At 35.3% G+C, this 288,358-nt stretch overlaps 9 protein-coding genes and 4 non-coding genes across 14 annotated transcripts; 6 read left to right on the top strand and 7 right to left on the bottom strand.

Annotated features, from left to right (window-relative positions):
* Nucleotides 1–5,098: 5,098 nt before the first annotated feature.
* LOC126966348 (gamma-interferon-inducible lysosomal thiol reductase-like) lies at nucleotides 5,099–17,089 on the bottom strand. The gene is made up of 5 exons (XM_050810347.1): nucleotides 16,972–17,089; nucleotides 15,857–15,936; nucleotides 12,029–12,184; nucleotides 9,426–9,611; nucleotides 5,099–5,402 (listed from the first exon to the last, which is right to left on the bottom strand). The coding sequence occupies exons 1-5, from the start codon at nucleotides 17,027–17,029 to the stop codon at nucleotides 5,172–5,174; spliced, it is 711 nt and encodes a 236-aa protein (XP_050666304.1). The 5' UTR covers nucleotides 17,030–17,089; the 3' UTR covers nucleotides 5,099–5,171.
* A 40,203-nt stretch (nucleotides 17,090–57,292) lies between these two features.
* Nucleotides 57,293–125,493, bottom strand: LOC126966322 (facilitated trehalose transporter Tret1-2 homolog). 2 transcript variants are annotated; one of them, XR_007729711.1, is made up of 4 exons: nucleotides 125,288–125,493; nucleotides 114,381–114,500; nucleotides 110,749–113,927; nucleotides 57,293–57,324 (listed from the first exon to the last, which is right to left on the bottom strand). XR_007729711.1 is itself a non-coding variant. In XM_050810312.1 (3 exons), exons 1-3 carry the CDS (start codon nucleotides 125,372–125,374, stop codon nucleotides 112,665–112,667), a joined length of 1,470 nt encoding a protein of 489 aa, XP_050666269.1. In that variant the 5' UTR covers nucleotides 125,375–125,493; the 3' UTR covers nucleotides 110,241–112,664. The 2 variants fall into 2 exon arrangements, 1 of the variants encoding a protein (XP_050666269.1); XM_050810312.1 differs by lacking the exon at nucleotides 57,293–57,324 and having other exon boundaries at nucleotides 110,241–113,927.
* Trnas-gcu (transfer RNA serine (anticodon GCU)) lies at nucleotides 82,116–82,197 on the top strand. The gene has a single exon. It is a non-coding gene; the product is annotated as a tRNA-Ser (tRNA).
* On the top strand, nucleotides 83,982–102,558 carry LOC126966309 (uncharacterized). Its single transcript, XM_050810282.1, has 13 exons — nucleotides 83,982–84,225; nucleotides 90,472–90,719; nucleotides 90,791–90,968; nucleotides 91,491–91,654; nucleotides 91,945–92,249; nucleotides 93,054–93,313; nucleotides 94,193–94,391; nucleotides 94,954–95,223; nucleotides 95,720–95,914; nucleotides 98,242–98,397; nucleotides 99,012–99,240; nucleotides 100,361–100,548; nucleotides 102,294–102,558. The coding sequence occupies exons 2-13, from the start codon at nucleotides 90,484–90,486 to the stop codon at nucleotides 102,431–102,433; spliced, it is 2,520 nt and encodes an 839-aa protein (XP_050666239.1). The 5' UTR covers nucleotides 83,982–84,225; nucleotides 90,472–90,483; the 3' UTR covers nucleotides 102,434–102,558.
* On the top strand, nucleotides 108,757–205,729 carry LOC126966361 (RING-box protein 2). Its single transcript, XM_050810361.1, has 2 exons — nucleotides 108,757–109,040; nucleotides 205,444–205,729. Exons 1-2 carry the CDS (start codon nucleotides 108,887–108,889, stop codon nucleotides 205,623–205,625), a joined length of 336 nt encoding a protein of 111 aa, XP_050666318.1. The 5' UTR covers nucleotides 108,757–108,886; the 3' UTR covers nucleotides 205,626–205,729.
* Nucleotides 148,210–159,391, bottom strand: LOC126966318 (facilitated trehalose transporter Tret1-like). The gene is made up of 4 exons (XM_050810305.1): nucleotides 158,895–159,391; nucleotides 151,047–151,505; nucleotides 150,221–150,334; nucleotides 148,210–150,061 (listed from the first exon to the last, which is right to left on the bottom strand). Exons 1-4 carry the CDS (start codon nucleotides 158,967–158,969, stop codon nucleotides 148,805–148,807), a joined length of 1,905 nt encoding a protein of 634 aa, XP_050666262.1. The 5' UTR covers nucleotides 158,970–159,391; the 3' UTR covers nucleotides 148,210–148,804.
* A 48,842-nt stretch (nucleotides 205,730–254,571) lies between the features above and the next one.
* Trnaw-cca (transfer RNA tryptophan (anticodon CCA)) lies at nucleotides 254,572–254,643 on the bottom strand. Its single transcript has one exon. It is a non-coding gene; the product is annotated as a tRNA-Trp (tRNA).
* Nucleotides 254,644–255,832: 1,189 nt separating this feature from the next.
* Trnar-ccu (transfer RNA arginine (anticodon CCU)) lies at nucleotides 255,833–255,905 on the top strand. Its single transcript has one exon. It is a non-coding gene; the product is annotated as a tRNA-Arg (tRNA).
* Nucleotides 255,906–256,029: 124 nt separating this feature from the next.
* Nucleotides 256,030–272,361, bottom strand: LOC126966310 (uncharacterized). Its single transcript, XM_050810283.1, has 12 exons — nucleotides 272,261–272,361; nucleotides 271,535–271,709; nucleotides 270,928–271,215; nucleotides 269,865–270,148; nucleotides 268,255–268,437; nucleotides 266,963–267,253; nucleotides 265,105–265,222; nucleotides 264,898–265,037; nucleotides 264,013–264,302; nucleotides 262,557–262,769; nucleotides 257,129–257,318; nucleotides 256,030–256,201 (listed from the first exon to the last, which is right to left on the bottom strand). Exons 1-12 carry the CDS (start codon nucleotides 272,295–272,297, stop codon nucleotides 256,050–256,052), a joined length of 2,361 nt encoding a protein of 786 aa, XP_050666240.1. The 5' UTR covers nucleotides 272,298–272,361; the 3' UTR covers nucleotides 256,030–256,049.
* Trnat-agu (transfer RNA threonine (anticodon AGU)) lies at nucleotides 256,559–256,632 on the top strand. Its single transcript has one exon. It is a non-coding gene; the product is annotated as a tRNA-Thr (tRNA).
* On the top strand, nucleotides 258,061–260,767 carry LOC126966342 (uncharacterized). Its single transcript, XM_050810339.1, has 2 exons — nucleotides 258,061–258,522; nucleotides 259,990–260,767. The coding sequence occupies exons 1-2, from the start codon at nucleotides 258,336–258,338 to the stop codon at nucleotides 260,601–260,603; spliced, it is 801 nt and encodes a 266-aa protein (XP_050666296.1). The 5' UTR covers nucleotides 258,061–258,335; the 3' UTR covers nucleotides 260,604–260,767.
* LOC126966339 (uncharacterized) lies at nucleotides 258,459–261,283 on the bottom strand. The gene is made up of 2 exons (XM_050810336.1): nucleotides 260,804–261,283; nucleotides 258,459–259,669 (listed from the first exon to the last, which is right to left on the bottom strand). The coding sequence occupies exons 1-2, from the start codon at nucleotides 260,917–260,919 to the stop codon at nucleotides 258,790–258,792; spliced, it is 996 nt and encodes a 331-aa protein (XP_050666293.1). The 5' UTR covers nucleotides 260,920–261,283; the 3' UTR covers nucleotides 258,459–258,789.
* A 105-nt stretch (nucleotides 272,362–272,466) lies between the features above and the next one.
* LOC126966326 (phosphatidylinositol glycan anchor biosynthesis class U protein) lies at nucleotides 272,467–277,313 on the bottom strand. Its single transcript, XM_050810315.1, has 3 exons — nucleotides 276,044–277,313; nucleotides 275,685–275,956; nucleotides 272,467–275,008 (listed from the first exon to the last, which is right to left on the bottom strand). Exons 1-3 carry the CDS (start codon nucleotides 276,793–276,795, stop codon nucleotides 274,755–274,757), a joined length of 1,278 nt encoding a protein of 425 aa, XP_050666272.1. The 5' UTR covers nucleotides 276,796–277,313; the 3' UTR covers nucleotides 272,467–274,754.
* Between the last annotated feature and the right edge of the window lie 11,045 nt (nucleotides 277,314–288,358).

Here is a 288,358-nt window from a genome sequence, read left to right as displayed (position 1 = left end):
ATTACCATCAGCTGAACGTCCAGCTCGTCTCGTCCCTTGTCCATGGATACCACACCCATAATCTAACCGGCATCCTGTGTGCATAGAAGCCTCCCACTGGTAAATACCATAAGTCGTCTGTTAAACACTTGGGGCTGGGACTTCCCTATTCTTAAATAAATATTAATAACCATATCTAGTTACCTCTGCATGACCGTATGGTACCAGAAGCACATTTATGTGTGGCTCCAGCAGCTCAACTGCAGGTCCAAGGTCATTGATGAAGAAATCTACGCTCGCTGGGCAAAGAGTTTCATAGTAGATCTTGATACGAACTTTTTTCGTTACTAAATCATGTTGTGCTACCTGTAAATGTAAGAATCTGAATGATCGCCGCCGCCCACATTCTCTTGCAACACCAGAGGAGCCACAGGACCGGTGCCGGCCTTTAAAGAAGGTATACGCGCTTTTTTGCAGGTACCCATGTCGTATCGTCCCGGAAATAGCGCACTATGCCGTGTCGTACGAAGGTGGAAGTCGGAAGCAGGAATCAGGTGAAACAGATCTTCGGAACACTTTCCGTGATAAATGCGGTAGAAGACACACAATGAAGCGATGTCTCTTCGCAATGCCAGGTGATCGAGCCGTTCACAGAACACTTTGTCCCCGACAATTCGAGCAGCTCTGCGTTGGACAAATGTCAAATATTTCGAGCTGATACTGGGGTGCGCCAGAGCAGAGATAACAGCAATACTACATATGTTGCTGGACCTGCGGTTTTTATATTAAAATAAAATTTTGTAAAATACGTTTAATAAGTGAATAATTTCATAATTATATGATGGTAACATTTAAAATTTAACACAATAAATTTACTCTTTATGTAGTGTTTTACCGAACAGTACTGACACAGCGATGTTATTGTACTGTTGTGGTTCGTTTTGAAGGGTGTGGGGTTACTATGTATACCTATATATATATATACAGGTATACCAGTAGGTGCAAGCATTTATATGATGAATATTGATGTTCGTTTCCGAGTCATGGATGTTTATATGTATTTATGTATGTTTAAGTAAGTATATTGTATTAAATATATCATTGTCTTGCAACCCATAACACAGGCTATATGCTTAACTTGGGGCAAGATCATTCATGTAATTGTCATACCTAGTCCCAAAATTCTTGTCTTACCTACTACTCGGTTTGAAGAATTTTTTTAAGCTAAACTATCGAGCATACTAAGACTTCGCTCAGATAAGACTTACTTTAACTAAGTAAAGACTTACGTAAAACTTAGATGATTGTAAGCTTAGCATAATCTTTGATTTAGTATGAATCGTCATTTTACAGCTTAAATTTTGCTGAACTTATGCTAAGACTGCCCAATGCATAAGTCAAGTTCGCGTTTTTATCACGCTCAGCTAAGTTTTACTTAAGTTAAGTCTGAGCAAAGTATAATAAGGTCTATGGACTTCTAACTAACTGACTAAGCCATGTTTACACTGATCTCTACTATATACCACTGGACTGGCGGCTGTCAAATTGTTTTTGTGCCTGTTTGATATGTATATGATGTAGCGAGAGTCTGCGGTACTAAAACTAGTGTTGACAACCTCAGTAAACATCGATAGATGGTGGGAAACTATTTACAAAAAATAATTGAGTACTTTATTACGTTGATTATTGAAGTATAAATTACAAGGAAAACGAAATTAATTCAAAATGCAAAATTACTTCAGAGTATTGTACGTTCCTTTGCAGCCATTTATATTATGCGTCAAAACTAGCTCTCCGGACGCTCGCGAGTGGCGCTTCAAATAGGCACAAAAAATTGCTGTCAAACATATTGAACAACCTGTCCAGTGGTATATATACAGGTCAGTGCGTGATTAACACGGCTACGTCACTTCTAAGGACGTTTTTCGTTATGACTTAGACCATATAGAAAATATTATAAGCGGATTTCTCCTCTTAACATCAAGTCTTCTGGCCATGCCTTCACTTATTATTTAATATTTAAATAAAGTCTGTACTACTAACCTTTGATTGCAATGTCTCTGGTTTTGCTGTTCTATCTGAAAACAAACAAATTAATGTAATTTCTTTCAACAGTCACATTAAGAAGAATATTTTTTTATGATAATAAATCCTATTTTGATTTTAAATATTTTTTATTTGAATTCGAATGCAGACTAAGCGAGAAAGTGATCGGATACATAAACGAAGTATATACATAAGGCAATACATTGCAGCCATACTTCTAACAATCTAGATCAATCATGGAAGCGACTGGTTTAAGTAGTGCAATTTTAAGCGATATCGTTTTTTAAATTGGTCAGATGAGGCAGACGTTGTAAAATTGACAAATTTCTGAGTGCCATAAGAATTGCTTTATATATTTATGCTTTATTGCAATTGCGTTATATAAGATTCCAGTAATTTCATCATAATTTTAGCTACTGCACCCCACAAACCGTAACGTGATGTGCCCGTCTGTCCAATACAATCTATATACAGTAACGCAATATTGGAAATAGTGGAAGACTCCCGTCGAAGGACAAACAGGAAACCTGTATAAAAGTAACTACTTATAGTTAGCTATGTTATGTTAGCGTAGACTTGTGTTATGTTATCTGTAATAGAGGCTTTATCACTATTGTTATAAAGTAACTATGCACTATCATTTTCAGATTCCCTTTCTACAACTACATCATCACTATTTCCATCTGGATGTCCAACAAAACTATTAAAAGGCTTCCAAACTAACAATTAATAAAACTCAAATATTATCTAGTTACAGTCATTTGACAGACTTAAAAAAAACATTTTTTAGGCCTGGTTGGTACAGGGTAAGTGTCCACTATGTGAATATATTCAAACGCAAAACTGACGAAGAACTCTTTAGAAATGGATTTTCATGCAACACAAACACACTTTCAGCCAAGTTGATATTTAAACACGAAGGCACCTTCCCAGAAGATGTAGCATAAAATATATCACTTTTAGTGAAGTGCAAACAGAATACAGAATATTAGAAAGCTTACGGTTATTTAGGTCTGGTAGAGCTTGAAGAATCTGTATTAAATAAAACAATATTCCAAGCAATACTATTAAGGCTTTCGTCATATTGTCAATAGATAAATGGATTGCACTTTAAACAGAGAAACTGAACGAAACAGGCACTCAAACACTCATTCCTGAGTACAATTACACATAACTATAATATAATGTAACAAGAAGTTAACCTTGTGAACTTTATTTATCGCTGTCGCGGTGCTAATAACCTAAAATTTAAACAATGACAGTAATAAGTAGTGTTATAATGATAAGATATACAGTATACTTCTTGTTTAAGATAAAATCTAAACTAATGTCACAGTAATTAATGCTAGTTTCTCTGTATCGAAAAAATGGCAAAGCGTCGTTTTGGAAATATATTGGCACATCCTTATAACCTTATTAGTTTGTGTGATTAAAATATTTTGTCCTATTACTTTTTCAGTACTCATTTTTTATTCATAATCTGTATGTGTAGTCTCATCTCATTTCTTCCTTGCGTCGTTTTTCTCATTGCGGAGGGTCTTGACCTCCACGAACTATTTTCCGGACGATCGCTTTCCATGTGTGATGGTCTTCGGCAATGGGTATAGCTTCGTGGACGTTTTTATTGGTGGCGTCGCTGATCTGGTCGCTCCAACACATCAGACTCCAGCCTCTTGGTCACTTGCCTTGTATTTTCCCTGTTTTTGCTAGCTTTTGTAGGTTGTCGTTTCTGGGGATGTGACCGAAAAAGTCTAAGATCCTACGGAGGCAGAGGGTCAATAGTGTAGCGGTGAATGTGAACTTTATGAAGGACAGAAACATTTGAGCTCTTCGAAGTCCAGGGTATGTGAAGCATTTTCCTTCATCACCAAATTACAAATGCATCATTGCGTGCACGGTCAGTTTATTTGAGCATCCACATTTCAGCTCCATATAAGCATATTGAGAAATCTATTGTTCTTACTAGGTTGATTTAAATTTTCAGGGAGATTGATCTATCCGCCCACACCTTAACCAGGCGGAGATCGTGTTTTTTGCCATGCGAATTCTATGCCTATGTCCACGAACGTCTCGTTTGCATGAGCCATCTTTGCATACAGGTATGAGAAGTTGTTTACATACTGCAGATCTACATCTACATCTAGATTATTTACAGCTTTATTCTAAAGTCATAAAATTATTTCTTCTAAATCTTTTTTGACGTCTTAGATTTCTTCCAGAAGCGGTGGACGTCAAAAATGTCTGGTCAAGAATGTGGCCAGATTTTTTTTTCTGCTTCATAAAAATACCCTTAAATATATAAAATATTATTAATACATATTTAATGGCTTGGAAAAAACTGGGGGTCATAAACAGAGCATACAATACTTCCAGCCGAAGCGTAGGTCTGCAATAATATGGCTTGCTGCACCAGAGCTGATCGAATTATCTGAGATTTAGTGCTCTGTGAATGGCGAGATCACTTGGCGGTGCTTCTGTTTGACCTCTGATCTGCCACTGCACTTCCACTTCGCACAATACGCCACAAACTAGGATATAATCCCTACCATCTACAGTGTTATCTTCAAGGAACATTCATCCGCGATGTTTCCAGAACGATACGACTTGGGACAATGACAAAAAGTGTGTAAATTTATTAAAATACTGGCAATGCTCCTGTGATTATCTCGGTGTTGCATGAGAATATGTGTGGCGGTAATCACTGGGTATCAGATGACCTGTTTGCCCGATTGACCTACTCTTCCTAAAAAAAATACGCTGCCCATGAACAACGGGTTTTAGTTATATTGGAGGTGGTCCAGATTCGTATATGCAATTTGCTAATTTGTGATTTTCCTTAAGATTTACTACTCAAGAAAAAGGAGGATTAGAAGAGAAAGTCATGCGAGGCTATTTATAACATGGCTGCGATGTTGCCGAAGATATAGGAAGGTAACCAAAAAAAATTGTATCACAGGGTGATACAATTTGTTTATATTCTTTTAGCTGGTTACCAAGAATGCAATCTATTGGAATCTTTTTCGCGCGAGCTTTTCTAACTGCGAATTATGCTGATTAATTTAAATAATGCACATTTTGTTTGTAACTATTTATTTAATTGCAACTAGATCTTCGTCTAACAACAGATTCTACATTTGTGACTAGCATTATTGCTTCTTTGATACCGTACATGGCGGTGGTGGATTAGCAAATGCTTCACAGATTTCTTTCATTAGATTGTCGCCATTTTTTTCAACTCCATTCACAAGTACATATGGAACATAATTGAAATTTGCTTTCTTGCTTTCGACTCCATACATCTTGAGAAGCTCTGTGCCTCTGTCACTATTAGCACATTTTTTGATGGGTCTTGAGTCGATGCTCAGTACTAGGCCACACTGTAAACAATAATTATAATAAGTTAAAATTCAAATTTGAGTCACATAAAGCCTTCCAGTTGGGTACGAATTTATTAAAAGGCATAAAAGGGCAAAAAGGCATAAAAGCCATTTATTTTCTCAAAATTGATTCCTTTAGAATTCTTTTTGATGTCATTTCTAATAACTACTAGATACTACTACCGCTTCGGAAACAAATGGCGCTCTGAGATCTCTCTCGTTTAGTATGCGATACTAGCGACGCGGTGTAAATACTTTGCATTATGTTCATTAGTACACCTAAAAAAAATGGCATAAAAAGTCATGTATTTTCTCAAAATTGGCTTTAGAATCCTTTTTGATGTCATTTCTAATAACTACTAGATACTACTACCGCTTCGGAAACAAATGGCGCTCTGAGAGAGAAGAAGCAGCTCAAGAAACTCTCCCAGCATTCTTTTTTTGCGCTCTTTTCAATAAAAATATACAATATTGTACTGTCATTTCTATTGCTATAAAATAATCACAATCTAGTCCCAGGCTGTCCGATCATTTAGATATTCAGCAGTGGAGTAATAGGATTTACGACAAAGCCATTTTTTTTATATAACATTTAAATTTATTTATAATATAAATAAGATAATGCCTGAACAGTGGCTGGGACTTTATTATAGAAGTGTATACATTTACCCTTAAAGCTATTATTATGAAGCCTACTAGAATTAGTTACAAGCAATCCCTTATTTCTAGTGTTATAATAATGAAAATCACTATTAAGAGCAAAAAGGCGACGATTTTTGTAAACGTATATTAAATTTTCATAAATGAACTGAGAATGAACAGTCATGATATTTATTTCCTTAAATTTTTCTTTGAGAGACTATCTATAACCAAGCTGATATATAGCACGAACAGCTCTCTTTTGCAGAGCAAACACTATATCAATGTCAGCAGCATGACCCCATAGTAAAATACCGTACGTCATGATGCTGTGAAAATAACTGAAGTACACTAATCTAGCGGTCGCAACATTCGTGTACTCTCTAATCTTTCTAACTGCATATGCCGCAGAGCTGAGTCTATCTGCTAGATGGGCAATATGTGGATTTAATCAAAGAACAGGTAATTAATGGACTTTACTTAACTGCTAGATAGCACGAAGTTCTCAAAATGATTCTCCCTTTTACCCTTTTCTCTCGATATTTATTTTTATAATCTAAAGGGAAGCTCCTTTTTCTCAATTTCACAAGAGCCCCTTAACTCTCTACCAATTTTCCATTTAAGTCTAGAACACATTTATTCAAACAAAACAAATTTTATAACCATATTCACAATACTATGATTACATTAAATTAAAACTATCATTAAGGGGAAGTATACCAAGAATACTGGCAGCATTTACGAGTTGGATAGCTAGGCTGATCTGTTGACCGAAGTACCTGCCAGCGGTGAGGCGCGAAGATAGTACTTTGTACATTCTCCGCGCCTGTGGGCCCCACAGGCCAAGTGTCTCAACACCAAACGGCACAGAGATGTATGACTGACACCATCGAAGCAGTAGCCCCAGCACCAAGTTCCCATTTATTAATGAAATTCCATTAAATTGTAAATTGAAAAAATGTTGTAATTAATTAATGATAATATTTTAGTTGATTAAACATCGTAATCGTTGTCCACATTCGGCAAACGAAATTTTACATTGTCTTTCAACTGTCACAGTATTTCTCTTTTGTTTCCTAGCTTCCTTTCAACGTCGTGACACTGCATAAATAAGTAATCTGTCCACTGACTAATCAAAGTTGATCGATAGTCACGTTGGGAAAGGCCAGAACCTACATGATTGGTTGGGAAAAAGTTTCATTCCATTGTATATGAAAACTCAAGACATTTATTTAAGGTTACTACTTTTTGCCTTCTTGTAAGTACACAAATTAAATTTACAAACAAAATTTATGAACGATGCGGGACTCGAACCCGCGACCTCTCCCGTTTCGTGCGAGTGCACTTCCACTGAGCCAACTTATCGTTGATAAATCTTGTATATGTCTTGTAACACTGTGGCTGTGGCTCTTACAGTTGATAACCTGCTAGTAACTGCGTGTAACTGTACAGTAGATCCTGTAGATGAAGCCAGGTCGCGGGTTCGAGTCCCGCATCGTTCATAAATTTTGTTCATAAATTTAATTTGTGTAATTAATCCCAGAAGTGAGGGTTATCACTTTAAATAATAACAAATTCTTGTAAGTAGTGATAAGATCCAATGGGATGTATTCTTTAAAATTTGGAACTTCTGATAAAAAAAAAACTCTCGAGAAAGTAAATCAAATCAAATCAAAATCAGTTTATCCACGTAGGTCACGGAAATGAAACTTACGAATGTCAAAAAAAAATTAAATATTTTTCTTATTGAATCTACCGCTACTTCGTAAAGGGTAGATGCTAATGAGAAGAAGTAGCAAGAAACTCATTGCCACTCTTTTATATCAAGATTTACATTTAAGTACATCGATTTACAAATCATTTCAAATTACAATATAATATGTAAAATGTAAAATGATGCAACAGACACACTCAAACGTCAAATAGTCAATGTCTTACACGAGTAAGTCAAAAAAGTAAATGTAAATTAATACAAAAGTTATTGAGTACAGTAGCTGCATAATCCACATACACCACAAATAAATAAAGGTATTCTGTGAGCATTTTATAAGCGATTATAAATAAATAAATATGTATATATCCATACATATATATACTTGGTAGATACTTTACTTAGTAGTTTTGGCAGTCCTTTCTTTATGTAAACCTGACACTGACAAAGAAATCTAAAGAGGGCGAAATGGTGGTAATGTAATGGGCCATATGGCGGATACATTAGCATTTCCCAGCCAAATTCTCATTATTTTTCCTGAGTGTCTAAAGCAGGCTGTGGTCAAGAGTTAGTGTGATGAAAGACTTTTCCATTGATCAATATCGGCCACTTTCTCTCAACTTCTTGTTTGACAGCATCTGTTGTAGGCAATAGAGATCCAAGTCGGTAGTTCTGCCATCGAACATTTTAACTAATCTGATTCTTTTTTGCCACGTAACTTCTTAAATGTCATCTTATATCATTTATATGTCTAGATAGACTGTGACAGCTGTGAAAACGTCGAAAAAATATCGAGGTTGACAGTTAACCTGTATTGTGAAGTGACATACAGATCGCGTGTGAAAGACGTAGCTTGTCACGCTGTCTAAAGTATTAACCTGGCCTGTTTTCATCGGTTGTCTAGCAGCATAAGCCTCTATCTAGACGTAAAAACCATCTAAGAGTATCATAAAAGCAGCCAGCAACAAATAGTAAGCAAAACGATTTAAGACATTAGATGTTATATCTCAACAACCCAGTAGTTATCACTTGCTACAGCGCCCTTAAAAACAAAACACAATTGGTTTTTGCACTCTCTAGCCTGCATACATCGCAAAACAACCTCCTACAACAATAATAGTATTTATAATCAAAAATTTATCTACCAGACATATCAAGAAGAACTTTATAATAGTACGCCCAACGTCTAAACATATATAAATACATATCATTCGCAGCATTAAACCGTTTCAAAAGTGTGCTTAAAGACAAAGATAATTTGTGGCATATTTTTACACGACGTGATATGTCTATATGTATTGAACGTCATTGAGTACGCCCATTAAAAAAGTGTGTGTAATTGCACGCAAGAAATTATACTTCTTTGGCCTAACAAAGCAAAAATCCTTAAAATTATTTATTCCTCGTGCTATTCTACTTTAATAGAAAGAACAATATTGTAAAAGTCTTGCAACGATGGCTTTGACAATTAATTACTAAATAACGAATACGGCTGTACGGGCTTGAACCCTTTGCCAATCCTATTAATGGACGAAGAAACCAAAAAAAAAAATAACAAATGTCGAAAATGTCAGAAAATTTTAGGAACCAACTTCACCCTCTTACTTTTGTGTATGCGCGCGCTTAAAATTTTAGTATAACTTCTAAAAGGTGCCCAGGAAACAGTTGCATACCCTGTCTGCTGCTTTATCATCAGATCCGGACCCTGTTTGTGAGTGGTCCATCATGCAAGCGTTGAACACCAGGGCTGTCGTCTGGTTCTTTATAATATCCAAAGTACACGCATGGAGTTTGTTCCCATAACATTCTTCAGGGCCGTGCTGGCATTGGAATTCTGTTTTACCATCGCGTTCAGTTGTCTGAAATGGAGTTGCTAAGTATAATAGGGTACACAGATAAAACTCAGTGCGAGTGCTCTTCCAATTGAGCTAACCGTTCGAGTGTCGTATCGTTATAAGATCTTGTATGCTTTGTTCAACTCTCAGGTTGTGGCTTCATCTACAGAATTTTCTTTACAGTTGATAACCTGCTCAATTCTAATATTTACATATTAGGAAATTAACTTGAGATGTCGCTGTTGCAAATCTAAACAATGTTATGTTTTGTATTGTTATGCCTGTAGATGATCCAAAACCTGAGAGTTGAACAAGACAAATACAAGATTTTATGACGATACGTTACTGGAACAGTTGGCTCAGTTGGAAAGACCGCTCGCACGGTACGCGAGAGTATAATTTTTTAACTATAATTTTATTCAAGTTTTGTTTTGATTTAATACTATAAAACTTGTTATTCGATATGATATGGTTACCATGCCGATATCTTATCTTGCATATTATGCACTAAATGGTCTGTTATCATGTGTTATTTGCCACCTTCGTTACTTCAAGTGATCAATTTTGTCAAGAACTAGCTGACACGACGGTTTTATTAAATACAAATACAAAATATTTATTTATTACAACAAAATCTACAATCAGTGTTGGGGTCTCCTTTTAAGCAAAGAGTTGCCTGTAGTAGGAGGCCCCGCTCTTCCATAGCAAAAACATAATAATAAGATGTAATAATAAACAAGTTGACCTTAACATAAATATAATTAATTAACTAAGGGAAAGAAAACTACTAACAATAATAACATAATAAAAATTGATTTATTTGTAATCTAAACTAAATGTGCTGTGTGTGTGTGTGTGGGTGTTTGTATGTATGTATTGGTGAGTGTGTGTAGGGCGTGTGTGTTTGTTTGAAAGAAAACTTAAAGATTTAGTACCTAACTATAAGTAGGTTTTCTGTGTCTTCATAATTATATGATCTTATCCACTCAATTATTATTTTATTGCATTCATAGTATGATTTTTCACTTATATTTATTGAACCAATGGACTCTGTTGCTGATAAGGATCAAACTTTTCAAAGATATGTATTACTAAAAATGAAAGCAAATAGAAAAAAAATTACAATTAATTACTTTTCATAACTCACTTTTACCTAACTGATAATTGTTCAAAATGGTTGTTGTTGTTGACTCCAATAAGACTCCAATACATAAGTTTATACGTCTCTCTAATGACCTAAGTGCATTTGACAGGCTTTATCCTCGATATAACATTAACAAAAAAAGTACGATTTCTAAATATTATGAATAGTTATCTTCCGTGTAAAAAAAAACTTTGGTATTTCCTTTCATCTTTAGTAATACATTTATTTGCAATTATTAATCCTTATCAGCAACAGAGTCCATTGGCCATATTATACAGCATGTAATTCGAATTCGAATCAATTTTCGTCAAAAGTTCAAGAAATTTAAAAAACTAAATATGAAGTTATTAGTTTCTTATAAATCGAGGGCATGACTCCTTCCACGACTTTCTTCTAAGTTTCGTAGTTCATGTCCAACCCTCTCAAAAACCATCCTGTATATTCAAATCTAAAATACTAAAACTAGAATGTTACAAGTAAACCTAAAACTATGGCATATCACTAACTTGCTCTTTATTTATAAGGCTTATGAAGACGTTGGCGAGCGCACGCTCGCTTCTGAAATTAATATAAGTACTTATAAAAAGACGTGTGGCACTCGGGGACTGCTGCGGTTAAGCCATTTCATATTCATTTCAACTTATGCAATTATAATTATGTATTTATTTTATTTATGCAGTATTTTTTATGCCGAAATATCTATATACATCTAGTAAGTAAGTGTTAGGTTATTTTCGTTACGGAATTTCTGGATTCGGTCTCCACGCTCAAGGCCCTCGATAGAAGCTATGCAATAGCTTAAAAAACTTTAAAAGCTTAATTTAAAAAGAAATGTGAACCCTCACCAGGTGGAGGGGGGTTCACAAGTATGTCCACCTGTCACAAGGACGGGGAGGTTCATAAACCATAAAATTATGTGTCGTATTCAATGGATGGAACCTAATAGTACATTTCGATAAAAATGCGCATTTTATATGTCATTACTTAAAGAGTCCCGGTATATTGACACAAAACGAAATCGAGCGTCATGAATAGGGACGAGTTGAATGAAATTTTTTAATATATTGTCGAAAAATCCATATTATTTTCACCATAACTCACAACCTCCTTCATGTAGGCAGGAGGAGAACAAAAAGTACTAGTGCGGAAATAAATAAATTTCCGCACTGTAAACAAACTTGGAAAAGTCTACTTTTCAAGCAACTAATATATACAGAATTTACTTATAATGAACTAGATTTATCAATAATCATTGTGTATATGTAACATTATTATTATTATTATATTATTATGTTACCTTTGCATTGCCGTAGGGGTAGGTCTTGACGTCGAGGTATTCACCCAATTTCAAAACAGTACGAATAAATTGAGTTGTGTCGAACTGCCTGCAATCAGGACACAGACACTCGTAGTAAACCTTTAAAGAAACTTTGTCGTTCGTTTTGAACTTCACCTGTAAAATAAATTCATTCATTCATTCATTTCAAAATTCATTATTAATAAATGATTAATACAACAGAAATGTACAGCAATTTTCGTTTGAACATTAAACATGAGAATGGCTACACATTTCTGAGGCTAGAAAAAGAAGGAACGCCTATTGAAGTTTTAACAAACATAACAATATAAATCTCGTTAGGGGTCGTTCCCAATATTCAGTTTATCTCTTACTTAATTAAAAAATCGTAACTATCGTTGACTTTGCTGTCCCATTAAACTTATCTACGGTAACTCACCTTATCCGTACACGCTGTCTGTCAATGGGACGACGTATAGCTTAATATCGATAGAAGTTTGTATGGACGCGAGGATTGTCAATTGACAATCCTCGCGTCCCAATATAAGGCCATAAGAATGACTTATCGGGTATATTGGGACAGCTACAGATTATTCTACTACTCTACTCTGTCTACTACCGTACAAGCTCGCATTCTCACTATCTTCGGGCATGTATCGCGACGTGGAAGCGACTCCATAGAACGCTTAATAGTGCAGGGTAAAGTCGAGGACACTAGACCACGAGGCAGGTCCCCGATGAGGTGGACGGACCAAGTGAGGCAAGCTGTCGACGGTACTCTGCATGAATGTACGAGAAGAGCGGCAGTTCGCGACGAGTGGCGTCGCATTGTGAAACAGGCCACTAGCCTCGATGTGACGACCACGACCACTCTGACAAGAGTGTAACGCCGAAGAAGAAGACAGATTATTCACAGCTAATTACTGACAGTAGAAGGTGGTAATTTATCTCTATCTGTAGATAGTATATTGGGAAACGGCCGTAAGACAATGTATAGTTGCTACAATTACTAAAATAAATTAAGATTTGTATTATTATGATAAAAAGTTGCTGCCCCAACCTCTTGTTAATATGTATGCAAAATTTGAATAGAATCTATTGATATATACATACAGACAGACAATTCTATGATCTACTGATTTTTAGCTTGGATAATTTATATGTCTACAAAGTCCCTCTTGCTGTTTGACAACGTCTGAAAACAGGCCAGGTTTATTATTTTGCTACTACAAATTACGTCTTACACTCTCAATATGTATGTCACTTTGTTTTGGTGTGCGTGCGTTGCTGAGAATAGAGGTTAGCAGTTCGCCGCTATTTTTTTCGACGTTTTCACAGCTGATACATCTATCTAGGTGTATTCAATTATCTAAGATTTTTAGGTTTTGGTATTGATGGTAGGACACACAACAGGTATTCCTTAAACAATATTAAGTATACAGTTTTTACTTTGTAACGATTTTTATTATATGTATTATTTTATTTTAGAGTAACTAACAATCCGAACACGGCATTACGTTAAAACTATGAGAACGCGGTTAAGTTATACATAACCTAGAAATTGACTCATTTTACAGAATTAAAAAAGTTTTAGTGCTAGTGCGAAATGCGACATTAAAAATATTAAACATTATGTAAAAAATCACCGTTATAAATTCGAGTCTGAGTAAATTACTCTATGCGATGATGAATTCACGCTGTTAAGCTGAGTTGTTGGATGTTTTAATTTTATTTAAACAAACTTTACCTCCTTATGATTCTAGGATGAAGTATGTACCAACACGTTGGTTGAGATCGCAATTAAGGCGAAGGGTAAACAGAAAACACGCAATCAAGGTGTTTTTAGACAAGTTCTATGGTGAAAATATAGCATTTGGAGCTATGAACACTACTTTATCATGTTACACATACCCTTAAGTCTTACTTGTAGGTTGCTAATGCTTGCTGTTGGTTATAGTTAACACTCCAGAACTATTATGAACTACCAAGTTTTTTCTCGGCATGATGCATTTGTTTAGTATACTACTCTCATAAAAGTTGTTTTTAAAGGTTTTACTTTTTTTGTGTAGGTACATTTATTCAGATTAGTAATCAATAATGAGGATTGTAAGCGATTAAACTGTTTTTTAAAATATTAGCTTTGTTACATCTATGTACGGCTTCTAAGCCGTGAACTCATATCGCCCATTTAGTGTCGCCTTAATTCAAAAATTTGCGTGTGTGAACTGTTACAGTAATAAAGTGTATAAGTTTTTGGTGATATTTAGTAAAAGTGGTATAATATGTTGTATGATATTAAGCTGCCGAACTGAACGCAAGTCAGAAACTCATACATATGTACGAGTTTTGGTTCAACAACAAATTATGTGTATCTAATATCTTAAATATTATCAACATAATCAGTCGAATACCGGGACAAAGGCCACCATGTTACTGTGCTATTAAATTTGTCCGGGCTATAGGGTTTTTGGCGATATTGGGTGTACGCAAATGTCAAATCTAGTTGATACTTGATCCTAGGTTGGTCGATTACCGTTTCAAATAACTTTAAACTTGACGTTGATCCTAGCTTTGCGGTAGTTAAGTACGCGATAGTGACAAAGGCCACCATGTTACTGTGCTATTAAATTTGTCCGGGCTATAGGATTTTTGGCGATATTGGGTGTACGCAAATGTCAAATCTAGTTGATACTTGATCCTAGGTTGGTCGATTACCGTTTCAAATAACTTTAAACTTGACGTTGATCCTAGCTTTGCGGTAGTTTAGTACGCGATAGTGACAAAGGCCATCATGTTACTGTGCTATTTAATTTGTCCGGGCTATAGGATTTTTGGCGATATTGGGTGTACGCAAATGTCAAATCTAGTTGATACTTGATCCTAGGTTGGTCGATTACCGTTTCAAATAACTTTAAACTTGACGTTGATCCTAGCTTTGCGGTAGTTTAGTACGCGATAGTGACAAAGGCCATCATGTTACTGTGCTATTAAATTTGTCCGGGCTATAGGATTTTTGGCGATATTGGGTGTACGCAAATGTCAAATCTAGTTGATACTTGATCCTAGGTTGGTCGATTGCCATTTCGACTAACTTTAAACTTGACGTTGATCCTAGTTTTGAGATAGTTTAGTATGCGATACTAGCGACACGGTGTAAATACTTTGCATTATGTTCATTAGTACACCTAAAAAAAATGGCATAAAAAGTCATTTATTTTCTCAAAATTGATTGCTTTAGAATTCTTTTTGATGTCATTTCTAATAACTACTAGATACTACTACCGCTTCGGAAACAAATGGCGCTCTGAGAAAGAAGAAGCGGCGCAAGAAACTCTCCCAGCATTCTTTTTTTTGCGCTCTTTTCAATAAAAATATACAATATTGTACAATCATTTCTATTGCTATAAAATAATCACAATCTAGTCCCAGGCTGTCCGATAGTTTAGATATTCAGCAGTGGAGTAATAGGATTTACGACAGAGCCATTTTTTTAATAAAACATTTAAATTTATTTATAGATAATGCCTGAACAGTGGCTGGGACTTTATTATAGAAGTGTATACATTTACCCTTAAAGCTATTATGTATCTTATGAAGCCTACTAGAAATAGTTACAAGCAATCCCTTATTTCTAGTGTTATAATAATAAAAATCACTATTAAGATCAATCAGGTGACGATTTTTGTGAACGTATATTAAATTTTCATAAATGTACTGATAATAAATAGTCATAATATTTATTTCTTTAAATTTTTCTTTGAGAGACTGTCTAACTAACTAACTTTATTACGTACTTCATGAATATGTCTGTAAAAACAAGTAAAATACCTTTTCTGATGTATCTGTCACTTCGTTTTCAGCTGGGTCTGCCTGTTGAAATTTATGTCTCAATGAGTGAATCGAGGCATCTATAACAATGAGTTTTTTTAAATACATGATATAACTTACTGACCCAAAGACGTTGTTCTGTACATAATAAATAAAATACTTTTTATTATAAATTTGTCAATAATATTTCATAACATCGAGAATTATTTCGTAAAATATGCTCCCTGTTGTTATAATGAAAGTTTTTCACAGCAGAACTGTCAAACCGTGCGTCAATAAATTCTCTCATAGAAAATATGTCCATACAAAACAAAATATTGCAAATAAAAATTATTATATGTCCTAAGCACGGTCGAGTAAAAAAAAAAGGACTCCGTGTCACCTTACATAACAGTGAGGCACCAAAACAAGCCGGTAAACGTGTAAATATATAGCCCCACGCAAACACTTACACTTATAGGAGCCGATCGGCCCCCATTATGAGATTTAACAACGTCTGTGACAGATCAGTTTGCATCTCAATAATTTTTTTTAAAAATACCGTCGTGCGTTGTGATAACGTGTAAAAACAATGCTTTAAAGGTATTTGTGGATATATGATTATTTAAGGGAGAAAAAATTGTGTATCTGGTATACCCCGTAACCGCACACACACTAGCAAAGGTGCTTCACTTGCTAATATCACGGCGTGGAGTCTTTCTTTTTTTTATAGTCCGTGGTCCTAAGTCGAAATAAAAACTTTCCTCAAGTTGGACTTAACTGCACTCCATGAAGTAATCTCCATTAAAATCCGTTCATTAGTTTAGGAATTCACTGGAAACAAACCGCATGACACTGAATTTATATATATTAAGATATACTACGGTATATAGGTATACTTAAACATGCATAAATACGCTTGCACCTCCCGGGGTTCGAACCCGAACCTCTAGGTCAGTGGACAAGGTCACTAGACACTGGGCTGTATGGGTCGTTTCATCAACACATCACTTTGTACGTAAGTTATCCAATTGGGTTTAAAATGAAAGGAATGCTGTACCTTCTAAAAACTTTCTTAAACTTTGAATACACGAAGTTAATACGAAAATTGTTCATAATTACGAGTTCAAACTTACTTGAATATTCAGTCGCCACAAACAATATTGCGAAATATATAAATGTAGAGACGGTCATAATGAAACTTTACTATTGGAACATCTGTAGTAGAATGTTGATAACAGATACTAATTAAAGTATTTATAACTGTTGATATTATATTATTGCTGGCTGGGTCACATGTCTTACGATATCAGCGGGAACAAATAATTAACAAGATGAACTTGCGTAAAGAATATTGTCTTAATAAAAAAAAATGTGAGCCGTGACGGGACGCCTGGCAGATGTGAAACATCGACATTATTTTGTAAAAGTAATATGCAGAAAAGAACATATTGTGATAGGAACTAAATATGTTATAATGATAAAATAAAATATTACGCTTTTTTTCCAGATAACGATGACTATTTATTGAGAAAACATTTATTTTCATTAAATACAAAAATTTACAAATTTATTTCAAATCGTGACTACTTAATTCGTTTAATCAGTGACTTCGGTAATAGTTATATTCGATGTTGCCTCTGAGGACGGCATTACTGTGACGCGTCGCCACGGCATGCGTCGCCACGCCAGAAATTGGTTTTACGTGCGGCTATAGATGTTTCACATCAAAATCCATCTTTATAAGACTAGGGCTCTGTAAAACTACATATTATCTTGGCAGTGAAATAACCTTAAGAATCGGTTAAAGATATTATGTTTGCAGGGCAGGCTCTGTCATCGCTGGGAAAATTGCAAAAAGAACTGACAGCGGGAAACGATTTTGTTTTATTCTATACTAGCTGACCCGGCAGACTTCGTTCTGCCTCAATCGATGAAAGACCTTAATTTTTGTATAAAATAAACTTAAAACAAACAAAAGGAATATTTTTTTAGTGTTATTACCCGTGTTTTAAGGAAGTTTATTTTTTACCTGATGAGAAAGTTAGAAAGATATAAAAATTCTAATTAGTTATTCATTTTAAACTATTATTTTTATATGATTTCTGAATGACTTGGGACACATGAAAGGAAAAACAAAAATGTTTTTTTTTTTATTTAATTCCGAGCATTTTTACATTTATTCACCTTTTAAACCTTCTCTGGACTTCCACGAATAATTCAAGACCAAAATTAGCCAAATCGGTCCAGCCGTTCTCGAGTCTTAGCGAGACTAACGAACAGCAATTCATTTATATATATATATATATAAATATAAATATAGATAGATTGCTTAGACATCAAAGAATGTATACATGTATATGTTGTATTAAGAAGTACATTACGTCAAAACATAAATAAATGTACAAATAAAATTTCTGGCGTTCCGTGCCAGGTGCTCTGCCAACTGAGCTAACCGTTCGAGTGACGCATCGTCATAAAATCTTGTATGCTTTGTTCAACTCTCAGGTTGTGGCTGTCAAGTGGAACGCCAGAGGTCGTGTGTTCGTGTCACGCATTGTTCATAAAATTTTGTTTTCAAATTTTATTCGTGTTTTAATCCTAGAAATGAGGGTTATCACCTTAAAAACATAGCTGATAGACCACAGCACCGTTGAAACTTAACTCTTGTAATATTGTAAGAATTAATTTGACCTAAGAACGATGGAAGTCTTATAACGATAGCAACTTTAATAACCAAAGTTGATAAGATTTTCAATATATTAAGGTGACTGCCCACTATACCGTTCCGTACATAGAAAGAAAATTAAATAAGAAGGTACTCGAACTGACGTAGCTGCCTTAAAATATGTTTCCTGACAGGTGACTTAATATAATGTGTAAATATTTTTTCAATATGTTTTGACTGCAAGAAAAAGAGTTAAATCGATTTTTAAATTATTTTTAAGTAATAAGGGTGTCACAAAGATTGTATTTATATTTATAGTGACAGGCCAGCCAGTATATGCTTTTCCATTTTTTTTAAACGAGGGTACGGTCACCTATTGTTAAGTGATCACCGCCGCCCACATTCTCTTGCAACACCAGAGAAATCACAGGAGCGTTGCCGGCTTTTAAGGTGTACGCGCTTCTTTTGAAGGTACCCATGTCGTATCGTCCCGGAAACACCGCACAAGGAAGCTCATTCCACAGCTTTGTAGTACGTGGAAGAAAGCTCCTTGAAAACCGCACTGTGGAGGACCACCACACATCAGATGGTGGGGTTGATATCCTAATTTGTCGCATGTTGTGTGAAGGTGGAATTCGGCGACAGGAATCAAGTGAATAATATTCAATAGTTAACAAAAAACAAATAAGGAACACATTAGGAATGGATTTGTGCAGGTTAAGCCACGTTAGTAATATATATTCATATAATATTTCTGCCCGCAGTTGTTACACCGTGTAGTGAGTAGACTCCTTTATAAGATTTACCCTTAAAGTACTCTTGTGTGTCGAACTATCTATTGTTGCGCGCTCAAACTCCACACCAGACGGCTCTACACAATAGAAGGAGCTCGGCTGCGATAGGAATTACACCACATCATATAAGCTTAAAATATATTTACACCAACATTTCATGTCCTACTTACAGAACGCGATAGACTTAGATAATTTATACGTCTAGATAGAGTCTCTGGCTGTTAGACAACCGATAAAAATAGGCCAGGAATATTAGTTTAGTGTGTGTGACAAGCTACGTCTTACACTCGCGGTTTGTATGACACTTTGTGTTAGTGTACGTGAATTGCTCAAAATGGAGGCTAGTTCCAAACTCAATTTTTTCGACGTTTTTACAGCTGTCATAGTCTATCTAGATGTATAACGGCCGTTTTCAATAACCTATCTATCCTTAGTTTAACTTACTAGACGTAGACAAATCTATCCTTTTACGCTTACTTACATTTCAATAACCTATTGACAGATAGCATTGGACTATTAACTTTATTGGACATAACTATGGATAGATAAGATCTTGTCATTAAACGGTGACAGCAATGTATCCGTAACTTAAACTAAGGGTAGAAGAAAGGTTATTTAAAACGGCCGTAAATGAGGTAAGGCCATAGATTGGCGAAGTGAGTAGGTATACGACAACCGGAAATATGTGACAGTTAGAAATTATGTAATCTAGCTAACCCGGCAAACGTTAATCGGCCACATAAACTATTTTTAGAGTTAGACCGGTTCTTGGACATTGCAACATAACTTTATTTTTCTAAAATAAAAGAATTTTTCTAAAACAACCGTAGCCTAAGTTCCTCCTTATTGCATCAGCTACCTGCCAATAAAAGTCCCGTCAAAATTGGTCCAGCCATTTCAGAGATTAGTCGGAACAAACAGACAGACAGACAGACAAGAATTGTAAAATAAAATATTTTGGTGTATGTACCGTATATATATATTCATATACATGTAGTAAAAAACGGTTATTTAAATATTACAGACACTCCAATTTTATTTATATGGTATGATAACCAAAGATCATGAGATTTTGTAGGATATCTGTACAATCCCTTATTACTCCTAGAAGGTCTGTATAATTTTAAAAGACATTAAAAAATCGAATTATGCTTGCAATATCCAAATTTCTTGGTCGCAAATAAGGCACTATAATCGGCATTTAAAAAAATGATACTAATAGAGACTACCGATAGAAGTGAAAAATAGAAATTTTAGTATTGAAACTTGAAATTTCATAATATTTAAAAAAAGTTTAATAATTCATTTCATTTTTTTCTGTAATGTATATTTCTCACAAAAACACTTTTTCAACAATGCACAATATATACACATTGAAATTTTCACAAAATCCATTCAATTTAACTTATAAGATATACACAGTACTAATGTTGTTCAATACGTCAGCTGTATAGCTACAGATATACTGCTATAAGAATTTCGGTGACACCAATTCGCGAGATGTCACCCATCCAAAAAATGTCTAATTATATATATTGTATATATTTAATTTATCGCGTGCGCCCGTCATGAGCATGTCGGTGACGCGAACCCATAAGATTTTCCCCTACCGAAAAGTGCCCAACGCAGCTATTGAAATCTTTCACTTAAAAAATGTTTTGCATTATCAAATTGTATGTACCTTTGTATTCAAATGTTATTGTAGCAGTTTCTCATTAAAACACGAATAAAACTACATTTTCACTACAAGAATTGCTCGTATAAAGATATAAGATAAAATTGATTACTGTAACCCAAAATCTAACTGCATCACCAGGAATTACAGAAAATAACAATTTCATTATAAATTTAAATAAAATTGCAACTGAAATCCATTTTGCAATTAGTTTGGTATTTACAATCCTAAATTGAGTTCACATGATTTTATTTCAAAAAGTGCAACGAATTCCACTCTCAGTTCCGCCTCTCACAAAGGGAACCTTAATAGCGAGTTCAGAACAGAGATTTAATATTAAATTTGTTAAATGCATAAAGGTTCCTTTTACATTTGTTAGCTACGTAATTGGAAACTCTACTGTTTTCCAACATTCTTTACGTGCCCTTACGTACTGCTCTATGTACATCCCTACTAATAATATAAATTTGAATGTAAGTATATTACTGTGGGGACACGTTAGTGATATTCAAACGATTTTTGTGCTGCAGAAAAGAGCTGTTCGAGCAATCTAAAATCTGTCCAGTAGACATTCGTTGAGAGATAAATTTAAGGAGATCAACATATTAATAATAATAATAATATTGACACACATTTACACACATATTAACAGTACCATGTCAATACATATTTGAAAAGCTAATATTTATGCATAAAAATATAGATCGTTTTAAAAAAAAACAGTGACATTCATAACTGCAACACTAGAAATAAACATAATCTTGCTCTGATTCACACAAGGCTAACGAAAATAGACAAATCATTCATGGGACAATGTGTCCGTTTTTATTATAAAATCCCTGAAGAAATTTGCAAACTACAATTAAAAAAGTTTAAAATATTTGTTAAAGAGAAACTTTTAAAAAAAGCTTATTATACAATTAAAGATTATATAACAGATAAAAGTGTTTGTTTAATTTATAAGCAGTAGGACTTTATTATTCTATTATTTGTATATTTTCTTGACTTCAAAAAGTGATGCAGATATCCTATTTAGAGAAATAAACTATTTGGATTTGAATTTCAGTATGTTTGTTACGCTTTCACGCCTAATTTAGTACAGAGATAGACTAGAGCTTGAAAAAAGGACATAGGCTACATTTTATTGCAAAAAAATAAATGGAGGGGTTGAAATAGACGATGGCAGTTTGAATGGAAATTCGTCACTATCGAATATGAAACTATGAAAAATCTGTATTTAGGCACTTGAAAAGAAATAAGTTACAAACATTTGTTCGAGCATTTCTGAAACTTTTACCTACATGGGGATGAAATATGAGATTAAAGTTCAAAGGGAAATACTATTAAAGAGACTGTCGACAATGACAAGTGATATGCGCTATATCATAGAAGAGCGCTGCCAGCAGCGAAAAGAGCAGTTTGTATGTGTATTATTATTATTTTTTTTTTTATGGAATAGGAGGACAAACGAGCGTACGGGTCACCTGGTGTTAAGTGATCACCGCCGCCCACATTCTCTTGCAACACCAGAGGAATCACAAGAGCGTTGCCGGCCTTTAAGGAAGGTGTACGCGCTTTTTTTGAAGGCACCCATGTCGTATCGTCCCCGAAACACCGCACAAGGAAGCTCATTCCACAGCTTTGTAGTACGAGGGAGAAAGATTCTTGAAAACCGCACAGTGGAGGACCGCCACACATCCAGATGGTGGGGATGATATCCTAACTTGTGGCGTGTCGTGCGATGGTGAAATTCGGCGGCAGGAATCAGGTTAAACAGCTCTTCGGAACACTCCCCGTGATAAATGCGGTAGAAGACACACAATGAAGCGACGTCTCTACGCAACGCCAAGTGATCCAGCCGTTCACAGAGCACTGAGTCCCCGACAATTCGAGCTGCTCTACGTTGCACGCGGTCAAATGGATCGAGCAGATACTGGGGTGCACCAGACCAGAGATGACAGCAATACTCCATGTGTGGCCGGACCTGCGCTTTGTAGAGCGCTAGAATGTGGGCCGGCTTGAAGTATTGCCGTGCTCTATTGATGACGCCCAGCTTCTTCGAAGCCAATTTGGCTTTGCCCTCCAGATGGCCACGGAATTGGCAATCGCTCGAGATTTCGAGACCCAGTATTCCGATACTAGGCGCGGCTTTAAGAGAAGTGTTCTCGAAGAGCGGTGATACGACAAATGGGGTTTTTTTAGTGGTAAACGCGCAAACTTGAGTCTTCTGGGGGTTAAATTGGACAAGGTTCGATTTTCCCCATTCCGCGACCTTCTCGAGAGAGGACTCGATAGAAGACACAAGTTTCTCCCGGCACTGGTCGACGATTTCCCGAGAGAGACCTGCATGGCCCGTGTATACGGCATCACCAGTGCTGTCATCTGCATAGCAATGCATGTTGGAGGTGTCTAACATATCATTGATATGCAGAAGAAACAGCGTAGGAGATAGCACACAGCCTTGGGGCACTCCAGCATTCACGGGCTTCGGATTCGAGCAATATCCGTCGACAACGACCTGTATGCTACGCCCAGTGAGGAAGCTGGAGGTCCACTTGCACAAGCTCTCGGGAAGCCCAAATGATGGAAGTTTTGAGAGGAGCGCCTTGTGCCATACACGATCAAAGGCCTTCGCTATATCCAGGCTAACTGCCAGGCCTTCCCCCTTGCTTTCAATAGCCGCCGCCCATCTATGTGTTAGGTATACCAGAAGATCACCTGCCGACCGTCCATGGCGAAAGCCGTACTGTCGGTCGTTGATCAACTGGTGACCCTCTAGGTATACTAAAAGCTGGTGGCTAATTATGCTCTCCATGATTTTGGAGAGCAGGGAGGTGATAGCAATAGGCCTGTAGTTCGCCGGATCCGAACTGTCTCCTTTTTTTTGGATCGGATGGACAAGGGCTGACTTCCATGAGTCAGGGACTACGCCTTTGGAATAAGAGTGCCGGAATAAACGCGTTAGCACCGGCGTCAACTCAGGGGCACACGTTCTAAGCACGATTTGAGAAATGCCATCCGGCCCGCTCGACTTCCTGACGTCCAACGAAAACAGAGCTCGCCTAACAGTTTTCTGTCTGAACTGTACTTCAGGCATAGAGCTCTGACACCGCGGGATGGTCGGCGGTGTTTTTCCGTTGTCGTCAAGAGTCGAGTTGGAGGCGAAAAGAGCGCACAGGAGCTCGGCTTTCTCTTTTGCCGTATGGGCCAGGGTGTCATTCCTCATGTGCAACGGCGGCATGGACGGCTGGTTGAAGTTACCAAGAGCAGCTTTCGACAACGACCAGAACTTGCGTGTTCCGGTCGGGTAACTGGAAAGCTGCTCGCCGATTTTGACGACGTGCTTAGACTTCGCACGGGCGATTTGCCGCTTAAAAAATCTGGAGGCACGGTTATATTTCCTCTTAAGAACTTTGCAGTTCGGATCCTTTGTGCCCAGCGCCGCAACCCAAGTTCAATACGCCTGTTTTTTGCAGTCAGATGCTGCTTTAACTGACGCATCGAACCAGGGTTGTGATCTGCCACCGATCGGTACTACAGAGCTTGGTATAAAAATATCCATGCCCTGCAGTATCACATCGCCTACTGCAAAGGCGCAGGCACAAGGATCATCCGAAGGGAAACAAACCTTGCCCCAAGGGTAGGATGCAAAAAAGGAACGCATCCTATCCCAATCTGCTGACTTGTAGTGCCAAACGCGGCGGGTCGCTGGTGGTCTGCGACGTTGGCGTCGGATAGGCACTACACTCCTGACCAGGCAATGGTCGGACGTTCCGAGAGGGGCGTCGACAAAGACCTGGTAACCATCGGGATGTGTAGTCAGCAGAAGATCTAATAAGGACGGCATGTGGCTATCCACATCCGGGAGCCGCGTTGGCGACTCAACCAATTGGGACAGACCATACGCCAATGCAAAATTATGCACAGATCGCCCTGCGTAGTCTGTGGTACGTGATCCAAGCCATTCGGCATTGTGCCCGTTGAAATCACCCAAGACCACGATTTCAGCGGAGGGGATCTGTGCAAGCACGACGTCAATTGCTGCTTGAACGCAGCCCATGAGATGATCGGATTCTGCGTTACCACTATGGGACCTGTAGACACACGCATAGATACGGACGCGGTTGTCTAAATCTACGCGGAGCCAGAGAGTAGACAGGTCCCTACCCTCAAAATTGCCGAGACGGCGACAGCAGATATCCTCCCTAACGTACACACATACCCCGGCATGAGGCAAAAAGTTGTGCTCAATTTTGTACCCGGGGTACGTTAAATATGACGTATCGCTAGGTCGAGATATCTGCGTCTCCGTAAGGAAACACAAGGCCGGCTGCGCCGTCTCAAGGTGGTGGTGATTAAATTGGAGTGAATTCCCCTGATATTGCAAAAGTCCACGTTGAGCGTGGAGCGGGGTGCCGTGGTGTTACTGCCTCGTTTGTCCTCGGTCATGCGCGGTTCTGTGCCCACCCCAGAATACGAAGGGCGGCCCGAGCGAGAGTGCTCGGGGAGGGATTCTCCGGCTCTGGTAGAGCTGGTACCCTCCTGGGGTAATATCTTTTTACGGACCGCTCTCATAATTTGTGTGGGGGGGGGGGGGAAGGGATGGCCTCCGGTCCTCGACACTAACCTATGCGAAACATAGCGGCACTAGGCCGCTACTTCACGCCGGTATTCTGTGCGAGTGTGGTAATTAACCCGGACGAGTCTGGCCCGATTGTGCTGACGTCATAAGACGGCAGCGTGACTCTCCCACTTCTAAAAAGCCCTTAGTCGCCTCTTACGACACCCATGGGCCTGGGACTCCCCTATTCTTTTTACGCCCCGGAGAAAGTACAGGGCAATTATTTGGAAATAATTCTAGAAAATAAATGACTAAAGTAACTATTTAACGCAGACGAAGTCTCGTAAAATATAGTTATTAATAATTATGCTTTTCTTATGACAATGATAACCATATACTTACAATATACTAATTTATAGACAAACAAAGGGTACAAGGGATAGTCAATATCAAAGTCACATAAAATTCATTAAATTAGGCTTAAATTAAGCGCTTTTGAATCGTCAATATATACATTTCTTTAAATTACTGAATTACTGTTCGGAAAAAGTTGAGCTCGTGAGAAGAACGTACAAGAAACTCAATGGCCACTCTTTTCAATCAAATAGAGTATTTTTACAATGGCTGTTATATAAAAACAAATTAGTTCGTAAGGTGCTTCAATATATGAATCGTGTTTAAATAATAAAAAATATTTCATAAAATTTTATAAAGTACTTACTAGTTAACCCGACAGACGTTGTTCTGTATATAATAAATAAAATAATGTTTCTTATTAATTTGTCAATTATATATCATAACATCAATAATTATTTAGTAAAATATACTTCCTGTTGTTGTAATGAAATTGTTTCACAGTTGAATTGTCAAACCGTGCGTCAATAAATTCTCTCATAGAAAATATGTCCATACAAAACAAACATCGGACGACGGGGGACACATCAAAGGAAATACAAAATTGTTGTTTTTATTTAATTCCGAACACTTTCATATTTATTCACCGTTTAAACCTTCCCTGGACTTCCACAAATAATTCAAGACCTAAATTTGCCAAATCGGTCCAGCCGTTCTCGAGTATTAGCGAGACTAACGAACAGCAATTAATTTTTATATATATAGATAAATTGTATAAATATAAATGATCGTATATTGGATGCATCAACCTCTAGAGCTTCAATACATTGTTTTTGTAAGGATGCTTCGTGAGCATGATGGTCGTGATTACTGTCATAATTAGTAATTGCATTTAATAACAGGTCGACCTGGCACCACAAGCAGCACCCATTTGCGAGATAATAAGATCATCTCTTACGGAGTGTAAAGTAGTGTGTCTAGTTTAAGGAAAGTAATTTATTGTTACTGTAACCGATTTTGATTCACAAGTCGTAAATAGTCAGCCATGCTTGGAATAAACTTTTTAGTATTTTGAATATGGTAAACTAGCAAAGGCACCATTGCTTATCGTAAATAGTAAATATAAAACTTCAATTTTGTATTAAAATTATAAAAAAAAAACAGATGACTACAAATTATCAACAAAAATGTACCTGTTTACACCAAGCAACCTTTATGTTACGGCTGGCAACCATATCTTTTTAAATTCTTTTCATAATTTCCTTTAAAATGACGTACAATTTATTAAAAAATCATATAGGTGCAATTTACACCAGAACATTGATTATACCACAGAGTAGGGATGGATACGTACATTATACTAATAGTTATTTATACAACTGTTGTGTAATAAGGAGTATTAAAACACAGGGTGCTAATACCCAATTATCAACAGTTGCATACAAGACTACACCCATAATATGAACCCTCTATAAAAGATTCTGAAACAGTTAGCTTACTGCTAACATTAAAACGCCAGTCCTAGTAACCATTACATCATCCAAACGAGTGTTGTAATGTTGTACTGAATTTCATTACAACACTCATTTGTATGATGTATTGGTTATTAGGACATTGGGTGTTTTAATGTTGGCAATTAACTAACTGTTTTAGAATCTTTTATAGAGGATTTAAGGCATGGGTATAGATAAAATAAATTACAGGTCATATCGCTAATACATCGCATAAACGTTCATTTAAAATAAGTTTCATCAAAAAAACACGTTCCTGCAGAATAGAGCGTAGGGATATTGGAATATTAATAATGTTATGGTTTCTGATAAACATCTGGAATTATATTGGATTCAACACCAATCTAAATATTTCTCGAGAACAGAATTGCCAGCAACAAAAGATACAAATAGTATCTACGCTACGGGAAGGCATAACTGAAAATTTAATTCCAGAAGTGATCTATCACGGCTTTCGTTCGTCCGACAATTTGCTATCTCTGATTTTTTTCAGTTTCTCTTTTGCATGTTTCGTTTGAAATTTCGTTCGCATCTTTATCATGCAAATCTAACATAAACAATAACGTGTGCCATACTGAAAATTACTGCACTGGCCATTTGTATTACAATTATTTAAAACACAATTACTTATTTTAAAATGCACTCCGAGAGCAGGTTACATTTTAGCTCGTGTGATCTTCATTTGTTTTATTTATTTATTTATTTATTTATTTAACACCAACAAGACAAACACTAACAAAAGTATAATAACATTATTACAATAAATAATAAATTCTAAGTGTTGACTTAATTATAGGTGTTACACACATTTCAAAAACATAGACACAAACATATTTAATTAAAATGAATGCAAACATTATCGGAATATTTACAAATTGAATTAAACGTAAATGAATAAGAGATCAATAATATTATATAATAATTAAAACATGCATCATTTCACAATTATATAAAACAGACTTAAACTTATCAGTATTTATTAATTATTTGAATAAAATATACTTATTGCCTATAATTTACAAGAAAAAATTATGAATATAAATGAAATAAATTCCGTTTAAATAACGAAATGTGGTCTGAAAATATATCAATATCAACTTTTTTATCTTTTTCTTTATCCTTTTCTTTATTAACAGTAGTTGTTATGACACCAATACATTTCTTATGCGATAATTTATATATGGCATTATAATGCTATATATAATTAAGTTATAACTCAACATCAATCTATTAATTGGAGAATAGCGTCTTTGAAGTGAGCGTATGCTTTTTTCTACGAATGGCATAAAAGACGACAGCCTTAATTTTACTATTGACTTACGGCCGTTCCCAATATACTATCTACAGATATAGATAAATGACTACCTTCTACTGTCAGTAATTAGCTGTCAATAATCTGAAGCTGTCCCAATATACCCGATAAGTCATTCTTATCGCCTTATATTGGGACGCGTGAATTGCAATTTCCATACAAACTTCTATCGCTGGTAAGCTATACGTCGTCCCATTGACAGACAGCTTGTACGGATAAGGTGAGTTACCGTCGATAAGTTTATTGGGACAGAAAAGTCAACGATAGTAACGAATTTTATCTCAAGTAAGAGATAGACAGAATATTGGGAACGGCCGTTAGTATATGCTAACACATAGACGAGCCGACAGTCCGATAATGAGTCACACATCTTGATTTGTCAATGTGTACTTTTGCTAGTGGTTCTGGTGGCTTCACCTTCGCACGACACAAATTAGAATATCATCCACAGTGCGGTTTTCAAGGATCTTTCTAGATACAAAGCTGTGGAATGAGCTTCCTTGTGCGGTGTTTTCGGGACGATACGACATGGGTACCTTCAAAAAGAAGCGCGTACACCTTCCTTAAAGGCCGGAAGCGCTACTGTGATGCATCTGGTGTTGCAAGAGAGTGTGGGCGGTGGTGATCACTTAACACCAGGGTGACCCGTACACTCATCTGTCTTCCTTTTCTATAAAAAAAAGACTAATAAAATACTGTCCTAAATTTTATGCTAGTACTAAAGCCATAAAATGATTGTATTGAAGTTTTGTAAATGTATTTGTCCAGGTGAGGTTTCTCACGGTGTCTGTATTATTAGAAATATTCCCCTAGCACGGTAGGCCCCAAGCCCGTTAAATATTAATTTACGATCGGGCATAATGGTATAATGAATGAAATTATGCATTCATTGTTGGCTACTAATAAATGTGTTAGATAAGATTTGAATAGAATAAATGCACTTTTCAAATTTTCATTTCACAAGTATTAAGTTTGCTAATTTATTTTATACTACACCTTTTCGGAAAGTGACTCCATATTGAAACAGTGTTTTTTTAATTATAGGGGGTAAACGGGCAAGAGGCCTACGTGAGGGCTAATGGTGAAGCAACCGCCCATAAAAATGCGCAGCACCCGAGGTTAATATATACGTAGCCGCCCTTAAAGTTCAGTACAGTTCGGGAAGCTGGTAATTGATTCCAGAAACTGGCAATAAATGTTTCTCGCACAACACAACAGATCAGCCAAAAAGCTAGTGACCCATCTGCACAGCCTCTAGGGTAGCCCATAGCATGGCAGTATCGCTATAAGCGCTTTGTGTCACTACCGATCAAAGGTCTTTGATATGTCCAAACTCACGCCAACGCACTCTTTTGCTTCGCGACTCAACTTGCTAGCACCCATGTGTGAGATATACAAGAATATCACCTGCTGAGCCCATTTGGCGGTAGCCGTGCTGGAAATCGCTGGCAGTTTATAATCGACTCAATTTTGGAGAAAATGGAGGTAATGGCAATGGGGCGGTAGTTGGACGTATCCGAGCGTACACCTTTCTTAGGGATCGCGTGCTCTAAAGCCGCCTTCTATAATTTAATGTCTACGCCTGATAAGTAGAAGAACCGGAATAGATGAGTAAGACCACTCAGTTTGGTCTGGCCGAACGGCCCAACAACTGGCCCAAAAGTATGTCATTTATATACGATTTCCGGTGGATTTTCGTAAAATCCGACCTCGGCGAAAGGGAATATCCCTTTCCTCTCACCAAATTTCAAGTCTCTACGCCTTATGGGTCCAAAAATATCGTGATGAGTCAATACATATGTGGAAATCTCTTATATATTATATAGGATAGAAAAATATGCATGCGGCGAAGTTCTTTAAAATCAACTACCGACGTGGTTTAGCGGGCAGAAAAACTATATGAAGATCTATGTATAAGATTTTTTCCTCTGTTTGGTTTATATTGATATTAGATATTGTGGAAGACTGTGAGAGGGGACGAAAATATTTTTTTATACTTTTATACCAGCGGGGGGCACCTTTACCTAGACTGTGGCGTGGGTAGTTACCATAGCAGCAAATGTTTCTGCCGTGAAGCACCAATGTCCAAGCACTATTGTGTCACGGTTTGAAAGAAGCCGTGAAATCACTGGGCTAATGAAATTTAGCATCTTATGTATTAAGATGATAAGGGCAATTGCGATATCTATCAGAATATTAGTTTGAACGAAGAATCTTGAATGAAAACTGGATTCTGATAGGCAAGACCACGTGAATAACAGGTCTTGCAAGCCTCGTCACTTTTTTTCATAAAATTAGTTAAGAAGCTTTCTATGTTCTATGTAGCAGCCTTATTATTTTTTAAAACGGCTGTCAAAAATACTAAACATGCAATTCCGTTACTCGGGTGTATTGAGGCCTTCTTAAAAAGCCATTATTTTGCCATTATGTTGACGTCTAAATAGAGCCTCTTGCTGTTAGGCAACGCATGAAAATAGGCCAGTTTACTTTAGTGGGCGTAACATACCACGTCTTATATTCGCGATTCCTTAGTCACTTTGTATTAGTGGACGTAAGTGAGTGAGTTACATAAAGGTTAACAGTTCGCCGTTATTTTTTCGACGCGTTCAAAGCTATAACAGCCTGTCTACACGTATAAATAATATGACATATATTTATACATGATATTATGCATTACAAAAGCAGTAAATTAAATATAATAATTCTTTCTCTGGGAGAATTCAATCTAGACGGTAAAAATTAGCGATTGCCGACAAAGAATATTAGAAATTGAAATGATAAATCTAAATATGCAACTATTACCATTACCAATATTATTTAAATTTGATTATACACTAAATTACGCACAATATTAAAAAAGTTGATAAATTTTGGTCTAGTAATGGGTAAAGTATAGGATACTTATTGATTACTTTATAAAGTTGTTACTGCCCTGCGAGATCGAATCAGAAATGAGGAGTTCCGTAGGAGAACCAAACTCACCGACATACTCCGACATAGAAAGACGGATAGCAGTTGGGGCAATAGAATCCTCCAATGGCAACCACGTACCGGAAGACATAGTGTTGGTAGGCCCCCCATAAGATGGTCCGACGATCTGGTCAAGATCGCCGGAATACGTTGGATGAGGGCAGGGCATGACTGATCGTCGTGGAGATCTTTAGGAAGGCCTTTGTCCAGCAGTGGACGTCTTTCTGATGTTTAGTATAGATTTGGAATTATAAAGTACAATGAAATCGTTCGCAAGAACGATGTAGATATTCGGGTCAACCCCCATTGAAGTGCACATAACATGCATCATAAAGAACTCCTTAAGTCCTTTGATCGCTTGTCATTGTAAATAGACGTTGAATTTGAAGCCAGCTGTAAAGCCTTAAGTAGGCTGTTAGTTCTGTGACACCCAACTTAATGAATAGACTTTCCTTGAGGCAAATTGCGCGGCTTTTAAAAGTTTGAATTGGCTACTTCAAGTGTGTGATAGATGAAAAACATCCAAAAAGTGCAGAGAAGTTACGATGCATTTTCTCATAGACTCACTAGATAGACGAACTCACAAAATTGTATAAAAATAAAGGATGAAATGAAATTCATTTTGATACTTTTCTCCATCTCTTGTTTTCATTCAAATTTCAAACAAAAATTTAATAAAATCTATTCAGTACTTTTGCATTTCGCCCGGACATACATACAGATAAAATGACAAAAATTGTGGCATTATTTGTGGGACACATAGCAAGTATTCTTAAGAGTATTCAAAATACAATTTTTACTTCGTTACGATTTTATTATAAATAGATATGTATAAATTACAATATGATATCTAATCTGATAAAACTCCCTCAAACTTGGACCTTTATAAAACATTTACAATGAGAATTTAACTAGAATTGTTGTATATAACATTGTAAACCCTGTCAAAGTTACTAATACTTACTTAGATACTCTGTGGTTGTCATATTTATTGTAATGTAAAATTTTGTTACTCTCTGTTCATATATTCATACCTACTGTCGAAGGGCTAACATTAAACTATACAGGTCAATTAAAATATGTAGTTGTTTTATTAATTAATTGATCTCATTATGTTCACGACGAGACAAACATAAACCATTGACACCTCTAACGTAGAAACAGCTATGATGAGGAGGTGTAGAAAAGGTGAGGGAATCTATTGTATCTGATTTTGATTGACAAGTACTATACTCGGGGTATGTTCCGATATGCTCTGCGAGCACTGCACACTGTAGAAAAATTCGTTCCGTTATGGACTGCCAGTATAATACCGCAGTACCCTAGGGAAATATATGACGTCATTAATCGCCGCCATATTCTGCTGTGATGTGTGAGCACTGGCGTTTTTGAGGTAAGGTACTCGCAGTACTTTGATCACGTGATCAGTCAAAACCACTCGAGTGCCTAACGTTTTAAAAACAATATCTACAGTTTAATCCCAAATACTTTTAATTTGACAGTACTCCAACAACAGTTTTTTTTTAATGAACTAGAATACTTTAATACACTCATTTGAATGCCGCCTCAAAAAATGCGGCTGACAGAATACGGGATTGCGTTCCGTTTTAAATAGTAACCAGTATAACTGGCTTTAAAAGAAAGGAGTGGTCGCAGTGCATATCGGAACATACCCTTAGAAATTAGAATATCAACGCAAAATTTGGAATATTAAATTAGCTAACGCAGACTTAGAGCAGCTCGAATTTTCGGGGACCCAGTGCTCTGTGAACGGCTGGATCACTTGGCGTTGCGTAGAGATGTCGCGTCATTGTATGTCTTCTACCGCACTTATCACGGGGAGTGCTCCGAAGAGCTGTTTAACCTGATTCCTCCCGCCAAATTCCACCTTCGCACGACACGCCACAAGTTAGGATATCATCCCCACTATCTGGATGTGTGGCGGTCCTCCACAGTGCGGTTTTCAAGGAGCTTTCTTCCTCGTACTACAAAGCTGTGGAATGCGCTTCCTTGTGCGGTGTTTCCGTGACGATACTACATGGGTACCTTCAAAAAAAGCGCGTACACCTTCCTTAAAGGCCGGCAACGCTCCTGTGATTCCTGTGGCGTTGCAAGATATTGTGGGCAGCGGTGATCACTTAACAACAGGTGACCCGTATGTTTGTTTGTCGTCCTATTCCATAAAAAAATGCACACATCAATATTTTGACAGTTGCTTCTCAATATGTATATATGACAACATTTTCACAATGTAAACACTAGACTACTTTACTAACTTTATATAACTGGTCATTCATTAATGGGGAAGTGTATACAAATATATCATAAACTTCATGAAAAAAGAATGAAAAAAGCCAATCAAAGCCAAAGCGTATTTATTATAAAGTTCAGGAATATAGAGACGACAAAAATGTATGTATACTACAATGACGTCATTGCTTTACTATGAAAACTGTAAATTTAGGATAAAACTTGCTTAGTTTCTTGCCGGTTCTTCTCAGAACAAGGCCTCCGGGTAGTCTCTTAAGCCGATGGGAACTAATTTGACCTTAATAAGCGTACAAATTGTAGCTAAATGAATAAAGTAGTTTCATTTCATTCGCCAATCAAAACTAGTCAAGCTGTCATCTATACAATAGCATATTCTAAGCCTATAACATACACACTATGTATTCTATACATAGTTGTATGTATAGAAAGTAATTACACGTCTATGTTGATCGTGTGCTAGCCCGTACGGTCGCGTGCCAACAGCTGTCGCTACCCGTAAATGTATTTTCAATCGAATTAATTAACGGCCCGCTGCAAACTCAAAAACCCGGAACGCATCTAATGGCATCATTTAAATTCGAATTTATTAAAAGGCTGTATCATCTCGTGAATGCGATGGATCATTTATTCATATCTCTTAATAGCCCAGTCTGTGGATTTAAAACCGCACGTTATTGATTTATTGCAGTAAAATATTGAGGTTATATTTTAATTTACAAATGTGGCCCATTTGTGAAGCTCTATAGAGGAAGACCATTCACTAGATGGGAAGATGATATTTAAAAAAAGCTAACCGACAGTGTCAAAATAGCCCAAGATCGAGGGAAATGGAGAGCTTTGAAAGTGACCTTTACCTGAGAAGGGTTCCAATATGAAATCAAAACTCAAAAATATGAAATCATATGTGAAACTCTCCTGGTAGGTTTAGATAATCTGTGTTAGGAGAGAACCAGCCTGTTAGCCCGGGCGATCGCACGCGAAATAAGTCATTGATTTGTCAGCCCTGAAGGCTTTTACAGCGACATAGGACGTGGGCCGTGGAGGCTGCAAAGACTACGCAACATCAGTCGCGGGGCCTAATGAGACTCGAACCTCGGACCGGCTGTGTGCTTGTGGGAAGGAGAGAGAATGAAGATGAAGATGAAAAAATGAGAAGAACACACTCACTGGCGAGTGCGGTGATGCATTGTGTAACGTATGTAAGTGTGTATGAATATATGTATGTACGTTTTTAAGTAGTGCAAATGTTTGTGTGCATGTATGTTTGTGTTTGTGTCTGTGGTTGTGTATGTGATGTATTTCAGTCCGTCAGTCAGTTCGTGTGCGAGAGTGAGTCGAGGGATTGATTTCAATGTGGCTCAGGTTATAAGTAGTAGTAGAAGTAGTAGTAAGAAGCAGTAGTATAATAAGTTGAAAACTTTGGATGTTGCAGGTATTTTAAGCATAAAATATGTTTTTTATATTTAATGCTATATTATTTATTTATATTACTTCTTGTTTGCTTTGTATAAAGGTTTATAAAGGTAGTTGTAAAACTGGAAATAAAGGAATTTTATTTTATTTTCTCTCTCTCACTCTCACTTCATTTGGGTCTTCTGCCGCATTTATCACGGGGAGTGTTCTGAAAAGCTGTTTGGAGCTAAACAGCTTTTTAAGTTGGAACATATCATAAGCCTGAATTCTAAGCGAAAAAAATATAGCTGCAAGATTGTCACAGCGCTTCCTATAAAGAAAAATAACGAAACGGATCGGATCAAATCGAATCAAATCAAAACAAAATCACTTTATTCATGTAGGAACGAAATGTCTTATGAATGTCAAAAGTTTTCGTTTCTTTATACATTTCATCTCATTACATTGATCGGAAACGCAAACGGAAAAAAACACCTAGGAGGACATGAATTTCTATCAGAATTATTTGTGCCACGTGATCGTAGCCGCTTACATAATCGCAAGACTTTCTGTTTGCCACAAAGCAGAACCAAACTTGGTGATCATAGTCCGCTATATAGAACGCAATTTTTTGCAAATTATTACAGAGATGCTATAGATATCTTCTGTGACAATATACCCAAAATAAAATATAGATAAGTTAGCAAGTAAGTAATCTGTTAATCTTTATTTTTATTCTTGTTATTGGCTAATAGAATAAGTCCTGTTTTTATCAAGCTTGTTTGTTAAGCGTGTTTTGTTGCGCTGTAGTTATTGTTTCACTTAATCACGTATGCCACGTCCACATCCAGGAGACTCAATTGATAAATAGTATTTTTGTATATTTTACTACTTTGCAATCCATACAATTGTAGTCAGTTTTGTGGACTAAATAAAAAAAAAACGTTAAAACCTCTATCTTTCGATACGAAATAGGGACCTTGAAGCTAAAAGCGTTCTTCCAGCTTAAAGGCTGGCAACGCATCTTTTGACCCCTGGTATTAACCACGGTCGATTTCCTGACCACTTTCAATCCCGTGAGCTGCTTCCCCGCTTGCCACCTCTTACATAAAAAAAATGTGTGTGTATTATGTATGCACGCAAAAAGTTATAATTCTCTGGCTTAACAAAGTCGAAATCCTTAAAATTATTTATTCCTCGTGCTATTCTACGTTTGTAGATAGAATAATATTGTAAAAATGTTGCAGCGATGGCTTTGACAATTAATTATTAAATTACGAATACGGCTGTACGGGCTTGAACTCTTTGCCTAATAATGGACGAAGAAACCAAAAAAAAAAAATAACGGATGTCGCAAACGTCAGAAATTTTCAGGAACCAACTTCACCCTGTGTTGTTTTTGTCATTTTTTCATAACGCGCCTAAAGAAGTATTTATGCAAAAACCGATTTGTCTTGCATGTGATCATTCGCAGGTGTATGCAAATAGTCAAACACTTACAATGAGCAGAAAATACATTTATTAATATTATTTACACAGACAAATTAGTTTATGTAACAAACAGCACACATAATCCGTACAGCTGATGCGTTCTCCTTCTATATTTTCTCATTTTCTTTGACGACAAACACACGCACACGACAGTACAAAAATAAAATTTGAATACAAAAGTTCCGTACGAGTGCACTTCCAACTGTATCAACCGTATGAGTGACGTATCGTTGATAAAATCTTTATATATATATATATATATATAATTTTATAATGCATAAATAAAATTTTGTTTTCAAATTTTATTTGTGTAATTGATCCCAGAAGTGAAGATACAAACCCCTAAAAAAATAGGTTGCGACCACAGACTTACAATATCTAGTATAATATTGTGGTTTGTTGTCTGTGGTTGTGAACATCTGACGCGCGCTCCTATTGGTCCAATAAAATTACGCGCGCTTCCTGTTACACATTTCCGTTCCTTTCCACGAAATTACTCCCACAGATTGCAGGAAAGTGAGAGAAAAATATGTAACGTTATGTCCATCTAATTATATTAATTCTATAAAAAAATAATTTCAAGCTATTTACCAAACGCAATCCCAAACAAAATAATATAAAGACAACTGTAATAGTACTTAAAATGATATTTTTAACCTACATAAAAAAGGAGGAGGTTCTCAATACGTCGGTATGTTTTTTTATGTTTGTTACCTCAGAACTTTTGACTGGCTGAACCAATTCTGATAAGTCTTTTTTAATTTGAAAGCTGGTGCTTCCCGTGTGGTCAATGATCCAGATGTCCTGATCTAACAATGGCATCCATGAGAAAACCATAAAAGTCTTAATTTTGCTATAAGTATGTGCGCGACAAATTAACGAATAACTCAATATCGCAATTATTTTTATACTTTTTAGTGCATATTACATCTATTGTTTTTGAAGTGGGTTGTTTTTTTATTAATCTTTTTTAATTTACTTTCAATCCTCGCTTATACACAAAATCTTATGGAATGTTAATTATACCATTCGCTGATTAAAATTACTAGATTTTCCTCCAAAATTGATTATATCTATAACGATATATACGCTTTGCTTATTTTAAGAAGACTCATAGCTGATAATGTGTCGGTTCAAAACATCGTGCGTTATTCATGGGAATGTAATGATAGGAATGAATAAAACATTTGAAGGGAGATTTTTAGGAGTGTATCAAGTGAAGGTATTGTTTTAAACGAAGTACGGTTGAGTCTGATTTTGTCGTGGTCGAGCTTGCTTTGAGCATCATAAGATTTGAATATTTCATGTGGTGTCACAGGCTCTTTTATCTTACAAAATATATCTTGACAATACAAAGTTTTGCTATTTTATATTTAAAATTACTTACATTTGCTGACTGAAAATTATTAATTTAGAAATGTTATGAGAGCGAAGTCCTGGGTTGACGATCTGAGCAAGCACGTATTAGTAAAAGGCATGCTGCAAAAGTAAATTAAAGTGAAATTGCTGGTCAAATGAGACAGCATCTTATGTCTCAAGGTGACGAGCGCAGTTGTAGTACCGCTCATTTTTTTATGAAAATAAGGAATGAGACGAGCAGGACGTTCAGCTGATGGTAATTGATCGCCCTGACCATTACAATGCAGTGCCGCTCAAGATTGAAAAACCCAAAAATTCTGAGCGGCACTACAACTGCGCTCGTCACCTTGAGACAATATGTCAAGTCTCATTTGCCCAGTAATTACAATAGCTACGGCGCCCTTCAGACCGAAACACCGTAATTCTTACTCACACATTACTGCTAAAGTTTTTTAAAGGGTTTTGCAAGAGTCCTCAGCAGCACTGATTTGTGATGGGCAGGGCGTATCAATTACCATTAGCTGAACGTCATGCTCGTCTCGTCCCTTATTTTCAATAAAAAAAAAGAAAAAAATATTCAACTTTTTCTCGAATACTGCCTGATTTGTTTACGATTATTTTCACGTCGCTTGAACGAAGTCTTGTATTATTTATGTTGGGATAAAAATGTTTCTGACAAAATCGCGTTCGTTGCTGTCCCTCGGGAGGTTGTTTTCCATCCCGGAAAATTGTATTTGCACCAATACGCTCACACCACTCCCAGCCGTTGCAATATTAACTGATTTTTACCCGGAAAATACTGAGAGGCAATATTTGTGAAATACTTCGATGGTGATCTTGAATGGCTGACATGCAAACACGCCAGAAGTTAAAACTAAAAAATATAGAAATCAGAGCTTCTAATGAAATTTTCCCTTCAATAAACATTTTATTTAGCCGCATTTAGTATGGGAAAACTTATGGGTTCGCGTCACGGTTGATTTCAACATGCTTATTATTAACAATAACGTTTTATGTAATTAATATAATATAATATTGGCACAATCTTACTTATCTTGCCCCAAACTAGTCATAGAGTGCTCTATGGGTACAAGACAACAACATATTTAATACAATATACTTACATAAGCATACATAAATACAATTAAACATCCATGAGTCGAAAACCAACATTCGTATTTATCATATAAATGATTGCACCTTCCGGGACGCGAACCCGGGACCTCTAGCTTAATAGGCAGGGTCACTAACCACTGGGCTACAGGGATCGTCGTAATTTATCAATAGGTTTAATTATAATGCGAAAGTTGTTTTTATGAATGAAATATGTTGAAAATTAAATAACAAACTAACTTTCATACCGGTGGGAGGCTTCTTTACTCAGAATACCAGCTAGTATGCTACATCGGCGCCTTTTTCTATCGCAATTAGTAATGCGTAATACTTAGATTAAGGCGACACTAAATGCCAGCGTCCTTGAGCGATTTGAGTTCACGGCTTCCGGCCGCCATCTATGTAACAAAGCCAATATTTTCAAAATTCTTGGGTGGAAAAACAGTTTATATGCTTACAATCCTCGTTATTCATTTCTAATCTGAATAAATATACCTACACAAAAAGTACAAGCTATAAGAATACCTTTCTGAGAGTTGTACTAAAAAAATGCGTCACGACATGCCAAAAAACTTGTTTAACTGCAAGGAAAATTGGTAGTTCAAAAAGGCTCGGCAGTGTTAACTATAACCAACAGCAAGCATTAGCAACCTACAAATAAGACTTAAGGATATGTGTAAAAGGATAACGTAGTGTTCATAACTCGAAATACTATATTTTCACCAAAAAACTTGTCTAAAAACACCTTGAATGCGTGTTTTCTGCTTACTCTTCGCCTTTAGGATTGGTCTCCGCTGCGCTCCAACTAGATACCGCAGGCGTAATACTGCTCAAAGTTTGGCGTACTCGAGCTTGTCTCGAACAATGTGTGACGTTGACGCGCCACATGTTCTGTTAATCTTTGCTTATAATTGAAACTAAAATGCCAGGTTGCGTAGTAAATATTTGTAACAATAATACTACAAGAAATAAGAAAGACACTGGGATCACATATCATCAGTAAGTATTTTGTATTTTATTAACTTCAATGTAAAATAACACGAACCGTACCTATGTTAGAAAATTTTAAAGATGCCATTGAGTGTCAAGATGCCACAAGCATCTAATAGTTGCCGGAATAGAAATGCTTTTGTTCTTAGGTAGTGCGGTATCTAGTTGGAGCGCAGCGGAGACCAATCCTTAATCTAAGTCAGAGAACTGTTTGAATTCTTCATTTTTCTTCGTCACTTTTAGCCCGCTGTCCAACAAACTGGCCCAGTAACGTTTTCCGAAATAATATTCAACAGTCTCACAAAATAATAAATGGTGAGAAATAAACAATATTTCTACTCGTGTACAGTAAATAAATAGTGTACTGTCGGCCTGCTTGTCACAATATAAGTACGAAGGCATTTTTTGAAAAGGTGCAGGTAAAATAAATTACATATATAATCTATATTTGATATGTTTAGGAAGAACAATATTCTTAGGTAGTGCGGAATCTAGTTGGAGCGCAGAGGAGACCAATCCTACCGTTACTAGTTAAATTTCTTACTGCCTTAAAGAACTTTGGTATTCGAAAAGTCCGTTTGTTTGCGTACTCTAATCTCAGAAACACTTTAACCGATTTGAATGCTTTTGGTGATATAGTGTGGCAAGCTTCGTGTTTAAATTTCAATAATATAGCGAAATCTGCCCAGTACTTTCCCCGGGGCATAAAAATAATAGGTGAGTCCCAGGCCCATGGGTGTCGTAAGAGGCGACTAAGGGCTTTTTAGAAGTGGAAGAGTCACGCTGCCGTGAGGGCAAAGCCAAATTGGCTTCAAAGAAACTGGGCGTCATTAATAGAGCACGGCAATACTTCAAGCCGGCCCACATTCTAGCGCTCTACAAAGCGCATGACCGGCCACACATGGAGTATTGCTGTCATCTCTGGTCTGGCGCACCCCAGTATCAGCTCGATCCATTTGACCGCGTGCAACGCAGCGCAGCTCGAATTGTCGGGGACCCAGTGCTCTGTGAACGGCTGGATCACTTGGCGTTGCGTAGAGACATCGCTTCATTGAGTGTCTTTTACCGCATTTATCACGGGCAGTATTCCGAAGAGCTGTTTAACCTGATTCCTGCCGCCGAATTCCACCTTCGCACGACTCGCCACAAGTTAGGTTATCATCCCCACCATCTGGATGTGTGGCGGTCCCCCACAGGTTTTCAAGTAGCTTTCTTCCACGTACTACAAAGCTGTGAAATGAACTCCCTTGTGCGGTGTTTCCGGGACGATACGACATGGGTACCTTCAAAAAAAGCGCGTACACCTTCCTTAAAGGCCGGCAACGCTCCTGATTCTTCTGGTGTTGCAAGAGATTGTGGGCGGCGGTGATCATTTAACAACAGGTGACCGGTACGCTCGTTTGTCCTCCTATTCCATAAAAAAAGAAATCTGCGCGGAATTTATCGCGGGATGCTCTTGTAAAGAATATATCAATGAATATATAATATAATAAAAGAGCACGTGTGTGTGTTAGTACGTGCCGCTTGTTTGTTCCAACAGGCCCTTGGTGTATTAAAACACGGGTCAAGTGTCGGAAGCCGGCTTCTCCTTAATAATGCATCAACCTTCAACCTGCTCTACATTGTACAGGTAATTCATTGACCACGTTAACTCTCTCACGTAAATATTACGGGTGAACGTTAAGGGTAGGTTCCCATAATTATACGAGATTTTTTCGAGATTTTACAACTAAACTTATTATTTTTTTATATTATATGTATTTTCAAACCTTTTTCTTTCCATCACCTAAACTGAAAACACGATTGGAAGATATTTGTTCGATACTTTTTTTTAAATCCCAAACGATGTTTATTTTAAAGAATTTGGTAATTTGTTTGAGAACAACATCTTCCATAAAAGCGAAAAAAATACTATTACATAGTAAATACGGTTAGTAATCCGTCTATCTACAATTTAGCCGACACAAAATATTCTGTTCTTAAATAAAGTTTTATTAAAATGAAAAATTTCATTCATTTCAAGGTTACTTATACCACAGAGTAGGGATGGATATTTACATCTTATACATATGAGTGGCTGAGGCTCCTCGTAAGTTGTCTTATGACACTTGTATTGGGATTGTCTCACAGCTTCCTTAGATACTTACATAAGTATTCAGATTTAAACAGAAATGATAATTAACAAAATTTTCACACGATCCGCGCCTCGCACACCCGAAAATGATCCTATAAACACAGCTCAGATATCCTCTCCGCTCTGTTGGAAATAACCTGACAGCTGCACGGCTTAAAACAAATTTGAAAACATCTTTTTTTTATGACAATGACGAGCCGAGCAGGACGTTGAGTAAATGATTACAATGGAGTGCCGCTCAGGATTCTTGAGAAACCCAAAAATTCTGAGCGGTAACTACAATTCCGCTCGTCACCTTGAGGCATAAGATGTTGAGTCTCATTTGCCCAGTAATTTCACTAGCTACGGCGCCCTTCAGACCGAAACACAGTAATGCGTACACATTACTGCTTCACGACACAAATAGGCGCCGTTGTGTGGTACACATAATCTAGCCGGCATCCTGTGCAAAGGAGCCTCTCACATAAGAATAAAGATTTGAACAGAAATGATTTTGGTATTTTCGTAGGTGTGAGTGGGCGTGCGCGTGTGTGTTGTGTGTATTTGGCTATTTAAGTGAGTTCCATCTTTAGACCGCGTGTGCTTATGCATGTCAGTCTGATCAGAAGACCTAACACTTCCTCGTAAGTAAGATTTTTTAGGCAATCATTTAAGGATTTTGCAAGTTGTAATGTCATGACATTACAACTTGCAAAAGCCTTAAATATAAGAACTTTGGAAAAATATCCATGTTAATTTCGAGCAGCTGTTATTTTGAAGTTTTTAAATGTTCCCAAATTATTTCTCTACTATCCTAGGAACCCTGGAAACTATATCCATATTGTAGAAATGATAGTATTGCGCGGTGGCCATCTTGGATTTCACAAATTATTTCAAATTCGTTTAACGCCTTTAATTTTGATGATTATGATGAAAAAACAAAGTCATATTTTTACATTTATAATCTTAGTGAACATAAATGATTTATTCAGTATTAAATAAACAATGTTCGTTTAAGTGTTCATACAAAATAAATTACCCCGTTTGTAGGCATGTTCGTGCCACACGCAAATTGAATAAAATATATCCTTTATATAATTAATCAGTTAGTTTTCCTAAGTATAATGTTGAAATAGAACTTACTTTGCTTAACTTAACACAATATAAAACCTGATGATTATGGTCGCTCAGAAGGCAATGGAGAGGGCTATGCTCGGAGTTTCACTCCAAGGTCGAATCAGAATTGAGGAGATCCGTAGGAGAACCAAAGTCACCGATATAGCCTAAATGATTGCGAAGATGAAGTAGTAGTGATCAGGACAGATGGCCGAAGGGGCAGTAAAGTCCTCGAATGGCGACTACGTACCGGAAGATGCAGTGTTTGCAGGCCCCATATGTTAGATGGGGGTAGTGCAGGATCTATAATCCTTGAAATCTTAGGGGGAGGACTTTGTCTATGAGCGGACGTCTACCAGCTGATATGATGATGATATGACGTTATATTATTAATAGTAATAGCTTGAATATAAAATTATGGAAGTTGCAATTATATTTTTAGTTTTAAATTAATCAACAATTATTTTTTATAAAAATAATAGGGGTAATAACAAATAGAGCTCAAACTCCTTTTAGAACTTTATTACCTGCTGCTTTCCTAATTTATTATGGCTTACCAACCAGATAAACATTAATAAGTGTTACTATTTACATATCTAAATTATTAAAGGTATGCACAACGTAACTAAACTAAAAAAACTAATGCTAAAAATAAAAAATAAATGAATTTACTACTAATTACTTACTTACTATTCTATATTGAGGCTTTTTAATGACAAGGACACCTGTTTTTATAAAAGTTAAAATTTGAAAAAATATCGATATTATGCACAAATAAAATTTGAAAAACAAAATTATTATGAACGATGCGGGATTCGAACCCAACGACCTCCGGCGATCGGCATCCGGCATCGTTCATATTTTGTTTTTCAAATTTCATTTGTGTATAAATCCTAGAAGTGAGGGTTATCACTTTAAAAACATAACATATTGTATCGATATTATGATCTAACTTAAATATTTTATTATAGCTTATACATATGAGTTGGATGGGAGATTTTAATCCGTAGGGATCGTCAATTAAATTCCCGTACACAACTGGCGATATTTTGAAGAACATCTGGACATATGTACCTATTTATTACAGATCACAAAAACATATTTATATTAATTTGCTCTGTTTTGTATTACTCTCTCGTCTCGAATGAGTTAAGCGTTGAATCTCTTCCCCAAAGTTATCTCATCATATTTGGGCTTTACATGACTCACCTACATAATAGAATCAACTCGAATAGCAAGCCTTCGCAATTTAACATTTCAATTTCATTTTCGTGAGATGTTGAACAGAATATTATCATTCTTAATATGCCGAGTAAAAGTTTTGTTCATATTTCCTTCAATAATAATATCGAATTACAATTCAAGGTCATTGAAATGTTAGACGAAGATATAATCTTGATAATGTTATGTATGTACAAAGGCATATAAGTGAATTTGCTAGTAATATATTATTTGACATAAACTTAAAATGCCTACTAACTTGACTAAAGTGGGGTGATGTATATGCTTTTACAACAAGATCCCAGAAAATATTCAAAACAAATGTATTATGAAAATCAAAAGAATTGTTAAAAAACGTTTGTGTGGTAAATGTTACTGTAACATAAATGACTTTCTTAATGATACCACAGATTATAATGGAGCGACCCCCCTCAGGCTATTAAATAATAAGATTAATTGTACGATATTACTTTGTAACCTTATTTTTTATAATAAAATAGAAGCCCGCTGAGTTGTTGCGCCCTTTCTTCTCAGGTCTGTGGCATACTTTTTGGAATGGGTGGTAGTTTTTGTCTTACAATAAATTAATCACAAAATATTTTGAATAAAAAAATTGAATTTGATATTGTATTGAATAAGTTACACAATTTTTTTTTTGTAGGTGAATCACTACTTACTTACTCGTGGTTTTTAAGTTACTTGTTGTTGTAATTGACGTACAATAAACAACTAGACTATTAAAAGGTCGTCAAAAAATATCCGAGCGGCGTTATGTATACCTTACAAAGATAACACAAAAACATTCATTCAAATTAGCACCTTATTTCGTCGTAGTAATGTTCATAGTGTGTTGTATACGCTCATTAGAAGTAGGAACACTACGTCACGAGCGAGACGGACGCGAACACGAAGCAAAAAAATTTTGTTTTAGCAATTGAAATGTAATTGTTTAGCAAAATGATTAAAAGCGTCTAGTTAGTTACACGATTTCGTTAAATAAAATGGTCGCTTGCTTGAAATACGACCCTCCATCCTTTTTAATGTATGGATATGCTTTATTATGACAGTTTTTCACTCAACACTTTGTTATTGCGTGGCGTTGTACTCAAAGCGCGGTCAAAACACAACTGAATGAAAACTCTGCCTAATAGATGGGTTTGTAGAGTTCTGCTTGAGACAATTTTTGAGCAAGATTTTGATTTCCACTGTTATTTGTACGTCAATACTTGTGAGGCAAGATGCTTAAAGCGGCTAAATGAAATATAGTACCTTCTCAATAAGTTTTCTATATTGTATATTGACCTCTGATTCAGTAGTTAAGTACTTTCTTGAAGGGATACATTTGAAATTCAAATTTGTTATCCACGATCGCCGATGTTCGTGGACCAGTGACCTTGCCCAGCACTTTTTTTTTAAATGAAAATAAGGGACGAGACGAGCAGAACGTTCAGCTGATGGTAATTGATACGCCCTGCCGCTCAAGATTGTTGAAATAACCAAAAATTCTGAGAGGCACTACAACTGCGCTCGTCACCTTGAGACATAAGATGTCAAGTCTTATTTGCCCAGTAATATCACTAGCTACGGCTCCCTTCAGACTGAAACACAGTAATGCTTACGCATTGCTGCTTCACGGCAGACGGTACCCATAATCTAGCCGTAACTTGTATTAACTATCACCATATACTCCATAAAATTGGCGCAGTCTCCCTACTACAAATACATTTAGAATATACTTATAATACGGGTGATATTTCATGACTAATTTTGATTTATCAACATGTACGTTAACTAATGGTTCAATGATGAAAATACTATGGAGCTAATGTCAAGAGTGGCTGACTGAATACGACTTGTCAATCAAAACCGGTTACAGGAACAAAATATTCTTCTACCGTGCTGCAACCTCGTTAATGATGTACTTCTCTCTCGCACACTTTGTTGGTCGGTACGCTCTGGTATATTATTGTAAGACATGTTATTATGCATGTTTTGTATATGACAAACCAACAACTCTATGCCAATCATCTTTTCATCCCCCCCCCCAAAGATCGCCTTGACTAAAGGTCCTGCGCTGCCCACATCCAATCTATTCCGGCGATCTTGACCAGATCATCGATCCATCTTGTGAGGGGCCTACCAATACTGCGTCTTCCGGTACGTGGTCGCCATTTGAGATCTTTCTGCTCAAACGGCCATTTGTCCGTCGAACTATGTGCCCTGCCCACTGCCACTTCAGTTTCGCATTCATTTGGGCTATGTTCTCTTTGATTCTCCTACGGATTTCCTCATTTCTGATTCGATCTCACAAGAGGGAAATAATAATAATATTGACACACTTTTACACAAATTATCTTGCCCCAAACTAGGCATAGCTGTACTATGGGTACAAGACAACGATATATTTAATACAATATACTTACTTAAACATACACAAATACATATAAAAATCCTTGACTCGGAATCAAACATTCATATTCATCATATAAATGATTGCACCTACCGGGATTCGAACCCGGGGCCTCTACCTTTGTAGTCAGGGTCACTAACCATTCGGCTATATGGGTCGGTTATAATATAACAAATATAGAAACAAGAAGCATCAAGCAAATAATAATACGTGTTATGTTCAAGCCTCGTTCCTACCGTAGCGGTGTCTGCTCATAAAGCATGTAAATTATATGAAAACGGTGAAAATGTTGCCAACATTTCCTCGCATTCAAACAGATTAATAGCTCCTTCAAGATTTGCTCTGGAATTAACGTTGCTTTTTGCTTGTAATGCTAAGTACCCACTTAAATAATTTCAATTATGCTAAAATTAAGGCTGCATTTAATTCGTTTGTACCGTAAGCTTAGGTAAGTAACATTGATCTTGGTACAAGAATATATATGATGTTTTATAGTTAAATCCATCCGCTGTGGTTCATCTAGATTATGGGTACCACAACGGCGCGTATTTCTGCCGTGAAGCAGTAATGTGTTAACATTACTGTGGTTCGGTCTGAAGGGCACCGTAGCTAGTGAAATTACTGGGCAATGGAGACTTGACATCTTATGTCTCAAGGTGACGAGCGCAATTGTAGTTCCGCTCAGAATTTTTGGGTTTTTCAAGAATCCTGAGCGGCACTGCATTGTAATGGGCAGGGCGTATCAGCTAATGTCCGTCGTCTAGTCCCTTATTTTCATAAAAAAATAAAAAAGTAAAGTAATAAATATAAACACAAGATTTATTGAGTTATAGAAAATAGCTTTATGCAATAAATCTGAAAACATAAGCAATCAAAATGAGTTATTTCTTCTGCATTTCAGAAGACAGACGAGGCGCAATCGATAACTTGATTCATGTTCTTGCAAATTAAAGTATACACAGCGGAATTTTCTCACTTTTATCTCCAGCGGTTACGAAGTTGGAAGAAGACGCGCGGTCGGGTGCAAACTGTAATTGGCAGAGCAACGGTGGATCTGCAGTTGTTCGAGCGGAAATAAATCTACAGGCACCCCGGTACGAACCTCCCCCTTCCCCCCCCGGGGGTGTAATTAAGTTCAGTCTACGTACTTCAATTAATTTGTGTGAACGTACAATAAGTGCTTTGTAAAACTACCGGTGTATATATACAAACTATACGCACCGCAGCTTATAAAACTTAAAAAAATTGGAATAATTTTATGGAGCTACTAACTGACCCAGCAAACATTGTATTGCCATATAAAGGAATAAAAAAATTCATAAATTAAAATTTTTCGAGTATAAGAAATAGATGACGACCGATTCTCAGACTACCGAATATATCGTACATAAAATTTATCGTACTAAAATAATCGTTATCTCAAGGTGACGAGCAGAATTTTAATGTTGCTCAGAAATTTTGGGTTTTTCAATAATCCTGAGCGGCACTGCATTGTAATAGGCAGGATGTTTCAATTTCTATCAGATGAACGGTCCTGCTCGTCTCGTCCCTTATTATCATAAAAAAATAACAGACTTAGAAAATTACTGCCACGTAATAAGAAGTTAATGTATATACGTAACACATATCTGTATAAGTTATAACGCCTATATATATATAATATATACACCGTTAGCGTTAAATGATTTCCCACCAATTGTTTTTTTATTACTAAGAAGGTTGCAACGTTTCAAAAAATATAACATTCGAAATTCAAATAGTTCCGATTATAATAATAATAATAATAAATTCTTTATTTCGACCAACAAAGGATCATAATGTGTAAGTAACAAAATACCTTAAAATCTAGTGTTAGTACAAGATATCTTAAAATCTAAACTGATGAGACAGTCAGCACATGTATGAAACAGCAGTGGTTCAGGTACTGACAATCGAACCTGTGAGAAAATGCCCTCAGAATACCATTATACGTACACCGCTTACGCATAGTCGCGTAAAAACAATCTACGCGTGCCTCAGCAAACATCCCCGACGCGCTGCAGTATCGTGGCAGCCCAATAACATTCTGAACGCATTATTATACTGAACACGCAGGGCATTGTACTGCTTCTGCGCATAGTCGACCCACAGACTGCTCGTGTAAAATGAGGTGCAGTATGCTTTGAAGAGTGTAATTTTTACTGGCACGGTACAGCGAGCCAATCTGTGGATGATCATATTCGCCCTAACTGACAACGCCCTGCGCTCTCTCTAGATATCCTTTAAGTCAAAGGTAACAACATGCCCTAGGTATTTAAATTGATCCACTCTCTTCATTGGTGTCCCATACAATTTGATTGTCGGAATAAGGGATGAGAGTGGTTTACGCCTGAAAGACCATGCACTCGCTGTTTTACATTGTAGATCAGACCATAACTGCGGGCATAGTTTTCACATATCCCCATCACCGATTACCTAGAAGTGCAAAACTTTTAGTGTGCCCCATGTAGTACGTCAATGAATTCAAAACCGCGAGACTTTGATAGAACTTTCAGAAAACAAAAGACAGAAATTAATTACTTAACTTTCGGTTAACTTTACTATCACATCTATATCACATGAGTATCGTGTGTTACCAGGCATGCTGTATTATATTACAGCCCATGTCTCTACGTAATTTAGACATTCCTACTACCTACTACCCGGTTACTTGACCTATGGACCTGACGTCGATGACGTCACATCGTCGCTTTGTAACGGTGTGCCACAGACCTGTATAAATCAGTCGCGCGACGCGCAGTGAACATTATAGTATTGTTTACGTTTAGCAAAATAATATAATTAATAATTACGTACTCGATTGTTTTGTTACTACCTAAATAAAGTTACAAATTGGCTACTAGTAAACTCCTTGTAGTGATCAATTAATAAGAATAACATATTAGTGCATTCTACAAGCATAAAGTGTGTAAATATTGTTTTGAACCTCAACTCAATCAACAACACGGATGACATCTTGCCTACTGCCGCTACATTTTTTTTATTTTACTTATAAGATTTTTTATTTTAATATTTTACATTACTTGTATTTCTTCTACCATACTTAAACATGTTATTATTTATGCTATTGGCATTACTATTGTATCTGCTTTTAGTATTATTTGTAGTATTTATAGAATATGTCATTACTACGCTAAAAAAGTTACTGCGTGTTTTTTCCATTTGCTGATAATTATGTTTATTGTTGTTCATGAGTATATTTGTATTTGTTATTTATCTATTTCGGGTAGCGCTGACTGGTATATGGAGTATATGGTTCGGTATACAAATGATTTATTCCAGTATATCATTGATCTATTTAGAAATTGTCTTGTCGGTAACAGTGTTTAATCTTAGTATTTATCACCAAAATGTACGGGGGTTACGAACTAAAACAGAGGTATTCTCAAGAAATATGTCTTTGAGCGATCATGATGTGATAACACTCACTGAAACATGGCTGACTGAATCCATCTCTGACAGTGAGCTATTTGATAGTAGGTATTTAGTCTTTCGGCGTGACCGTGATTACTTAGCACAAGGGCAATCACGTGGAGGTGGTGTCCTTGTAGCCATTAGACGTGATCTGTTGGCTACACCCAGAATTGAATGGCAGTCGTGTGCCGAGGATGTGTGGGTTACACTGTTGATAACTGCATCTAGTCCGAGAACAACATTTAAAATACACATATGTACTCTCTATCTTTGCGAACAGAACCTTGGGAATAATTTTGCTGCTCAGCTTAACAATTTTCTATGTAAACTAACATCTTTGATTAATAACAACCCGCTTGATAAGTTTATTATTATGGGAGATTTTAACATGAGCTCCATATCGTGGGTTCCATGCGAAACTTACTTAAATCCAATTGCACCAACCACGTCCCACATTTTGCACTTCGTAGATACACTCAGTCTGTGTGGACTTAGACAATTTAATAGTAATTATAATGCATTTGGCAAATTATTAGATTTAGTTTTAAGTAACAATGAGCTCACTGTGTCAGCATGCACTGATCCGTTAGTACCAGAAGATCCCTATCATAAGTCATTAATTGTGCACTTTAACTTTTCATATATACCACACTTGAAACCAGCTGAGCGGACAATTTTTAACTATAACAAAGGTAATTTTGAGGAGATGAGTGCGGAACTAAGTCAGATTGACTGGATTAATATTCTTACTCAAAACTCTGTAGATGATGCCGTTAATCATTTTTATTCAATAGTTTATGATATAAGAAACCGTCACGTGCCGAAACGGATCATTAAAAATAATAAATATCCAATTTGGTATAACGCGGCCTTAATTAAAATCCTCAAAGAGAAAAATAAATATCTTGTGAAATATAAAATATATCATAATCTCAATGACTTACATACTTTCCACCTACTTAGAGACAGGGCTAAAGTTATTGAGCGTAGTTGTTTTGATCACTACATTAGTAAAATTGAAAATGATATATCTAATAATCCCAAGGCATTTTGGTCCTTTATGAAAAGTAAACGTAATTGTTCAAATATACCATCTAATATGATCTATGGAGACACTGAAGGCAATAAAGGACAGGACATTTGTGAGCTTTTCTCAAGATATTTTTATTCGACTTTCCAAGAATCCACTACCACATCCAAATCCTATAATTGTTCAGATGAATCTATTATTAGTAATATAAGTTCTATCGAAATTGATAATAAACAAATAGAAAAGCTCTTAAAATCACTTGATCTAAATAAATCACCTGGGCCAGATAGTTTACCAGCACTGTTCCTCGTCAAATGTTCTGAAGTATTGGCATTACCTGTCACCTTGCTTTTTAAGAGATCAATTAATGAAGGTATCATGCCGATCAGGTGGAAGGCGGCATTCATATCACCTATACATAAAAAAGGTCAGAAAGACAAAGTGGAAAACTATCGACCGATTTCAAAATTATGTCTTCTTGCCAAAGTGTTTGAGCGCATCATCTATAGTCAACTTTACCCTAGCCTTAAAAATGTGTTAAACCAACAACAGCATGGTTTTATAAAAGGAAGATCAACGGTTACTAATTTACTTGTTTTCACTGACTTCTTAACTGATTGCATGGACGGTGGTCAACAAATTGACGTTGTGTATACAGATTACACCAAAGCTTTCGACCGCATAGATCATAGAATCCTTCTTCAGAAACTTGCTGGTCTTGGTATTAGGGGTAACTTATTTAGATGGTTAAGTTCGTACGTAAAAAACAGAACTCAGGCAGTTGTTTTAAATGGCTATACCTCCTCATGGATCACGATACCTTCTGGAGTTCCTCAGGGCTCACTCCTAGGTCCTTCATTATTTATCTGTTTCATAAATGACATCGATACATGCTTTCATCATTCCAATTATTTACTTTTCGCTGACGACATGAAGATATTTCGGCCTATCAATGATATCTATGACGTTGATCTCCTTCAGGAAGATCTCAATAGACTAGCAACATATTGTAGTAATAATAAGCTTTGGCTTAATATACCTAAATGTCTTTTTATAAGTTTTTCCCGTAAAAAGCTAATCATCAAATTTAATTATACTATAAATAATCAATTTCTATTGCGGGTCGATTGTGTCACAGATTTAGGTGTAGCTCTTGACTGCAAGCTAACTTACGAATGTCACATCGACAATATTGCAAATAAGGCATCACAAGCACTTGGGTTTATAATACGTTCAGCGAACTGCTTCAAGAGAATGAAAACATTAAAAATTATTTTTTGCGCTTATGTTCGTAGTCATTTAGAGTATGCTAGTCAAATCTGGAATCCGGTATATATGATACATAGTAAAAGAATTGAACAAATACAGAAAAAATTTACGAGATTTTTAAATTATAAGTTCAGAATTCCCAAAACAGATTACAAGACTCGGTGTACTCGATTTCATCTCCTACCATTAACACTCCGTAGATCCATGGCTGATATTACGACTATTATGAAAATTGCTCAGGGTAAGATTGACAGTCCAACCTTGTTATCTAAAATAAACCTCAATATACCGTACCAACATTCTAGAAAAAAGAATCTCCTCCATATTCCACTCATGCGCACAAACTATAGATCACACTCCTTTATACCACGTACTTCGTATAATTTTAACAAACTAAAATCATCCGAAATAGATCTTTTTTGTTCCAGTTTAGGTAGTGTTAAGAAACATATTATACAAGATTATTTGCAAGTCACAGAAAAGTAATACAATGACAACATAATACATGTATACTTTAAGTCAATTTAAATTGCAAAAAAGCGTAGTTAACTAGTACATAGTAATGCCTTTAATTAGTTTAAGCATTTGTAAAAACGTGGAAAAAAAATACTATTTAATACCTATTTGTGGAGGCTTTTAATTGGCCTATATATAAACATGTAGATATATGTTTTTGTATTGACGGCTGTTAGCCACCCTATGAAAATAAAATAAAATAAAATAAAAAATGCCACTGGACAGGCTGTTCCATATGCTTGACAGCAAATCTTTTGTGCCTATTTGAAGCGCCACTAGCGAGCGTCCAGAGAACTAATTTTGACGTATAATACAAATGGCTGCGAAGGAACGTACAATACTGTAAAGTATTTTTGCATTTTGAATTAATTTTGTTCGTTTCTTCGTGTTATTTATACTTCAAGAATCAACGTAATAAAGTACACAATTTTATTTGTAAATAGTTTCTCACCATCTATCGATATTTGCTGAGGTTGTCATCAGTAGTTTTAGTACCGCAGACACTCGCTACATGGCCAACAGCGCCAAAATGGTGAATATCAAACAGGCACAAAAGCACTTTGACAACCGATAGTCAAGTGGTATGTAGTAGAGGTCAGTGAGGTGTACAAAATAAGCATTACTAGAATATTATTATTACGAATAAATAAATATTTATTTTTTATTTTTGCTGTATTATAGATGGATGTAAAGGTGTTGTGTTCTTACTTATTATTAATATTATTATAATGATGAAAAATCAATTAAAGAATCTTGGTTAAGTAATTTTTTTTTTATTTTTCTGGTAGAACTATTATAGCGACACAGAGCAACATAAGTCAAAACTGAGAAAGCATGAAAATATCTCGACATGTACCTAATGGTAATTGGAAACTGCTTACCGTACTGACGCAACAGGATAGTGCGAGGGGGTGAAAGGGGAACGGGAGGCGGATTCACGTTCTAGCGAGGTCTTGTAGCGAATAATTATTTATCAGACGCAGGAAAAAATGCTCTATTTATACAACGAAATTACAGACGAAACCTACAGGCATTATTTACCATTGGGAGGCTCCAGGATGCCGCCTAGATTATGGGTACGACAACCTCGCCTATTTCTGCCGTGAAGCAGTAATGTGTAGGCATTACTGTGTTTCGGTCTGAAGGGCGACGTAGCTAGTGAAATTACCGGGCAAATGAGACTAAAGGCGACACTAAATGCTAGCGACCTTGAGCGATATGAGTTCACGGCTGCCGGCCCGCGATCTATGTAACAAAGCCAACATTTTCAAAATTCTTGCGTGGAAATCGTAATATTTTAACAGGCGCAAACAGTTTATATGCTTACAATTCTCATTATTGCTTATTTATCTGAATAAATGTACCTACACAAAAAAAAGTACAAGTATTCTGAGTAGGTACAACTTTTCTGAGAATAGTACTAAACAAATGCGTCATGCCTAGAAAAAACTTGTTTAACTGCAATGACAAGTGGTAGTTCAAAATAGCTCTGGAGTGTTAACTTATAACCAACAGCAAACATTAGAAACCTACAAATAAGCCCGTATGGTGTAATTTCACTAATAAACTTGTCTAAAAATGCCTTGTTTGCGTGTTTTCTGCTTACCTTTCGCCTTAACATCTTTTCGTCTTGTGACGAGCGCAATTGTAGTGCCGCTAAGAATTTTTGAGTTTTTCAAGAATTCTGAGCGGCACTGCATTGTAATGGGCAGGGCGTATCAATTAGCATCAGCTGAACGTCCTGCTCGTATGGTCCCTTATTTTCATTAAAAAAATTCAAATATCCATAAGTAGAACACTTTTTTAAGACTTGACACATTTTAACCTGAATGATGAGTATTAAATATAAGAGACGTTTAAATCTACATTTAATTCCATGTCAACGAGTTAAGTCTAATCCACAAACCACTGAACAGAATTTAATTCAATATTATATTATCACGTCAAGTCTTGCGAATAACCTAGATCTGCCATATATTACTACATTTAGAGCTGGTTCAACATGTTGCTTCATTTTAACTAACGAATCTACATAAATATCTTTTTTTTTAATGTATTAATTATTTAATTACATACATGTGATAAAATCACTATTTTATTACTGACCCAGCAAACGTTGTATTGCCGATATTAAAATCGCGATACAAAAGTAACTGGGTTGATCGTAGATGGGTGAAAATTTGAAGTTGTATATATTTTTAATGCTGACTCATAATCAAACAAATTTAAAAAAAATGTTAAAAAAAAATTAAAAAAAAATCGTGTGGACCACCCTTAACATTTAGGGGTATGAAAAATAGATGTTGGCCGATTCTCAGACCTACTCAATATGCTCACAAAATTTCATGAGAATCGGTCAAGCCGTTTCGGAGGAGTACGGGAACGAAGATTGTGACACGAGAATTTTATATATAAGATAATATGTAATCACGTGGCTTCTCGAGCTAATTTATATTAGGTGTTACTTTCCTGGCTACTTAAATTTTTTTTTAATAATTTGTTATATTTAAAAAGTGATAACACACTTCTAGCATTAATTACACAAATTAAAGTTATAAACAAAATTTATAAACGATGCGGGACCTCTCGCGTTGCCTGCGAGCGCTCTTCCACTGAGCCAACCGTTCGAGTGACGTATCGTTCATAATTCTTTATATGTCTTGTTCAACTCTCAGGTTGTGACTTCAACTACAGGATCTACTTTACAGTTGATAACATGCTCAATTCCAATATTTGCATATTAGGAAATTAAAGTAAGAAGTTACTCTTTGAAATCCAATTTTTTTTATGAAAATAAGGGACGTGACTAGCAGGACTTTGATAGTAATTGATACGCCCTGCCCATTATAATGCAGTGCAGCTCAGGATTCTTGAAAAACCCCATAAGTTCGCTCGTCACCTTGAGACATAAGATGTTAAGTCTCATTTGCCCAGTAATTTCACTAGCTACGGCGCCCTTCAGACCGAACCATTTTAATGCACATTACTTCTTCACGGCAGAAATAGGCGCCGTTGTGGTACCCATAATCTAGCCGGCATCCTGTGCAAAGGAGCCTCCCACTGGTAAAAGTATTTTTTTTTTTTGTTTTAATTTTTTGTCTAATTAGTATACTATTACTACTTATACTATACTACTTTCTGAAAATAACATAAATAAAGTAAAATACGGGTCTGAGTCTATTATATGGATTTAACTTTAATTACAAGATAAAGAAGATATAAAACAGAAAGTATAATTTGCCTTTCAGTAACCTGACAGTAAAGGCATGATTTTTTTATTGTTTGGTCGAGTTGCCGTAGGGTTCGTTAACCTCACTTCAATAAGCATTTCCAGTGGCGGCGTCGTGTTGCGGGTCGCCGTAATCTTAGTAATTGGTGAGGGATGCGCCACGCTTTCGGTGAAAAGTTTGAATTTTATGTAATTATATCTTAAAAAATTTTCGCATAATACCTCACTTTATTTTCAGTACTGTACTAGTAATGACTTGTATTATTATATTCCTCATATAATATGATTAAATACACTTTTTTAATTATTATATTTATGTGCATATATTGTGTAAAAGTTTTATAGTAAAATTAAGCTGTAAGTAGATAATCAGTTTCTTGTGTTACAAAAATTAAAACCATAAGTCTACTTTATTTGAATTCCACAGAGATAGACAATGTTGGTTCTCTCTAATCTGCCTCCTGAGGAGGTTAAGTTGTCAACTTAACCTCCTCTTTGTTCAGTAAGTTATCAATCAATTACTAACGTGTTTAACACACACGATCAGCATGCCAGTTGATCTTCAACAGTTGACCAGTATGGTTGCCTTCTAATACCATATTCGTACATTAAGTGAAGTAATTGTAATTTTTTTTTTATGGAATAGGAGGACAAACGAGCGTACGGGTCACCTGGTGTTAAGTGATCACCGCCGCCCACATTCTCTTACAACACCAGAGGAATCACAAGAGCGTTGCCGGCCTTTAAGGAAGGTGTGCGCGATTTTTTTGAAGGTACCCATGTCGTATCGTCCCAGAAACACAGCACAAGGAAGCTCATTCCACAGCTTTGTAGTACGTGGAAGAAAGCTCCTTGAAAACCGCACTGTGGAGGACCGCCACACATTCAGATGGTGGGGATGATATCCTAATTTGTGGCGTGTCGTGCGAAAGTGGAATTCGGCGGCAGGAATCAGGTTGAACAGCTCTTCGGAACACTCCCCGTAATAAATGCGGTAGAAGACACACAATAAAGCGACGTCTCTACGCAACGCCAAGTGATCCAGCCGTTCACAGAGCACTGGGTCCCCGACAATTCGAGCAGCTCTGCGTTGCACGCGGTCAAATGGATCGAGATGATAGTGGGTTGCGCCAGACCAGAGATGACAGCAATACTCCATGTGTGGCCGGACCTTCGCTCTGTAGAGCGCTAGAATATGGGCCGACTTGAAGTATTGCCGTGCTCTATTGATGACGCCCAGCTTCTTCGAACCCAATTTGGCTTTGCCCTCCAGATAGCCACGGAATTGGCAATCGCTCGAGATTTAGAGACCCAGTATTCCGATACTAGGCTTTAAGGGAAGTGTTATCGAAGAGCGGTGATACGACAAATGGGGTTTTTTAGTGGTAAACGCGCAAACTTGAGTCTTCTGGGGGTTAAATTGGACAAGGTTCAATTTACCCCATTCCGCGACCTTCTCGAGTGAGAACTCGATAGAAGACACAAGTTTCTCCCGGCACTGGTCGACGTTTTCCCGAGAGAGACCTGCATGGCCCGTGTATACGGCATCACCAGTGCTGTCGTCTGCATAGCAATGTATGTTGGCGGTGTCCAACATATCATTGATATGCAGAAGAAACAGCGTGGGAGATAGCACACAGCCTTGGGGCACTCCAGACTTCACGGGCTTGGGATTCGAGCAAAAACCATCGAAATTAAATAAAATGTAAATTATTATAATAAAGCGCTAATTGTGAAGACGACGTTTTATTCTACGACTTAAAACTTTAGCAAGTTTCTTCTTCTTGCTCAAACTTTGAAGTGGTAGTAAGAACTTGTTCGATTTTACTTAAAATTTGATCAATGCAAAACGCAAGCGATTTGTGCCGTCTGAACAGCTGACTCTCAACGAAACTTCTAAGCAATAAAAATCGATTTGATAAAAGTTTGAATCCTTTTAAATTTATACCTTCAGCTAACTTGTTGAATGTCAATTGTCAGTCGACCCGTCTGAAATTTTCAATTTCATTATAATCATTTAAGTCCGCTAACCTTATAAGAACTTTAACCTTCAACGTAAAAACAAACGGCCTAACAAAATAAACTTGGTAAGTAAAATTTTATACCAGTGAATAAACCAGGAATATGCAAAATGTTGACTATATTGTTGACAGCACTCTTAATACAATAATAATTCTGGCATATGGACTTGCATCCAGTACCACCAATTAAATAAAAAAAAATGCTAATTCTGAAGTTTTCCGAATGTCAAACAGCCTTGCAAAGAGGATGTAAATACGTATATATCCTACGTATTAAGAGGTGGCTAAGTAAAAATTGAAATTTAGTTTAGTTTGAAACGTGCAGTAATTTTTTTTTGGCATAAGTTTGAAATAGTAGTAATTATAGTATCGCGATTGGCGACGAAATATAATCCGGCTAAGTTTTACAGCGAAAAGTTGCTTATAGCGTAATGGATTTCGGTTATCTACTTTTTTTACAAGATTATAATCTTCACGAGCTTGACACATGACGGCTATAGCCGTCATGTGTCAATCTGTCAATGACTGCACGTTTCATACAATCGAGTAAATCGCTTATTTCTTAGAGTTTCGCTAGGCTGCAGCCTTGCAAATAAACGCGGGAAACTTTATACGTCCGAATAAACCAGTCAATTTTGTAAAAATTTTCATATTTTTGGTTTATTCTCAGGTATAACTTTATACAAAGTTTATTTGTAAGGCCGCAAAGTACAAAATCATTTGTTTTGTGTTGGGAGGACAAAAAATGAAATGGTCTGTAGTAAATGCCTTATACTAGACTATAAAGAATCTTTATATTGTGTAAGCAAATGTCATGTATATCTATTGTTGGTGTTCAAATATAACACTTCATATTATAACACTAGAAATAAGGGATTGCTTGTAACTAATTCTAGTAGGCTTCATAAGATACATAATAGCTTTAAGTGTAAATGTATACACTCCTATAATAAAGTCCAAGCCACTGTTCAGGCATTATCTATAAATAAATTTAAATGTTTTATAACAAAATGGCTCTGTCGTAAATCCTATTACTCCACTGCTGAATATCTAAATGATCGGACAGCCTGGGACTAGATTGTGATTATTTTATAGCGACTGTACAATATTGTATATTTTTAATGAAAAGAGCGCAAAAAAAAGAATGCTGGGAGAGTTTCTTGCGCCGCTTCTTCTCTCTCAGAGCGCCATTTGTTTCCGAAGCGGTAGTAGTATCTAGTAGTATAAGAAATGACATCAAAAAGAATTCTAAAGGAATCAATTTTGAGAAAATAAATGCCTTTTATGCCTTTTTAATAAATAAATAGTAACTTGTATTTAAAATTAATCATCTTCTGAAATTTGGTGGTGTGTCTCTGGTATTTTCAATTTATTTAAATATATATAATTATAATATATCTATTTATTTTCTACTCACAAAAGATCCTACAACTAAAATATTACATTACTACACGGACTAGTAAAAAACTAAGGGCTCCGTGTCACCTTACGTAACAGTGTTACACCAAAACAAGCAGATTAACGTGTAAATATAGCCTCACGCACACACTTACACTACTACAGGCCGATAGGCGGCCATCATGAGAATTGTCGTCGTCTGTGACAGATCAGTTTGCATCTCAATAAAATATTTTAAAAATGCCGTCGTGCGTTGTGAAAAAGTGTAAAAAATATACTATATAAGTATTTGTGGCCATATATGATTATTTAAGGTAGAAAAAATTGTGTAACTAGGTAGTATCTCCCATAACCGCACACACACTAGCATAACGGTGCTTCACTTGCTAATATCACGGCGCGTAATCAACTAATGAACGGATTTTAATGGGGATTACTTCATTGTGTGCTGTTTAGTCCAACTTGAGAGAAAGGATAGTTTTTTTTTCGATTTGAGCCCATAATTATTTTTATTTCCAATATTTGTTTGTATAGCTCCTATAATGGCAAGCTGTTTAATACCGCGCGAATACAATATGAGAACTATTACGAATTTAGTGACGCACGGTTTGACAGTTCTGCTGTGAAACAATTTCATTATAACAACAGAGAGCATATTTTACGAAATAATTTTTGATGTTATGAAATATTATTGACAAATTCATGAAAAACAGTATTTTATTTATTTCTAGCTGACCGGCAAACGTAGTTTTGCCATATAAATTATTTTTAGAGTAAAACCGTTTCTTGGACATTGCAACATTACTTTATTTTTCTAAAATGAATGATTTTTTATAAAATAAACGTAGCCTAAGTTACTCCTCATTACATCAGCTACCTGCCAATAAAAGTGCCGTCAAAATAGCTCCAACAATTTCGGAGATTAGCCGGAACAAACAGACAGACAGACAAAAATTGTAAAAAAAAATATTTTTGTGTATGTACCGTATATATGTAGTGTAGTAAAAAACGGTTATTTCAATTTTACAAACAGACACTCCAATTTTATTTATATGTATAGATGTGCAGATCAACATCTGTCAGGTCAGCTAGTTGTAAATATATTTAGACACATAGTTTTTCTTATTACATAATATCGTTATTTATAAGGCTTGCAACAAGAGGCCAAGTAGTTTGAAGAAATAATTCCTTCCTGGCTCGCCGCTTCATTGAACATTTCCGCCCTTTTCCAGACAATTTTCCTCTGTGGGGTTTGAATGGTATGGAAATTCATATGAATTCAATTGTAGACAGCACGCCCGCAACGAATACTACAAATTGAAACTTGGCTTGATAGTTATATGTAGATAGCTTATATCTATGTGTAATATTATGTAATACAATGTGTGACAAGTACATTTATGCATATATTTAAAATCGGTGGTTACATTTTCCCTATTGATTTCAAAAATACTTGGAAATTTGTGGATATTTTCAGGTAATCTTCAGTCCAAAATTGCTTGTTTTGTTATAAAACTTACCAAAATATAATTAGGTATAATAAGGTTTAAATTTTAATAAAGAACTAGCTGACCTGGCAAACGTTGTTTTGCCATATAAATTATATATGTAAACCTTCCTTGAGCTTCAACGAATCTATTAGATTTCATTGAGATCGGTCGAATAATTTAGGGGTTATTAGGTTATTGTTATACATACGTACATTCTCTTTTATTATATAGATTATGATAATAATAACTATTGAACCTTCATCGCCCAACCCGCGACCATAGAGCTTACAACAGTGCAAAAATAATGACAGCTCATTGAGCCTAAAATAGGAATGACATCATATAAGTTTAGAACGGCCATTCCCAATATTCAGTCTACCCCCGGTTGTGGCCTACTTGAGATAAAAAATCGCAATTATCGTTGACTTTTCTCTCCCAATAAACTTATCGACGGTAACTCACCTTATCCGTACACGCTGTCTGCCAATGGGATCACGTATAGCGTACCAGGGATAGAAGTTTGTATGAAAATGGCAACAGTGAACTGGCGATAAGAATGACTTATCGGGTATATTGGAACAGCTTCAGATTATTGATAGCTAATTACTGACAGTAGAAGGTGGTAATTTTTCTCTATCTGTAGATAGTATATTATAAGTGGAAAAGGGCTGACTCAATACGCCTGGGTACTTTCTCCCGAGCGATTCATAGTGTATTATATTATTATTATTTGACGACCGATATAGCCGAATGGTTAGTGACCCTGACTACTAAGCTAGAGGTCCCGGGTTCGAATCCCGGTAGGTGCAATCATTTATATGATGAATATGGATGTTTGTTTCCGAGTCATGGATGTTTATATGTATTTATGTATGTTTAAGTAAGTATATTGTATTAAATATATCGTTGTCTTGTACCCATAGTACAGGCTATGCCTAGTTTGGGACAAGATAATTTGTGTAAGAGTGTGTCAATATTATTATTATTATTATTATTATACTACATCCACAAGAAAAACAAAGACTTCAATGTGATAATTACAGAAAAAAATACAACTAGTTTTTACCAGTGGGAACTAAAGGAGCCTCCTTTGCACAGGAAGCCGGCTAGATTATGGGTACCACAATAGCGCCTATATCTGCCGTGAAGCAGTAATGTAGGTACTGTGTTTCTGTCTGAAGGGCGCCGTAGCTAGTGAAATTACTGGGCAAATGAGACTTAACATCTTATGTCTCAATTGTATCGCAATTGTAGTGTGGCTCAGAATTTTTAGGTTTTTCAAGAATCCTGAGCGGCACTTCATTGTAATGGGTAGGGCATATCAATTACCATCAGCTGAACGTCCTGCTCGTGTCGACCCTTATTTTCATTTAAAAAAAATACAAATTTTAGTTTTACAAAAAGAATTCAGAGATATATTTCAGTTCTTCATTTTTCTTCGTCACTTTTAGCCCGCTGTCAAATAAACTGAACCAGTTCTCAGAAAAAATATTCAACAGCCTCACAAAATAATAAATGGGGAGAAATAAACAATATTTCTACTCGTGTACAGTAAATAAATAATGTACTGTCGGCCTGCTTGTCACAATATAAGTACGAAGGCACTTTTTGAAAAGGTTCAAATAAAATAAATATAATAAAAATCTAATATATAAAATTCTCGTGTCACGGTGTACGTAATTGAACTCCTCCGAAACGGCTCGACCGATTTTCGAGAATCTTAGTGTGCATATCGGCTTGGGTGGACCAATCGGCCAACATCTATTTTTCATCCCTCTAAATGTTAAGGGTGGTTAATTTTTTTATTTTTTTGTACGTGAATATTTTTATGATTCAGCATTATAAAATAGATACAATTTTAAATTTTCGCTCTTCTACGGTCCACAACTATTTTTGTATCGCGATTTTATATTATTCTGTTCCTTCCACAAATCCGCTATAGGGTTGCAAGATGGCAATCGCATACAATAATTGTAGTACGATAAATTTGGTAGGTCTGAGAATCGGTTGCATCTATCTTCTATACCTCAAAAATTTTAATGATTGATTTTTTTTTATTACTTTATATGGCAATACAACGTTTGCCGGGTTAGTTAGTTATATATATATATATATATATATATATATATATATATATATATATATATATATATATAATTTATAATTGATATGTTTATGTCCAGAATTATTTGGAAGTATTTTTTGCAATCAAACAGTATACAGTGATTGGTATTGAATGATAATATCAGGTATAAAGTATTCTAGAAATTTCTATTGACTTTAAGATTTAAAACTTTGCAGCTGGCTTCGAAATAAGGCTTTTTAATGTTTCTGTTTCATTTTACCTAGATTTTATGAGCTGGATAAGCTTCAGTTCTCGGAAAAATGGATAATCTTTTTGTTGAACAACTTATTTTGTAACATGAGTACCCTACGGGGAAATTGATTTTTCCGAATCGTTTTCCCCTTTCCTTAAAAGATTACTACGCTTTAATTTGGAAAGGGAGACTAAAGCTATTTAGGTATATATTCATTTGGGAAAAGTCGCTGGTAACCTCGCTTACGTAGATTACTTTATATGATAAAATTAATGTTTTATCAGATTTTTTCACTCACTCATATATCCCTATGAATATGATGAGAACATTGCTAAAAACAGGACGGGTGACATTTCTAATTGGTCTAATTATAGACCCATATCGCTTGCTACCATAGTTGCCAAGGTATTCGACAATCTGATGGACCGAAAGCTCAGCGAAACGCTTCAATTTCATGACGGGCAGTTTGGGTTTCGACCTGGACTTTCAACGGAAACCGTGATATTAAGCCTGAAGCAGACTGTCCTATAGTATACCAGCCGAAAAACGCCGGTGTACGCCTGTTTACTTGATCTATCCAAGGCTTTCGATTTAGTGGCATACGATGTGCTTTGGTGGATGGAGAGAGCTGGCGTACAACCGGAGCTGCTTAATATTATGCGATTTTGGTACGCGAACCAGTTAAATAGTGTCAGGTGGGGAAGGGAGCTCTCTGAGCCGTACGGGTTGGAGTGCGGGGCAGGGGGCGTTAGCCTCGCCTAAGCTCTTCAATTTGTACGTGAACGAGCTGATCGTGGAACTCAGCAAAAAGCTAGTCGGCAGCTGTGTAAATAATCTAAGCTATGCAGATGACATGGTGTTGTTGGGTCCCACGGCCGGCTCGATCAGAGAGTTACTTCAATCAAATCAAATCAAATCAAATCAAAATATTTTATTGCAAGTCACATTTTACAGTAGGATGGTTGGTACATTAATAGGTAGACAATATGTGACGCCCTGCAAGGGCACAGCAACGTTATACATAAAAAAAAAAAGAAGTCATATACATTTTTTACATTCTTATACTATATTGTAACTAATTCTCACACTTGTTATTAAAAAATTCGGGTAAATCGTAGAAGCATTTTGAAACTAAAAAAATTTTAAGATGTCTTTTAAATAGAGAAGGCTTCTCTTTATTTTTAATCTCGTTTGGGATGTGATTATAAAATCAGAGGAGTACGCTGCTAGACATGGGTAAGTGTATAACGTGGCCAAAAGTGAATACCTGATCTTTAAGGCCCCTCGTAAGCAAGTGCAATATGAGCCTAGTATCGCACTCAATGGAACTTTACTCAAACGAGTCACCCAGTAAAAATATCTAGGTCATTATTTTACGGAGGACCTTAGGGACCAGGTGGACTTAGAACGTGAACGAATAGCCTTAGCCGTGAGGTGTAATATGTTGGCCCGAAGGTTTCACCCGATGTAGCAAGAAAGCAAAAATTACGCTGTTTAAAGCTTACTGTCAAACCTTCTACACGAGGGGGCTGTGGACCAACTACACTCAAAAGACACTCGACGCGCTAAGGGTGCAGTATAACAAGAGTTTCAGGATGCTGCTGGGCTTGCCGCGGTTTTGTTCGGCATCAGGCATGTTTGCTGAAGCACTAATGGATGATTTCTATGCCATCATAAGGAAAAGGACGTCATCCGTCCTGGCAAGGCTGCGTTCGAGCTCAAAAAAAACCTGGAAAGTAAAAAAGGAAAACTGGATTCGCCAATACTGCAACGATTCGTTCAAGTTCTTGTCCGATAAAAACAACCTGTCTCAGACTATTACCAAAGTTATCCTATGTTTTAATTATGTATTAAGAATAAATTATATTGAATTATGTATTAAAAATGAAATATATTATATTAAGCAAATATATATTATATATTTGCTTAATATAATATTATAATAGAATATAATAGTTTTATTTTTAAGCAGTCCTCACCAGTGGGAGACTCCTTTGCTCAGGATTTGATTTTGCCGTGAAGCAGTAGTGTGTACGCATTATTACTGGGCAAATGAGATTTGACATCTTCTGTAACGTAAATCCTACTACTCCACAGCTGAATATCTCAGTGATCCGACAGCCTGGGACAAGATTATGATTATTTTATAGCAATACCAATGACAGTACAATATTGTTTATTTTATTAAAAAGAATGCTGGGAGAGTTTCTTGCCCGGCTTCTTCTCACTCAGAGCCCCGTTTGTTACCGAAGCGGTAGTAGTATAAGAATTCTAATGGTGTCAATTTTGAGAAAATAAATGCCTTTTATGTCTCAAGGTGACGAGCGCAATTGTAATGCCGCTCAGAATTTTTGGGTTTTACAAGAATCTTGAGCAGCGTGCACTGCCAGGGCGTATCAATTACCTTCAACTAAACGTCTTGCTCGTCTAATAGATTTATTGTCAAAAAAAAACAAGCAAAAGAATCAGAACCGTTCAAATTGTGAACAAAACTAAATTGTCAGATTGGCAGGTCATCGAGATATACGCGACAATACCTATTCTGAGCATTTTATCTGTCTAAACAGACATTGGTATAAATCGCGTGAAATTGGACACGGCGGTGTAATCCTGTAAATTTTTCCTAGTACGAAGACCTTTCGCTGTCTTGAATTTCTCGCCAATCCCAGTACTTACAACTTCTCGCACATTTACGGATTCACTGTGAGCTTCTATGATTTGTTTTTTGTATGCAGCTTTTAATGTTTGCACTTAACAATATCTTGTTATTTACTGATATTGTTACTGCTCGTAATATTATCAAAAAATAAATTCATCTTTTGTAAATATTAACACTATTTCTTAGATTAAGGATTGGTCTCCGCTGCGTTCTGAACAATAGCTTTTTTTTTTAATTTATTAAGGCAACTATTAGATGCTTGTGTGCGTGACATCTTGACACTCAATGGCATCTTTCAAATTTTGTAACATACGCTTCCTCTAATTTTACATTGAACTTAATAGAATACAAAATACTTACTGGTGTATATATGATCCCAGTGTCTTTCTTAATTCTTGTAGTATTATTTTTACAAAGTTTTACTACAAAACCCGGCATTTTAGTGAGGCAGAAAATGTGGCACGTCAATGTCATACATTGCTCGAGACTGGCTCGAATACGCCCCCCTGGTTTAGTATTAGTTGCCTCGCTTTGGGTTAGTGTGCGCGCATTGCTCAAAATAGCGGTTAACTGTCAATTTCAATTTTTTTTTTTAAATTTTCCGGCTGTTGTTGATAATCAACAAAAATGTACTTGTTTACATCAGGCAATATTTATGTTGCGGCTGTCTGAGAGCTGGTCATATTTCTTTCAATTCTTGACATAATTTCCTTAAAATGACGTACAATTTATTGAAAAAAAAAACATATAGGTGCAAATAACATCAAAAAAATAACTATGCTATAATAAAATACAGATACTTGCGGTCAAATTTTTATAGGCAACCAATCGGTAATACAATCCTTACTCCCACAGTTCATTTAAAATTAGTTTTATCAAAAAAGGGGTCCCTGCAGAATCAATCGGTGGGATCTTGTACTATTAATGTACCCGTTCGCATCGCAGTGAACGATAGCAAAACTTGCAGAAACTACTCTTATTGAAGTTGTGTTGCCGACTGACTTTCATCCCCTCAAGCGTAACGAACTTTGCAAACTGAATGGAAATACACAACTATATCCTTAAGGCTTTTTATTCAAAGAGCAAATAAATTTTACTTCAAAGTGACTAAGTTTTTTTTTAATATTAGTGATGCACTGTCCATTTCTGATTAATTTTCAAAATTGAATATATGCTGCAAGTCAGGGCTAATCAAGCGCTATTTAGGACTTACGTCCTAGAATCTAGATAATCATATCTAGAGAAATTAACATAATATTGAATTACCTTAAGTGCTAATTCCGATTCCCAACCACACGGCTTAGAGTTAGGGATTACGCGTCCTCCACTGAAGAATCCCCCCGACCGAACGATCGAGTTCAGGCAAAGAGTAAGCAAAAAACACGCAAATATGGTGTTTTGAAACAAGTTTTATGGTGAAAATATAGCATTTGGAGCTTTAAACGCTACTTAAACCTGTAAAACATACCCTTAAGTCTAATTTGTAGGTTGCTAATGATTGCTGTTGGTTATAGTTAACACTCCAGAGCTATTTTGTAATACCATTCTTCATTACAGTTAAACAAGGTTTTTCCCGGCATGACGCAATTATTTAGTATGAAACGTTGAAGAGTTATTGTTATGCCTTTTACTTTTTTGATTTTTTTTAAATTTATTTATTAACAATTTATTATGACTTTCGTTGTGGGCTTACTCAACAACAAAGCTATGATAGGCTGCGATTAGCATTTGTTAATGAAGCCCCATCTCGTGCCACTATTTACAATCGGTTTAACGAGTTTAAGCGTGGACGTAGCAATCTCAATGATGATCCGCGTGAGGGACGTCCTTTAACAGCGACTACTGAAGATAACATTAGTGCTATGCGACGCATGATAGAGGAAGATAAGACAGTGACCTATCGGCAGATACGGGCAAGGTATGAGTCAAGTTCAAAAAATATTACACGAAATTTTAGGCGTCAGGAAGCTTTGTACCAGATGGATTCCTCATACTTTAACCGAAGACCAGAAACACCTTCGCATCGACTGGTGTCGCCAAATGTTAGATAAGTTCAACGGCGGTGACTCAAATGTTGTATTTGACATCGTCACAGGTGATGAAAGCTATATATATTCTAACCGAAACCAAAAGACAATCAGCTCAGTGGGTGTTTACTTTCGAGGATCGGCCAACTAAGGTAAAGAATAGAAATAAGATGATTGACTCATTCTTTGGTCGGAAAGGTCATTTCGCGACAGTTGTGCTAGAAAATGAAGGACAGTTACTGAAGACTGGTATGTCCATCGCTTTTTGCCTGTTGTCTTGGAAAAAATTCGACGGCAGCGCCCTGGAAGCAGGATCCTCCTTCACCACGACAATGCTTCAGCGCACTCCGCAAAACGGACTGTTGAATATTTGACTACGGTAGGTGTCGAGATAATGAGTCATACGACATACAGTGAACGCCTGACCTGGCACCCTGCGATTTCTATTTATTCCCGGGAACTAAAGATACAATTCGAGGTATTCGCTTTACGAGCCCTGAAGATGCGGTGAAAGCGTACGAAATTGCCATAGAAGAGACCCCTAAGGAAGAATGGGCCCACTGCTTTTCTCAGTGGTTCCATCGAATGCGACAATGTGTAGAGAGGAACGGAGATTACTTTGAAAAACAATAAAAGAATTGGCAACTTTCTACATTAAGCAGTTTTTCATTTTCTAAATATTTTCAGTGTACGAGTAACCTAGGTATTCAATAAAAAAAATTGACTTCTGTTTGAATTGCAACAATGTACGATTAATATACATAATACTTACATAACCATTACAAAATACATGTCTTGCAACATTCAAAAGAATTATTTTTTTTTTATGAAAAAAAGGTACGATAGGAGCAAGACATTCAGCTGATGGTAATTGCAACGCCCTGCCCATTACAATGCAGTCACGCTCAGGATTGTTGAAAAACCCAAAAATTCTGAGGGGTACTACAACTGCGCTCGTCACCTTGAGACATAAGATGTCAATTCTCATTTGCCCAAATTTGTCTCATTTGTAATGCTTCACATTACTGCTTCACGGCAGAAATAGGCGCCGTTGTGGTACCCATAATCTAGCCGACATCCGGTGCAAACGAGCCTCCCACTTTTTGTGTGGTATAGATTAATAACATGCATGATTTTCTTATAAATGCTTTGTGAATGGAGCGATCACCCTCGGGATATTAAATGAATTAAATAAAAAAAGAAGTGGAGTTTCTTGCGCCCGTTCTTCTCAGATCTGTGGTATACCATTTCGAATTTGTGGTATTTTTTACCTTTGAATATGTCATTTTAGAATAAAAATATTTTAATAGTATCCAAAAATTTGCATAATGTGTTAGATATTAATTTCACTAGGTATAGCAATTTCAAACCAACTTTAGTATTTAATATCTATAAAGTTATAACTGTACATTGAATATTTATAAAAAGAACACTTGCAAGTCGGTTTACTAACAATACTGATGCCAAAAATAACGTAATTTATAGAAGTTTCATCTGTCTGGGTAAACCGCAAAAACAACTGAATAGATATAATTAAAATTTGATGATGCTTCAAATCCCTTGGACAGCATACTGCACCGACCAATCCATCCTTCACACTCTAGGTGTAAAAACCAGACTCTCATCCATCTACCTAAGTAGAATCTTCTTTGGACATATCGCCGGGAAAGATGGCCACAACCTCGAATAACTGATGGTTACTGGGAAGACGGACGAGGCCCTAGCGGTGGCAGCCCTATAAGATGGTCTGACCAAATCCGCACATCTCTGGATACCGGACTTCATGACGCACTGCACATTACAAGGACAAACTCAGATGGCGAACTATTGTCAAAAAGTTGAATCCTCGTCCCATGATGATGATGATGAGAAATCACGACCCTCAGCAATGAGGAATACGACGCGAGGAGGAGGAATGTGTGATAGTACACGATGAGATAGTATTTTTGCTACTATAAGCAGTTAGTCTAGCTAGTCTTTACTATTTTATCATTATTATTTATTTATTTTATTATTATTTTGCTCTGAATAGTGATTTTCATTATCATAACACTAGAAATAAGGGATTGCTCGTAACTAATTCTAGTAGGCTTCATAAAATACATAATAGCTTTAACGTAAATGTATACACTTTTATAACAAAGTCTCAGCTACTGTTCAGGCATTATCTATAAATAAATTTAAATGTTTTATTAAAAAATGGCCCTGTCGTAAATCCTATTAGTCCACAGCTGAATATCTATGTGATCGGACAGCCTGGGGCTAGATTATGATCATCTTATAGCAATAGCAATGACAGTACAATATTATTTATTTTTATTAAAAAGAGCGCAAAAAAATGAATGCTGGGAGAGAAAAGAATCAATTTTGAGAAAATAAATAGGTAACTTTTATGCCTTTTATTTATTTACTACGAAAGAACTGCATGACCTAGCGTTTTAGCTGGTATTCTTAAACACGTTGAAAAATAAATATTCCTACAGTATGGATGAAATATGTACATAATTCAATAATTAAGAAACAAAACTATACAAAAATTGTCCTCTAATGTTCTATTCAAAGTTTCCATTTCTTGAAAAATTTATTATCATTATAAGGATCTTTTAATACGCAAATATATTTTCAAATCGGTAAATAATTTTCACAAAACACATCTTACGTTAATTTTTATTGAAGTAGGCGTTACTTTGCGGAAATCCATAATCATACAAATGATTTGAGTTTTCTTTAGTGTTAATTCCGCCAATATTTGTCTTTTAACAATTCGACACGTGTTTCGCCTCTACACGAGGCATCCTCAGGACGTGTTATCTCGCCAAAATCTGGCACGAGACTGACAGATGTCAGGCGAAACACGTGTCGAATTGTTTAAAGACAAATATTGGCGGAATTAACACTAAAGAAAACTCAAATCATTTGTACATCTTACGTTGATAAATAAAAAAAAGAGTACCTATATAGTTTCTGAACTTATATTGTTTGTTTTCAAGAATTCGTTCGTCTATTTATTTTAATAAAAATATCTCTCGTGCCAAAGTAAAGCGAAGCATCGTCTAGACAGCACTATATATCACATCTGCTTTGATCGTCTCTTGCCTCTTGAATACAACATTATAAAACTTATTTTTATCTTGTATATTACTTAGTAACTCCAAATGTTGTTGGCTTTCTTTAGTGTTAAGGCCGCTATCCCAATAAATCGCTAAATAGCGTATAATTGAAACTATTTCCTAACGGTTTATATAAAGCTTTTATTTTTACAAAAAATAATTATATGTCTACAGAGTATGAGAAGAAAATTCATTTTTTCTTTACATTTCTATCTTTTATAGACATTGAGAATGAAAAATAAACTAAGTTTAAAAAAACCGACTTCAAAAACTGAATAGTATCAAATAACTAAAAATTTAATTTAATACACCTCTTATGCAAACCTTTACATTTAATATTAACAAAATGCTATTATTTATATGTGCTAACTATTGATAGGTTTTAAGTCAGTGCCAAGCCCTAAACAAAATAAAACTTAATATTATAAACAGCTTAGGTACTTACTGTAATTATTTAGGTTGTCTGGCCACGCTTGGGTTGTTTTGTTCTAGACGAAGCTATCCCGCTCAAAGTCACGAGTGCCTTTATTACATTTGGCTTGACACCGACTTCAAAGCTATCAATATGTAGCACATACAAATAATAGTATTTTATTAATGTTAAATGTAAAGGTTGGCATAAGAGGTGTATTAAATGAAATTTTTAGTTATTTGATACTTTTCAGTTTTTGAAGTCAGTTTTTTTTTATGATAATAAGGGACGAGACGAGCAGGACGTTCAGCTGATGCTAATTGATACGCCCTGCCCATTACAATGCAGTGCCGCTCAGGATTCTTGAAAAACTCAAAAATTCTGAGCGGTACTACAATTGCGCTCGTCACCTTGAGACATAAGATGTTCAGTCTCATTTGCCCAGTAATTTCACTAGCTACGGCGCCCTTCAGACCGAAACACAGTAATGCTTACACATTACTGCTTCACGGCAGAAATAGGCGCCGTTGTGGTACCCATAATCTAGCCGGCATCCTGTGCAAAGGAACCCACTGGTATATATGTATATTACTATTACATACTAGTTTTTTTTTTATTTTTTACGTTTTAGTGTCAGTTAATAATAATATATAATCAACCTGAATGAAAACTCCGAAAAAAAGCCGTAGACATAAAACAATTATGTCATCCAGGTAGACGACAATTTTTGTACAAATGTTCATAAAATGAAAACTACTGCGCCAAACTATGTAAAATTTTTATGGGACCAAATGGCATCTATTTCGCATCAAACAAAAGAAGAATTACGTAAATCGGTGTACAAACCTCAGAGTAATCGGTGTACATACATAAAAATAATACCGATCGATTTGATAATCTCCTCCTTTTGGAAGTCGGTTAAAAAAGTCACCAAAGTACTTTTACAGCCATGTTATTCATGTAATCTAGATAGAAATTGTATGAAAAATTATTCACTGTTTACCAAAACTATTTAACATGACATAGTTTTGTTATTTATATAAAGAAAATTGAATTATGTTAGTAATAAATTAAAAATGCTTCTAATTCTGAATTAAAACTATGGCGATCTTGTGCGAGAGAGGTAACCTAGCTCCGCTCGATCCCTCAAGGCCGTTGGCTCGGTCCCTAGCCTTAATTCCACTAAGATTTGTCGTACACGAGGCATCCTCAGGAAATTTTCATATTCCGAATTCTGGAACTAGACTCGGTCTTCGAGATTTCCGTACAATTACGCCTAATCTTAAACTTGCAGAATGTATATTACGAGCGGAGAGCGTCTGATGATATTATATCTACCTATATTTATATCTTACAGCGTTTTGGTTGAAATCTAGCAGATGGCTTACTTTACATCTCCAACAAATTTCGTTAATGGAGACATAAACTTAACAAATTATTATATTATATACTAAAACCATACTAAAACCCTCGAGAACCGCACTATCCTTTTATGAAAACAGCCTAAATATCTGTGGTGTAGTTTTAGAGTTTATTGCGAACAGACAGACAGACGCGAACGCTTTGTTTATAATATGTAGTGACGGGTGTATTAAATATACAAAACTATGAGGCTGCTAGCGACACCTTGTAGTACTACTGCAAACTTCAATATTACTAGTTATTCTTAGTTTAATATCACAAACGTGGAATTGGATCGCAGCCCTAGTAGTTTACAGTATTATATCGGTTTCACTAGCTTTCACTAGATGTCACTGACAAAATAAAGCTATGTTGCCGTTGTTCTGACTCTCTGGTATATTATAGTGTATTATATATGGCTCTGACCAAATTCGTACATAATCCATTGACATGTTACAATTTTATTTTTGGGACATATGGGTGTCAATAGAAACTTAACCCCAAGTTTGTGGGGTTGCAGCCCTTGTTCCCCGGGTCGCCATCTTGGAAAAAGGGGTGCCTTAGTATACCTTTTTCGCGATATCTGGGAAACTATGCGTCCTACAAGATATTCGTAAAACCATAATTTGTAACAAATCGCTTTGCCTTCAAATATGTTCCAAAATTTTTTGTCCTAAATTTTAAATTAAAGAAGTTATAAGCAAAAAATTGAGAAAATTTCTATAAAATTTTTCTTTATTTGCACATTTTACAAAAAATTACCTTAGACCGATCTTGCAGATGGTCTTGTAAGGAAAATTTTTGTGTATATTATTTTACAAGTATTAATATTTTATAACGGTGTTACAGTGCTTCAAAGGAATCCGGTCAAAACGAAATGCTTAACTTACTTTTATTATCTTTAAAGACCGTTTAGGCGCGTTTTATTTACGTGGTTTTCCCAAAAGGCCTACTCCTCAGACATCTCGCCGATGAGGTAATCCTCGACAGAATCATATTTCCAATCAGTTATTTGCCAGCTATTCTATTCTACCTATCTTCGACGGTCAGGCTGTGGCTCAGAATATAATTGAAAGTCGAAGTTAAAATTGGAGTCACAGTTGGAAGTTCATCTAACATAATCTCATAGAACAATGTAGGCATCTATAGAGCATGTGAGACCTGCTTTTCTGCAGCCATACACACTTCCATAATAAATCCTCTGCATTTGCAGAAAATTAATTTCATGACATCGGGGGGTGCTGGAGGCTTGGGAGCTGGTATAAGCATTCAAATGTTTACATGCTTTTTCCAGCCCCAATCTTCAGGATTTTGATATCTTCCGAGCCACGACTGGACCTGTTGAGTATAGTGGTGAGATACTCGGAGACTGTGAAAACCAGTCGTAGCAGGCAGATGTTCATTTGTTCCCAAATGGTAACTCAGACCTTTTTACCTGCCTACATTCTCGAAATGTACCCACACTCGTCTTAGAAATTACTATAAGAAACAATAATTTGGTAAGTTCTATAGAAAGGAAAACAGTGAGGAGTGAATGAGCAAAATTGTAAGGAATTAACATTTTTTTTTAAAGAATGTATATACAATAGAAAAAACGATCATAAACATAAATTAAACATTTCGTTTTGACCGGATTCTCATGAGCATTGACGAACCAAGTATGGAGCACTGTAACATCGCTTTAAATGAATGAATTTAAAAAAAAATCCTCAAAAGACTATCTACAAGTTTGGTCTGAGGTATTTTTTTTGTAAAATGTATAAAAAAAAATTGTAGAGCAAAAAAGAAATTTATCATAGAAATTTTCACACTTTTTTCCTTATAACTTCTATAGTTTTAAACTAATTGTAAACTATGTATTTGTTTTCTCTAGATTAAATGATAAGCATGGCTCCAACTGTTAAAGTTACGGGTATTTTGGTGATTATTTTTTCGCACTGTCTATTTTAAAAAATATAAATGTTAAGAAAAAATAAATATTCTTCTCATATTCTGTAGATATACTATATTTTTTTATAAAAAGATGGGCTTTATATAAACCGTCAAGAGATTTCAATAATGCGCTATTTTGCGGAATTTGGAGAGCGGCCTTAGCAAGTGACGAAGGCAATATTGTGATGCGGCTAATAATTATGTGGAACTTCATTAAAATGGGCGGGGTCATCTCTTACCATGAGCTGTACGTATTGCTCGTCTCGACAAATTTTCTCAAAAGAATAAAGCAACTTTAATTTAAATCACGGAAGGACCGAAATCTGCGTTTACGCTCCGTGCTTTAAATACTACGGCTGAGATCTTCGGAGATTTTCAGAGAGAGGAGACGATGGGATAAGTTAGTAGTAAGTATCCATAGTAGTCACATAGGTGAGGTCGGAGTAATCTATTATTCGACGTCGTGCAAGTGATGCAATTCGGGTGCTACCAAAGCAAACGTCATAGCGACTCGTCTGTGGCTCTTTTATGAATGGACCAAACGAATGAAGGTTTCAACCATGTATTATATATAACCATACGAGTATATCTTCTTTATATTTATAATGAAGAACAAGTTGTTTTTAATTTTTGAACTCACTGATAGTAGGTAGTACCTGTAATGTTAAAACAATTTTTTTTTTCAATTATTGTAGAGTACGTGTTGTGGTTTTCTTTATCGGTCACTGTGGGGACTTGTATTTTTTTTTATGAAAGAGGAGGGCAAACAATCTTACCGTTCATCTACTGGTGATCATCGACACCCAACTTCTCTTGCAACATCAACACAATCTTAAGAGCGTTGCTTTGTAAGACCGTGTAGGCGCTATTTTTTAAGGTACCCATGTCGCATCGTCCTGGATATACCGCGTATAGACGGTTATTCCATAGTTCACAACGGCGCCTATTTCTGCCGTGAAGCAGTAATGTGTAAGCATTACTGTTTTTCAGTCTGAAGGGCGCCGTAGCTAGTGAAATTAAGGGGCAAATGTGACTTAACATCTCATGTCAACGTGACGAGCGCAGTTATAGTGCCATTCAGAATTTGTGGGGTTTTTCAAGAATCCTGAGCAGCACTGCATTGTAATGAGCAGTGCGTTTCAATTACCATCAACTGAACGTCCTGCTCGTCTTGTCCAATATTTTCATAAAAAATAAGTTTGTATATTATTGATGGTATATTTGGTATCCAAGTTTGTGGCGTGTCGTGCAGCCAATGACAAAGAAATTAAAAGATACACAACAAAGCGACGTCTCTACGAAATACCAAGATCTAGCCGTTCACAGAAACTAGATCCCGACAGTTCGATCAGTTCTGCGTAGTTTGAGCTGATTCTGGGGGCCTACTCGTAAAATCGATATTCGATAAATCGTGGCATTAGTCGTGTCGAATCCTACTCTTAGATACATCGTATTCAATGTCGAAACGATAATTGAACGAACGAAACATTATTCGATATTATCGGTCGTAACCCTACTCTTAGTTGAAAATGTGAGAGACGAATATTCGAATTTCACAAATAATCAAACGTCACTTTTACGATAATCTCAACGACACCTTCTAGGCTGTCGATGCTATTATCGTTTCAAGTTGTATAGATATGTTTGCCATACAATATCCATATTTAATAAATATTATTGAAATAATTGTATGTGATTTACTATTCAACAGGATTTTTTTACTACTTAGTTATTTAATTCATTTTGTTGATCGTAGAAATAATGCAAATGGCCGCCTGAGAAATAGGAAGTCGATGAGAAGGGTTGAGTTACTTTTTTTTACATTTTATTATCCGCGAGTTTTGTATTATTCATTAAATTTTAAATGGTCATATTATATTCATTACATATTTTTTTAACATTTACATTATGTGTTAATGATACCAAATTGGTGGTGCAGAGTCTGGCATGGTCCTTAGCGCCTAAGCTATGTTTTGACTTTTGACACTTAACAGCGACATAGCACAGATAATGTTTAGGTTTGAACATTTTTCATTCATACAAACATCGTAAAAAAATCAAAATATTAGTCTATGGTAACGATAAACGATAAGGAATTCGAACATTTGTTAGAGTAGGATAGTTGCGATATATTCGGAGTGTTATCGTATCGTTTCGAATGTATCGTTGTCTACTTTGCGAGTACACCTCCTGGAGTGTGCTTTGATGCATAACCCGGCCGGACTACAATGTAAGTTCGATTGAAGTTTGTTCCAAGCTGACTTTGTCTTCCAGGTGGCTGTGGAATTAGCAATCGCTCGATAATATAATTTATTAAATATACTAGCTGACCCGATAGACGTTGTACTGCACATAATAAATAAAATACTGTTTTTTTACGTATTTGTCAATAATTTTTCATAACATCAAGTATCATTTCGTAACGTCTGCACCTTGTTGTTACAATGAAATTGTTTCACAGCAGAACTGTCAAATCGTACGTCAATAAATTCTCTCACAGAAAATATGTCCATACAAAACAAATATTGGAAATAAAAATAATTATGGGTCCCAAATCGAAATAAAAACTATCCTATCTCTCAAGTTGGACCAAACTGAACTCCATGAAGTAATCCCCATTAAAATCCGTTCATTACTTTAGGAATCCATGGAGGACAAACAACGTGTCACGTAATTTATATATATTAAGATTATTATGTGTGACATTTTCCAAACAAACCAATTCAAAATTCATTTATTCATTTAGGTCAAAAAATTACATATTCATAATGTCAAAGTTATACAGTAACGAGAAGTTGAAGTTTATAAGTGATAGGTGATAAGCTCGTTGCCAATCTATTAAATCTTCATTTTTAGTTTCAGTATTTAAAAAAATAAATTGTAACTTCTGTAACTTCACACAAATACCTTCTGGAACATTAAAACACCTCAAAAGAGTTATTAATACATAAGCCTATACAAACTGTAAATAAATAAAGTTATAAGCGATTTATTATATAGCGAATATTTTATTAACATGTTAAGTATTCTTAGAAATATATCTTAGAAATTTAACGGCAACAGCAGGGTTCTCAATGACTGGATCGTCCAACGACCACAAGAAGCACTTCTTCTCGAGTATGACGTGAGAGAACTAACGACCCGCCGTACGACACCTCCACAATAAACGACATTTAAGCATGCTATATATATTATTTAATAACTGTTCAGGTATTATCTAAAGATAAATTTAAATATTTTATTAAAAACTGGCTCTGTCGTAAATCCTACTACTCCACAGCTAAATATCTAATTGATCGGACAGCCTGGGACTCGATTATGATTATTTTATATCAGTACTAAAAAAGAGCACAAAAAATAATGCTGGGAGAGTTTCTTGCACCCTTTTTTCTTTCTCAAAGCGCCATTTGTTTCTTAGGAAAATTTCTAAAGGAATCAATTTTGTGAAAATAAATGCCTTTTATGCACTCATAAGAAGCGTGTTTAAGTTTCTCTTGCAAGACATCGCTTCATTACATAGGTGTATTCTCCTGCACCTAACGAGGGACTATTTAGACAAGATGTTGCGGCCGAAATATAATATGTAACCTCATCATCTGGATGTGTCACCATCAAGCGATTTTCAAGGCACTTTCGGCCACATACAACCACAATAGTGAACAAAATACCTTGACCTGAACATAATAACATAGTAACTATTCCTACATAACTGAATTGCCGTACTCCTGTAATGCTTGTGGTGTTCTAAGAGAGCATGGGAGAAGGTGATCACTTACAATCAGGACCATACGCTCGTTCGCCTTCCTATTCCATCCAAAGTCCTATGAGTATTTTTTTTTATGGAATAGGAGGACAAACGAGCGTACGGGTCACCTGTTGTTAAGTGATCACCACCGCCCACAATCTCTTGCAACACCAGAGGAATCACAGGAGCGTTGCCGGCCTTTAATTTTTACCAGTGGGAGGCTCTTTTGCACAGGACGCCGGCTAGAGGAAACTGAGTGTCCTATTCGTCTCATCCGTTATATTAATTAAAAAAACCTAGATTCATAATCTTAAACCAGTTTTAAATGAGATGAAACCGGATCGCTTATGAAGAATGAACGAAATAAATTTGTCTGTGGTCCGCGGTGTGAGAAAGAGATGACGCTCTACAGTCGTTGCATAAGTTTGTATCTCTTACTCGAACCATATGCGTTGCGTTTCAAAACCTAAAATGATTTGATTTTCGCGGTTTTTTTGCGTAGAAAACACTAAAAATACATTTAACACGCTTAATAGCGTCAAATTATAAGCCATTAAGCCTTTTTTTGTAATTATAAAATAATAGTAACATAAATAAATATAGTTCTTAAAATTAGAAATTTAATGTTTGCTTGTGTTTTCGTAAAAATAACGAGTAATGAACGCACCTCCATTGATGTGTTTAATTTGACAGGACCACAGAGTATATTTTTTTTAATTTGTTCTTGCGAACAGGCCCGGGCCCGGGCCCTTAATGCCTCGTCTTTAGTTTTTTTCATTTTTAGTATTTATTTTCAGTATTGTATATTATATCATTGCGATTTAATCAGTTGATTTGACGTCAACCTAAATCAGATAGCTCTAATCACGTCGTGGTACGAAATAGCAAAGCAGTTCATTTTAGGTTGTCATTTGAATCGCAATAAGAGTTCATGGTAGGCCCGCAGTTCTTCACCTATGTCGTAACGACTTTGCAGATCTTTTTTCTAAAATGGCTTCAATTTTATCCTTAACAGAGCAACCAGATCTAGCTGCATCTTTGACATCAAAATTCCTAGATTGAAAACCCTTAAATGTTCATTGTACAATTCTTACTGACACTAGATTTCACCAGCGGGAGGCTCCTTTGCACAGGATGCCGGCTAGGTTATGGGTACCACAACGGCGCCTATGATCGTTGAACGTTGTGATGTGTGATCATCACACGTTATGATGTATGATCGTCGAACGTTATAATGTGTGGTATTCGAATAAGTTAGTGTAGTATAGTATAGTATATATATATAGTATAGTATGTATACATACTATATACTATATATATATACTATATGTCTAGTATAGTAAGTAATAAGTTTGTATAGCATTATAATGTGTGATCGTCGAACGTTATAATATGCGTATTTCGCATTTTATAATGTTTGGTTGTCGGACTTTATAATATGTGATCATCAAACGTTATAATCTATGATCGTCGAACGTTGTAATGTGTGATCGTCGAACGTTAAAATATATGATCGTCGAACGTTGTAATGTGTCATCGTCGAACGTTATAATCTATGATCAACTAAGTGTAATGTAAGTGTAAATTTAAATATTAAGTGTACTTAGTGAAACTGTTTAAGGAGACATCCTTGTGTCCATATTTCTATTTTTACTTTATCTACTTTATGTTTAAGGATGTATCTGTATTTGTTTCCAAATAAATAAATAAATAAATAAATAAAATAAATACTACTAAGTAGTCGTAGGTTATAGGTAGGTACTTATTAAATATTATTTTCTACTTTTCAGTTTGGTTTTCAGTAAAAGCGTTTTTTTTACTTTTTTCTAACTTTTATTTATTTTGGTATTTTTTCGCCATGAAACGATGATAATGTCGTAGTTAGGAATTAGCACGCGCCATTTTATTTGGCACAATGACACTAACGGGTATCGGACCAAAAAAATAGCTTATCCTGAAGAAATTATCGTAAGAAAAATGGGAAAGACTATATAAATTATTAGAGTATGACCCATCCAAGACCATGGTGCAAAGTTTATAATAAATCCAAGGTTTGAAAGGGGTCGAAAACAATGTTCAAATTATGATTATTTTATAGCAATAGCATTGACGCAAAAAGCAAAAAGAGCGCAAAAAAAGAAAGGTGGGAGAGTTCCTTGCGGCGCTTCTTCTCTCTCAGAGCGCCATTTGTTTCCGAAGCGGTAGTAACAGTAGTATTAGAAATGATATCAATAAGAATTCTAAAGGAATCAATTTTGAGAAAATAAATGTCTTTATGCTTTTAATGATTCCGTTACATACAAACAGACATATACCTACCAAGCTAACATAAGTGGAACAGACTGTTTAATTTATTGTAATGTCATCGGTCCTTGATAAGTGTGCTAAGTTTCAATTCAATCCAACATTTTAAAGTGGGTAAAATCGTATTCTAAGTTTCCGTCAGAAAATCGAAGGATCTAGGATATAAATTTCGAACGCGAAGGTACGTAATCAATCTATGGGGTCAACGCGCCGGTCAAGAACCTTTACAAACTTTTATTACTTTCAAATTAATGAAAATTTCGGCATAATTGATTGTATCTTACTATACCTATAGTAACGCAACCGAGAAGTTAAACCATAGTTATATTTAGAAATTGAGGCAAACCGTATCGAAAATTATGCAAGTCATTATGACTTTATGGGATTACCCTATTCCGTTTATTATTCAAATAGTTAAAAAAATATTGAGGCATTTTTTTTGTTTTCGGGGTGCAATAAATTAACAATATACGATTTATATATAATATACATAATCCTGTATCCATCTTCATCTATTTAAAATATTGAACAACAAACCTATGAAGACATAATTTAAAATGCTAAGCAATTTCAAATAAGTCAAAGAACTCATTTATACATCGTTCCACGCGCATCTGATGAGTAAATTTCGTATGATGCGCAAGCGACGAGGTGGCCGAGTGGTTAAGGCGTTGGACTGCTAATCCAATGTGCTCTGCACGCGTGGGTTCGAATCCCATCCTCGTCGATATCTTTTTGTTAAACAATATATTATTGTTTAATATTTTTCTCACAATAATTTTCATATTTTTTTTACTTCTTTCTGCTAATACATCATAATATTATAATATGCCTTATATAAATATTAAAACCAAAACTATGTCAGTAATCAATACATGCGGTAGATTGTTGTTAGCAAGTACCGATAGCCTAATACCGCGGAAGCCAATTCTGTAATCGTAGATTTAATGTTATTTATTATTCTAACTTTAAGCCAATAATTCTCTTTTATTATAACATACATAGCTCGTGCAATCCAATACTTATCTATGCATTTGATTGTCATATTAATTATAATTTCTTATGTCATCTACCTTGCTTTTCATTTTATTTTTTCTATAATGAGCCTTGTTATTTGCAGTTACAATTGGTAACATACACGTCATGATGTCAATGACCGTGCAAATTAATGAAGTGAACGATTGATCTTCAAAATTATTTCTAACTGAACATGGCTATAATGTTATTAAAGAATATTTATAAAAGAATATTTAAATTTAAATATTCAAAATAGTGTGCCTGAGAAGAACATTATTTCCGTATCTACTATAACCTTAATAATGATACTGTTATTTGACTTTCAGTCAACCAAACAATATACTTTTTTTGACTATTATAGGCATAAGAATTACTGACAAATTATAGTGGATTGGGCACTTTGAACTGCAAGAGAGTTGAATGATCGTGTAACGGACACATAATTACTTTATTAGTCATATCCGAGAGTGACTGTGGTTCCACAATGCGGTTTTCAGGGAACTTTCTTCCACATACAACCAAACATACCCTTCTGTGAAATGAGCTTCCTTGTCCGACTGGACGATACGCCATGGGTACCTTCAAATAAAGCGCATAGATCTTTCTAAAAAGCCGGCACTGCTGCTGTGATTCCTCTGGTGTTTCAAGAGAATGTGGGCGGCGGTGATCACTTAACATCAGGTGACCCTTACCGTTGTCCTCCTCTTCTTTACAAATATGTAAAATACTACCTGGTATGTTACTCTGTGGTTATAAACAATTCTACTGATGTAAAATACAAGTATTTCTTCTTTATAATATAAGTACAGATTTTTAACGGTGCTGCCCATTACAATGCAGTGCCGCTCAGGATTCTTGAAAAATTCAAAAATTCTGAGCGGCACTACTCGCTCGTCTTCCTGAGACATAAGATGTTAAGTCTCAATTTCCCAGTAATTTATTGTATCTTGTGTATAATAATAATACTTAAACTCTTTGATTCCGTATTAAAAAACAATTAACAGTTGAAAAACTGAGAATGTAAAGCTATAAACTATAAAATGTCTCTTAGTTCGGCGTGCTGGTTTGCAAAGCAGCTCACATTTTCTTGCAACACCAGAGGAATCACAGAAGTGCTCTTGGCCTTTTAAAAAATTATACGCACTTTTTTTGTATATTTATAAATCTTTTGACTTCTATATTATAAATTTCAATAATGTAATAAATATCTTAGCCAATGTTAGCTTGCAAAACTTTGCTGTTTAAAACTAGCAAGGCGTTATAAATTTTACTCCTCATTCTGTCAAAATATAATCTGTATCATAATTAGATAACGCGGTAATTTAAGTTTTTTGGAAATCCTTTGGTGCATAACGTACCTAATAAAAGAATTTTCTAATGTGTATTTATCCACAAGGTTTCACCATAATCCTCCTATCGTTGTAATCGCAAGCAAAACCAGATATACGCTGATAACAGAATGCGGAGTATGTTCTACGCTGGTGCGGCTATCACCAGCTTCGAATTTATCTAGACCTGCTTTATTATCTTATCGGCTATTAGTGCCCTTTATTTTACGAGTCTGAGGTAAATGTTAGGCGTGCCCGAAAGTGTTACTCCCTGTTACTTTTGTGTTATGATTTTTCATTGGAAATTGAGGAGTGTTGTGATAAATTTGTGAGGAAAGTTGGAAAGTGGAACGGTTTTGGATTTTAAATAGCGAAGGAAATAATAATAATACTTAAAGTACGTTTTTTTGGTGAGTAACTGTAAATTGATCTTTTTCATAATCATAATCAAAATACAAGTCAAGTAAGTCCTAATGTATAAGTACCACATAGATTATACTAACTTGTATGACATGGCCCAGTTGGGTCATCAACAGTCGTTCGTCATTCGTGACCAAATGTAACTATAAATGGACTTATGTAAGTACTCGAAAAGCTATGTACATTATCTGTAGTATATTTTGATATTGGGTGACATAAATTTATATAGTTAACTTATTTCAGACCTATTTACAATGTATAGAGAGATTATATCTTTTTATGTCTGACTTAAAAATTACAGTATTTTTACATTATTCAAATACGCGCTTCTGCGAATGTATAATCATATTTGAAAAACTTGTAAGGGTTAAATTTATATGATGAATTATATATATGAAATATTGCTTAATTATGTAGGTAATTTTATTTTATTTCGCAAAGGACAGCTTAAAAATCTGAATGACTTTAAAATCGATTGAATTTTTTTGCGATTGGCAACCCTATACACTCAAAGATAAATAAACTATGGTTGACTCATAGTTATATTATGAATCATTATTCAACTTCAATACACGCTGTAAAGTAAATCACGTAAACTCTATATTCCTAAAATGAGGCCCTACCGAAATAGTAATAATTTGTAAGAAGGCCAGTAGGTTATCAGGCAAAGCAAATAAGTGCCTAATACTTGTGTGTAGTGATACGATTACAGATTAGAATACTTATCAAAATGCGCGTGAAAACTATCTACTTATAAATAAAAAGCCACACGATTATCAAAATACATAACTTATTATTCGCCGATATTTTAAGTCCTGGAAGAAACTGCAAATATTTTTTACCTTTGTAGTTATTTGTTTGACAACCGCCCGAAAGTGCGTCATTGATGACGAAAAAATATGCGGGCGATAATGTTGTATGAAAATAAATTCTAAGGAGTTTTTTTATTTGTTATTATTTGTTCAAGTACATTGAATATTTTAACGTATTACGACACTCACAACTTTGATCTTTTTTTTTTTTAATTCTGTAAAAAATAATTCAAATAACTCTACTGATTGTCGAAAAGTACCACTATGGGTTACCTTGCCCCCCCCATCCTACTATTATTCACCTGTGCCTTCAACGTGGTTCTTTCTTCAAATCAAAGTTTTCATCACGAAAGCGTTTAAACCAAAATCGCACGGTGTCCCCTCAGTAGCAGTCCCCTCTCTAAACGCAACATTGATATGGCGAGCAGTTTCTCCCGGCACTCGTCTACGATTTCCCGAGAGAGACCTGCATGGCCCGTGTATACGGCATCACCAGTGCTGTCGTCTGCATAACAATGTATGTCGGAGGTGTCCAACATATCATTGATATGTAGAAGAAACAGGGTGGGAGATAGCACACAGCCTTGGGGCACTCCAGCGTTCACGGGCTTCGGATTCGTGCAATAGCCATCGACAACGATTTCTATGCTCGGCCCAGTAAAGAAGCTGGAGGTACACGGGAAAAAGCTCTCGGGAAGCCTAAATGAAGGAAGTCTAATAATTTTCCGAATAAATCTTCCATTTGTTCGGAAAAAGTAGAGCTCGTGAGAAGAACATTTAAGAAACTCAACTGCCACTCTTTTAAATCATTGAGTATTTTACAATAATTGTTGTAAAACACTTAAAACAAATAAGTTTGTGAGGTTCATCTAATATATGAATCATGTTCATAGTTCCAATATTTCATAAAAAGAAATAAAAAATAAATTGTATAAATATAAATTATCGTAATTATATTAAATTCAGGCAATGCAATGTATGAATACAAAGATCACTCTACTAGGAAGACGCGACACTCAAACAAACTACTTGTAGACCAGTGCTGAAGCCTTTGAAATGATAAAAAGTGAAAAAATAGGAGAATGAAACCCAATGGAAAAGGAAGGGAATATAACAAAAATGAAAGGACAAATAAATTACGGGCGATCTGAGGTCGGGAAGTGGAAAAGGGGGTGTCAAAGGGTAAAAAACGGATTATATCGGAAATAAAAAATACGGGAAAAAGTGAAATAGCAAAGTTATAGGTAATATTAAGATAAATAGATAATAATATCTGCAATAAGTAAAAAGATCTACAACTTTTCTTTTAGCACTATTTTTCACATAACCTAAAAATAAAATTTATGTGAAATAGTTTATAATATTTAGTTAAATAACCAAAATTTCCGTTTCTACTTTAAATTTTAACAAATTTTTTTTGACACAAAATTTAGTGAGAAGTTACCTTTAAATATTCCAAATGCACTGTAATTTTTTTTATTTGGATATTAATATTTCAGCTTATTTTGACTCAAATATCGTAAAAGAACCCTAATTTTTAATCAAAAATTCTCACGTCATGTATAATAAGTTACCCGATTATTTAAAAGACATGCCATGTATTCAACTTAAAACTAAATTAACCATATTGGCTAATACATAATTGTTTTTATTCAATAACTATTTAAATATGAGGAAAATTAACATATAATTTTGACATGAATATTACGGTTTTATTAGAATTTTGTATTGCTTAGAAGTTTATAATACCAATTGGTTAGGTTCAATTTTGTATTTAAAAATAAAATTTTATAAGTGCTACTGTTTACATTTCCATGCCTTGTAGGTAGAATAATGGCAAATTCAATCTAAAATAAGACCGATTGTAAAACCGACCTTATTTTAATGCAAATAAAGATTATTATTATTATTGATCCTGAGAAGAAAAGCGTTGATTGCATAAAATATTATATTAGAAAAAACTAGGGTGAATGTCCGGCTCTTGGCAAATTCTTCTTCTTCGACGTTACACTCTTGTCAGAGTGGTCGTGGTCGTCACGTCGAGGTTAGTGGTTAGTGGCAAATAGGGATAGAGAGTAGTAGTAGCGAGGGAAATTTTATGTATCTATGTTATATTAGAACTCAATACCATTAAGCGGCTTGTGGATGTCATATTCGCACGGGGTTTATAGCGTTCTACGTGTCACATATAATAATGCGTTTAGGAGGCTGTTGGGGCTACCATGGTGTTGAAGCGCTTCTGGAATGTTTGCTGAGGCATCTGTCATCGCAAAAAAAGCGGTTTCCATGTTGCAGCGTCTTCGTGTTAGCAGTAACAGCATCCTAAAGATGATTGCTGCCAGAGCTAACTGTTCCTTCCAGAAACACTGGATACAGTTACCTCTAGGTTTATAAATATATTCCACTAATAATACTTACGTAGTACATAAGAAATATTGTTACTAATACATTTACTAATATATATGGAGGTCTCTCTGAATTAAATAAATAAATAAATAAATTATAATACTAACTAAACATCTGTTGTCGTCGATCAATCAAAACAAATCAAAATCAAAAGCAACATCAAAATCTAATAAAAAATATTTTATGTCGTAGGTAAATTGCATTACACTTGAAATATGTCATGTTTTTCATACAGCTCGTTCGGAAGGCAGATTTCCTTAGAGAAGAATGAGCAAGAAACTCTAAGGTTTCTTTCTCTTTTCAAAACAATCATCTTTAGTTCTTTTGTTAAATGATAATTTAATTAAACCACTCCCTTTATTTTACAGATAAAATGCCATTAGACGTAGTCATTCATTGATAACTGCGATAGCTTATCATTTACCAACATGAGCCTGTTTTTCCACCTGACTGTAAAAATATTCATATGCAGTAGGAACAGAACAATAATATTGCGTCAAAGCAAAGCATGTAATTATTAATTTTAATTCAAATTCTAATGTTTTTAATCCAAAAATGAATATGAAATCACTTATTGAACATTAAAGAACTCCACAGCCACCTCCAATAATAGTGGAAGGCATTCTTTAAGGCGAAGAGTAAGCAGAAAACATGCAAACAAGGTGTTTTTAGACAAGTTTTGTAGTGAAAATATAGCATTTGGAGCTATGAACACTACTTTATCCTGTAACAGATACCCTTAAGTCTTACTCTTAGGTTGCTAATGCTTGCTGTTAGTTAAACTTAACACTCCAGTGGTATTATGAACTACCAGTTTTCTTTGCAGTTAAACAAGTTTTTTCTCGGCATTACGCATTTGTTTAGTATACTGCTCTCATTTATTAAGATTAGTAATCCATTATGAGGATTGTAAGAAATTAAACTGTTTGCGCCTGTAAAAATGTTAAATTTTCGACGCAAAAATTTTGAAAATATTGGCTTTGTTACATAGGAGCCGTGAACTCATATCGCTCAAGGTCGCCGGCATTTAGTGCCGCCTTAATAGAATATCTCCTCAATAGAAGAAATGTGTTAATGGACTCATTCTTAATCAATCAATCATCAATCAAAATCACTTTATTCATGTAGGTTACGGAAATGACGCTTATGATGGTCAAAAAATTACATTTATTTTTAAATTTACCGCCACTTTGTAAAGGGTTGAGCTGGCAATGAGATGGCAAGGAACTCATTGCCACTCTTTTAAATCAATATTTACAAGTTCATCGTTTTACAAATCCTTTTGAATTACAATATATAATGTAAAGTGATGCAACAAAAGTACCCAAACGTCAAATTGTCAATATCTTACACGAGTAAGTCAAAAATATAAATGTAAATTAATATCTTCAAAGCAACAGTTATTATAGTTAGCAGTATCTTTTGATTGGGTGTATTTAGAAAATATACAATATATACAATATAATACTCCAAGCGTTTCAGAAAAAAAAAAGTCTTGACACACAGACAATGAACTTTAAAATGATCACCTTTTAAAGGTATTGAACTGAAAAAAAATAATTTTAATAATCTGAGTTACAACAGAAACCCTTTTATTTTAATACAAATATAAATTATTTGTTAAAATATTTTATTTCATATAATTCGATTCAAAAAGAAATTTTGTACAAGAACTCTTGATGTAAATTAAAATAATTTTTTCTCAAATATGCTTGGAAATTTGAGCATTATTTCGACAATCATCGTCGAGATAAATTGAAATTACTGTACTGACCAGATATGTATTTGGTCAGTACAGTAATTACGTTTTATTTATTACGAGTACGTTAGTATTTAGTACGAGCAGCGGCTGGCAACTGCTGTATGAAAATACATATATATATCATGGTTTAGTGATTAAATAACATACAAAGTAAACTCATATCTATCGTGTAATAAGAAAAAAAAATGGAAATAGAATAGTATGTCCTATGGTGTATTGTTATGGGGCAATACAGCCGATTTTAATACCATCTTTGTGCTGCAGAAGAGAGCTATTCGCGCTATATTTTATAACCTAAGTCCTAAAGAATTATTTATAAATATTAATATTATAAATTAAGAAAATAAGATGAAATTACAATAAAGAGAATTATAATAATATTCATTTTTTTCAGAGCAAGTTCAGATTACAAAATAAAATTACAAATAAGATATAAATATAAGTAAAGTTTAAACATAAGATATAAAATATAAAACAAAAGTGTACAATTAAAAATAATAAAATTACTCACGGTCATTTTTGGTTCTCGCTGTGGTACACGGACAACCAATGCCTAAAGAAATGATTATCCGGGCAATCACCGATGGTACGATTCTGAGCGCCGCGAAGACGACTCCAGAACGACTCGATGCGGAGACGCATTAACGCAAAAAAATTAAGAGAAAAATTAAAAGAAATAAACAATTTGACTGTTGCATCTCAATATATTCTTGATAATGTTCTGTATGTTCATAAGCACATTAAGAAATTTGCTAGAAACTGCGACAGTTATAATGTTAATATGAAGAACAAACATAAACTTGTTATGGCTACTACTCGGTTGAGTCGAGTTAGTAAATCTTTTATTAGGCGATATATACGCATTTACAACATGATCCCAGAAAATGTACAAAACAAATGTGTTACGAAATTTAAAACAGTTGTTAAAAAGGACATAGGCTACCTTAATACATATTTTGTTTTGAACAGACTTACTTACTCGACTAAGCCATGTAGTAGGCGTTATAAGGATATGTCTGTTCCTTGTGTTATGTTTGTAAATATTATACATGTACATATTGTACATACATAATATTATCAAGAATATATTGAGAGGCATCAGTCAAGATATTGATAGAGTTATGTATGTGTTTTACATTACACATTCGTCCATTATACCTCTTTTGCTGGCCGCTATAGCAATATGTGTATTGCTTAGTACATACCACTTAATGCAAGAAAGTTTAAAAATCACGTATGTTTATTAACAATTACAGATAACACAAGCCATGTTATGGTTAGCACTATTGCTGGCGGCCGCCTCATGCAGCGTTCACGCTCAGCTTAATGCACAGTCCAGCGTTGCGCCAGATCTCCGAGAATGCTACACTGCCCCCTACTTAGTCGATAGAAACAACCTCCCACCTACTACATTACAAGTTCTAATAGATATTATACAAAAGATCGAAGACGATCCCAATGTCAACGTAGATTTAAGACAACTAGTTTTACTGCTACTGCACACGTGAGTATCAATCGGAATTATCTTTATTATTCTCTTTGTTCCATTTCTTAATGACGTGTTGTATGTTTTAGATACAAACAAGATGGTATTGAATTTCATCAGCCAGAGTCTAATTTAGTATTATCGTCAAACGTGCTCCCATTTGCTCCGACATTTCATTCTTTTCATCGCCATCGGCTTCTATTGTCTCGAATTCTACCAAATAATTTACTAACCCTAGGAAACAACACCCTGAATCCCATTTTAAAAGTAAGTACTATTAATGATTTTACGACGGACAAACTGCACATAAAATTTTACCAGTGGGAGGCACCTTTGCATAGGATGCCGGCTAGGTTATAGGTACCGCAACGGTGTCTATTTCTGCCGTGAAGCAGCTATGTGTAAGCATTATAGTGTTTCCGTCTGAAGGTCGCCATAGCTAGTGAAATTACTGGGCAAATGAGACTTAACATCTTATGTCTCAAGGTGACGAGCGCAGTTGTAGTGCCGCTCAGAACTTTTGGGTCTTTCAAGAATCCTGATCGGCACTGTATTGTAATGGGCAGGGCGTATCAATTACCATCAGCTGAACGTCCTGCTCGTCTCGTCCCTTAATTTCTATATAAAACAAAAATATAAAATTTGTTTCATTATGTGGGGAAATTGGATCAAGCTTAATTAGTAATCTGTTATACAACCCAACAAGACTGTCGAGATTGTATTGGTAATAATCTATCTAATTATAATTGAATGATATATAATTTTGAACTCTTATGTAATATGTTTTAGTGTGCGTTGCACCATATGGTTTCCACAACGGTAGATGCACGTGTTAGAGGAAATGAAAACAACTGCAACAGACTTTCACAGTATCGAGCTCTGAGAACAGTTCGAGATATTCCAAGTTATCTCAAAATTAGGGATGACGTTGAAATTTTAAATTTAGATTCTGTGTAAGTATACCTATCTACAATTAACAGTATGAACATGAATTATCATCATCATCAGCCGGAAGACGTCCACTGCTGGACAAAGGCCTCCCCCAAAGATTTCCACGACGATTGGTCCTGCCCTCATCAAACGTATTTCGGCGATCTTGACCAGAATGTCGGTCAATTGTGTTGGCCCTACTAACACTGCGTCTTCCGGTACGTGGTCACCATTCGAGGACTTTACTGCCCCAACGGCCATCATGAATAACCGGTTAAAATTACAAATCTAAACAAAGATTCTACGATTTCAGAAGATCAGCAAATACCAATGGTAAAATGAGGCATTACAATCCCAAAGATGACGTTGTATTCAATACAAACTCTGCGGCTGCTTTAAAGTATGAACGTCAAGTGTTGGGAGACAGCCAATGCCCATTGTTAGATGGGGCTGTATACACTAAGTGGGGTGCAATATCAGCAGGCCATGTCCTGTCTGGAATCGCTGCAGGAGCTCAATTCCAAAGAATACCAATCACAGAACTAGCCAAAGGATCATTGGTGAACTTTCCAAATGTTCAAACGACTGTTTCATCAATATTTGCCAGCACACTATCAGGTAGATGCTATTTTATTTTATATAAGATTACCTGATTTTTTGATGTTCGGTGAACGCAAGGTGTTCGCGGATATATATTCATAACATTTAATATCTTTGCACACATAAATTCTCTTTTCAAAATGATATAGAAAAAAGCGGCCAAGTGCGAGTCGGACTCGACCATGAAGGGTTCGGTAGCATCAAGAAACAGAATACAAAAGTTCTTGTAGTTCGTTGTGACTTTATATTTGAGTTGATTGAATTATAAGTAAATTGCGGCTTACGATTTATGACGTATTAAAAGAAAGTACTTACTAGATCTCATTCAAACCAAGGTTCGGTTACAGGGAGGGGGACACATTTTACTTCTTTGAAACTGTCTCTCGCGCAAACTTTTTGGTTTACCCTGGTACTAACCGTGGTGGTATCCCTGTACTAACTATGGAGAATCCCAAAATGTTTGTGTGAAATTCTTAATGCGGTTATAGTTTCGGAAAAAAGTGGCTGTGATATACGGATGGACAGACAGACAGACATGACCGACAGACAGATAGACATGACGGCCATAATGCCACATACATATCAACATACATAGTTACAAGACAGTAGAGTACAACAAACTAAATTTGTGTATTTTCGATTGGTAACTGTAACTTTTTCTAACATTATTCTCAAATATTGCAGTGTGGCTATCATAGTTGGAACCAATTCCCTCCGTAGCTTTTGTATCTTGCAAATAAAATCAGATAGATTGGAAGTACAACATAGCAAATGTGAAGTTAATATTGTTCTTACAATATTTAATTCTCGTTTATCTTTCAGGTGACTTAGCAGAAGCTGTTCTTATACAAGGAACAGAAACAGGAAGTTCAACTATATCTGTTGGTCTTGCCGGCAACTGGAACACTACACAGGCTCCAAGATTCTATATGTTAAACAATCGCGTTAACGTCGAGATGACTGATCCTGAAATCAGCGGAGATATAGACGGTTTTGTGCTCGGGACTTTACTAAACACTGAATTATCTGGATCGGGGACTATAAGACTTTCACAATTGCTCGACATGTACTACAGTGAGAGGGTAAATAAAAAGTCAACAACATATTATCTAAAAAAAATCCACATGAACATGTATAAGTTAAAATTATAATAAAAATAAGCAATATTCATTCAAAAATGAAGTATATCAAAAAAGACGAATATAAACGTACTATATTTGATTTTGATTTGATTTTAATTCATCTTCTTTGTGGTCGCATTCTTCATTTCTGAAGGTAATGTCCATGCTCCAAATTTTTTGTTAGGTTGGTCATTAAAGCCTTCTACTCCTTTCGGTCCTCGGCTTTCCGTAAGGCGTCGTAAGTGGTAGGCCAGTGAGTGTCCTGATCTGGTCCGAGCAAAAGCTGGGTCCGTGTGGTCTTTTGCCATCCACATTGCTTATGGCTATCAGTTGGTCTTTATAACTGGGAAGGCGTCGGGCAATGTGGCCAAAATACCCCAGGATCTTTTGATTTCAGATTGTGGACAATCTAATGCCAGTGTGAAGTTCACTCCCTCTATTGTCCGAAAGTAAAGATCCGAGGTACACAAAGATTTGAATATGTTAGAATTAAATTGTAGGCCACGAAAGGTATTATATATAAAATGTATTAGCATGTATCGTAAATAATTCTCCTTTAAATTAATTTCATCCTACTATCCTATGTCTACTTAAGTACAAACAGTAGTAGCATCGCCTTTGTTCTCCCGCTAATACGTGCAACGCTGTCTTAACTTCTTGTCGCAAAAATATGTTAGGGTTGTCACACATACATTCTAACCGCATAATGTTCAAGTACACAGAGAATTTTTGAACAAAGTATCTTCACAGCTGTATGTGTCTTTGTAAGAAATGTATAACTTAATTATTGTCAGCTTAGCAATAAATAATTTCATTTCATTGAATCGCTGTTTGTTCTAGAATGGTGTCTTCAATCCGGACAGAAGAGCATGTAATCGACGTCAGTTGAGCCAAGATTTTATTGACAGGAGTACATTAGTGGAAGAGACTTATGCGTTTACAGCAGCTTTAGATACTAACATGCCACTACGGGGTACCATTGTTGGAGGGATCAGTGAGCTTGTTAACAGTGCTGTTACTAACTTCCAAAGTTATACCAGTAAGTGATAATTTACTAAGATTGCTGTTTGATATAAAGCGTTATACATACCTTAATCTTTAAGAGATTGTTACGTTGTGAATGCTTGATACATTTAGTTTGCACTTGTATCAAGAGCCAATGACACTGCAATACATATTTTTTAATGTAAGAGCATGACAAATGATCACCACAGCCCTCATTCTATTGCAACACGAGAGGAATCACAGGAGGGTATGCCGGGCGAATAAAGCCGTTTGAAGGTACCCATTTCGTATCGCCCTGGAAACACCGCGCAAGGAAGCTCATTCCACAGCTTGGATATACGTGGAGAAAATTTCTTGAAAACCGCACTGTGGATTGTGTCGTGTGTTTTATTCTTAGATATGACCGTGAGTTTCATTAAGTTACCTACTCATAGTACATTACAAACATTCGGGTTAGATAGATCATGATGAACAGCCCTGGGCAATGTAAGCCACATTTTAGTTCAACATTTATTTACCTTCAAGTGGAACTTAGATACGCTCGTTTGTACTTCTATTACATAAAAAAAGTAATATGCAGTTATATTTATTTTCAGCAAACAACTTAAACAACCTCATCTGTGAAACAACGGAGGTAACTGCCAGCTTCTTCAGGATGAAAACAAATTTGATGTTAGTTGTGGATTCGACGTGGCAGTACCAGACCATATATCCTGCCATATCGTACCTCCTGGACAGTATAGAAGTGGGGAAGTATGGTTCCAGCATCACACTGTTGAATGCTTTTAACGGAGATGTAGTTGTCAACAAGACCTTCTCATTGGCTGATTTTCACTCGAATTACACACAAGCTGTTCATCAAAATAGTATGTATAAGTATTGTCGGAAAATTATTATCAAATTGTCACTTTGAATGCTTTGCTTGGCTTAAAAGTATATCAAGAAATTGTGCAAAGAATTTCAGAGCAAGATCTCGTTAAATCATTAACCTCTGATTTTTTTAATGATAATGATAATTCTGAAATATAATAGTTGATTAAATATTTTTTTATGACGCTAAGGGACGAGACGATAAGGACGTTCAGCTGATGGTAAGTGATACACCCATTACAATGCAGTGACGCTCAGGATACTTGGAAAAACGCAAAAATTCTGAGCGGCACTACAATGGCGCTCGTCACCTTGATACGTAAGATGTTCAGTCTCATTTGCCCAGTAGCTGCGGCGCCCTTCAGACCGAAACACAATAATGCATGCACATTACTGCTACACCACCTCCCACAAGACTTCCCTATTATTTTATACCCGGGGAAGCACAGGTTAAAAATACATAATGTTACAAAAATTCTTATAAATTTTCAGTCGTCAATGGAGTAAATCTTGAGAATACTTTGCTAAATATTCGTACAACGATGCTGAGTGAGTTGGAAAATGAGAAAACTGCAAACTACGTCGGTGGAAATTCAACAGTACTATTGTTTTTATTGAATGCAGGCAATATACAGAACAATCAACAAATATTAGAACAAGTCCGAATGTTAAATGAAACTGTTCCGGGTAAGTTAAGTCAGTTAACGTTTGGTTAAGGGTATTTCATGATTTAAATTAATTAATAAGTTTCAGACATTATGTGAACGAGTTTTTAAAGTTAAACTTTTATTAAATCGCCTCAAATTCTTTCGGCCATCTATGTCGCGTTGTTATTGCAATTGCGGGTCTTAAAAACAATTGTACCGGCTTATATTAAAAAAAAACTCCAATAATTACCATAAACTATTTGAATATTGCAAAATCCCACCTTGTCACGAAAAAATAAAAATGACACTACTAAAGGAAGAGTACTATAATGAGAGCCTCAAAGTATTTAAAAAGAAAGACGAAAGCAATATAATATTATGTACTCGTATTATCTCTAAATTACTCTTACCAAGATTTTCAAATATTTATGGTAAGAACAGGCTTAAGTATTTGGTTCCTAACCTTATAAATGAACTGTCCAAAGTCGTAAAGCAGGACCTGACAGTAAAAAACCTAAAAATTAAATTAAATCAATATTTTCTGTCAAAACTCAACTAATGTTTTAATTTATAGAGAAATAAAAAAAAAATCACCCTCCTCTTCGTTCTTGTAGTGATATATTGTTTGTAAATAAAATAATCACTCTGTATATAAAGCAACAATACTTGTAGTGTTAATATTGAGGGTATTTGTAAATTATTTACTTTATAATGTTGTTCACAAAATTTCTTAGCACCTAAATGTTTATGCTTTTGTTTTGTTTTTTTTTCTGTAAAATTAATATTTGTGTGTAGTTTTAAGTTGTTTAATTTTTCTTTTAAACTAAGTAATTTAATTTAAGTAGTTAATTAAGTATTTAACTTTAAATTTAAATAATATTATATGTATTCCGGCGACCTTATTGTACACGGTAAATCTCGGATGAGTTTATGTATAAAGTACAATAATTTTGTTACCTATATATGTAATTTGTTAAAAATAAATAAATAAATAAATAAAAAATAAATAAATATTACAATCGGATTGTAGTAGGTGTGAAGTTCTATCATTAATTAGAAACTACTCTTTCCAAGTAAATTTGGCCGCGCGGTTTAAGGCGCCAATTTTATATTCTGGTTCTCGAGGGGGAGAGAAGGTTCGAACCCCACACCTGACCAAGGTTTTTTATCACATTATATTTAAATTTTTATAAAGAAGTAATGCATTCCTTTTTTGCTTTCGGATATTATGCTGATATTAATATGTTATTTTGTGAAACAAAGTTTCACTTGCATCATGGTTTCATAAAACCACACATTTGCTTTTTGTTATTTCTGAACAGAAGATTTTTTTTATGTAACAAACAGGCAAGAGGCTCGAGTGATGGGTGATGTGGTGAGACAACCTCCCATGGACATGATAATGCTTGACATATTTTGATTGTCAATGTGTGCGTTAGCCAAGCGGGGCAATATATTTGCTTACCTTTTCTATCTTGTTGTATCTCCGTTAGAGATGTTCTTCTCTCTCGCACGCTTTGTTTGTATATACGCTAGTATATTGTAAGTCTTTGATCGGAACATTTCATAATTCAAAAACTCTTCGAGGCTTGACTAATATAAAGCCGCGTCTACATGTAATGAACCACGGCGAATGAAAGAAATGAACCGAAATAGAATAAGTATTTGTAACGAGGCGAGTGAATAAGAAGCGAGTCTTTCCATAGCTTTCGGTTGTCGATTTTCTTTTTCTGTAAGCAAGGTGTTGTCGTAATTATTAAGATCGTTCGATGAAACGATGCGTTCTCGTCGTGCGATGAGTTTAAAGTTCAAACATACAGATTTCTTCAGAAGTGTCCTAATTATAACTCTTAACCTCATCACACGAGCACAGGCAATGCTTAATAACGGTCGTACGATGGCTTAAATCAAATTGTATCGTGTGTAAGTGTCCTAATTTGTATGCGAATTGGTAACGTATTCCATTGCAGATGTAGTCAATCGTAAAAGTTTACTTTCTTATTTCGTAAATAAAATTAATTCACTGCGCTGATTTCTGGATCTAGAGCATTATGCGTTGTACGTTTCTTTTTTGAATGTTATTTGTAATATTCAAAGTAATATTTCGTGTTGGCAAGAACTGTGCATCTCTGTAAAGTTAAATGCGGATGGGCATTGCGCAGTCTATAAGGACATTCCTGTTCAATCATCGTACGACCACTTTCATCGTCCGACGAAAAAGCATCGTGTCATCGGACGTTCATGTCCAGTCAGGACGACGCCTAACAGTGTTAACCGAAACCCACCTTATAATATGTAGGTACTATAATATAAAAACTGTAGGTAATATATGGGTTTGATTAGGCTAATTTTTTTATCATTTTATAGATCTCAGGATATTTTTTGCGACTTCGTCAAATCAGTTTGACAATCTATGGAATTTGGTGAGGGATATGCATAACGATATTAGAGTAATATCGCTTAACTCAGATGGCACAAATGTAGCTAGCATTATGAACCCAGTTCTGCAAAGGATACAATCAGGTAAGTCCGTTATAATCTATACTAGACTAACACGTGTATATCCCTCAAGGGTTAGACGGAGGTGTTTCACATCTAGATTTCGCCGGCTATATATATATCCTTTAAAAGTGGGTAAAAAGTTAAATATCTATCCTAGGTAATGTTTTCTTGCTTTCACATATAAAGAATACTCAAGTAGTAAAATATCGAATAATAGATCCAATTTCGCAAAAGACAAGGTCAGTAAAAAATCGAAGGTTTTCAATCAGTGTGTGTTGCCATCAGTCAGTGATGACTTATGGTACCTACGCAGACGTGGTCGCTAACTATGGGCCTGATAAGAAAGCTCATTGGCACTCAGTCTGTACGCTAAGACAGACGCCTGCGTCTCACTCTTCTTATTCAAACCAATATGTGTCTCTTCACATTATATCGATCCTCAAAACAAAAATAGGGATCGATAGCATTGTGTGTGCAAGAAAAAATCATTTCATAATATTACCAAGTTTAGAAAAAATTCTTACCATCCGCAATTGTATTTCAAAGTCACCTACTATTGTTTGGAATACATTGAGGGAAAAACTTTTATAAGAGTCAAACAATTGAAGAACCTAAATGACTTGTTATATTTTCAGTTGGCAGAAGAATAGTAAACTCAAACTGCGGCTCTGTTTACGATTCACAATCAGAGTCTGGTATTCGACAATTCGATGACTATTTGGAGCCGGGATACACTAATTACTACTCAATCAGTCCCAACTACTTCTTCCGTAATCATGACAATAGAAAAGTCCGGATTTCCCGAACCGGCGCCGGTGTTGGAAGCCTGATCATATGCCAGTCCAGGACAGATCCTATGCCAAGGTAATTTCGTTTCCATAGTTCAAAGAAAACCTGAAGACTTTGTAATTTTGAGGTTATTTATTGTACGCAAAAAATCAAGAATAATAATAAGAGACCTTCCGATATCTCGACTGCATCGCCATCTACCGTGTAATGCAGGACCTACATAAACCACACGTAAAATTCATTAATTTAAATCATATTAGTTTTATTGGCTTTATAGTCTGAAATTGTATTTGTACGTAGAACATAACTGCCCCTATTGTCCCGTGGTGGGCGTAAATGTGGCTGCGACACAGTTTAACTATTTCTGATCTAACTATTTTTGAAAATGTATGTTATTATGTTCAATAAAAATCTTTTAATCTATTATTTAAATTTGCTTGATATGTTGATGTTTAAATTAGTATCATGCAACCATATCACTGCATCCATAACTTGATTTGTCCTTATTTTTAAGGCAACGTTCGTACATTAAATCTTGTGGATCTGCTTGTTAGTATAATTGCTATAATTTTTTTCAAACTTAGAGAAAGTAATCTTCTCCCTCCAGTCTTTGTAGAATAAATAAAGATCATTATAAATCGATACATTAATAACAATAATTATTATTATAATAATTAATTACGCTTATAATCTTATCTATGTACTTCATAGGAATAATAAACCTTAGAAATGCAACATTGTATAAAATTGTTCAAATATAATGCAATGCGTATGCATAATAGCCGATTAGGTTAGTAATTTTTCTTTAATTTTTTTTACAAAATAAATACTCTTTCGCAAAAAAAAACCGTAATCATGTGAAGTATTTATTACGGAACATACAGACGAAATTTAATTGAAAAATGTTAAATATCAACGGAATGAAATTGTTTTTTCCATAGAAATATCTCTCTAAAAATGAAGATTTAGAGGAAACTTTGCGAATTTATTGTATCGAGTCAAGTTTAGTCAATTTTGTTTCGATTCGCTAAACTTACTAACTTGAATCCTAAGCTTATGATTGCCATAAAAAAATATTTGAAATTCCATGTTTTTTCGCCATAAAATTGTGTTTTCGTACAGTCAAAACATGGTTTTTGTGACTCACGTCCCCTTAATTCTGTAACGTAAGTAATCTGTGTTATTTATTTGACAGACAAAACACCACAACTTCAAGCGCTGATGAAAACGCAATAATATGCCAGACTTTGGCAACTGGTAGTGTCGAAATAAGTTTACGAGGGGCCTGTGATAATTACTGGAGAATCGTTGAATGTCCGTTCTTCTTCATTTCTGTTCAGTCCAGTGTGGCGGCTACTACCACCTTAAGTTCAACGTGCACTGGTACGTATCATAAACCAAGTTTAAGAAACTATTCATATTTCTTAATTCTAGATCTCACACTGCATGTAAACTGCCGTTTTATAAAGGTGCATCTACACGAAACGAGCATGAAAATGATTATAAATTGATGCAGAGTGATTCAGTCTATCGCTTACTTGAGATAAAAATCGTAACTATGGTTGACTTTTCTGTCCCAATAAACTTATCGACGGTAACTCACCTTATCCGTACACGCTGTCTGTCAATGGGACGACGTATAGCTTACCAGCGATAGAAGTTTGTATGGAAATTGCAATTCACACGTCTCAATATAAGGCGATAAGAATGACTTATCGGGTATATTGGGATAGCTTCAGATTATTGACAGCTAATTACTGACAGTAGAAGGTAGTAATTTATCTCTATCTGTAGATAGTATATTGGGAACCGCCGTAAGACAACACAAAGGGATATTCACATCATACTCTCTGTGCATTAATAGTAAATTTTTCATTCAGAGAATGAGATAGGTACGCAATACTAATAATTATAATCGACAAATTATCTTAAATTCAGTATGAGCTTGAACTTTGAATGACGTCTCATATTAGAATATTATTATAGCGATGTATCTAATGCTGGGGTCACATAAGGGTCAACGTTGATAACGAGATAAGAGACATTAAGATTAGATACCACCAAGTGGCTAATAAGCCACATGATCATCGATTACGTATGTTAACGTTGCTGAGAACTTTTTTACAACAACAAAGCTGAAATAGGGCCTTGAAAGGGTTCACAAACTACCATTATTTTGAAAACATATTTGTTAACGGATTAAAAACAATTAAAAATGATAAAATAGTTGTTTGCTCAAAGGGACAGAGTTTGACAGGAGCGTGTAGTGTTAACCGACTAACGTTTGCGATACACGGTCAAAGTAAATATCACGGACCTTCTAAAGATTAAAAAAACCGCTCCAAACTTGAGTTCGATTAATAGAACCTTTGGGTATAAAAAAAAATTCCTGGCAAGGATACCTATATGCGAATTCGGTGAACACGGATAAAACGGTGTTTACTTACATCTTATCTTCATATTATCTGTGAACGCTTTATCAACGGCGTTTGGCCCCGCATTAGAACGACTGGACTGTCAAGCAATAGGTGACAAGTGACAAGTTTGAAATTTCCATTTTGTAGGCCGTACCACAGATTGGGAATGGAGAGACCACCCTCAGGCTATTTAATAATAATAAAAATGTACGAAATTATATTACATCTAATCACGAACTATAGTATAAAAAAAGAATACCGCTCAGTTCTTCTCAGGACAGAGCCATAGGTAGCTTTTGTGGGTACATTTTCAAGATTAATAAGTAATTTTAAATCCTATTTTGAATAAAATTATTTAAATTTTATTTTTGATAGCAATTAGCAAATTTAGATGTGTTCTTATACAGCAGAATAATTTGCGAGCAGATAAATTTGTCCTTCGAAAGGACTCTTATTTTACGTGTAAACATAAATTTCGAATAAGTAAAATGAGTGTAAATATATTTTAATTAAAATACGACGCATCAAACTTATGTTCTACATTAAAAAGAAATTCCAACGAAAAAAAAATAGAATAATTGAAAATATAAATTTGTTTAAGACATCACTATTATTCATTATTCTACCACTACACTACTAATCATTGTATTTATAGTACCTAGGTATTTTATGATATTTCAAATGTTCCTAACGCATAGTTTTGTTTCTTAGAAAGGGCATGTCGTTTCCCGTACAACATACGCTACCAGGTGCAAATAGAAGATTTCGGATGCTTCAGCCATGCAGGAAGATTTAATTTAAGCTTTTCACTAATTATATCTGCCATTTTATTCTATTTGCTCAAACTGTAGAAATAGCTGTTAAAACAACAGAATATTTATTAATAAGTATTTCTGAGAACTAGTTTTGTTTAAAGGAAGTGTACTTTAAGTATAATAATATATTTTGTTTATACAATAAATCATATTTTTTAAATTTTATATCTCCTCATTTCATACTTTCAAAGTCCAAACCAACATAATATTCGTATTGTGTATGTACTTATGTGTCGTGCTACATACAAAATCTCTACTAATATTATAAATGTGAATGTAAGTTTGTTTGTTACGCTTTCACGCCTAAGCCACTGAACCGATTTTGATGAAATTTTGTACAGAGATAGACTAGAGCTTGGAAAAGGCCAAAGGCTTTTTATTGCAAAAAAATAAATGGAGGTTTTGACATAGGGGATGGAAATTTGGAAGTTCGTCATGATCGAAGATGACACTGTAAAACTTTGTATTTTGGCATTTGATAAGAAGTAATTTATAAGTATTTGTTCGAGCATTATCGACAGTTTAACCTACATGGGGATGAAAAGGAGATTAAAGTTCTCAGGGAAATACTATTAAAGAGACTGTCCACAATGACAATTTATATCCGCTGTATCATAGAAGAGCGCTGCCAGCAGTGGAAAGAGCAGTTTGTGTGTCCAAGAAAAATAAAAATAAAATGCCTAAAGTAAATATTCCACGCGGACTAAGTCGCGGGGAAAAGCTAGTAATTTATTCTAATCTAATTCTAGTAATATATTCTTTGGTACCTCGGCCTCCAAGGCCCCCGCCCGGCTTCGCTGTAAAAGCCTTTAGGGCTATCACAGGAGGTTTTTAGTCGGTATTTATACCCGCGCCCGACATATGGGCCCCGTTTATGGGGTCTTTATAATGTAAATGTATTTTCCGCCTCTTGAAAAAAAAATCTTTGGTGTAACATTAGTGGAAAAGACAATAAAACCATAGTAACATAAATGAACTTTAGTTCACAAAAATATCGAAGTAAAATCACAGCATAACCGAACGCCTTCACGTTAACCGTTAAGACCTTACGTCTTCGATGCTTGAAGTCATTACGTTATTCGTCGATCGAAATCATAATTAGATAGAACAACTCTATAGTAATAACAGAAACCCGTCTTTTCCGGCTCTCCTACTCATCAGGCGTAGTCCCGAAATTATGGAAGGCGGCTTTAGTGCACCCGATCCCTAAGAAAGGTGTACGCTCAGATCCGTACAACTACCGCCCCATTGCCATTACCTCCATTTTCTCCAAAGTAATGGAGTCGATCATCAACCGCCAGCTCTTGGGATACCTAGAGGGGCACCAGCTGATCAGCGACTGCCAGTACGGTTTCCGTCAGGGTCGCTCAGCTGGTACCTCACCCATAAATGGGCGCAAGCGGTTGAGTCGAAGGGAGAGGCGTTGGCAGTGAGATTGGACATAGCGAATGCCTTTGATCGGGTGTGGCTTAAAGCGCTTATAGCGAAACTGCCATCCTATGGGCTTCCCGAGAAGTTGTGCAAATAGGTCACTAGCTTTTTGGCTGATCGGAGCATCAAGGTTGTTATCAACGGTGCATGCTCCGCCTTAAAACCCATAAACTCTGGTGCTGGTCTGGTGCATATCAATGATATGCTGCAAATCAGCAATATTCATTGCTATGCAGACGACAGCACGGGGTATGCTTCCTACACCGCCCGTGCCAACATGTCCCGGGATAGCGTCGACGAGAACCGGATCAAACTTGTGTCTGAAATCGAGACTATGCTTTGCAAAGTCTTGGAATGGGGCCGACTAAATTTAGTCCAATTCAACCCCAAGAAGACACAAGTTTGTGCGTTCACCACTAAAAAGTCTCCCTTTGTCGTATCCCCTCGATTCGAGATCACTCCTCTATCTGCCACAGCCTGTATTGGCATACTTGGCGTCGATATATCGAGCGACGTTCAGTTCCGTGGTCACTTGGAAGAGAAGGCCAAACTGGCCTCAAAATGCTTTGTGTACTCAGTAAGGCGAGACAGTACTTCACTAAAAGCTACCGCCTGCAACTTTATAAGGCGCAAATTCGGCCTCACATGGAGTACTGTTCTCACCTCTGGGTGGGTGCTCCCCAGTACCAGCTTCTTCCATTTGACCGCATACAACGAAGAGCGGTTCGAATCATCGACGATCAAGTCATCTCCGATCGGCTTGATTCTCTAGCATTGCGTAGAGATGTGGGTTCTCTCTGCATCTTCTACCGCATTTATCACGGGGAGTGCTCAGAGGAGCTGTTCGGGTTGATTCCAGCAGCCGAATTCCACCATCGGACATTACGTGCAAAGTACCATCCGCATCACGTAGACGTCTGGCATTCCACAACCGCGCGTTTTCTTCGAAATTTCTTGCCTCGCACAGCCACTTTGTGGAATCAACTACCGGCAGCGGTCTTCCCGAACAGATACGACTTAGGGACCTTCAAGAAAAAAGCATATTAAAGGCTGGCAACGCATTTCTTGACACACCTGTTGTTGCGGATGTCCATGGGCGGTTGCCTCACCTCTCCCGATCTTCCCGTCATCAATCCCGTGAGAATCTTGCCTCATATAAAAAAAAAAAAAAAAAAAACGTAGTAATGCTGAGTGCTTTTTTGTTGTTTACTAAGAAACCGAAAATAATTGGAAACGTTTACTGTTAAGGAACGCAAAGTACTTGTAAATAAGTTTAAATAAGTTTTATTCTATCTGTCACCACTATTTTACGGTTTTTTCGTTGATTTTATTTGATTTCTTTATAAATATTTCCTTGAATAACCCGAATATCAACGGTTTTTGTCAACTATCTTCATCGCCATGTCATTTGAGCAAGGCACCCGGCTCGAAGTTTTTGAAACTCATTCCAAGCCTTGCCCATAATTAGTGTGCCACGTAAGTTGGCGAATTTCATTGTAACGTAAATCGACTATACAGTGCCTCTATATAATACTTTCTAATTATATACAATTTGGCATTATTTACTTCAATCGGTAATACTACGAGTGTTACGTGTTTACTTATCGTCAAATTACGTGGCACTATTTTTAAAAAGACATATATACATAGCATAAAAAATCTCCAAATAACAGTAGTTATCTCTGGAAACGTCTGAGACGCTGTAAATATATAAAAGTGTTTCAATAAGGAATGATTATTATATTTGTCAAATGGGTAAAATGTATATACTTAATTCTATTTATATCCAAAAATTTATATTATGGCGCAAAGTTTCTATGAGGCCATTTGCATTGCGAGTTATGAGTTTTTGCAAGTAGCGACATGCTTTACAACACTGCCCCAATTATATGCTTTCTTCCGGCCGAAGATTAAATAGCGACTATATTCATAGTGTTAATTTCTATATTTTTTTCCCTGACATACCAAATGAGAGTAGGTAATTAACAATAAAGATATTAATTAATATCTTAAAATATTATAGATTACAGCAAATTTACGCCGAAATCAATAAATTTACAATTGTTTTTCAAGCATTGGTTACTAAAATACAGGAGTTGTATCGAAACTAATGTTTGTATTTAAGACTAGCCCGTAACGTCGTCTTTGTGAACGCTATAGAGCAGCAAAATTACTATGCCTGCACGTAGCGTGATAATATTATGTAGCCTATAATAATATGTTGTCCCGACCTCTTCTATTCATGCACGATTTGAATTAACGCTATTCAGTAGCTTTTGCGTTTTGCGCAAACATACATTATATAAGACAAGCAAATACCAATTATATGTATTAAGTACCTATATAGTTATGCTAGTTCTATGGCTTCAGTTTTGCTCGTAGAACAAACTCAAAGCATTCTTTAAAATATTCGATGTACAGTTTTTACTTTCCTACGATTTTATTATATGTATAGATGCTGGAGGAGGAGGAGAATAAAAGTTAAGCAGGTATGTATTAATAATTATTTATTTACATCACTAGATAATACCTACATAATTTTAGGTAAAAAATTGTCAGGTTCGCATAAAATTTTATATTAGTAGAATAACTATTTATTTAATTAACTGTAAAGACACCTTTACTTATTTATTTATTAGGAAGCCAACGTGCATACAACTATCTTAATCTATAGATACATTCAAAAATCTTTAATAATGTTGTATACTCCACTTACAGGCTCGACATGCTTAATAGTATTATATACATCCTTTATTAAACTAAAACTTTGGAAAAAAAATAACAAATTAAAGTCTCAAGCAAAACCTTGTCCAATTTAACCCCCAGAAGACTCAAGTTTGCGCGTTTACCGCAAAAAAAAACCCATTTGCCGTATCACCGCTCTTCGAGAACACTTCCCTTAAAGCCTCGCCTAGTATCGGAATACTGGGTCTCGAAATCTCGAGCAATTGCCAATTCCGTGGCCATCTGGAGGGCAAAGCCAAACTGGCTTCAAAGAAACTGGGCGTCATAAATAGAGCACGGCAATACTTCAAGCCGGCCCACATTCTAGCGCTCTACAAAGCGCAGATCCGGCTTCACATGGAGTATTGCTGTCATCTCTGGTCTGGCGCACCCCAGTATCAGCTCGATCCATTTGACCGCGTGTAACGCAGAGCAGCTCGAATTGTCGGGGACCCAGTACTCTGTGAACGGCTGGATCACTTGGCGTTGCGTAGAGACGTCGCTTCATTGTGTGTCTTCTACCGCATTTATCACGGGGAGTGTTCCGAAGAGCTGTTCAACCTGATTCCTGCCGCCAAATTTCACCTTCGCACGACACGCCACAAGTTACGATATCATCCCCACCATCTGGATGTGTGGCGGTCCTCCACAGTGCGGTTTTCAAGGAGCTTTCTTCCTCGTACTACGAAGCTGTGGAATGAGCTTCCTTGTGCGGTGTTTCCGGGACGATACGACATGGGTACCTTCAAGAAAATCGCGTACACCTTCCTTAAAGGCCGGCAACGCTCTTGTGATTCCTCTGGTGTTGCAGGAGAGTGTGGGCGGCAGTGATCACTTAATACCAGGTGACCCGTATGCTCGTTTGTCCTCCAAAAAAAAAAACTATGTTCTTACTTAATAACCAAGAAAAACTAAAAAATAAAACAATAACTACGAACAATGACTAACCATCTTGCAGTACTTTCATAGTTTTTTGACTTCTTTTTTTTTAAACATGGGGCAGAGTGCTGAAAAATATCTATACCAGCTCTTTTAACAAAGGGGAGGATCTGCCTAGATTCGATCTAGTTAATTCAGGCCTACCTGAACGTTAGTTTTTTGATAACATGTGACCAAGCATTACGCTTTGGTACCGCCAATTGAACCCAACTCAACAGACTTGGGCAATCGACCCCTCCATCTATAACATTTTTTAGGAAAGAGAGATCAGTGTAGGTGTTAACCTTTTTATGTATTTTATCCTTGTATGCTAGGTGCCGTAAGAATTTCTTCTGGACTCTCTGTACCCTATTCTTATGTATTTGATAATATGGGTTCCATGCAATAAAACAGTATTCAAGTCTGCTTCGAACAAGTGAATTAAAAGTGCTAAAGACTTTCTAAAGGCCTTTGTATTCCTGATGATGAATCCCAACAATTTTAGTAAATTATTAACCTTTATATTATATCCATTACCTACTACAAGCCTACAACTTATCTGTGATTAACTAATAATTTAAACTATAAGAATATAGGACAATCATAATATGTATTTGTAAATTTCAACGATTTCAGGCAGGCTTGCAGCCACACACTATGTTTTCGCTTGTTTTGGCTGTTAGTTGCATAACATAAAAGAATTAATTGGAAAGAAAGTCTATTCTGGATTACGAATATGATATCTTGACTGACGATGATGATAACCAGCCTAGCGAAACTCTCTAACAAAACAGCAATTGCATGAAAAGTGCAGTCATTGATAGATTGACAGAACTGATGTCGGCTTTAATCTTATAAAAAACGGAGATAGCAGAAATCCACTAAGTTTTAAGCATAGACCAAGTTACTTCACTTGGTCTATGGTTTTAAGCAACTGTTCGATTTCAAACTTAGCCGGATTATTCTTCATCGCCATAATATTATTTTAATTACTTTTTAATTTTAATGTTAAATTACTGCACGTTTCATATTGAACTAAATTTCAATTTTTACTTAGGCAGTCCCGCCTCTTGTTACGTAGTATTTCCATCCTCTTTGATTATAACTACCATGTTTAAAGTCATTATTTAGTTATCGCTGTATGGTCAAAGAGCTATGGTCTGCCCAAGATGGGCAAACGAAAAATTAGTATCTTGTCGAAACATGAGTTTGACATTGACAATTACAAGTAACTGTTAGCTGACAGCTGTCGCCTGTCATACATAATAACAATTATTTGTAAACAAACATTTTGCCTTTGTATTTACTATTTACAGGCATTTACTGAAAATTTAAAACTCTTTAAATAAAAGAAACACTAAATAGATCTGTGAACTAAAGTCTCCTAACGAAAAAATAAAAGCTTTATTAATTAAAATGTCCGGCGAGGATTGTGAAGGGCTGGACCGTGGTGAAAACGATGGACTTAAATCGGATAAAATGTTTACTCTCAAAAAGTGGAATGCTGTTGCAATGTGGAGCTGGGATGTAGAATGTGATACTTGTGCTATTTGCAGAGTACAAGTTATGGGTAAGTTGTTATATCATCAATTTTATTCTTTAAATATATAATTATATCAGGAATCACTATATTGGTAATCTACAATTGATATGCTAGCGAATTTAGGCTCCAGTGTGCATTTAAGGAGTGCTGTTATTATAATTATTACTTATCATTGTATATTATAATAATAAGTAATTGGCAATAGGCAATATTAATACTATCCTTCTAACTGGAACCCAAGAGGTTCTTCACTTACTTATAAAGTTTGTAGGTTTCAATGCAAAAGGTGCACTCAGTAACTATCTAATCCAGTTGAAAAACTTCATCATTATTTTAACACTATGGTAAACAATAAGTACAAAACTTGATTTTTGAGACGAGCAGGATGTTCACCTGATAGCAAGTGGTACACCCTGCCCATTATAATACAGTGCCACTCAGGATTCTTGAAAAACCCCAAAAGCGCTCATCACCTTGAGACATGTACACTTGACTTGACACCATTTGCCGAGTAATTTAACTAGCTACTGTGCCCTTTAGACCAAAACATAGAAATGCTTACACATTACTGCTTCACGGCAGAAATAGGAGCTGTGATAATGTGATAAGATAATCTAACAAATAATGTCAGGTTACTAGACTTATTAATTGAATAGTTCCACCAGTGTGAAAATTATAATATAATATTTTTTTTCGGTGGTTTCCATTGACATACAATTAACAACTATATTCACAATCAATCATATTAGCTAGAGTTTTATAGAAAAGAATTTACCAAATAAGGTGTAAACTTGAATGAATGTCAATTCAGAATTTCTCAACCAGAAAGAAGCCAGCTGTTGTATTCACACTGCTCCTTCATGATCCACTTTATACTTTTAAACCCAAGCTGGTTCCATTAGGTAAAATAATAATTGTCCAGTAGGTATATGATAAATTAATAAATTGGTATCACTTTAGTCACTAAATTGTAGTGCAAAGTAATTGAGCTCCTGCTTATTTGTTACTAAAGCATCCAAGTTCCCGGAAAATGACGAAAGTTTTATCCTATGGTCCTTTTTTTTTAAACAAGGTGGGAATGTCGTGACCCGGTGTACCATATTGATGGCCCGGTATCGGGTATACGGCAAATGAGAAATGCTAACATATATACAATAATAAACATTATATAAGTGATAACACTGAAAATAAATGCTGATGAGAACAGTTTTATACGAAACAACATAAACTAATAAAATATTTTTTATTGTAATGATGTCTATATACAATTAACAAATTTATAATACTTAAAAACTACTAGAAACATTCCTTCATTAGTACTGATAACAATATTAAGTACGTCATACTCAAAAATCAATATAAATTAAAAATTACTTACTAGTTGGTCTAACTTATATCATATTCTTTACATAATAAAAGAGAAGGCTAGTGACTATTGATACATTTAAAACATTTTAATTAAATATAAGTATATTAAATGTAATAATTTATGCGTTGGCATCTTTTGGCATGTTGTTGGCTTAACATACTTAATTTATTTTTACATTGGAAAATATTGTAATAATACTAGTTGACCCTGCATGGTAGGTTGTCTGTGGGTGTAGGTAGCTTATAGTGGGTTGCAAATTGTAATATTACGGTTTTGACAATATAACTGCAACATATATATAAATCTCTTATCCTTATTTAATTTTTTTTTTTATGGAATAGGAGGACAAACGAGTGTACGGGTCACCTGGTGTTAAGTGATCACCGCCGCCCACATTCTCTTGCAACACCAGAGGAATCACAAGAGCGTTGCCGGCCTTTAAGGAAGGTGTACGCGCTTTTTTTTTAATTGTCATCTGATATTTCAACTAAATTTAAAAATTCACTAAAAATAAATTTTTATTCAATTAAAATTAAAGTTACAGGTTGCCTGGTAGAAATTGCTCTTAAGTGATAAGGCCACCTATTGATTTTTGTTATGTTTAATTATCTTGTGGTGTGCAATAAAGATATATTTCATTTCATTTCATATTGCTTTGTGACAATCTCTAGTGGATGGCCAAATTTATTATAATTGGTTTTTGTTGTAATTTGTCAATTATTATCAAAGAAAAATTTATAAAAGTAAACATAAGTCTATCGGTAATATACCTAAGTTACTAAATAAATATAAACCATTTTATTTATTTGAATTGAAACTAGATTGCCTACGCTACCATAATATAGAATTATTCAATAATCTTTTTGAAAAACTACCTAACTACATGTAAACATCTATATTATAGTTTGGAAATGGGTCGCCAAAACAGGTCTTGAATATGGATGCATAAGTACTTGAATAAATGAAAAAAATATCTATTAATGTTTTAAGAGATTCATATCCCCTTGTAATAGAGTGTGAAAGTGTGTATTTTTATTTTAAAATTATTGAAAAATTGGTGAATAGTTTTGTTTAAATTATTTAACAAATAGAGTTTCAGACTCTACTTTTGATAAAGTATTTTTTTTTTTATGTTTTAGTAGGTTTTATGCTACTGGCTCATAATTAAGGAATTATATCATTGGTAACTATTAGGCAGTAAGTTGTCGAAAAAGAAAGAGTTTGTTTAGCTAGGCGGCTGAAAGAGAAGGAAAACATTTAGCTGGCGTTATTTGTATGTGATTAAGGCCTGAAATGGATTTATAAACCTGCACATAAACATTTTAATAAATAGAAATAGTGACTCAATACGGGTCCACTAAACAGAGAAACCTTGCGATGATGGATCGCAACGTTGGTAGCGATTTATTCCATTGCAAATCGGTACTCGTATTTAGGCATGATGTCACATACACGAAATCAATTTCACGAGTTTGGTGTTCTTATGCTACAATTAGATTTTGCTCCTTAGTTATCAAATTAGCACTTTTTGATAATGATGATATTCACGAATTTTTTTTCACAAAGTAATTTGACCCTAACTAGGCATAGCCTACATACTATGGGTGCAAGACAGCGATATATTTAATACGATATACATACTTAAAAATACATAAATCATAAAAATATCCATAGTCATCATGCAAATGAAACGAACAGCGATTCAAACGCACCCCGCGTTAGTCTAGCTCAGTAGGCAGGGTCTATATGAGTGGTCAACTATACTTAAAAGGGTACTTTAAATACGCGTACCATCTGTGGTGTAAGTCTATGCTTTCCGTGCGTTAAAATCTTAAAGCAAGTTGTGAAAACCCTTGCACATTTTTAGCGACCAAACGTCAAGATAGCGTAGAACTAAGGAGTTCAGTCATAATTTGTATTTAAACACATATGCTCATGTCACCGGTTATTTGTCCAAAAAAGAAACCAGTGCTCAGGGAATCCTTAAATGTGAGACAGTCGACAACACAGTATGCTATGGGAATACACCCAGGGTTCCAGAAGGCTGTTCTTTTGACCAGACTGGTTGACTTTTCGCGCACACTGGCATTTTAAGTATTGAAAATTTGAATCCACCAAACTTTGATATTGTTACCTACATATTCAACTTAAATAATTTGTGATAGTTAATAAATTAAATCTCGTACGCAATAGTAGTGTTTTGTTACAAATAAATGGTGGGTACCTATATGATAACATTAGTATGTGAGTTGATTATTAAATTTTAATTTCCCTTGACTTTCCTAACATCCACTTGGGAATGGCTTTATATTGGCAATTGAACTTAATCGACGTGATCTAGCTTTTCTGCCAGTCATCTTATTTTCAATCTGTTCAAGGCTTTTGCCACGTGTTTCAGGCACACATACAATCACAAAAAATAAACCTACAAAGCAAATACAACCAAAGAGCCAAAAGGTTCCCGAAGGGCCAATAGCAAGTAGGATATTTTGAAATGTTTTTGTCACCACAAATGAACACAACCAGTTAAAACCTGTTATAATCGAAGCAGCTGCACCTCTTATTTTAGCTGGTAATATTTCTCCCATCATAAGCCAGGGTATTGGTCCAAAAGCCAACGAGAAGCCAAGCAAATATACCATTAGACACGTTAATGGCAACCATCCTAAAGATGAAACATCTAAATGGGCCTCGTCTCGCGCATAGAAAAATGCGCCTAAAATTGTTAGAGTGATGGTCATTGTAACAGATGACACATAAAGTAATAATTTACGACCCGCTCTGTCAATTAACCCTGTCGCTATGAACGTGGACACGAAATTGACTATACCCACAATAATTGTTGATAAGTTCTTGTCTATTGAGCTACCAGTCATTTCGAATATTTGCACGGTGTAGAAAATAACGGCATTGATACCCGACAATTGTTGGAAAGCCATTAGTCCAAGCGAAATAGATATAGATTTTAAGTACTTTCTATTAAACAATTCTGCCAACGATGAATCGCTGCCCAATTCGGCGTCAGTTAAGGCTATATCGCGCATTTCATTGTCAATCTTCGCCTTTTTACCTCTGAGCCATTGCAGAGCTTTCCTGGCTTCTTCGGTCCTGCCTTGGGACAAATACCATCTCGGTGTTTCTGGGATAAGAAACATCAAAGCAAGGAAGGGTACGGGCAAACAGGCTCCAAGGTAAGCAAGTTGCGACCAATCTAAATACATTCCGGCGGCATAACATATAAGTATACCGATATTTCCTATCGCAGTTGGGAATAAGCCTAAAGTACCCCTTACTTCCGGTTGTATAGTTTCACCGAGATAAACCGGGAATGCTAATGATCCGATGCCGACACACAAGCCGCAGATGGCGCGGCCAGCTAGGACTAGGTCAACCACGTTTGCTGCTGCGATCAGCATCCATCCGATGATGAAGGGGAAGGCAGTGATCAATATTGTTTTTCTTCTACCGATATAATCAACTAACGGTCCGCCTATAATTCCTCCAGCTAGAGCTGCTAGTGGCATGAGACCACCAACCCAACTGCCCTGCAAAATTAAAATTAAAGTTATAATTTATCCGAATAAAAACTTTACCACTTTTAATATTAGCGACACGGACTAGTAAAAAAAAGGACTCCGCGCCGTGATAGTAGCAAGTGAAGCACCGTTATGCTAGTGTGTGTGCGGTTACGGGGGATACTAGTTACACAATTTTTTCTCCCTTAAATAATCATATATGGCCACAAATACTTATATAGTATCGTTTTTACACTTTTTCACAACGCACGACGGAAGTTTTAAAATACTTTATTGAGACGCAAACTGATCTGTCACAGACGATGACAATTCTCATAATGGCCGCCTATCGGCCTTTGTGTGCGTGGGGCTATGTATTTACACGTTAATCGGCTTGTTTTGGTGTTACACTGTTGTGTAAGGTGACACGGAGTCCTTATTTTTTTACTAGTCCGTGAGTAGCGTATGGTATATTTGTATTACTTCTTCTTTCGTGACCGATATCCTTGTGCTATTTTCCATAGTGACTAGTGCAGGTGAAGTGTACGCTGAGGAAAAACCGACAATCATAGAACCCAGCGAGACCGCGACCGCAGCCAATACCTGAAATGTTAAAACAATATTTAAATTATATTCACCTAGATTGTTACTCAATTCCATCATTTTTTTAAATGTCTGCTTCAACTTATATAAACACTTTATGGGTTACAATTTACGCTAATAATTAGACCGCGTCTTGCTCGGATTTTTATGAATGTACAAAACTTGAACAAAATAAAAACTAACAGGACATCTGGATTTGAACCGGTGTCTTCTGCTTTCCGGATTACCTAACGTCCTATTTTCTGAGCTATTATAGTCTTGTACATATATTGGCGAAATTTACCTTTGTATTCTAGTATTATTGTAGCTGTTTCTCATTAAAACACACACATAACTATAAGATAAAACTACATTTTTTTTATTGAAACTAAGCTAGATCAATTTATCGTCCCCGAAATCCCCTGTATACAAAATTTTATGAAAATCGTTGGAGCCGATTCCTAGATTCAGATTATATATATCTATATATATATATATATATATACAAAAATTGCTCGTTTAAAGATAAAAGATACTAATATGTCTTTTGGTCTTAATAGATAGGTTTCAGTTAAGTAACGTTTTTATTATTATTTTATTTAACCCGACGTTGAATGACCTTTTCAGAGCACGTTTTTTAGGGAGAGTGTAGGTATATAATAAATAATAATTAAAAAAGCGGCCAAGTGCGAGTCGGACTCGCCCATGAAGGGTTCCGTTGCAGCTCCAGTAACAGAATATAAATTTCTTGTAGTTCGTTGTAACTTTGATCGATGTCTTCAATTAAGTTATCGATAATATGATTTATGACGTATTAAAAAACTACTTACTAGATCTCGTCGGAAATTTGCATGGTAATGTACATCATATATTTTTTTAGTTTTATCATACTCTTATTTTAGAAGTTACAGGGTGGGACACATTTTACCACTTTGGTTAGTGGTTAGTGTCTTGCGCAAACTATTTTAGTTTAGAAAGAAAATATATTAAAAACCTCTATATATTTTTTTAAGAACTGTCCATAGATACCCCACACGAATGGGTTTGATGAAAAAAATTTTGAGTTTCATTTCTATGTATGGGCAACCCCCAAAATTTATTGTTTTTTTTTTTTTTATTTTTGTGTAAAAATCGTAATGCGGTTCACTCAATACATCTACTTACCAAGATTCAACAGTATAGTTCGTATTGTTTCGGTAAAAAGTGGCTGTGACATGTGGACGGACACACATGACGAAAATATAAGGGATCTGTTCGAGGATCACCTCGAAGTACAGTAATCTAGCTCCATGCTTTAAATCCTCTATTAAAGATTCTAATACAGTTAAATAACCATTACATCATCCAAACGAGTGTTGTAATGAAATTCAGTACAACATAAGGATTCATATTATGAGTGTAGATAAAGTCTTGTATGCAACTGTTAATAATTAGGTATTAAAACACTCATGTGATACTGTTCTTTATATCCCTTATTGTACAACAGTTGCATAAATAACTAATACCCGCTACTCTAGTACCATCTTATTTCTACGCGCTCACACATCTCAAATCCCTCAGTAATTTAATGCGTGATATTTCCACAATTATCACAAGCTGTATATATTTCAGTACTAATCCACCATGGATTCATAATTATTAATATGTAATGAAAATATTATGATTGCAATGCGAGCCTGTAAACCAATTGTATCGACAATTTATATGCATTCATTCGCTGTGATTGTGACCACTTTAGCTTCGTCTAGATCAGGGGTGCTCAAGCTTGAACTGCTGGCGATCTACCTCAAAATTGTTAGACTACGATCGATCGGCTCTGAGAGGCTTCAAGTATGTGTGATGAAGGATTGTCGTCTTGGTAGAGTGTCACGATGACATAGATATTAGTTTTGCGCACAATTTGCATTTTTTTTTGTCAAGGTAAGTGTAGGTCTGCTCGAAAATGTCAATGAAAAAACTCATAATTATTATTCAAAATTGCGAGTTTATCGGTTCTTACAAAACAAACGAGTTCTAAGGTTCTAAGCTTAACTAAAAAGCGACTTTGGATGTTGAATCTGCATGACACTGCATGTTCTAAGTATACTTTTTATAAGATGGTACGTAATAAACGATTTTAGTTTATTATACCGGATTTTTTTCTCGAGATCTACTCAAAAAGCACTCGCGATCGACCTGTCGATCCCGATCGACCGTTTGAGCACCCCTGGTCTAGATATAGTGTCTTGGTAGGTACTTAGTTTAATATGATACAAGTTATGACCACAATACATTGAACTTGTAGGATTTTATTTCTTTTTCATTTAAAAAATTTCATTAATTAATTCTTCGCGAGTACATTAAGTTAAACGATACCAATTCAGAACTTGATATATTCGGTGGTGGGCTGGTCGGGTTTAAAGAAAGTATTGTTAAACACTTAGCTGGTACTCAATCTGCATTTGTCAAATGAGTAGTTATTTCTTTTTTTTTCCTCTTCATTATTTTAATAAGTTAAAGTTATAATTTGTACTTTAATTTTTTATTCTTTTTTGTTTTTATTATAGCTTAGATAGTATTAGTTCTAATTTTCAGAAGTAATTAGGGAGTATTTTTTGTAATTTTTATGTTCACCATAGTTGTCGTATACTTTAGAACTACTAATTGTAACATTAGATTAAGAAAATTGTATTGTATATTATGTGGTGTGCTTTAATAAATAAAATACAGATACATCTATATCACTACATCCTATGAAACAAGGTCCTCCACCGCGTCTGTCTGTCTGTTCGCGATAAACTCAAACACTACTGCTCCTATCTTCACGCTGTTTACCAATGGATAGCGTGGTTTCCGAGGAGGGTTTTAGTATACTAGGATGCCGCAGTCGCTCGTTAAACACACAAAACAATTAAAAATTATTGTGTTTTTATCAATCAGCTAAATTTGTAAATCATGTTTGTTTTTGATTATAATAATTGAATCAAGTTGAAATTCAAAATTCTGTCTCGACAATAACCTAGAAAATTTCGAAAACTTTCTGTGAGTTCCAAAATTTTTAAAATCGGTCCAGAAATGGCCGAGAAACAATTGAGAGTCACCCGGTGGGTGCTCCGCTCAGATTCGCTCAATAAGTTTGTTGGAGATGTCGGTAAAAATGAGTCTTTGAGACAACAAAATAATGTATGGTGGAATTGTGTATCTTATATAAGTTCTACAGGAAAGTTGAGTTGAGTTAAAGATGACATACTATATCCATTTTAATATTTTTGAAAATTAGCAATTAAGAGGAACAAACATAAACTTGTTATGCCTACTACTCGGTTGGGTCGAGTTAGTAAGTCTTTTGTTGGGCGATGTATATGCTTCTACAATATGATCCCAGAAAATGTACAAAACAAATGTGTTACGAAATTTAAGAGAATTTTTAAAAAAGTTTGTGTGGGAACGGTTCTGAATGACACCACGGACTGGGAATAAAGCCCTGAGTTATAAATGTTTATTGTACGATATCACATTGTAATCCATATTTTATATTAAAAAAAAGCCCGCTGAGTTTCATGCGCCCATTATTCTCAGGTCTGAGGCAGTCTCTTTTGAATGGGTGGTAGTTTTTGACGTTCAATAAGTGATTTTAAATCCTATTTTGAATAAAAATATTTGAATTTGAATAAAGTAGTCATGGAAATTGGTAATAAAAATAATGAAGGATCCCAAATCGAAATAAAACTATGCTATCTTAGTTGGACTAAACTGCACTCTATAAAGTAATCCCCATTAAATCCGTTCATTAGTTTAGGAGTTCACTGGAAACAAACACCAGGACACTAGACTTATATACATTAAGATAACAAAAACTCGGACATCAAATTAAAGTAAGTACTTTGCTACGATGAAATTACAACTGAGCCTACTAAATATTAAACAAGGGCAAATTTAATTGTGTCTCTGCCTATTTTGTGAATATTAAGATTTGTTTTGTTATGAATTTATAAGTTTTAAACGAGCACAAGAACATATTCTGTTATTTAGAAATTAAATGAAATTTATTTATTTGTGTGAGTTAGGTTTTAACACAAAGTGACATACAAATCACGAGTGTAAGCTTGTCACGCACACTAAAGTAATAAACCTGGCTTGTTTTCATCGGATGTCTAGCATCTATATAGACCAGGGATGGTCAAGCTTGAACTGCTGGCGATCTACCTCAAAATATGTAGACTACGATCGATAGGCTCTGAGAGGCTTCAAGTATGTGTGATGAAGGATTGTCGTCTAGGTAGAGTGTCACGTTTTAGTTTTGCGCAAAATATGCATTTTTTTAGTCAAGGTAAGTGTAGGTCTGCTCGAAAATGTCAATGAAAAAACTCATAATTATTATTCAAAATTGCGAGTTTATTAGTTCTTACAAAAAAAGTGACTTTGGATGTTGAAGCGTGACACTGCATGTCCTGAGCATACTTTTCATAAGATGGTACGTAATTACCGATTTTAGTTTAGTATACCGAATTTTTTTCTCGAGATCGACTCAAAAAGCACTCGCGATCGACCTGTCGATCCCGATCGACCGTTGGACACCCCTGATCTAGACGTAAAAATATTTAGTTTTAAACAAGTTTGATATATTATATTGAATTTTCACATCTGACGTTTTAAAGTTGTTTAACGATAGGTGTGCGATGTGCCCTTTATATGTATACATGTATTGTGAGGAGGAAGGAAAACAATAGGTATATTATTTCATGCCTCACTATATTATGACTAAAGAACGTACATTGTCTGTACAAATATAGAGACCGAATTGTATGAAAATATTTACTTACGGCCGTCCCCAATATGCTATCTACAGATAGAGATACATTACTACCTAGGTATATATTATTATAGTCCCCCTGAAAACGAGATCTAGAAAGGTCTTGAAACATCGGGTTAACTAAAACAAAAATGTAACTTTTACGCAAACGTCTAATGTAAAACCGTTAAAAATAACGGGTTTTAATCCTTTAAAAGTGTTTTATTTAAATATCTTCTATTTTGGTAATTAGCTGTCAATAATCTCGAGCTGTCCCAATATACCCGATAAGACATTCTTATCGCCTTATATTGGGACGCGTGATTTGCAATTTCCATACAAACTTCTATCTTTGGTAAGCTATACGTCGACCCATTGACAGCGTGCACGGATACCGACATACCGGTGATTGGCGATAAGTTGGGACAGAAAAGTTGATAGTTACGATTTTTATCTCAAGTAAGAGATATACTGAATATTGGGAACGGCCGTTAGTCGTACCCACGAGTAGGGTTACCATACGTCCGGATTAATCCGGATGTGTCCGGACTTTTATACTCTAGTCCGGATTTTGTCCGGCTCTCTAAGTTGTCTAGAACTCTTTTCTTAATTAGATGGAATATAGTTATAAAGCACATATTAACTAATACCAAATATGTCTTTTATCTTTACGAGAAACGAAATTTAAATGCGATCAACTTATTATTCTGGTCTTTTATCATTTCGATAAAGGTAAAGCTTTTTGCGGGACTTTCCATATTGCGAGCTTGTATGAAAGTTCTGCCTAAGCCTCTGGAAGATTAAAGGTGTATTATAAGGTATACAAAAAATATATAGTGCCTATATTTCTTTTACATGCAGATACAGTATCATACAATGATAAAATAAAACTAACTGGCCCGTGCGATTACTTCGTCTAGAACAGGGGTGCTCAAGCTTGAACTGCTGGCGATCTACCTCAAAATTGTTAGACTACGATCGATCGGCTCTGAGAGGCTTCAAGTATGTAAGGATTTTCGTCTAGGTAGAGTGTCACGATGACATGGATATTACTTTTGTGCAAAATATGTATTTTTTTAGTCAAGATAAGTGTAGTGTCTGCTCTTAAATCTCAATGAAAAAACTCATAATTATAATTCAAAATTGCGAGTTTATTATTACAAAACAAACGCGTTCTAAAGTTCTAAGCTTAACTAAAGAGTGACTTTGGATGTTGAAGCGTGACACTGCATGTCCTGAGCATACTTTTCATAAGATGGTACGTAATTACCGATTTTAGTTTATTATACCGGATTTTTTTGTCGAGATCGACTCAAAAAGCACTCGCGATCGACCTGTCGATCCCGATCGACCGTTTGAGAACCCCGGGCTTAGAGTAAAGTAGAAATAATGAAATGACAATATTAATTATTAATTTAAAATATTTAAATCTACAAAGTAATTTATTAGTATTATAATATTAAGTTTTTATATATTAATTAGTTTTTACATACGGTAACCGATGGCGCATCCTAAAATAGTCTGTGCAAGTAATCCTATTAATTGTAAGTATACCTACTCTATGATAATACAATGTATAATTATATTTAACTGTCAGAAGATGACAAAGCATTTTTTTTTCAATTTGTTAATTTTTAAAGTGATAACCCTCACTTCTGGGATTAATTACATAAATAAAACAATCTGATAGTTGAACTAGACTAATCAACGTCACTCTAACGGTTGGCTCAGTTGGAAGAGCGCTCGTACGGAACGCATCGTACATAAATTTTGTTTTCAAATTTAATTTGTGTATTTATTTTTCTTCAACAGAGGCCAATATAAGCTTGTATTTGAATCATTAAATTTAATGAAGAATTGCTTTAGTAATCCGTGCCCATATATAATTCGAAAATTACTAGCTTTTTCTTCTAGTAATAATTTAGGATGAATATTAGCTGCTTTTTTAATTAGCGAAAATGTATGATTTTTTTTTTTTATATTCTTTTTTACGTTTAATTTTAATATTTTATATATTCAATATTATTTGTATAAATCAAATTATAAATTTTAATATAAATTTCCTTTTGAGTATACTTATAAAAAAGAATAACGAAGCGAACAGATTTATGCAATAATTAATGTTTAAAATATGTATATACTAATATTATAAAGTTTGTGAAGTTGTAGGTAATTCCGGTAATGTAATTCCTGGATATACTTAACCGATATTGAAAATTCTTTTACCAATAGAAATCCACATTATTTGTAAGTGTCGTATTCTATAACTATATCTAACATAACATGAAAATAGTGTAGAAATTAGAAAAATGTGGTAGTCAGAATTGCATAGTAGGTAAGCCAGAGAAAAAAAGGTTGAAAGAAACATGTTTCTTACGAACGCTGCGTTTACGATGAGAGATAATATTATATGGATGTTATTTATAAATATGCATTCATTCATAAAAATGCTGATTTTGCTAGGGGAAAATCTTATGGGTTCTCACTGACATGCTCATGGCTGGCGCACGCAATAAATAAAATATTTATAGATAGACACATACCCCCTTATTCAATATATCATATCATAATAGTCTTCTAACGTAAAGCATTCCTAATTCTCACTCTGTCTTCTTCTATTGACCTAAGACAGAATGAGAAAAAACACTCCTTAGCGCCTGTTTAAAGTTAGCGGACCATTATGAATAAGGGGGTTAGATTTTGGATGGGTGAATCTCGTGACTTCGCGTCACCGAAATGCTTACAGCAGTATATCTGTAGCTATACAGCTGACGTATTGTGCAACGTGTGTGTATCGTGCGATCTGTATAACATCTTATAAGTGAAATTGGAGTGGATTTAGTGAAAAAATATTGTGCATTGTTGAAATAGAGTTTTTTTTCATTAATATATTACTCGATTATGTAAAATTTTAAATTCTTATAGCGTAGCTGATATTGACATATTTGCTGATTCCTTAGGCAAATTCCCCAACACCATTTGCAGCATCATTGGTATATCATGGATCTTTAATAATGTTATAATTGGAAAATTGATGTAACTGTGTGTAACACATTTATTAATTTAAAAAACAAATGTTTAATTCATAACTTATTCTATATAATACCTAAAATTAATTATTTCTGTGCATGCTGTGTTTATTTGTAAGTAATCACTACATTTAGTTCCTAGTTTTTAGTTCTACTTTTTATATTTGTGTGTATTATTGTTAGTGATTGTAAATAAACCTAATAAATAAATAAATAAATATGATTGAAAATAAGTATTAAAAATAAATTAAAATTATTATTTTTTAAACAAAAAGAAACATCAAATTTGTATATGGTTACAATTGTAAATGCGGACGAAGTGGAGGGAAACAACTAGTCAGTTAAAGTAGGTGGTTAAAAAAAATGATTTAAATTGAATGGTATCTAAAGTATTTACTTTACTTATTAAATAATAAGCTATATGTTTAACTCTCTATGTAACAAATTCACCAGTAATTTATCAACGAAATGGCATTTTAATCATTGCTATGGTTAATGTTTTATACGGCTGGCAACAATAAATCATATTATGTACCTAGTGTAGTCATAACGTATGTATTTTTGTCATGGTTTCTAAGTTTGCCAATGAAATATAATATGATTAATTTGGTGAATCAAAATCATTAATGATTTCGCAGAGCTATGTTTGAACTTCAGACAAATCTCTGTGCAGCAGTAATACACATTATCCGTTTAACGGTAAGTTATTTTCTTAGATCATAAACGTCTAGCAGCCGTTTTCAATAAGCTATCTATCCTTAGTTTAATTACTAGAGGTAGACAATCCTATCTATCCTTTTACGCTTACTTACATTTTAATAACATCTAACGTATATTGGACATAACAATGGATAGATAAGATCTTGTCATTAAACGGTGACAGCGATTTATCCGTAACGTGAGATACGTTATTGAAAACGGTCGTAGATAGACTACGATAGCTGTGTAAACGTCAAAAACAATCGAGTTTAGAACTAACCTCTATTTTTATCAATATACTAACACAAACCCCCTTATTCATAATAGTCTGCTAACTTAAAGCATTGCTAATTCTCACTCTGTCTTCTTCTATTGACCTAAGTCAGAATGAGAAAAAATACTCGCGGCTGTTTAAAGTTAGCGGACCATTATGAATAAGAGGGAAAGTGTCATACAAATCGCGAGTGTAACACGTATCTTGTGACGCATACTAAACTAATATTCCTGGCCTGTTTTTATCGGTTGTCCAACAGCAGGAGACTCTATCAAGACATATTTGATTCATATTTTATTGATATTCCACTTTTTAACTTAAACTATGCCAAGAATTACGAAGGTTCAACATATTCGGTGAAAACGTCAAAAAAAAATCTTAAATTCTAAAATACCCATACTTAAATAAACTACTTGAGAAAAAAAGGGATATACATAACAAAGAGAGAAAAATATTACGCATAGTATGTTTTCTGCATGTTTTGTCTGTGTGTGTGTGCGTGTGTGTGTGTGTGTGTGTGTGTGTGTGCGTGTGTGTGTGTGTGTGTGTGTGTGTGTGTGTGTGTGTGTGTGTGTTAGTGATTATGATTGTGAGTGATTTTTTTAATACAATAATTTAGGTGGTTGGACTGATGTCATTATTGTTTAATCTTATATATAAAATTCTCTTGTCACAATGTTCGTTTCCGTACTCCTCCGAAACGGCTTGACCGATTCTCATGAAATTTTGTGAGCATATTGAGTAGGTCTGAGAATCGGCCAACATCTATTTTTCATACCCCTAAGTAATAAGGGTTGTTCACCCTTAATTTTTTTTTTTTTAATTTTTGGACGAAATTTTTTCTTTTTATTTTTTTATAATGTGGCTTTAAAAATACATACAACTTCATTTTCATCCATCTACGATCAGCAGTTACTTTTGTATCGCGATTTTAATATCGGCAATACAACGTTTGCTGGGTCAGCTAGTAATATATATTTTATATCACCAATAAATTTATTTTTGTTAAAATAGAAAATATTTAATCCTGGGAAAGTCGTATTATAGAAGCGGAAAACGTGCATGTGATATACTATTACAGTTAAATTTAATTATATTAATGATTGTGCCTTTTCCTTTATATATTTAAAGGACATTAATAACTCATTACATTTACATTATATTTCGCAAACAGCCGAACTCTTCTTTAGAATAGTAATTATGGTTTGACTTTTCACACTCCTTGAAATGAAAAGTTTTCAATACTCTTGTGAATTCCTCAGGGTGTTGGTATAGGCGGTGGTACATTATAAAATAAATTATGATTACGAAATATCGTATCTTTAAAACTGCTACCTCCGTTTCAATAAAGCTCGTATTTTACAGGTAAAAATTGTGAGATAATTTTTTTACATTAAAATGTATCATAGTATTTTCTTTGACTAACGCGAGTGTTACTCATTCAAATGAAACACTTTTAAATGGATTAAAATGCGTGTAATTGTGATTGAGTTTTGCGTAAAAGTTACGTTTTTATAATTATTTTAGTTAACCCGACGTTTCATGACCTTTTCAGAGCTTTCAGAGTTTTCAGGAGAACTGTAGCTATATAATAATATAAATATCCGGACGACCGAGCCTTGCTCGGATTTTTAAGAATGTACAATACTTGAAAAAAAAATAGGACATCTGGATTCGAACCGGGGTCTTCTGCTTTCCGGATCATCCAATGATCCAACTAGCTAGATTTATCACATACTATAATATCGTACTAAATTTTATGAAAATCGATGGAACCGTTTTCGAGATTCACGAGCAATTCTTGTATATATATATCGTATATATATATAAATTATACTCGTATAGGGAAAAACGAATGAAAAAGCACAGTTACAATGAAACGCCTTTTAATCCTTTAATATGTATCAGTATTATTTCGAAAACCTAACATATTTTGATGTTCAATTAATCCAATTTTGAATGTGAATAATCCACAAAAAAAATGTAAGTCATTCCACTGAAACTGGGCATAAATCTTTGAAAACTGACAACACACCTGCGAAAACGTATACGTCGGCTTTTCATAATCTGCGCCACCCACCACTATGCTGTAGTGGGTGTCCGCTCTCATCAGGATCTTCATCTCGACTCGTGCAGCACACTTTTACACTATTATATTGCACGCGATGTGTGCGAACCGGCGGAAGCGACTTCTGAAACAAGCCCGCGGCGACAGTCGTCAGGGTTTATATGAACACAAATTGATTGACAAAACTGATTGGCTTCGAGGCTGGAGAATCAAAACATACTGGCTTTTGTTAACCAGTCGAAGCGTCATTAGTGCGTCGTATGGTGATTCGTTGCGGTACGTTTATTGAAATTATGCACATTAAAAGGCATAATAGGCAGTTATATTCTCAAAATTGATTCCTTTAGAATTATTTTGGATGTCATTTCTAATAGCTACTAGATACTACTACCGCTTCGGAAACAAATGGCGCTCTGAGAGAGAAGGAGCGGCGCAAGAAACTCTCACAGCATTCTTTTTTAGCGCTCTTTTCAATAAAAATATACAATAGTAGTACAGTAATTTTTATCGCTATAAAATAATCACAATCTAGTCCCAGGCTGTCCGATCATTTAGATATTCAGCAGTGGAGTAATTGGATTTACGACAGAGCCATTTTTTATAAAACATTTAAATTTATTTATAGATAATGCCTGAACAGTGGCTGGGACTTTATTATAGAAGTGTATACATTTACCCTTAAAGCTATTATGTATCTTATGAAGCCTACTAGAATTAGTTACAAGCAATCCCTTATTTCTAGTGTTATAATAATGAAAATCACTATTAAGAGCAAAAAGGTGACGATTTTTGTGATTTTGACATTTGACATTTACTTTGTATTATCCGAATAGGAAAGTTATAGTGTGAAAATAGACAAGTTTACTTATTTATTGAAGTGAAAACCTTTTTTAAACAACATAAAAACACCCTTACCAACACCTTTTTATATATGTTAGTAACTTAGTATGTACCTACAAATTATATTGTGTATGTTCGAAAATAGATACATATATATTTTGGCACTTCTTCAGATCGAAACAAACCATTGAACTCCCCACACCGTTACCGTTCCTAAAACACTTACCCCCTTATTCATAATAGTCTGCTAACTTAAGGCGAAGAGTAAGCAGAAAACACGCAAACATGGTGTTTTTAGACAAGTTTTGTGGTGAAAGTATAGCATTTCGAGCTATGACCACTACTTAATCCTGTTACACATATCCTTAAGTCTTATTTGTAGGTTGCTAATGCTTGCTGTTGATTATAGTTAACACTGCTGAGCCTTTTTGAACTACCACTTTTTTTTTAAGTTAAACAAGTTTTTTGGAGTGGCGTGACGCATACTTTTGGTATTTCTCTCAGAAAAGTTATTCTTATAGCTTGTACTTTTTTGTGTAGGTTCATTTATTCAGATTTATAGTGAATAACGAGGATTGTAAGCATATAAACTGTTTTCCAGTCAAGAATTTTGAAAATATTGGCTTTGTTACATAGATAGCGGGCCGGCAGCCGTGAACTCATATCGCTAAAGGTCGCTGGCATTTAGTGTCGCCTTAAAGCATTGCTAATTCGCACTCTGTCTTCTTCTATTGACCTAAGTCAGAATGAGAAAAAACACTCCTTAGCGGCTGTTTAAAGTTAGCGGACCATTAGGAATAAGTGGGTAAATTTAGAATTATGTCCTGTGCAATTAAACAATGGGGGTAATAGTATGAAATTGTCGTTTTATTGTAATAGGCACTTCGAATTGTCATAGAACCTTCATGGTTTGAGATTTTTTTGAGTGGAACTTTTTTCTCATGGTACCTATGTAATTCTTATTTTAAAAAATATGCAAATTGTTATACGTAAGTAAAGTCTGAGTATGCTTTATAGATCTCAGCCTTATTACTCAATACGTAAATTATTTAAATAGTATATTATGAACATGTTTGTGATATATCTAATATCAATTGAGATAGACAGACGGCTATCGTAGGTTAATTACATATAACGGTCCTATTGCCCCTTCTCGTTGGGGTACCGTAGAATGTGTAATAAATAATCTGTGGTAAATTCTGAAATAGAAATGTATTTATTTACCATAGAGAGTGATGATAACATAACATATTAGACGACCTGTATAGCCGAGTGGTTAGCGATCCTACCTACAAAGCTAGAGGTCCCGGGTTCGAATCCCAGTAGGTGCAAGCATTTATATGATGAATATGGATGTTTGTTTCCGAGTCATGGATGTTTAAATGTATTTATGTATGTTTATGTAAGTATATTGTATTAAATATATCATTGTCTTGTAACCCATAACACAGGCTATATATGCTTAACTTGGGGCAAGATAATTTGTGTAAAAAAGTGTGTCAATATTATTATTATTTATATTGTAATAACACTCTACATCAGTTCCTAAAAGGGATTTGTCATGGGGAGAAGAACTGATAAGAAACCCCCAGTCCATCTTTTAAATCATAATATAACAACAGTATTATACAAATTTAGTTGGCCTGCGCAGAACCAGACAACCAATAGTGGGAGGCTCCTTTGCACAGGATGCCGGCTAGATTATGGGTACCACAACGGCGCCTATTTCTGCCGTGAAGCAGTAATGTGTAAGCATTACTGTGTTTCATTATGAAGGGCGCCGTAGCTATTGAAATTACTGGTCAAATGAGACTTAACATCTTATGACTCAAGGTGGCGAGCACAGTTGTAGTGCCGCTTAGAATTTCAAGAATCCTGAGCGGCTCTGCATTGTAATGGGCAGGGCGTATCAATCACCATCAGCTGAACGTCCTGCTCGTCTCGTCCCTTATACTCATAAAAAAAAGACAAGAGCCATGCATCATTATCCTATATATAATCTGCCATACCTATAGTAAGCCTTCTTTGTCTAAGAAGCTTTAAGCAAAGCATCTCGGTTTTATCTAGATTACCTTAATAATCAAAGATTTTGATTATAAGGTTGTTTTACACGCTTTTTATTAGCTTCACCTGTATGTATATATGTTTGTAACCGACTTATTTGGGCGCGACTCATTAACCCACTTTAAACGGCCAGATTTCGACCAAACTTCGTAGATTTATCGAGGACCGATGACATTACATTAGTTTGATAAAATTATTCTATTTTTCAATTTGTAAATAAAGATTTTTGTTAATTTATTAATTATTAATAAGGCAGGAATTGGTGTTAATTTTTAATTTCAACCATTATGTTTAACTGATTTACTTAATATTAGGATGTTATCGAATACCAAAGAGCGAAGAATGTTTTGCTATTTAGCGTGTTTTTAGTTTTTTTTTTTAATTATTATATAGAATACTAGCTGACCCAGCAAACGTTGTATTCCCGATATTAAAATCGCGATACAAAAGTAACTGTTGATCGTAGATGGGTGAAAATTTGAAGTTGTATATATTTTTTATGCTGACTTATAATGAAACAAATTAAAAAAAATGTCAAAAAATTTAAAAAAAAATCGTGTGGACCCTTAACATTTAGGAGGATGAAAAATAGATGTTGTCCGATTCTCAGACCTCCCCAATATGCACTCAAATTTCATGAGAATCGGTCAAGTCGTTTCGGAGGAGTTTAACTACAAACACCGCGACAGGAGAATTTTATATATTAGATTTACTTCACTGTATTGTACTATCTATACATCATACCATCATAAGTAAAAAATCATAAGTCGTAAAGTCGCAACAAAGTAAAAACTGTTGGTACATTGAATATTTTTTTAAAGAATACTTGATGTGTGTTCTACAAGCATTATCTCATCCAAAAAGTACTTAAAATTTTTTTGTCTGTTTGTTCGTTAGTCTGTATGTTTCTCCTGGAAAAACCAAAAAAGGCACTAATTTAGATTTAATTAAAATTTTTAATGAAAATTTACAAGAGGTCGGTACAACATGTAGGTTACAGATTATCTCGCTAGATATAATTTTTTCTGCGGCATAGCGTCCACGCAGATGGCGCCGCGGGCAGCAGCTAGTTGATAGAATTTTAAATCTTATAATATTATCTACCTATTCAACAAATTTGGACTATCGATACCTCCTTTTATAATTTTATGTTAAAAAACAAATATCTATTGAATCTCTACGATTCGATTCAGTACATTATATTTGTGGGCCAATTGCCGCAGAAAATTCTTTTACACTCTTTCTATCTTGTCATTATGATATTGATACTGAGGATTCTTTGCAACTGAGAAATATTTAAATCTACTACGTAGTAAAAATCTGTTGTCTTAACATGTTTTGACACTTTTACTTACGACATCCTACATATAATAGAGCAAGAGCCCGTGGAGCCCAGACTTAGGTGTCTGGCAAGGGGTTGCCACGATGGTAAAGGCCGGAACGCATTAGCGCGGCGCTGCGCTGTCGCGGCAGAGTTGGCTTCGAGAAAATATTTTGACGCGCAGTGCAGCGACGCTCAGTGCGACACAGCAAGCGGCGCGTCGCTTCAATATAATAATAATAATAATAAAGCCATTTATTCCATATCTCTAAAAAAAAGTGTACATATACAATATTGTTAGTTTTTTTTTTGTTAGTATTATTTGCTTAATCTAGGTTTTTAGTATGATTGTTATTTAGTTAAATTTTTAGATATGGATCCCAGATTGGGTAAAGGCCTCCTCCAACTTCATCGACAACTTTCTGTCAAGTGCTTTCTGCATCCAATCTTTTCCTGCTGATTGTGCTATGTCATCAGCCCACCGTTTTATTGGTCTTCCTACATTTCGTTTTCCTGATGTTGGCCCCTTCCAACGTGTAATTTCTCTAGTCCACCTCCTGTCGGTATAGCGTGCAATATGTCCTGCCCATTTCCATTTAAGTGCCAGGGCATGTGTGAGTGCATCGGTGATCTTGGTTTTCTGTCTTATCCTGGCGCTTCTTACTTTGTCTATCTTCCTTATTTTTAATAAGCTTCTTTCCATTGCTCTTTGATTACTCGTAATCATCTGCTTGACTTTAACTGTAAAGGTCCACGTTTGACAGCTGTGCAATAAGATTCGCTTCAATATGCATACCGTTAATAGTTAGGTTTATAGGATTTTGTCTTTTAATTTAATTAATTTTAATAACTAAATAAAAATAATTTAATTATTAATTTTATTAGTTAAATTTATTAAATTAATTATTTGATTTATATTGGATGCATACCTTACAAACTAATTTATTTTGTATATTACAGCCATTGTAAAATGCTCTATTGATTGAAAAGAGTGGCCGTTGTGATTCTTGTATGTTTTTTTTCAATAGCTCTAATTTTTCCGAAACATTATGATACATACGGTAATTTAAAAGAAATATTTTTAGTGACGATTCAAAAGCGCTTAGCTTAAGCCTAATTGAATAAAGTTTATTTGGCTTTGATATCTTATTTTTAATTCTATTCTATTAATAGGTTCTTCTTCTGCACACAACAAAGAAATAATGACCAAATCCTCGTCACCAACACTCACCTTGTAACGTTGCTCGCACGCAAACTGCTATAGAAATGACGCGAGCTGCCGCTTACTGCAGTTGTAGACTGTAGTGCGATAGGTACCGTCTAGCGACGTGAAGCGACGCGCAGCGCAGCGCCGCTGTAATGCGTTCCGACCTTTAGTGTCTGGCAATTAATAACGTGATTTTTAATAATTTTCTGAAGCTAATACCGAAATGTGGCACTTTATTCTTTGATGTATTTAGTACGGTATTTTACACACTTTTAGTACCGTTTACCTGCCAAAGCCACTGCAACCCAAACTCCATAATGGACCATCGTTGCATGCTCGAGCATGCGCTGACAAACTTTCAGCTTTTATAAAATGACGTAAGTCTGGTGTCCACGGGCTCTTAGACCATAAGCTATTTTGTAATGTAAATACACATAGAATAAGGAAGTTTGTCTCAATTATCCTTACTACGTCACTATAATAGCGAATTTATGTTGCCAATATTTAACGACCTTTGAATAAATAATTCCAAATTCCAATGTGGCAATTAATTAAAAACCCCAAGGATAAGGTTAATAAATTAATTAGAAACTGATTATATACCCAATAAAATTAGTTTGTATGTTTGTTGATTTAAAAAATTAGTTTTTGTGTTGATAATAAATAAGACATATTGTATCATGCTTGTCTTCTAGAAGCACTCTTTTCTGGCTTCTTTTCAGGACATCATGATCCTCGAAGATGTCGAAGAATTACAGGTGCGTTGCCGGCCTTTTATAAGTTGTACGCGCTTTTTTTGTAGGTACACATCAGGATAGCGAAACTACTTGAGATAAAAATCGTAACTATCGTTGACTTTTCTGTCCCAATAAACTTATCAACGGTAACTCACCTCATTCGGACATGCTGTCTGTCAATGGGACGACGTATAGCTTACCAGCGATACAAGTTTGTATGGAAATTGCAATTCACGCGTCCCAATATAAGGCGATAAGAATGACTTATCGGGTATATTGGAACAGCTTCAGATTATTGACAGCTAATTACTGACAGTAGAAGGTAGTAATTTATCTCCATCTGTAGATAGTTCATTGGGAACGGCCATAAGAAAAGAGCGATTCACTCGATTGTATGAAACGTGCAGTCATTGATAGATTGACAGGGTCACCTGTACTCTTGTAAACAAAGGAGATTTCACTACGTTCGCTTTCAAACTTAGCCGGTTTATACTTCGTACCAATCGCGATACTGTAATTACTACTATTTCGAACTTATGTCAAATAACTGCACGTTTCATAGCAAACTATATTTAAATTTTTTCTTTGGATGTCCTGCCTTTTATTACGTAGTATTATTTACATCCTCTTTGGTAACCATGTCGTATCGTCCCGGAAACGCCGCAAGGAAGCTCATTCTTTGTTTTCATAATTTGGTTGTACGTGAAAGAAAGTCCCTTGAAAACGGCACTGCGGAGAAACGCCACATATTCATATGGTGGGGATGATATCCTAATTTATCACTTGTAGTGCAGTCTTGAAAGTGAATATTATTAAGATAAGAAAATAAATATTATAGTCAAAAGTCAAAAAAATCTTATTCACTGTTAAACTTTAAAGTTATTTAGTGCAAGTCAGGATGAAGTACAAAAGTTACAATAGCATTCAAATGAGTATATCAATATTCATTAACAAAATTTAGAACATTAATTCTAACTATCTTTATCATTCAAATAATCTTTCACATTATAATAGGCCTTAGATGTTAATTTATTTTTACAATACATTTAAAAAAAAATATTAGGTAATTTTTAAATACCATTTGGTAGTTTATTATAAAATATTACACAATCCTCTTAAAAGATTTAGCAATTTTACGGAGCCTAGTAGATGGAATTTATTTATTTATTTATTGGTCTACCAGCGATTTTACATAAAAATATTTCTTAAACAATTAACAATTTAAATTACATGTGCAGGGTATGCAAAATCATTTAAAGGTAAACACTACATGCTAATTTCGCTTATCGATACATTATTACAAATCTAAAAGTGAGTTAAAAACTAAAACCGGTGAAAAAAAAATATGAAAAATTTGACAGTCTGCAATAATCAATTGAGAATTTTTTAACAGATAGTTAGAAACAAATAATAAGCGTTTTAATTACATACAACTAAGTATAACAAAAATCTAAATCTAAGCTAAGAAATTATATAATAAAATAAAATACACTAATCTTTAATTAAAATATATAACCTATGTTATAACTAACAGAGCAAAGTAATCTATCACACTCATAACTGGCTGGCTAGAATGCTGATAACTAATTTACGAATAGTGTTAGGGGAATCAATATTTATATCAATTAATGAACTGAATGTATTATATAGTTCACACAAGCGAGGGATAGTGCAGTTGGCGCCAAAGACTGTTCTAGTGCATGGAGGCACGACCGGAGTAATTGCAGTTCGGGGATATCTGCGTGGTACTCGGAAATTAATTTTACATAGTAAACTGGGGCAGTCTAAATTGTTTCTTAGCAATTTATATAAAAAATTTAAGTCCAAAAATTCTCTTCTTTGTTCAAGAGTCATCATGTTAAAGTGTTCTAATCTTTTTTTATAAGACACCACCGTTTTGTAAATATTCGCTGAGTATGATAGATGCCATATGAACCTTTTCTGCACACGCTCCAGTCTTAAGTAGTGTGTAGAATAATGTGGGCGCCAAACAACGCTACAATACTCTAAATGACTGCGGACAAGGCTGTTGTAAAGACAGATTTTTGTTTTGGCATCTTTAAAATTTCGACCTTGTCTCATAATAAAACCTAATAATTTTGACGCTTTGTTTATTACAATTTCTATGTGGTAGAAATAAGTCAATTTCCTATCAAGCATAACACCCAAGTCCCTTATGAGTTCAACTTCTTTAAGAGTATTACCATACAGTTCATACCTTGTCGGAATAATATTATTTTTGCGAGTAAATTTAATATGCACACATTTACTGCAGTTGAGTTGCATGCCATTAGATTCACACCAATTGGTAAGTTTATTTAGATCGTCCTGTAATAGAATCGAATCACTTGGTGAAGAAATTGTTCTCGTTATTTTTAAGTCATCGGCATATAAATATGGTGTGCAGTGTTCAAAACAAGAAACAATGTCGTTCACAAATATATTAAATAAAATTGGGCCAAGATGTGAACCTTGTGGTATACCTGATGTTACCAGATTAGTTGAAGAGCTAAATCCATTAATGACTACATAAAACGAACGGTCTTGTAAGTATGATGAAAGCCACTTCATCACTGGGCCTGAAAACCCATATAACGATAACTTTCCAATGAGTACTCCATGTGGAACTTTATCAAATGCCTTTTTAAAGTCGGTATATATGGTATCCACCTGCTTCTGCGAGTCAATAGCTTCTGATAATGAAGATGTGAAACTAACCAAATTAGTTGTGGTAGACCTACCTGGCAAAAATCCATGTTGATGCTCAGACACGAAACGTTTGAAATGCATTTGAATTGTCGGACACACTAAAGATTCAAAGACCTTTGCAAAAACCGAAAGAATCGATATAGGCCTGTAATTGTGTATGTCTTTCTCGTCTTCACTCTTATATATTGGAACAACTTTTGCTTGTTTCCATAAAGCTGGAAAACTACCCGAGTTAAGCGAGGCTTTAAAAATAAGATATAAAGGTGAAGTTAAGCTTGATGCACAATTTTTTATGAATGCCGGTGGTACATTGTCCGGTCCCGCACCTTTTGCAATATCGAGACTTTTCAGCTTTTTATAGATGTCATTCTGATTTATTTCTATGCCTGCAAGATTTTCACTAACGTCCAGATAGAGAATCTTTCGTAAATAAGATAATGAGTCTAAATTACAAGAACTATTTGATTCATCATATACCGAAGCAAAATAACTAGAGAACATATTGCAAATTTCCAATCCGCTAGTTGAGGTTTTAATTCCGTTACTCATTGCAGCTGGATATGAGTTAAAATTACTACGTTTACTCTTTAGGAACGTCCAAAATGCTTTCGGATTTTTCTGAATTTTCTTTTCCAGGTCTTCATTAAAAATTTTATAGGTCTCACGCGTAATTTTCTCACAGCGATCACTAAGCACTCTTAGTTCTATTTCATCCATTGGATTATTATATTTTTGTAAATCGTTTTAGCATTTTGTGTTTTTCTTTAATTCTTTTTACAACCTTACGATTCATCCATGAAGGGTACCTACTGCTTTTAACTTTTTTTAAGGGAACATAATCTGTGATAGCAACCTGTAAAATCTCGTAGAATACTTTAACCATTTCATTTATATCACCTCGGTTCAATATCGAATTCCAATCAATTCCCTTCAAGTACTCATTAATGGAATCGTAATCGGCTTTATAAAAATTGTACCGCTCGTTTGAAGTATTAGTCGCAAGTCTATGTTGTCTCGTATAAGGAATACTAATTTCAAGGGGGGGATGCATTGGATCAATATTACTAATTGGATTAAAAGAGTAACTGACGGAACATACAGGTAAATCTACGAGTACAAGATCAAGTATCTTTTGCCTATTATTAAGAACATAGTTACATTGGCGCAGGCCATTTCCTGATATAAAATCCAGTAATCTCTGAGCTGGAGGTATGTTATAGTAAGCTAGGTTTAAAAATGCATTCCATGAAATACAGCTAAGATTAAAGTCGCCAATTATACATGTTAACATATTATGTTGCTCTGAAACTCTATTGCAGTTATTTAAAAAAATATCGAATAATTTCTTATTTACAGGAGGTGGAATATATATACTACAAAATGCTATATGGCGTATACTGTTACAATGGGGCACATCTACAACCACCCACAAATCTTCACAATCGCTTTCCCAGTTACAAACTCTGTTTGAAATTATATTGGTCTTGACAGCGATTAGAACGCCCCCACCATCAGACTTAATGTTAAGCTTTGCAGTCTCTCTGTCTCTTCGATACACGGTGTAACGAGTGTCAAACAATTCACTACTTGAGATTGAGCTATTCAACCAGGTTTCAGTCAAAATAATAATGTCATAATTATTAACTGCTATGTTACGGTAAATATCTTGGGTTTTGGTTCTTAGTCCGCGAACATTCTGGTATAACATATTAATCGAAGCGCCTTTTTAGGATTATGACACCATTACGTGACCTCAACCTTACACTCTAACTTAAATTACTAAGAAAGTCTATGCTTTTTATTACTTTGTAATAAGAAATATCGTCCTTGCGCATTAGTATACGACCATTTCGAACCCAAACATATTTATATCCTTTTTCTTTGGCTTTGAGTAGTCGCCGCGGCATGTAGAGTTTTATTCTCAGGTGACAGATGCTCCATGACATAAATAGGTTGTTTTTCCGCACTTACCCCGATTCCAATGTGAGAGGTGTTCAATTTATCTCTTGGGTTGGTCTTATTATACTTTATCACTGCTGCCAAAACAGTGTCCCTAGTAAGCGGAGAATTGAATTGCACTATGACAGATCTCGGTCGAGTACTTTGACGATTTACCTTTGCAACTCTCATTACATTTATAATTTTGTCAGTAGCTATATCTAACCCTATTACACTGCCCAGCTGCTCCACGATTTTGATTAGATTTTCATTTTTTCTTTCAGGAACACATTGCAATTCCAGGTTGTTGTATCTAGATCGCTGTTCAAGTTCGTTAACACGTGTGTTTAGGGTATTAATAGTCGCCTCTAGTTTGGCATTATGTTCTTTAAGATCCTTCACAGCTATTTGATTTACACGGTGTTCTTTCAAGAAATCCTCGTACTGGTTGTTTATAAAATTTATAGAATTTTTCATGTCTGTGATTTCTTCCCTTATTACTTTCAATTCACTATTTAGTACGCTTTTTATGGAAGTCCGCATATGTGTTAGCATTTCTTTCATTTCGGCCCGTACAGTTTCACTCACCATCTCACGTATTTCTTCCAGCTGAGATGATTTTTCTGTTTCTGGTGACGAAACTGCTACTCTTTTGGTCGATCTTTTCGTGACATTTTTGTCATAGGCTAAAAGGGTGTCTTTAGTACGCACGGGTGTGTTCTCACTGTTGCCTTTCGGCCTTCTTGACATACAAGCGGGACACGTCCAGTCATTCGTGGAATCTGTATATGTGCTAAATTGCCCGGTCGACTTCAAACAAGCACGGTGGTATCCGTTTTTACATTTTGTGCAACACAAATAATCTTCTTCATCATTTACTTCGTTACAACAGTTCATGTGTACCTTGGACATTTTTAAACTTCTTTAATTTAATTTAATTCAATTAATTTTAGCGTTTCTTTTTAAAGTACTGTGATGAACTCAATAATCAATTTATTAATAATAAAAAAATAGCGTACTCCAACCAGGGGCTCGAACCCCTGACTATGCCTTTACAGTCAGAGAGTTGCCCGCGGAGCTATCTGGCTATGACTTACTACGTTGAAATTGTTGAACGTAATACCACACTAATAATATTTTTTAAGTGGGTAGTCGCAAAAAATCTCTCTAGAGTTCAATGACCGATCACAACATTTGCAATAACAGAATAATATTATAATCATAGAATTTGCATCACAAACACATTGAATCACTGTTTACTAGTCTAATTAAATTGTTACAGAATTAGTGTTTAATTTTTAACTAACTATCAATCGGTTTTGTTGTTTCAACTTCACTTTCAAAACAATAACTTGACAAGAACACGAACACACGTCTTACTTAGGCGGCGTACGCACCTATGATGCATCTACCTATAAGGAATCGCGAGTTTGTCTCGAGTATTGACATTATGTACATCACTATTCTTTTTAAATTGGCCAATATGTTTATGAGCGTATAGAAATTATTCGTATATGCACTGGTAGTGTACTGTCATAATATTAATTTCACTAAACATTTCTCTCAATGAATCCCTTGAACACATTTTATAGACCGCTCGAATTTCCCTTTTCTGCAGCAGCATATGTATCAAAATATTATAAATTATAAACATCTGCAAATATAATTTCATAGTTTTTCTTTGTTTACGTTACAGTGAAACATTCTTTTTTTTTAATCAAGCAATATGTATGCAGTAGATAATCTTGTGTTCTGCTATAAAAATAACACTAACACACTAACTAATAAAAAATGAGCCACTGAATAATGTGGGATACCTTCCCCCCTTTTTTTAATTTAAAGGCGAACATCTTGAAAAAGCTCGTTTTTGAATTGCAGATTATTAATTTTTTAAGTTATGAACTTGTTTATTTAGAAGTCATGATTTTATCTTAAATCATTGTAGATTTCGTTGTGGTATCAATCATTGTAGTAAAATAAATCGACTGGTGCATCAATAATGCTATATGTAAAGTTAACAACATTTTATCAATCTACTGTAAAGGCTTTGACATAAATTCGAAACAACAATAATATCAATATTGTACAAGTTTGTTTTCCTGTTATTATCATAACTTCTCTTAATAATGACACAATGAATGTGTTAATTAAATATATATTAAATTCTTTAGACGAAGACGTTGTCGCTCGGAGGGCAATGGGGAGGGCTATGATCGGAATTTCTCTGCGAGATTGTATCAGAAATGAGGAGATCCGTAAGAGAAACAAAGTCACAGACATAGCCCAAATGATTGAAATGGCAGTGAGCAGGACACATAGTTCGACTGACAGATTGTCGGCGACCACGTTGGTAGGCCTCCCACATCTTTAACCGATGATCTGGTCAAGATCGTCAGAGTAGGTTGGATGAGGGCAGCGCAGGACCGATAATCGTTGATATCTTTGAGGGAGGCCTTTGTCCAGCTGTGGACGTCTTCCGGCTGATATGATGATGATGATATTAAATTCTTTAGAACCCGGCACTGATTTTGAACGGAATTCAGTATTTTTTAATTATGGAACTTGTCATGACAATCTGTTGTGACAAATCAAAATTAATCACTCACTATTTATGTGTAGATCGCACAGGTGTCACATCTCAGGTTATAACTGTATAAAGTAATAAAATCACCGCTGTCATGACGCGACAGTGGAATACCATATTTAGCAGGACAGAGCTGCTCGAATTGTCGGGGATCCAAGTGCTCTGTGAGGCTCACTTGGTGTAACTTCACCGCATTTATCACGGAGTGTTTGACCTGTTTTATGATTTGTGGCGTTCCTCCACAGTGTGGTTTTTCAGGAAAGTTTCTTTCACGTTCAACCAAGCTGTAGAATGAGTGTCCTTGTGCGGTGTTTTCAGGACGATACGACATGGATACAGGCCAGCAACGCTCCTGTGATTCCTCTGGTGGAACATGAAAATTTGGGCGGCTGTGATCACTTTCATCGGAAATATTGGCCTTTTTTTAATATAGATTTTGTACACACAAATTTGTTGTTAAAAGTTGTACTTTATATTTTAGATGATATACAAAGAGCTAACCTCAAGTCCATAGTTATCTGGAATATACTAACATAGTAACTGTTGGAGAATCATTTGTTTACTAAAAACCAAACAATTCGCTGAGGCACATTTTAATTTCAAGTTGTTGTTTTCATTGACGACACTGCGTCGAACGTACGCTGCACATGTGCTGTGACATTAGACATCTTGTAAACAATGTTTATGGAGGTGATCGCATATCGAACGATACAATGTTTAGGAATGATAATTAAGTCTCATTTCGCTTGTTTGTTAATGCTCAACGAGGCGTTAGCTGCACTGCTTTTCAAAATAATAGGGCTGTTAAGCTGTAAACGTTTTCTGAAAATAATTTAACAGAAGATTAAGAAACTAATAACTATAACTCTGCTATTAAAAATAACTGGGCTGTTAATGCAAAAATGTTTCCTAAAAAGAATTTAACAAATATTATTAATTGACGTAGTTTATGAAAGAATTAGGTTATCTTTCTCAGTTGTATAAGACTTCGATTGTTATGTGACTGTATAAAGCTGATGTTTTTTATAAAAGGGGTGGGGTGCTTTTTAAGATATTATTAAAATAATAATTCTTCTACACCCCACGCTTTTTTTTACAATAAAATATATTTTTTTTACACTATTTTCAATTTAAATTTATTTTCTATTTTTTAGTTGAATTTTATATAAGTTCGATAAGTTTCAAGATAAAACAAGTTTGTCCAGATTTTTGAAGATACAAGAGAAGTTTTTTCTGCGCTTCCATTTTTACGTTTGTGGAAGAAAATCCTTCAAGATGACGCTACGTGTTAGTTTAATGTCTACGAAAGCTGAAAATATCCTGATGTCATGGTATTTGTACCTAGTAAGGGCCCAAAAATTTTCCCTGGTTGGGATAGATAAAAACGGCGGTTGAGAAACGAAAAGCTAAATACGATTCATAAACAATATTACTGTCGATCGGGTACATAAATACTAAAAATACAGTAGGTATACAAATCACCTTTCACACATACACACTCACTCATACTTATACATACACCATACCCATACACAATAACAACAGTCATAACGTGAATAAAACACACTTGATTGAACTTAAACACAATCTTTTTTTTTATGGGATAGGAGGACAAACGAGCGTACGGGTCACCTGGTGTTAAGTGATCACCGGCCGCCCACATTCTCTTGCAACACCAGAGGAGTCACACGTTGCCGGCATTTAAAAAGGTGTACGCGCTTTTTTTGAAGGAACCCATGTTGTATCGTCTCGGAAACACCGCACAAGGAAGCTCATTACACAGCTTTGTAGTTCGTGGAAGAAAGCTCCTTGAAAACCAGTGTGGAGGACCGCCACACATCCAGATGGTGGGGATGAAATCCTAACTGGTGGCGTGTCGTGCGAAGGTGGAATTATCTCTTATAATATATATAATTTAATCAAGTAGGTACATACAGTTTCCAGTCCTCTTCTTTTATAGAATATCTCGAAGGTTGGATGACTCCATAGGTAGCAGTGATTATTTTCCACTAGGCGACCGCATGCCCGTTTATTCTTTAATCGATGTCAAAAATATCATTAAATCGTAGAACGCTCAAACTTCTCAAAACGCAGACGACAATATTATTTCATCAGTGAAATCGGTTAGTTTTTAATTTAGATAAACAGACGGCCATTTAAATTTACCATCGCACAACGTGAAACTAATCATTCGAACACTGATGAATTGGAGTACATTGTGTTCGACATCGTCTTGCAATGAATCTTCCTAGTAGACAATAACATGGCGCCTCGGTTTAAAAAACACAAAATACTTACTAAATTAAGAACAAAACGCAACCAGAAATATACAGGGTGTCCCAAAGTTATGGACATGAAGGGAAAGTACCTTAAATATCGAAGATAGGCTATTTTACTGAAAGACGACTTTATGTTATTTTTAAAAGTTAGTAATTCTGCATTCAAAGATTTTCTAAAAGTTACTTGCCTCCTCTGGGAATCGAACCGACTTAAATGTAATTAAAAACACTCCTACTTTTATGATGCCAATCAATAACTCTTCTTAAGTAACATAGTATTTTAAAAGAAAGGAACAACGTAAAATGTATGTTTTCCTACTTGGATTGGTACGAATGGACCGATTCGATGGCCGGCCAGATCCCCGGACCTTACACTATTAGATTTCTTTTTTTGGGGATATGTGAAAGGTATGCTATACAAAAAGCGATATGAGAACGTGGGTGAGTTACAAACAGAATTGTGCCATATCATATCGAGTATTCACCATAAAATGTTAAGAAAATCAACAGGCAGCGGACTCATTAAAATATTGGCGATTTGCGTAAGACAAGAGAGATCACATTTTGAGCATTTAATTAAATAATTTACAAAAAAATACCCACTTAATTGACTAATTTCATTTAAAATATTATGTTACTTAAGAAGAGTTATTAGTTTTTGGCCATTCTTTCGATTGGCATCATAAAAGTAGGGTTGTTTTTTTTTTACATTTAAGTCGGTTCGATTCCCAGACGAGGCAAGTAATTTTTAGAAAATCTTTGAATGCGGAATTCCTAACATTTAAAAATAACATAAAGTCTTCTTTCAGTAAAATAGCCTATCTTCGATATTTAAGGTACTTTCCCTTCATGTCCCATAACTTTGGGACAGCCTGTATATCACCAAGCACTGATAACTGAACCTACAGACGCAGACCTTTTAAAAATACAGGTTTAGTATTAGAATCCCAATAAACCATTTAATGATGGAATGCTAATATACCAATCAGCTAATAAAATAAATACTGATTATTTTTATTGAATGACATTGATTTTTATAGACGAGTCAATGTTGAATGCTTTATCCTTACTAATATTATAAATGTGAATGTAAGTTTGTTTGTTACGCTTTTGATGAAATTTGGTATAGCGATAGACTCGAGCATGGGAAAGGACATGGGCTACATTTTATCACGGAAAAATCCATGATAAAGAGATATCCCTCACTTCAAATTTGAAAAAAAAATCCCAAATGATTGCGAAACTGAAATGGCAGTGGGCAGAGCACATAGTTCGACGGACAGATGGCCGTTGGGGCAGAAACCGGAAGATGCAATTTTGGGGGCCTCACCATAAGATAGACTGACGATCTGGTCAAGATCGCCGGAATACGTTGGATGAGGGCAGCACAGGACCGATCGTCGTGGAAATCTTTGGGGGATGTTTTGTCCAGCAGTGGACATCTTACGGCTGCTGAAGATGATAGCTCACTTCTGGGATTATAATAATAATAATAAAGCCTTTATTACAGTTAACAATACATAACAATTTACTTACTAACTAATACACATACTATAAAAACATTTTAATTAATTAACTTATCTTACATAACTATATTATTAATTTTTTATTTGCAGTAACTTTAAACAGTCTGTGTCCTCTTTCTGGTGACTGTTTGTCCTTTGGCAAAGGCCTCCTCCAAGGTCTTCCATTCTTACCGGTTCCTTGTTATTCTAGTCCACAATGGTCCTCCTATCTGTTTCAATTCATTCTCCCATCGTATAAACTGTCTTCCTCTATTCCTCTTATCTCCTCTGGGGTACTATTCAGTTATTGCTCTAGTCCATTTTGGTGTTTCATCCCTCATAAAGTGGCCTACCCATCTCAATTTCAAAGTGCGTAATGTTTTCTCTATGCCTTTAAACTTAGTTTTTCCTTTGATATGATCCATTCGCATTTTGTCTCGGCGCTTTACCCCGACTACACTTCATCCTATTGAATTTTGCAAACTTGTAACTTACTTGTTTTTGGGTTAGGGCCCAGGTCTGACAACCATAGGTAAGGCAAGGCAGCATGCAAGAGTTGAATTGTTTTCTCTTGTCTTTTATAGAGATTTCCATATTCATTCATTCTTCATCACTTGTTTTAATGATCTTAATATTTGAATACAAGTGAATACTACTTACAATTTCTTTTCTGTTGGCTCCTTCATAGCTATCACTTGTCCGAGATAAATTTAAAAATAAATAAAATAAAATCACATTTATTGTTTTCAAAGAAAAAACAATACAGAATAACTTACATGCTACAGATTACAAATTAAAATGAAAACAAAAGGTAGCGGCTCAGCTTCTGCTGCTCGGCGTACATTACTCCAAGCAGCGCTGGTTTTCAGCCGCCACCCTCCCTGAGGTCCACCAGATATAAATCATCAAGTAATTTTACAATAAACTTTCAAATCTTGTAATTATACATATACTTAGTTTCATATAATTATGTTTTAAAATCTATCATACTATTTATTCTTACTATATCTAACATATTTATATTACATATTCAGAATATATCACACTATAGTCATAAGTATCTATCCCTACTCTTTGCTATGGTCTTGTTTTTTTGCGTGTGTATGTGTGTGTGTGGTGTGTATAATATGGAGATTCAAAAAAAGTGCTTTAGTTTTAAATCTTTTATGCAAGAGTGTTTTAGATTTTCACGAGCAAGTTGTCGTTTTAGTAAGGCAGTTTTCAACTTGATTTTAAATGTATATGCACTCATTTTCCCTCGGAGGGGGGGAGGCAGATCATTCCATATACTTGCTGATAGAAATCTAAAACAACCTCTAAAGTGTCAAGTTCTGTGTCTAGGTACTTTAAGTAAATATTTTGTAGAACTGCGTGTATCTTTCATCCAATTCAGTTTTTCGAACAGATATTCTGGCTTTTTACAATAAATTATTTTTTTAATTGAGCATGCGTATTGTAGTTCTCTTCTAGCTTTCATATTAAGTATATTTTTCTTATTTAAATAAGGGGTTATGAATTCACGTCTGGGAATATGATAGGAAAAACGTATACAAGCATTTTGCACCCGTTGTATAGCTGATTCCATATTTTGGTTTAGTCTTGGACCATAAGTACTGCTGCAGTAATTAAAGTGGGATAACACGATAGCTTCAGTTAACCGATGACGAAGTTCCTCATTGATATAAGGTCTTATTTTGTATAAAGTTTTTAACTTAAAGAAAGCTGTCTTTATTTTATTATTTATATGTTGCACATACTTTTGCTCACCGTCCAAGATAAGTCCAAGATTGCGCGCATTCTCGACTATTGCTATATCAGTGTTGTTTATTTTAATTTTGCTCTGACAGTTCAGCACACTTTCTTTTTTATGTTTATTTCCGATGATGATCATTTGTGTTTTAGAGGGATTTATCTTGAGACAGTTGTTTTTTGACCAGGTATAAATGTTATTGAGATCACTATTTATTTTAATAATTGCTTCGTTTACGTCCTTAGCAAGGAATGAGTAGTATAATTGTGTATCATCTGCATAGAGATGGTGTTTGCAGTGATGAATCTGTGAAGGTAAGTCAGAGGTAAATATGGAGAATAGGATTGGGCTCAATAAGGAGCCTTGGGGAACACCTCTCTGTACTGGCATAGCAGTCGAGTACCTCTTCTGTCCGTCCATTCCCTCAGTAACTACCCTTTGCTCTCTATTCAATAGAAAGGATCGAAACCATTGACAGGTGTTAAAAGAGAAACCATTGTGTTCGAGTTTTTTCAAAAGTAGTTCCGGGAGTACGCAGTCAAATGCTTTGGAGTAATCTAGCAGTATTATTATACTAGTATATCCCATGTCTGTGGCCTCAGTTAGGTCATCGGTTATATGTAACAAAGCCGACACAGTGCCATGATCTTTACGAAACCCAGACTGATATTTTGGAATTAAATTATGGCTTTCTAAATATACTGTCATTTGGTTGAGAACCACTTTCTCTAAAACTTTTGAAAATACTGGTAGAATAGAAATTGGTCTATAATCGTTTAAATCTGTAACAGTATTTTTTTTTGGGTATAGGCTTTATAAGTGCACTTTTCCAAGTAGTAGGGAAGGTATGGGTGGATAAAGATTTGTTGACTATTTGGGTTATTGTGGAGAGTGCTGCATCTAAGGTTAGGATAATCATATCAATGTTCAGTGCATCAATTCCCATGGCGTTCGTTTCAATATTATTAATAATTTTATGTACCTCTTCTTCTGATGCTAATTTTAGTTCAAATTGCTGGCAATGATCTATGCTAGTATTGGATTGTATGTCTTTAATAATATCATGACTATCGTTTGGGGTCAAATATATTCTTCTGGGATTAATAAAACTTGAATTTTTTACCAAGATTTATGAACGACGCGATTGAACCGTTGAGCGCGGTGAGGATGCGGGTTATAGGCGACTGTGCATGCGCTTCTGTGCGCCTCTGCGGAACCGTTAACAGTTCATGCCTACGGTTACGGAGGTATTTGTTCGGTACAAAGAACCCACACAGGTTATCACTTTATGATGAGTAACGATCTTACCATTAAAAACTTTACAGGCAGTAAGTGCTCCCACCGGACTTCCAAAGAATTATAGACCAGAGACTTCTTCTGAGAGATGAAATAAATAACAAATAACTCTACCTAAAAGCCCCCCTGACTCTACAAACTCTACATTTTGTAAAAAGAAGAAAAGTTTACCTGTTTTATGAGTCCATTTTTGTACCCTTCTGGGGTTCTATTTTAGTACCCTCTACCCTACCCTATTTTAGTACCCTCTACTCTACTCTATTATAGTACCCTCTACCCTACCCTATTTAAGTACCTACCCTTAACGTATTTTGTACAGACCCCTCTTTTGTATATTTAACCCCCATTTGAGGGATTGGAGGAAAAACATTGATTTCTTAATTTTAATTTATAGGCTCACTCTTATAATTATTATTATCCTTGAAAACTATAACTGAGTGGACTCCAGTTTTGAAAGACCACTGCCACATCAAGTTTTGCTTTTGTTTGTTTTGTATTAAGTAAGTTAAGTATTAGATTAAGCATATATTTTGTTCTCATAAACGTTTTTGTATGAATGTGTCAGTTTTTATTCCAAAATTAATTCATTTTCATTTTCAAATTTTGAAAAACTCACAGAAAAACCAATTTGTACAACCCGGGGATCAAACTCGAGACCAATAGTACTACTTGATACCGCAACGCAATTGTTTTTTTTTAATTTGTCCCTATTATATGCAATTCCTATTCTACCTATTTAATATTTTTCATTCTTATAGGAAGGTCAAGAATATACCTACCATAAAGATTTTGAATATCATAAGCGAGTCAGTAAAAAACTCTATAAAATAAATATTCAATACGTCTGTTTCATTCAATTTAGTCCGATCAGTCTGCTAAAAAAACCTTTGACATCATCCGGACCGAATTTACTACGAAACGCTTCCAGCCAGAAAAGCCAAACGAAACGTTAACTCATCTTGGCTTAAATGAGTTTCAGTTGGTCAGATTTTTCTTCAGTCCGCGTGGATTCGGTATTTAAACAAATCTTCAAAAGTTTTAGATGAAATAGCCATATCGTTTACTGTGACTATTAGGCTCAATAAGTGGCTAGAGGGCTAAAGGCGAAGTCGTCAGGTCAATTCGTTCAAGGCTGCACATTAATATAATATTATTACAAAATGTCACTGATTAGAGCTTAAACTGTGGCTTCGCAGAATGTATTTATATGTATAAGAAACAGATGGCGCTGTATCAATAAAATTAAGTTATTGTTTACTACGGTGCCTGCTAATTATACAAAGGGTCACGGATTGTTCCTTGGCCACAAGTTCAAGCAGAGAGATCGATAACAATACGTCCCTTAACTGCGCTGACCACATTGGACCACCCCTTTCTGGAGAATGTGAATGTTTCTGGCAAATAAAGAACTTTGACTTTGAGAACATGGAAGCCGATAATCATATGCCATTAACGGCCGTTCCCAATATTCAGTTCATCTCTTACTTGAGATAAAAATCGTAACTATCGATGACTATTCTGTCCCAATAAACTTATCGACGGTAACTAATCTTATCCGTACACGCTGTCTGGTAATGGGACGACGTATAGCTTACCAGCGATAGAAGTTTGTATGGAAATTGCAATTCACGCGTCCCAATATAAGGCGATAAGAATGACTTATCGAGTATATTGGGACAGCTAATTACTGATAGTAGAAGGTAGCAATTTATCTCTATCTGTAGGTAGTATATTGGGAACGGCCGTTCGGTACGGCAGTGACCCGTAGAGTTGTTTGCCCTTCTATTTTATAAAAAAAAATGTTTTACATTGCTCCATCATAGATTAATATTAATCTACTAGCTGATGCCTGAAGCAAGTTTGGAATTGAATATTATTTCATGTCCTATTCCAGTTCCGGTTCCCGTTTCCACTCTCGTTCCCAAGATATTGTATAAATCTTATTTCGAGAAAGATCGCTGTGGCAAACTAAACCTATAGCCCGTCGACGTGAGTTTAAATTTTTCAAAAATCCCTCGGGAACCATGGAATTTTCCGGGATAAAATGTAGCCCATGTCCCTACTCAAGCAATAGTCTATCGCTGTACCAAATTTCATCAAAATCGGTTCAGTAGCTCCGGCGTAAAAGCGCAACAAACTTACGTTCACATTTATAATATTAGTAGCGATGTAACAGGTTACCGTAGGTATTAGGTACATTAGATATATGTATGTGATTACATTTATTCTTCGTAATACTAATGTGCACCGTTTATATGTTGATAAGAGGGCCTACCATCAACTTTTACTAACCGATGCGATTCCGATGCAGTACAGTTTAGGTACCTAAACTGAATCGCTAAAATTCGTACCACGAAGTGCCTTTTACTGAATGGCGTTTGGATCGCTTATCGATCGCTCGTGGTCCGCGGTGTGAGAAAGAGATGACGCTCTACAGTCGTTGCATAAGTTTGTCTCTTACTCGAACCATATGACTATATCATTTTTGACAGTCAATTGACATCATTGCGATTCAATCAGTTGATTTGACGTCGACCTAAATTAGATAGCTCTAATCACGTCGTGGTACGAAATAGCAAAGCAGTTCATTTTAGGTTGTCAATTGAATCGCAATAAGAGTTCATGGTAGGCCCCAAGGTAACAAATAAAAGAAAGTATGCTGAATTCATTTTTTATTAAAATAACAAATAAAATAAATATTTCCTTCGTAATATACGAAGTCCAATAGATCTATATAATGTATTGTCCCACGACAATGTCAGTTAATCACAATTTTATTTACATATCTATCTATATTAATAGTTTGTCATGATAAAACTTACTGTAATTTCAGCAGCTATAATATATTTACTTAATTGGTAGTATATTAGTTGTTTGTACCGTCTACAAATGTACTGGGCTTTTTACATAAACGTTTGTAAAACAATGCAAAATTGAACCTAGCTTAACATTGATTGCTTAGGTGAGATTATATATTTTTTAATATTAACAATTAAGCCTAAAGGAACTATAAAAAAGTTATCTACATACTAGATTTGACTAAAATATTTACAAATAAAAATAATTTAAATACAATCCAAATCAGTCTTCAAACGCGATCTGCAATATATTCGTAAAATACTTAGATAATCTTGGAATATGTTGCCGATACGCTCCCGTTTTTAGCAAACATACACAACACAACGTTACAGGAATTGCAAAGAATGCACCCCGGAATGTAATTTTGTCGCAATGAAACCATCTTTCCCCTAATCTTAACACGGATTTTGTACTTGCTTGCTGCTCACAATTCGAATTCGCCTTGCCGAGCCACCTGTTAATTTCTTCTCAATTTCTTCCAAACTCTTACCCCTTGTTTCTGGCACGAAAAATATAACGAAGAAAAGTCCAGCCAAACATAAAGCGGCAAACAACCACATAGTACCAGACATATCTATAGCATTTATAATATTATGGAATGATTTGGTTACAATAAATGTGCATGTCCAGTTAAAACCAGTTGCCAGCGATGCGGCTGTGCCTCTTATTTTCGAAGGTAGAATTTCACCCAACATTAGCCAAGGAATCGGTCCGAAACCAATGGAGAATCCCAACACATAAATGACAAGGCAAGCTAGAGGCAACCAACCGTAAGCGCTGACATCAGTATTAATTTTCCGGAGATAGAAATATACTCCTAACGTAATTAAAGTAATAACCATTGATACAGATGAAATGTATAACAATAATTTTCTTCCTGCACGATCAATAATAGCTGTTGCAATAAATGTAGAAATAAAGTTAACAACTCCAATGATTATACTACACAAATCCTCGTTAATAGTGCTTCCAGACAACTTAAAGATCGTTGCGGCGTAGAATATAACAGCATTTATACCGCTTAGTTGTTGAAACAACATCAATCCCAGTGAAATAAGGATCGCTGGTAGGTATTTCATTGAAAAAACTTGGCCGAAAGCGTTCCCTCCAAGGCGGTCTGACTCAGCTTGAGAACAAGTAAGTTCCCTTAATTCTTTGTCAATGTTACAATTTTTGCCTCTCAGCCATTGCAAGGCTTTTCGAGCCTCTTCTGGTCGTTTCTTAGTCATATACCAGCGAGGTGTTTCTGGTGTGGCGAGCATAAGTATGAAGAATGGAACCGGAAGAGCTGCTCCGAAAAACGCCAAATGAGACCAGTTCAAATACGTTCCAACTAAGAAAGCGAGGAGGATACCCGTGTTACCAAAAGCTGTGGGTAATAGGCCGAGAGCACCTCGCACTTCTGGTTGTACTGTTTCTCCGAGATAAACGGGAAAAGCGAGAGATCCCACACCAACGCATATCCCGCAAAATGCTCGCCCGGCGAACACCATCATAACGTTGCCAGCATTTGCAATAAGCATCCAGCCAACAAAGAAAGGTATTGCTGTGCTCATAATTGTTCCTTTTCTACCGAGGTATTCTATTAATGGCCCTCCTATTATACCTCCAATAAGTGCTGCTAAAGGCATAAGTCCTCCAACCCAGCTGCCCTGCAACAATCCAATTGTAATGATGAGTAACTTGAAATATTAAGTACTAAGTTTTTTTTTGTATTGTATAGATAATATAGGTCATAATTATTTTTCGAGCAATAGTCACTGTTAGCATATTTTGGTATAATGTTAAAATGGGTAGGTACAAAAATTTACCTCTTCGCTAGTCAATGTTAAAGTTTCGTTCATGCTTGGGAGTGCTGGAGAGGTGTATCCAGAAGAGAACCCGACGATCAGCGAACCCATTGAAACCGCAAATGCAGCGAAGATCTGAAATAGAAGATGAACATATATTTATTTTCCAATGAACCACCAAATAAATAATTTTACTTTTATAACCTGGCAATAATAATTGGCATTGGGCATATTTTTGTCTAATTATTTCTTTTTAAACATAACGTCGATTCTGAAGCCCTTCATATCAATGTCTGAGCTTTTGCTAGGGTTCATAGTTTACCGTTTGCTAGAGCGTTTACTGAAAGGCAATTCAACTTTTACGAGTGTAGTTTATGCTTCGCCCTTAAACACACAGGAAAACTGTGACAGTGCGACTGTTTTTCTGGTGACGTCAACGAAATGAAAGAATAGTTACTATCTGTTGAATTTAGTTTGATAAAATATTCTAATGATACAGGTAAAAAGGACATGAAGTCGTTGTGAAGAATGTAAGTTTGGCAAAGGCTGGCAACGCTCTTGTGATTCCTCTGGTGTTACAAGAGAATGTGGGTGGCGGTGATCACTTAACACCAGGTGACCCGTACGCTCGTTTGTCCTCCTATACCATAAAAAAAAAAGTTTTACTACGCACTGTATCATGTTAAATGGTTGGATGTGTAACTTTAAAAAGCTAGAAAATTAACTTTCCTAGAAAATACAATATTTTTCTTTCTATATAAGGAATACAATGTGATTATTGAGTCGAAATGATAAGATTATTCTTAATATTAAACAAAAAAATAATTATTATGTTATACGAACTAACCTGAGTCCATAGATACAGTTTTTGTGTTGTAGGTGCATACGGCTTAGTATCCCCGTTGATCGAATACTCGGGTTTTACTTTTGCGTTGTCTGTGCTCAACTGCTTGACATACGGCACTGAATTGCGTAAGTTCTCTTCCTTGGCGCTCTTTATCTCCATCTCCATTTTGTATTTGAATTCGTTTCCGAGACTTATTTGGCGTAACTGTTGGAAATGTAGTCTAGTTTTCTCGAATGAGTCCTGTTCGTCTTCGCTGTCACTCTCTGTGGTAACGTTTTCGGGTATAGTCCCGTAGTTTGGTGTGAGGGTGCCTTGGGAGCCACAGGATGTCGCCAGCGATGTGCAGGTGGTAGAGGCAGAGAGCGTGGGCTTCGATGGAACCCGCGCGTATTTTGGTCCACGTGTTTTGTACAAGCGATCTTCGTCGTTTTGGCCACGGCGACCGCTCTCGGTTCCACCCTGCGAATACAATAAAACACATTAATAACAACATTATTGTGGACAATGTTTCCATCTATACCATATACGTACAAAATTTTCTTTGTTTGCACTAATTAATTGATCACAAAGCACGAATCGATACTGACTTCAATATCCGCAAACGCGTCGTATTTATTATATTCCCTATCTTATGTACGCAAATGAGTAGTTACGATAACAATAAGTATGAACTTAACATCTCAGGGGTCAATCGCTGCTTGTGGACCAGTCAAGTTGACTGTCCATATGGTCAAAGCATGCAACTGATAACCTCTTGGTATTAAACAAATACCCTGACCCGGTTCGTGGAATACAAGCGTCTAAGACGATAGGACACCTGAATGATCTGCAACGAACCACCGTGAAAGTACAATAATGACCGATTCTTCGATATTCTGTTGTTGATATTATCAGTCTGTCGCTGTCAACTAAATGTTTGTTTACAAAAGAGGGACCAATTTATCTAATTGGTGGCTTCGAGTTTGTTTTGATTCTATAGTCTATTTGTCTAATGCAAAAGCTCATGCTAAACACTTTTTCTACTGACTGTTTCTTATATCTTTAAACGAGCAATTCTTGTACATATATACAAGAATTGCTCATTTTAACTTAGTATACAGGGTATTTCGGGGGCGATAAATCAATCTAGCTAGGTTTCAATTTAAAAGATGTAGTTTTATCCGTGTTTCAATGAGAAACAGCTACAGTAACATTAGAATACAAAGGTAAATTTCGCCACTATGTACAAAAATATAATAGCGCAGATGGGACATTGGTCCGGAAAGCAGAAGACCCCGGTTCGAATCCAGATATCCTATTAGTTTTTTTTTGTTCAAGTTTTGTACAGTCATACAAATCCGAACAAGGCTCGGTCGTCCGGATATAATACTTAATATGCTATTATTTACCTCGAATTCATTTGTAAACGTTTTGTAATCAAAGCCTCTTTTATTTATCATTCACCCGCAACTAACGCAGATAATTTAAATAACACATTAACGATTAATTTTGAAAATAAAAATATTAATATCATAAATAATTATTGTTGTAAATGACGTAATGCCATTCAAAACAATTTTGTCTTTTTGATAAGTGACATTTTTACTGTCAATGGAAAAGTATGCGCCTTCGGAAGTGTTTTTATCTCTTCATTGTTGTTCTGTTAAACAAAATCATATCTTAGTGCGGAGTTTTAGGCTATCGTAATAATTAAATCTCAATATGTTACTATTAAGGTAAAGTTTGCGAACAAAATATAATTATTGCTAATTATTTAATCTATACTAATATTATAAAGCTGCAGTGTTTGTTTGTTTGTTTGTTTGTTTGTTTGTTTGTTTGTTTGAATGCGCTAATCTCTGGTACTACTGCTCCGATTTGAATGATTCTTTCAGTGTTGGGTAGTCCATTTATCGAGGAAGGCTATAGGCTATGTTTTTTTTTCAAAATTAGGGATCCGTAATAAAATTGCTATTTTGTAACACAAGGTGTAAAATCGAAAACCTATTTTTGCGTGCGCTGCAAAAACTATTGACAATAGAACAAAATGATGTACAGGCTATAATATAGGCAATATTTTATTACTTATAAAACTATCGCGTGAATTATACTTTATATGGCAAAACAACGTTTGCCGGGTCAGCTAGTATTATATAATTATACTAGATATATTTTTTTGATTAGCGAGTATACCATCATTCCGATGATGCCACTGGGGTGGTAAGTGTTCATGTTTACTCAGCGTCGCTCATTCTCTGGCAACACCGGAATAATAACAGGAGCATAGACTTACAAGTAGTATATAGCATAGTATAGACACAGGTTGTAAGAGAGAAAAACATCTTTGACGGAGATATAGCAAGATAGAAAAGGTAAGCGAATCTATTGATTCTGTAACCGATTTTGATTGCCAAGCTGTAAACAGTCAGCCACGCTTGGCATTAGCTCCTTAGTTTTTTTTTAATTCTAAACCAATAACTACAACGCCCCCGTGCATGGACCAGTGGGAGGCTCCTTTGCACAGGATGCCGGCTAGATTATGGGTACCACAACGGCGCCTATTTCTGCCGTGAAGCAGTAATATGTGAACATTATTGTGTTTCGGTCTTAGGGGTGCCGTATCTAGTGAAATTACTGGGCAAATGAGACTTAACATCTTATTTCTCAAGGTGACGAGCGCATTTGTAGTGCCGCTCAGAATATTTGTGTTTTTCAAGAATCTTGAGTGGCACTGCATTGTAATGGGCTAGGCGTATCAGTTAACATCAACTGAACGTCCTGCTCGTCTCGTCCCTTATTTTCATAAAAACAATCTGTCACATTAATTGACTTACAATATACAACGGTATAGACGACCTGACAGTCTAATAATGTGTGACCAATTATGATTTGCCAATGTGTGCGTTTGTTTACGTTTTAATATTCAAAATACCAATAATAAGTATTAGAGCTAATGCCAGGCGTGGCTGACTTTTGAGGACTTGTCAATCAAAATCGGTTACAGTAACATCAGATTCACTTACATTTTCCATCTTGCTGTATATCCGATAGATATGTTCTTCTCTCTCGAATGCTTTGTTCGTATATACGTTAGTATATTTTAACTTTGTAAGTCTATGTTCACATTCATAAAAATACTAATACGTCGCCGGTAGATTGAAAAATATGTGATATATTTTGGGTTCCATAGATTTAATAAGTTCGGATTTTCCAAATGCAGGAAACGGATTACTAAATAATCTGGGATTGCGATTGAATATTGGTATCTATCGGCCGTTAATTCATATCAAAATTTTAATTGTGAACTTTAACCGTCTAATCTTAAGCGGCTTGTACAAATTCACTAGCTGATTTATTGAGAGGCTTGTACAAATTCAATAGCTGATTTATTAAGCGCCTTCTAAAAATTCACTAGCTGATTTATTAAGCGCCTTCTAAAATTCACTAGCTGATTTATTAAGTGCCTTATAAAAATTCACTAGATGATTTATAAAGTACACATAGGGCCAACGTTCTACAACCGTTTTTAAAATTTTAAGACCGCGTTCTGCATAACATAATATATATTTACCACTCGTACTGTTTTGTATATTAGGTATCAGAAATATAAACAAAAACAGAGATGAAAACACTTAACACAATATATCCTGTAGGCTTAGATTAAGGATTGGTCTCCGCTGCGCTCCAACTAGATACGGCAAGCGGAGTCGGAAAGTGCGGCAACTAACACTACGCCCAAGTGGGCGTAGACGAGCCAGTGTCGAACAATGTGTTCTGTTACACTTTATATGTTGTAGCAAAGTAAATAAAATTTTTACATAAAAAAACGCAAATTATTATTGTGTACGTTTATCTTAGAAAAAAGAATTTAAGACATTATGGAAACGTAAAATGTTATCTTAGATCAATGAATACGTCTAGATAGAGTGTTGACTGTTAGCCTCTGTTTAGCGTAATTCACGCACACATACAAATCGCGAGTATAAGATGTAGCTTGTCACGCGCAAAAGTAATAAACCTTGCCTGTTTTCATCCGTTGTCTAGCAGCAAGAGGCTCTATCTACGACTACAGACGTATGAACTGTGTAAGTATATTATTATAATAGGATTTTTGTGTCATTCCAATCAATTCAGAAACAAAACTGAACGTAGTGTTTAAATTCTCTTTGTACAAAACATTTAAGTTAAAATAAAACATCAAAATCTTCGCGAGCAAAAATAGCCTGCAGTCGCCATGTGTCAGAATGTTGCCAAAGGCTGTATTATTCCACATGAAGTGCACAAACGGGTATGGTTGTGGAAAATTACAAGACGGTGACTATTTTTGGATAATTCGTATTTATATTTAGACTTATTGACGCCCGTTATTCAAACTCACACCTAGGGTTGTCACCTTTTATTTAAGAAAAAATAAAGTATATCTGATTTCAAAGAAGGTAATTAAAGAGTTACGAACTAATTCTATCTAGGATTTATATCTAATTCTGGGATTAATACACAAATAAATTTTGAAAAACAAAATTTTATGAACGATGTGGGAATAGAACCCACGACCTCCGGCGATTTGTGAGTTACGGACTCCCAAAAAAATATGTATTTTTAAAAAGGATTTTTTTTGTACTTTTGTTCACATATGTTTACAGTAAATAGTTGACTTTTTTGGTTATGATAATGGTTTTTATTATGAAAATAAGGGACTAGACGAGCAGGACGTTACCGTTAAGGATTCTTGAAAAAACGAAAAAATCTGAGCGGCACTACAATTGCGCTCGTCACCTTGAGACACAAGATGTTAAGTCTCATTTGCCCAGTAACTTGACTAGCTACGGCGCCCTTCAGACCGATACAATAATGTCTACATATTACTGCTTAACGGCAGAAATAGGCGCCGTTGTGGTACCCATAATCTAGCCGGCATCTTGTGCAAAGGAGCCTCCCACTGGGTTTTCATAATATTAGATGACTGGAACTAGTAAAGTAAATATTGTGTAAAAATGAGTATTTTGGCATAACAAACTCTTATTAGTGCTATAGATAATAGAGTAGGTACGCATACATTATATAGAGTACAATACAATACTCTATTTTGGAGTACGGGTGGCAGCCCTGCTCACACCATCGCCCGGTGTACCTTTTATAGGTCAAGGTTATTGGCATTGGCGAAGGTTAGTCCGTCCTTGGTACAGATTTATGGGTCAAGGGAATACTATATACCGTGATCCGGACTTTGCCACGATGAGAAATATCGGTAATAATCCCCACTAAATGTTGCTTGTGTAATTTTACGGGAATTAATTGGGTAAATTAAATTATATTAGTTATTTATATAATCCATAGTATTTACTTTGATTAACGCGAGTGTTACACATTTAAATAAAACACTTTTTAAAGGATTAAAACGCGTGTAATTGCAATTGTGTTTTTGCATTAACGATTACCTACGTTTCGAGAGCCAGATCACGATTTCAGGGTGAGTGAAACTGTCGGGTTAGCTAAAATAATAATTAAAATATAATTTTTACGTAAAATCGAATTAAATAACACAGTTACAATTACACGCAGGGGCGGATCTTGAATTTGTGGGGCCCTGGGCTAATACTGCTTAGGGGCCCTACCTAATTACTCAACCAATTGCCATTTTGACGTAGGTATATATAATATATTATGTTAAGTACAGGAAGAAAATTGGAAAATCAAATATTTTATTTATTTATTAAAACATTATTTATTGCAAAATAAATTGACAGGTTATGAATGGTTATGTTATATAAATTAGTTTATTGCTTTCTGTTCGGTTGGGGGCCCCTGGGCTGCAGCCCAAAAAGCCTTAAGTAGATCCGCCCCTGATTACACGCGTTTTAATCCTTCAAAAAGTGAATATTTAAATATGTAATCCAATTAAATCAAATTCAACGACACTACGCTGAGGCTGACCATAAATACTGTTATAGTTAAAAAAAAATATGTCACGCTTGATTTTGGAATCAAGCATTCTTATATTAATATGCATATTCATCGTGTTCTCTTGTTTTTGGCGCCTATCTGTTTTAAATACTCTTGTGATACCTATTAGAATGGTGTGGATTTTTTATGATTGGTATGATTAGTAAAGAGATAAATGCACTTTTAAGTCATTTACCAGTGGGAGTGGAATGGAGCCTCCATTGCACAGGATGCCGACTAGATTATGGGTACCACAACGGCGCCTATTTTTGTCGTGAAGCAGTAATATGTAAGCATTATTGTTTCGGTCTGAAGGGCGCCGTAGCTAGTGAAATAACTGGGCAAATGAGACTTAACATCTTATGTGTCAAGGTGACGAGCGCAATTGTAGTACCGCTCAGATTTTTTGTGTTTTTAAAGAGCGGCACTGCATTGTAATGGGAAGGGCGTATTAATTACCATCAGCTGAATGTCCTGCTCGTCTCGTCACGTATTGTCATTAAAAAGTGAGTGTTTAAATTAGTCCGCAGCGTCTAAAGGATTGTATTAAGGCCAATGACGACCATTTTGAATGAATTTTATGTTTTTAATTACATTTATATACTTACAGACGTCATACTATATGTTTTGTGGATGAGTGCACCGTTTATTACCCTTAAAATAAACGTGATAGTGGGTAAGAGCCATCTAGTGAATTCTGTGAGAACTCCTAGCTTCGTTTACTTTATCAGACAAGTGCATTTCAATAACAGACTGCTAATTATCAGTCGGCGCCATCTATACAAAGCAGTTGTACTTATTATGGAAAAGAAAATTAAAACTGAAATATTGTGTGTTTTCCTTTGATTAAGTATAAACATTATGAAAATTAAAATTAATAAAAACAATCAGATACCGACTGATTCCATTTATCATTATTAGCCGGAGATATTGTTAATTATTGTATGTATTTTGAAAATTTAAGACAATATTTAAATTGAATTTTTGTATTGTATTTTATATTAAACTATTCCATGGTTATTTGTTTGGAGTCATTTAATGCTAGTGGCATTAAATAATTATAAAGTATTCATTAGTTAATGTGAACAGTTGCCCCCAAGGTCGTCAGGAAATCGTGAGCGGCCAATTGCATAAAGTAGATATTATAATAGGTACGCTTCCAAAACAATAGTTATTGATTTTAAATAGCATACAATAGCATTGCTTCTCGTCAGCTCTATCCAACAAAGCCTCGATATAGGACTATACATACATACATAGTAAATAAAGGGTATTTTGTTACTCATGTGCCAATGGCAAAACTATGAATAACTTGCAAAACACGTCTCGAATAATTTTATAGTTTCACTATATTATATGCAAATTTGTAATTTACATATATAGTTCGTATTTCGTCATGAAAGGCATTTCTTTAAATTATCATATATAATGAGAATATGTATATAAATTAGTTTTAGTTTATGTATAGATTTAAATTTAAAGGCTGTATTTTTTCTAATGTTTCAGTAGAAAGGTGGTTCGTTGGTACCATTTGGTGTAATCTATGACCCTCACATATATAGTTGGTCTATGTTTACTTCTTGTAATGTTATATATGTTTGATTTCGGTTGCTAAGCAACGAAAGTGCAATATCTAACCATGCTCGAAGCTTGATCGACACTAGACTGCGCCGTGTCGACGTTCGTAAAACTTTCCAGAGCTTTCTGAATTATTCGACGCGAACTCTATAAAATTACCAAACATATTTGTGATTACAAGTCATGAAAAACTACCATTTTATATGGCTAATGTTACATTAATTGTGTAACCTCATGTTTACAATTGTAAACAATTGTTTATAGTAACGTAAAAAATAATTTATAAAAGATACTACACAATCACACTAGCAAAGGAATTGATTAGTTAAATTACAATATTACTCTCACCATTTCTGTTGATAACTGCTTCAGGTATCCCATAATCTTCCCCACAGTGTTCGGGTTATTTTTATTGAAGCTCATGTTGATTTTTTTTTCTTTTCGGGATTTATATCCTAGTTTTCGACCGAGCTGTCAGGGGACGTCGAAGTGGTAAGTTCTACAATGAATAACACTTTGAGTAACTTGTATATTGTTGAACTTGGAATCGTTCTTAAAATCCAGATTCGCGGGTTTTACCGGTTCATCGAGCACATCACTCCGGTAATAAAAGTTTTACAAATGCAATTCCGCTCTCAGGCCGTGTTCAATTCGGTCTGACACAATTGTTCGATAACGTATTACGGTTGTTTTCAATTCACAAATCGATAGAGTTCATTCAGTTTCGTTTATATTTCGCGCCGAAAGCATGCGTATTTAATCACCATTCAGTAGTATTACAAGCTCAACAGGCGTTCTGTTGGCAGCGCGTACCGAATCGTTCAGTGTTCAAGTTATGTATTGAAACTTGCAGATGGCAGCTCAGTGTTTTATAAGAAATCGGTAGCGCCCGTCGTCGCCGCCCCTCCCGGCCCCCTTACCCCTCGCCGCCCCACCAGTAATCGTGTCAACACCTTTGTATGTGTGCAGCGCGCGGTGTGCATGTGTGCGTAAACACACACACGTGAGCGCATGATTTTCCGACGATTCGCCTGAATATCGTTGAAATAGCGCGCCATGTATATAATTTTACAACACAGTTCAATTTATTTCAAGTCCTTTGATAAAGCCGGCGCTATTTGGACGGTGTAAATCGATGTACTGTGATCATTCATTAGATTTTTACTGTTGCTAACTTTTTTTCGTCTGATTATTTTTAGTGAAGGTTCGAGAATGTTCTGGATCTATTAGAAATGTTTGTGAGTTCTGAAGATGCTATAAACCTACCTGTTTTGATACACCTACTTGTAGACTTGTATCTGTTGAGTCCTTTGGAAGGTCGTTTGTAAGTGAAGTGCATTCTGCATTTATATTATGCTTATTCTCTGTGTTTACACGAGGGATAGCAGTGAATTGTTTTGTAGAATTACCAGAAAGTTTCCATTAGTTTTCAATGGAACTATGTTACCATATTGAGCTGATTTGGTCATAAAATAAAGGAAGATAAATGTATAAATTGCGAACACAATTCGACCTTTTTGAAGCTATACCTCTTTTGGCGCGATAGCAAAGAATGTGTAATAGTACAATTATAGAGTGAATTTTTACGATACGCTGGTACACCAACACCTAAATTGATAGGCGCCGTAGCTAGTGAAATTACTGGTGAAATAAGACTTAACATCTTATGTCTCAAGGTGACGAGAGCAATTGTAGTGCCACTCAGAATTTTTGGGTTTTTCTAGAATCCTGAGCGATAATGCATTGTAATGGGCAGGGCGTATTAATTACATCAGCTGAACGTCCTGCTCGTCTCGTCCCTTATTTAAAAAAAAAATCAACACCCTGATACGTTACTTGGTCAACTAGACCATTTGTATGATACTTCAGCTACCAAGCCTCTTGTAACTCATATTATGTCTACTGAACCAGATCCAATGGACGAGAATTAAATAAATTTAAATGTTTTAAAATAATAAAACAATATTTTTCGCCGGAGACATATTAAGACAATAATTAAACCTACAGTCAGTGACACTCTTTTTAAACATCTGGTTTTGGCAACGGCAGCATGCTATCAAAGTTTGTTTGCGAAATAAATTAAACTTGTTTCTTTGTGTCTGTTCGTAATGCATTTAAGTTTTGGAATCTATGTTTTATATTCAGGAAGTATGTAAACTATTTGGATCCGTCTTGCAAGGTTGCTTGTCAATTATTATTTCTACCCGTTTAATTTTGTCCACACAGAAATTAATCGAGATTTATTTCTGGGTCTGTTCAGTACTTTCGTGACAAAATATTGAAAGCGTAAATGCGTTACAAGTTGAGTATAGTTTTTGCTAAAGTATATTCTCAAGTATTCTTTTAACTAACAATATATGAACGCTATATTTAAGTTAATAAATAATAAAAACCTTTTATTAATTTTCTGTTTGATTTTCTACATTTTTCATTAAGGAATAGGAGGACAAACGAGCGTACCGGTCATCTGGTGTTAAGTGATCTCCGCCGCCATGTGTGCCTCATTAATTTTCCTTAATTTAAGCACGTTTCTTTCCATTCCGCTCTGACATTCTTCTATTTTATTTTTACCTATTTAAAAATATGTTCAGTGAAACTAAATTGTGTACAAGTGTTTGAAATATTTCAATCTGGGGTTCCGTGCATAAACCTATAAATTATGAACAAAATCGATTCAATCCTATATGAACGAAATCTAAACAGGCAGTCGCGGGCGGGCGTTAATTAATACTAATACCTCTTCTTCTTTTTATCTGTTTGTGCGTTAGTTCGCACTATTCTCAAAAACGGCTGAAGCGATTTCAATGATGTATTATGTTAAGGTGACCGTTATTCGTATATAGAGTGTTCCATAACCGTCATAGGTCGCCTCCTCTCGTACAGTCTGCCACAAGTTTCGCGTTTCTAGGCTTTCCTTTCTTCTCGGATCTTCTAGAATCTAGATGGAAAGATAAGTTTATAATGTAGAAATAAATCATTCGCAACAAACAGATCATGTTGCTGTTACATCAGCCTTGAATCAAATTGGACTATCATCAAAACAAGTGACACACCCACTTTTATTTCATGCGTCAGCGTTCGTGCAATTATTACAAAACAAACATATATATATAAGTTATGGACAAATAGGCTTAATGCTGATTATATTGTGTTATATCTGATTAGTGCTTACTTGTATATTTCTGGCTGTTTCGCGCATTCAGCGTACAACTTCGGTGACGAGCCTAAAAGCCGAGCGGTATTCGCTTACTATGGTTTTTACACTTAGTTTCTCATGTTAATAATTTTTTTTTTATAAACATAAGCGGGACTCGAACCCGCGACCTCTACGAGTAATTATCTGGACATACAGACGGTTGTATTCTGTGTACAAACATGCTTTTAAATGCATCTAGTAAAAAGCTGTTAAGAGGACTTCTATAGGAAAATAAACATTAAACGAAAATTGTTATATTTTTTTAAAAACTTTAAAGAATAATTTTGTTCTATGAGGTTTCTAGATAATACGAAAAAAGATTCTATTTTCCACTGAAGTAGGATTTTTAATCATGGTGAAAAAAATTTCTGAATGTGGCCCTATTTTAATTTCTTATGTGGAACTAGCTCAGTATTGGACAATTATTTTGGAATAAAATTGACTTCATTGTGAAAGAATTTAATTTTAAAGACACTAAAGCAGCATTATTTGAAAAAAAAAATGTAATATCTTTTAAATAAACTAAAACTACACAATTCCCCAAATAGCTGCCTATCGCTCAGTGCCGCGCGCTAATCTACATGAAACGAAGTTGAATTTTTTTTTTGCATAATTAAGGCTGAGGACCGAGCCAACGGCCTTGAGGAATCGAATGGGGCTAGGTTATCTCTCTCGCACAAGATCGCCATAGTTTTAATTCAGAATTAGAAGCATTTTTAATTCATTACAAAAACAATAAAATTTTCTTCATAAAAATAACAAAACTTGTTTAAATAGTAAGTATTGGTAGACAATACATAATTTTTCATACAATTTTTATCTAGATTGAATGATTAACATGACTCCAACTGTGAAAGTTAGGAGTACTTTGGTGATTTTTTCCCAATGTCTATTAAAGATAGAAATGGAAAGAAAAAATTAATTTCCTTCTCATATTCTGTAGATATATAATTGTTTTTTTGTAAAAATAAAAGCTTTAAGTATACAAACCGTTAAGAAATGGTTTCAATTATCCGCTATTTTGGCGATTTCTTTGGACATCCTCGTAAGTATTTTTTTTTTCAATTCGAAAAAATTGTTAAAAATCGTTTGTGTGGTAAAGGTTACTATATAACTTTCTCGATGATACCACTGATTGGGAATGGAGCGACCGCCCTCAGGCTATTAAATAATAAGTTTAATTGTACAATATAACTTTGTATATACTGTTCTTGATGAAAATAAAGCCCGCTGAGTTTGTTGCGCCCATTCTTCTCAGGTTTGAGACATTCGTTTTGGAATGGGTGGTAATTTTTGACATTCAATAAGTCATGTCACATCCTAATTTGAATAAAAATATTTGAATTTGAATTTAACAATATTATGATTTCCTAAATGTTGCTTGCAGCCAAGCGAAACTCTAAGAAAAAAGCAATTCACACTCGATTGTATGAAACGTGCAGTCATTGATAGATTGACAGGTGACGGCTATAATCTTGTAAAGAACGGAGATAGCCCAAAATACACTACGTTATATGCAACTGTTCGCTTTCAAACTTAGCCGGATTATACTTCGTGGCCAATCGCGATACTGTAATCACTACTATTTCAAACTTATGTCAAATGACTGCACGTTTCATACTTTTTTTACTTAGACAGTTCCGTCTCTTATTACGTAGGTTTTACATCCTCTTTGGTTGCTTGTTCCGAGCATGATGAGTGATTTTGGTGCGGAGGCGTGTCGCCGCATGTCACTCGTTAAGATCGCGTGCTCGTAAACGATATGCTTGCTGTACATTGTCAATTGCTTTTATTGAATGATGGGCTCCGTCACCGACGCACAATAATTGTCATCACTCATAATATCATTATTCGGGGGACTTCATAAAACGAATTTTGTAGACGCCAGCCAGCTTACATCTTTGACTCTCATTGAATAGAATACTTCATTAGCCGCGTTGGGCACTTTTTGGGAAGGGAAAATCTTATGGGTTTACGTCATCGGCATGCTCATGACTGGCGATAAATAAATAATTAAAAAAATTAATATAGTTAGACACTTATTGGATGGGTGAAATTTCGTGAGCTCGCGTCACCGAAATGCTTATAGCAGTATATCTAGCTATACAGCTGACGTATTGTGCAATATTAGTGCTGAGTATATCTTATATGTGTGAAATCTTTCAAGGATATAATACCTTCAAAAAACGCGTATATCTACCTAAAGGGCCGGAAACACTGGTGGTAAATCTTTTAGTGAACGCTTACCATATTTAGCGAATAATGATATTAACAAATAAAAATGGTAAAATTTCTTTAGGACACAAATATAAAATATTTCAATGTAATAAATGATCACCAAATACATTTAAAATGACACATGACAAAAATAGAATGACTATAATCTTTATTACTAATTATATTTTATTATTATTTATAAATTTTAATCGAATCACGACTTGCTGCAGTACAGTTTCTAAATACTTGGTAATAAGTTGACCCTAAACATTAAAGTGTCATAACTCATAACGTATTTAGTGTTGTCACATAACTCCAGAATTCAAATGCGTGCGGAGAGTCACGTGCGCACGTCGGAGATCAAGAATAGATGCGTTTTTGTGAACGATCAGGGCCCCGCCTCCAAACCTGTAGCGCACACAACAACAACGGCATATTTCGTCATGCGACGCGTCACAACACGCCACGCCATCCAGAAACCGAAAGCTCAACAACAGAGCGCGCGTGACTCCGATAGCGTTAGCCATTTGGCACTCAATCTAAATTAATATTAAGCTCTGTTCAAACTGAGGGGTATAACGCGCGGACGCGGGACGCGTTTTAGAGCAATTCGCTCGCTCGCTTAGCCTCTCAAACTGACGCGACTTCCCGCGTGTCATTTTTGGTTCTACAGTGGAGAAAGATCATGCATTGTGAGGTCAAACAATACCGCCGGGCGTTCCGCTCTTGTTTCGCTTCATTTAGCGACTACTCGCGTCAATTAGAAGACGTCCATACAAGTTAGCTGACACAATCGGCGCGAGCGACTTCCGTCCCGCGTCCCACGCGTTTTTCGCCTCAGTTTGAACGGTGCTTTATTGATTAGTCTGAGGAAAACATTCGAATTTAGTCGTAATAGCACGTACGGTGATTCAGGAAAATATATAAGGTGGGTGTGGCGATTTATTGGTTTGGTAATATTGCAATTAGTTGCAAATAATCTTAGGTTATTTATACGCCTGGAATCTAGACTCTAGATAGAGCCTTTTGTCGTTAGGCAACGCATGAGTCATATAGGTTTATTACTTTCTTGTGCATGACAGCTACGTCAAACCAGTTTACCAGTGGGTGGATGCAAAGATAGGACCTTAGCGCAGGATGCCGGCTAGATTATGGGTACCACAACGGCGCCTATTTCTGCCGTTAAGCAGTAATGTATAAGCTGTTTGTAATTACTGTTACTGGGCAAATGAAACTTACATCTTATGTCTCAAAGTGACGAGCGTAGTTGTAGTGCCGCTCAGAATTTTTCAAGAATCCTGATCAACACTGTATCAGCTGAGCGTCCTGCTCGTCTCGTCCCTTATTGTCTTAAAAGAACCGCTCGTGATAGGTTAGTTCTTAATTTTAATGTGCGTGCGTTGCTGAATATAGAGGCTAACAGTTCGCCGCTATTTTTTTACGTTTTCTCAGACGTATTTAAGTTATCTATTAATTCACTTAACATTTAGTACATATATTAGGTTTAAATGTCTATCTTTAAATTCCTTTTTGTTGGACGTAATGCGTTCCATTAGACTTAAAAGGCATCTTGTAATATTTTTGTAGAATCTTATCAAAAAGCGACAATTTCTACGCTAGTACTAACGCATAAAATGTCAGTATGGTATTATGGTGATTTATGAGTTTCAAAACAAATAAACGTCCAACATGTACAAATTTGTTTTCGGTTTCCGAATTAGTTACAATGTAAGTTAATTGTTTATTTTTTTAAATTATAGTTGTTCTTCTCACAAGCTCATCTTTTTACGAACATATGTTAAATTCAGTAATTTGAAAGAAATATTTATAGTGACGATTCAGAAGCGCTTAGTTTAAGCCAAATTGAATAAAGTCAATTTGTGTTTGGCTCTATTTGATGCATTGTAAGATCGGCAATGTTCTTGTGATGCCACTGTTGTAAAAAAAACAGTATGGGTTGTGGTTACATACCATCAAGTGACCCCTACAACATGCGGTTTACTTACGATGAGTTACGGGTATTATAGTGTTTTTTCAAAAATCATAGCTTACCAATAACATATTATTATATGTACCTAAGTGTATATTATTAAATATTTATCCACTTATTTAATTTACGTATATATATATATATATATATAATTATGAAAATTTTAAAATGGTTTATTTTAAATGTTGGGAAACAATTAACTTTAATTCACATAATAATATATAATTAACAATACATAAGCTAATAACGTTTTATATTTAAGTTTAAAATTCTACAGAAATGAATATTATATTCAGTTACATTTTAATTTACAATATAATACCCCTATAACGCCCTAGAGTAGAAAGAGAGAGCGTTATAGGCAATGTGGTATTTCCCTATAACGTTTTTTATGAGAACAAGTAACAAGTTTTTCCAATTGTTTGCCTAGTTAACGATTTTATTAAGGATTTTAATACACAAATTTAATAAAATAATTTAATATTGTAATAAAACAATTGGCACACGCGCTAATTATGAACTGTAGAAATCATAATAAATTTCACAGTACTGAAATATGTATGTAGGATGACCGCGTTATATGGAATATAAAAAAGCCAATGCCCGTGTTTTATGCTAGATGGAAAATACGTTATAACCGTACCTCGTTATAGTGGGCATTATGTATACAATACAAAGATAATAAGTCGTGATAAAGAAATCTGAAACAAGTTAATATTTAAAACAAATTAAATTATTTTGAGAATGTTCAGAATTTTTGATGTCTCAGCATTCTCATAGCCTTAGGTAGGTACTGTAAAAATAATCATTGTTCAATACATACTTGGTAGATGGTACGCACACGAAAACCGAAACTGTTCAAAACGAATTACTTTTTTTTACCAAGTTTATGCTATAAATCTTCTTCTGTCGCGCGTCCTTGGAGTCCAGACGGCCCCGTTTTTTTTTAATTTATATATACGAGCTAACGTGGCCGTATTAAACATAATATATTTAAATTATGATTGGAATCAAACACCTACTTCTGTCAATGGAAAAATGAGGCATTGTAAATAAAATATAGGAATCCGTTATTTTAATGCTCGTTGAGGTCTTCTGTATTGATTTATTGTTATCTGACGGACAGACCCTCTTAGAGTACGTGACGTCACTACGAGACGTGAGCGCGTCTCTCTCGCGCCGTTGCCAAATGCAATAGTAGTGAATTCACATACGCATTGAACGCACACATGCAAACCGCGCCGTATCGCACCCAAAAAGCTGACGGAATATTACCGGCGCCGCAAGTAGTTGGGGACTCTGTGAGTAATGTTGTGTCGTTCTCGAACGTTCTTGCATGGAATGCATGGCGTACTCCGTCACCCCTCGCCCCCTCACCCCTCGCCCCACTACTGAAGAAAGTCTCGAGCCACTGCCCGCCGCGCGGCCCCGCAGATAATATGATAAAGCTGTAAACACATGATCGGATTTGGTACGGCCGCACCATCGAACGCAGTCTGGTAGCGGACTATATTTTTTTATGAAAATATGGGACGAGACGAGCAGGACATTCACCTGATGGTCATTAAAATCCATTCATTAATTTAGGAGTTCACTGGAAACAAACATCAAGACACTGTATTTATATATGTTAAGATCATTATTATCATACAACACTTAACTAGTTTCCAGAGAGGCAAAGAGTACGGATCTCTATTTGCCATGTTTAAAACATGACAATAAGAGGCGAGATAACAATGCAGTGCCGCTCAAGATTATTGAAAAAATAAAAAATTCTGAGCGGCACTACAATTGCGCTCGTCACCTTGAGACATACTCGTATACAATGTTAAGTCTCATATGTCCACGGATTAGTAAAAAAAGAAGGACTCCGCGCCGTGATATCAGCAAGTGAAGCACCTTTATGCTAGTGTGTGTGCGGTTACGGGGTATGCCAGTTACACAATTTTTTCTCCCTTATATAATCATATATCCACAAATACTTTTATAGTATTGTTTTTACACTTTTTCATAACGCACGACGGCATTTTTAAAATATTCTATTGCGACGCAAACTGATCTAGCACAGACGCATGGCAAATCTCATAATGGCGGCCGATCGGCTTGTATTAGTGTAAGTGTATGCGTGGACCTATGTATTTACACGTTTAACAAGCCAGTTGTTTTGGTGCCTCACTTGTATGTAAGGTGACACGGAGTCCTTATTTTTTGACTTGTCCGTGCATTTGTCCAGTACTCTCACGAGCTACGGCGCCCTTCAGACCGAAACACAGTAACGCTTACACATTACTGCTTCACGGCAGAAATAGGCGCCGTTGTGGTACCCATAATCTAGCCGTCATCCTGTGCAAAGGAGCTTCCCAATGGTTCGATCGTATGTCAAATCCGATCATGTGTTTAGGCTATCACTGTCTAGTACATTTATAATTCGCCCTTTATTCAACTCATGATAATGCTTAGTACTATCACTTTTGTGTGTAACAACACATCTCTTGTAACAAAATATACGAATTGATTGATTTACTCATATACGAAACCGAATGCTAAAATAATGTTAATAATATTGATGAAACAGGATGCAATGATGCGCAGTGGAAAATAACTGGATGCATTGTTTATCTGACGACCTGTATAACCGAGTGGTTAGCGATCCTACCTACTAAGCTGTCCCGGGTTCGAATCCCGGTACGTGCAAGCATTTATATGATGAATATGAATGTTTGTTTCCGAGTCATGGATGTTTAAATGTATTTATGTATGTTAATGTGAATTTATGTATGTTTAAGTAAGTATATTGTATTAAATATATCATTGTCTTGTAACCCATAACACAGGCTATATATGCTTAACTTGGGGCAAGATAATTTGTGTAAAAAGTGTGTCAATATTATTATTATTATCTGGGCGTGTTCCATTTCGTATAAGGTACCAAATATGTTGTTTAAATCAGCTAATGATCTAAATCCGCGGAACCGAACCCACAAAGACTCGTTCTACATGATGTTCCAAAAATTACTAAATATAATAAAAGTTGTGTACGTAATTGTGTTCGTGTTTATAATAAGTTACCGATTAGCATTAAAAATTTAAATTCTAGATTATTTAAGAATAACCTATATAGTTGGTTAAATGCTTATAATTTTTATAGTGTTAAGGAATTTATGGAAATAAAATTCTGATATTCATTGTAGTTATATATTTGCATGCTAGGAATAGTGCTAGCGAAACATATAAGCTCAAAAACAAAAATTATAATATTTTAACACCATTGTATACTAACCCCCTTATTCATAATAAAGGCATTAAAAGGCATAAAAGGCATTTATTTTCTCAAAATTGATTCCTTTAGAATCCTTTTTGATGTCATTTCTTATACTACTAGATACTACTACCGCTTCGGAAACAAATGGCGCTCTGAGAGAGAAGAAGCGGCGCAAGAAACTCTCCCAGCATTCTTTTTTTTGCGCTCTGTTCAATAAAAATATACAATATTGTACAGTCATTTCTATCGCTATAAAATAATCACAATCTAGTCCCAGGCTATCCGATCATTTAGATATTCAGCACTGGAGTAATAGGATTTACGACAGAGCCATTTTTTTATAAAACATTTAAATTTATTTATAGATAATGCCTGAACAGTGGCTGGGACTTTATTGTAGAAGTGTATACATTTACCCTTAAAGCTATTATGTATCTTATGTTATTAATAGTCTCCTAACTTAAAGCATTGCTAATTCTCACTCACACAGTCTTCTTCTATTGACCTGAGTCAGAATGAGAAAAAACACTCCTTAGCGGCTGTTTTAAGTTAGCGGACCATTATGAATAAGTGGGATATGTTTTTTGCAAATAAATATAATATTATTATGAAATATCGTGAAATTCAAAATATGCAAATAAAAATATGAAATGTATATTATAATTGTGAAATTAACTATGTATGTCTGTTACTCTTTAATTGCTAAAAGACCCAACCGATTATAATGAACGATGGCTGGTCCATGCGTGAACTCGTGAACGGGTGCTGCTTGTGGCGCCAAGTAGACCTGTTATAGTTAATAAATCATTGTATTTGTTGGATGTGATTACTAATTATAACAGTAATCACGACCATCATGTTTACGAAGTTTAGGATAATTTATATTTATGCAGTTGATTTTTATGTACTTTTTATGAAATACCGGATATTTATTTTGAACATGGTTCATATATAGGATGGACCACCTTACATACTTATTTGTTTTGTATATTACAGCCATTGTAAAATACTCTATTTTGATTTAAAAATGTGGCCGATGAGTTTCTTGTATATACTTCTCACGAGCTCTACTTTTTCCGAACATATAGTACAGACGACCGATATAGCCTAGTGGTTAGAGATCCTGCCTATTTAGGAGGTCCCGGGTTCGAATCCCGGTAGGTGCAAACATTTATAATATGATGAATATGCGTGTTTGTTTGTTTCCGAGTCATGGATATTTATATGCATTGAATTAAATATATCGTTGTCTTGCAACCCATAGCACAGCCTTGTGCCTAGTTTATCGATACACTTTTAGAAATTTTTTCTAAAAGTGTATCGATATTATTATTATTATTATTATTATAGTAGATTCAGTAATTCAAATTATTTAAATATTAATAGTTAATAAGTAATTGAATAAAGTTTATTTGACTGACTTGAGGGGAATTATTTAGTTAGTTTCTTTCTTGCGACCGAAGTCGCAAGTATTATATCATATCAGTTCACTGTTTCAACCAACCAACTAGATACTTATTTTTTTTTAGAGTTTCAATACACTCTGCATTATTATTAATTTGAATTTGCCAGTAATTGTTTCAGTTTTAAAAGTTAAAGCCTTTTTCATAAAGCCAAATAAAATTTACATCAAAAATATTCATGTAGGCCACGGACATACTTACATAACTGTGAGGCACCAAAAGAAGCCGGTAAACGTGTAAATACATAGCCCCAACGCATACACTTACACTAATACAAGCCGATCGGCCGCCATTATGAGATTTGCCATCGTCTGTGACAGATCAGTTTGCGTCGCAATAAAATATTTTAAAAATGCCGTCGTGCGTTGTGTAAAATTGTAAAAACAATACTTTAAAAGTATTTGTGGATATATGATTATTTATGGGAGAAAATATTGTGTGTCTGGTATCCCCCGTAACGGCACACACACTAGCATAAAGGTGTTTCACTTGCTAATATCACGGCGCGGAGTCCTTCTTTTTTTACTAGTCCGTGATTTAGGCATTATTTTGAAGTTATGCCATTGTACTTATAATATAATTTGGTACTTAAGAATTTGTTTATACACTACTTACTGCAGCCAATATACGAATCGTATTTTGGAACGTTTAATCGTTTCTTGTCTCTCCAAGTAGTGGAAAATTTTTGTATTTACAGTTATAAATTACAATATTTATAGAGATGCTTTTATAAATGATTATTTGAATTAAGTTTATTTGTGAAATTTCTATTATGTGTATAAACACAAGAAAGAAATAGATAGCACTTACTTACACATTATAATTGATGTCAATTCTGTATTATTAATTATTAGCTTTTTTATTCAGTTAATCCTTAATGCGTTATATTATAAATACGAATTTACATTCGTTTGTTTCTTTCACTTCCACGCCGAAACTAATTAACTAGCTATTTTGAAATTTTGCACACACGACGTCAGGGTTGTTGAGAAGGACATAGGACATATTTATGCCGAAATTTTTTAGTACTTATTTAGGTCAATTCCACATATAACAAGTGAGAGCGAAAGAAAGCTATTGATGGAAATAGAATAGGTTATATTTTATTACGGACTACTATCCGCAACTCTACGACTACAGCGTGCCTATTTTAGTGGGGTGGGGTGGGTGGGGTAAACTCATAAACTATTGAAAATAGAGTACAGTTAAGTCAAAACTGAGAGATAGGATAGTTTTTATTTAGATTTGGGACCCATAATGATTTTTATTTCCAATATTTATTTTAAGTATGGACATATTTTCTATTTTGAGAATTTTTATACGCACGGTTTGTCAGTTCTGCTGTGAAACAATTCATTATAACAGGGAGCATTTTCACGAAATAATTCTTAATGTTATGAAATTTTATTGACAAATTCATAAAAAAACAGTATTTTATTTATTATGTACAGAACAACGTCTGTCGGGTCAGCTAGTATGATGATAAAACAGTTAAACATATATTTTCCCCCCCACTTATGATCTGTTGAGATTGATGAATTGTCCTTTCAAAATTTTAAATTAATTATGTACTTATACGTTATGTTGGTTTAATTTCGAGACAATCTCTGATAAAATATTATCACAGTTACCAGCAGACGTATGTGTCACACGCCTTTCCTAGTCGGCAGTCTTACCTTATCACACCTGATAAAAATTGATTAAAACTTTCCATATATAACGCGGAGAAATTTACGACACTCAAATATTCAGTCCATTTCATCCAATCTGAGCAAATGAAACTTAATGAAAGAAAAGGTCGATTTGCTAATAATAACACAAATAAAATTTGGAAACAAAATTTTATGAATCATGCTGGACTCGAAGCCGCGTCCTCTCGCGTTGCGTGCGAGTGCACTTTCAACTGTGCCAACCGTTCGACGTGACGTATCTATCTATCTATATATATAAAAATGAATTGCTGTTCGTTAGTCTCGCTAAAACTCGAGAACGGCTGGATCGATTTGGAATATTTAGTTCTTGCATTATTTGTGGAAGTCCAGAGAAGGTTTAAAAGGTCCATACATAATTTGTGTTTTTGTGTTACGGCGGTTCCCAATATTCAGTCTATCTCCAGTTGTGGCCTACTTGAGATAAAAATCGTAACTATCGTTGACTATTCTGTCCCAATAAACTAATCGACGGTAACTCATCTTATCCGTACACGTTGTCTGTCAATGGAACGCCGTATAGCTTACCAGCGATAGAAGTTTGTATGAGGCGACAAGAATGAGTTATCGGGTGTATTGGGACAGCTTCAGATTATTGACAGCTAATTACTGACAGTAGAAGGTAGTAATTTATCTCTATCTGTAGATAGTATATTGGGAACGGCCGTTAGTGACTTAGTGAAGTGTGTAGTATTTTGCTTTTAGACAAATATTGATCAACGGCGTCATATTCACGTATACCATATGTTATTGTGTAACACATATTTTCTTAAATGATAATAATCTTAAAAAAATAGTGTTTACTGCGTAATTTTGGTGCATATTTTCTACGTAAATAAACATCACAAAAGTAGTATTTAAGAATCTGTATTTACCTGTGAAATGCTTCTTTAGTAAGATTGTTGCTATATGTAACAACACAATCTAATACAGAACACGACACCGTTATATTTTTTTTATGGAATAGGAGGACAAACGAGCGTACGGGTCATATGTTGTTAAGTGATCACCGCCGCCCACATTCTCTTGCAACACCAGAGGAGTCACAGGAGCGTTGCCGGCCTTTAAGGAAGGTGTACGCGCTTTTTTCGAAGGTACCCATGTCATAATTAATATCCGTTATAACACAGAACAATAACGATAAAAACACTAAAATTAAAATGTGGTCCAATTTGACAGGAGACTAATGGACACTAAATTATTTCAAAACGGTTTCGTGGTCTTCATGTATCCCGTCTCTTTCTCACACCTAGGTTTTTATGTAAGGATAGTGAACTCACTTTCACACAGGTTTCGTCTATTAATATACACGAAAACCTAGTACTTATATTTTTTTATGAAAATAAGGGTCGAGACGAGCAAAGCGCTACGATACTCCCAGTAATTGCACTAGCTACGGCGCCCTTCGGACCGAAACGCAGTAATGTGTAAGCATTACTGTGCTTACACATTACTGCTTCACGGCAGAAATAGGCGCCGTTGTGGTACACACAATCTAGCCGGCATCCTGTGCAAAGAAGCTTCCCACTGGTTTATATATTCATTAACAAATCGACTTATTATATAAAGGAATTAATATACTTCCATGTGGCCATAAACAGGACCAGGCAGAAACATAATCATATTCACTTCGTCTCCACAAAGTAATTATTCTATGGGACTTTTAGTTAAACAGGTGCAAATGCAGCTGCAGTTCACTGCGTATTTTTCCATCAAAATTGACGAATAGACATCGGTTTAAAGAACTTTATATCCCATTAAGACAGTCGTCACTTACATGAGAACATAAAATCAGTGAATGAGAGGCGAATTTGCTTATTGTCTACATGCCATCATAGGCATATAAGTAATTTTGCCAGAAACTGTCATAACCATAATGTTAACACCAGGAACAGACATAAGCTTATAATGCCTACTGCTCGACTAAGTCGAGTTAACAAGTCTTTTGTGGGGCGATGTATATGCTTTTACAACAGGATCCCAGAGAATGTTCAAAACAAAAGTATTTCGTTATTCAAAAGAATTGTTAAAAAACGTTTGTGTGGCAAAGGTTACTATAACATAAATGACTTTCTTAATAATACCACAGATTGGGAATGGAGCGACCGCCCTCAGGCTATTAAATAATAAGTTTAATTGTACAATGTTACTTTGTAAATGTTACTTGAATTGTAAAACATATTTTTGATGAAAAAAAAAGCCCGCTGAGTTTGTTGCGCCCATTCTTCTCAGGCTTGAGACATTCATTTTGGAATGGTTGGTAGTTTTTTGACTTTCAATAAGTGATGTCACATCCTATTTTGAATAAAAAAATTTGAATTTGCTGCATTTCGGTTGTAAGGCGGTGGTCCAAGTTACAAGATATTGTTAATTATTATTATATTAATAAGATAGTATTTTCTTTTATTAACACGAGTGTTACACATTTAAATAAAAACACTTTTAAATGATTAAAACGCGTGTAATTGTAACTGTGTTTTTGCTTTAGATTTTTGACACAGTCTTGTCTTGAAACGTAAGGTTAACTAAAATAAAAATGTAACCTTTTACGCAACTAAAAACCCGCCTTGCGGCTTATTGACAACCGACTGCATGACTGCCTCGAGGTTCCTATGTGCCGGTAGGTATGCTTCGTACCTAAAGCGCGTAGTGACACACGCGTGGATATGTATCAAATTCTGCCATATCCAAACGTCCGACTTACTTCGAAATTTAATATTTTCATAATTTAAGCCAGGATTACCCCCACAATTAATAAAATATATACTCATATACTAGTTTATTATGTTATGTATTTGTAAAAAAATCTTATTGGATTTTATATTGCTAAAGAACGATAAAATTCATTTTATACTTTTTTTTTAAATTAAATCGTTTGAATTAGACAACATTGCTACTGTTTGGTAGTAGGACTTACCTATGAATTGTATTGCTCAAAATAAAACTGGAATCAATAAGCGTAACCATTGATATAAGTATAATAAAATATTGATAACATATTTTGCTGTTCTGTAAGTCGCGTGCGTAGGGTTACCATCCGTATCATATCATACCGTCCGGCTTAATCTGGACAAGTCCGGACTTTTAGACTCTAGTCCGGATTATGTCCGGCTCTCTAAGTTGTCCAGATTTTATTTTTAATTAGACAGAATGTAATAATAAAACTATACATTAACTAATATGACATAAGTCTTAAATTTTTACAAGATACGAAATCTAAACGAGATCGACTTAGATAAAAGTCCGGACTTTTATCGAAATGTCAGACTGTATATCAGGACTTTTCAAATCACTAAATGGTAACCCTACTCGTGGGCGATGACGTCATCGCAAAGGTCGGGGAAGCCGGGCCCCTCCCACAATCCATTATACGTGGAACACGGGTAGACTTCATTCAAATTTTATCTATCTAGACGAATCCTACAGATAAAGTTTTATTTCATATTGCTTCGAGTATATTCTAGAAAATTTTATGATTCTTTTATGTATACTACCAGACAAGAATATGGAGCAGGCATGGTGAATATAAGAAAGAAAGAAACAAATGTTTATTGACGTCACGTTCTTAAAGTTATACTATTCTAATTATGATCTAATGACGCCAATGTGCCCCCAACTCAGCATAGTTTTGGTTTCGAAAGAATCCACAACGCGGGCCTTCCGTGGAAACCCAGTGAGCGCTACTATTGCGCGCTCTAATATGACTTGTTTTATTGATTATTGGTCACTTTAACCAAAATCGGTGTTAGTTTGTTGAAAACAATGTTCACGGCTTTCAAAACAGGATAACACTAGAAATAAGGGATTGCTTGTAACTAATTCTAGTAGGCTTCATAAAATACATAATAGCTTTAAGGGTAAATGTATACTTTAATAATAAAGTCCCAGCCACTGTTCAGGCATTATCTATAAATACATTTTTAATGTTTTATAAGAAAATAGCTCTGTCGTAAATCCTACTACTCCACAGCTGAATATCTAAGTGATCCGACAGCCTGGGACTAGATAATGATTATTTTATAGCAATGACAATAAAATATTGTAATATTTGATTAAAAAGACCGCAGAGAAAATGCTGGGAGAGTTTCTTGCGCCGCTCCTTCTCTCTCAAAGCGCCATTTGTTTCCGAAGCTGTAGTAGTGTCTAGTATATTAGAAATGACATCAAAAAGAATTCTAATGGTGATTCCATTTCAGAAAATTTTATGCCTTCTCGCTTGCTCGCAGTGGACTTAACGAGTTGCGGCATCGGAACCGACACTCAGTGAGCAATTATTTACAGCCACAGAGCTTGTCTTGTAGTATACATAGAAGTCTTCGCGTAAGGCGGACTTTATAGATATTGTACTGCTCCTACATTTATTTAATAACACGGTGTTACTTACGTTTTATCGGTGTAGGTACCGACTAGTTTCGGACCACTTGAAGGTCCTTCATCAGGGTGAGTGCAATGAGTTAGTGGTGATTTTTTTCTCTCACCAACAACCAAAATTACAATACAACGAAAGCTTATAAAATACATGGGATACATAAAGTTTTGCTCATGAATCGCTGGTGCCTGTGGTAGGTATTTAAATATCTGTATTACTGGTCACCAGGATTCTACTTTACCACAGTGACTAAAAAGCGCTAAAAATCAAAGGATAGAGGTAAATGTGTGTGTGTATGCATCAGAGGAAGAGAGGGTGTCTGTGTGTGTGTTTGTGTGAGAGAGAGAATGTGAGAATGCAACCATGCGTGCGATGGGTTGTTCTCGGTTCATAGGTGTGCTAACCTTCCAAGACCTCCAGAAGTCCCTCTGTGTGACAGTAGTCTTCCAAATGTCTCGTCTCAATTGAGAATTAAGTTACAATGTATCACGAAAGTTTTATACTATAATTGCTCCAACATTGTTTAAATAAAGCAAAAAAAGGAAAGGTGATATGAGAAAATATGTGGAAAAATTACTTACAATTTTTGTTATGTCAAACAAGGGTAATATAAATTGTGTTGAACTTGACTCCAGCGCGACCTTCGACGTCCAAATGAATATCTAAGCTATGTGTTTCGGTCTAATGAATAACTAAACCGTCTAGGACTCCAGGAAAATCGATTGCCGTTTGAGACAGAAAGTTTCATACTGAAGTGTTGACTCGTATAATGTTGGAGAAAATGTTTCTTCGCATTTTATATGGACATTTAAGACATTGTTTTTTCGAAGCTTTTATTTACATTTAATTACAGTTTATACCATTTTTAAATAAAACACTTTTATACGATTAAAACGCGTGTAATTGTAACTGTGTTTTACTAATGGATGGAATACCACCGCCGAGGCAATAAATACCGCTAAACGTCATAATGACAACTATGACAAATACTATCTTTGACTCATTTCAGCAGTCTGCAGTCCCCCTAAAAACGTGATCTGGAAAGGTCTTGAAACGTCGGGTTGACTAAAATAAAAATGTAACTTTTACGCAAAAACCTAATGTAAAAACACAGATACAGTTACATGCGTTTTAATCGCTTGAAAGTGTTTTATTTAAATGTGTAACAAAAGGCATAAAAGGCATTTATTTTCTCAAAATTTATTCCTGAAGAATTCTTTTTGATGTCATTTGTAATAACTACTAGATACTACTACCGCTTCGGAAACAAATAGCGCTCTGAGAGAGAAGAAGCGGCGCAAGAAACTCTTCCAGCATTTTTTTTTGCGCTCTTTTCAATAAAAATATTCAATATTCTAATATAATATGTTATATAACACTCGCGTTAATGAAATAAAATACTTTATGCCATTTTGTTCGATGACTTGTTGCCATCTTGTTGTAGTGCCATGATCCTGTTGCAACTTGCAGTATAAATTTTGGGACTTCTGATCGAAAAAACGCAATTTATAGTTTTGGCAGTCCTCTCTTGATGTTAACTTGTTACTTCTTAAAGAATTTAGAAGATACCGAAACACATGGAAATGTGAAAGGGCAAGTTTAGGGCTATATGGCTGATGTATTATCATCCCACAGCTTAATTTTGTTGCTTTCTATAGATTATTTCCAGCCGTTTTCTCGCAAATTCTTGTTGTAAAATCCATAATTATGCAAATATTGTGAGCTTACGAGATATGAGTTCGCTTCCCTAAAACATGTTCGAGGGAAGCGATGGTTGGCCCATGCGTCATGCTCGTGAACGGGCGCTACTTGTGGTGGAGGTGGTGTGATACAGGATGATCCTGTTACCAGAAACTCTGCTTCAGGTTCATAAAAGTTATGTATTTTTTTTACTATCGCTTATAAGATGCTCGCAAAATACATTTATTTATTTACGGTGTTTGTGGATGATGCAACTACTGTACTCAACAACTTCTGTTTTGTATTAATTTACATTTACTTGTTTGACTTACTCGTTCGTGTAACGGCCTTTCCCAATATACTATCTACAGATAGAGATAAATTACCTTCTACTGTCAGTTATAAGCTGTCAGCAGCTGAAGCTGTCCCAATATACCCGATAAGTCGTTCTTATCGCCAGTTCACTGTTGCAATTTCCATACAAACTTCTATCCCTGTTAAGCTATACGTCTCGTCCCATTGACAGACAGCGTGTACGGATAAGATGAGTTACCGTCGATAAGTTTATTGGGACAGAAGCGATTAACCAAAAAAAGCACGCCGTTCTTAGCAGTATCCTCTCCAAACACACCATTGAAATTGCAAGCTGTTTCTATTCCGTCAGTTGCACGCTCTAACTCATAAATAAAAATTACTCTAATTTTCGATGTACTACGTTACTGTAGAAGCCTAGTGAAAAACAATTCAAAGGAAACATTTAGTAGCCAAACTGCTTTGGAATATCATATCTGGGTTGGTGACATAATAGTTCAGTAATAGTTCAGTTATAATCATAATCCTGGTCTTTAACATGTCTTAAAGAACTATCTCGCGAGTTTTTTTTATGAAAATAAGGGTCGAGACGAGCAGGACGTTCAGCTGATAGTAATTGATCTCCCTAACCATTACAATGCAGTGCCGCTTAGGGTTCTTAAAAAACCCAAAAATTCTAAGCGGTACTTACTACAATTGCGCTCGTTTCCTTGAGATAAAAGATGTTAAGTCTCATTTGCCTAATAATTTCACTAGCTACGGCGCCATTCATACCGAAACACAGTAATGTTTACACATTAGTGCTTCACGGCAGAAATAGGCACCGTTGTGGTACCCATAATCTAGCCGGCTTCCTGTGCACAGGAGCCTCCCACTGGTCCCTCCCGTACTGTGGAACGCACTCCTGGTGTGGATAGTGATATTAGCAGCTGCTATCTGCTACCATCAGTTGATCCAAAACCTCGTACGTCTCTATAAACATATCGATGTCTGTTTGTTCTCTATGAACTTCAAGACGGACTTTCTGATTTTGATCAAATTTTCAGGCAAACAAATACTTTATCTTGATTTCTCCCCACGTATTATATATGTATTAGTTAGTAGAGTCGTCATAGGCATATTAGCAAATTTGCTAGAAACTGATAAACTTGCTGTCAAGTTAGTAAACTGTCTTTTATTGGGCGATGTATATGCTACAAAACAAATGTGTTAGGAAATTCAAAAGAATTCGTTTTCGGATTCTCATAAGATTTAACATAAACTCACTTACTTTCTATGACTAAGCATGCAAAACAAACTAAGTAAACAATTATAAAAAATGAAGGTACATAAAAATCTCTCAACAAAACAACATCAATAAATTTTATATTTATCCGGAATAAGAAGGACTGGATGTGTCTAACGACTTATAACAGTTGAAGTAAACTAAAATAATACCTACGGTTTGAACAATAGTACAAATAAGTAAACTTAAAACAAATAATTACATGTTTATATGAGTGATTGTGCATTCGAGCATTTTTTAAATTATATTATTAATTTATTTTATGCGTAACAAAGTTAAGATGACAAAATACTTAGAATGAAATTAGATTAATTATTATATTAAATAGTGTTGTTTATAATAATATGTGCTTTTAGTTTTTATTTTAAAAAATTTGTTAAAAAAATGCTTGGTAAAGGTTAATATAACATCAATCACTTTCTTAAAGATGCAACAGATTGGGAATGGAGCGACTGTCCTCAGGTTATTTATTAATAAATTTTATTGTAGGAAATTATAATGTAAGAAATTTTCTAAAACAAAATGAATATGCCGCTGAGTTTCATGCGTCTGTTCTTCTCTGGTCTGAAACATAAATTTTTGAATAGGTGGTAGTTTTTGAAGTTCAGTAAGCGTTTAAATCCTATCACTACATAATATTATAAAAGAAAGTCCTCCGCTGCGTCTGTCTGTCTGTCTCTTCGCGATAAACTCAAAAACTACTGCACCTATTTTCATGCTGTTTCCACTAATGGATAGCGTGGTTCTTGGGAAAGGATTTAGTATATATATTTTTTAGTTTTTGTATACATTTACGTTATTTGTTGGAGGTGTCGGAAAAAATGAAGCTGTCTGGGAGCATTCCACGAAAACGCTGTCTAAACCCTATGAGATATAATAAAATAATGTATAATGGAATTGTGTATCTTTATAGATCTACGGAAAAGTCCGTGATGCCATATGTCTATCTACTATATCCATTTTAATACATACGAGGGGAGGTCAAAAAGTTCGCGGAATGACTGGGAAAAAAGATGAAATGATACATTATGTTATTTTTCCTTTTCAATATATTCCCCCTTAACACGAATACATTTTTGGGATCTGGCATATAACTTATTAATACCGTCGAAAAAATAGGTTTTGTCTTGGGCGTCAAAATACGCCGAAATCGCCGACTTGACTTCATCATCGTCTCTAAATTTTTTTCCACGCAGCTCTTTCTTCATCTTTGGGAATAAATAAAAATCGCTAGGGGCCAGGTCTGGACTGTAGGGTGGATGGCGTAGTTGTTCAAAACCGCATCGATGAATGGCAGCCGTCGCAACATGACTCGTGTGAACGGGCGCGTTGTCGTGCAAAAGGAGTACACCTTTTGTCAGTTTTCCTCTTCTTTTTTCTTTAATAGCTTCTTTTAATCGGTCCAATAGGGAAGCGTAGTACTCTCCCGTTATAGAAACACCACGTTCTTTATAATCGATCAAAAGAATACCTTCAGTATCCCAAAAAATAGTCGCCATGATCTTTCCGGCCGATTGCGACACTTTAAATTTTTTTGGGGGTGGTGTGCCTTTTTTGTGCCACTGCATCGACTCCTGCTTTGACTCAGGCTCATAGTGGTGAACCCAAGTTTCATCACCGGTTACAATTCGGGCCATAATTTCTTCCCTAACTTCTCCACAGCGGTCCAAATACTCGCGGGAACAGTTGACGCGCTCACGTTTTTGCAGCGGCGTGAGCATTCTCGGGACCCACCTTGAACACACTTTACTCATGCCAAGATGTTGATGAAGAATATTTAAAATTGTGGTTTCTGATACTCCAACTGATGCTGCAAGTTGTTTCTTCTTCAACCTTCCGTCTTCCAATACAAGTTTTTCAACTTTTTCAATGATTTCCGGCGTAGTGGCCTCAATGGGCCGTCCAGGTCGAGGATCATCTTCAATTGACTCCCTTCCTTGCTTGAAAAGGCCGTGCCATTTGTAAATCATGGTTTTACCAGGAGCAGAGTCTCCGTAAACAGCTAACATCTCTTGCAAAATAGTTTGAGGCGTTTTTCCTTGTTTGGTGAGGAACTTTACGACGGCGCGATGTTCAATTTTCTCCATAGTGGCTAGTTTGTTCCCGATTTACTTGTTCACTCGTTTGTAACTCGAAAGCTAATGACCCAATTAGGCTAGAAATTGGCATATATAGTAATTATGAGTTACTCAAGTAGCGGCTACCTGGAGGAGCGACCTCACCCCCGCCAACCCCGCCATTCCGCGAACTTTTTGACCGCCCCTCGTAAAAAATTGGCAATTGTAAAGCGGCAATGTAAAAGTCGTTTACACAAATATATGAATCCTTATCATTTTATTACTCCATATAATTATAAAACCATTAATTTCTTTTGATAGAACAGCGTCTGTCGGGTCAACTAGTTTTGAATAAAAACATTTGAATTTGAAGGTGAGAGACGATGGCGATTTTTTACTAACAGCGCTCGAGACTTGTAACTCGGGTGTAAAAAATTGTCACATTTGCAGTAATATACTTATTCTGGCCATAAATACTGTTACAATTAAAATAAACAAAACATTACATTTAAATTTGGAATCTGTCATTTTTATATAATTGTTCATTGAGTTTTCTCATTTTGGCGCCAATACATTGTACAATATTTTGCGGGCAATAGGGTGGTAAAATCGAAACAATTACGGAAACGATACGCAAAGGGAGGTCAAAGAAACAAATTGTTTACGGATGAGAAATCCGTCCGATTGGCAGTGAAGAATTTTCCCATGGAAAGAGTGCGTGCTTCTATTGATAACTGGCCTCAACTTTTAGAGGACTTATGTATTAAACTAACACACTGTAAAAGTACTAAATGTAATTTGCAATAGAAGAATTTCATTTTCTTTCTTTCTGTATTTATGGCAGGACTAGGTATATTCGATACATCTAGTTTACGCAAAAGTATCCTGAGTAAACCGCTGTCCTCAGACTACAGTGGTAAACTGGCTTATACGGAAAATAAACATAGTGAATAATCTAGGTTCATCGCATTAGAATCCTGGGCAAAAAGTTGTCCTAGACTAGTTCTGGTATGTTCACCTACGTGCTAAATAGGGACGCTCATCCGAGTCTATTTCTGTGGCCTGAACTATTTTTAAAATATAACGATGCATCTATAGCATCTGCATTCCATGTTTTTATAGCTTTGAGCTTTGTATGTCGTAAATAATTGTTTTGTGCATAATTAAGACCAGATATTAAGGATGGAATAATATTATTTCAGAAAAGCTACTCCTGATTTAATTTGTGTGTAATGTGTGACAAAAGCGAATTCTACCTTAAGGCGAAGAGTAAGCAGAAAACACGCAAACATGGTGTTTTTAGACAAGTTTTGTGGTGAAAGTATAGCATTTCGAACTATGAACACTACTTAATCCTGTTACACATATCCTTAAGTCTTATTTGTAGGTTGCTAATGCTTGCTGTTGGTTATAGTTAACACTGCCGAGCCTTTTTGAAGTACCACATTTATTTGAAGTTAAACAAGTTTTTTGGCATGGCGTGACGCATATTTTGGGTACTTCTCTCAGAAAAGTTATTCTTATAGCTTGTACTTTTTTGTGTAGGTTCATTTATTCAGATTAATAGTGAATAACGAGGACTGTAAGCATATAAACTGATTTCCACCCAAGAATTTTGAAAATATTGGCTTTGTTACATAGATGGCGGGCCGGCAGCCGTGAACTCATATCGCTCAAGGTCCCTGGCATTTAGTGTCGCCTTAACACAACACTCTTCCAGAGTGTGGTCCAAAACTTTCTTTCACCTGTCAAAGTATCTACTATTTGTCGCGATGATTCAAATACTGACATTTTTTATACGCTTTATATTAGCTTCACCTGTATGTTTGTATGTTTGTAACCGACTTCTATGGGCGCGATTTTGACCCACTTTAAACGGCTAGATTTTGTTCAAACTTTGTAGATTAATCGAGGACCGATGACATTACACTAATTTGATTAAAAAATGTTAAATAAATAATAGTTAAAAAAAATAAAAAGCACGCTTTATATAAAAATTGTAGTATAATAATGTACGTAGTATAAAAAATGTAGTAATATAAAAGTGTAGAATAATTATTATTTTAATAATATCTTAAAAAGCACCCCACGCTTTTTTTTATATATTTATTGACATACTTTTACACAAATTGTCATGCTCCAAACTAGACATAATTTTTAGTATAGGCACAAAGCAACGATATATTGAAACATAGGGGAACCTGTTGTACCTAGGACAGTTTTTTAGATATCTATGAAGCAGTAATGTGTATTCATTTAAAAAAAAGTAACTTTATTATGTTTATATTAATGTGTTATTCATAGTCTGAAATTAAGCTTATTTCAGATTATTTTTTTACTTTAATAGTTAAGTCGAACTGTATTCAATTAGGCTTTCGCTTTTGAATCACTATAAATAATTCATTTTCTTAATATACAAATATTGGGGTTGAGCAGGTTATCAACTGTAAAGCCACTGTTCAGACATTATCTATAAATAAATTTAAATGTTTTATAAAAAAATGGCTCCGTCGTAAATCCTATTACTCCACTGCTGAATATCTAAATTATCGGACAGCCTGGGACTAGATTGTGATTATTTTATAGCGATAGAAATGACTGTACGAAGAAGAAGAAAGAAGAATACTGGAAGAGTTACTTGCGCCGCTTCTTCTTTCTCTGAGCGCCATTTGTTTCCAAAGCGGTAGTAGTATCTAGTAGTTATTAGAAATGACATCAAAAAGAATTCTAAAGGAATCAATTTTGAGAAACTAAATGCCTTTTATGCTTTTTAAGTAGATCCTGTAGATGAAGCCACAGCCTGAGAGTTGAACAAAGCAAACAAGATTTTATGACGATACGTTACTCGAACGGCTGGCTCAGTTGGAAAGAGCGCTCGCACGAAACGCGATTCGAGTCCCACATCGTTCATATGAAAATTTTGTTTTCAGCTTTATTTGTGTATTGACCGTGTCACGGTCAAATGAATTAAGCTCAAAGAAAATGCAACATCTTGTACACTTGACGTCTAATTCATAAATAAAGCTAGTTTTTATAATATTTACATATGAAATAACTCGAAGTCATCGTTTACTGCTTTGTAAATAAGATCAAGATGAAATAAAGTTGAAAGAACCGTTAATACTTCGTTCAACGAGTTAAAAGACAAATGAATTATTTAAAATAATTTTATATCCTTTTTAATTGGCACGTCAGGGTGAATTAATGTGAATAAATTTATTACCTATTTAAAGTTATTCAACCTCAGTGACGTTTCAGTCACCAACACATACAAAAGCATATATGACGCACGTATTTAAGTGCACATTATAATATGATACACACACACCAAAGATTTGTATGTGTGCGTAAGTGTAAATCGAGGTTCATTGCTTAATTAACTATTCGAACGTCTGTGTGCGTGTGAGTTCAGTTCTAGGTTGCGGCAAACATTGGGTAGAAATGACTCCTATAAAATTACAAAGTCTAGTTGTTCGATACGTAGCTTTTTAAATGACTTCTAATAAGATTTTTATACCAGAGGCTCCTTTGTATCAGTAGGAGACTCGTTTGCACCGGATGCCGGCTAGATTATGGGTAGCCCAACGGCTCCTATTTCTGCCGTGATGCAGTAATATGTAAGCATTTCTAGTGTTTCGATCTGAAGGGCGCCGTAGCTAGTGAAATTACTGGGAAAATGAGACTTGATATCTTGTGTCTCAAGGTGACGAGCGCAATGCATTGTAATGGGTGGGGCGTATCAATTACCATCAGCTGAAAGTCCTGCTCGTCTCGTCCCTTATAAAAAAAAATCTAGATCCAGAAATTGAAGCCCGAACACATGGTAAGTCCAGATGGTTCGAGTACTTTGGGCTCGAAAGCTAGTATGAGTATAATATAGTAAGAAAATATTGTATGTGTAGAACATCTTTGTGATAAATAGACGAAAGAAATGGGAAGGCGAAGCATGTATTGGGGGTGCAGGACGCTTACTTCGTGACTGCCATTGGAGCGGTCAGGGTTAGAATTTCTGACTTATAATAATAATAAAGATTTTTATCCCATTTCTTAACCTATTATTTACATATTTTGTAAATGTAGTCTTATTCTAACGATAGTACGAGTACATATTTAGATCTAGTAAGTATTCTAGTAGTATCATCATAAGTAAATCAAGTAGTAATTATATCTATTGAAATGGATCCGTTTTGCATAAAACCTGTCCCAACATTTTCCAGTTCTCTCTCTCTGAGCCAAGACTCCACCAATCCTTGCCAGCAACTTTTCGTCTGCCCATCATTTTTTCAGCGTTCCAGGTTCATTTTTCCCAGTGGTCCAGGCCCCTTTGTTGACCGTGATGTCCACCTCTTGGCAGTGTTTTTTTGTGATATGCCTGCCCATTGCCATTTTAACCTAAGGGCATTTTTTAGTACATCTGTCGGCTTTGTTTTCTTCCTTATCGTCTTCGCTTCAAACTTTATCTATTTTCCTTAGTTTTAAGATGTGTCTTTTCATTGCGCGATGGGTTGTTATTATTTTATTTTTGAAGTGAAACCTTCTTTAGCGGCGTTGAGCACTTTTCTTGGGATTGGTATAAATATTAAACTCGCGTCAGGACACGTGACCTGATCGAAAATTCGTAAGACAGTCGTTGAGGTTATGGATGAAAGTAGATTTTTCTGAGAGCTTTAACTTTTTAATATAAAATAATTGTCATAGTTCTGAAGTGTTAAGTTTTTTCATGAAATATAAATTGTCATTTTTGTAAACGATATAATAACGAGTAATATAACGATATTGCAATAATATTGCATTTAAATGCTAGTACTCTTATACTGATAAATAAGGCAATTCGTGTGAAATTATTTCACCAATCCAAAATATTTTCACTTCTGCCGGCACTCCCGGAGTGCAACCTGCTATTTTTATTTTATTGGTGAATACATGTTTGGCAACCATATGTTAGTGCAGGAATAATACAAGTTTCTATGACAGTCTTTTTAGTCTGTAAATGCCTTTCACTATTTCATTTTTTGCCCAAAAGCTTTCCATGAACTGTTGATTCTTCTGTCCACCTCTTTATCATCCTTACTGAATGATACTTGTTTACCAAGGTATTATACTCATTGACCTATTCAACGGGGTTATTGTTGTCTACTTGGATTGGTTTTCTTATTTTGTCGTCACTTTGGTCTTACTAGTGTTCATATCCAATCCTACTTTATTGCTCCCACTATTAAGAGTCTCTATCATTTGTCGTAGTTGTGAAGCAAACCTCGAAAAGACAACTATGTCATCTGCAAATCTTAGATAACTCAAATGCTTAGCACCAACCCTAATTTCTTCTTTATCCCACTTGTTTTTTTTAAATATCATTCAGAACAGCAATGAATAGCTTAGGGGACAGGACAGACCCTGTCGAACTCCTCTTTCTCTATCTCCCTTCGTTTCTCATCTTATTCTGCTTAAGCTGTTTGTGGAAATGTTTCTAAGAATATTTGTATATTTTGCTCTAAATTACAAAATTCTAGTGTTTTCCATATATATGTATAGTTATGTGAGATGCTATCAAACAACTTTGTGTAATCTATACATTTACGGCCGTTCCCAATAAAATATCTACAGATAGAGTTAAATTACTACCTTTTACTGTCAGTTATAAGCTCTCAATAATCTGAGGCTGTCCCAGTATACCCGATAAGTCATTCTTATCGCCAATTTACTGTTGCAATTTCTTCTTTTTTATCTCAAGTAGGCCACAACCGGAGATAGACTGAATATTGGGAATGGCCGTTAATGTATAGGGGTCTATGGACTGCATTGTTTGTGTTGCAAATATATTAGTATTTCTATGTCAAAAAATATAGTTTCCAGATAAGAAATCACCATCCCATCATACTAAAACCTTCTCTGAAACACGCTTCATTATATGGTATAAATATTATCCCGATCGGTTCAGTGGTTTTCACAGTATTACCGGCTCTCCATTTATTAGTATAGATGAATAATGGGTAAAGTCTATTAGTCATCAGTCATCAAGTGTAATTAACTCCTGTTAATATTATTGCTAATTAAATACTTAAGTGTGATGTAAAGAGTGTGATGTGTCATTCGCCCAAATAAATCTAATATGTATATAAAATTCACGTGTCCCGGTATTTGTGACCAAACTCCTCCGAAACGGCTAAACCGATTTGTTTGAAATTTTGTGTTTATATCGGATAAGTCTGAGAATCGGGAAATGGCTATTTTTCATACCCCTAAATTTATTTTTTGACATTTATTTTTTATTTTATTATGATTCAGCATTGAAAAATACATACAACTTCAAATTTTTACCCGTCTACGATCAACAACTAGTTTTGTATCGAAATTTTTATATTATTCTTTCATCCACAAAACCGCTATAGGGTTTAGCAATCGAATACAATAAATGTAGTACTATTATATGTGTATGTGTGTAATATTTAGTCCAGTCATTTAAGCTTAAATTAGGTAAGAATCTCGGAATTCGAGATACCCAGCTGTAAGTCTGTAAATACTTGTATATTGACACCTTAAAAGTTGTCTCGAAACCTACATATGGTAGGGTGTAAGCAACTATTAAATTTCAATTGGATGAAATAAAAAAAAAATTCAATTTTAATAGTTAATAAAATTGAGAAATATTTATAATCATTGATTTATCGATAGTTCATCAACTATATATGGCGCGTTTTCGACCGGAGGCACTGGTTGACCTGAAGTGATGCTGTGACCTCGCGCTCTCCGCCCTCTATCTCGAAAACGGTTCACCGTATAAATTTTTTTTAAACAGAATTTGTAGAGAATTTGTATTCTACAATATTGATAGTAAATACAAATAGCAAAAAACCCATAGGAAATGAGATATTTACAAAAAAAGCGCAAAAAACCGATTTTTGTGACCTTTGACCTTCAAATTTAATTACACCTTACACCCTACCATATCTAGGTTTTGAGACAACTTTTAGGGTGTCAATATACAAGTATTTACAGACTTACAGCTGGGTATCTCGAATTCCGAGGTGAACTTGCTATAATGACTGGACTAATTTGGTAGGTCTGAGAATCGGTTGCATCTATTTTTATACCCCAAACAATTTAATTATTGATTGTTTTTATTATTTTATATGGCAATACAACGTTTGTTGGATCAGCCAGTATACTGTAATATATATATCATAGATTATGGAATAGTCTATAAGTCATAACGTGTATATTTGTGTAGTTATGCTTTAAAAATATCTTGAATATGATTGATGTAGACGTTAATGCGTCAAATCGGATGTACAGTTTTTTTATAATTTATTACCTACAATAAAAATATATAAGATATTAAATTCTCATATTTAAGTTGTTTTATTTACATACTTAATATGTGAATGAATTCAGTGTGAAGACTGTTGATTGTTTTATTGTACCACTAACACGAAAATTAACAATTTGAAATTATAATATGTAATTGTATTATAATTATGATGCCAGATTCTGATGCTTAAAACGTCAGATTGTCTGTTGTTTTAAATACGTTGTAAACAAATCCCGAAGAAGCAAAAGACATTCGGTTCAAATGTATGTTCGCTGTGATATACAGTCAGAGTCAAAAATATAGCGTTACCCATTGTATTCAAAAACACGGCAGCACCCATCGTTATCGACTATTCACCGAAAATGACGAAAAAGAGCGTTATCCAAAGTAGTCAAATATATCGGGACACCATAAACGTCATAAACATAGAACCACACAAAGAGTTTAAAAAAATATGGATACATTTGTGGAAAATGAACTTTCGGTCAATGACGCTATACAGGATGTCCCAAAGTTATGGGACATGAAGGGAAAGTACCTTAAATATCGAAGATAGGTAGATAGATTTTACTTAAAAAAGACTTTATGTTATTTTTAAAAGTTAGTAATTCTGCATTCAAAGATTTTCTAAAAATTAATTGCCTCGTCTCGGGAATCGAACCGACTTAAATGTAAAAAAAACGCCCGTTTTTTATGATATGTAGATATGAGGAAGTAGTCAATTTAGACGAGGCAAGTAATTTTTAGAAAATCTATGAATGCAGAATTACTTAATTTAAAAAATAACATAAAGTCTTCTTTCAGTAAAATAGCCTATCTTCGATATTTAGGGTACTTTCCCTTCATGTCCCATAACTTTGGGACATCCTGTATATTTGGTCACTTTCAGTGAATCGATGTATATGATAACGATGGATAATGCCATGTTGTTGAATACAATGGATGACGCTATTTTTTTTTGACGCTGACTGTACCCTATATAATAAAAATAATAAATTTATTTATTTCAGGCAGCATTGCCCATATATTGTTAGTATTAACTTATTCTAGGATTAGTAATATTACAAAGATTTATTTTTAGATTTAAGAATAATATTCCATTTTCTATTAATAAAATTATGTACATTATTTAAGACTCTTAATATACTATTTTCATTTTTATTAATTCTATCCCTAATTGAAAAAATCCTTTTCCTCAGAATAGCATAAAAATCATCTACTCTGTATAAGGCAAACATATGAGATGCACTACAAAAACGTGGTAATCCCAAGAACATCCTAAAAGCATTATTATATTGAACTCTAAAAATGTTCATAGTTTTACGTGTATGCTTGCGATGCCTTGATATATCATATCTTTATCTTTATATATCTTCAGAAATTGGTATGTATAACGTAGAATTGCGGTATGCTTTGTAATATAATGCGAAATGACGCCATTGCTAATCAAATGTTTGTTCAATTTACGGATCGTTTGCATATTTCTACTGGTTATCTCCAAGAATGTAAGACGAAGGCCATCTTCCCGAGTTTCTATTGATTCATAGCTATTTGAAAGCATATTTTCTTTTATTGTTTTACTTATTTTTCAGCCATATTTTCAGACTTATGTGGCTCTGTAACTTTCAAACGAAATGCTAATATATTCCATTGAACACATTTTTTTTTACTAATGAATATTTAACTAAAATTTTTTTAAAGTGAAAATTTCTTAAGCGGCATTGAGCACTTTTCTTGGGATGGGTGTAAAATGTTAAACTCGCCTCAGGACACGTGGACTGATCGACAATTCGTATGACAGTCGTTGAAATTATGGATGAAAGATTTCTACGAATCTTTAATCCAATATATAAGACTATATTGTCAGTTTTCTGTACAATAGCTCAAAAAATGAATATTGTATTTCACAACAAAAATACTAGTACATTTATACTGATAAATAAAGAAATTCGTGCGAAATTATTCCCGCACCATTCCAAAATATTCCAAACTTCACAACGTTAGTGTTCAAGTTTTCATTTCTGCCGGTACTCCTGGATTACAACCCATATTTTGTTTTGTATTTATTATTACCATAGCAACATTAGCCTTAACAACCCTTTACGAAGTAGCGGTAGATTCAATAAGAAAACATATTTTTGACATTCATAAGTGTCATTTCCGTGGCCTACATTTATACAGTGATTTTGATTTGATTTGGTTTGAATAAGTAAAAAAGGGTAGTTGTAAAAAAGTGAGAAATCATATCGAATTTTATAAGAATTTAGAGCCTACTGTGATATTATTAAGTTGTTTGTCAAAAATGGATCTGAACTCACGCATTTCAGTGTGAATTGAATTAACATTAAGACCGACAATGATTTTACAAACAATATGATACTTTGTGTCAATATTCCAAGTAATGGTTTCTGAGTATTTTTTGCGTACAATCATAATGTACTGTTTGTTTGAAGAGAACCGATATGCAAAGATTTGCTGAAGTCTCGAACATAGTATTCTGCTAATTTCAAGGCTCTGCATGCGTAAATATTAAAACTGGTTGGAATATTAAGAATATCGATATATTTTAGCAAATATAATAAAAAAGCATTAGTATCATGTTCTTTATTGCCAATTAGAATTTATTTTATATAAATGTAAATTCAAATTTGACAAATCACTTGGTAAAGCCAAACAACATTTAATTCCAGACCATTTAATCTTGTAGGATATTACAAATCATCATGGAACAAAGTCTAAAATGGCAACCGAAAGCTTGTTTTATAGTAAATCCATATTCCTCGGTTTATGACAAAATTTTACACACCAGGGGCGTGTCTTCCATATAGGCATTTAGGCAGTGCCTACTTTAATAAGAACCTAGATTAATATATAGCACTATAGACCAGTGCAGGTGCTTTTGAAAATGATAAAAAGTGAAAAAATAATAATAGTAGCATGAAACTTATTGGTAAAGGAAGAGAATATAACAAAAATTAAAGGAAATATTAATTAGGGGCGATCTGAGGTCGCGAAGTGAAAATGGGGGTGTTTTAGGGTAAAAAACGGTTCCCGGTATCCCGATATCCGGCAAAACTACAAATCCTATGGCAAAAAGTTAAATGGCAAAGTTGTAGGTAATAAAAAGATCTACAACTTTTGTTTTCACACTTTTATCATATAACCTCAAAGTTTATGTGAAAAATTCAAACAACCAAGTTTTTGGTTTTATATTTTTCTTTTACAAAAAAAAATCACGTAATATTGTAAAGATGTCTTTTTTATGTCCCAAATACACTGTAAATTATTTGAATTGATTTATTTATTTTTTCACCTTATTTTGACTCAAATATCGGAAAAGAACCCTTATTTTCAATTATCAATCAAATACTCGCCTAGAAGTAGGAAATGGATTTAATAATTAATTTCAGTTCGCACATTTAGGATTATGTTCCTTATGATGTCCTCGTGGACGCTAAAGCAGCAAAGATACTATGCATATATCTAACGTCATCATAATGCATAGCCTATAATGTTGTCCCGACCCGAACAAACAGCATTCCTTTAAAAAATATGAAAAAAAAAGTTTTTACTTTGTTTCCATTTTATTATATATACCTAGGCTTAAATATAGAAAGCTCTCTTAAGTCGAATGAATATGCGTACCAGCCTAGCGAAACTATCTAAGAAAAAAGCGATTCGCTCGATTGTATGAAATGTGCAGTCATTGATAGATTGACAGATGACGGCTATAATCTAGTATAAAACGGCTACGGCCGAATCCGTCATAAGCAACTGTTCACTTTCAAACTTAGCCGGATTATACTTCGTCGCCCTAATATTGTAATTATTATTTCAAATATATTTCAAATCACTGCACGTTTCATACTTAGGTAGCTCTTATTACGTATTATTTACATCCTCTTTGATCCGTATAATAATCTGATTTGCATTATTCTCGCGACTAAGACATACAGACATCGTTGAAATCCATACTTATTGATATATACATATATAGCTCATCGACGTCCATTTCAGTTTTTCACCATGGATTTTTCCGTGATAAAATGTCCTATGCCTATGTCCTTTCCCAAGCTCTAGTCTGTCGCTGTACCAAATTTTATCGAAATCGGTTCAGTAGCTCCGGCGTAAAAGCGTAAATAACAAAATTACATTGCCATTTATAATATTAGTAGGGATTGACATATGCTGAGCTTAAGCTAAGACAGCCCAATGAAAAAGCCAAATTCGCGTTTTATCACTCTCACCTAAGTTTTGCGTTCGTAAAGTCTAAATGACTGAGATCTATAGTAATATAATCTAGCGTAAGTTAAGACTTTGCTCAGATTTAACTCAAGTAAAACTCAGCTGAGTGCAAGCTTAGAATAAGGTTTGGTTTCATTTTTATATGCAATGCAAAAGTCAAGTTCGCGTTTTATCACTCTCAGCTAATATACAAATGATTTAAGTTTTCTTGAGTGTTAGTTCCGCCTATATTTGTCTTTAAAACAATTCGACACGTGTTTCGCCTCTACACGAGGCATCCTCAGGACGTGTTGTCTCGCCAAAACCTGGCACGAGACTGAGGATGCCTCGAATAGAGGCGAAACACGTGTCGAATTGTTTTCAAGACAAATATTGGCGTAATTAACACTAAAGAAAAACTTAAATCATTTGTATAATTATGGATTTCCGCAAAGTAACGCCTAATTCAATAAACTTACTCTCAGCTAAGTTTTACGTGAGTAAAGTCTAAGTACGCTCTATACATCTCAGTCACTTACCCCCTTATTCATAATAGTCTGCTAACTTAAATCATTACTAATTCTCACTCTGTCTTTTTCTATTGACCTAAGTGAGAATGAGAAAAAACACTCCTTAGCGGCTGTTTAAAATTAGCGGATCATTATGAATAAGAGGGTTTGACTTTACTCAAGTAAAACTTAGTGTTATTGGTCAGGGACTCGACCACACGAAACATCCGGCCTGGTCACGTAATACATATTTATATTTCATAGAAATTGTTTTCGGCTTGACTAACTGCTTGCTTATTTAATTGAATGTGACATAGAAAGTCACTTGTACCTAATAACACAGACTAACTCAGCCGGCTAAATAAATATTGTTCAACTCTCACTTGCTCCTATTTGATCATGATATAATTGGATGTAGTTCCTTAAAAAACGTTCCAAGCCACAAACAGCACATTTTAAGGAAATCGTGTTTAAAGTTTGATGTCATTTAAAGAGTGACAGTAGGGCTGCCATTTTTTATCAGTCCGTTAATATGAATCACGTGACCAGTTTTGTGTTCTTAACTCAATTTCGACATGATTGTGGTTTAGAACGTTGTTCTGGAATTGCGTCCAATTATAATCATTGTATTAAAATTTGCCGACCTTACAAATAAACTTGGTATAAAGTTACGCCTGAGAATAAACCAAGAATATGCAAAATGTTTATAAATAGATATGTATTTTGCTTTTGATTGGTTTATTCGGGCGTGTAACATTTATTTGCAAGGCATTATCATTGTATTGACAGTGTTGAAATGAAATGAAATTATTATTTTGCTTTGGAATAGGGTATGTCCAGATCTTAAATATTATAATATCTATCCAGCATGAATTAAAAGCATGCAAAAATTTAACACCTAATTAATAAATTCATTAGTACTATAAAAAATATTTTCAAACAGCCATTTAAAGAGTCCTGGTATAAACATTTTATTTGACAGTAAGTATTTTCAAGTTCTCAGGTAATTTTTTATATAATTTTATACACATGTTATGGCTATTATAAGAAAAAGTGTTGTTTTAAGACAATGTTTCAAACCTATATATGCGGCTGTCTTTTTACTCTAGCATTCACCTCAACAGCTGACGTGAAAAAATATCTGTGGTTACCCGCAAATCTGCAAGCCTCGAAAATGTTCTTGGTAGATTTACCAGACCATGTTTTTTAAATAGCATTTTGCAAGAGTGCCACGGCCCTACACCTACTATTGCACGGAAGCATTTTTCAGCAGCAGTTGTCAGCGATATAAGTCAACATTTTGTATAAACTTGATTTGTTATCAGTTATAACTTTATACCAAGTTTATTTGTAAGGCCGTTGATGTATGCATAGTATGCTGATTTATAGCGTCAATCCTTAAAACAAAAAAGTTCAATAATATAAAATCAATCTCTACCACACAAGGTATGGCAGCAGGGCTAACTATTTCGAAAACTGTTTCTAACTCAGCACAAAATTTATCGATGTCTACTTGACTGGTAGCCTATGTATCCTAAAAACAAATTTTACTTGCTATACGAAATGTCATTAATTATGAATACATTAGATGCTCGTAACATTTTAATCTACCCGCATTATAGATGCCTTCGCAATCATAGGAACCTAAACAACAAGCAGAAGGTTGGAGCCCATATTCATTAAACTACTCTGGGTCACGGTTAAATTACTTTAACTGCACTTGAATAGATATTTATGTAAAAATAGCACTCGCTTAAATGTTGTCTCATGCCTAACTTTGCGGAACCCCACTGTTAATGTTATTCTTGAGTTGTTTTTTTAATACATCTTGACTTGTTTGTCAGATTTTGTTAATTTCATTATATCATAGAATGGTTGTTTTGTTTTATGCCTTATATACAGTTATTTTTTTTAAATTATTTCTCACATACTTTAGCATGCAGTATTCACCTTAAAAGGTAATGCATTTAGTAGTAAGACCTTTGAAACTTAGCATAATTATAAATGTAATATTGTAATTACCACTGGTGAATCTAAATAAATAAAATAAATAAGTAAATGTAAGTAACGTGTGCGTCTCGGGACACCCGACAGAAGTGATAACTTATACTTATATACTAACTATACTTATAATAATAACTAACTTATACTAACTATTTAATATAGAAATTGATTAAATTGAGAAAAGGTTAGGTTATTTCTTAAATTTTATTTATATTAATATGATAATGTAAGGAAAGGTTATCTTATATATAAAATTCTCGTGTCCCGGTGTTTGTTACCAAACTCATCCGAAACGGCTAAACCAATTTGTTCAACAAAATTTGTGTATAGGTCTGAGAATCGTACAACATATATTTTTTAAGTCCCGAAAAATTTTAATTATTGAATTTTTTTTTATAATTTATATGGCAATACAAAGTTTGCTGGGTCTGCTAGTTTATTAATAAAATATTTTATTGATTATAAATATATTTAATTCTGGGTTACAATTCTTGAATAAGTACCTTATTTTACATAAGTGGGGGCAAACGGGCAAGAGGCTCACGGGATGGGGAGAGATGAGGCAACCGTCCATGGACATCCGCAACGACAGGTGTGTCAAGAAATGCGTTGCCGGTCCCTAAGTCGTATCTGTTCGGGAAAACCGCAGCCGGTAATTGATTCCACAAAGTGGCTGTGCGATGTAAGAAATTTGGAATCCAACTGTGGTCGACAGCCAGCAAATCCAACATTATGTGCCTCCAGAGAGCTCAAAACAGTATACTAAGGGTACTTTAATTGGCGCCTTAGTACGCTCGAAACTCGGAAATCCATGAGTATCTGGAAATCCCAACCATATTTGACGAAGTAAAACGATACTCAATCAACTATAAGGCTCGTTTGACAACTCACCCAAACCCGCTATCCAGTATGCTCTTGCAGCAAAATCTGATTAGAAGACTCAAGAGAGTACTTCACTAAGGGGAGATGGGGCAGTGGCTCTACCTCGCCAAACCTAAACCTTTTGCAACTCACCTGATTATAGTCTTGAGGACTGATCGCAGGTCTAAATAACGAAAAAATATGTTAGAAATTTCTTGTTAAAATTAAAATTCTGCGTATGTAGAGAAAAAGCAAATCATGGGCAAGCGAAACCCATTGGGATATCTGAAGTGAAATGAAGAGAGATGATCAAGTTAGGATTGAGGAGTTGCCTCCAAGGATTGCGAGAATATAAGTGTGGCATAGCAGACTATAGTCAAGTCAACCCCAGTGGAGTAGCTTGAATATGTCATGTGCCTGTTGGACTTAGCGGATAATTTTTTTACAAATAAATATTATTGGTCTTTCTCCATTATTATCTTTTACCATATATAGTAGCATCCAACAATATGACAAATTTTTGTGGGCTACATAAAATATAAAGATTCGGCAATATTTTTGTTCTAAAAAAAAATATATAACCAACTTCATATGAACACACAATATTGTGTTATATATAAGCGCGAAGTAAAGTTATTCTAAATTTAAAACTTATTCGGCCTTACAAATAAACTTGGTATAAAGTTATATCTGAGACTAAACCCAGAACATGAAAAATGTTGACTATATCGTTGAAAATACTGAAACTACACACACTAAACTAAACATTTAACTTAACACTAAACATTTTGCATATTCTTGATTTATTCTCAGGCATATACTTTATAGATATATTTATATAGCAATTTTATTCGTAAGGCTAAATGTCTTTATCTTACCATTGTCACTACAGAATTACATGACAGGGAGAAGTAATTTTAAACTTGGAGTAACTTTACATTGCATTTATAAATAAGACAGATATTGTATAATTATCTTTAGTATTACCTCAAGATTTCTCTGAACGTCTGATTTATGCATTTTTGCTTCAACTTCGAGTACAATCTGGTATAATTACAGTAAATAGTCTAAAGTCTGAACTAATTGTTTTATACTAAACGTTACGTAATAAATCGCAGAAATTATGACAATTAAAGAATTCCCTAACAATAGGTGATGGCTAGTATTATTAACACCACTATTTTTATGATTTGTGATTGTAATTTGCACTGCGAATAAAATAAAATGAATATTAGAAAATTTTACTCGACGGAAGTTGTTATGTACAAATTAAAAAAGACGTGTGGCACTCGGGGACTGCCGCGGTAAAGCTATTGCATAGCATTTTTTATCAACTTTTGCAATTATAATTATTTATTTATTTTATTTATGCAGTATTTTTTTTGATGAAATTAATTTTAAAAAAAGCAAACGGGAAGTGAGTAAAATTTAACTTGCAAGATTTGATTACAGACAGACAATGGGACAAAAATGCTTGTCATAATAATAAAAATTAAAAAAGCGTGATAAAAAAAATAAAGAAAAAAAAAAATCAAGATGTACCCCAAGCTCGAACCTGGGACCTTCTGCAGAAAAAGCATACGTATTAACCGCTGTTCCACGGCAACTTTAATGACCGTGCCGAAATATCTATATAAATCTAGTAAGTAAGTGTTAGGTTATTTTCGTTACGGAATTTCTGGATTCGGTCTCCACGCTCAAGGCCCGCGATAGAAGCTATGTAATAGCTTAATAAAATACTGTTTTTTTATGAATTCGACAATAATATTTCATTACATCATGAATTATTTCTTAAATGGTATGGTCCGATATGCACTGCGACCACTGTACAGTGTGACGTCAACTTAGTATACTGTGAAGCCGTTCCTTTATAGCCAGTTATACTGGTTACTATTTAAAACGCAACGCAAACCCGTATACTGTCAGCCCCATTTTTGGACGCAGCATTCAAATGAGTGTATTAAAGTTTTCTAGTTCATTAAACAAACTGTTGTTGGAGTACTGTCAAATTAAAAATATTGGGGATAAAGCTGTAGGTATTGTTTATAAATCGTTAGGCACTCGAGTGGTTTTGACTGATCACGTGATCAAAGTACTGCGAGTACCTTACCTCGAAAACGCCAGTGCTTACAGTACAATATGGCGGCGAATTATGACGTCATATATTTCCCTAGTGGACTGCGGCAGTATACTGCCAGTCCATAGGGGAACGAATTTTTCAACAGTGATAGCACTGTGCAGTGCTCGCAGTGCATATCGGAACATACCCAAAATATGCTCTCTGGTGTTATAATGAAATTGTTTCATAGCAGAGCTATCAAACCGTGCGTAAATAAACCCTCTCATAGAAAATATGTCCATACAAACAAATATTGGAAATAAAAATAATTATGGGTCCCAAATCGAAATAAAAATTATCCTATCTCTAAAGTTTGAGTAAACTGCACTTCATGAAGTAATAATCCCCATTAAAATCCGTTCATTAGTTAGGGAAATTTTGTTCAAATTAAAAAAAAAATCACTGGAATCAAACATCTGGATTTATATATATTTATTAAAATTTCTCATTTAATTATAGTAATGGTTTGAACATAAACGTAAATTGAAATGAAGAAATACTTAAGTAGTCCGTCGAACCGTTAACCCTCACAGCGGAGCTCTGGGTTCGATTCTCGCCCGCCTGGTACCAATGTGTCTTCTGTTTTCAAATTTATATTTTATGTACGTTTATTAGAGGCTTTATTGGTAAGGCTCTTGTGATCACTCTGTTGCTATAAGAGAGAGAGAGATAAATAAATTGCAATATAAGTTTAAAATTCATTTTTTTTCTCAAAATTGATTCCGTTGATTGATTTTTTTCGATGTCATTTCTAATATACTACCCTGGCCTTCAAAAGTAAGTATCACACTTTTAAAATTGGGATAGCGTTTTAAGTTCACAAGATATACTTTCGAAATAAAAAGGACTCCAAAGAGAATTTAATTTTGTACATAAAAATTTTATAGTCGGTAACCTTCTTTTAAGAATTGGCTGAAAAAAAACTTCAAAAACAAAACCATTCCTTTTTCAAAGTGGACGTTTCCGAATTACAATTTTACCATTCACATTTTTCTTTCTGTTTTAAATTTTTTTCAAGATCGATGGGTCTTGTTTTAAAAATTTATGCTAAAAATCACATAACATTTATTTATCATGCCTCTTTCATTTGAAGAATGTGCTAGGATCATGGCTGTTCTGGAACTAGGCATCAGTATGCGTCGCACTGCAAGAATGGTGGGTGTGACGGTACGAAAGTCCAGAAGGTAAAGCGAAGGTACGAAGAGACTGGACACCATCTGAGGAGACCTTGTAATGGCAGACCCAGGTGTACCAGTGCCCGAGAAGATCGTTATATTATTTCCACTGTGTTAAGAAATCGCCACCAAAATGCAGTTGAAGTCCAGCAACAGCTACTTCAGCCCCGGAGGGACTACATTAGTGACAGTACAGTGAGAAGAAGACTTGCTGAAGCAAATTTGAAACCCCGAAGACCAGTGAGTGGCCCAAAACTCGAGAGACAGCATCGAGTAGCGAGACTGCGATGCGCCCGTGAACACATGCAGTGGGATGAAGAAGAATGGTCAAGAATTTCGTTTGCAGATGAGTCTCGATTCTCTCTTTACACTTCAGATGGAAGGCGAAGTGTTTACAGGCGAGCTGGTGAGCGATACCTTCAAGCCTGAATCTCAGAAAGAGTCCAATACGGTGGAGTCAGTGTACTTGTATGGGCTGGCATATCTTCAGAAGGTCGCACAGAGCTAGTAGCCATAGAAAATGGCACCCTCACTGGGCAAAGATATGCTCAAGAGATTCTCAATGAGTATGCAGGGCCGTATTTAGCAAATATGGGTAATGGATCGATGCTGATGCATGATAATGCCCGGCCACACACGGCTCATATCGTACAAGAGTATATTCAGGAGGTCGGTATCAGCGTGATGGCTTGGCCATCAAGAAGTCCTGATCTCAACCCGATTGAACACGCCTGGGATGAGCTTGGGAGGCTAGTCAGAATTCGCAGACCACCACCTACTACCCTCAGGGCACTAAAGCAGGTCCTGGTAGAAGAATGGGAGAATATTCCCCAACATCGGCTCCGAAACCTAGTGTTCAGTATGCCAAACCGGCTCGAATCTGTAATCAGAGCTCGAGGAGGCAATACCAGTTATTAAAAATAAATAACATATAATACATTTTAGTTGAATTTTTTTTACACTAAACTAAAAACGTCTATTTTCATTGTTTTATCTTTTTTAAGTTAAAAATGTTACTAATGTATAATTTTAGTTTCTAAGAATTAAAGCCTATAAAATTTGCAACAAAACGTTTTTAATCTTAAATCTCTACCTTCTATAGTTAAGAAAAAAAATTAATTTGAAAAGTGTGATACTTACTTTTGCAGGCCAGTGTAGATACTACTACCGCTTCGGAAACAAATGGCGCTCTGAGAGAGAAGAAGCTGCGCAAGAAACTCTCCCAGCATTCTTTTTTTTTGTGCTCTTTTTAATAAAATATAGAATATTGTACTGTCATTGCTATTGCTATAAAATAATCATAATCTAGTCCCAGGCTGTCCGATCATTTAGATATTCAGCTATGGAGTAGTAAGATTTACGACAGAGCCATTTTTAATAAATCATTTAAATTTATGTACAGATAATGCCTGAACAGTGGCTGGGACTTTATTATAAAAAGGTTATACATTTACCCTTAAAGCTATAATGTATCTTATGACGCCTACTAGAATTAGTTAGAAAGCAATCCCTTATTCTTTTTTAATTTATTATTATATATTTATATTGTAACTAATGAGCTCTGTATTCTGTTATTTGGTAACAAACTATTTTTCCTACCAAGTTGCATGTTGTTTATTACAAAAACATGGAAATTTTACAAGCGGAAATATATAGAATGAAATACGTGACATTCATTGTGGTCGTTCCGTTGTTACTTTATTTATCAAATCTATGTAATGTAATATGAGATAACTAGATTTATATGACGACATCATTTTACTGCAATTTCTCAATTGGTCTATGCAAAATCCCCAATGAATTAAACTATGAAAATGAAAAAAAAAATATTTACGTAAACTTTCAAAAACCATCTAAACAATATGTTATGTTTTTAAAGTAATAACCCTCACTTCTAGGATTAATACACAAATAAAATTTGAAATACAAAATTTTATGAACGATGCGGGATTCGAACCCACGACCTCCGGCGTTCCGTGCCGATGCTCTAACCAACTCAGCTAACCGTTCGAGTACCGCCTCGTCACAAAATTCTGTTTGCTTTGTTCAACTCTCAGGTTGTGGCTTCATGTACAGGATCTACTTTACAGTTGATAACCTGCTCAACCCCAATATTTGCATATTAGGAAATTGACTTGAGATGTCGCTCTTGTAAATCTAAACAATATGTTATGTTTTTAATGTGATAACCCTCACTTCTAAGATTAAAACACAAAAAAAAATTGAAAAACAAAATTTTATGAACGATGCGGGATTCGAACCCACGACCTCCGGAGTTCCGTGCCGGTGCTCTACCCAACTGAGCTAACCGCTCGAGTACCACCTCGTTACAAAATTCTGTTGGCTTTGTTCAACTCTCAGGTTGTGGCTTCATCAAAATCATCTGTAAATAGTCATAAAATCATAAGAAAAAACAAGTGCGCAAAAGCGTCAAAAAGTAAATTAACTAAGTAATTGAAAATACGTCAGTGCACGCTACAGGGTCGCAGAGACTCGCAATATGCATGGTACCGTATTCCAAACTTCTTTATCCTCAATAAATTCCTTAATATTAAAGTATCCTTTTCCCATTAAAACAGTTTTTATTTATGTCTTGAATGTTTTGTCAGGCAATTCTGTTATGGTCGTGGAGAGCTTATTATAGAATCTAACAGAATTTCCCAAAAATGACTTATTTGCCTTAGTTTTAAAACTGGGTATGTTTATGTCTGGTTGATTAAAGTACACTCCACATTTTAACCTAAAAAATCATTTCATTTCATCAAAAACATAACTTGTGCAAAAACCAAATCTCGCAACTCAGTTCTTCTACCGTAAAAAGTTGTGAGATCTATATACTAGATCAATTCGGTCAATTTATTCAGTCCCAACTTAAGTGTTAAGTTATTACGTAATTAGATAACCAAGCAACATATATACCAGTGGGAGGCTCCGTTGCACAGGATGCCGGCTAGATCATGGGTACCACAGCGGCGCCTATTTCTGCCGTGAAGCAGTAATGCAAATTCAAATATTTTTAATCAAAATAGGATTTAAAACCACTTATTGAACGTTAAAAACAACACAACCACCCATTAAAAAAAGACTACCTCAGACCTGAGAAGAATGGACGCAAGAAACTCAGCGGGCTTTTTTTTATATATAAAAATATTGATTATAATATGATATCGTACAATACACATTTATAATTATAGAGCCTGAGGGTGTTCGCTTCATTCCCAGTCCGTGGTGTCATTAAGAAAATAGTTTATGGTATTTAGTAGTTATTTTAGTAGCCTTTCCCACACAAACGTTTTTTAACAATTCTTTTAAATTTCGTAACACGTTTGTTTTGTTCATTTTCTGGGATAATATTGTAGAAGCATATACATCGCATGAGAAGCAACAGTCAAAATGTTAATTTCTTTAAACTTTTCTCTTAATGATTCTTTAGGACCTAGGTTATAAATCGCGCGAATAGCCCTCTTCTGCAGCACAAAGATGGTATTAATACCGGCCGCACTGCCCCATAACAATATACCATAGGAAATAATACTATGAAAATAACTAAAGTATATACAAGTATACTAGTCGCGCCGTATCTATGTCAGTTAACCGTCTAATTTTCTAAACCGTATATGCTGCAGAACTAAGCCTATTCGCCAATCCTTCAATATGGTGGCCCCATTTCAATTATGTGTAAGCATTACTGTGTTTCGGTCTGAAGGGTGCCGTAGCTAGTGAAATTACTGGGCAAACGAAACGTAACATGTGGGTGACAAGCGCAATTATAGTGCCGCCCAGAGTTTTTGGGTTTTCCAAGACCGGCAATGCATTGTAATGGGCAGGGCGTATAAATTTCCATCAGCTGAACATCCTGCTTGTCTCGTTCCGTATTGGCATAAAAAAGCATCTTTTACTGACCATATCAATTTTAAAATCCATTATGTTTTAAATTAATTAATTAACTTGACCCACGCATGACAATAGTACTTACGGACAAATAAACATCAAATCAATCATCCGGCATGCAATATCATAATGTTATTGAATATAACTTTGACATTTCAATCGTACAAAATATATGATAACTAACTTAGATATTTTTTTTGTCTAAAAAAATTGTGGTGAACTATTAAACTCTATTTTCAGCAACGCACGCACACAAAGTCACATATTGCGAGTGTAAGACATAGCTGTCATGCACACTAAAGTAATTAACCTGGCCTGTTGTCATGCTTTGCCTAACAGCAAGAGCCTCTATCTAGACGTATAAATTAAAAAAGCCAGCATGCTATATCATAATGTTATTAAATATTAATTTGATATTTCAATTAATTGTTTAAATAAAATACTTTTTAAAGGATTAAAACGCGTCAAATTGTAACTGTATTTTTTGAATAAAGTATTTGAGTAAAACTTACATTTTAATTTATTTGTTTAACCGGTCTTACAAATACCTTATGTAATTTTATACGCGTTTTAATCCTAGACAAAGTATTTTATTATTTTTTTTTTGTGGAAAAGGAGGACAAACGAGCGTACGGGTCACCTGGTGTTACGTGATCACCGACGCCCACATTCTCTTGTAACACCAGATGAATCACAGGAGCGTTGCCGGCCTTAAAAGAAGATGTACGCGCTTTTTTTGAAGGTACCCATGTCGTATCCCAAATACCAAAAAACACCGCACAAGGAAGTTCATTCCACAGCTTTGTAGTACGTGGAAGAAATCTCCTTAAAAACCGCACTTTGGAGGACCACCAGATCCATCCAGATGGTTGGGATGATATCCTAATTTGTGGCGTGTCGTGCGAAGGATGTGGAAGCAAATGTGTAAATTTTTTTTTAAATATTGACACACTTTTACACAAATTATCTTGTCCCAAACTAGGCATAGCCTGTACTATGGGTACAAGACAACGATATATTTAATACAATATACTTACTTAAACATACATAAATACATATAAACAAAATCCATGACTCGGAAACAAACATCCATATTCATCATATAAATGATTGCACCTACCGGGATTCGAACCCGGGACCTCTAGCTTATCAAAACTATTTCAATGTTACAAAAAATATAATTACTAATTAACTGTCCTGTTACTAGCAAGCAATAACGTCTATAGATTTACATCCCTAGATTAACATACACGTATTTGTTCTAGATGCCTGCCTCCGTTGCCAGGGTGAAAGCAAGAAGGACTCCTACGGGAAGCAAGACTGTGTGGTTGTCTGGGGGGAGTGCAACCACAGTTTCCACTTCTGCTGCATGTCGCTGTGGGTGAAACAGAACAACAGGTGTCCACTTTGCCAGCAGGAATGGTCCATTCAACGAATGGGCAAGTAGGAAGTTGTGCATAACCTTCAAAAGTTGCGAAACCTGTATTCGTTCCGATATTTTTCTTTAAGTGTCACTAGTAATAACTTGTTGCATTAAATGATTCTCGCAAATATCACTCTCTTCATTATAACCTACTAGCCTACTGATGCCCGCGGCTTTGTCCGTTTTTTAAAATAATAAAAAAGTTAAGTATTGAAGATAATCTCATATCCTATTCCAATTCCGATTCCCGTTTTCGCTCCCTGACCCAACATATTATATGAATCTTTTTTCGAGGAAGATTGCCATGGCAAACCAAACCTACTATTGGAATACTTATAGCTTATCGACGTGAATTTCAGTTATTCACAAATAACACGGGAACCATGGATCTTTCTGGGATAAAATGTAGCCTATGTCCTTTCCCAAGATCTAGTCTATCGCTGTACCAAATTTCATCTAAATCGGTTCGGTAGGTCCGGTAACAAACAAACTTACATTCACATTTATAATATTAGTAGGGATGATAATATAGTTGCTAATTATATCAGTTAGTTTGTTCCTGGATTTGATTGTAACTGAAAAATTATAACAGGTTATGAAGCTTTTTATTAAAGGTGTAACGTAAAACATTTGATAAAAACGTTTTTTGGTACGATAAATTAATTTCTTAATGATACCACAGATTGAGAATGATGCGACCACCCACAGACTATTTCATAATAAATTTTATTTTAATAGTAACTTTAATATTAATAGTTTTATAAATAATAGCTGGCAACGGCGCCTCTATCGTCTCGCTTTCGTTTCATCGAGTTTCAAATCACAACGATTCTAAAGAAGTTTCACTTCAAAAATAATTGAGCTTAAAAACGTAACGTTTTTAGCAAGGTCCCAAATGTGTGGTAACTCCCAGATGCTGAGTATGTGTCTTAATTTTTACTAATTTATGCGGATTGATGCTGTATTTAGAGTATTAATGTTCGTTCTTGTATAACGTGACAATAAAAAAAAATTTAACAAAAGACCAACTTCAAGAACACTATTTCAAAACAATAGATATACTAGTACTATGCACTAAAAAGTATAAAAATAATTGCGTATTTTTATACAATCTAATTAATTAATCTAATTCTTGTTACGATTATTGTTATTTTTGGAATCGGTGTCCTTCCGCCGCGACCCGCTCTCGTCTCCGCCTTCTCATGACTCGAACACATCTCACCTATAACAATATATGTAGTTACAAACCTATCTTGAATGACACCGACTTAACCATGTCAGAAATTTTTACTTTCTTAATAATAAAAATAATATTCGAATCAACTCACGCTGATCAAAATATATACAAGTATTAGGTCAATTTGAATAAGTAAGTATAATTTAATTTATGGAACATAAAATAAAACGAGTTACAATTGGTCCGTTATGACTGCAGATTCTTATCTACCTATAGGTATTGTGTTTTTCCATTTAGGTATAAATTTTCCTTGTTTGGTTCAAGTATAAGTTCTTCGACTTTAAAATCTCGGTCATATCGGGTGATTAATTATTGTTTGGTATGCTGTGAATCATCAAACAAAAATCTAGAGTATGTGTTCCATTCTACAGATTGCAAGTTATACCTTACCTAGGTGTATGCCTCGATTCGGTGTCTTTTTTTTATGGAATAGGAGGACACGCGTACGGGTCAGCTGATGTGAAGTGATCACCGCTGACCACATTCTATTGAAACACCAGAAGAATCAAAGAAACGTTGCCGGCGTTTAAGGAATGTGTACGCGCTTTTTTTGAAGGTACCCATGTCGTATCATCCCGGAAACATCGAACATGGAAGCTCATCAAGAATCAGGTGAAATAGATCTTCGGAACACTTCCCGTGATAAATGCGGTAGAAGACACAAAATGATGCGACGTCTCTACGCAACGCCAAGTGATGCAGCCGTTCACAGAGCAGTGGGTCCTTGATAATTCGAGCAGCTCTGCGTTGCACGTGATCAAATGGTTCAGATACTGGGGTGCGCCAGTCCAGAGATGACAGCAATACTCCACATGTTGCCGGACCTGCGCTTTGTAGAACCTTAGAATGGGCCGGCTTGAAAGTATTGCCGTGCTCTATTTATGACGCCCAGCTTCGTCGAAGCCAATTTGGCTTTGCCCTTCAGATGACCACGGAATTGGCAATCGCTCGTGATTTCGAGACCTAGTATTCCGAAACTAGGCGAGGCTTTAAGGAAGGTGTTGTCGAAGAGCGATGATAAGATAAATGGAGTTTTTTGTGGTAAACGCACATGGATGACTATTCTGGGGGTTAAATTGGACAAGGTTAACTTTACACCATTCCGCGCCATTCTCAAGAGAAGACTCGATAGAAGACATAAGTTTGAGGCCAAGCGTCAGGCCTCATTACTTACTGACTCCCTAATGACCTACTTAAATGAACCAAACTAGGCTTTGAACCATGTTTCGTTTATTTCAAGTGTGCGTTTTGATTTAGTAATAGCTGTGGTTCGTATAATTTTCGTTTCCAGATTTTAAGAATACTACTACTGATTTGGAGTGGATATCTTCCGATAGAAACGGGGTCAGGCCACGGTTATTAATCACCAGATTTTAACTGATCTTGTTGATCAGATGAATGTTGCCACTGGGCTCAATTGCTAGTGCTCAGAAAAATCAAAAAATCGGCCAAGTGCGAGTCGGACACGACCATGAAGGGTTCTGCAGCAGCAAGTAATATCAAATAAAGTTTATTTAAAAAAAAATAATAATATTTGAGATAATTGAATGAAAGGTAAATTGCGGTTCACGATTTATGACTTATTAAAAATACTACTTAATAGATCTCGTTTAAACCAATTTTCCGTGGAAGTTTGAATGTTTAATGTACATCATATATTTTTTTTAGTTTAATCATTTTCCTATTTAGAAGTTACAGGGGGGGGAGACACATATTTTACCGCTTTGGAAGTGTCTCTCGCGCAAACTATTCAGTTTAGAATAAAATGATATAAGAATCCTCAATATCATTTTTGCTGACCTATCCATAGAAACCCCACACTAAGTATAGGAAACCCACAAAACTTATTGTTTTTTTTTTTTTTGTGTGAAAATCTTAATGCGGTTCACAGAATACATCTACTTTTCAAGTTTCAACAGTAAAATTCTTATAGTTTCGGAAAAAACTGGATGTGACATACGGATGGACAGACAGACAGACATGTAGGATCCGAAAGGGCTCTGTTTTTTGCCATTTCGCTACGGAACCCTAAAATGGTTCGCTTATGTTTTGACTTCAATTGACTGCCTTAATATTCTAATTAGAACGAATGATTAAAGACAACGTAAATAAATCGCTGTAACATTTTCCCCCTTATTCATAATAGTCTGCTAACTTAAAGCATTGCTAATTCTCACTCTGTCTTCTTCTATTGACCTAAGTCAGAATGAGAAAAAACACTCCTAAGCAGCTGTTTAAAGTTAGCGGACCATTATGAATAAGGGGGTTTATGACAACAAAAATTTTCTTGATTTTATATCAACAGAAAACATAGATTATCTCTAAGTACTGTGACTGTCGCCCATACATTTTCCGAACAAATGGATATCAGTTATAAAGGTACCAGGCTAGTTAACTGCGCAATTGTCATTTAGTAATAATAATTATTATTTAAATATCACACGGTAGTTATAACGTAAACCTAATATTAATATAAATACAAAATAATATAATTATAATGCAATACACGTCTTCATAAACTGCGTTCAATTTGTAGTCGATAATAAAGTCTCTCGAGATGTTATTGTATAATTTATTTTGATGTACATACATTATAACAATTGGTATTTACAAATCTAATATACCATGACGCCATGTTTAATTAGCAAGTGATTAAATGCATGCATTTATTTTAATTACATGCACCTCAAGACAACAAATATATTGATCGGTACACGCAGCATGGAAATTAACTCCAATTTACGTAACAAATTTGCAAACAAAAACAGTGGAGAGGCTCCATTGCACAGGATTCCGGCTAGACAATGGGTACCAGTGCCTATTTCTGCCGTGAAACAATGTGTATTATTGTGTTTCGTCTGAAGGGCGCCGTAGCTAGTGAAATTACTGGGCAAATGAGATTTAACATCTTATGTCTCAAGGTGACGAGCCCAATTATAATGCCGTTCAGACTTTTTGGGTTTTGTGATAATCCTGAGTGGTACTACATTGTAATGGGCAGGGCGTATCAATTACCATCAAGTCTACAAATCTATCAAAGTGTAAAATACTTTTGAAATTTCAATTTTTGCAATTTGCAACTGATTTCTCAGCATTAGGTGAAGTAGAGATTCGATCTCTTGACGTGTAAAAAGCACAGTGACATGTGAGATATTAAAAATTAATATTGGACCGACTGGTATAGCCCAGAGTCTAGGCCCTAGATAGTACCAATTATACTAACAAGAAATTGCTGTCACCTGACTGCATATGTGGGATGCGATATATAACGACCAAAGAATGAATAAGTCCGGTTAAAGAGTCGACTCTTGATTTAACGTGAGCCTTACATCGAGTATGACTGAACTTCAAGTGTCAGCTTGTCACCTACTATGCAATTAATGATTTTGTTTTAACTCTCCATAAACACCGGTGTTGCCCAAGGATGTGTGTTATGACCAACACTTTTCTTCAATGTTAAATTTTATTTTTCTACGATGTTTTCTCTGGTCCTCTGAATGGCTCTTATAGATACCGTCGCGTAAAGCATAACCAATAAGAGAACGCTATTCTCATCTGAGCTAGCATCTAAGGCTGTGACTGAGTAATTTAAAGAGCAATTTTTTATCAGTCTTTTTTGATTCGAAACGACTTTTTTTACGAATTGTATTACGAATTCTATGTAATTTTTAACTGCATCTGCATAATCTATTTAATCGAATTGAAGAGTTATATTACGACATTTTTTACTAATCAATAAGATTGACTAGATACTCGTTTGAGGTTCGGAAAAATCCATGGAGAACCAATTTGTTTAAACGATTGATAGAAGCAATGTCATATTAATTTGAACTATTATGAAGGCGATGTCGCGTTTTGATCAGGGCCTTCTGTTTGAGTATCAATTGGCTTTATTTTACGGACAACAATATTTGCAGAGCTGATGTTAATCTTAAGAATCGTTGAAACATGGTGTAATCAAATTCTTATAACCAGAAATATTTTAAGTTCTTTCGAATCTTTTTGTCGTTTCTGCAGGTAGTAAAGTATAATTAAAAGTAATGTTATACGTTACAGTTACGTTAATGTTAAAAGTTACGTAATATTGTTACTATTAAGTTATATTGCCAAAATTACTATAGTGGTTCTATATTTATTATTATATATTTTATCTTATTTTCTACATTTTTATATATAACATGTTTATAAAAAAAAAACAATATTACAAATGTAAATATAAAAAATTGAGTCCCGCCGGCGTTGGTTCACGACAATTCCAACGGTGGTTAGGGCGACAGAATTAAATTAATTAGTAAAATGATAATTATTTAAATAAATTTAATTAATTAGTTTAATTGACAATTCAAATAGGTCGGCGCCCTTCAGACCGATACACAATAATACTAACACATTACTGCTTCACGGCAGAATAGGCGCCGTTGTGGTACCCATAATCGAGCCGGCATCCAAATGAGCCTCCCGGCATCTGCAAAGGAGCCTCCCACTAGTTACGTGAATTTAAGCTAAAAACAGTGTTAATGCCTCGTGATTCGCAATACATTATGATTATCACACCACAGTAAAGTCAACACAAACGTTCAATCACGTATGTTGATGTTTGCATTAATTGCAGAATATGATCGAGTATCTTGAAATTAGAATTTTACTCGCAACCTAACGAGACGCTAATTATGTGAATCACACGGTTAGAGCGTCACGAATTACCTTTAATTAGGCAAATTTGCCAAGTGCCGAGAAATGGTTACATACCTGTTGTAACCTGTATTGAATAGTTCTTTTTTTTTATGGAAAAGGAGGACAAATGAGCGTACGCGTCACCTGGTGTTTAGTGATCACCGCTGCCCACAGTCTCTTGCAACACCAGAGGAATCACAGGAAAGTTGCCGGCCTTTAAGGAAAGTGTACGCGCTTTTTTTGAAGGTACCTATGTCGTATCGTCCCGGAAACACCGCACAAGGAAGTTCATTGCACAGCTTTTTAGTACGTGGAAGAAATCTCCTTAAAAACCGCACTTTGGAGGACCGCCACACATCCAGATGGTTGGGATGATTCCTAATTTGTGGCGAAGGTGGAATTCGGCGGCAGGAATCAGGTGAAACAGCTCTTCGGAACACTCCCCATGATAAGTGCGGTAGAGGACACACAATGAAGCGATGTCTCTACGCAACGCCAAGTGATCCATCCGTTCACAGAGCACTGGGTCGCGTTCAGCTAAATATAAACAAAAATTACTAATTTTTGTATGACTTTATAAGAAATCAGTATGCTTATTAAAAAAACATGGTGGACTTTTCAAATTAGCACAGGACTATTCCATATTAGGATAAAGAGTTCCAACTCGCCTTTTGGAGCCACATTGTAGATTAGCGCTTCATGAAAATATCGCTAATATGTAAATGTTTTTAACCATCTTCAAAAAATATTAGAGAGTTGCCTTAAACTATAATATTTTACTTCATAAATGATTCACAAAAAATTTAAATTAGGGCTTTAGATAGATGCTTCTATAGTTTTAAATTAATACGTAAATATCCATTTACAAACTTATATTTTCTTATGATATTACTAAATTATAATTTTAAAATGTGTGCTAATAACCCAAAAATAATATTTAAATTATTGACAATTAAATTTGCTGGCGAATTGCGCTGTGCAATCACCAATTTTAAGCACTCTGTATGTATGTAACTACGGTTCATGCAAATAAATGTTCATTTCATTTCAATTTTATTTAGCAAGTAAGCGAACCATGGGTGCAGCTTTTTCTATCGTCTAAGCAGTGGTTTTTTTTATGATAATAAGGGACGAGACGAGCAGGACTTTCAGCTGATTTTCTGCCCTGCCCATTACAATGCATTTTTTTTTATGGAATAGGAGGACAAACGAGCGTACGGGTCACCTGTTGTTAAGTGATCACCGCCGCCCACAATCTCTTGCAACACCAGAGGAATCACAGGAGCGTTGCCGGCCTTTAAGGAAGGTGTACGCGCTTTTTTGAAGGTACCCATGTCGTATCGTCCCGGAGACACCGCACAAGGAAGCTCATTCCACAGCTTTAGTACGTGGAAGAAAGCTCCTTGAAAACCGCACTGTGGAGGACCGCCACACATCCAGATGGTGGGGATGATATCCTTACTTGTGGCGTGTCGTGCGAAGGTGGAATTCGGCAATGCCGCTCAAGTTTCATATACACCGAACAATTCTGAGCGGCACTACAATTGCACTCGTCACCTTGAGACATAAGATGTAAAGTCTCATTAGGAAGTAATTTCACCAGCTACGGCGCCCTTCAGCTCAAAACAAAACACACATGCTTACTCATTACTGCTCCACAGCAAAAAAGACGCCGTTCTGCTACCCATAATCTAGCTGGCATCCTGTGCAAGTCCTGCGCAAATCCTGTCCTACTGGTGAAAGTGTGCAAGCACTGTTGTGTTTCGGTTTGAAGGGAAATTGCTGCCCTAATTAGACTTTAACATCTTATGTAGTTAAAGTGACGTGCACAATTTAATTGCACTGTCGTTAATAATTTTGGGTTTTTCAAGAATCCGGAGTACTTTTGCATTGTAATGAGGAATCTGGTGAACGTAGTGGTCGACTCATAACATTTTCTCATTAACAAATGTAATTTAAAATCAATCATCACTACGAAGTTAGTAGGTTCCAGTGGGAGGCCCCTTTGCACATGATGCGGCTAGATTATGGGTACCACAACGGCGCCTATTTCTGCCGTGAAACAGTAATGTGTAAGCATTACTGTCTGAAGGGCGCCGTAACTAGTGAAACTACTGGGCAAATGAGACTTAACATCTTATGTCGCAAGGTGACGAGCGCAGTTGTAGTGCCGTTCAGAATTTTTGGGGTTTTTCTAGAATCCTGTGCGGCACTGCATTGTAATGGGCAGCGCCATCAATTACCATCAACTGAACGTACCTACTGCTCCTCTCGTCCCTTATTTTCATACAAAAGAAGTTCTAAAATTGATCCTTTTTCTTACTATTTTTAAATGTTCTGTAGAGTTTAACTCGAATCATAATAAATTAACTCTACCACGCTGTGAATGAACTGGCTGGAAAATGAATCATCAAAAAGATTCCTCTTGGAGAAAATTAAATTATCTCACGGAGTTTGAGCATTTCTGTGAATTCCATGCGTCTTAATAGTCTTTGTATAGTATTAAATTCAAATATTTTATATCCAAAATAGGATCTAATATCACTTATTGAAAGTCAAAAACTACCACCCATTCGAAAAAGTATGACTCAGACCTGAGAAGAACGGGATTAAGAAACTTCTAAACTTCTTTTTTTATAAAAAATATAGGGTTACAATATAGAATCGTACAATAAAATTTGTTATTTAATAGCCTGTGGGCTCGTGGTCGCTCTATTCCCAATCTGTGGTATCACTAAGAAAATCATTTAAGTTATTAACCTTTACCACACAAACGTTTCGAATTTCTTAATACATTTCTTTTGAATATTTTCTGGGATCTTCTTCTAAAAGCATATACATCGCCCCACAAAAGACTTACAAACTCAACTTAGCCGAGTAGTTGGCATAATAAGTTTATGTTTGTTTCTGGTGTTAACATTATGGTTATATCAGTTTTAATAAATAAACTTGTAAAACTTGCCCTAAGCCTAAATAATTGTTTATTCAGTACCGATGACAACGAATTATTATGGTAAGTATGTCCTGGATTGACTTCCAAGATTAGCTTTACATAAGGAGTCTCTTATTCTTCATATGAAATAATGTGTGCGCTGTTTATTTATTTATGAAAGTCGGTTTTACTTATCAAAATGATATAGCGCTCAAGGTTATCTCCGTACGAATGAACTCCTGAACGCTTAACAGCGCAGTCACTGGCAGTCACTTTTAATGAACGCATGTGATACAGGTATCAAATGATAGAATTTGCTGAAAATCAAACATAAAAACGAAAATAAAAAATCATTTAAAAATAGTCTAGTTAGGAAGAAAATACATGCCGCGCTTTAAATTTAAATATTGGAAAATTTAAATTAGGGCACATTCTATTGCAAAACCAGCTAAGGTTTATACCTTACGCGGTTTTCTTGAAGGTACCATGTCTTAAAGTCCTGTAAGCACCGCACGAGGAAGTCCATTCACAGCTTGGTTGTACGGGGAAGAAAGTTTTTGCAAACTGCACTGTGGAGGAACACCATAAATCCAGATGGTGGGGATGATATCCTTATTTTTGACGAGTTGTGCGAAGGTAGAATTTGGCGGTAGAAATCAGGCCAAACAGCTCTTCGGAACATTCCTCGTGATAGATGGGGTAGAATTATTTACTGAATTGAAGATAAATCCACGCAACAAGACATCTGAGTGGATCTTTGTTAAATATACCCTTGCCATTTTCACCGCGCAGGAATGTTCATACTTAATTCCGCGATTTGGCTGACACTTGGAGAATGCTCACCAATAACAAACAAGACGCGGTACATCCTGTTGACAAAAGTTGATGATGATTTTTAGGTCTGTGGCGTAAAATATGAAGCTGATATTCGACGGCAGGAATCAGGTTAAACAACCGTTTGTAATTCTACACTTAGTTAAAACAAAAACGTCTGGTAACAATCTTCTAACTATTGTATTCTGTTTATATATATTTGAAATAGATTCAAATAGGTATGATAATGATTGGATATGATATGATGTTATTACTGACTAGCTGTTTTTCCTTTGGTGTTGAAAAAAAGAAGCTGAGCGGCTTATCTGCTTCTAACAATTGATAATTCACAATTTTCTATTAACTGTTATCTGTTGTATGTTTATCTAAAACAATATATTTATTAAATTGCCAGGAAGTGATACGTTATCAGAGGTAAGTATGCACAATCATTCTAAATATGGAACAGCAACGGTTCATTTTAAAAAGGCAAAATTAATTAATATGGCTATCAGCTAGATAGGAGTTGTTTTTTACATTAAATATATTTATTGTTAATCACACATATCCTTATTATAAACTTATTGAATTTCTTTCCACTTTTTCAATTAGTTTTCTGTTTAAGCCTATTTTTTGCATGAAACCCTTACTTACAATACACTAGCGTATAGGCTAACAAAGCGTACGAGAGAGAAGTACTTCTCTAACGGAGATAGAGCAAGATAGAAGAGGAAAGCGAATCTGTTGTGATTTTATTAATTTTTTACTACCTTTTTTCTAAATAAGCATAACATTTGATTCTTGAGGAATGACTGACAACAATGAGCATTTTGACGTAATAACGTCTTATAAATCCATGAACAAAAAAGGGTCACGTTCCGCTTGAGCCGAGCGTTCAAGCAAGAGCGCGGAACAAGCGATAGAGAGGAGAGACACGATCGGCTTGCGACGCATCTTGTTCTTTGATTATTAAAAAAAGTAGCATCGGTCGGCGAATGCATTAATTAGGTTATGTTATAATTTTGACTAAAAAAAATATGATTCACATAAACGATCATATATAAAGATGTTTTCTTATAAAGTTATCACGTTGAATTATCGTCCGTAAGCCGATTTTACAGACAAACAATTTTGTCGTTTTGTTTTAGCACATAATATAATATATAGTAGATATTTGCAAGGCAATCTAATGCAAAATGGTAGTGCAATTTTATGACATTTCATTAATAGTTTTATATTTTCAACCGACTTCAGAAAAGAAGAGGTTTTTTTGGAAAGGAATTAGTTTCTCCCATTCGAAAGAGAAAAGGTGATGGAATCGATTGAGACATTCTGAAAACTGCTTTTAATATAAGCATTTTTAGTTTTTCCAACAATTAATCATTGTGTTACAAAATCTCAATATTTATATGTAAGTAATTGACGAGTAAGCTAATCCGGATTTATTTGAAGGCTTCTTGCAATTGACACAAATTGGAAACTAGGTCTGTATACAATAACAGCAGTAAGGATCTAGGTCATGCAGCAACGGTCACTGGCGCCAGAATTATTAACGGTCTAGAAGATATACGTTTTTTAAATTAGGAACATACGCTAAAACAAAGCGGGCCGTGAAATTATTACGACATTTTTCTGAGAACTTACGAGCATACGTGTCACCTGATGGGAAGTGATCACCTTGCACATCACTTGTAACACCAGAATAATCACAAGACCGTTGCCAACCTTATAGCATATGTATATGAAATAAAAAACCGAAAATACGTGGCGCGCGAGGATCGAACCCTGGGCTCCGTTGTGAGAGTGAATGGTTTAAACTATTGCGACACGGAGGCTTTTTTATGAAAATAAGGGACGAGACGAGCTGCACTTTCAACTGATGGTAATTGATACGCCCTGCCCATTTCAATGCAGTGCCACTCAGGGTTATTGAAAAACCCAAAAATTCTGAGCTGCATTACAATTGCGGTTGTCACCTTGAGACGTAAGATGTTAAGTCTCATTTGCCCAGTAATTTCACTAGCTACGGCGCCCTTCAGAACGAAACACCGTAATGTTTACATATAGTAATGTGATGCAGTAGCTTTACGGAAGATATAGGCGCCGTTGTTGTAACCATAATCTAGCCGGGTTCCTGTGCAAAGGAGCCTCCCACTGGTAATTTGGCTTCTTATATCTCGGGCTGATATCTATAGAGCGTATTTAGATTTTGCTCCAATTACTATTTAGACTTTAAGCTTACTGTAATCTTAGATTACGATTTTATAATCAATTAACATTTATTTATTTATTTATACATAATCCACAGCTCTTAAAAATATTTAATTAATACATATAAATGTGATCTGACAGCCAAAAGGGATTAACATTTTATAGGCCTTAATTTTAAGCAATCGACACAGTAAAACACCATGAATGTATTTGGATATTTGCTAGTTAGTATACAATTATATATACATGTGCGCATGTGTGTGGGTGTATGTGTGTGTGTGTTTGTGTGTGTATTCGTTTTAATGTGATAAAAACACAGGATTTAAACTATGAAAAGATACCTAACTAACATGAAATGAACTATCTTAATAAAATCATAATATTATGTTTCAACTAATATTCTTAATATCTCATTTTTGAATTTGAGTTTATTGAGGTGGAAAATATCAACCGAACTAAACTTATTATTTATAATTAGGTTTTATGTAATCGAGTTATTATAGAATGTTGTGCGTAATTTGAGGACACCCGAGGAATAGGAAATAAGCATGTGTGTCAAGAGCGTCTTTTTGGAGTACAAAAATTTAAAGTTTTATTGGTAAGTTCCTGACAGTATACATTACCGTGGCAAAGCCCATGTAAAAGAGATAATTCAAGAAGGATACGTCTGTTTTCAAGACTAATGAGTTGATGGTGCTTACAAGATTCTTCATAACCTTTATTATAACTGTGAGTCCTAAAGTTAAGGTGATTCACATATTTTCTCTGAATGCTCTCTAATTTCTTATTATAGACAGAATATTGCGGGTTCCATATAACACTACAATATTCAAGAATGCTTCTAATATATGAGTTATACAAAACCTTGAGGCAATCCAAGTCAGAAAAGGGGCTTACGCGCAAGATGAAGCCTAAACTTTTATATGACTTACATACAATGGTATCTATTTGTTCTCCAAATATTAGCTTTTCATCCAGAAGTACTGATAAATCTTTGACTACTTGTTTTTTATCAATTTGGTGATGATTAATTTGGTAGTTAACTAAATTCTGTTGGAAACCTTCTTCTCGTGAAAGAGACATAGATGCATTTTTCATGGTTGACACCTATGCGGTTACAATTATTATAGCAAGTAAGTCTATCTAAATCGGCTTGCAGTTTGGAACAGTCGAAATTATCTTTGATTGTCATAAAGATTTTAGTATCATCGGCGTACATCAGGAACTTTGCATAGTGAAAACATTTACTTATATCATAAAGATAGCAAGCATATAAAACATCTAAAATTATGCTGAGCTTAAGGCGACACTAAATGCCAGCGACCTTGAGCGATATGAGTTCACGGCTGCCGGCCCGCCATCTATGTAACAAAGCCAATATTTTCAAAATTCTTGGGTGGAAATCAGTTTATATGCTTACAGTCCTCGTTACTCACTATTAATCTGAATAAATGAACCTACACAAAAAAGTACAAGCTATAAGAATAACTTTTCTGAGAGAAGTACCCATAAAATGCGACACGCCATGCCAAAAAACTTGTTTAACTTCAAAGAAATGTGGTAGTTCAAAAAGGCTCGGCAGTGTTAACTATAACCAACAGCAAGCATTAGCAACCTACAAATAAGACTTAAGGATATGTACAACAGGATTAAGTAGTGTTCATAGTTTGAAATGCTATACTTTCACCACAAAACTTGTCTAAAAACACCATGTTTGCGTGTTTTCTGCTTAATCTTCGCCTTAAGCTAAGACAGCCCAATGTAAAAGTCAAGTTCCCATTTTATTACACTCAGCTCAGTTTTACGTAAGTAAAGTCTGAGCAATTTCAAAAACTCTCTATAGATCTTAGTCTTACTGTAAAGAGTCCGTCAGTCAGCTCCCTATATTTGGTTTTCAACAATCCTGAGCGGCAGTGGTTGTATTTGGCAGCTTTAGCCACCAGGTGACTGTTTTGCTCGTCTCTTATTCTTATCATAAAAACCATGCAAACCCCCTAGAAAAAAGGGTAATTATCTATTTAAAAACTGCGGGATGCGTATGTGCTGCACTCACTTTATAAGACTAGAGAACTGCTTCGTTTTCCTTTGGTTATTAATACTAAGCAAAGCCTATTGTATAACAATCGTATAGATTTATTGTAGGTTATTATTATGACGGGTACTCACGATATATATTTTATTGATTCGATGCCGATATACTATTTTTAGTATGGATCTCGTCAATATCAATAATGTGTGTCTTGAATTAGGGAATCAAAGACCAAAACGAACTAGGCGCCAAGTGGACAGATTGATGTACTATTAGTGTCAAGTTTCAATGTGTCAAGTGTTTATTAATTCATGAAATTGGATCGAAATATCGGCATCAAATCAATAAAATATATATCGTGACTACCCGTCATAATAATTACAATGTTAAAGTTCCGCGATAATAAAAGTTTAAAAACATATAGTAAAGATTTATTTGTAAGTAATGTTGCTCAGATGCAACCTTAATAGATAGTCTCTACAATTATGTTTAGTAGCAGGAATCTCACCTTATAAATACTCTTATTAGTCCGGTCAATTTTGACATTCGAAGTTACATAAAGTCCCAACAAGCTGAAAATCAGTGAAATTCTTCAAAACATAATTATAAAAGTTCCCCATCATTCCTGTGTATGGAAAAATTTTATTCAAGGTCAAAGGTCAAAAAAATTAGTTTTTCGCGATTTTCAGCAAAACGGTAAGTTTTATCATAAAAGTACCTAAGACAAAAATTGTAGATCATAAAATTATCTATTAAAAATGTGTCAATACTTTTTTCTTACGAGCCACCGTTTCTGAGATATAACGATTCAAAAAGTTATAAAAACGCGCTAAGTACACTACCTTTAAGGTGGCATGGAAACGTGTGCATATTATGACGATAACAACTTTTATAATTTTTTCCATACACGGGAATGATGGGGAACTTTTAAACATTGTTTATAATTATGTTTTGAACAATTTCACTGATTTTCAGCTTGTTGGGACTTTATGTAACTTCACTCTCATTTTTTGGTCTAAATTGACCGGACTATATAATACCATGTCAGCTAATAGTATGGTGTAATATTGGCGTCTAGTAATAGCCTAAAGACATGACCGGATTTGGTACGGCTGAGCCATCAGATACGGTCATGTACCAGTCCATAATCGATGGTATGTGGCATTGTCCATCACACAAAATTATTATTATTACCGTCCGGACCGTACCGAGTACGAAGCCGGATCAATTGGTGCGAGGCGACCACCGGACCTTCCGAAGGTCCGGCCGTACCAAATCCGACCATGTGTATAGGCTATATAGTGTTGCAGGAAAGCAAGAAGACACCATAGAATAGTTCCAATCAGATGTCCCACGTCTGGACACTTCTATGACAAAAAACTATCGAGGAAATTTCTGAGAAGGTATAATAAATTATCTTTCGTTTTCGTTGCTACCTGGATACCGGTTTTGTAAAGGTTTGCGGGTTTTTGATATAAAAAAACTTGACAATCAAGCAATATTTAAACGATATATTCAGACATGTTTTGCCACACCCGACCAGACCCCCGTAGCGAGCCAATCACAGGCCTTCATCGCTTACTGTAATCACTGCTTTCAATGTATTGGACTAAACGCAACCTTGAAAGTATTGCGTCACTATCAGGCCTTAGAATGGACATGATATGATATCGTTACTGCTAGTGTTTCGTAACGAAAAATAGTAATTTAATTGTGAGATAGGAGATATAGTCTCAGTATACGATATATGTATACGCAGAGATATGACAAAAACAGTGATTTGATCAAATCTCGGAGGATGTTAAAATAACAACACGGTTTTATCATTTCTCGAGACAAATCTAGTGATTGACCAAATGTCACAGTTGGCTCCGGGCAGGGTCACTAACCACTGGGCTATAGGGGTCGTCAAATCGATACTTATCTTATAAAATAGGCTTTGTAAATATCCATTTCAAATTCAATTTTTTTCATCTATCATCGACATATAAGGCAAGAATTGATATTCATTTTTAATTTCAAGCATTACCTTTTCAACCGAAGCGTGTTTTTGAGTATGTTAAAACTATTTTTATTTATTCTTCAAACTCTTATTGTATGATCTGTTCTGTATATTATATTATATAGTAGATTATGGCTATATCGCAACTCAAATAAGAATGCTAATGGCATTATGCAAAACATAAAAAATAGAGTAAGTAACTAATTCATTAGTTATTATCTATTCACTAGCTTAATTATACCATAGACAATTCCAATTATAGTTCAGTTTTTGTGCTGAATTGAACAATCGATAATAATTTATTGTACGTAAGTTTAACATTAATATTTTATTAATATTGGATAGATCTAATAGGGTGGATACAAGTTTTGCCTAGATAGAGCTACCTACGTTAATTTCATAAGTTATATAAATAATAGTTTAACCTAATGAAAGTTGTGAAATTAGATTTTTTTATATGACAATTATAATCAGCTGCCCATTACAGTGCTGCTCAGGATTCTTGAAAATCATCAAGACAACATCTTATGTCTCTTTAAGATGTTGTCTCGTTCGCCCAGTAAGTTCACTAGCTACGGCGCCCTTTAGACTGAAATACAGTAATGTTTACATATTATTGCTTCACAGCAGAAATAGGCGCCGTTTTTGTACCCATAATCTAGCCGGCATCCTGTGCAAGGGAGCCTCCTACTGCTATAGGTAGAAATAGAATATTTATACTGTATGGGTTAATGTTGGGATATTGATGTAGAAAAAGAGATTGATAGTTTTATGAAAGAGGAGGACAGACCAGCGTACGGTCACCGTCGTCCACTCAGTCTCAGTCAGGTCAGGTCTCCAATAACAGATGTATCGCAGCGTAGCCTGTATACAAAAGCATACGCGCTTTTTTGATGGTGCATGTCATATCGCCCTGAAACACCACTTGAGGAAGCTCCTTTCAATATAGTTTGTTTATTGGTAATGCGAATAGGGTTTAATTTATTTTAGAAGAATCAAGTCAATTAAATATTGTTAATGGACAACAAGTCTCTTGCCGACGATGTACATATATAGTCTTGCTACTCACAAAATGATCAATTAATTTGCTTAACCTTAACTTATTGTAAAGCCTATAAATATTTTGAATTCTACATTGTAAATTTTGCTCGGCTCCCGATAAGATATTTTATTTAGTATAAATATATCTTATCGGTTTTTTATTCATATACATATATACATTCCAGTTTGGTTAGGGTGGACCAAAGTATGGGTTTCTATTGTACTTCATACTGGACTTGCAAAGCAATAACTAGTCCGATTTGGGCTAGTTGTGAGACTTCCAAGAAAGTAAGTAATGGAAATTCTGTATTTTCAACAAAACAATGCTTAAAACTGTACTTACAATAAATAATATAATTACTTGAAGTAAAAACTATCAGTTAGAGGAAATGTACTAAGAATACTCGCAGTGTTTCCCAGTTAAATAGTTGCCAGCGCTTGGGTTCCCAGGAGCTCTATTAACACGCACATATCATATAAGGCCCCACGATCTAGTGTCTTGACTTCAAATGACACAAAGATGTAAGACTCACTAAGACTGACATATTTAGATGTTTGCTGTCTTCAACAGTCAAATCAGCAATCCCAGCAGGAACTGAAATAGCCTGGATAGAATGTCAACGTAAGTCGTGGCCTACGCCAAGCCACTACGGTCATTCCTCATCAGGGCGCCTGCCATCAGAAGAATCACAAGGCCGGCCCTTTGAAAATAAGTACGCGCTTTTTTTTGAAGGTTGGATACAACTCTTGAAGGTTGGGACGATAGTCCCGGAAACACCGCACAAGGAAGATCATTCCATAGCTGGGTCGTACGAGGAAGACAGTTGTTTGAAGACCGCACTGGGGAGGAACGCCAAACATCCAGATGGTGGGGATGACATCCAAATTTTTTTTTACAAAAATAAGAGACGAGACGAGCAGGACGTTCAGCCGATGCAGTGCCGCTAAGGATTAATGAAAAACCTAAAAATTCTGAGCGGCACTACACTTGCGCTCGTCACCTTGAGACACAAGATGTTAAGTCTTATTTGCCCAGTAATTTCACTAGCTGCGGCACGCTTCAGACCAAAGCGCAGTAATGCCTACACATTACTGCTTCACGGCAGAAATAGGCGCCGTTGTGGTAACCATAATCTAGTCGGCATCCGGTGCAAAGGAGCCTCCCACTGGTAAATTTGTGGCGTGTCGTAGAAAGGTGTCCGGCGGCAGGGATCAGGTCAAACAGCCTGCTGATTTTAGGCAGGATAGCAAACATCCAAGAGCATCTAACACTTATTGGCGCTTAAATTTAATTAAGTTATTAATTTAAATATAAATATGTGAAATAATAACAGTATTACAGTTAGTATATATCCATATTGAGTGAGTATAGTTATAGATATATATAGGAAGTGCGACGTCCTCGTACTTTTAACGTTGGTATCAGCAAATTTGAGTGCATGAGCTCTTAATTAACCTTGACGTTTTTTGCGTTGTCGTATGATAAATCATGATTTGCAGATAATGAGTCGCTTCAACCTAAACTATTTAAAATACGTTGACAACGAGAAACGTTCTACGTAAATAGAAATTATCTGTTCATCATCATCATCAGCCGGAAGACGTCCACTGCTGGACAAAGGCCTCCCCCAAAGATCGCCATGACGATAGATCCTGCGCTGCCCTCATCCAACGTATTCCGGCGATCTTAACAAGATCTTCGGTCCATCTTATGGGGGGCCTACAAACACTTACTCTTCAGGTACGTGGTCGCCTTTTGAGTACTTTACTGCCCCAACGGCCATCTGTCCGTCGAGCTATGTGCCCTGCCTACTGTCACTTCAGTTTCGTAACCACCTGGGCTATGTCCGGCTGTACTTTAGTTCTCCTATGGATCTCCTCATTTCTGCTCTTTATTCTATCTCGCAGGAAAACTCTGAGCATAGCCCTCTCTATTGCCCTCTACGCTTAGAGGCTCATTGTCGCTACAATGAGCTTCCAATTATCTGTTTACGTAGCTTCAAATCAAATAGCTTGATAAATTGATATATAGAGAGGATGTATAGAAGTAGATTGTCTGCACTACACTTCAGAGATGATGTGGATGAAATGTTTGGTGGTAAAGGTAGACCTGTATGCAATATATATTCAGAGATCAAGACGAGGATATTTTGAAAAATAGCCAGGCCAAAAACGAGAACATTTTTGAAAGGTTTGATGATAGTGGACGAAGCCTTATTTATGACAATAAGACAAGCAAGACGTTCAGCTGATGGTAATTAATACGCCCTGCCCATTAAAATACACTGCAGCACAGGAGTCTTGAAAAATCCAAAAATTCTGAGTGATACTTCAATTGCGCTCGTCACCTTGAGACATAAGATGTTAAGTCTCATTTGTCCAGTAATATCACTAGCTACGGCGCCCTTCTGACCGAAACACAATAATGTTTACACATTAATGCTTCACGGCAGAAATAGGCGGCGTTGTGGTACCTATAATCTAGGCAAATTAGTCAAGATCGTGGCAAATGGACAGAAGGACAGACCCTTTGGGCGAACGGCGTGATTGTGTACATAGATACAAAACCATGAAAACTGAAGCTGTTTAACCTGATTCCTGCCGCCGAATTCCACCTTCGCACGACACGCCACAAGTTAGGATATCATCCCCACCATCTGGATGTGTGGCGGTCCTCCACAGTGCGGTTTTCAAGGAGCTTTCTTCCACGTACTACAACGCTGTGGAATGAGCCTCCTTGTGCGGGTGTGGGTACCTTCAAAAAAAGCGCGTACACCTTCCTTAAAGGCCGGCAACGCTCTTGTGATTCCTCTGGTGTTGCAAGAGAATGTGGGCGGCGGTTGTCCTCCTATTCCATACATGGTACATGTTGTATCGTCCCGGAAACACGGCACAGGGAAGCTCATTGGACTAACAAATATATTGGACCGTTAGTGATCTCCATCCAGCCTAGCGAGCAGGCGGTCAGAGGATTGAGTCTCCTTCCGAGACGCCCCGTGCCTGTGAGCTACATTTTCGGCCTCCAAGGCCCCCGCCCGGCTTCGCTGTGAAAGCCTTTAGAACTATCAGCACAGAGGAGGTCTTTAGTCGGTAGGTGTTACCTCGAGCCCAGCCCCGTTTCGTGGTCTTCAATACTTAAATATAGGCTGCATTATATGTATTAAGCTATATGTTATTACCTTACATTTGGTGCGTGCAAAAAAAAAACGTGCGCGTCATTTGCCATATATAATTTTCATATTTTGTTTTAACTATTAAAACAATATATATTATATTGTTTTATCCTCGCAAGTGTGTTGAAAACGTACTTATGAAACTCGTGAGCAACTTGCTTACTACATACTCGGCTGATTTACGCCCTCGCCCACGGCTCGGGCTGCAACCCACAGCCTCGTGTTTAACGAGCAACTTAGCTCACTTTTATCCTTAGATCTTTTACACGTCTAAATAGACTATGACAGCTGGGAAAACGTCGAAAGATAATATACTCTTTAGAACTAACCTCTATTTTGAGCAAATCACGCACATTTATACAAAGTGTCATAAAAATCGCGAGTGCTGTAGCTTGTTACGCACACAAAACTAATATTCCTGGCCTGTTTTTATCGGTTGTCTAACAGCAAGAGACTCTATCTAGACGTATAAAATATCTAAGCTTGAATATATATACTATTACTTGACACTAGTGTTATATATAAATGAAACTAACTGTAACACTTGTACAATTAAAGTTACTTACTTTGTAGTTTGTACCAACGTATTTTCTAAGAGATATTATGTAGCTAATATGGTACCCAATAAAATTTTCTTTCTTTCTTTCTGTAAGTATCATGAGCTTTATTCAGAGAGATTCTTAATATCAGCAAAACTAGCAGATGTATTCAAGTGAAAGTTATAATTTTTTATTATTATTTTATTGACATAACTTTTAATATTAACTTTTGTTAAATTAGATCAGCTCAAAAAGTTTTATATTCTTACTAGTTGATACCTGCGACTTCGTCCGCGTAGATAAAGGGTTTTTAAAAATAATAAGCAAGTTTGGAATTGAAGAATATCTCATGTCCTATACCAGGTCCGGTTACCGTTTTCGCTCCCGTTCCCAACATATAATATGAATTTTATTTCGAGGAAGATTGCTATGGCAAACTAAACCTACTATTGGTATAGTTATAGCTCATCGAAGTGAATTTCGGTTTTTCATAAATCCCCCGGGAACCATGATTTTTTTCCGGGATAAAATGTAGCCTATGTCCTTTCCAAAGTTCTTGTCTATCGCTGTACCAAATTTCGTCAAAATCGGTTCAGTAGCTCCGGCGTTAAAGCGTAACAAACAAACTTACATTTACATTTATAATATTAGTAGGGATTGTTGTTTTTTTATTACTGTTTTGTTATATAAGTATTTAGATATCCGCTAGACCACCTGGAGTTCTCCGGAAGACCAGCACTGATCATATCACTATGCTTTGATCACTATTATGCTGAGATGAATTCCAATTCTTCAATATAATAATAACTCTACATGTATACCAGTGGGAGGCTCCTTTGCACAGGAAGCCGGCTAGATTAGGGGTACCACAACGGCGCCTATTTCTGCCGTGAAGCAGTAATGTGTAAACATTTTAGTATTTCGGTCTGAATTGCGCCGTAGCTATTGATATTACCGGGCAAATGAGACTTAACATCTTATGTCTCACGGTGACGAGCGCAATTGTAGTGCCGCTCAGAATTTTTGAGGTTTTTCAAGAATCCTGAGCAGCACTGCATTGTAATGGGTAGGGCGTCTCAATTACCATCAACTGAACGACCTGCTCGTCTCGTCCCTTATTTTCATAAACAAAATACTACGTTCAAATATGTTGCAAAATATATTATTTCTCTTTCTTCTTTCTTTTGTTTTTATCTTTCAGTTCTCTGTCAACCTACAGGCACAGAACAGGTAACGTACAGGAACCATAGATACATATAATAATAATAATAAAGTCTTTATTAATGATTTTCCATTTGATTTCTACATTTTAGTGTTAGTATGTTAGTACGGTTAGTTGACAAACATGATTATTTTATTATTACTTTTATGTTAGTAAGTTATAATGCCTGCACTATGTTAGTTTTCTTCATCATTTTCAAATGAATCCCAGTTGGGTAAAGGGCCAATCCATTCCTTTCTATTTTTTCCTTTTTCGAGCCAGTTAGTTCCGCCAATCTCTCTAATCTCATCGGTCATTAAAATTAAAGTGGCAATGGGCCGGACACATTTCCAGACAGACGCTAAATGGACCACTCAGACCACAACATGAAAGGGACCTGCAGGAAAGAGAAATGTGGGCAGACCACATAAAAGGTGGACCGATGAGATTAGATAGATACATAATAAGTCATAATAATTAGCTACTCGTCGATTAAGAAATGGGAAAGGGATGTGAACAATTACAACATTAATGTTGATTAAGAAAATTCCAGAACAAAAATACTTTTATCATTTCAATTAGGATGAGCACACTTTCATTTTTTTTTTGGTATTTTTTATTTCGACGTATTCAAGCTTTAGAATCTTTATACGTCTAGATAGAGTCTTGCTGTTGGTCAACTGATAAAAACAGGCCAGGAATATTAGTTCAGTGTGCGTGACAAGCTACGTCTTACACTCGCGATTTGAATGAGTTAATAGCGCACTTTGTGTTAGTGTTCGTGAATTGCTCTACATAGAGGTTAGTTCTACACTCAATTTTTTTCGACAGTTCCACAGCTATCATAGTATATTTAAACGTGTAAATGATTTAAGATTCAAGCTATTCACAAACAATAGTTTTTGTAGCTTCTATACGATCTACAAGGTCACTATTGCAAGCGCACTAATTTACTTTAGTATAAATTAGGTTTGAGGGAATAAAAGGCACAAACATGGCCAAATTACTTAACAGCTTAGTATACACTTAAGTTGATCGGGAGATCATCACCCTGCCACTTATATCATCAATTTTCATCAACATCAGCACAGCAAACGACGACGAATTTATCTTTACATTATTATTAACATATTTTAAATTTTGACTATTTGCTGATATTGATTTGATAAAAAGATTTTTTTGTAAGATAAACATTATAGACTATTTAAAAGAAATATTCTTTTCTTTACTGCATAGCCTTTGACAGGCAGCACTGGCAGACCCCAACATGGGGATGTTGGGGTCAAACCGTACTGAAGCAACTAACCGAGTGCAAGGGGGTGAAAGGGTAACGGGAGGGGGATTCACGGCCCAGCGAGGTCCATAGATAACGTGGCCGCGTAGTAGTTAGTCCTCTCTTTTTTTAGATCTAGATATTAATATTAGACTAGAAATAGTTAGAACTACAAATTTAACACAAATTATGTAGCCGGACACAAGGTATATTCTGTGTCGAACGTGTGGTCACAATATTCACCGGCTGTTGCTACTCATCGGGCTGGATGTTTATGAAACAATACCTCATGTCTATTGTGTATTACAAGTACAATTACCAATCATTGGCAACGTGAGACTTGTGCCAGAAAATTCGACGGTAACCTGGCGAAAACTATTCTTTTGTCTGTGGAATAATATAACATAGGTGCACAATCAATTTTGTGATTATATAAAAGTATTACAAAACTATATATATATATATTTGTATTAACTTTGTTGTTGACAGCCACAGTTCACCCGTGGGGGGCTCCTTTGCACCGGATGCCGGCTAGATTATGAGTACCACAACGGCGCCTATTTCTGCCGTGAAGCAGTAATATGTTAGCATTTCTGTATTTCGGTCTGAAAGGCGCCGCAGCTAGTGAAATTACTGGGCAAATGAGACTTGACAACTTATGTGTCAAGGTGACGAGCGCAGTTGTAGTCCGCTCATAATTTTTGGGTTTTTCAATAGTCCTGAGCGGCACTGCGTTGTAATGGTCAGGTTGTATCAATTATCATCAGGCGAACGTCCTGCTCTTCTCGTACCTTATTAGGTAGGTTACAATGCAGTACCACTCAGGATTCTTGGTACAAATTCTGATCTCGTCACCTTACATAAAATTTCAAGTAATATAGATCAGTAATCTCACTAGCTAAGATGTCCTTCAAACCGAAACATAATAATGGTTGTAATCTATAGCTTGGCATCAGGAAAAGGCACTGGTGTGGTATCAGTGAAGCATAAATAATATAAAAATAAAAAGCCTTTTTATTTGCTCCTATGAACTAAGTAACATTTTGTTTAGTGGATTAGTAATAATGAAATAAAGTAATTTTTATTAGTATTTATTAGTTAAGTAAATATTTATTTGATTTCTTTCATAGGAAACCCCGTGCGGGTGAAGGCCTCCTCCAGGTTGTGCCAATCCGAGCCACGACCTAGCTTGCGCTTTCCACTTCTTGGTCCTTTCCACTCTGTGACCACTTTCGTCCAACGCCCATCCTCAAGTCTCGCTACATGACCGGCCCACTTCCATAAATGTTGTATAGCATCTCTAACTTTGGTACGTTTCCGAATTTCTTCAGTTCTGATCCTGTCTTTAAGTTTTATCCCTAGGAGACTTCTCTCCATTGCTCTTTGGCATACCGACAGTCTATTTGCGTTAGCTTCTGTTAAAGACCAGGTCTGGCTGCCATAGGTTAGTGTAGGTAGAATGATATAGTCCATGAGTCTCCGTTTGTGATCTTAGATTTAAGAAGATTTTTCAGGGACCAGTATCGTTTCCATGCCAGCGCCATTCCTCCGAGTCAATCTCTCTGAACGAAACCAGTTTGCCTAAATATATGTACTCTTCAACGTACTCTATTACTTCGCCTTCGACGCTGAGAGTAGGTTTAGTATGGTTTGTAATGATTTTTGTCTTGTCAAAATTTTATTCGAGGCCGACCTTCTCGCTGTGCTGATGTAGTGCTGTCAGCATGTCTTGTAGGTCTCTAGCGGTATTACTTAGAAGAACCAAGTCGTCTGCGAATCTTAAATGGGTTAGCCTTTTATTTCTGATATTGATGCCTCCCCTTTTCCAGTTTATATCGTGAATTATAAGCTCAAGTACTGCAATGAATATTTTTGGCGACAGTGGGTCTCCTCGTCTGGTTCCTCTTTGAATTGCGAACAGTGGGCCCTTTCTGTCTAACCTTATTCTACTTCTGCACTTACTATAAATATTCATTATTATATTGATGTATGTGTCGTCGATTTCATGATACTTAAGTGCCTTAATTATAGCGCTGTGTGAGATAGAGTGAAGTGAAGCATACTGTGATAAAAAGCCTCCAAGGCAGACAAGAAAATCAATAGAACAGTTATGCAGGTAATAATCAATTTTTTAGAATTCAAATGTCTTTATACTCATGTTATTTAAAAAAAAACATAATTTCCATAGCATTTATTATTATTATTTAAAAGAACAGACTCTATGGACTTACTTTTATAAAGTTGGAATGGACATACTCTTTGTTTTTATTTTAGCCGATGCTATTTGCCAAGTCGTTGTATAATTTAGTTGGTAACCGCAACGATTCTCTATAATTAACTGAGTAATTCGATACGCCGACAAAACCAACAAGAGTCGTATTCCTACGACCATACAACAGATTAAATACTTAAGATAACACGCAATTAATATAGATATGATGTTATTAATATAAACATTACATTGCATACCAAGTACTGATGCACCTGTAACCACTCTATTTCTGGATGAAATTTCGAACTACCCCCAAATATACTCAGTTGGTAAATAATATAAGACACACTTTTGCTTTTTGTTCAGAGAGTAATTATTATGTTCTTGGGTTTAATTCACACTCAATAGCTAATCAACTGGGTTGTTTTCGTATCATCGAGTTATGGAACAAACTCACACTTTCCTTCGGTAACCAACTATGTTGTTTTCGTGGCATAATATCATAAGCTTGTGCCGTATGTTAGGTATTATTATCACATGGAACAAACTCACTTTTTCTTTAGCTAACCAGCAGTGTTGTTTTCGTTAAATCAAGTTATGGAACAAACTCACTCTTTCTTTAGCTAACCAAGTGTGATGTTTTCGTAAAATCAATTTATGGAACAAACTCACATTTTCCATCGGTAACCAACTGTTGTTTTCGTTGCATAATAGCATAAGCTTGTACCGTATGTTAGGTATTATTATTATTACCACGAAGTTATGGAACAAACTCACTCTTTCTTTAGCTAACGAAGTGTGTTGTTTTCGTAAAATCAATTTATGGAACAAACTCACATTTTACCTCGGAAACAAATATGTTGTTTTAAAGATAAGAGAAGATAAGTAATCCAGTAAATAGTCATCTCCTACGGTATGGCTTTTATTATATGAATGTGGCTACGCCAAATCTTTGTTAATAATTTGTACTCCAATAAAAAAATAACAGTTAAATTGATTGCTATTGCTAATTGCTGATCTCGCTCCTTTTCCATAATATATAAACTTTTTTAAACCTTGGTTACATCACTACTCATTAGAAGGTCCACACTGTACAATTTAACTGCGTAATTAACTAAAGGAGGTAGTTATATTAGTATTAATCTAATATTTACTACATAAATACGAAACAACACTGCGTTTATTTACAGGAGATAAAATATAATTTCAAAGATATTATTCATTATTTAACTACAAGTCGGAAAATAAATTGTTACTTTATATAATTAAATTCTTTATAAAACTTTAAATGTTTGAGTGACTAATTTCTGAGTATCTTTATATGAAATGTTAGAATTTGAATTATTCTTGATGTTTTCATTTGTTGGCTCACTTTGGATCAATTACACATTGAAATCATTCAACATCATATCAGCCGGAACACATCCACTGCTAGACAAAAGCCTTCCCCATAGATTTCCATGACGATCCTTCCTGCACTGCCCTCATCCAACGGATTCCGGCGATCTTGACCAGTTGATCGTTCCATCTTGTGTCTACATTGGAATCATTCTATAAAATATTATTTCCGCCTTATTACTTAGTTACCATCTCAAATAATAATGCCGCATGCTTACGTCTGATCGTTTGAACACTAATACTTAAACACCTCAACCAGATCTGTTACATGGATCTAAAAAGAGCATTCACAGTGTTAGATATTGTTTTTTTCCCCTAGGAATTAGAATTGCTCGTTCGTTGCAAGACTGACTGTGCTTGACCATAATGATTCCCTGGTCAGATGTTAACTATTCGCAATAGACTGCACGAAGACTAGAGGGGTTCGATTGATTCTCAAAAAACCTAAATGTGGAAATCTCTTAAAGTTTTACCTTAAACCTTTCTTGTAAAGCGCTTTTGCCAGTGGGAGGCTCCTTTGCGCAGGATGCCGGCTAAATTATGGATAGCACAACAGCGCCTATTTCTGCCGTGAAGCAGTAATGTCTAAACATTACTGTGTTTTGATCTGAAGGGCGCCGTAGCTAGTGAAATTACTGGGCAAATGAGACTAAACATCTTATGTCTCAAGGTGACGAGCGCAATTGTAGTGGCACTCAGAATTTTGCGTTTTTAAGAATCCTGAGCGGCACTGCATTGTAAGGCGTATCAATTACCATCAGCTGAACGTCCTGCTCGTCTCGTCCCTTACTTTCATATAAAAAAATGTGTATCTTGTGAATGCCTACAGGAACTGGACATTAAATAAGTTCGCATGGCATAATTTGACACAGATGAGTGAATTTAATTTTTTTTTAATGGTAGCCAACGTATAGCAGTGACGCAAGACAGTGAATGATTTTTCAGAATCCTACATGCATAAAGTGATCAACAAGCGTGACGTTGTATGCGGTGGAAGACTGATATCCGAATGTTACTCGGCCAGCCCGAATTTACATCCAGGGACAAATCCAGAAAGATCTACAACAGCTTATCGACGATTTAAAATGACATGTCATTGGAAAAGTTCCATGAGAAAGTTTATCGAAAACATGCATTCCGTTTCATGCGAAACGAGGCGTTGATTCAAGTCCTAAATAATATTTGCTTACTCATACAAACATTCAAGTTTTATTTGGAATTTGGACTCGCTTTTTTATGTGAAATAGTGACGCAACATGTGCACTTGATGGTACCTAAGTGCTACGCCCTGCCGTTCAGTGCAACCGCAAGCAGTGCCACTAAGGGTTCTTGATCTAAAACAATTTATCTATAACAATATGCGGCATCCCAATTGCGGTCGTCACTTTGAGAGATAAGTTGTAATATTTAACATTACACACAAATTTTTATAGTATTAATGAATACCTAATTTTGTGTTAAGTTTTTTGCATACTTTTTCATATAAGCTGGATAGAGGACACATTGTAATATAGATCTGGATTTATATGAAATATTAACAGCCTTAAAGCATACCTGATTTAACGGAAAATTTTATTTATTAACAAGAATAATTGCAGCGACCCTTCATCTTTATTTTCGACCTAGGTTTCTTTTAAAACACACTTATGCTAAACTAGGTTGTAATACTATAGCTAGTAGAATGAATGAATGAATGAATGAAGCCTTTATTGCAAGCAAACTAAAAAGGTACATTTTTAACTTATGCTACAACTTAATATACTAAATGATTATAATTATATTTCATCTAATATATACTATATCTTATGTTAATCATTGCTCTCTTTCTCGCCAACATAGGCCTCCCCCATCTTTCCACATTTTCCTGTTGTAAGTTGTTCTTCTCCTTGTCGGTCCAGCAATCTTATTGAAATCATCTTCCCATCGCATCGTTTGTCTCCCTCGATTTCTCTTTACATATTATCTTGGATACCCCTCTATAATGTCTCTTGTCCATTTCTCTTGTTTAGCTTCTGTATTGTTCCAGCAATCTTATTGAAATCATCTTCCCATCGTATCGTTTGTCTCCCTCGATTTCTTTTTCCATATTATCTTGGATACCACTCTATAATGTCTCTTTTCCATTTTTCTTGTTTAGCTAGAAGAGCACAATTAATACAACATAAACTAAATAGGTATTCAAAAAGAATGTAACTCAAAATTATCTATTTGTGTAGCGTAGGTTCTCAGCTTCTACTAATTACATATAAGTGATAAACCGTACCTTATCTAAGCGGCGTTATTTTGCAATTAGCATACACATTCCATCGGCGCCTAGATTAATTAATGTTGGCATTTCCACTTTACTCCTAATGGTAATCCGCGACCCTTTCTAAGCTCGTTATAATATTTCCACCATTATTCAATAATTACGAAAGTGTGGAAAAACCTTTGATAGTAATAATAGTCATAATCATCAACATCGAGCGGAACAGAAAAGTATGAAGATTTATTTTATTTTACTCTGCCTTAGTGTCTATATAGAAGTTCAATTAGTATTAACAAAAAATAAACTATATTCGATAAACATGATAGAGTTGTCAGGCAGAACTGTGGCACTTAAAACAAAAATAATATGGCGCGTTACCTACCGAAAATCGTGACGATTTGCTATAAAATGTCTCTCATACATCTTTAAAAAACATCACTTATTATAATAACTAATAATATTTCAAAGAAAATGTATTGAATATAAAGTAACTATCCAAATTAATTTGTTATTGATAAGTCACAGGAAAGAATGTTATAATGTTAGTTGCTTTATTTTCATTCGACCCATTTATAGTTAGTTACCTATTATTAGACTGTCATATACTTGCAAAGTTCCCAGAACTGCTTTATAAATAGATTGCATGTGTAATACTTGTTTAGAGAAAATGAATGGGAGGTGTGTCGGCTCTCGAGGTCGTTGACGTCATGCTGTGAAAGTTTACCTGACAATCAGCCGAGCGCGGCGGCCACAGGAAGAGGCCATAGACTAAATATTTTATGACATGGACATCTGTCAATCAAAAGAACTGTCAATTACTATGTATTTTCGTGTGCAATTTATCTATCTGCATTTTTTAAATCATTTTGTAATTTTACTAACAGCTTGTATATTTCTTTCAGAATTTAAAATAAAATTTTAAAGCTATTTTATAGGATCATTGATCATTACCGTTAAAACTATTATTTTTATTTATATATAAACTATTATTCGTTTATAGAATAAAAAAAACAAAAAGAATATTAACCTAACATGGAACTGCAAAATTTTGGTGACCTTAATTAGATTAATTATATAAATTTATAAAGATTAGAATAGAAACTTCACCTGTACCTATCATTATTTATTAAATTTAAGGGCATCAGATTAGCCTGGAAGATTGCATAATATTTTTATTTTAAATGTCATCAAGTCAAAAAAAAGAGTTTACAGGTTTAAATAATCGTTTGATGCTGTTTTGAGACTAATCTAAAAGCAGTTACGTATACCAATCAATTACGTAGGTATAAAAACGTAGTTCTATCATCAACATTTATTGAATGCTTAATTTTAATTGATTAAATTGTTTAAGAATGACCCAAACTCAATATACGCCACTACGCCAGTTAGCAACTATTACGAATATTGCATCAGATTTCACGCAACACCAAAACCCGCACAAAAAATTCTTAGAACAATGAATATTCTTTGTATATTCAAATGTACATTCTTAAAAAGTAAAACTTAAAAATACCGCCGACATCTAGAATTTTATGCACGTGTACATTAATTATAAGAACAAGTATTCGCCCTGGCAACATTAGGTATTCAGGTAATACCAGTTCGCAAGCAATTTTCGGTTAGATATTGTATTTTAATTATATTTAAATGTTACACAACACAATAAATTATTATTACCCAACTCTGACGCATGCCGTTTTCTGTGGCAAGCGCTGATTGGCTGGCTCAACCAAGCCCCCACACGTCATTCGATATAGGACAGCTGTAGAAACTCGTGACTGCAGTTCAATTAATATAATATTATGATTACTTTATACACTAGATAAAAACGGTTATAACGTTTAGATTTATCTAAGTAATAGGATTTATTTAATAGGAGGATGGCATGATATTACTGAAATTATTTTATTGCTATTTTTTTTTATCTTAAATACCTACATGACGTCTGTATGCTGTCAGTTACAAATTAGTAGAAAAAAGACGTCATATTATATTGTGAATAAAAAATAATATAATAAAAATCGCTAAGCTTTTTTGGTTACATTTGAATGTCAATGAATAGATGTAATGGATATTTTAATTAGTATGAAAGAACAGCTTAGCAAAACTCGCTAAGAAAAATGCGATTCAGTCAATTGTATGAAACGTGCAGTAGATAGATTGCATAGATTGACAGATATTGATAAAAAAAGGTGATAGCCGAAATCCATTAGCAGACGATGTTGTGTTTATGGCTGAGAACATGGAAGACTTAAGCCATATGCTCGATGACCTCAATACAGCTTCCCAAGGAGTACTTAGGTCTTAAAATGAATGACAAGACGAAGATCACTTCGAATGTCCATATCTTGTAATAATTCGGAACTGTACTCTCTAAATTGTATCGAATAATCTACCTTGGACAAACAATCCAGTTAGGCAGGTCCAATTTCGCGAACGAGGCCACTCGTCGAATCCAACTCGGATGGGCAGCATTCGGGGAGCTCCGTAAAAAATCTTCTCGTCCAGTATACCACAGTGTCTGAAGACGAGGGTTAAGGTAATGACTTAGTACGCAGGCGTGGTCGCTAACTATAAGCCTTATGAGAAAGCTCATTGTCTTTTGTGTTATTAGCATGTATTTGAATTGTATTTTTGATGATTCAAGTTGACGAGCAATCTCTTGATTTTATGCCAATAAAATATTTGTGACATTGCCGTAGGAGAACCAAAGTCATCAACATAGCCCAAATGATTGCGAAAATGAAGTTGCAGTCGGCAGGGCACATATATGTCAACGGACAGATGGCCGTTGGGGCACTGGAGTCCTCGAATGGCGACCACGTACCGGAAGACGCAGTGTTGGTAGGCCCCACACAAGATGGACCGACGATCTGGTCAAGATCGCCGGAATACGTTGGATGAGGGCAGTGCAGGACCGATCGTTGTGGAGATCTTTTGGGGAGGCCTTTGTCCAGCAGTGGACGTATTCCAGCTGATGAGGAAATCGTCAGTACATTTTTAGTTTTAATAAACTTACTAAATTTTGGCAAATGTAGAGCCTATAGAAACTGATCATTAGTCTTTCTAACCATTTACAGCAGTGTAAACAAAAATTTGCTTGTAAGGTGCTTCACTCTTTTTTTTAAAGAAAGAAAAATACACGTTATTAGTCCGTGAAGGTAGGTCCCATATTATGTGGGAATCAGATGGAAATCCACTGCTCACTTTAAGACCTCTACTAGGCCGGGTAGCTCAATAACTTTTCCAGTGAACTGGCCATTTTTATAGCTCACAGCCATGAAGAGTTTCCCTCGAACTAAATGTGTTGTGGTTGATAGAGATTAGTTTATTGAGACTAATTATTGACCAATCCACGATATACGAATGGTATTCAACGTTCAAACCATTTTAAATAATAGATGTACCATAGAATCCTAAAATAAAGTGTAGATATATGATGATGTAGCATTTCACCTCAGAGATTATGGGTACCAACGACGCGGACGCCTATAATTTCTATCGTGAAGCAGTAATATGTAAGCATTATTGTGTTTCGGTCTGACGGGCGTCTTAGCTAGTGAAATTACTGGGCAAATGAGACGTAACATCTTATGTCGCAAAGTGACGAACGCAATTGTAGTGCCGCTCAGAATTTTTGGGTTTTTCAAGAATCCTGAGCGGCACTGCATTGTAATGCGCAGGGCGTATCAATTACCACAAGCGAAACGTCGTGCTTGCGTAAAGCGAAAAAGGCGACACAAGTGGGAAGAGGCGTTGCGGTGGGGACAGACGGAGCTTGCCGGCGATAACCACGTGAGTGCCGGCATATCAGTCAGGGCTATCACTTCTGAGTTATTAAATCATCATAATTTAATATTAAAATAATTTTGTTACATTCTCATTATATTAATTAGTTATACATTACTTGAAATAGGAAATCCAAATGATTTGAGTTTTCTTTAGTTATGATTATGGATTTCCGCAAAGTAACGCCTACTTCAATAAATTTCCTCAAATAGGGAAGTAAAATATCAAATCTACATTACAATTTATTCTTAGATAATTTATACGCATAGAGAGTCTTTTGCTGTTAGACAACCGATAAAAACAGGCCGCGAATATTAGTTAAGTGTGCGTGATTTGCTCAAAATAGAGGTTAATTCTGAAGTAAATTTTTCGACGTTTTCACAGCTGTCATCTAGACGTATAAATGATCTAACAATTTAATGTAAGTGACTGATGAGTTAAGCGTACTTGTTATAATAAATTACAAGTTATCTATTCTATATATATATAAATGAATTGCTGTTCGTTAGTCCCGCTAAAACTTGAGAACGCCTGGACCGATTTGGCTAATTTTGGTCTTGAATTATTTGTGGAAGTCCAGGGAAGGTTTAAAAGGTGAATAAATAGGAAAATGCTGCTAAATTAAATAAAAACAACATATTTGTTTTTTCTTTGATATGTCCATACATAATTTCTATTAGAGAATTTATTGATGCGCGGTTTGACAGTTCTGCTGTGAAACAATTTCATTACAACAGCAGGGTGCATATTTTACGAAGTAATTTTTGATGTTATGTGATATATTATTGACAAATTCATATAAAAACATTATTTTATTTATTATATACAGAACAACGTCTGTCGGGTGAGCTAATAAATAAAGATCATATTAATTTCAATTAATTAAACCTACTGACAAGTTAATGCTATACTTCTTATGACAGTGTTTACGTTTCGCATCGTTGATTTTATGACAATAAAATCTCACATGTTCTTAATTAATATGACTCGAGCTAAATTCGCTGTAGTCACAAGTTTGAATGGTTGCGAACACGTGACTGTGTGACCTTCAGCGTTATCGAAAGGCATTCAGACTGAAGGTATGTGTGGGTGTGTCTCACCACATCGTAACCAACAAACGTGACGTCATGTTACAGGAAACTAATAGGCTCGTGTAACACAATACACGCTTAGCTGATTCTGGACAGCCATTGGTCGACTGTTATTAGTAATTAAAAGTCTGTGTGAATATCGAGTTCGATTTGCGTTGGGTAAAATGTCTTTTTGAAGTGAAAACTCCTTTTGGTATGTTGGCCACTGTTTGTATGGGGAAGAGCATTGAACTTTCGTTACAAAAAAAAGATCAAAATTGATGTTTTGTACTTACATGACATGGCTGCGTTGCACTAACTAACTTTAGCAATAACAAACATGTTAAAAAATGTGTTGCAACAATTTTTAGATGGCGTCATAACTTTAACATAACCGTCCAGTCTTCCAGTCGGTTAAAGTTCATATTAAATAGGTAAATAGCGACCTGTTAAAAGTTTTAAACAAATATTGACTTGATATTTCATTTTTAACTTTAACTATGCCAAGTAATACGATGGTGCAACACATTCCACATTCTACGTTAAAGACAGCGTTACTGTTAACGTTATATTTGACTTAAACCTTAACTAGAACAGCTAATATGATGCAACGCAGCCGTAGAGTGAAAAGCACAATTTTTTTACATGAATCATTTGCCAACCTAACCTAAATCTTTCTTTTCTAACTCTCTTTGCCATCACCACTACAATTTGAATATAGAAACATGATTATTCATTTCTTACTTAAATAACCATAAATGATAAGACCGTAGTGTTGTTTTTTTTAAATAATGATAATAAAATTATAAATATGAACAAAAAATCGTGAAATTATTGTTGAAACTCCAATTAAGTAAATGCATCAGATTTAAAATCTGTATTTATAAATTTATTTGTTTGTATCAAGGACTCCGCGCCGTGATATTAGCAAGTGAAGCACCTTTATGATAGTGTGTGTGCGGTTACGGGGTATACCAGTTACACAATTTTTTCTCCCTTAAATAATCATATAACCACAAATACTTTAATAGTATTGTTTTCACACTTTTTCACAACGCACGACGAAATTTTTAATATATTTTATTGGGACGCAAACTGATCTGTCACAGACGATAGCAAATGTCATATTGGTGGCTCTATCGGCTTGTATTAGTGTAAGTGTATGCGTGGGGCTATGTATTTACACGTTTACCGGCTTTTTTTGATGCCTCACTATTATATAAGGTGACACGGAGTCCTTATTTTCTTACTAGTCCGTGATTTGTATAACATATAATATATATAATAGTCATTATTATTTCATATAAAATAGCGCAGTGAATGAAAACTTAATTACTGTATTTAGGACTTTTTCACACTAAATTATAATTAAAAATAATTACTTATAAATATTTCGCTAGAACTCAAAAATTATGTTTTAAAATTTGTGAAGCAAAAAACTTTTTACTTTTGTAGTCCTGCGACTGACATTTTTTTATGGCAGTAATAATGGAAAGAGTAGATGACCCACCGCCAAGCTCCATGATCTCGATATGATCCCGATCACATCACCCGTCTTCCAGACCGGCTCCCACACCCTTAAAATACCGGGACATAATAGTGAAAATTTTCCGAATGTGCATAATAATTTGAATTTAATCTGCATAATAAAGATTTAAGATGCTTGCCCGGCTCCTATACTCTTCAATATACCGGGATACAATGGGGAATATTTGGTGACTTACTTTAAAATTTCTATTTATTCTGCATAATATTATTGTAATATATAAGTACTTTAAAATTTATTTTTAGTCTGCATAATTATAATGATAATAAATTGATTTAAGATAATTGGCCTGCGTAAACTCATAAACACTCAACATTCTAGCACAAACAATTTTAATATTTTTTCTGTTTCATTGTGGGCACTGGGATTAGAGTAAAGCATTTGACATTTAGTTATATAGTTCTGCGAGAACAAGAGACGGGTTCCTATCCGGGATTGACAACAGAATTTGAGTTTAATTACTATACAAAGTTTCAATGTCATATTCAAAGATTCCCAACACTAGGCAAAAATCGCTCGAATGTATATCTATAAGATTCGATAGGTACGCATAGACACGGGCATGGCTGTGACACGATACGAGCAATGCGGGTCAACGACCCCCACTGTGGAAGGACCGCGTAATATTTTTTTAAACTTACAGTTGCGCAAGAGAACGAAATACTGTGATATTTTTTATGCATTTTTGAAGTAAAACTTCTTTATGGACGTATGAGAGAAATGTTATATTACGCGCAAAATTATGATTTCAACAATTTGGGTATCGTATCCGAGGTTCTAGAGGGTACAGAGAACGAATTTGGGATCATTTTTGTAATCCAAGATGGCCGCGTTGCAAAATTATGATTTCAACAATATGGGTATCGTATCCGATTCCGATTCTTAAGGGTGCAGAGAACGGAATTTGGATCATTTTTGAAATCAGAGATGGCCGCCGCGCTAAATTATGATTTCAACAATATGGGTATCGTATCCGAGGTTCTCGGTGCGATTGCCGATGGGTTATTTTAATGATTTAGAGTTTACTTCGGGAAATCGTTCTTTTTTTATGGAATAGGAGGACAAACGAGCGTAGGGTCACCTGGTGTTAAGTGATCACCGCCGCCCACATTCACTTGCAACACCAGAGGAATCATAAGAGCGTTGCCGGCCTTTAAGGAAGGTGTACGCGTTTTTTCTGAAGGTTCCCATTTCAAAACAACAAAAAAACACAAGGAAGCTCATTCCACAGCTTTGTAGTACGAGGAAGAAAGCTCCTTGAAAACCGCACTGTGGAGGACCGCCACACATCCAGATGGTGGGGATGATATCCTAGCTTGGGGCGTCTCATGCGAAGGTGGAATTCAGCGGCAGGAATCAGGTTAAATAGCTCTTCGGAACACTCCCCGTGATAAATGCGGTAGAAGACACACAATGTAGTGACGTCTCTACGCAACGCCAAGTGATCCAGCCGTTCACAGAGCACTGAGTCCCCGACAATTCGAGCAGCTCCACGTTGCACGCGGTCAAATGGATCGAGCAGATACTGGGGTGCGCCAGACCAGAGATGACAGCAATACTCCATGTGTGGCCGAACCTGCGCTTTGTAGAGCACTAGAATATGGGCCGGCTTGAAGGATTGCCGTGCTCTATTGATGACGCCCAGCTTCTTCAAAGCCAATTTGGCTTTGCCCTCCAGATGGCCACGGAATTGACAATCGCTCGAGATTTCGAGACCTAGTATTCCGATACTAGGCGAGGCTTTAAGGGAAGTGTTGTTGAAGAGTGGTTATACGACAAATGGGGTTTTTTAGTGGTAAACGCGCAAACTTGAGTCTTCTGGGGGTTAAATTGGACAAGGTTCAATTTACCCCATTCCGCAACCTTTACGAGAGAGGACTCGATAGAAGACACAAGTTTCTCCCGGCACTACTCGACGATTTCCCGAGAGATACCTGTATGGCCCGTGTATACGGCATCACCAGTGCTGTCGTCCGCATAGCAATGTATGTTGGAGGTGTCCAACATATCATTGATATGCAGAAGAAACAGTGTAGCAGATAGCACATAGCCTTGGGGCACTCCAGCATTCACGGGCTTCGAGTTCGAGCAATATCCGTCGACAACGACTTGTATGAGGCCCAGTGAGGAAGCTGGAGGTCCACTTGCACAAGCTCTCGGGAAGCCCATATGATGAAAGTTTTGAGAGGAGGCCTTCGCTATATCCAGGCTAACTGCCAGGCCTTCCCCCTTGCATTCAATAGCCACCGCCCATTTATGTTTTAGGTATACCAGAAGATCACCTGCCGACCGACCATGGCGAAAGCCGTGCTGTCGGTCGTTGATCAACTGATGACCTTCTAGGTATACCAAGAGCTGGCGGTTTATTATGCTCTCCATGATTTTGGAGAGCAGGGAGGTAATAGCAATAGGCCTGTAGTTTGTCGGATCCGAACTGTCTCCTTTTTTTTGGATCGGATGGACAAGGGCTGAGTTCCATGAGTCAGGGACAACGCCTTTTGAATAAGAGTGCCGGAATAAACGCATTAGCACCGGCGTCAACTTAGGGGCACACGTTCTAAGCACGGTTGGAGAAATGCCATCCGGCCCGCTCGACTTCCTGACGTCCAACGAAAACAGAGCTCGCCTAGCAGCCGTCGTCGTCAAGAGTCGAGTTGGAGGCAAAATAACGCACAGGAGATCGGCTTTCTCCTTTGCCGTATGGACCAGGGTGTCATTCCTCATGTGCAACTGCGGCAGGGACAGCTGGTTGAAGTTACCAAGACCAGCTTTCGACAACGACCAGAACTTGCGTGTTCCGGTCGCCTGTTTTTTGCAGTCAGATGCTGCTTTAACTGACGCATCGAACCAGGGCTGTGATCTGCCACCGATCGGTACTACAGAGCTTGGTATAAAAATATCCATGCACTGTAGTATCACATCGGCTACTGCAACGGCGCAGGCACTAGGATCATCCGAAGGAAAACAAATCTTGCCCCAAGTGTAGGATGCAAAAAAGGAACGAAACCTGTCCCAATCTGCTGACTTGTAGTGTCAAATGCAGCGGGTCGCTGGTGGTCTGCGACGTTGGCGTCGGATAGGCACTACACTCCTGACCAGGCAATGGTGGGACGTTCCGAGAGGGGCGTCGACAAAGACCTGGTAACCATCGGGATGTGTAGTCAGCAGAAGATCTAATAAGGACGGCATGTGGCTATCCACATCCGGGAGCCGCGTTGGTGACTCAACCAATTGGGACAGACCATACGCCAATGCAAAATTATGCACAGATCGCCCTGCGTAGTCTGTGGTACGTGATCCAAGCCATTCGGCATTGTGCCCGTTGAAATCACCCAAGACTACGATTTCAGCGGAGGGGATATGTGCAAGCACGTCGTCAATTGCCGCTTGAACGCAGCCCATGAGATGATCGGTTTCTGCGTTACCACTATGGGACCTGTAGACACACGCATAGATGCGAACGCGTTCCTCTAAATTTACGCGGAGCCAGAGAGTAGACAGGTCCCTACCCTCAAAATTGCCGAGACGGCGACAGCAGATTTCCTCCCTAACGTACACACATACCCCGGCATGAGGCAAAAAATTGTGCTCAATTTTGTACCCGGGGTACGTTAAATATGACGTATCGCTAGGTCGAGATATCTGCGTCTCCGTAAGGAAACACAACGTCAAGGTGGTGGTGGACGGCGTTTAAATTGGAGTAAATTCCCCTGATATTGCAAAAGTCCACGTTGAGCGTGGAGCGTGGAGCTGGGTGCCGTGCTGTTACTGCCTTGTTTGTCCTCGGTCATGCGCGGTTCTGTGGCCACCCCAGAATACGAAGAGCAGCCCGAGCGAGAGTGCTCGGGGAGGGATTCTCCGCCTCTGGTAGAGCCGGTACTCTCCTGGGGTAATATCTTTTTTCGGACCGCTCTCATATTATGTTGGTGGGTGAGGGGGGGGGGATGGCCTCCGGTCCTCGACACTAACCTATGCGAAACATAGCGGCACTAGGCCGCTCCTTCACGCCGGTATTCTGTGCGAGTGTGGTAATTAACCTGGACGAGTCTGGCCCGATTGTGCTGACGTCATAAGACGGCAGCATGACTCTCCCACTTCTAAAAAGCCCTTAGTCGCCTCTTACTACACCCATGGGCCTGGGGCTCCCCTATTCTTTTTACGCCCCGGGGAAAGGACAGGCGCTATCGGCTATCCAGGCTTCTATCGAGAAAATTCTATAACATCATGTTTCCATATTAGATATCTAGAACATATCCTGAATTTAAACATATATTTATTTCAACGTGATTGAAATAGAATTGCTGATACAGATTAATTATTTGCCAAGCAATTTGAGGTAGGGGGCCTGCATATGAATACTGTGTGGACGCAGCAGGTAAAAGAGATTCCTGGAAGTCGTGTAAGTGTGCAAAAAAATCTTTCAATAGTAATTAACGTATATAATTTTTTATCAAATTTGTGACTAACAATTGATTGAAAATATTATTTACTAAAGTCTTAGTAAATACAGTATTTATTTACGTGAAAACAAACTTTATTCTTACTTAGAATATTCCGTTGTTATTACTATAAAACGGACTTTTCAGTATTTCTATCTAGAAAATTTATTTTTATCTTGCCTGGAGTTTTCACGATATTTTTAATATTAAAGTAAAAAATGTATTATGTCGGTAAACCAGGCGTATCACCATAGTATTTGAGAAACAGAGAAATAGTAAAAAGCTTGTATTTCATGTTTTTGCAGTCTTTAAATGCTGACTTGACAAGTACAATCGTCAAACATAAGTATCCTTTGTTTAGTTTTTTTGTGTTTAACACTTAAGCATTGATGTTTTGGGGGTTTATTGAATGATTTTACCCCCTTTGGTCACCTTTTTAACTCGATGACATAAGTTTCTTGCGGCACTGGTCCATGATTTTCCTAGGAAGATCTGCATGGCCCGTCTGTATGGCATCTCTCCACTACCGTCATCCGCATAACAATGCATATTGGAGGAATAGCATATCATTGTTATGCAGAACAAACAGTATCGGAGATTGCCCACAGCCTTCGGAAACTCCACCGTACGATCAACACCCGTTGACTACCTGGTGGTCCACTGGGATCTGTGCATGCACGTCGTCAATTGCCATATGAACGAAATATTAGGTAATATAGAAAAGTCATTAATTTTCAAATTGTATTGTATCAAAGGGAAAGGGCTGCCCTCCGGGATAACGACGGGAGAATGCTCATGCATACCAACGCAGCCTATGTCTGCGATGTTTATGTAGGACTCACGTAAAACCTAAGAGCCTACGCACTAAACACCACCTGAGGTTGGCTTTGGGCAAATGCCCTCTAAGTCTTGATTGAAGGTGACCTTCTTGGGGAGAGAGAGGCGCAAGCGGCACTCCCTATGAAGTATACGCTGGGATTGTTTTAATATTACGTTTCGATCCAAAATTTTATTGTATATTCAAAACATATTTTGTACTAATTTAAAATTTTAATATATTTACAATAACCTTTTAATTATCAAACTTTTATTACAGCTAATCTTCGACAGCCTTGGACTTATTAATCGTAAGTTCGTCAAACAGGAAATATTCTAGCATTGAGGAATATTTAAAGTATTTGTTTTCCTCAACACATCCAAGATGGCGATTGAGGCTTTATTACATTCTTCAATTTAAATCTGTTTATCAGCTGATGGTAATTTATGATGCAGTAATTTCACTACCTATGGCGCCCTTCAGACCGAAATATCCATAATCTAGTCGGCATCGTATGCTTAGAAGCCTACCCTGGTCAATATGAGTATATCAAAATATTTAAATTATAATTAGTTAGTTAATTATTTAAGTACCATTACCCAATAAGAAGACTTTTTGGAATGTGCGTAGCGGTATGTTTGTCCTCCAGGGGATTTCATATTATGTGTATGTTCATGTTCTAAATATATATTTTCCTGTTGTAATACTTTGAATGTCAATATTCGCAGTATGTTTTCACACAAACGTATGTATATTTAAGTATTGGGGTGATGATTAGCAATTTAAAGGTTAACTGGACATTTTTTGGCATGGAATAAGCATAGAGCATATAATATTTTACCTTTACTCTTTATTTTAATAATAATAATAATATTGATTATTGACACACTTTTACAAAAATTATCTTCCCCTAAATAGGCATAGCCTGTACATGGGTACAAGACAACGATAGTATATTTAAATACAATACATACTTAAACATACGTCAAGACTTATTAACATCCATGCCTCGGAAATAAACATCCATATTAATCATATTATAAATGTTTGCATCTACCGGAATTCGAACCCGGGACCTCTAGCTCAGTAGGCAGGGTCACTAACCACGGGGCTATATGGGTCGACTATTCTTGAAGGTACCCAAGTCGCATCGGTTCGGAAAATAGTTTTAAACACAACTAGCGAGGGAAACAGGCCATGTCAAACCGGCGGCAAAATACCGATGTTGACGTTTACATTTTGACGCATGCGTAAATTTAATTTAATTCTGAGGGCCGAAGAATGCCACTTTTCTCCCGGGAAACAGGTTAAAAAAGCGGATTTTCCGCGGAGATGTAGTAAAAAAGCACTTATTCACACCTCCTGCTCAACAATCTCCAATTAATTTAATTGGAGATTGTTGTCACAAAATGTCATAGTAATTATTTCCTTGCAAAACGCAGATAAAAAATATTGTTATAGAAACACACTAGGAAGTAAAATGATTTGAATTTTGAACGTTGGAATGGAAACTCTGGTTTTTGTATGAATTCCAACGTTTCTGAGCAATCTGAGTACTATGATGTTGGTACCTGATGATCTTGGATATTTATCAAGTCACTTGACAGATAACATAGCCCAGATGGTTGTGAAACTGAAGTGGCAGTGGGCAGTGCACATACTTCGACGGGCAGGTGACTGGTAAAGTCCTCGAATTGCGACCACGTACTAGAAGACTCAGTGTTGGTAGGCCCACCATAAGTTGGAACCGACGATCTGGTCAAGATCACCTGAGTAGGTTGGATGAGGGCAGCGTAGGGCCTATGATCGTGGTGATCATTAGGAGACCATTACAATGCAGTGCCACTCAGGATTATTGAAATACCCAAAAATTCTGAGCGGCACTACAACTACGCTCGCCAACTTGTAACAAAAGATGTCAAGTCTCATTTGCCCAGTAATTTAACTAGCTACGGCGCCCTTCGGACCGAAAGACAGTTATTAACATTACTATTTCACAGCAGAAACAGGCGCCGTTGTGGTACATATCTAGTATCCGGTGAAAAGGAGCCTCCCACTGGTATGATGATGAACTTGACAGTATCACATTACAGCTTCACGTGTGAGCAAAACAATGTAAGTAGGCGTGACTCGAATCACATCCGCTGATCGTTAGGAGGGTCAATTGGTCCGAAAAGTTCACGAAACGCTTTATTGACAATAACAATGAATTATTGAGGTTCAGCCGACTTGCGTCAAACGTTGACGTCATCGAGTCAGCAGAAATAATTGAAATAGACCACAGAACGAATCAAGGCTATTTTACGACCTGGACTCACTGTTATCTACTCGTACCTGAGCAGACAATATTCTGATTGACCCTGACGAGTTTCTATGGATTTCCTAAGTCGCTGCGTCATAGCTTGCTTGAAACTTACCGGTGTACATATATGTACATACATTACACGTAAGCGGCAGCAAAGTGTGTACAATATTTTAGTTAGCGACACTTCCTATATAAAACGTAAGATACAAATGATTTGAGTTTTCTTTAGTGTTAATTCCGCCAATATTTGTCTTTAAACAATTTGAAACGTGTTTCGCCTCTACACGAGGCATCCTCAGGACGTGTTGTCTCGCCAAAATCTGGCACAAGACTGCAGTCTCCTGCAGTATATGTATAATTATGGATTTCCGCAAAGTAACGCCTACGTCAATAAAATTTCCTAAAACGTAAGAGTTTTCGCAATTAGTAAAGATAAATCATATATTTGAAAAAATATATTTTCAAATTGTGGCAATATTATGTACCGATAAATAAATTAAATGCGTCGGTGTCTCAAAAGGTACAACCGTCGACTCTTACCAAGGCACTCTCGGTTCAATTCATCGTTCCTTCGATTTTGATGTTATACATAATATGTATATACGTTTATTGGGCGTTTCATAATATAACAGACAGTAATAAAACTGAAAACCATTATTTGAACGATGCGGGACGCGAACCCGAGACCTCTCGCGTTCCGTGCGAGCGCTCTATCCAACTGAGCGGACCGTTCGAGTGACGTATCGTTGATAAAATCTTGTATGCTTTGTTCAACTCTCAGGTTGTGGCTTCATCTACAGGATCTACTTTACACCTGCTCAACCCCAATATTTATGTATTAGGAAATTGACTTGAGTAATCACTCTGGGATTAATAACTCAAATAAAACTGAAAACAAAATTTAATGAACGATGCGGGACTCGAAACTGCAACCTCTCGCGTTACGTGCGAGCTCTCTTACCAACTGAGCCAACCGTTGGAGTGACGTATCGTTGATAAAATCTTGTAAGATTATTATTAATAAAGATAGATACGTCACGTCGAATAGTAACAGACACAGCATAACTCGAATTTAGGTTTATACTGTACTATGGTTGTCAGACAACCCGGTATATTAAAAATAATTTAAACACAAATAAATACATATTTAAACTTTATAAAGTCGAAAACCAACTTGTGATTTCTCTTCATAACAGTATGAGTTGGGGTGATGACATACCAACAGACGGCCCGTACCTATGCATGTTTTGTTTGTCCTCAGCTTCTATACGAAAAAAAAAACAGGTTGCACTCGGGGAGTGCCCATGAAATCTTGAACATTAACGTTGTGCATTTTTGAATATTTTTGAATGGTTAGGGAATAATTTCGCACCAATTGCTTTATTTATTAGCATAAAAGTATTAGCATTTATGTGGTTAAATACAATATTCATTTATTGCGCTATCGTACACAAATAAGGCAATTTATAATACATAAAAAAAATAACACTCCAGAACTATTACAATTATTTTACATTAAAATTTTCACGAATTAAAAACAATATTTATTTATTGCGCTATCGTACACAAAAATTACAATTTATGTAATATAAAAGTATATTTATATATGTAAGTATTTAGTTTATTTCTGCCTCTAAACTCTCCTAAGTATTCATTTAATTAATTATCATAATAAATTTTACCCGGCCCAAAAAATTTTGATTCCAAATTTTTCCCAAAAACTTCCACTATGATATCATCTATATTTCTGCAGTTTCGGTAAGTCTGAAATAATGATTCAATGACCAATCACTGAAAATATCGGGTCGTAAATAAGTACGCGTGTAGATTCCGAAAAGGATCTAACCAAGTGCTAACAACCTGAACGTGTATTCGACGAATCATAAAAAAATGTTACCAATTATTATAATATGACCTCCAAGTTGAACACAAACGTGTCTCGAACGCACACATAGACATATAGAAGGCGTGTTCGTGTATATGCACGTAAGAGATCGTAGCGACACGCACAACTACATTGATGCATGGGTGTGTGCAGTCCAAGTATGCGATTCGTTTGAAGGCGCCAGTGAACACGTATGCCAGTCACCTGATCGTCTGAACCAAGTTATGGTTGCAGCGAAATATTGCTTCTTGCACGTACAGCCTGCATTCCAATATGTACTGTAAAACTTAAGAGTGAAATTTAAAATCGAACCATCACATTGCATCAGCAATACACGGTTTTGTTCAGGAATGACGATTTTCCAGTTAAGATTTGTAGTCTGTATCACAGTTAGTTTAAAATGGACTTTGAGATCATAACGTGAAGGTTGTGCAAGGCAGTTGGTAAAATAAAAACGAGAGACGCTATCCTATTTTTAGTTAAAGCCATTAGAGCGCCTGCACTCCTATCAACTATACAATTAAGTTATATAATGCAATGGAAGAAATAACTGCTTGAGTTTACTCTGTAGGCCTTGAAAGTATAATATATAAAGAAGTATATTAAAACGGGAACTAAAATACGTCGGTTGTGTAAGTCCTGAGTTCCGCATTAGACCACTATCACAGTAAATACGACGGTTAGTTAAATAAATTATATTATTGCTATATGTTAACAGAGGATCATGTTCTTAGTGACTAGGAAAGAGTATTATATATGTCAATAAATGTTATTAAGCGTATTAAAACTAGTCATTATAGCAAATTCGTGAAATTAACTTTATAAATTTTTCACGACTTTTCGTTGATTTTACAATCAAAATGCTCGTAGAAGTAGTAATTTAATTAAAATACTATTTATTGGATTAAAATGCGTGTAATTGTAGCTGTTTTTTTAACATTTGCAATATTATTTATTGAACCACTTTAATATGCTTGAAAACGTGAGCCTAAAAAGGTTTTTCGACTTAAATAGATAATCATTAAAATATAACTTTTACTCAAAAACCTAATGTAAGATTACCGTTACAATTACACGCTTTTAAATTTAGTATGTTATTTAAATTAAAATTTGTTACACGTAATCAAATAGAATACAAAATGTATTTTAATTAACACCTCACTGTTGAGGAAACGAACAATTTTCTGAAACAAAACCCTTTTATATTTTTATTTTTTTTTTATTTTTTTTTATTTTATTTGGGACACAAAACAATTACACACTAGATGATTAAATTAGAGGAAGAAATAACATAAGTAGTACTAAGTGCATAACCAACGACAATGTCCACGGGTTACTATATATAAGTGTTAGATAACAAGAAAGAAAAGTAGACTCTAATAACGCAGTTACCAAGAGATTATTACAAACAGATGTTGCTTACAATATTATTATGATGTTACATGTAAGTCTCCAATGAGAATATTTAATTTCATAACAATGAGATTTAAGTTTAAATTTAATTAAATAACATTAACTAAGTTGATGCTGTTTCAATGTGCTATTAATTGCTGATTTGAATTGTAGTTCCGATATACCTAATATGTCAATATCTGAAAAGATTTCATTGTATGTGCTAAATAGGCGTTGCAGAGGCGCGCGTTTGCCGGAGTTAAAAGAGAGAAAAATATTTTAATATAATATATATTTTTACTCTGTTGATATAATGCTCCCATAATACTTTTATTAGCAATGCCCCGCGGTTTCACTCGCGTAGATACTGTTCTTGTGGTAGTGGAGAGGACTAAGACTATAGATTTATTTTTGTTGACATAAAAGTTTTATTTCGCTTAGTTTTATTAGTTTTTAAAATTATTTGGATAAGGATTATGTAAATTGAAGATGTATGAATAATATGGTTTGATTATTGTCGACACTTTTATCATATATAAAAAAGTAGTTATAGTGCCATAACTACAGTAGTTGGACATATGGTATCGCAGACTTTTTTGTAGATATTGATACATTCTACTACTATATGACTAGTAGAATATTTTTTCTCCTATCATCAATAGTTTCCGCAGCGTAAGCGATGACAGATTCTTTATGACAAATTTTTTGATACCTTGTGTTGTATGATTGCATTTTTATTAGAGATCCCTATTTTTTTTTTAAATGTAATATAGCCTATGTCACTCAGTAAGGATGCAGATTTCTCATGATGAAAGAATTTTTGAAATCAGTCCAGTTCTTTTTGTGTGAAAACATTACAAACATACATACAAAAACACATATGTGTCCTCTTTATAATATTAGTTTAGACAGTGTGTGTGTGTTTATGCGTGTACTACCTCTACCTCTCAAAACTTCCATCATTTGGGCTTCCCGAGAGCTTATGCAAGTGGACCTCCAGCTCCTCACTGGGTGTAGCATACAAGTTGTTGTCGAAGGTTATTGCTCGAACCCGAAGCCCGTGAACGCTAGAGTGCCCCAAGGCTGTGTGCTATCTCCCACGCTGTTTTTCTGCATATGAATGATATGTTGGAGGTGTCCAACGTTACGTTGCTATGCAGACGACAGCACTGGTGATGCCGCATACACGGGCCGTGCAGGTCTCTCTCGGGAAAACGTCGACCAGTGCCGGGAGAAAATCTTCTATCGAGTCCTCTCTTGAGAAGGTCGCGGAATGTTTACCACTAATAAAACCCCATGTGCCGTTCCTGTGATTCCTCGGGAGTTGCAGGAGGGTGTGGGCGGCGGTGATCACTTAACACTACTCCTATTCCATAAAAAAAAAGATACTAAACCTAATACTTTATAAGTATAAATCGAATGACAACAATATAGTTATAAGTTAATTAGTACTAGATTTTAGCAGCTTCAGTTGGGTTTTGTCATTCGTAACCAGTTTGCACACAACACATTGTTTGCTCAGCAATTAGAGTATTAAATAGCAAGGCTGGTTCAAGGACCATTATCCTCGATTTTGTTATTGTAGACAGACAGATTGAAACCGGCAAATATGAGTATTTACCTGTATATAAGTATTTGTTTCCGAGTCACGGATGCCTGTACATATTAATGTATGTATTTTGTAATTAAAATAATCTATACTAATATTATAAAGCTGCAGTGTTTGTTTGTTTGTTTGTTTGTTTGTTTGTTTGTTTGGACGCGCTAATCTCTGGTACTACTGGTCCGATTTGAATGATTCTTTCAGTGTTGCGTAGTCCATTTATCGAGGAAGGCTATAGGCTTTTTCAAAATTAGGGATCCGTAATAAAATTGCTATTTTGTAACACAAGGTGTAAAATCGAAAACCTATTTTTGCGTGCGCTGCAAAAACTATTGACAATAGAACAAAATGATGTACAGGCTATAATATCGGCAATATTTTATTACTTATAAAACTATCGCGTGAATTATACTTTATATGGCAAAACAACGTTTGCCGGGTCAGCTAGTAATAATAATAAAATTGACACACTCTTACACAAATTATCTTGCCGCAAACTAGGCATAGCCTGTACTTTGGGTACAAGACAACGATATATATACAATATACATACATAAATACATATAAACATCCATGACTCGGAAACAAACATTCATATTCATCATATAAATGTTTGCACCTACCGGGATTCGAACCCAAGATATTAATTATAATTAAAAGGAATAGAGAAAGGCATTTGATACTATTAGAGGATGATTTAATACAAAAAGGAAGACGACTGTTGTCTAGAATAACTCAAAATCGGAGAGAATGTGATTGCCTTGGAGGAGGTCTTTGTCGAAGGGCAAGCAATTAACAAGAAGAGTACACAGACTGTATAAAAATAAAACTAACTGTTTATAGTTAAGTAGGTTAAGTTATAAATAAAGTATTATATTATGTGAATTGGTTACTAAATATATTATGTAAATGTTAACTGTAATAAAGCCATTATAATTATTTCGTTAAAAACTTAAATTTCGTTAAATCCTCTATGTAAAAATTTGTACTAGAAAGGAATGGAAACTTCTGGTCCTGTTTAAAGCGTCATCAAATTTATAAAGCGGGTGTGTGATGATCGATTCAAATGTACCTTATTTCATTCACAAGTATCTACAATGACAAATAAAAAATATCAAGTAAAATAAAAAGAGGGTATTGATGACCCCGACGTGATTTGAACACGCAACCTTCTGATCTGGAGTCAGACGCGCTACCGTTGCGCCACGGAGTCGATGCGTAACTAGTCTAAATATATCAATATTAGACAAAAGTTAATAATTATCTTGTAGCTTTATTTTTAATGTTTCATTGAATACTAAAGACACACATTTTCATCGGTAATTGTCTTAGAAAGTGGATTTTGTGCATATATATTCCAATACATATTATTATAATTATAGAAAAGCGCCACCTATTATGAAGATCCCAAACTATTATATACAATAAAGTAGAGTGCAAGGACCATTCTGCAACTTTATAGGTATTGTACCTACGGTTACTTTTCAGATTTTAAATCTAACAATAAACTGGAATAAATATTACTCAACGTTGAGGACTGAGGTATACTTGTTGCCTTATCTGTCAATAAAGGAGTTTTAAAATTAATACCCGAATAGAAGTCAGAAGATAATAGAAAAAATATAGTTTTATAGTTATTGTTAAATGAATATATTATTAGGGTACTTTTAGCCCATAACGTTAAGTTTGATAATAATATATCTAATTTAAATAATAATTTTTATAATATACTATAATAATTTTGTGTTATTATATTTATAACCTCAACTTTATTAAGTATAATTTTTTCTCTATAATTCTTTAGTTTTTTAGTTTATTTCTTTATTTAGTATGCGGGTGTTGATAGAATTTAAGATAAAAAATGACAATTTGTAAGATTTTAGTAGAATATGCGTCACTGAGAATTTCACAGTGGTCTCCCTACTCTATAGGATACTAGGTATGAAATGGTAGTGCTAGTGATTCGAATGAGGCTTTTGGCAGAAGCGGATTTTATTCCTAGGGAAAACTAGGGCCTAGGGCGCGAGGTTATAAAGGGGCACTCACGCAAGAATTCTCATCTGTCGTGTAATTATGTATGCAAGTACTTACACAATATCAGTGATATTTGAATCATAGAGAGTATACCAGAGAGTACAAAACCTGCTGCACCGATTGTGATTAAAATTAATACTATATAGATACTTGGGCCCTCTATCCATTATATATATGCCCGCTAAAGGGGTGCCGACTGACGATTAAATGTTTGCCTTGCACTCAATATATTTTAGCCCGCCTCTCCTGTTGGCCATGTGTGTCATATTCTATCGTTATTATCTAAAATGATAATAAATATTACTTGATAGTATCTTATCAAAACTATATTGTGATACTATTCACTAATTTGAGCCTATACAATATCAGCCCCTGTGGCCTAATGGATAAGGCATCGGCCTCCTAAGCCGGGGATTGTGGGTTCGAGTCCCACCAGGGGTACGTCAATCTTTTTATTCTTTTTTTGTTACATATAATTTAAATAATTGTTCAAAACGTATTTAATATATTTATAAAAATAAATACTATTAGAAAGCTTTTACAAAAAATTCAAACAAAATCAAAATTCTTTACATATATTTTTATTCAGAACAATAACAATAATGAGATCACAAGAGAAAGGCGGAGCACTTTCCAAATTGGCGACACCGCGGCCGCAGACCCCAGGAGTGGCAAGCAACGGAAACCAGAATGCTGAATATAGAAGCCCACCTGATGCGGAAGCCGGCAATCGTTATCTGCAGACATATATTGAATATTCATAACCACATACCACAAATTCTTTCGGAGAATCGATTTTTATGGGCTTAGAGGTCAAACAAACAGGTGTTATGTAACTACGCAAGCTCTAATCGGATGCATAAGTCATTGACCTATATTTTAGAATTATTTATACTATAATACAAGATCCTTGCGATAGATATGCCTTAATGGCTTAGCTTGAATGCCGCGCAATAAATATTAACATTAAACCTAATTTAATACTAATTTACGTTTTATAATGTATATAATCACATAAGTTATTCTTATGTTCGTATAATAATATAATTTATTTTATGATACAACTATACGAAAATTTCAGACGTAGAGTCATCGGCGCCGTGGCTTAGTTGGTTAAAGCGCCTGTCTAGTAAACAGGAGATCGGGGGTTCGAATCCCCCCGGGGCCTCGTGGGTTTAATTTTTTTTCAATTATTTTATTTACTTAGCTTTTTAAGTCATACACCTGACTGTGAAGACAGGTGTATGACTACTATATTTTTAACATATTATTGAATATCTTAAAATATAATTTACACATTATTTATACCTATAAAGTAATTTATCTCAATACTTAGCACAAAGTAATCAATATTTGAAACATTTGAAAAATCACCTGAGATTGATAACTAGTACTAGAATTTTGTACATGATTTTCTAAAAATGATATCTATAAATTATTACAAAATGTCATTAATTATACCTAAAATAAAATTTCATAACTTTTGTGATCTTTGATAACTTCATCTTTGATCAAATGATAGTAACCTACTTACTACATCCGTCTACTTGTTTCTTATAAAAAAAAAGTACAAAACTTCATAATATGCAATTATTTAAAATGTGTTATTTAAACATTAAAAGAAAACTGTAATTTCAATAAGGCTAGGTATATACTATACATACGTGCGCACAAATTTTGTGTGGTTAAAGCAGTGACGAGAACATTGGCAGGTGGACAAAAATCTGGTGAAGCACAAGGGTTCGTCAAATTAAATATATGGATGTCTCGCTCATTCATCGCTTGACAGGTATGGGATGTTTCCGCACCACGCCATAAGCATACCAGTATTCTGCCGTGGCCGTCGTTGCGAAACTAAAAGCAATTATAATTATTAAAATAAAGATTACGTTACTACAAACTAGATGTCACTATCAGTCCCACTGACTACGTTCATAGTATATGTAGGGGATGCCCTACCAAGGGGAGAATGTCTCTGTGTTTGTAGGCATGGGGTAAAGCCGAGGGCCTCAATACATTCGTGTAGGGGAAGCGCACCTTATCTCCAGTGATACTGCGATAGGTACAGTGCTTTACGAAAGATGAAAATTAAATAGAAAATATTAAAATTTTAGCAAATAGATAATATCAATTTTACAAATGGATTTTCACAGAACTTTTCTGTATTAAAAAGTTTTAACTATATTTTCTAACCATAGGTCTTAGATTAAGGATTGGTCTCCGCCGTACTCTTACTGGATATCGTACTACCTAAGAACAATAGGTTTTTTATTACGGCAACAACTCAATGGCATCTTTAAAATTTTGTAACATACGCTTCGTGTTATTTTTTACATTGAAAATATTAATAAAATACAAAATACTTACTGATGCTATGTGATCCCGGTGTCGTTTTTATTTCTTGTAGTATTATTTTTCAAAGTTCTACTACGCAACCAGGCGTTTTAGTTTCAATTACTTATGTAAAACTTAGCTGAGTATAAGCTAGGCATAATCATTGATTTCGTTTTTATTGCCAGTTTACAGCTGAAATTATGCCGAACTTAAGCTAAGGGCCGTTTGTTTCACGCTACGAATACCTACAGACACGTTAGAGCCAGTCCACACGGCGCGTTGCGTCAGCGTTGCGTCGACGCAGCGCTACCACTGCGTTGTTTTACATACAAATAACCAAGGTGTTCACACGGCGCGCTGCGTCGTCGCAACGCACACATGACGGACAGCAGCCCCCGAGACGAAGCGGGAGGGGGTGTACTCGTGCGACGTCGGAGCGTCAGCGCTCAGTTGCTTGTGCGTTGACAGAGAGGATACACGGAAGCTCATTTCGTTTTACGTTTACGTTTTTGTATTTAGTTTTATTTGCAGGGTAAAATGAATACCATTGAAGAAATTGACATAGATTACTTGATTACATTGATACAGGAAAGGGAAATTATATGGGACAAGTCAAACGTAGATTTTAAAAATAAAAATTTAAAAACAAAAGCCTGGGAAGACATATCAAAAGTTTTATTTCCTGATTACGAGAATTTCACAGCTGAACGAAAAAATAAAGTTGGTGAGTTCACAGTACAGATATTTATTTTTTTTTTTATTTAAGAGGGCTTTCAAGATTTTCTTGCACCGCCAATTCCGCGATCAGTACAAAATTAATATCTCGACACTCTAAAATTTTAAAACTTAGGGAATTTAGATTAGCGTGAGTACTATTTTATTACTTAGCTCAAAACTAACCTAGACTACGCTGAGTAGGTATAAAATATTATTTTTTTACTGATCGCGGAATTGGCGGTGCAAGAAAATCTTGAAAACCCTCATAATACAATTATACCTTATTTAGCTGCCAAGGCAGAGTTCCTCTAGTCATAAAATAGGTCGCATATTGCTGTCTTATGACATTCGGTGCTGTCTGTTCTTCATGTACGGGTTGTATTGGGAGAAATTCATCAACACTTATAGCAAATTTATCTCTTTGTCTAAAACCATCTCGATCAGCGACAAAATTGTGTAATACACAACATGCTTTTATAATGTCAGTAGCGAAGTCATAGGACACGTCTATCGGTCTGTGAAAAATGCGCCATTTGTTAGCCATAATCCCAAAAGCGCATTCGACATATCTTCTGGCTCTGCTTAGACGGTAATTGAAAACCTTTTGTTGTAAGTCGAGATTTTGACCGCCATATGGACGCATAATATGTTTGCTCAGTCCAAAAGCTTCGTCACCCACAAATACATACGGGGTTGGTATATTGCTACCAGAGAGTGGCTGGGGTTGAGGTAGTGGTAAGTTGTTGTTAATCATTAGCTCGTACAGTTTAGAATTTTGTAATATGGTTGAATCGCATTCTTTTCCGTATGCACCGATGTCGACAAATACGAATTTGTAATTTGAATCCACAATAGCTAGCAACACAATCGAAAAAAAGGCTTTATAATTAAAAAAAAGTGAGCCACTATTTGCAGGATTACACACGCGGATATGTTTGCCGTCGATGGCACCAACACATTGAGGAAAATTTGCCTTTACATCAAAACCCCTCGCTATTGTTTGGAAACTTTCAGTTGTCAGTTCAGGGATGTTGTCTCGAAGAAGATTGGTCCATATAGCACGACAAACTCTTTGTATTATATATGCAATAGTAGATTTTCCCCGTTTGAATTTGAAATGTAAATCAGTTATTGAATTTCCACTTCCTAGGTATCTGAAAAGAAAATAATTATTATAATATGCATTTATGAGATAGATAGATACCCGAAAAAAAATACTGACATATTCAGACATCGATAGCAAATAACTTTCTCTATGTAACCAATTAATTCTAGAATCGCGAAAAAAATAGCAGCTGTTGCATACATTTTGATTCAGTAGGTATTGCTTTTTGTATGTAACAGCTGTTATATTTTCACGATTCCAGAGTAGGTCACATAGTGTTTGTTAACGATATCTGAATATGTCATTAAATTTTATCGAGAAATTCACTATGTATAAATTATTAAATCATGTTTACTATTGGTTTTGCAGGTAATGATTTAATAAAAAAATGGAGAAGTGTAAAAGATAATTACTTCAGATATTCAAAAAAATTAAAAGAAGCATCAAAATCGGGCTCGGGCGCTACGAAACTGAAGAAGTATCATTTATACAATCAACTCCTTTTTTTGAGAAAAGTGGAACAAAATGCCACCGAATCTAGCTTAGACTCGCCTAGAGAAATCAACAATGAATCTACGTCTACAAATGATGACATTACCACAGACAACACTCCGCGCTATGTTCCAGTCGCGCGCAAAAGGGCAATGCAAATGGATGAGTTTGAAAGAGAAGGACTAAAACTTCTCAAGGAGCCGGAAAATCGCCATATGTCCTTTTTCAGAGCTATATTGCCATCTATTCAAGAATTTTCCGACCGAGAAACTCTCCGTTTCCAAAGTAAAGTTATACAAATTATAGATGAAATGCGGTATGGACAAACATCATCATATGTGAGTGGCCCATCAACGTCTCACCAACCACCATATGGGTATCAAACAGCAAATTTTCAAAGTACATACATTTCTGATTTTAATAATTCAATTACATCTCCAGAAACATCTCAAGCAAGTGAAGAAACTGAATACGATTTTTCTAATTTGTAATTACTGGATGATATCTCTCTTAAATAATGTCTAAATTTAAAATTATGACAATTGCTGATTATTTGTGAGTTGATTACTCTCTTAAATAATGTCTAAATTTAAAATTATGACAATTGCTGATTATTTGTGAGTTGATTACTAATTAAACAAACCAAAAAAACTGTTATATTTTTATTACTTAAATATATTTATATAGTTACCTTAAAGTGATTCCCAGCATTTCTACTGGTTCCACTGGATTCCTCATATTAGTATAGTTTTTTCGTATGTGTGGTTCTAAGGACTTCAATAAACATTCGAAGCTGGATACACTCATTCTAAAAAAATTATAAAACTTCTTTTCGTCTAATAGCAACTCCCGATATTCTAAAAAAAAAACTGTCCATCACGATTTCTTAATGAAATGAAAGGACTGATCCAGTACCGTCTTGTGATCTTGCGTCGATTTCGGCGGTGACGTAGTAATAGGAGCAATGCTAGACGTCTTTTCCGATCCATGATTTGCTATAGACTGACTGCGAATTTTTTTCAAAATACTTGCCGCAACTGTGCGTCGCCGCTGCGCCGACGGAACGTTGACTGCGTCATAGTAACGCTGCAGCGCCCGTGTGGCCGGCTATGCGTCAAAATATTTGCGTTGCGACGACGCAACGCAACGCAACGCGCCGTGTGGACACGCTCTTAGAGCGATGCCTCACTAGAACGTCGCGTTAGGTCGTCGCAACGAAACAACGCATTGTATGCCCCATCTGCGTTACGGCGACGCACGATTTTGCAACGCAAGAGGGCGACGCGCGCCTTCGCTGCGTAGCGTCTCAGTGTTAACAGCACGGGTGGGGCAGACGCCTTAAAGTGACGTTTTCAGAAGACTGTAGTGCCACTCGCTTTGAAACCTTTGAACTTTCTTTTATTTGTTTTACTGCCCACTGGTCATAAAATGGCGGCTACGCCTAGCGTTTGCACATGTATGTAGCTCTCGTGTTCCATTTTGCATATTTACACTACTAAATCTATCCTTTATTTTCTATGTTGTGACAAAATTAAATAACTAACTCTACGTGCAATTTCATGGTAAAAAACATGGTAAAAAATTGCAATACCCACATTAAAAAGTAGAGTTAGTTATTTAATTGCGTCAGAACATTAAAACTGAATTTTATAATTTCGAGCTTATATATACTAATTTTCGGGGCCAATCTGCAGATGGCGCCAGCTTTCAAATAGACAGCTCATAATGCGTAGAGAGGGCTCTCTTTTCCCTATATATTATTATACTCTTTGGTTAACAGTCTTCACTCGACTATCCGTCGTCGCATCGGAGCTCCGACGACGCAGCGCATCAGCCTCCCCCCGCTTCGTTTCTTGTCCGTCGATCCGTTGAAACATCGCAAGCGACGACGCAACGCATTAATGTGACATGGCACAAAAAAATTTATGAAAAACGACGCAGCGTTTATGCTGCGACGACGCAACGCAACGTACTAGTGAGGCCTCGCTCTTACTGTTAACTATGGCGCTAACTATCGTTAAACCATTAAATTCGTCAAACTATTAGCCTTGGCGTAGGTTAAATAATAACGATTACGGTAACCGATCAATTATTTAATATAGGCATGTTGTATGTTGCCATAATAGACATGCCTCCCATCCTAATTTTATCGGGGAACACTACTGGTTTTTACTGCCAGACCCTTTAACTTTGACAAACACTAACTTGTTCCAATACAATTAAACGCTTCTTATTTAACGATCATTAATAATTATCGTTCGTAATTGTTAATTTGACGAAAGTATATGACGACTATCTAAAACAACCGGCCCTATGACAGCCGCCAAGTTCGCGACTAGACTTTTGATTTGGGCTTTATTTATCACACTCAGCTTAGTTTTACGTAAGTCTTTTTACGCTTTATAGCTTAGCTTAGCTTAACAGTATCTATTTCAGAAACTCACCTGTAGACTTACTAAGGCTTGCTGTTTCATGTAGAACGGGTGTATTCTGTAGGCTTGTTCCCGCCCCGGCAGCACATAGTCCTCGTACGGAATTTGCGGGAAATCGGTGTCATTGAAGGAACACTGGGCTCCCATTATCCTTGACGGTATAACATTATTCACCAAATGGTTATCGACAGCTGCAATAACATCAGCTATATCTTTTGTGGGAACCTGCAGAAAATATTGAGAATGAACTGACTTTGGAGCCAGCTATTTTTCTATGTCATAATTAAGTAGTTTTAAGGTTTTATTGAGTATTATCTAGGTCTAGCAAGAGGCTCAAGGGGTGGGGGAGTGGTGTGGCAACCGCCCATGGACATCCGCAACAACTGGAGCAGCTATCCGCAACATCTCTTGTCAAAAGATGCATTACCGACCTTTAAGGTATATAGGAGTATGCTCTTTTTGTGAACTTTGAAAACAGCAGCCGGTAATTGATTCCACGAAGTGGCTGTGCGAGGCAAGAAATTTCTTGCAAGACGCGTGGTTGTGGAATACCAGACGTCAACGTGATGCGGGTGGTACTTAGCATTTTGTCGTAATATCCGGTGTTGGAATTGGGCCGCTGGAATCAAACCGAATGCGGTAGAAGATGCAGAGAAAATCCACATCTCTACGCCATAGAATCATACCGATCGGATATGACTTGATCGTCGATGATTCGAGACGCACTTTGTTGTATGCGGTCAAATAGAAGAAGCTGGGGAGCGCCACATGTGGTACTAATTTTTGATTGATTTTTAATTCTGAAGAGGTAATGAACCTTACTAAAAAATCAACAGCATGGTTAGATGTTAGCATATTCACAATATTGACTCAATTACATAAATCGGTAAAATAAAAAAACATGAAATAGAATGCCTAATCACTTAACTGACCTACACAGAGGCGCACTCGTTTAAGATTGCCTTACCATCTTCAACCAGCAAATAATTGAATGGGTTTTGGGTCAAATAATGACATATGATAAAACCCAAAAATTTTCAGTACAGTAACAGCAATTTCATACTGTATCCCTAATGTATCTTTGCTCGCAAAAATAGGGTCTTAGCGTCACGCCGAAACTTGAAAGTCTACGCGTCAATATGCTTGCGATAATTTCGCTCGCATTTCAAGAACTGTACCTACTGCAACCCATAGATGCACATAGGGCGGTTTTCCTGTCGTGCGGATTTCTATCTGCGTGCCCACACGCTAAACAAAATCCCACCAGCAACCAATCCGCGTAATAATAGGATGCGGGTGGTACGCACATGTACCAGATCCGCACGCGGATGAAATTCCGCGTGACAGGAAAACCGCATTTATTGCAAATTATATTTACGTTGACACAAGAAGCTGTACGCGCGATCGTTGCAGGCTAATTATAAAAATAAAATCTCGACCATGACGTCATTCTGCTCCAAATACAAACCGTTATAAATAACTCCGAATAGTCCATATATTCGTTGTTTATGTTTTTATATTCAGCTACGTCTTGCGCGACGTATGCGAAATACACGTCGAAGAAACTCGAGCGCAGAGAGTTCATGATAGTTCTAGATCTCTCTAGCTCCACCGAGGACATCCGGTCTGTTGGAGACACGATCAGAACCACTGTACTTGGTCCAGCACTTCTCATGTCTCGTATATCTTTTAGTGTCGCGTTACGGATGTGCTGCGTAACAGATGATATTACATTCGGAAGGTTTAACCGATTCGGCCCTGAAAATTCAGATATTTTAGGATAAACAGACATGTTATTCGTACTTATGTAAAAGTGACGATAAATCCCACTACCAGTGGAAAGCTCCTTTGCACAGGATGTCGGCTATCTATCGATCTAGATCTTATTAATTAGAAACATACAAGTATTTCGTAACAACAATTTAAAAATTTCACTTTACAACTCGTCTTGTCCCTTATTTTGTTCATTGTTGTCGAATGCGTAGGTAGTTGTATTTGCTTAAATTTAAGGGATTGGAGACTTTTAAATATATAGATTCAGAAGTCTAGATGTGTCTTATAGAATCGATGTTAACGAAGCTACGAAACATCGACTTTGGTAATAATAAGATGACCGTATACTATACTAGGTACACTTTTAAGGTAAAGAAGACAACCCTAACGACGTCGGAAGAGGTAAGAGGCATGCGATATAGAAAGAGACAACTTCAAGGTGAATAAAAATGTAGGTTTACACTGTGCGATCTGAATTGCACCTTTTTGCATGGCCTCCAGTCCCTATTTCTATTATTGGTTTTGCGGAGTGAGCCTTCTGTGCTGTCTTGTACATTACATATTCTTTGGTAATACTTACATTGACTGGTAAAGTTGTGTAAAGCTGTAAATAAATTGGTCAGATTGTTGGATGGCTGCGCGATAAATTCCCCCGTGTTCCCATGGAGCAAACCTAATGTACTTTTTTGTAAATTAATCTCAAGCGCACCGCCTATCCACCTAAAACATTACAGATGCTGTATAGCAAGAAAAGGTTACGGCGCTAATGCGGTAATAATATACTTACGACATGAATTGTTCCACCTCATATCCATTCCAGGAACTATCAGTGGCCACAACAAGATCCATGGTGGGTATACTGCGACTTGCCCTGCAATCTTTGTGATTCTGTCTCAGCAAAGTTGCTGAAAGATAGGTAGGATACCATGTACAGATATACCTATATGATGAAAAAATTGAATTATGGTGTGATGACACATTATGGTATTCAAGAGGTGTTAAGGTAAGATTCTTTTGAACTACAATACCCTGCTGAATGCAATAATAAAATTGATATTTAAAAATTTCTCATAATTAATTCTTCTGTGTACTTAGTATACAAAATAGTCGCTACTTTTTTGTGGTGGTGAATGGCTTCAATTCGTCTCCTCAATTTATTACACCTGGTGTACGGCAGGGCTCTCATTTAGGGCCCCTTCTTTTTAATTATGTTTAAAAATATCGATCTAGATCTTATTAATTAGAAACATGCAAGTATTTCGTAACAACAATTTAAAAATTTCACTTTACAACTCATTGGTAAGGAGCATATTGGAATATGGATCGGTAGTTTGAAGACCTCACTATGCGAAATGCTTGTTAAGAATAGAGCGAATTCAAAAAATGTTTATTTGGCATTTCGAACGGACTTTCAAGAAAAAGTCTGTCATACTATGCTAATAGACTCGACTTCTTTGGAAGAGAGGCGAACTCTAATCGATCTTTATTAAAAATTAATTTTCGTTCCTAGTAGGTATCCCCGGAAGAAAATATGTTTGAAGCTAACTCTCCTATTCCTAGTCTGTGCAAGATGGTAAACACATAAAGTGATTATTACATTGATATTAATATCACATCTTCTCTCCATACAGTTTGTATATTATTTGAATGTAAGTTTAGCGAATACAATGTAGTCATAATAATTATATTTCTTATAATAATAATTTTATACCAAACCATGTAACCATTAATAGTTGTTTGCATATATTTTTTTGTTATGCTTGCAATTACTTTGTGAAAATTATTAAAGCATGTGGCAGATAAATGTAACTGTTTGTTACATTAAGTACATTATATTTAGTCTGTTTAGTATATAATGCATCAATGTATACAAATGTGGGTATTTCTAAATAAATAAATAGTACCTAAGTAGCATAATAATATAAGACATAGTAATTGAGTTTATATTGTTTACAGAATGCACTGTTTTTTTTCATCATTTTGGTAAACTATAATTTTAATATATTTCAGTAGATATCTATTTAAGTCGATACTGACAAACATAATCTTAAAAATGGCGTTTGAAGATGAATAGTTATGGACGTTCCGACAAAAACAGCTTAATAATTATATTATAGATACCTTCGTATTGAGTTTCCCGATTTGACTTGTCATAATTTATTAGTTCCCGCTAAATCACTTGATTAAAACATATTATAATACTAGCCGACGCGACAGACGTTGTTCTGTGCATGATAAATAAAATACTGTTTTTTTTTATGAATTTGTCAATAATATTTCATAACACCAAGAATTATTTAGTAAAATATGCTCCCTGTCAATGTTGTTCTATATTATGTACAGAACGTCATTGCTCCCTGTTGTTAACTATAATGAAATTGTTTCACAGCAGAACTGTCAAACCGTGCGACAATAAATTCTCTCACAGAAAATATGTCCATACAAAATAAATATTGGAAATAAAAATAATTATGGGTTCCAAATCGAAATTAAAACTATCCTATCTCTCAGGTTGGGCTAAACTGTACTCCATGAAGTAATTCCCATTTAAATCCGTTCATTAGTTTAGGAGTCCATCGCGGACAAACAACGTGTCACGTAATTTATATATATTAAGATTACATAAACTACATTCTCGTACTTACGAAGATAACTCATGAGCACCGTGACCGCAGATTCAGTGATTCTATTCAATTCCTCGACCGGAATGTAAACAGTGATTTGACGCAAAGATAGTATATGAGCCAATCTAGAAGCTTCCACCGACAGCTGTTGGCTGGTGACGATATCTGACAACAAGGCGTGCCTGTTGCAAGCCTTCACCCTGGGGTCAAACGAGACTCCTTCGTTTGTGTAATACATCTCAATTATCTGCGATAAACGCAACGATCTTCTTTGTTCTACCCAACCTGGTACATGATGCGCTAATATCAGACCTAGATAAACAGAAATTAATTCAATATGTAAATATTAATAAACTAAGGCTGGGTTGCATCAACTAACTTTAACAATAACAAACATTTTAAAATACCGATTAAGCAAAAAATGTGTTGCACCAATGACACCGATGACATCATTACTTTAACTGTTAACCGTAACTGTCCAATCCTCGCCGTTTAAAGCTATTGTTAATGTTAAATAGCTAAATAGCGACTTTTTAATCGTTTCAAATAAATATTAACTTGATATTTCACTTTTAAACTTTAACTATGCCAAGGAATACCATGGTACAACACACTCCGCAGTCTATATACGGCGCCTATTTCTGCCGTAAAAGCAGTAAAGTGTAAACATTAGGTACTGTGTTTCGGTCTGAAACGCGCCATAGCTAGTGAAATTACTGGGCAAATGAGACTTAACATCTTATGTCTCAAGTTCAGAATTTTTGGGGTATTTTCAATAATCCGGAGCGGCACTGCATTATAGTGGGCAGGGCGTATCAATTACCATCAGCTGAACGTCCTGCTCGTCTCGTCCAGTATTTTCATTAAAAAAAAAGTCTATAGATATAGTCTATAATATAGACTCTTTATTAAAGTCAGGGTTACTGTTAACCTTAAATTTGACTTAAACCTTAACTATAATGGAACCCAGCCTTAATGACAATAATTGGATAATCTTTGGGAGATAAACTTTACGATTTTTTCTATACTAGCGATAGACTATCTGGTCCCAATTTAAACTAGGACTCGCATTCATTGCATCCTTAATAATCTTCAATTCGAAATAGAATTTTAAATTACTCACTGAATGTCAAAATCTACCACCCATTCAAAAATGTATCAGCCCTGAGAAAAACTGGCGCAAGAAACTCAGCGGGGCCACTTTCTTTTAAAGTGCTAATGTCAATATTATTACACTTAAATCAATTGTAATTAAAAAAATCTGTAAAAATACTCTTTATGAGTAGAAAATAGTTTTTCCTTGAAATGCTTACCATCAATTCCAGTTAAAATTTCAGCGTCTGTCATGTGCCAGTCGGTAATATTATTGTGCTGAAATAAGTAATAGTGTCTTGGCAGCAGGGTATCATTCCACCTGTTATTGGTCCCGATGGTTAAGTGCTGGACTGCTGCTCCCACTCGCGGACCTTGATTAACCACCACTTCGGCTAAATCACCTGAAACGTAGTATTACTATAATAAATAAGCCTTTTATTGAGACTATTAATACTGTTATATCATACAAATTGAAACTATTTAAAACTAATGAGTAATAATTGGATATTATATCACATCAGCTATCTACTAATAAACTACTATATATTTTTTAGTCTGTGAACCCTTTGGCATAGGCCTCGTCCAAATTCTTCCATAGTACTCTGTCCTTTGCAGCTCTATACCATAACTTTTCAATGTCGTCTCTCCATTTTTTATTTTGTCATCCTCTCTTTCTTTTTTCGATTGTCCAGCCCATCTCCACTTCAATCTTTTTACTTATACTAAAACGTCGACTCCTGTCGCCATCCATATCTCTTCATGTCCTTTCCTTTCCTTTCGTAATGAAATGTAGTATAAGCTTCCCTTAAATAGTCACTTACAGGAATTTTTAAGGACTTACCTTTCGTTATGTGAGCGATTGCAAGTATCAAATGTCAGGAGCTTATCGAAAGGGGTAATAAATAATCGTGATTCGTGAAATTTTAAGGCAGATTTTTTTGCAATTATAAACAATGCCATGACTTAAGAAGAAACATTAGCTGACTCCCTTCAGATTCAAGAACATACCATCGCGGTAACGCAGGCGAGACAATTAGCGCGATAAGTACAACTGCAACTCCAGCTAAAAATCGTGAGGTATGAACTAAAACATTAGGGTTTCGTTCTTGGAAACTTCGTCTCCTTAACCAACTCTAACGAAATTTAGGTCAAGTATATAAATTTTTACCTTTTTGTTTTGCATACTTGGCCTCTGTTTCCGGCCGATGATTAGCCGTTTTAAGAACTTTTTGAGGTAATGTTTTTTGAGAGCCACATAATATAATGATGATATTGATTGTATCTAAAAACAATTTTGGTCTAGGTTTAAATAACAAGGATAAAAGAGTCGAGAACGTTTGTATGGTTCCTGTTAGTGTCCTGTATCCCATGGAATGATAGAAGAGGGTGTCCACAATGCTCTGCAATGTTTGCGTTTCTTTTTGAACATCTACATCAATTCCTCCAGTGATTGAGATCAATTCGTTATTGCTGAGTTAATTTAGATCCATTTTTCAATGTTTCCCGACTAAGCCTTATAATATTAACCCACCCACATATCTAGTAGCAATATATAAAATCATAACCGTTACGTACTAATTTATTGCAGCACTAATAATATTTATTAAGAAATATGTGCCTTTGTGCTAAATTATATTATACTTGTGTGAAGTACATACTTATCAGCTGTGTTGGCAGTCAGAAAAACTTTTCAGTTTCCACTGTTTCTTTATTGATGATGGCATGATTTATACTAGTTATGAGATGATGACGTTTATATGAATTATCTTTCGTTTCGTCACTTCCCTATTCACATAAAAAGTTTGTTTCAAAATCACAAAATTCTTACCAGCCAATGTCGCAGCCCATGTATTGCTGATATCAATGTTTGACGTAGCTGTTTGGTCATCGAATTCATTGAGTCGTTCTAGTTTTTCGTCCCATTCTTTTAACGCCGTATTGATTATAGACTCCGGTATGTCCTCCTTGAACACATTAGCCTGAAGAATATCTGTGACCGAAACTCTCTGGGCTTCCAAAGATGAGGCAATGGCAGCTATAAGTGTCCCCGCTGCTATTGCGCCCCATTCTGTCTGAACAACTCCGTCTTCTATAGGACATCGACTGAGTAACCTGGAAGTTATATTGATAAAACAGAGTGTTTTATGGTTTTATTAAATATGTCTTAACCATTCTGTATAATTAAGATTCTTCTGGTGCCCAATACTGACGAATTCGTTCAATGTAACCTGTAGATAAAATCACTTTTTTTATAGAATTGGAAGTGTTGCCCGTGAACTCTCAACATCTCCCCAGTCTTGATATTGTTGGATATTGAGAAACTTTGTAGGTTCACTTTGTACATGACGATTAATGTAATAATTTTAAATATTAAATTGAGGTGATAAAATATCCGAACTGCCGGTAGTTAGCAATCAATGTTAATTTTTGAAATTGAATAGTTTCATTTTTGACGTATTTAAATGAGACCAATTTTAAGGAGTAAGTATGTACATACTTATGCATTAATATATTATTAAATATTGGGTCACAATACATTTTTGAGATTGTTAATAAATCAGATTGCCTCTAAGTATGTGCCGATTGAGACTGACACTTCTTGTGTCTTGTGGATAGCAAGCAAGGTAACAAGTACAAGGCGGTACCATAACATTTCAAGCATGTGTACGTTAAACCTACAAGGAATCTATCATACCATGAAGTAACTTGTGCTTCACTGTAAATTCCTAAAAATGTACCTAATATTATCCGCAAACTTAAACGCCCACTAACGTGTTGTGCTTCATTCAGTCAAGCCGCCCTCCGCCGGGACCATTCGGAAACCATCATCTCGGGTTTCGTAATAACGATGAAAATTTTAGTGTATCTATAATTATAGGTGATATAATAACCTGGTTCTACTCTCTATTGAGATGCTCTGTTGCTGTTCAGCAGACAAAGGACATACAATGTTTTCATCGCCTCTTTCCCACGGCTGCACTGTCGAACTGATCAGTGTATGAAGCAGGCATTTTTCTTCTAAATGTAATAACTCATCAACATCTATGAGATCTTGGCTTGGCAAAAATATGTCCATAAGCAGCTTGTATTTATGGAACTGAAATGCTGAAGCTCTAAAAGGCAGTAGGAATTCCGTTTCGATAGAATTAGCAGCTTCCTCTATACCATCTAACCGAAGACTGGAAATATAAAATAATATTTACGTACATAACTACTGAAATCTGCTTAAATATACTTATTATAAAAATAAAGTTAATTGAAAAATTGACAATACTAGAGAGTAGGTACTCTCTGTCAAGTATTTAACCCAAATTTTGAATTAACTATAGGTTAATTAGTTTTTTCTGTGTGAATTTGAATAGCTTTTATTCGAAGCCCAGATTTAACGCCTAACACCAATACCTAGCAAATAAACATAGCAACGTAACCATATATTTTTTTGGACAGGCGAAATATCATTTCTAATATAATAATTACTATGGTACATTGAATATTTACCTCCTCAACAAAGCAGTACTAAATAGTCTCAAATCCAGACTTGTATTATGTTCTAATTTTCTAATAAGCGACAGAAAAACATCCAGTCGATGTGGCGCCCCTAGATATGCTCCTCCATTTCGGTAACAGGGCTGCAAATGCTGAGGAATACTAGGTAATAACACTCCGCAACATACTGAAAATCCAGTGATATAAATTACTCCTAAATACTTAACAGAATTACAAGTAGGTAGGTAACAACGAAAATTTTGGTACCTACTTACATTATATCTAGTTTTTGAAAACTGCATTAGATGTCAAAGAGCATATTACAACGAATTACTCAGATACTTATACCAGGAAAATCTGATTATATGGCGTTCCCCTTCAGCGCAGTAATCAAGGAATTTTCTTCCATGTATCTACAACCAAACTATGGAATTGTGCGGTGTTTCCAGGACAATACGATTTGGGTACCTTCCTTTAAAAAAAACACCTTTCTTAAAGGCCGGCAACGCTCTTGTGAGTCCTCTGGTGTTGCAAGAGAATGTGACCTGTATTAGTACTATCGTATGTCCTCTTATTCCATAAAAAACCAATATCTGAGCCTGTGAATACACGGACATCTTAAGACGGACAATACAGATATACCACTGTTTTGCGACAGTAATCAGATGTTTGTACAAACACTGCGCGCATACTTCGTTCACTACCATGTAATAAAAATAATGTATTAAAACCACTTACTGCACACAAAAACAAATAATAAACACAAACTTTTCATAGTTTTCGAATTAATTTCATTATCACTATGAAATCATTGAAACACCTCACTGTATAATGCTTAAATTCGTTTAGGGAGTGTGAGGTGAGTATAGCTGATTTGTAGAGATAAGATAAATTTTCAATGTAAGTAGGACATACGTGCACTAGGTCATAACAAAAAACAGGAATTTATTAATATACATTTATTAGAATAGTTTAAATTAATCTAATCACTCAAACACAATACATTTTTTAAACGAATAATAATAGGTACACGAACTAGTATAAAAGAAGGACTCAGCGGGGTTAGCAAGTGAAGCACCTATATGCTAGTGTGTGTGCGGTTACGGGGTATACCAGTAACACAATTTTTTCTCCCTTAAATAATCATATATCCACACATACTTTTATGTTATTGTTTTAACAATTTTTCACAGGGCCCGACGGCATTTTTAAAATATTTTATTGAGACGCAAACTGATCTGTCACAGACGAAGACAATTCTCATAATGGCCGACTATCGGCCTGTAGTAGTGGAAGTATATGCGTGTATTTACACGTTAATCGGCTTGTTTTGGAGCTACACTGTAATGTAAGATGACACGGAGTCATTATTTTTTTACTAGTCCGTGAATAGGTAGTTAACAATACATCATCTTAAATGGAATTGTCGTTTTTAATTTGACTTAACGTAATTAACAATTTAATTTAACCTGTTTTGATGCATATATACAACGTAATATATATAAAAGCATGGAAAATATTGTAACAACATTAAAAAATAGTTTTTGGCGATTAGTGTTCAACCCTAATAATACCCAATAGCGAGACGATTCGACCGCAGGGTTGGCACTTTTAAGAAATATGGATAAACTGTTTGTCTGCATCTCCGAAACTTAGTTTATTACAGTGGTAAAATAAATTTATTCTCTTTCGGTACTCCTATATATTATGGTGTATAATATATCGAATTATAAAGTTACCACAAAACTACCTTCATTAATTGTCATTTCGTGTTTCATTACTTGCAAAGTATGCTGTTGTATTGAGACTAAAAGATGTTCTTTTAGGCAAAAAACAAGAAACAATGACATATCTAATAACTTAATTTATTAAACTTTAAATTTAAAAATACTGTTATTCAAATTAACCAAAATAACAAAAAAAATATTTTTATACCAAAAACTACTTTTGTGACTAATTTTTGTGATTATTGTTCATGATAAACATTTTTTTAAATATGTGGATTTCCAGCTTATTAAAACAATATTATTGTTTTAAAATACAATATGCTACAACATACAGCTCTTTTGGAAAATATTATTACATTTTGTAACACAATAGTTTACAATATTACATGTGTGACTCCATCCGCCATTACTACCCATTCCGTTGGTGAGAACAAATGTGTCTGCCTTTAACTAGAGCCCTTAGCCATATAAATGAACTCTACATCAAAGTGGACATTCTTGGGTGTATGTGGAGTGACTCGCAAGGGTTTTGTTATATGTAGTATTTTATACTAAATACTAGCTGACCCAACAAACGTTGTATTGCCGATATTAAAATCGCGATACAAAAGTAACTGTTGATCGTAGATGGGTGAAAATTTGAAGTTCTATGTATTTTTTAATGCTGACTCATAATCAAACAAATTTAAAAAACTGTCAATAAAATTAAAAAAAAAATTTGGCGTGGACCACCCTTAACATTTAGGGGGATGAAAAATAGATGTTTTCCGATTCTCAGACCTACCCAATATGCACTCACAATTTCATGAGATGAGGTCATACCATTTCGATGGAGTTTAACTACAAAAACCGCGACATGAGAAATTTATATATTAGATTAGTATGTTTAAGTTTTGTGTATTTTCTAGTGAAATGTATTATTTGTAAAGTAATGTACATATGTTTTGTAATATATTATTGTTATTTGATAAGTTTAAGATTGACTTGCTTGTTGTTTTCATGTATTATTCGTTTTTGTAACTGTCACATTAGTTTCATGTAATGACCGTTCTACATGTAGTAAATAAATAAAATAAATTACACCAAAACTAGTTTTTCTTACAATAGTGAGCTCATGCATACCCAATCTCTAGTAAGCCGAAGTACCCACTGCTATCCAAGACGGTGGTTCATACTTAACACCCTCAAGATCAAAAACTTCTATTTTTTATTATCACTACCCACATTTTGTAAGATAGAAACTCCTTTTGACTAAACTGACAGTGGTACAGTCAATAGAACTGCATAAATATAACTATAGTAATAAGTTCATTTTAAATTGTGAATTCAAAACTAATTGTTTATTATTATAGTGTGAAAATTATTTTGGTAACATTTTGATCATCAAAATTTAACTATTTGAACACACTTAAAAATTAAAATAAATGCAATTTCTTTTGTAAGACAGGTGTCAGTTAGTATATACAATCTCATTGATAAAATAAATAAAACATAATTAATTCCAATTATCTAAGGACTAATTTAGCTGGTTTTCCATCAACTAGTCTTGCTGTACCATGTTTGAGAGTAAATTCTCTTTTTAAATATGCAAACATTAGGTCTGTGATGAGAAATATTTGTGCAGTCGCAAACGAAAGTGTAACTCCAAAGAAGAAATTTGCATTCGCCGATCCGGAGTAAATCCAAAGGTGCCAGACAGTTGGTCCCAGAGCAGATGTTATTATAAACGCACATCCAGCTATGAATTTTTGCTGCATAACTGAAAATAATAATAATAATTTTTACTATTATTAATTTATTGGGGGCACAATATTAGTTACATAGTTGTTACAAAAATATCTGTTACAAAGTATACATTGGTACAAAGTAAGTAACATTAATTTTAAAAGTATTCTGGCCTGACACTAAGATTCCGTGTCGTGAGGTCCAGTCTCTTACCCTATATTAGTACAAAATAAAAATAACAAAAATTTCGCGTGTTCGTATGTATGGATGTGTGTATGTGTTTGTGTGTATGTATTATTATGTATGTAATGATTAAATTTATTGTATTGAATTAAATTGAAAATAAAATGCCAATACATCAATTTCCCTAAACATTAGCAACAGAGTATTATAAGGCTAGGATTTTTGTCGGTTTAATTAGTCTTCTTAAAATATCACAACATTATTGTTAACTAAATGGAATTCACGGCATTGATACTTTTTTAACTAATATTTATTACGTACATTTTCCTGTAAGTTATTGGAATTTTGTTGTATATCTATCAAGGCAATATAGTCAGCTTGCATGTATTTTTTTTGTATTTTTCTGAATAAATAAGTTTTGATTTTGAAATAAAAATACTAAAATAATATAAACCTCTTTAGCAGTGTCTTTAAAATAATAAAAAAACATTAAAATTGTCTAAATGAAAATCATAATTTATACTTACAAGAAAATAAGGGTTTCCACATAGGCAATAGAGCTAAGTAGAATCCTACATCTCCAATACAGGGATAAGATCGAAATATTGCTGACAAGGTGATTAGCACTGTAGCTAACAACATTGGCTCATTCCTGAATCTCAGCGTCAGAGGCACCACATATAGAACTAATGCATTGATTTGAAATGCACACACAAACAGCAGCCGGAAATGCTCAAACATTTCTGTGAAGAAATACCAAAATAGCCCAATATTTGGCTTTAAATCTGGTACATTTAAGCTGGAAATAATTTAAGGTAATATAAAATAAATATCACATCTGCTTTTCAAATCTGACTTGATATTATTATTAAATTAATGTACTTACATGAATCCATATGTATTATAAACATAATCATATGAGCCATCCATAATATAAGCTGATATATATATTAAAAATCCCCAGCAGAGTACAAAAACCAATAAAGTTCGTATGTATGAGCATTTGTTACAGCCTTTGTTGGCATCAGCTAAGAGAATAGATATAGGCACTATCAAAGTTATTGGGTATAATGCTTGGTGAGTTGCAAATGCTATACATCCACAAGATATCAGCTGGTATCCAGTCACTGCACTCCACAATGAGACAGACAGAAATAAATTCTGTATAACAGTTGTAGTCATCCCAACACAATTCAGAATAGTGTACGGATTAAATAAAAATACAGATAAAACATACTCTGGTACCTCAGAAAGTTGAGAACCCTGTAAGAGCATAGATTTTGATTCATTTGCTATATCATCTTTGTTTTTCTCTAATAAACCAACAAACTCTTTACTTGTTTTATAGAGAAAATAGGCTGTGAGAAGATCAAGAATTGTAAAAAACATGGGCATTATGTATGGAGCTTGCTTTAATATAAAGTGAAAGAAAATTAAAAGTATAGGAGACTCATGAAATGAATCTCCTTCGTAGGGATTAATGGAATTATCATATAAATAAACTCCTTCTATTAGCCTCTTCCATGAGTTTAAGGGTGTAGCAATCTCAACTCTGTTCGAAATTGTTTGCCAATAGTCAGTATGTATCAGCCAAAATCGTACGAGGCCGGCTATAATATACTTTAATATTACAGCCATTATTAAAAAACTTTATTTTTTATAATTATTGTTTCATTATACTGAAAATATCTAAAAAGTAAAAACACAACCGTTTTTTTGTTCCAACAATTACTGAGGTTTTCAGCCTTCACTTTTAACATTCATTTTTTTTTGGTTCTGTTCGTCCATCTGGACAGGCAAAGGGGTCAAAAGCCCATACAGCCAAGTCTTCATTTTTATTTTTCTATTCTTCACGTTACACAGCTTGTTCAAAGTCAAGCTAAGTATTTATATAATCTTCATCTTCAAACATAAATAGTACAATTTCCCATAAAAGTAGTATTTCGTGTTCTTCATGTTTCATTTTCTTCATATACATATAGGTTCGCATGAAAGGCCGAAGCCAAGTCTTTTATTGATAATATTCTTGTTCCAATTAAGATCAAGCTTAGCCCCTTATTTTTAATAATAAACTTTTATGATATAATACTAAAATATAAATCTCATATACGTTATAAGAAATATATTATACATGAATTATAAATAATAATGATGAATATTAGTTGAATATAATTATAAGATAATATGAAACTAATTTAAGGTATAACTACAAATATAATATTTACATTTATACATTAAAATTTATGTTAAAGTTAAAGTCCAATAATAATTTATGGACGAATATGTTTTAAGTCTGTGCAGTGTCAGTGCATCTGTGTGTGGTATGGGAATGTTCAAAGCAGTATGTATCTGATTACTATTCACAATAAATTTAGCAAGATAATCAGCTTGTTCATTTCCTTCCACGCCTATGTGTGAAGGAGTCCAGAATAAAACAATATCTTTTGTTAGGGATAAGCATTGATATTTGTCTCTAATATTGTAAAGGATGAAATTAGTTGTAACATTATATTTAGGATATTGTAAAGCTTTTAAAACACTCATGCTATCTGTTATAACAATCCAATTATTATATGACTGTTCTCCAATATAGTCTAGAGCAGCATATATGGCAGCAATTCTGCTGTGCTAGCCAAGGTATTTAACCTATGACCAAACCCACTCCGCAGTTGTATATCATAAACTGCCATAGAGACAGCAGTATTACTTTTAGATCCATCAGTATAAAGTTGGTTATAATTTTGCCACTCTGACAGCATACTATAAACATCTTCCTTATATTTTAATGATTCATTAATAATTATTTTAATAGGTGTATATTTTGAATTATAAGAATTTAAATAACATGGCCAAAGAATACTAGAAAATAGATTATGATCACAAGAAAAATGTAACAAATCAGAGATGCCGTCTACTTGATAGTAGGAATTATTGTCAGTTCGGTTAATATAGTCCTGTATCTTTAATAGGAGTGGATGATTATTAATAGAAGTTAATTTGAGAAAGAATTTTGTTTGTAGATATTTGAATCTAAGAGCTAGTGGGGGAATATTACATTCTACTTGTAATGATATAATAGGAGTAGACCCAAAAGCGCCTGTTATGATCCTTAAGCATTTATTTTGTATTTTTTCTAATTTATTCTTTAATGTAAATACTCCACCATAACAAAAGAAGGCATACTCAAAATGGCTACGGACTAATGACTTATATAGTGTTAGCAAGATGCGTGGGTCTGCACCCCAATATGTACCAGCTAATGATTTCAGAATATTGCAGGCCTTTAATGCTCGATTTTCTAATATTTCAACATATTTGTGCCATCTAATATTACTTAAAAACGTAACCCCTAAAAACTTTATTGAATTATCTATTGAAATTTCCTGAGTACCATAATATATTTTTGCATCTCTTATTCTTATAGAATGCTTTGAAAATATTACTACTTTGCTTTTGTCAATACTGACCTCGAGACTAAGATATTGAAAATAAAGCTCCAATTTTTTGAGTGCTACATTAAGATCTAACACAACATTTGATAAATTAAGTCCTGAACTATACACTACTAGATCATCAGCAAATTGGAGGTTAGAAACTCTATTACCCAAAACAAGTTTTATTTGATTTATGTAGATTATAAAGAGCAATGGACTCAAAATTCCGCCCTGCGATACACCTCTATATGAATATCGAGGACCTATTAATTGGTTATTGACTCTAACATAAAGTTTACAACCATTAAAGAAATTTAATATCCAACTAACTATTTTTTCAGGGACATTTAAGGATAGAAGAATGGATGATAATTGTTCTAAATCAACATTATTAAATGCTCCTACAACATCCAAAAAACACCAGCCAATATCTTATTGTCAATCTGGGCACTATGGATGTCAAGACATAAATGCCGTATACTCTCACAAGCAGAACGACCACATCGAAATCCAAATTGATTATTAGGTAAGAGGTTACTTAAGTTGTTACTTTCAATATAAAATATTAATCTCTGTTTTATTAATTGTTCAAAAATTTTACCAACACACGAGCTTAGTGTGATAGGATGATATGAATCAGCTGAACTAGAATCTTTCCCATGCTTTAAAATTGGAATTAGACAGTCTGTTTTCCATTCTTCTGGAATAGTGGAGTTCTTCCATAGGAGATTTAATATTTTTAGAAACTTATTTAAGTTAGAAGAGTTTAGGAGTTTAAACATTTTATAGGAGAGCCAATCCAAACCGCATGCAGAGTCCTTTCTTGATGATAGACCAGCTTTTAATTCTTCAATAGTAAAAGGGGCAATCATAAAAGAGTTGGTGCTATTTAAAGGATGATTATTGTGAATAATTGTCAAATTTGGTACTGTATCTGGAGTATATTTGTGTTAAAAGTTGGATATCCAATTATTGCTAGAGAAACAATTCTTATATATACAAGTTCTTAAATTTCCTCATTTTTGTCCAAATCTGTTTCATTGGTGTTAACCTATTTATGGTGGAGCAAAAATCTGTCCAGGATTTACGACATTCAAGTCTTAATATACCTTTTTTCGTTGCTTGAGCTTGCTTAAAATGAATGTAGTTTTGGATATTGCAATATGATTTGAATAACAGATAAGCCTGTTTGCAATCTTCTACCACTTTAGTACATTGCCCATTCCACCAGGGAAGTTGTCGCTTTCTTTTAGGTAGATTAGTAATATTGTTACAGTGGAAGTTGGTTTTAGGTACTGAATTTTCTACCACTCTAAGAATTATGGAACAGAAGTTATTGTAAGACTTCTGTAGATTACAATTATTTATATCAAATTGTTTTAACAAGTCATTTACTAAGTTCTCATATTGGTCCCAATTTACTATTTTCAGATTACTGTGTGGAAGAATGTTAGATGGAATTGAAGAAGATTCAGTTTCCGACACTACCATGGAAAATTCCTAAAACCCAGAGTCCTGATGAACTTGCCATTCACAGCACAGGAATAATGATGATGATACTATTGTTAGATCTAGTCCATTTGGTCTCATCATTATTTAAGAGCATTAAGTCAGGACGATAACGTCCATTACATCCATGATGTCTCTACCTCTAGAATTGGTTCTATTACAACCCCAAATGGTATGGTGAGCATTAAAATCACCAGCAATTATTAGTGGTTTTCGAATACTATGCAACAGTCTATTAAATTTAGATTTGTCAAAGTTAGGTACACTGTTGCCAGGACTATAAAAGCTAACAATTGAGATGTCTTTTTGTTTGTATTTAATTTTGATTGCTACATTTTGCAAGGAGTTATCAGAAAATGTTTCTAACTTTTGAAAATAAATGCCATTTCTAACAAAAATTGCTACACCATTGTGATCATTACCACAATCATTTCTTAGTATTGTATAACCTCTGATAGAAAACTGTATATTTGGTTTAAGCCAAGTTTCTGATATAAGTGCTATGTGTATGTCCTGCTCATAATGTAGGTTTTGAAGCTCAAGTCTGTTACTCAACAGACTTTGGGCATTCCACTGTACTATGTTAAGTTTGTGACAGTTGAATGTGACGTTTTATTTTTAATTTGTATGGTATCTTTAATAGCTGAACTAATTGCGTGTGAGCTAATGCTAATTCTGTGTTTTATTTAGTGTAATGACTTTTATTATTGATTCTGTGATTAGGTTCATTGCTGCTGGATTGGATAAATTAATGATGTCTTGTGTGTTCTCTGTCTTATTGAGTGATGGAAAGTTTATTTATTTATTTATTAAAGCACACCACATCATATACAATAAAATTTTCTTAATGTAATGTTACAATTAGTAGTTCTAAAGTATACGACAATTTTGGTGAACATAAAAATTACAAAAAATACTCCCTAAATACTTCTGAAAAATAGAACTTATACTATCTAAACTATAATAAAAACAAAAAAATAAAAAATGAAAGTACAAATTATAACTTTAACTTATTAAAATAATGAAAATAATGAAGACGAAAAAAAAGAAAAACTACTTATTTGACAAATGCGATTGAGTACGAGCTAAGTGTTTAACAACACTTTCTTTAAACCTGACCAGCCCATAAGTTTGTTGGTTGTTTAAATAAATCTGATAATGGTGTTTTTACTTTTATTTTTACTATCCAATATCTTTTTTTGTTTTATAGGGCATTGACCTGATACTGCAAGATGCTTACCTTTACAGTGCACACATACTGCTTTGTCAATAGGTATAGTACATTCTTTATATGAATGATTTTCAGTGCAGATTGAGCAACGCTGAGCATTCTTACAGAATTTAGCCAAGTGGTCAAACCTAACGGATCGGAAACACTGCTTAACTGGTGGCACATAAGGTCGCACTGGTAGACGCCACATCTTTAAGTGAACGTAATCTGGGAGTGAAGTAGATGACGCAAAAGTAATAATGACTGCCTGTGTAGGTTGTAATATAAAACCACTATCGGATTTGTTTTTTTTCATTATACGCCGAACAGAAATATTTTTTTTTGTACTTGACAAAGATTTGAATTTTTTTTTGTTGGACATATCAATGGGTACGGAGGAAATCACTCCAGACAATTCAGTGGCACCAGCTGGGATGGACGCCTTAATATTTTGTTCCCTTAAAATGGCGTGTGGTCTAGGAATGTATTAGCCAAATTGGGTCGTTCAAACACTACTCCTATCTTATATTTGTTGAGTTTCTTAAGATATTTAATGCCTTTAATGAAGCACGATAAGTAGCTACTAAGAGTTAGCATGTCACGACTACCAAGTGGCTGTTCAGTGACACTCTCTATGAAGACTATAAATTCATGACCGGCACCTGCGTCTTCCGGATATCGGCGACAATAGTCGGCTACCCTATATGGCAAATAAAAGTCCTCGTGGTCTTCCAAAACTGTACGCGAATCTGAGTATTCGCTACTTTCAGAGGTGGAATCTAAAATAGACTCACCTTTATCTCGTTCCGGCTTGGTTTTTTTCCGCCTTTTCGACATCTCTTAGCACAAACCTAAATCAGTAAATATATAGACTTTTACTTATACTAAACAAATTAAATGATAAACATATACTAATACTTATATACTTTTCAAAAATATGAGGATTATATACAATATAATAGAAATATTTAATTGTATAGTTAAAAAGACCGCCCTAAGCAATCAAGAGTTCCCGCGCTCTCTTTTTTTTTTTTTTTTTTTTTTTTTTTTTTTTTTTTTTTTTTTTTTTTTTTTTTTTCCTTTCTTTTGGCAATAGCGTTTACTTTTTGCCAATAACGTAAATTAAAAGATTGGGAAACTAAGTTAAAAAAGGATACGGAACACGGGAAAGGATCAGATAAGTAAAAGAGGATTGAAACGGATATTAAAAATTTCATAAATATACATATATACTTGCTACTTACACAACATTACAAATATTTAAACTTTGATATGATTCTGAAGAATGAAAGATGACAATATTTTATAAAATTTACATGGATACATAATTAGACAGGATATACAGGTAGGAAAAGGAACATTAAGAGATATTAGATCATTCAGGAATGAGGAGCGGTCGTATAGAGAACATGAAAAGAAAATGTGATCTAGATCACATTTATCGGATTCACATTCACACATGTCAGTAGATACAATGCCTAATCTATTAAGATGAACAGGAGTGCAAACATGACCCAAACGCATTCTTATGATAGAAGAACATACAAACTTATTGCATTTGGCACGGAAAAACCATGGTTTAAATGAAATAAGTGGCTGAAGGTTAAAATATTTCCTGCCTTTTGATTGACCAGTTTCAGTCCAAAGTCTATTCCAACAATCCTGAAGGTGAACTATAGGAAGAGCACCTAGATCCTGGCAAAAAACTTTATAAGGGAAAATGTCGCCATCGACCACGGCTTCATTAGCTAGTTGGTCTGCTTTTATATTACCAGGAATGTCGCTATGGCTGGGGATCCATACAAACAACACAGAAAGACAAAAGTGATTGCATTTATTTAATAGATTTCTTATTTCTATGACAACAGAAGAAATGTTTTTTGATTTAAATGGGAACCTATTGAGAGACTGTAAGGCACTTTTTGAATCAGAGAAAATTATTGTTTTTGGAAGTTTAAATAGAATAATATATTCAATAGCCTTAAAAATACCATAACATTCCCCAGTAAACACCGATGTTTCCGGAGGAAGTTTAATTTTCTGTGATATTTTAAATTGAGCGTGATAGACACCTACACCAACGGGATCCGAGGAGGAATGTTTAGACGCGTCTGTGTAAATATGATGGTAATCAACCCAAACAGTATTTTTAAGAAGATTAAACGAAAAATTTGTACTAATATCGTGCTTATTTAAATCTGAGTTAAAATTAATTTCTGGAAGCACCATTAATGCTTCAAAGCTAGTACTGAAAAGAGGATAATTAATGGATCGATGAATAGGAGCTTTTATGTTGATAAATTTCTTAAAACTATTGATTAGACAAGGTGGTTTTTTATTTGACCAATATGCAGATGAATCTATATAATGAGAAAGTTTCTGAAGTTTGTTATAAAGAGAGTGGTTAAGAAACTGAAAAGATCGGAACATAAATTTGTCTGCTAAATATTGACGACGTAGATGTAGTGGAGGATCACCACATTCTACTTGAAGAGCATTGATAGGACTTGACCGCATAGCACCAGAAACTACTCGTAAAGCTTTGGACTGTATGAGATCTAGTTTTTTAAATGCCTTAACACTACCAGGCTCCAGCAAGAATGTACCATAATCTAATATACTTCTTATAAGAGCATTATATAACAATTTCATGCAAAAAGGGTGCGCACCCCACCAAACACCTGACAGACATCTTAAAATATTAAGAGTACGCTCACATTTAGCATTTAGGTAATCACAATGTGGGATACCAGTTAGTTTCGAATCTAAGACAATTCCCAAAAACTTAACATTATCTTTAACTGGAATCTGATAACCCTCATAAAATATAGAAATAGGAGGAGGAGTTCTTGATCTCGTGAATAAAACTATTGTACTTTTTTCAGGTGATAGATCAAGGCCATTTAAGTCCAACCAAGTTTTTAAATTTATCAGCGGTTGTGTTATAGAAGAACTAGCTTTTTCAATAGAAGTATCACGACAGTAAATTAATAGATCATCAGCATACTGAAGAACATTTACACTATTAAGTGATGATTTTAAATCGTGTGTATAAATATTATACAATATTGGGCTAAGTACTGATCCCTGGGGGAGGCCCTTTGAAACAAGTCGAGTAATTGACTTCCTGTCATCTAGTTTCAGGATTATGTATCTTTCGGAAAGCATGTTTATGATAAAATTTGTTAATAGCAGAGGTATATTAAGTTGTAAAAGCTTACTCTTTAAAATACTTATTACGACATTATCATAGGCACAATTTATATCTAAGAACGCAGCTATTACTGATTTATTATTTGGAAATGATAATTGAATATCAGAAATGAATATACTTAAGCTATCAATAGTACTTTTCCCACGTCTGAAACCGAATTGGGATTCACATAATAGACCGTTATGCTCAACAAACCATTCTAAACGATTTTTTATAAGATGTTCTGTAATTTTCATCAAAACAGAAGAAAGTGCGATTGGGCGATAGGCAGAATGGTCTGAAGAACACCTATTAGGTTTCAGTACGGGAATTATTTCTTGACGTTTCCACGTGGAGGGGATGTTACCAGATGTCACTATGGAATTTATAAGAGATAAATAATAAAATAAAGCATCATCATCTAAATGAGAGATAAAGGAATACGGAATACCGTCCAGTCCAGGAGCAGAATCCTTAACATGAGACAATACACCTTTTAGTTCAGTGAGAGAAAATATACTGTTTAAACCAAAACAGTTATCATTATTTATATTTATTACAGGGTAACCAATTATTAAGTCTTCAGGAACGAAAGGTGGAGCCAATTTATCTAAAAAGCTATTAACTAAATGAAAAGGGATTGATTTTGGGGATGAATCTTTGTATGCAGATCTAAACCTTCTTATATTTTGCCATACAAGAGATGGTTTGACATCAGGTGATATTGAATAGCAGAAATTTTTCCAGCCATCAAATTTCTTTTTCTTTAGAAATTTTGAAGTTTCTGACATACTCTTTGTAAGAATTTCAAAATTCTCATCAGTGGAACATTGACAGTATGTAATTTCAGCATATTTTCTTCTCTTTACTGCCACAGTACATTCGTTATCCCACCAAGGAGGAGAAGGAATAAAACCCAAAGAGCTATTTTTACTTGGAAATATCTCATTGGCAACCTCAATAAAGATTCTTGCTAAAGAATCTGCACACTGAGATTCTGTACCTGGATTAATTTTTGGAAGTGTAACAATTTTGTTTTTTATTAGATCTTTATATAAATCCCAATCAACATCATTAAGCTTATATTTTAAACGAGGAGAATAAGTTTTATGTAATACTTTATTGTTATTATTGCAGGTTGGAAATGATAATAATAGTGGGAAGTGATCACTACCAAAAGTAGATCGTAATGGATCCCAGGACAAAGAAGAAGCAAGATTAGGTGTAGTGACTGTTAAATCTGGAGCACTTGGGCCCTCGTCAGGATGAGAACGTCGTGTAGGACGACCATCATTTAATATACACAAATTCACTGAATCAAATATATCTATTAATGTGTTACCATAACTATTAGAAGATAAGTAACCCCAGGATTCATGGCGACAGTTAAAATCACCAAGGATCATTAAAGGCTTCGGAAGAATGGAAATAATATCTTTAATTTCATTTAAGATTGCAGAAGAAGGATGAGGTATATAAATAGATACATAACAGATATTTTCAACTAAAGCAGCAATAATAGAAAAATCATTACTGTGAGAAGGAATAGAGAAGAGAGAAAAGGAAAGAGGGTGTTTCACAAGCATGGCTACTCCGCCATGCCCATCCACACGATCTTCTCTGAGACATGAATAACCACGAATCTTAAATAAAGATCCTGGTTTCAACCATGTCTCTTGAAGAGCACAGATATAAGGTTTATATTTATTTAATACATAAATAAGATCACTTTTTTTAGGAGTGATGCTTTGACAATTCCATTGAAGAACTTTGTCCATTATTTGGTTTATAAATTTGAGTAATTGCAGAAACTAATATGGCAGCGTTGGACGGTGAAAATTCATTCGATTGACTAAGAGATTTTATAAGAGAAATAATTAAATCAATTACTGAGGATTCCAAAGGATTTTCATTTTCTTTGTTAATTAATGCACATCCATTAGAAGGTTGGGGAATATTAAAATCCCTTAAAATTTCTTGGTGAGCAGATTTGTCATATCCTTTGCTAAGTGTAGGTGGAGGCTTTGGTTTAACAAAAACAGTTTTTTTATATGAAGTATTGTTTATAGTTTTAGGTGTTGAATGTTGATGCTGGGTTGGAAAAGTATTAGGAGTGATGTTAGGTGATGAGAGTAATGTATCTGCATATGAAATTCGAGAGACAGATGGATGTATCTTTGAAGCTTCTGAATAGGAAATACAGTTTTTAGCCATTGATTCCTTTATAGCTCTTTGTCTTTCATATTCTAAACATTTTTTATCAGTTGCAATATGGGAACCTTTACATAAACAACAAGATATAAAATCATCTTGAACAGAGCAGTTATCACCACTATGTCCTTGACCACATCTAAAACATCTTGGTTTAGATCTGCATTGAGATTTCACATGACCAAACCGACAACAATTGTAGCATTGAATAGTAGGATATATATACAAGTCTACAGTGAGAGAAGTGTAGCACATATATACTCGTTTAGGCAAAAACTGTCCATCGAAAGTAAATACCACAGACTCAGTACATTTAAGATGGTTTTGTCCATCAATCATCATCTTTCGTTTTATTCTCCTAATTTTTATGATTGGACCACAGCCAATAGGAACAGAAACATTATCTTTTATTTCCTCTTCAGACCACTCAGCTGGTACTCCTCTGACTATTCCTATTCTACTCACAGAAAATGATGGAATAAAAGCCTTATATTTTTCATTTTCTAAATTTTTGTTTTCAACAAAGTCATTTGCATCTTGGTACTTAGAAAAAGAAATAGATAACCTATTCCGGCCTATCCTTTTTAAACTTCCATTCACAATATTTTTAATAGAATTTCTTTTGAGAAAACGACCAAATGTAACTGGATGTAAAGTAACATTATCATCGGGAGATGAATACTGTTTCTGAATGTGTACAACAAAAGGAGCAGCATCTAATGAGTTATATAACAGCCTTGCAACAGGGGGCTGTGGCTGTTGTGGAGTGTCTGTGTTATTTTTTTGTATGGTCTCTACTACTATAGAAGAATTATTGCAGGAATCAACTTTGGAAAGAATTTGTTTGTCACTAATGTCTACACATTTGCAATCACTTTCCTTAATATCCTTTTTATCACCACGGTGTTTTCGTCGTCTTTTATTACAGTGTCTGCATATTCTGGGTCGAGCTGACACTCTTTTACGGCCACAAGATGTCTGAGATACAGAACCATCTGTATCCATCGTGCTACCTTCGTCATTATTAGATATTGTCACTACATGACCTATATCAGGGGCTGTCCCCCCAGGATCATCCGGGGGGTCCATCATATCATATAAAAGTGAAGAAGAAGAAGAAGAAGACTTACCAATAGGATGAAATTTACACAAATTAACACTTTAATAAAAACTAACTACTAAAATATATACAAATTACAACTTATCTGATCAAAATATCTAAATATTTACATGAAATTTAAAAATAAAATGAAAAATTATTAAAATTACGTGCGACCGATCTTAAGTTTCCCGCCCTTTCCCCCCGCGCTCTCTTTTAACATTCAATGTAATATGTCAATTTTTTTTTTTTTGTAATTTATGGCCTGGTAAGTCAGTTGTCAAAGAGTCAAGATCACAGAGTACTTAAATAATGAGTAGAAATAATGCCAGCTACTATCTATGATTAGGTATTAGTATTAGCTACTAGCTATATTAATTGTTTAGATAAACTATAAACGCATGTTTTATTACATTATTTAGTTATTTTTTCTTGAAGACAATTTCAAATAAAACAACGAAATACATAGTACCTATGCATAGGACATGATCATTTATTTCATCTTATTCAATAATTTGGTTGGATTTTTTTTTACTTTATAGAAT

The sequence above is a fragment of the Leptidea sinapis genome, chromosome 10, assembly GCF_905404315.1.
Source record: "Leptidea sinapis chromosome 10, ilLepSina1.1, whole genome shotgun sequence".
Lineage (NCBI taxonomy): Eukaryota > Metazoa > Arthropoda > Insecta > Lepidoptera > Pieridae > Leptidea > Leptidea sinapis.
Note: the sequence above shows the minus strand (reverse complement) of the source record. Positions and strands in the feature narration are given on the sequence as shown.

Excerpts from the sequence above, each read along its gene's own strand:
- LOC126966361 (XM_050810361.1), top strand. The coding sequence starts at position 108,887 with ATGTCCGGCGAGGATTGTGAAGGGCTGGACCGTGGTGAAAACGATGGA. Across the intron at positions 109,041-205,443 it reads TTGCAGAGTACAAGTTATGG|ATGCCTGCCTCCGTTGCCAG; the intron begins GTAAGTTGTTAT and ends TATTTGTTCTAG.
- LOC126966339 (XM_050810336.1), bottom strand. The coding sequence starts at position 260,919 with ATGAGTGTATCCAGCTTCGAATGTTTATTGAAGTCCTTAGAACCACAC. Across the intron at positions 259,670-260,803 it reads ATGCTGGGAATCACTTTAAG|ATACCTAGGAAGTGGAAATT; the intron begins GTAACTATATAA and ends TTTTCTTTTCAG.
- LOC126966309 (XM_050810282.1), top strand. The coding sequence starts at position 90,484 with ATGTTATGGTTAGCACTATTGCTGGCGGCCGCCTCATGCAGCGTTCAC. Across the intron at positions 92,250-93,053 it reads ATTTGCCAGCACACTATCAG|GTGACTTAGCAGAAGCTGTT; the intron begins GTAGATGCTATT and ends TTTATCTTTCAG. Across the intron at positions 95,224-95,719 it reads ACAAGCTGTTCATCAAAATA|TCGTCAATGGAGTAAATCTT; the intron begins GTATGTATAAGT and ends ATAAATTTTCAG.
- LOC126966342 (XM_050810339.1), top strand. The coding sequence starts at position 258,336 with ATGAATACCATTGAAGAAATTGACATAGATTACTTGATTACATTGATA. Across the intron at positions 258,523-259,989 it reads TGAACGAAAAAATAAAGTTG|GTAATGATTTAATAAAAAAA; the intron begins GTGAGTTCACAG and ends TTGGTTTTGCAG.
- LOC126966318 (XM_050810305.1), bottom strand. The coding sequence starts at position 158,969 with ATGAGCTTCAATAAAAATAACCCGAACACTGTGGGGAAGATTATGGGA. Across the intron at positions 151,506-158,894 it reads AGCAGTTATCAACAGAAATG|GGTGGAACCGAGAGCGGTCG; the intron begins GTGAGAGTAATA and ends TTGTATTCGCAG. Across the intron at positions 150,062-150,220 it reads TAACATTGACTAGCGAAGAG|GGCAGCTGGGTTGGAGGACT; the intron begins GTAAATTTTTGT and ends GGATTGTTGCAG.
- LOC126966322 (XM_050810312.1), bottom strand. The coding sequence starts at position 125,374 with ATGAAGATCCTGATGAGAGCGGACACCCACTACAGCATAGTGGTGGGT. Across the intron at positions 114,501-125,287 it reads CGACGTATACGTTTTCGCAG|GTATTGGCTGCGGTCGCGGT; the intron begins GTGTGTTGTCAG and ends TTAACATTTCAG. Across the intron at positions 113,928-114,380 it reads TATCGGTCACGAAAGAAGAA|GGCAGTTGGGTTGGTGGTCT; the intron begins GTAATACAAATA and ends TTAATTTTGCAG.
- LOC126966326 (XM_050810315.1), bottom strand. The coding sequence starts at position 276,795 with ATGGCTGTAATATTAAAGTATATTATAGCCGGCCTCGTACGATTTTGG. Across the intron at positions 275,957-276,043 it reads TATAATACATATGGATTCAT|CTTAAATGTACCAGATTTAA; the intron begins GTAAGTACATTA and ends AATTATTTCCAG. Across the intron at positions 275,009-275,684 it reads GTGGAAACCCTTATTTTCTT|TTATGCAGCAAAAATTCATA; the intron begins GTAAGTATAAAT and ends TATTATTTTCAG.
- LOC126966348 (XM_050810347.1), bottom strand. The coding sequence starts at position 17,029 with ATGACCGTCTCTACATTTATATATTTCGCAATATTGTTTGTGGCGACT. Across the intron at positions 12,185-15,856 it reads TGACAGATACATCAGAAAAG|GTGAAGTTCAAAACGAACGA; the intron begins GTATTTTACTTG and ends TTTATTTTACAG. Across the intron at positions 5,403-9,425 it reads ATGATAAAGCAGCAGACAGG|TGTGGCCTAGTACTGAGCAT; the intron begins GTATGCAACTGT and ends TATTGTTTACAG.
- LOC126966310 (XM_050810283.1), bottom strand. The coding sequence starts at position 272,297 with ATGAAAAGTTTGTGTTTATTATTTGTTTTTGTGTGCA. Across the intron at positions 270,149-270,927 it reads TCAATAGAGAGTAGAACCAG|GTTACTCAGTCGATGTCCTA; the intron begins GTTATTATATCA and ends TATAACTTCCAG. Across the intron at positions 262,770-264,012 it reads ATTCGGAGTTATTTATAACG|GTTCCCACAAAAGATATAGC; the intron begins GTTTGTATTTGG and ends TATTTTCTGCAG.